General features: G+C 41.0%; 1 protein-coding gene and 1 pseudogene across 1 annotated transcript; both read right to left on the reverse strand.

The window, feature by feature from the left end:
- Positions 1 to 28,964: 28,964 nt before the first annotated feature.
- Positions 28,965 to 31,100, reverse strand: LOC147430011 (uncharacterized; annotated as a pseudogene).
- Positions 31,101 to 33,508: 2,408 nt separating this feature from the next.
- LOC147430012 (uncharacterized) lies at positions 33,509 to 40,919 on the reverse strand. Its single transcript, XM_086496205.1, has 5 exons — positions 39,882 to 40,919; positions 39,701 to 39,780; positions 36,486 to 39,500; positions 36,154 to 36,295; positions 33,509 to 34,613 (listed from the first exon to the last, which is right to left on the reverse strand). Exons 1-5 carry the CDS (start codon positions 40,030 to 40,032, stop codon positions 33,781 to 33,783), a joined length of 4,221 nt encoding a protein of 1,406 aa, XP_086352331.1. The 5' UTR covers positions 40,033 to 40,919; the 3' UTR covers positions 33,509 to 33,780.
- Between the last annotated feature and the right edge of the window lie 247,439 nt (positions 40,920 to 288,358).

Raw genomic sequence — 288,358 nt, forward strand, 5'->3', positions numbered from 1 at the left:
CAATACTTTTGCAAGAGAGAGAGTTTAGAGAACTTGACAACAATTGAAGACCGGATTTATGTGGAGCCGGTCTCCCCTCCAATAGGTATTTCTATTATATATTCTCCCATCAAGAGAGACTTGGTACAATACAATATTTTTGTTCCTTGTGACCTAGGCGATGCAATGAAGATGGAAAGCTTCATGCATCACAAGCATAACATAAACTTTGAAAAAGGCATTAACTATCCCAAGCCTTGGTCCCAAGGCCTCAAACACCTTCAAAGGTGGAGAGAGCTAGCGGGGTAGAGAAGAGGAATAAGAAAAATTCATAGGAGAAAGAAATAGTTCATCACTTATCATCACTCTTCTTGGTAGCATACATAATACCATAGTAATGAAGATGGAGAATATGGCAAGCTTAAGCATTGAAGCATGGCTCTTAGTTAAATTTGCATTCCACATGTTAAGTGGGTCAACGTCAGTTAATAGAAGTTGCTAAAGACCAAAGACGTACGAATGCACATGGAAGATCAACATGAAGAAGCAGTAAAGATTGAAGTTACACATTTCTCACAGTTTCCCAAAATGGTGTAAACTCCCGATTTATTTCAAGCCATTGTAAGATTTTGATGTGTTACGGGCTCAATGGGAGTTCCAAGCTGTAAACAACATGTCAGTTAGTGTGCCTAGGTGGTAGATTTAGTAAGTGGTGGAGCCCTAAAGGCCTTGGACGCTCGAACATTGCATATTTTTACCCTAGGTATATAACGCAGTGCGTAAAATAAATTAGGGTTCTCAAGCTCATTTGTTGAGAGCACTCTTTGGTGAAAGATCTTGAGGTGTGTGGCTATGGAGTCCTTGAGCTTCTCCTTGCTCATGTGATTTGGTTAACACTAATCAATGCTTAATTCTCTTTTACTATGTATCTCTCATGCTTCTTATGATTGCCTATGATGCTTTTTGATTAGCTAGCTTTTAACTAATTAGTGGTTAATCCATCTCTAATCTTGTGTAATTGCCCTCTCTTGCTTGTGTGTGCATATAGGTTTGATTGGAGTGTGGTTCTCAATATATCTATGTGTGTGTGCTTGTGATTAGTGTGCATCTTGCAATCGTTAGTGTGTGTGATTGGGTTGATTGGAGGTGAAGGGAAGTGGATGTGGAGATGACCAACCATTGTGGCTTAGCTCCTCCATAGGCTGAGAAGCTCACCTCATAGAGTCAACTATTCGTGTTGCCATAATTAGCTCACTAATCGTGTGAGTGTTTCCATGCCCTAGCCAGGTAGCTCATCCCTCCAGATTGATAATTTTGTTGGTCATTGGAGCTATGCAACAATGGATACCCCCAACATTTGGCACCGTTGCCGGGGACAATGGCCTACGCTAGTGTAATTGTGGAATAATCGGATGTGTCTCCTCACTAATTTCCGTACTAATTTCACTTGTGTGTTTGATTTTGGATGTGTGTGCATGAAGCAATGTATTCATTATTCCGTAATTTGTCACCGTATCTTGCCAATTGTGTGTTTACACACTCTAATTTCACACTAACCCCTTGCTAATTTCAATAATTTTTGTTAACTTACACACTAATTTGCTACCAAGAATAGGAGCTTTCAACCGTCAATCGATCTTCATTGGAAAGGTAATCAAGGTGGTATTCTCAACCTCCTTAGAATCTAAAGATGTGTAGAATTGTGTAGAGACTCCACAATGATGATGCAATGTCAATGCCATGTTGTTGCAATGCAATGTTGATGATATGTTGCTTTGAAAATTTTTGGATTGTTCGTTTTCATGCCGTCGTAATGCCGAAATTTTCCAGATTTGGTGGTGTATGAAATTGACAAGTTCAATTGTTAATTGGTGAATGTGCGTTGCTAATTGTGTGCGTAATTGATCTAATTGCATGCTTGAATAGTCAATTGCAAGTGTGTGTGCATTCTAATTGAGTGTGTGTATGCCTAATTTTAGGTGTGTGTATACTATTTTGCCCTTGATTGTGCACCTAAAAATCAATGTGTGCTTAATGAATTTTCAAATGTGATGATTGATTAAAGTTGCGTTCATGCCCAACTAAAGCTTTGTGAAATCACATTGCGATTTTGACAATATTAACCCTTTTGTGTACGCACCTAAACATCGGTAAAAACTACCAATTATTAGAGTGTGTTTGTGTATGCGCCTAAAAAGTGCTTAATGTGCATGATTAATTCAATTTTTTATTGCATATTTGATGTGTGCAATGGTTAATTGATGCGTTTTTGAGTTCAAAACAGGGATTTACACATTCCAAATGCATCAAATTTTGACCTAATTTTGTTGCTAATTTTGCCGATTTAATTACCTAGTTTGGATTTTATTGATCAAATTATTTGGCAATTGAATTGATGTGCTTTTTGTGATTTTATTTGGACGCACTAATCCCCTATGTGTGGAGAATTTTTTTTAAAAAATATATTTTTTGGATAATTTTTGTATTAATTTTTGCTTAATTCCGTAAAAACTTAATATCGTGTGATCTTTTACAAGCTATTTTGTGTGTGTATTTAAGGCTTGATTTCGAGCACGTTTGGGCTTTCTTTCGCCAAATTTTGAGCGTTTTGCTATTTTCGGGAGTCAGGTTGATGATTTTGTCGAATTGGCATTTTCAGTAAAAACTGCTATTTTGGTGTGCTTTTGCGTGTCGAAAGTGTTTGACTATAATTGCCGATGATTTTTAGAGATTTCTAGAATTTTTCTTGAATGTTTTGGATTTTTTTGGCAGTTTTTGGGATTTTTGGATGATTTTTTGTGTTCTTGGGTGATTTTCGGCCTAATTTTGGCACTTTTGGATGTTCAAAAATAAAAATAAAGGAGTTTTGGTGCGGACCGCGGGATTTTCCAAACCTTGGCATGCGGTCCGGTACGACGTCGATATTCGTAGCATGTGATTTTTATTTTTGCGAGCTCGCGGTGGAAACTCTGCCTTGCGATGCTAAGGTTCAACTTTGTCAAAAATATATTTTAAAAAAATCCCTTCCCCAGCTCCCAAAAGTACGATTATTAACCCTCTCTCTCCTTCGCACTCTCGCTCTAGTCTATCCACCCCCATCTCTCTCTTAATTTCTCTCTCCTCTTCTATCCGCTTATTAACCCTCTCTCTCATCACTCTCACTATCTCTTGCGCGATTATTAACATTTCCTCTCCTCTCCCTCTCCCTACTGTACTCTCTCTCTCTCTCTTCCCAGTATCTCCTTCTCCACAATTCTCCGTGCCTTTCGGCGCTTGGATCGTTCACACCTTTACACACACACCCACTCTCCCTCAGATCCTGTTGATTGCCGCGAGCCATTAAAGTCTCACTCTCTCTCTTCTCTCTCCACCACCTTGTTTCTCCTCTCCCTCTTTGTCATGTACGGCGTACCCAATCTCTCTCTCTCTCTCTCTCTCTCTCTCTCTCTCTCTCTCTCTCTCTCTCTCTCTCTCTCTCTCTCTCTCTCTCTCTCTCTCTCTCTCTCTCTCTCTCTCTCACCCACCTACTACTGCGCGCCAGAGGCTCGGGGCCCGCCATCACGTCCGCAGGTCTACCCTGCCATCACCAGCGCCACAGGTAAGACAGATAAATTTATTATTTTATTTTATTTTTTATTTTTTTTAATTAGTCAATTTAAATAGGTTATTTTTTAAAAAGGAGTTTTCTTTTAAAATAAAATTTAAAAAGGGGCTTTTAAAAATACAAAAAATCTTTAAAAAACCATAAAAACAATAATTTTTTTTCAAAAACTCCAATAAAAATCAAAAAGGGTTTAGAAAATCACAAAAAAATAAAAAACTCATAAAAGATTTATTTTTAAAAATAAATAAAAATCCTTACAAAAAAATCATTTTAAAAACATGACACAAATAAATCACCAAAAACTTATGAAAATTAAAAACCTCATAGAAAAATCATAAGAAATACAAAAAATCCACTGATAATTCACAAAAAATATAGAAAAATTATTGAAACTCACAAAAAATTCAATAAAATTCAAATATTGAGTCAAAAAAATCCCAATAAATCAAAAATTTCATTAAACCTTCAAAAAAATTCACATAAAAACTTTCAAAATTCACAAAAAATCTAGAAAATTCACAAAAAAATCCATTAAAAATCAAAACTTTTCCAAAAAAAATTGTTAAAAAATCATAAAAACTCAAAAAATTTAGAAAATTCAAAATTTCACAAAAAATCATAAAAATAAAAGGAAAGTCGTAGAACTAGGACAGCCGAAAAAAGCGAGAAAACAATCAACTCAAAGCCGTGTGTGGCAGATAAATTTCTAAATTTGTCAAAATCAAGCCAAAGATCGACAAATCAGAATTGTAAACTCATCGAAGCTCAGAATTCTGAGCTAGATTTTGGGCAAAATCTTTGGGAACTAGACTTAATCTTTTTGGCCAAGAACATCATTGTTTTAGCCCAATTTTGGACAGTGTTGCTACAGTTCAAACAAAGAATGCCAGGGACTAGAAGTCATTGTGCAAACCGAAAACAGGCAGGTGCAAGTGATTGCATTGAAAATTGAGCTTCCAGTTGGACGAACAGGGGCACAAATCACGGTGGATTGCAGATTAAGATGTTCAAGGCCCAGGTTTTCATCGTCTCAAAAGGTTGCAATCAATTCTGACATTGTCGAGCTAGAGTTAATCAACTCTTGTTAGTCTTAGAGCAATCAAAGACCCAAAGTGCTTTGGCTAAAGCAGTTTAATCAAAATCTAGCAGGAGAAATTCTACTAATCGATATCAACACCTGCTAGGAGACAATTTTTACAGAACTAGCCGACATGGACTCAAATCAAGCCGAGAGTTCAAGTACATCAGAGCAAGCTAGTAGCAGTAAGAAACACATGCACAAGTACAATTGAGTAGATTCTACAACTATATGGCTACAATGGAGATAAAGTCTTATATGCATATTCAAAAGGCCATAGATACTTGACGAGCAGTAAAATCAATACAGGAGCCAAGATCCTATTGATCAGAGTAAAGCCACATTCAGATAACTCCCAGATGTTCACAGACTTCAGTGGAGCCAAGTATTGCAAACTCAAAGATGAAGTGCAGATAGAAGTTTAGAAATTCAACCACAAGTGTTTATCTAGAAATCTGCACAAGCCAGCAAAACATACAATTGGTGCATATGCAATCAGGGTCATTGTACATGGATTACAGTTGTCAGATCTATAGTCAAGAGCAAGAATTGCAAGATCTAACAGATCAACCAATTGAAGCCAGTCTAATTGGAGAACCGAGCCAAAGACGGTACAAAGGTCAAGATGGAGCAATCTACAGCTTGATTCTTAGTGTTCTGAAAGAAGATGTCGACAACTTGGCAAGCATAGAAGCAGAAACTTATCAGCTAGAGCTTGACATGACTAAATCGATTGAAATACCACCAATCATGGCATATTGCTCAGATTGTGAACAAAAAGGTGGACATTTTTTTGAAGATTGTCCAAGAAATCCAAACAAGGACACATCAACTGCCAAGCAAGGTATAGAGAGAATTGGAAATGTGAATCTCGATGTAAGTGCATCTAACTTGTCACTTTTAATGCAATTGGATGATTTTGCATTACCATTAGAAGCACCAGTAAAAACACTGCAAGTTCAAAATCAGCATAAAGATGCATGGACACCTGAAAAGCTTAAAATTGATTCTTTGAATAACAAATTCTTGCATGAATTTGGTAAAGGTGTCCAGATATCACCGAATGTTGAAAAGACTGTTAGGTTTGCAAATGATTCTGCATCCTTTGCCACAAGTGTGCAATCAATCACGAGTCTAAGGGACACATCAAACAGAATGATGTTAGCTTTGTATGGTACACATAATTCATATGCACACTATGTAAGCCAAAAGGGGAAACTGTACAAAAAGGATCAACCAGTGTTTGAACGGCCCACTACTAGCTCATAGAAGTGCATCCAGTGATAGATCGAAAAGGATGGTTCATTTCAGAGGAAAGAATCTATTATAGCCTATCCTCTCTAGAGCTGAAGGATATTACAAGAGTGAACCCATAAATCTGTTCAGAGCCAAACTCTCCTCCATCGGAAATGAAGCTTCGATGTTGTAACCAAACGAGCATATACTTTGACCAAAACAGTCGTAGATATAGACAAGAGTCTAGCATCTATGATGCCTTGGGTCTTGAAACTACAGAAGCTCATATCATAGGAGACCCATGGGATAGACAATATCAAGGCAAAGATAATGCTATCTATAGCTTGACTTGGAAAATAATTTGTCATGTTTCAAGGCGATACATAGGAAACTGTGCAGAAGGTTTACAGATGCCAAATGTCAACAGTGCTACACAAAGTGTACCTTCATAGTCCCAAAAGGTGAGACTAAACCAGATCCAAACAATTTTGAACTCTTATAATGAAGCAGGTTGTAGTGTTCACCCTAGGAAGCTGCAAATCCATCAAGCTCAGCTCTTATGGACCAGGAAATGCTACACCATTTAGAAGCCCTAGAGCCTTTAACCAACAAACTCCTTCAAAGCAGAAACCATTGAAAGATCATATGGTTGTTGGAAGTTTCCAATTGATCCAAATTCCATCAAAGTCTATAGATGAATGCCACTATGAAGATCGTCAAGGACAAAAGTTTCAGCTGATCTCCACAAGTCAGAGTCAAAAACCGGCAAATCCAATTGTGTTCAAACAGTTACATGTGACCAAGCTCAAATATGCATATCAAGATGCACATGGTAACAAATATCAACAAGATCAAGACCTTGTACAAACCCATATGGATGGTACAACTGAAGTCAAAGACTATTTAAAGATGATGCAAAGCCTCAAGCTGCCAAACCAGGTGATAGAAAAATCAAAGTCAATGAAAGCTAAAGTCCAAAGAGATGCACAAAGGTCACCATCGAAATACCTCCAAAGAGACAGATTCTACCAAAAAGTACAGTGGATCTATTAAGATCAAAGGTTACTCAGATGCAGGTGGACAATGCTCATTAATTGCAAACAAAAAGTGCACTATCACAATCATACAAGTCGACATCAAGGGAAGCAGGTGGTCAAAGCAAACAAGATGCAGATAAAGCTCAACCAAAGGACACTGCCACAAGAAAAGGAATTAATTCAACATAAATCCTGAGACGATCAAGTGCAACATTGTTGGTGAAAACAAAGAAAAGCTGTAAAGAAAAGTAAAGCTAGATTTGTAGCTAGATAAGAACCTGATGTCTTTTCGCACTTGGGAAAAGTGTGGCCAACCACAGCTGGAAGATGTTCCTGAATTTGTGAGCATAGCTGGAGACAAACGAGCAGAATGCTAGGGAATCATCTCCAACACCTTTGAAGTAAGTTCACAGATCATCATAGCCCAATTCTATGTGATCACAGCAATGGATATTCTAGACGACATCATAATAGGAATGCCAATGGCCCAAAAGATGTCAGAGATACAGAATTCAAACATGACGGAGTCATCACAGACAACAAAGAATGGAGACCAAGATTGGTCACCCATGGTGGACGACAGCACAAAGTCCTCAAGCACAGTTAACATGGAGACTGATATCAAAGTAGATCTTATTGAATATGATTCATCTCCATCGAACAGAACTTCAGAAGATCTTGAAGCAAATCTTGCAATAAGAAGTGCAAATCAAACAGAGCAAAGAACAACCACAAAATCTATTGAGCAGAGAATGCCACCAAAGCCAAAAGTTAAGAAGAATGAGGTTGGAAAAAGTTAGGAAGTAATAGGAAGTCCAAAGATCAATCACTCATTGCCAGCTAAATCAACCGGTGCAAGTCAGATTGGAAGACAGAGTCGCAAGTCACCCTCCATAGAGACATAGTTAGATCAAGATGAGACCATGGCAAAAGCAGGACATAAATCTTCAATAGAACCTCCAATGAGAATAGCTGTAGTTCTTAGTAGTACAAAAGGAGCAAGTGTCGGATGCAATGCTCTACTGGATAAAGAAGCAAATTGCAATATGGTTGCAGACAGTATCCAAAGCATTCTAGAGATTACTCAGGGCAAGCCGGGTAATAGAGAAAACATGGGTAAGCATCCAAAGTCATGAAGAGCAGGTAAAGTTTCATGTAAAGTCTTCAAAAGACGTGCATGCAGATGTAATCCTTGGACATCAATGGTTAGACCATCACAAGGCCTGCAAAGAAGATAAAATGCTAATACTCTCTTCTCCAAGAGGTAGCCAACAATAATTACACATACCATTAATGCTAGATTCCAAGTTGCAGAAGTCACAAGAATCAAAGACAAATCTTACAGACAAAGGTAAGGCTAAAGTGAAACTTCCACCAATTAGCAAAGAAGGTGTGACGACATATGCCTCTACATCAAAGAACCCTCATGGATTAGCTTCTTCAAGCAAGTCAGGCTTTCAAAGCTTTAAGTCAATTGCTGACCTAACTGAAACCTCTAAGGAAACACCCAGAAAAGAAAAGATATTTCAGCCAAAGTACTCAAGAAAGCAAAAGATAGTCAAGCAAGTGTTTGTTCCGAGCAACTTAGTCAAAGTCATTGATCCCGTTTGGATTAAGGACGGGGAAATCAACACAAAAAGACAAACACATGGGGTGGATAGCATCATAATGGAGCTTAAAAGAACAAGAGTACTATGGAGGTAACATACAGATATGGGTGCCAAAACCGCAGGTTAGGGCATATGAAGTAACGTCAAGTCCCTCCCAACAAGAAAGAATGCCCACAAGGTATCAACCTCGACAATATCCTAGGATACCTAAGAAGCAGGTATACAATGGAACAACATCAAAAGATGCTAAAGTCTACCACAACTCTCAAGAGGCTATAGAACAAAGACGGATCTCAAAGAATCTGCCTCTTCGACAAGGATTTTACACAGGATATACAAAGATTTGGCTACTAGAAAACCACAAGCCAACTGCAACTACACCAGACCTGCATGAAGATCTCAAGAACTCTACAAGACCTAGAGCACGGCAAAGTCAACAAAGGAGTTACAAAGGTCCTCAAAAGATTTGGATTCCTAAGTCTTCCAATAAACTGAGTCAAAAGCCAAATGCTGACAGCCGACAGAGGCCTACAACAACATCAAAGACTTCTTAATTGGAGGACAATCAAACAGATTATGGAGTCTTCACAGTCAAAGAAGGACAATCTAACCAAACCAAATGCAAATTCAAAGATGATAAAACAGGTATGGCAAAAGAAACCTTCAATGCCAACTTGGTCCTTCACTAATCCTCTTTTTGAGGATTCATGCTTACTTTTACCTGAAGAAATGTTTGTAGTAAGCACAAGAATGTAAAAAGTCAAGTCGCCAGGGTGCAAAAACACTCTTTGGCATAGTCGGAGTGGGGCTGTTGAGCCATAAAATGAGCAAAGCATTAGTCCCAAAGCTTCAATTCATATCAAAATTTGTGCTAAGAGTCGTAGTTATTAGGCTTATGCTCAAGTTGGAAGAGTTGAGCATATCTAAGTCGTGTGGCCTCACGCTTGATGAGATGAGCATAAGAGTCGAAGTCTATTAACTTACAATTGGTGGAGTATCGTAGAGTCCAACACTCAAGCACAGTGCACAGTAAGATGAGAGCATATGTTCTCGTCAATGAAAACCGTTCTTAAAGGGATGCCAGCTTGCAAAGCCATGACATATGCTTTTATAGATACACCATCTTTCTGAAGAACCCCTCAAAATCTTTCTTGCACAGCATATTGTTTCCCATACATTTTTGTGTATGCATAAATAGGATGTCCCACCATTGAACAAATGCATTAGACACTTTTTTTTGCTTCCACCTATGCACCTTGAGTGGACTACAACAGGCAAACCATGTTCCATCATGCACCCTCTCATATCTGCTGCCTTTTTAATTCCATATCTATCAGCAAATAATCCCTTGAGTACTTTATTAATATTTCCAATGCTAATAAGTACCCCAATAATGAGCATCCCAAAGGCACTTTTTTTCCACTGGATTTTTTTTCTTTGGTCATCCAGGTATTAGACCCTAATTTAGGACCTCATCATTCTACTTCCCTTGCATATACTTTTCATAAATAAACAATAGCCTTGTCATTATGCTATTACAACGGATAAATGCAACATCATCTCCCACATCACACATATTCGGACCAATGAATATGCTGCAGCAAATTGAACCTCATCAACAAATTCAACGCAATTGGAGAATCAGTCCATCAACAACCAACCAAAAACCTTCCACAGCCTCCACGAACACTTTTTAATTGTGCCCGAGGACAGGCACTAAAATCAGAAAGGGGGAATGTTAACTGAGTCAACGTCAATTAACAGAAGCTACTAAAGACCGAAGACGTACAAATGCACATCGAAGATCAACATGAAGAAGCAGTAAAGATTGGAGTTACACATTTTTCACAGTTTCCCAAAATTTCTACCGATGTGTCCACATCACCGAGAGAGCGTCCACCACCCTCTTCAGTAGAGAGTTCACCGATTGGCACACCACGTACACCTTGAGGATCACACGAGCATGATCTTAGCAAGGTATATAAGAGCAGGGATGGGACTGTTGTGGCGGATAGGGTCGGAAAGGCCATGCGACAGAGGATTTGGCAGCTCTATACAGTTCATTTTTGTCACTCTGTGATGCATTAGGAAATTTCGGAGGTCATTTGGAGGGCCTTCTAAGAAAATGTATTTTTTGCACTCTCTCTCTAGAAAATATGGCGAATAATAGAGGTGGGTCTTTCATGGTAAAAAATCAAAAAGTGTACTTTAAGTAGATTCTTTACTCTTCTGAACATTCGTTCGTAATGATTGAGGGATAATCTTCTTTTCAGTTGCATTGAATGAACCTTGTCAACATGGAGGGAATGAGGCTAACATGGAGGGACGAAGGCGCAGCCGTCTATTCACTTTCCATTAAACATGCACATTTGGCTAATGGCACACTCCTCAAATGGCACCAATGTTACGCAGAAACGAGCCAAATGTCACCTTCACATTGATTTGGACAATGAGTACCAACCATTGATTAAGCGTAGTAAAGCAAACACACATATACCTCCCGCATCCATAGACACGCTCAAAGCTCAGGGATCTAAACACATAGATATCTGGACAAGAGGCTCTCTCTATCCTAAGAATCCAATGACTAATGCGTCTCCACCATTTGTCAATCCTACAAGCTTATTGACCTTTGCTGGTAATGGAGAAAAGGACATTCTGGGTTATTGTAAATCTCTTACAAGGGAAGCTGAAACTTATAACGGCATTCTCCAAGCTCAACAATGTGAGATTGTTCGTCTTTCACATTTACATTCTACATATTAGGTTACCATTTTGCAACACAAAAACGAGGTACAGGAAGTGAAAGGAAAGGTACGAAGTTGTCAAATGAAGGACACCATCTTGGGTGGTCGTATCCGAAAGAAGAAATTGCGCAATCTTGAAACATTGCAGGTTGCATCCGGAGGTCTCAAGAAAAGAATCCGAGATTTAAGGTGATGCTTCTTGCTTGGCTAAATTGTCTTAGTTAAGTAATTTTTTTGTTTTTTTTTTGTTATGCATTGTTTTCATGTGCCTAAATAGTGTTAGTGAAGTAAATTTTCTGTTATTTACTTATGCATTGTCTTCATGTAGAGATTCAATCTATCCTGACAAGGAAAACATTGACCCCAAAGCCAATATAGGAAAGAGATTGAAGCCACTTATAAGTAGAAGCCTGGCAGCAGATATAGTACATGACAAGAAGTTTAAGGTCCTACAACGAAATGTAGTGGACCGCTTTATTTCAGAGAACTCGGTGCCTGCAAAAGAGATACAAGGCACACTTGATTCACTTGGTGTAAGCAAAAGAGGATATTCAGCTATACAAAAATCTGTCTCATCCATCTTTGTTAAGAAGGGTATAAAATCCAAACTTTTACCATCAACCTCAAGTGTTTGGAAAGAGAGGCTTCAGCTTAACGACGCACACGGAGAATATCTTGGATAGCCCTTTCATATTAAAGCAAATTACAGTGGCCATGGAGCAAACATGGCATATGATGAGTTCAATAATATTTTTATGGACCTGCAGATGTTACAGAAGAGAATGGTGGAGTTTTACAACATCACATTTGAAGAGTCACGAGGGGTATTACATTTTGTGTTAAAACTAGATGAGTGTGAGCTTGTTAAAGAGAAAAAGCTAGAGCGTGTTACTATTACTTTAATGAATAGAGCCCTCTCAAAGTGTCCCAATGATGATCCTTTGTATTTTAGTGTTCAATCAGAATCTAAAATATGGTGGCTTGGTGCGTTTGAGGTAAGCGAGATTCTCAACTAAGCTCAAATGTTCACATCTACTTAAGTCTCATTTATTTTGTGTTGCAGATAAAGAAAGAAGATCATGAGATTCTATATTGGGTGTTCCATCAAACTAATATTCCGGAGGTGATTGATTGAGAGACTAACCAGGGAGAGGTACTACGTCTAGATGGAAAGGGAGACTTTCAAGTTCAGTGGCATCTTGCAGGTGACCTCAAAAAATTAAAGTGCATGTATAATTGTGGAATGGGTGCAATGGCAAAGTCTCCGTGTTTGTTCTGCATGGAGCCTGCAAAGGTCATGGACCCAAAGTGGTGGAGAAAAGCTCCAACACGTCACATTGAGGACCCTACTTTTCGACCGGTTTTGAAAATGCCACTTGTGAATGTCCACATGTGTACAATGCATGCCCTTTGTAGTCAAATAGAAACAACGCCGAAGATTCAACTTTGTGGAGAAATTGGTCTACTTATATATTAGGTTTGCTTGGAAAATCAAGAACTCAGCAGAGCGACAAGTGGCCCTGCAGTGCTTAGAATTGGTACTGTCGGATATGGGGCTTCATGGTGGCAATGTAAAAATCCAACCGGATGAAAAGAGATCAACTGCTGAGAAGGATGTCCCATGCAAACCATCCATCGGTGGGGTGAAGGCACGGAGGTTTTTATCTAAACCCCAAGGAATACGAGATCCGAAGCTAACAAAACATGGAAAAATATATAACACATCTTATGTTAGCAAGGTAGAGTATCAGAGCTGGAAAAAGCTACATATTGCAGTCAAAGATCAAGAACCAACTACTCGTAACGTGAAGGCTGAGGTTTGGCGATCAATAGACATCCTATTTTTGATGTGCGACAAAGATGACCGGTCACAAGGTGATATGAACAAGTTCAAGGAGAATCTCAACCTTCTCAAAAAATCATTCAAGACAGCATGGACAGACACCCAGATTACTCACTACATGGTATCATTGTGTATTTGATTCTCTTTTATGTGTAACTATGTGAGTGTAAAATATTCTGAGTAATCTGTTTTCATATCCAGCACATCATTTTCAATCATTTACCATATTTTATACAAAAGTATGGGAACCCGGAAATATGGAATACCTAAGGGATGGAAAAGTCTCATTACATGGCGAGAAATGCTTATTTCAGGCACACACGACATGGTGGCTCTCGAATCAAGGCTAACAATTTGAGAGAACTATTTGAATGGTTCTATCATAGAATCATTCATCGAATGCAGGCAAAAGAAGTCTTGGCCTCTTTAGCAACAGCACAAGCCATCAGACATTTACAACAACAAAAAGTTAAAAGATCAATGGCATACAACAACTCCGGTGCTCGTGAAAGTCAACGAAGGTGGAGAGAGACAATGGTGTATGTGAACCACAAGTGGAGAAAGATACTCTGAGTGGATGACATTGTACAAAATTTCTGTAATACATGATCTTATACAATTGCTATTTGAAGTGTATCAAGATTTTGAAGGTTCAATTATGTTTTTTGGCACATCACCCTTGTAACAAATCATGAGATGTTTGTCATACTCTAAAAGTTCATCTGGGTTTTGTCTGCCAAGAGCTAGTGCCATTGCTGTAAGTGTAGTAATATGCTGCCCGACCACTTGTATGGCTTGGGCAGTAACCAAAACAATCTCTGGCAAACACTTTGTCCACAAGAATGACTTCATCTGCACTTTTGGGCAGCACGGGTCCACCCAAGAAGCGTGATAGTGTCTTTAATGTGTAAGTTGCTATTGAACCCTCTTGTGACATGGAATTGTGAAAAACTACTATCGGCGACTCGCAAAGCTTTGAAAGGTACTGTGCTAGGGCCGCATTCCTTCCACGATACTCTCAAGTGCGCCGTCGAAGGAAGTCATCCTTGTCAGCAATCCAAGACTGCACATATCATGTCTGAGTAAGTGAGAGAGAGAGAGAGAGAGAGAGAGAGAGAGAGAGAGAGAGAGAGAGAGAGTTACCATGAAGCTCTCATCCTGCAGAAAGAGGTTTTCATGCCACAGGTGTACAGATGTAGTGGACCCCTGACCTGAATGGTTAAACCAATCCTCCACTTCTTTGTGACTTGTTGATGGTCTTAGGCTTTGTCTTATTGCTTGGAAGGTGGCTTCATCAAGTAGTGTCTCCTTGTATTTTTCAGCTTTCTCAAAGCATCTTCGGAGGCATTCCATTGGATTCCTAGATGTTTCCATTGCCTCATCATCACTACTATCCTCTGAAGCAAATCCACTCCTCTCCTCTTGGACTCTGGAAATGATAGCCAGGGAGAAGTCCTCCCTTAAATAAAAGATGTTTTGCACATCATGTAAAAAGATATAGGTCCTGTCTCCAATCCTGAAGTCAGGCACAGCAGGCAGCATCATCTGAGCATGCTTCTCAGTGAAGTACTGACATCCAAGGGTAGTTTGATTTCTGTGGTTTTCACAGAAAGCATCTTACTTCTTTGTACTTCAATTGCCTCAACCTCAACCTCAAGGTCGATTGTATCTTCAACCTCCTCAACTTCTTGTATATGTGTTGTCTCCTCGCATTCTTCGTTTGGTGCTACATCCTGCTCCTCTAACACCTCATCAGCATTCTGCATGAGGAATCCAAACAGGCTGTTCAGGTAAATCATAAAGCCAAAAGGATTCCTAGATAAGTTTGCATTCTTTTTGGTGCAAAGGGCAGGCTGAATGTCGACAAGCAGGTGGTAATTCCCTATACTTCTTCAGTCCCTGTCCTTTTCCACCGCAGTCATTTAAATGAACAACAGTCATACTGGGCAGAACAACCCTCCCTACCTACACCATCAGTTCAAATTTATCTCTGTAGGACTGCAAGAATTCACTGTGCTGAGCTAAAAGGTCTTCAATATCAAATTTTGGGTTAAGCATAGAATGAACTAGATCATATTTGTCTTCAGCACCACAAGATGCTGCAAAATCGAACAACCTCTCATCAGTTACAGCTGGGTCTTCCAGAGAAGGCACATCCTCTTTGGCTTTACCTTTACTTGCACAGGGACTGCTTGATGGGAGATCTGCATCATCTGAGAAGTCTATATTTCTCTTTCTTGTATTTTTCTTGACAAGTATTGTAGAGGGTGAGGGACCCTTGTAGGGTGAGGGATCCTCTTGGCCTGCTAACCTCTCTGACTCATCTTCACAAATTCACTCTTCTTGATCAATGTCCTGACAAAAGTCAACAGTTCTTTTGGTAGAAACGCTAAGCAATTGAGCCTGCAAAGGCTGGAATCCTGGCACAAGCTTTGGGTCTGGTTTTAGCCTCTTCTGCCTATTGGACCTTAATCCTATTCATCAAGAAACATGTCAAGTCTTTGTTCTCTCTCTCTCTCTCTCTCTCTCTCTCTCTCTCTCTCTCTCTCTCTCCAAATCACACCAACAAACACACATAGACACTCTGTGTGTGTGTGTGTCTCTCCAAAACACACACACACAGACTCTCTCTCTCTCTCTCTCTCTCTCTCTCTCTCTCTCTCTCTCTCTCTCTCTCTCTCTCTCTCTCTCTGTGTGTGTGTGTGTGTACTAAAGGCGCGTAGAGACAACCACAGACTCTTTGCAACTCTCTACGCGCACCTTTAGTACTGTTGAGAGAGAGAGAGAGAGGCAAGTCTCATGAATGTACTAAAGGCGCGTGGAGAGAGTTGCAGACGGTATTTGGTTGTCTCTGCGCGCCGTTAGTACACCGACAGAGAGAGAGAGAGAGAGAGTGTGTGTGGGTGTGTGTATCTGTGTATGGCTGTGTGTGTATGTGTGTGTGTGTGTGTGTGTGGCTGTGTGTGTGTGTGTTGAACAATATGGGTTTTTCTTTGTTTACACACACACACACACACAATTTGCTACCTATTGTTAGAAATACACAGAGGCAGAGTGAGAGATCACCTTTTGTTGGTGGAGTTTGCAGAAACTCCATGGGAGCTGTCTTCTCCATTGCTCTCTCGTTGCTTTCTCTCTGTCAATCTCTCTCTCTCTCTCTCTCTCTCTCTCTCTCTCTCTCTCTCTCTCTCTTTCTCTCTCTCTCTCTCTCTCTCTCTCTCTCTCTCTCTCTCTCTCTCTCTCTCTCTCTCTCAAAATGACACTTATAACGGTTACCCCCGGCGGCGCCCCACGTGTTATTAAAAAATAGAATATAGTTGCATGATGCCGCACGTGCGGTCATTTATTGGTCCCGGATACTTTCGTACGTCACATATAAAAGGGATGAGAGAGAAAGTGACACACCGCGAGAGTCAAAGAGAGTGAGAGAAAGAGAGGTCGAGCCTTCGTCTGCGTCTCCAAATGACAGCACGTGCAAAATAGAGTTGACCCGTCTCCGACAGAAACCAGGTATGCGTCCTAAGAAGATTTGGCACTCTCACTCTCTCTCACTCTCTCTCTCTCTCTCTCTCTCTCTCTCCAAAAGGTCAGGCTGTGCTTCTCTCTCTTTTTCTCTATCACCATGTCTGTTTCTCAAACGTCTCTCTCTCTCTCTCTCTCTCTCTCTCTCTCTCTCTCTCTGTGTTTCTTTTTCTCTCTCTCTTTCTCTCACAGTAAATTTCATATCTATCTCTCTCTTACATACACACACACACAACCTCTCTCTCTCTCTCTCTCTCTCTCTCTCTCTCTCTCTCTCTCTCTCTCTCTCTCTCTCTCTCTCTCTCTCTCTCTCTCTCTGTGTGTGTGTGTGTGTGTGTGTGTGTGTACTAAAGGCGTGCGGAGACAGCCACCTCCGATTTGGATGTCTCTTTGCGCGCCTTTAGTACTGTGGAAACGCAAGTAGAACGAGTGAGAGAGAGGGAGTGTATCCTCGAGTGTGTGTGTGTGTGTGTGTGTGTGTGTGTGTGTGTGTGTGTGTGTGTGTGTGTGTGTGTGTGTAGGTGTGTGTGTGTGTTATAGAGAGAGGAAGAAGAAGTGGAGAGTTTAGGGAAGGGGGGCGAAAGAGAGAGAGAGAGAGAGAGAGAGAGAGAGAGAGAGAGAGAGAGTCTTTCTGTTCCCTTATACTAACGGCGCGCGGAGGTGTATTTTGGGATCAAAATATCTTTAACGCTCGCCGTTAGTAATGGGATAAGTTTTGGTGTGTGTGTGTGTGTGTGTGAGTGAGTGAGAGAGAGAGAGAGAGAGAGAGAGAGAGAGAGAGAGAGAGAGAGAGACTCCTCTATTTTTATACAATGAAATGGCTAGAACAAAGGGCACTGCAAGGAAGGCAGGCAAGGGACCAGGGTTAGCAGCTAAGGCAAGTAGCAGATCTGCAACCCCAAAGAAGAGACCTGGAAAACCAAATAAAATTTTGAAAGGTCCAAGGGTGAAGAAGTTACAGAGCTGCATAGGACTTTTCAGAGAAATCACGAAGGCACAGAAATGTGTTGATTTGTGCATACCAAAGCTGCCCTTTCAGAGGATGGTGAGGTCCACATGTGAAGAAGCTACCTGGGGCACTAAAAGGTGGAAAGTGGCTGCATTGATGGCTCTACAGGAAGCAGCAGAGGACTTCCTGCTTGAGTACTTCAGTGACATGACCATTGTAGCAGCCCATGCCCACAGGGTGACTGTAATGGACAAAGATAGTGAGACACTAAAAAGGATAAGGTGGAGGTATGACAAACTTCTGGTCCCCAATGTTTGCAGGGATAAGAAAATGAGGGAAATTTTTCTATACCCCCCTGAGCTATTGCCACCAACTCACATTTGTAGATGTCACACATGATGTGAATACAAGGGCAAGGGCAGAGACGGTTGCTCGCCAAACAAAGGACATGAGGGAAGCAAAGCTTAAGGAGAAAGCAAAACTAGCAGTGGATTCCCAGAGGCAAACATAATGCAATGTGACCCTGTCCATAGAGGCAAGCAACAAAGAAACTCTACTTTCAATGAAGGATGGTTTGCTTGCAGAGATACCATTTATAGATGGAGCCAGAAAGCTGGCTCTAGAAAAAGTGGACATTAATTTATTGCTGAATCTAGATGTTCAGATCTCAGACACAATTATCTATGCTTGTCTTAAGTAAGTGTTACTATCTTGCTAACTTTGAAAACTCGGATCATAGGTATACTAACTCAGGTACACTCCCTGCAATTTGATCAAAAGTCAACTTCCACCGCACACCCACACGGAGGTGTTTCTTCTTGATCCACAAATGTCAGTGATTATTAGACAGAAGAACAGTCCATCTGGCATATTTGAGAGTTGGTTTCTCCATTGTGCTATGCTGGAAGTAACTGTCATCATCTTTCCATATGAGAACAACCATCACTGGAGTCTCATATACCTTGATGTTGAGCAGCCAGCAGTGTGGGTGTTCAATTCAATAAAAGGAACCCACCCTGAAATTAGGCTGTAAGTGTTATGTATCAGAAAGTGTTTCTTATAGATATCCATGTAAATTTGAAGCCTCAAGCTAACATCTTGATACTACTTTGTGTAGTTGTATAAAGAGGTTGTTGCTTGCTTATGGCAAGCTATGTGGAAGGTATGAACTATACAAGGCCCCAATCAAAGATGCACCTGTACCAAATCAAACCGATGGAAATTCGCGACTAGAGATGTCTTCTCCATGCAGAATATGTCCTGCAAAGCTACTTTGCATTAAAACCTTTCATGACTAAGGTAACCATTTGGCAATGCATTCAGTCAGTTTTGGTTTTCTTTATACAAGACTTCTCACCATGTGGTCTTTCAATTTTGCAGAGTGCTGTGCAAAACTACACATATGATTATTTGCAAAGATATCCGGTAAGTCTAATACAACACCTGCTCACTATGTCGAACCCCAGAGAACCTGAAGATAGCGGCTTGGACGACCGAACAATTGATATGACAATACATGACGTGCCACCACGACAAACCCCTGCATCAGATACAGTGGAATCACAACGGGCCGAGGGGGTCATATCAGCCAAAGATGAAAGAGCCGAGGATGAAGAAAGGTCAAATGAGCATATGGAAGGTGCTAGTGTACAAGTAGAGGGGCTTATGGAGGAGAAAATGAAAGAGACAAGTAAGCCAGTGGAGGAGCCAAAAGAGCCCATGGATGAAACCCTGGATGATGAAAGCAGGCCTACGGATGAGCAAAAGGATATGGATGAGGCAAGGATGGATGAGGAAAGCAAGCCTACGGATGAGCAAAGTGATATGGATGAGGAAAGCAGGCCTACGGATGAGCAAAAGGATATGGATGATGCAAGCAGGCCAACAGAGGCAGAGGAAAAGACCTTGGAGGAAACCCTGAATGAGGCAGAAAGAGCCACGGGGGAGACCCTTGATGAAGATGTGAATGATGACTATGACGATGAAGCTAAAGCAGAGGATAGCAACAACGACAACAACACTATAGAGACCCAGTATGGACCCTTGCTACCTGTAGATACGGTTGTTCCAATAATGTCTATTCAAGTATGGCAAAATATGTTCAGCTTCTAACTACTTATATGCACTTGTCAACTTTTACAGAGGTTGATTATCTTGGACATCAATGGATTGCTGCTGATGCGCGTGCCTTTGGGTATAGCAGACCCCTTCAAGGAGTTGCAAACATTTCGAATGGGAACTTGTAGAGTCGTGGTTTGTTCAGGAACCAAAGAATTTATTCAGTTTCTTTTTCCGCGCTTCAGAGTTATCATATGGTCTTCAATGCAAAGGCAAAACTTGTCGCCACTAGTTACAATAGTTTGCGGTGTATGCGGCGCTCACACGTCAAATTTTGCCTTTTTGTATGATCAAAGAAAATGTGTTACCGTCGAGGGCCACTACCACCCTAAAAAACCACATTTACCTCTTTTGTACAAACCGTTTAGCCAAATCGATGTACCCTTTGATGCAAATAATACACTACTGATTTATGATACTCCTGAAAAGGGAGAACTAAATCCACCAGGAACAACTATCTCACCACCCTCTTTCGAGGGACATTCCTTTGATTTTTACCTTGAAGACATTTTGATTCCATACTTACAGAAATTGTATCTCAGTCCATTGTTCACGGACGAGTTTGTACTTTCTAATGAATTAAGATGACTCTTCTATCATGTCTTTGTCTTGCCTAACATTGAGAGAGAGAGAGAGAGAGAGAGAGAGAGAGAGGTGGCAATGGCTAAAGAAATGTATTTCAAGAACACTTATATTCACAGAGCACAATTGACAAATGAGCTCAAAAAACTTCATGTATTGAAAGTCATTCGTATACACTTGGGTTCACAAGAATCTCTGTTACATTGACCCTATTTTAACCCGACCATCCAACTCTTTGCACAAAATATCTTTTTCCCTACGCTGCATCAGCTTACGGCCAGCTAGGAAAAAGGAAAAATCTAAAAGGTCCCTGTCCATTGACTCTTCAATTATGTCGTGCCGCAACTGCAGAAGACTGCATAGCTCCCTTATTGTAACCACCAACATTAGGCCTTGCTCTTTATCAATCACTTGCACATCCACAACAGGATTATCTTCCAAACCTGCAGAAACATGGTCCATAGGAATGTACTTACCTCTGAGCATTTGTGATCGCATATACCAAAACGAGACTAACAGTGATTGGCTTGCAATCATGTACTTGACAACTAGAGTGTCAAGCGCGACCTCGCACCGTATGCCAATCTCTTCCTTTACATACCATCCTCTGTCAAGAAGTTTGTCACAGGATGACTGTTGAAATGACTTGCACATGAACATAGTTTTCGTAACACGTATATTGTAGTTATGAAACAACTCTATGAACAGTGCAGCAGGACAAAAGTTTGCAATTCTAACCAGTTTGGTGGGAATAGAGCTATGTAGAGACCTCTGTATATCCTTGTAGAGCTTACTTCGCATTGCCTCCACCATTGTTTCCTCAGGAATTGGCCAGCCCACAGTGTTCCAATCGGTTGGTAGAGGCACTTTCACCACCATGCCATTCTTATTCCCTGGGCTGAGTTGGTAGAAGTGGTCATAGAAAAATATTCCTTCATCAGCCAGGCTTTTGCTGCTTCTCCCTGAATACTGTAGTGAACCAATGTGGGCATGAACAACAAGGAAGAGGCCTATTATGCACTCCACAGGCTCCCATTGCTCATAAGAAGAGGGATAAACATCTGCAAAATATATAACAAGAGTTAAACTAAGAGTATCAATAAGTCAAAATGACAAATCTAATGTAGTTGAGATGTGAAGAATGGAGCCATTGCTCATAAGAAGAGGGATAAACGTTGCAAAATATATAAGAAAAGTTATAATGAGAGTATCAATAAGTGAAATGACAAATCAAATGTAGTTCAAATGTCAAGAATACTTACAATTGCAACGTGGTTGATGTATATCTGACACATTTCCACCGTTTGCTATCACGTCTGGATGGGTAAACACATGATGAACAAGAACTTCCTTTACAGATCTTTTGCCGATTTCAACTTTGAAATCCAACACTCTGGCCTTCCATGCTGAGCGGTAAACATTGATAGCACTAGACCTCTTGGGTCTTCTTGGTTGCATGAGGACCCATGAACCTTTGTTTATCCTTTGTCCAACCCATTGGTTCTCTGCACTTATTGAAGTTAATATTGTAATTGAGGATATGCTACTACTTAGCCTTCTAGGCAAAGTGCAAGTGTTGGTAGTTGGTGTGAGAGACCATAAACACCTAGAGCTTCTTGGGCGAGAAGACGTGGAAGCCATAGCTCTGAGAGAAAAGATTTAGTGGAGGGAGATTCACTTTGAAAGCATTCTAATGGAGGGAAAGTGTTTTAGAATTCCAATATCTTGTGCGGGCTTAATGGTCACCCTCCAGTACGTTAATGACCATAAGAGAATATCAGCAGTGGGACCACACACGCACCTAATAGCTCGGTAAAAGCAAAGAAGTTACGATGCCACAATCCTAGATTCGTGAAAGTTTTTAGGGTATTTTTGTCATAATAATCAATATCTAATTCTCCTAAATGATTTTCTCATATTAAACTGATCATTTAATGTGGGGAAGTGCCAAGGGAGAAAAGGCTAGAATATTGGTTAAGCTAGCAGACCGGCCACTGTAGGGGTCCAAAGGAGGGAAAATAGAGATCCAAAAGGGGGGCCATCTGCAAAAGAGCCATGTGCAAAAATGGGCTAAAAAGACCCTAAGGTTCAGCCCATTAAGACTTCCAAAATGCTAAGGTTCCAAAATTCAAAGGTTGTGTCCAAAGGTCAACCCTAGGGGAAATTGGATGCTTTGTGTGTGACCAAAAAGTCTTTTCAAATCCCTACATAGGAGGGGGCGAGCCTTGGGAGTAGGGGATGAGAGAGAAAGTCACACACACACACACACACACACACAGGCTCCCTTTACACAAAGGGAATTAGGGACACATGTCAGCTCCCTAGCGCAGATGCCCACAAGGTGTGCCCAATTCCTATTGGATGGCCTTGGAGGTGGACCAATGAGAATTAGGCTAGAGTAAATCTAGTTTAATTAATTTAAAAACACTTAATAAAAGAACCAATGAGAATTAAGTCTCCTAGAAGACTATTGGGCAGTCTCCCAAGGGGTTCAATGAGCATTCAAGAGCCCAATCCAAGCTTGTGAGATAGAAGCCTACATCGACACACTCTTGGCTTGTGGATGCAAATCCAACCAAGAGCCAAGCTTCAATGCATTCTCATCTCCTCTACCAAGCTAATTACTAAGCTAAAGCTATGCTAATATGAGTGATTATGTGAGGAGATGTACATCTTTCTCGTAAGATACTCCTTCTTCCTCTCAATCTACTCTCATACCCTGCTAGCTCTCACCATCTTCGAAGGTGTGTGAGGTCTTGGGTCTGAGAACAGGGATAATTAAAGTTGTTTTTGCTAAGTGTTTTGCTTAGTGCATGAAGCTTTCATCTTCATTGCACTAGCTAGTCTTGAAGGAACACAAAGAATTGTATTGTACAATGTTTCTCTTGATGGGAGAAACCATAATACAAAGCCTTTTGGAGGGGGGACCGGCTCCATGAAATCCGGTCCTCAACTGTTGCCAATAGCTTAATTTCTCTCTCTTTTGAAAGTATTGTTGATGCTATCTAACTAGGTGTTATGCTTTTTGTTGCTCTCTCCACCCAAGCACTCTTGTAATTCTCATTAGGAATCTATTCTAATGAAATGCCCACTATGTTCATGTTAATTTCCGCTACACACAAGTTATTAGGCCATTAAATGTTACAATTTTCCTATTTTTTGAGTCTTTCCACGTATTTTCCTACGTAACGTAGCCCTCCTGCTCATTGGACGCGCTCTATTTTTCCCTCCAAATGACCTCCGAAATTTTCTAATGGAGATTTGGGATAATCTCGATAATAAAAGAAAAAGTTACATCGTCGAGGTCATTCACAGAGAGTACTGCCATTAGAGGGGTACGATGCAGTCTCAAATGGTTCGATTTTGGGCGTGGCGAAGGCCACAATGTCACACCGTCGGTCAAAGGCGAGAGACGGGTACAATGCCGACAATTCAAAGCCGGCATGGTTAGATGCAGAGAAGTGGGCGGAGATTGCACGAGAGACACAAGATAATCCTGGCAGATTTCAGCAGTAGAGAGATGCGGCTAGAGCACGTTTGGAGTCTGCTAGAGCGTCACATCTTGAAGTGGAGGCTACGACACACTTCAATATGAGTTTGTAAATATTATATGTATGCTTTGCATTGTTGAAAATATATAGGCTATTTGAAGATTTATCTCATGATTAAACCATATCTTGCAGGAAGTTACCGTGAAGCGCCTTCTGACACGCCGAGAGGAGAAGTATGGGGTACAAGCATGGACTTGTGGTCCTTTTGACCCAGCTGCTGCAGGAGGAGGGAGAGAACATCGACTGAGAGGCATTACCATAATCATCTTCTTGATACAGTCTTACTCTGTCATCTTGATACAGTCTTCTTGGTATGGTCTTTTTTGTAGCTATGGTCTTCTTGATACAGTCTTACTCAGTAATTGTTTGCATGTACAGTTTTGTAGTGCTTATGTTTATGGTTTTGCATTCCGTTTGTGATTATGGTTTGTTTCGCAATTATGGTATGGCACAGAGGTTTTGGTCATGGTTTGACAATCAAGTTATGGTTATGGTTTTGCAATGATGATATGGCAATCATGGTATGGTTAGGGTTTGGCAATCAAGTTATGGTTATGGTTTTGCAATGATGGTATGGCAATCATGTGATGGTTATGGTTTGGCAATCAGATTATGGTTATGGTTATGGTTTCACAATGATGGTATGGTTGTTATAGTTATGGTATGACAAGCAAGTTATGGTAACGGTTATGGTATGGAAAGTGGGTTATGTTTATGGTTTTGCAGTTTTCGAATCATGTTTTAATTATGGCGATAAAATCTTTATGACATTGTGCCTATGGTTTGGGAGTCGACGTTATGGTTATGCTTTTGAGAACTTGTCATGCTAATCCGTATACACTCGCTTTTTAGTGTCAACTTGTAGATGGAGTGCGGTTGCTTGTGCACCCTTCCTTTGGAGAGGGATGTTTTCTGTTATTGCAGTACATGCAGCATTAGTTCCTAATCCTCTCTACCCAAAAAAAATTTTGCAGGTTTGGTCATCGGAATTGAATTTGGTACACGAGCCGGTATGAGCCTCGGAACAACCATCGGTATATGAAAACATTTCCGGCGCATATAACCACGTTTATTCCGACGCATATAACAGCGTGTATTTCGATGGGACCTACCGTTACATGTACCGACGCCACGATACCTGCGTGTATTCCGATGCTTATTTTAGTGCATTTTACTTGTAGAAGAAGCTTTGTATCATTGATATCTGTGCCGATTTTTTTGCGGCGTGTTGTAGTGAATCCATTGGAAACTGTAAAAGAGATGATAACTAAGGAGAAATATTGACTGATTAATATAAGAGACCAGGCAGGAAACCCCCAAGTAGAAATTAGGCTAAAGACTAATGTTCTTTTCTCTGCAGCTTTTTTACTTTTTTGGAGAAAAATATTATATTATCAAACCTATGTATGATGATTTCCTAGCATTGACACCTTTAATGCTAAGATAAGTACGAGAATTAGAGGAAGAGAGAGAAGAGTGGCTGCCATAAAGAGAATCACGACAAGGTTGGACAAAATATTTTTGTAAAAAGAAATACTCTTATTTATCAAAATTTGTCTTTTTTAAGAAAGTTTCTCTTTAAAAAGCAAACTACATACTAGAACCATAGGAACATTATAGAATTGATATTTTGAAAACCCAAATATTTTATTATCATAACTTTTTGAGAACAATATCAACATGAAGGCGGTCAATTTTTTTTCACAAAGAGGAATTGGAATAAGCTTGCCCCATTACATTTCTTGGCAAGTGAAGAAATACAAAAGATAATGCCTTTTAAGGAACAATTAATGCAGGCATGACATTCATCGATATTACACATTGCCATCATAAAATTCTGTCGAAGATAAGGCTTGCTCAGGTAGGGTGGAAGCACACTATTTTAGATGCCACTTTGGAACAAATCCAAAGATTTGTGAACACCCATTATTGCAAGACCTTGTTGCTTTCTTGAAATACACTAAAAAGGCGTCAAAAACTAAAAAAAGATTTTCACTCTATGCCTAATCACTCAAGAAATTACTCAAAATTTAAAGCCAATGACAAACTTCAAAAATAAAATACTCTGGTAGGAAGTTGCTGACAGTCACCTGAAACAAGTGGGTCCAAAGAACATGGAAAATTAGGTTCTTCAAGACTGACCTATTCCTTGGAGGCAAGAATTTCAGGAAATCTTGCCCTCCTCGTCAGCACTCAAATCGTCAGATATTTCTTTTTACATAATGTATGAGCAGACAAGGAACCGCCGTGTGTTTGAAGGAGGTTCTGAGGTGGCAAGCTTAACAGAAATTACTCAAGAAAGCAAAGTGCTGATATGGACGCTCGGGCGCAAGCAACACTCGGAGGATTGGTCTAGGACTACTTGTGCATTGTTGTCAGTAGATGGAATGCCTAGGACGGTGTAAAGATCTCAAAAGGACGATATTTTGGACCATGTGTATCGAGGAAGAGGCGGCGGGTTGGTGGGGGTGGCTGCCCGGATGTAATTATAGTCTCTGGATGAAGTCATGGCTCAACAAGAGCATGACTTTGTAATTGTTTTTGGGCTGCTCAATATAATTCACTCACAATTGTGAGTTTTGCAAAAAGAAAAAGAAAAAGATATATGTTAAAAAACAAGTGATTAAATCACAAGGCCTGCCTTTTAAAGAAGTGCTAAATTGTGTTGCTAATTTTGAAAGGGAGGATGAAGACACTAAAAGAATCGACCATTTTGGAATAGAAACACAAAACTTCAATCATTAGGGTGTAATTTTGTAGATGCTCTAAATATATTCATAGACCAAAAATGAAAATTTAAAAGGCTAGCAAGAGAAATGGATGCATAAACTTCAATCATTAGGGTGTAATTTTGTAGATGCTCTAAATATATTCATAGACCAAAAATGAAAATTTAAAAGGCTAGCCAGAGAAATGGATGCATTGTTATTTTTTGCTTGATGAGCACCTCTTTCGATCTGCTCGACCAATTTTATTTGTTGTTTCTTTCATGGGCTAGGCTTGATCAAGGAGCAAGTTGTGGAGGAATCACCCAGCCTTGAAGAAGAATTAATGGAGCTATAGCTTATAGCTATTGGCAGGCAATGCTTGACATTTCATCAAAAATGAAAAACTACCAATATACCCATAAAACTTGTGGAAATTCCCAAAATACCCCTTGAAATTCAAAAACTTCCAATGTACCCTTGCACCATTTAGGATGAATTTGAAAAAAATACAAGGTATCCTTGTATCATATGGGATGAATTTGACCCTATTTTTGCATAGTTTAATGTTTACGACAATGGAGATCTATTTTTTATCGTTCAAAACAAAACTATACACCGAGAGCTCACAAATAGACATCTATGCTAATAATTTCATTTGAAGAGGTTCTAAAATCCTAGCTCTATTATCTTCTATTGAGGAGAACCAATCTTCCTATGAAGAGTTGCCAAAAAAATAATTTTTGAAATATGTTTACGAGGTTAATTACAGACATTTGTAGGGATGTCCCACCGTCGACTTGTGAGTCCTTCATATTAATTCTCTCTTTTCCTCTTTTAATATAATCCTACCTTTCAAAAAAAAAGGAGCATTTTAGGAATTTTGAAAAAATGGAAGAGCATATTGGGACTTTGGCCAAATATAAAGGATACATTGAGAAATTTTCAAATTTGAGGGGTATATTGGGAATTTCCTCAAATACCAAGGGCATTATGGTAATTTTTTATTAATACTATCAGTTTCAACTAGAGGAGGTCAGTACGGAGGGCTGCTAATTAGCAAAGATATAAGCAACAAGTACAATTGTGTGAGAACTAGCCCTCCCTCACTACAAGAAGTAGCTCCCTCACTACAAGAAGTAGCTGCTCATGATGTTATTTCATTTAACACGTTTAGAGTCTTTCTTTTCATTCTGAACACCCACCATGCCAAAGCAAAGATCTAGCATGGATGTTGATACCTGCAATGAGCACACTTAGAAAGCCCACCCATCAAAGCTTTCCTTTAATGAGCAGAAAGGGAAAAGAAATAGTGCACCATTGCAATTAGGATTCTCATGTCCCACAAGACTCTATAAGGCACATTTTATCAACTTTCAACTACCAATATGGATTTATGAATCAGAATCGTAGAGAAACGGGGCATTCATAACCACATGCATACACCTCGCAAGCATCACAAACATCCATTGAGAGGTTGCATCTATATAACTTCTCTTTCTATAGGATCAATGGCAAAAAAAAAGAGCTTAGAAAATACTGCAGAATCACCTTGTTTTTCTTTGCACAAAGATAAAATGCAATTGCCATAAATATGTCAGGCCTACTAAAGTCAACATTGCCCTTGCGAGAGGTAGGTAAAGCAGCAACAAACCTCTGCTTGAACTTGCTTGTCAAAGAGGATTTTATCAGGAACTGAAAAGGCACGAAAATTATATAGCCCAAGAATCAACTCACTCAGCCAAACTAAATAACAAGCTCTCGCACATCCAATGCGGGCGTGCAGCCATTAAGATCTTCAGGAAAGCCTCAAAACATTATCTACATCTTTCTCTGTTTCTACAAGGCTCAAAAAGCACGACAAGCTTGGTGGCCCACTCGTACAGTACATCAAGGGGGTCGGACACACGCAGCAGTGGTGCGATGACATGAAGCTGCCCCCACCTCTTGCCCATCCCACCTCGAGCCGACATCGTTGTCTCTAAGCGGTTTACATTATTGCAGCTCACGCAGATCCTCCTCGTGCATGGTTCAATTAATCAAGGTGCATGATAGCCATGCACAAGGCATCCCAGCCAGCCTTCACTCGGCTCTCCTGTCCCATGTGCTACTCCGAACTGCAACAGGCAATCCTCCTCGCCCACACACCTGCCCATGGATGGATGGAGAGAGAGAGAGAGAGAGAGAGAGAGAGAGAGAGAAAGAGAGAAAGATCTGCTCATGGATTCGTCCCTCCTCCTCCTTGTCTTCCACTCTCCTATCCTCTCCCCTTCACCCATCGGCCTCCTCCTCTTGATACCACCCTCGCCCTCACATCCCGTAGAAGGAGAGAGATCTCATCTTCCTCCTTGCGCTGCTTCAGCTGTCATCCAACCTCCCTGCATGCCCTATCCCCTAGCCTCCTCACTGCTGCTCCAATTGTTGCCGATGTGCTGTCATGTTCCCCAGTACCCATATGAACTGTTGTGTGCACGCAAAAGGCAAAGAGAGATGCGTACACACTGCCACCACCAGCCGCTGCAAAATGGACACGAGATCAGCCCTCTGATCGTGGCTCTTTGAGAAGAAATCTAGAGTGTCCACCAATGCCATGAAGAACAAGCCCACCGCGCCCCCAGAAGCTAGTCGACGTCCCCATCTGCGGGTCGGCCCACAACTCGTTGTAGCTGTGATACAGTAGCCCCGTATTGGCATCCCGTGAGTGCTCCTCCATCAGCATGAACTGCAGTGTGATGTCATTGAAATCGCTAGGCTCCTAGAATAGGAGCGCGTACTGCACGTAGAAGGGCTCCGCCATGAACAACCTGCTGAGAGAGCAACTGAAGTCGCATCCATGCACCCACAAAGGTGGCTTCTGGCACAAGCTCACCTACCCCTACCAAATGTGGCTACATGCTCTTGCTCGTCTACTTCCACAAGAAGAGCAGGACCGTGCGCCGAAGCATATGTTGTATAATCCGTCAGGTTGTAGGTGGGGATGCTGCCGTCAGACGTGACAAAGACGTTTGTGCGATTCTGCAGAAAGGCGAGGTATTTGGGGTCCTTGGTGCGCCTCCACACTTATTGAATGTCGTAGAGCAGCACGTTCCACACCTCCTTGTCGGGCCCCGATGAGTTCCAGATCTGCAATGCTGTGTGTATACACACAGATGAAACTTCCAAAAATGAGGCCCAAGGCCCCAAGCAAATTCCACAGTGCGGTGTGCCACCTCTCCATGTCTCTCGACACTCGAGCTTACCCAGATTACGAGGGGCTTCATCATTTTCTTGCAACGCACTTGCCACAATGAGTGTCCACTGTCCAATGCCCGTTAACTTAGCTAGAAAAAAGAATCTTGAAATTTGTTTCTACTTTTTACCCAGAATAGCTTATGGAATCGATTTTTTTATAGAATTCATAAACAAGAAGCCTAGAATTTTGTTTCTATTTTTTAGCCAGGCTAAATTATGAAAAAGATCTTTTGTTTAGAATTCATAAACAAGACATCTCCATCATTAGATTTACACTCTCTTCATTTAAATGAGTGCCCACTACCTTATTTCAACCAATCAGTATTTTAGGCCTTTCAAAAAATGCTTAAAAATACAACTCAATCTTCTTTCTATTTTAGTCAGCAAAAAGAGAAGGCATCTCTATAGCCTTTGCCCTTTGGGCAGGCCAAAAAGCCTAAAAAAAACGACATTGATTGAACAAGAATTATGAATACACCTTCCAAGGTGAATCTTTGCTAGGTCCTGGGCACACTCAAAACATAGCAGGTGAGGAATTTGCACGATGTGACCAGAGTCAAGATGCAAAGCTTGCCGGGTTTTTTGATGGTCGAGCATTGCGACAGGACAGGCTGCATCAAGCCCTTTTGTGACACCTTCCGCTGGAGCGACAGAGCAGAGACCTCAATTACCAACTAGCTGACTGCATCGAGCTTTTGTCCTCGAAGGATTTAGGCTGCATTAAAAATATTAAAACTCTATTCGAACAGTAGCAAAGACGGGTTGCGTGCACGGTTTACCTGTGCTTCGAAACGCAAAGGCTTTTGGCTCGCATGGGGCTTTTAGCTTTTGGCTTTGCCGCGATCAAATTTACTTGCAGAGAAAAAAGGCACGTTACAGAAAAAGAAGGCATCACTAAGGCCTCACCCCCTTTCGGGCAGGCCAATAAGGCGGATCCTACTTGCGAAGCAAAGGTTATTGGAAGTCGTCTTTAAGAGACATGTCGAGTAAAGGATGTCTCAGATGCCACTCAAATGGCAGAAGATGGTGTGTAAGGATATTATGGGAATACACACTAAGGTTGAATATGGTACACAAATGGTAAAGGGGACTTTGTAGCAATCCTGCATTCATGAGCTAGAACTTAGAAGACATACCATTCAAGAATGAGTTAAAGTGGCATTCAAGGATGCCATGAACGTGACTGGAAAGGTTGATTGTATTGCAAAGCACGCACATACTCACCAACATGGTAGCTTCCATATTATATTCATTTGTCAAAAAGGTTCCTCCCTGCTGTGCTGCAGGACTGGAGCCTTGATGTCCCATTAACCGGTTAAAACGTACAATGAGATTTAAACTCACACGGGTTACAACAACATTGTTAGAGACTATCGTTGTAACCAATCCAACACGCGCACGCATGTTGCCAGTGCAATGAAACAGAAAATATAAAAAAGGATGAACATTATCCCTGCATTGCCTTCCATGCGCGAGCGTCTTGAAATTCCTTGCGTGCGACCCTCATGCCAGCTTCTTGGTATGCTACCTCGAGCTTGGGTGATGTCTCACATCAACTTCTGAGCACCGTCATCATTGCCTCGCTCTTCGCTGCGAGACGGATCAACTCAGATTCGCTTTTTTTAATCTAAAAAAAACATCATCGGGTACCCCCTACTGGCACAACTATAAAGAAAACCCAAATATCCAAGATATACGCCCCGTACATTCCCCCTCACCCCCAAAAAAACGACGATGTGGTTGCGAGCTCCCTTCACTACGAGCTTCCCTGGTCACCTTCTCTCTCCTGCATCCCTCCCCCCCTTCTCTCTGCGATGCAAGTCCTTGCTCTTGCATTGACGAGAGAGAGAGAGAGGGGGGGGGCTCGCTTGAGCACACCCTATGGGTGCGTATGCAGACCACACACACACACACACGCACGCACGGCTCGTCTTAGCTCGCCTTGCTGTCCTCGTCTGCGAGCGAGCGAGAGAGAGAGAGAGAGAGAGAGAGAGAGAGAGAGAGAGAGAGAGAGAAAAGAAGAAGAAGAGAGTTTTAACATCGTAGGAAACTATCCCAAGAGACCTTAAAGATCTATATGCACGAGGAGAGTTGAACTCAAGACATGTTATTCAAGAGGGAAATGGCATGACCAATTTACCACACTTGGGTGATAGAAGGTTATACCATTTCCCTCTTTTTACTAGCACACACCTCCATACCCACACACACACCCGAGAAGAAGAGAGTTTTAACGTCATAGGAAACTATCACTAGAGACCTTAAAGATCTATCCGACGAGGAGAGTTGAACTCGAGAGAGAGTAGTGCTCAATGAGAACTTGTTCATGGTTTAAAAGCCTCCAAGAGCTACCCATCGCCTTTGATTGCCAAGCCGCCGCCTTAAACAACCGCTTTGAACAAGGTTCGAGAGAGAGACAAAGAGCAAGAGAGAGAGCTACCACGCATCATCCCCCACCCCCCAAGGGCATGGTCTATGCATCACCTAGACTCCTTTGCTCTTCAATAAAGAAAAAGGGTATCATCTCAGATGTGCATAAATAACAATTTTTTAAAATCGTTCAAAGATACTATACTACTACTAGTACTCACTTTACGTACTCGCAGGTTCTTCTATTTATTCATTCATCCCAAGATTCGTCGGAATCCAACCTTACCTTAGCACCTCATTACTCATAACCCTCAATAGAAGGTCGCCCTCTAAAATGGGGTTGGAGAGTAGAACACGGGCGTGCAGAGCAGATGAGTATTTGAAAACTACTGTAGACCACAACCACATTCACGCTGGGATGTCAAAACCATGCATTTTAAATTTTTTTTAAAATCTCTATAGCCTCGCAAGCTTGCTTGCGGATCTTCTGCAGCTCGCGCCTCCTCTCCGTCTGCTCATCACCCTCAGCCTTTGTGCGGCCCCTGCTCCTCTGTCTGACACTCTGACTGCTGCGTCGCTCGACAAAGTACCCTCGTCCGTATCTGATTTGATTCTTTTTAGTTTTTGATTCGATTTCATTGGGTACCCCCTACTCAGGAGGTAACCCAAATACTGTGACGATCAAAAATCAAAATGGGGTGGCACATGAGCTCCAGGTGAGCGATGTGCGTATAATGGCGGATGACTGCTCGCAATGATGTCTGAGGAAGCAGCGCTTGTCTTTTGCCCTCTCACACACACACACAGAGAGAGAGAAAGAGAGACAGAGAGAGAGAGCGCCTTTTCTTGGCACCCAATCCACTCCAGGCTGGATCCCCATGCTCAGGTCTCCCTCTTTTTCTTTCCTTGCCTTGACCTCGAATCCCCCTTCCAAATTCCAATCCCTCTCCTTATGCCACATGGTAAAGGCCTCCAAGGTACATTAGATATAGTCGAGAAGTGGAATTTCAAGGTGGGTCGCAAGCATCTTGTTTTCCCCTACTAGGATCCACCATGCATGCACGTAGAAGTTGCCGGCTTGGTGGTAAGAACAAAGGCAGGGCCTTGGTGGATATCCCTTTACCAAGATGATAAGCCTAGTGCTTGCTCACATGCACTGTAATCCTCGCATGCCCTTAAGGACATACCATGAATGTAATGTCCTGTTAAGACTATTTACACAAAGTTCTAATTAAATGCAAACCTCACGTCGTAAGTTAACTCCATTAAGATTGCCATCAAATGCAGACCTAAAATTCCTATCAATACTCTTTTTGAAGTAGGCTGCACAATTTTCAGTTCATTCATAAGCTAAAGTGAAGAAAACCTTTCATTAAGATGGGCAAAAGTTTAAACTAGATGTAAGCTTAAGTTGAGAATATCGCAACAGGTTAGGCAAAAACTCGATTTCGAAGGATATGCGATTTTGGGTAGCTCGAGGATTGGTACTATTTAGTGAAGACAATGAAAGATCGTGGTAGAGGTGCAGGGGAGGAAGGGTTGGAGCCTAATCAATTATATCAATATGTTGAGTGGTACTCAGTAATAAAGTTACATGAATGTACAAAATGGGCCACTCTCACTTGTGCAGTTTGAAGAGTTGCCTTTTGGTGGTGAGGGAGAGAGGAGGGTGGAGTAGTAGACCGAGGTCTCGGATCGTGTGGTCTATGAGGTCTTTGAAAATTAGGCGCTCTAGATCTAAGCCCAACTCCCCCCTTTCTACAAGGAAGTCCGCCCAAGCATTTGGCCGGACGCTATGGCATCCGCCGAGTATGTCCTCCTCAAGCATGTGGACCATCTCATCACATGCAACCCCCTCCTCCTCTTCACCCTCACCAATAATTGTTCCTATGCTCCCATTAACCTTGCCTCTTTGCTTTGCACTATTTGCTTCTATTTCCTCCCACACCTCCTCAAGCAAGACCTTGGCCCCCTCACTGCTTAAACACACATTGTTCTTCTCATCTACTCCAACAATACCCTGCCGCAATGCCGCCGACCATCCATTCGTGATCTTGCCATGGAGGTCGCATTCACAAGCTAGGAGCCAGGGCTGATGCTGGCAAAGGCGCCATGTGTGCATCCGTCTCTCCATGCTGGCGTTTACGCTGTCAAAAAGCATTCTTCTCCAATTGCTACTTCCTGGTTCTGTTTTACAAGCTGCCACCTCCTCTTCTAGCTGCAAAAAGTAGTGGAAATCGAGGGGCCTCAACTTCCATATGCCGGTAGCATCATGTGCATTCTCGCCGCCATCACGGCGCTGTGGCGAACATGAGACCTCCAAAAGATGCTTCACATAGCTGAAATCTGTAAGTGCTACATTTTGTGGGTGGCCGCAACGAATCAACAGAGGGGAAAGATGCTGCAAAGAGCTCCCTTTGCTTGCTTCTTCTTTTGTCTCTTCCTCAAGCTCTGAAAAACAAACAATCAAATTCATGTCTCAGATAAAATAGTTGAAACCTTTGAAGTAAATGAATGATAGCAAGTACTAGCAACTCAAACACTTTAAGAAGGAGGGCTTCAATGCACAAAATGTGTCCTACGAGTGAAGAGACATGACATAATAATGTGTTAGTATGAAGAAACATGGCATGGTTGCTTTGGACTTACTTTATCCTTTGGACCCAGTATATATCATTTCCATGAAAAGCTCATGATCTAAGCAAGAAGGTCATGCCAAAAAGGGACTTAACTTTTACCGAAATAGGTTTGGCGTCTAGGTTATATGAGGCTGGGTTCAGACTGAACCGACAAAAGAAACGCGCCTTCCAAAATCTTCCGCCGCCTAGTGTGAACAATGTGGAAGAGGAAAAGTGAAAAAGTGAAGGGGGTTGAGAGAGGCCATCAACTCTTCTGAGGGGGGGGGGGGGGGGGGGGGGGGGTCGGAAGAAAAATGGAGGGCCCGGTGGAAGAGTGCCTCAAACTCCAACCAATTAAGTTCACGCCCCTTTTCATTTTTCTTCCGTCGCCTAGTCTGAACCCACCCTGAGCTTAAAGTCGAATCCTCCAACGAAAAGGCTATGTGTTCAAGTCTCACTGTTGATCGCTCCCATTGAAGGAGAGCCGATGCCAGAGGCATAACTAATCCTCTAGGGCTCAATGTAGGCAAAAGTTAAAGTTCCAAAAAGTTAAAGTTAAAGTTAATGGGTTTGTTATCTCCATTCCATGAGCTTGAATTCAAGGAACTTATAGGGGGGCTCCACGAGAGGGGGTAACTGTTTTTGAGTTACCCCACTTCGCTCAAATAACTTTACCTCAAAGAGGTAAAGTTAGAATAACTCCCTCTCGAGCATGAGATTTTTTCAATCACATCGATTAGTCTTGTCTTGTCTAACCATTAGAGCCGGGTTGCGCCGTGCCAGTGGGGGGAGTGTGGGGAGGGGGATGCACAGCGTCGCACCCCGTTTTGTTTCAACACGGAGACGACAAATGTAGAAAAGGTGACTGCACATGCCTTGCTCTCATTGGCTACTGCAACCCTACGATGAAGGAGGAAGCAGAGCTCCCGTAACCTTCGCTTAGCCCCACCTTTTTCAAAGTGGTGGTAGCGTTACTGGCACCTTTCGGGTTTTCTGCAAATATTTTTGGATTTTCTTAAAATGGTAAACAACCTCCCCCCACTCCCCTTGGGTGCGACCCAGCTCTTACTCCCTCCTGTGGAAGCCCCTTCTTAGGGAAACATTTTTTCCCGCTCATTCTAAGTGGGCAAAAATATCGAAACACCTGTAAAATGCCGTGCAAAAAGCAACCCTAGTTGGAATTGCAAAACTCACCATGGGAAAACCCTGCTATTTTGCCAAGCCAACCTGACACACACACACACAACCATAGAGCTGCAGGCTTTAATTAAGTGGGGCGACGTTTTGGGTTCAACCCTCACCTCAATCATTTTGCAAAAGATTTGAAGAAGAAGAAACCCAAAGTCCAAACAAATGTCGGGAAGGTGTTTTACCTTCGAGTTTGAGAACGAACTTAGTGGTAGTTGGTGGAGACGCAACGTCGTCCTCGTAGAAGGGGCCTTCCAGCACAGAAATGGGGCTCGGCTGCTCGCAGCTTCCTGTGGATTTATCTCCTTGAGACTCTGTGTCCTCGTTCTATAAGAATGCACAAACACAAACAGAACAGGATCAAAACCTTGCCTTTTGAGACAGGGTCTCAACCGAAAACGACTCAAACGCAAAATGCATGATGTACGCAGAGCATTGTGGATGTATCAGCAGCAACTAAGTAGAGATATTTTGCACACACACAAACACAGACTACAGAGTGGATGCCCATTCCTACCTCTTGTGTTTGCAGCACCTGTGGCAGCCTCAGAGCTCCTGTAGGAGTGCGTATAGGACTACTCGCGTCCCCACCATCCCTATCAAAGATCTTGGAGGTAGTTTGCCTCTCTGGAGTCCTCGCCTCTGCATCTACACCAGCCAAGATCAACAGGGGACTCTTCACCCCACCCTCTATTCTCACATGATAGATGCTTGTAGGCGTATTTGCAAAGAAACCCTCTTCATTCTCCAATGACATGCATGGATCATGATCCATCACATCAAGTCCCGCCTCATGAAGCTCTACAGACGTGTTGCATGACTGCAAGCTTTTGGTGCCGCCTATTATGGTTTTGTCAACACATTCAGCTTCTGGATCTTCAATCCCGCACGATTCAGATGGTGGCCGTCTATTTGGAGAACGATTCGAGAAGTTGAGTTTCCGTTTGACGTCCACTGCCTGCCTTGTACTTGATCTTGTTGGAGTCCTCATGTTTGATCTCGGATTATCTGAGTTTTTTGCTTGCACGGGTTTTTGTAATCTTCGAGGATCTGACCTCACTGTGGTTGAGACTCCTCGTGGCTTAACCTTCTTGTCAATGGGAGTCATTGAGCTGGGCTTTAATGAGACAAGGTTGGCTTTGCTTTCTTTCTTGTCCTTGAGAATGCCTGTCTTCTTCTCTGCTCCTCTCTCACTCTGTTTGTTCTGCTTGTTTGCAGTCCGGTAGCTGCTATTCCCTGAGGCATAGTGGTCCCTAGCGGCATTTGAGGAGGTTGATGACACAGATGATGCTTCCCAGCTACAATTACCATTGCTGCTCAGTCGTTGCTGCTGGCTTGAAGGAGTTCTGGGAGATGTCAAAAGTCTGGTAGATGGGCCATTTGTTGAAGTATGTGGATGAACCATTCTTTTCACATGGGTAGTCTGCAAATTGTGACTGCCTCCAGGCGATATTGCTTTTCGAGGCGTATTGTACGTGGACGAATCACTTGAACCTGGGGAGATATATGCATCCGCCCGGACTCGGCAACTCTGACTGTAATTCTCTGGTAGCTTGTGCTGCCTATAAGATGAATGGTATGCTTCTTCATGCCCATTGTGTACTTTTCGATCGTAACTCGTCCTGCTGGTATTCTTGTGTTCATGTACCTGGGAGTCAAACTTATCATTCAACATCCTTTTTGTCTTCCAGGTTACTGCCAACTGCTGCTCAGCTTGCTGTTGGGGCTGCTCATGCAGAAATTGAGTTCGCCCACTCTCAGGTTGCGGCTTGTTAGGTGACTCCCATATTGGGAGCTTCTCTACATACGACTTTGCATAATCCCTTTTGGGACGAATAGACCCCAAAAGTTGCTTCAAGGCCTCTAATTCAGGGTTTGAGCTCTGCTGCAGGCCTATTGTCCTAACTTCTCTGTCATTCTGTTTGTACAAGGAGTCTGCTCGCTGCATCGCTTCTATTTGAGCACACAATCTTGCGGCTGGAGACAGGACATGGGGGGGACGGTCTTCCATTAAATGATGGTTTTTTGGTTGATAGCAAGGTTGCACCAAGTGGTTACCATTTTCTGTTGTTGCTGACTGATCTCCTGCATGCGATTTAAGGCTACCTACCCTAACATTCAATGTCCTTGCCTCTTGTTGACTTAAAGGCTCCAGATGCAAATAACTATCCTCTTCCTCTTCTTCTGAGTCTGTGGGGATTTTGATGTCGTCGCGCCTCTTGGAGGGGAAAAATGAAGCAGAGACATACTTGCCACACTGGCTGAATGTTGGGTTCGTATCTTGCATCACTATGTTGGACCCTCGCCTGACATTTTGATCAGAAGAATTAGAGAGACCAAGTTTTGGATGTGCCTGCTGCAGATCGCCGTTAGGCAATTCATCCAACCCCATCAATCTGGCTACCACATTGGAGCTAAATGATGTCCTTTTTTCATGAAGAGACTCTGTGTCGCAATCACTATTGCTACATGAAACACTTCTTGAGCTCAACAGGGTTCTCGAATGCAACTTGCCCTGGCTGCCTACTTCACGATCTGCTTTGATTCCACCTCGGCTATCCAGAGACAACCTAGGACCATCCTTAGTTTTTGGGCCCCCTTGATAAAGTGAGTCTGCAAATGATGCCCGTGATGGCTCATAAGAGCTCATCCTGCCAGGAACTCTATCTGAGGCCGCCCTTGGCAAGGAGGCTCTAGAAGACATTGCTGGCCCTTCCACAAGCGAAGGCCTTGCCTGCTGGGGAACACAATGTGCAGCCGCTGAATTCCTGCTTCCATGGGTATCGTCTGCTTCTTCATTTCCAAGATTAGCATTGTATGCAGGAGAAGCTTCTCTCAACTTGGCAAGCATTCTGAGAGACTCACTGATGTCGGCACAAGTCTTCGGAGATGTCTCCACTTTTGGCTTGCAATGTGGCCTCGGGGGTCTGGATGCGTCGACCCGCCCACCAGCTTGAGGCATGGATGTAATGCTAGCTCGTGTGTTGCATGCACTTGCTTCACTAGCCATTCTATGAGGGAATGAAGAAGTAGATGAGCTAGACAGCAAAGGGTGTGCTGAAGACCTTGGATTCTGCTGATCATGGCCTAGTGAAGACCTCACTATGTCATGAATACTCACTTGCTCGTCATGGTGGCTGGGTCCATTGAAATCGGTTGTGATCCTAGACAGCTCTTGGAGAGCACCTCTGGCCGCTGCTGCCGCACGCTCAGCTGTATCCACTGACTTTCTTGCATAGACCTTGCTCTCATGTGCAACATTTATGCGTGCTTCATGGAGGGAGCGTGAAGAGTCAAGCCTCCGAGGGAGAAGCAAATTGCTTCGTGCCACATCAAAGGAAATCTTGGGCAATTGGTCCCTGCTGTAAACATCAGTGGCCGAAGCTTCATTTGCAGGTAAGGGTGGTGTCCTTGCAAATGCCAAGCTGCTCTTTGTCTCGGTTGGAGTGGTAGGCATTTGGACAGGCTGGCTCCTTTGTTGCTCTGTTGCGGGAGCATGCTTTGGCCTTGGTTCTTCAGAAGTATTTCGAAGCTGCAAGCATGGAGAGATACTCTTTAGCAAAGAAAGAGAGAAATACCCCTCAGGAAAAGTGAGCAGAATGCTTGATAAGTGGCATTGTGTTTTGTTCGAAGCTCCAACTCAGAAGCAACTCAACCTACGCATGCGACTTCTTGCAAGACAAATGCATTAGGAAAAGAACCAGCAGGAAATACATTTGAAAAGCACATTACCACATTCTCATTCAGTGGTCCGCTCGGGTCGCTGCAAGGGCTTCCACAATTGCTTGTTGTCGGTGTTTGGGGCTTTGATGCTGGCATGAGGTTAATGCAGAAAGTGTAAGAGATTGCATTCAGCAGCATACTTAGGAAGACCAATAGAATGTGCAAACACCATAGTCGGAAAAAAGAATACCTGCAGCTGCAATGCGCTTATGGCCATATAGACGTCTTCCTGTCAAGACCTGATGCCTGTCAAAGAGCTGGAGGATACCTGTCATGCACCCAATCTGCTTCTCAAGCTGAGGATCCTCAGAGAGGGATTGCAACAGCTTGTTGGTAGACATGATGGCGGGCTGGACTTAGTTTTCTAGCCGAATTACTGTGTTGAGCTCGACGTATACCTCAATCATGTTGATTATCTTTAGAGGGAGGAGGTAGATCCACAGGTAAGCTACTCATTGTGTTTGAGAGAGAGAGAGAGAGAGAGAGAGAGAGAGAGAAGGGGGGGGGGCGCATGAAGTGGAATTTCTTAAGCAATTGCAGTTGATGATTCAAGCTATTTGGGTGTAAAAAGGAGGCAATTTGAGGAGGTCAAGCAAGGAGAGGCCATGCATGCATAACTGACTCACTGGCAAGCAAAAGCCAAGAGCGCATGTGGAGGTGCTAATATTTTTTGAAGCAAGAAGAGAAGAGGGGGGGGGGGGGCCTATGAGGAATCAAGGACCAACAGCTAAACAGAAAGATACGCATGTGTATGACATTGCAATGTTACAAGGAAGCTGAAAAATCTCTTCTGGAAGTGAAAGTGATTTGTGGGCGATTCAATTCATCTATGTGTTTGTGTGTATGTGGAGAGAGAGAGAGAGAGAGAGACAATGCATCTGCTTGTGGGTGTGTATTGAGAGAGAGACTTTGGAGATAGAGATGGTCCCTTCCTCGACGGGAGAAACCCGTCATGCGCGCAGGTTCGTGATCTCCATTATTATTATTAGCCAAGCTTTTTGCACATGCTAATCATTACAGACACGAGCTAAAAGCGTGTGCTAGCTAGCTCGGTAGCAGGGGCCGGCAGCTCAGCAGCAAGGGAGAAACAGCCTACATGAGGGGTCCCAGGGGGGAGGAGAGAGAAGCTACAAGCAGAGAACTAACTTGAACGCTGGCACTGCAGCACGATCCATGGAAGTGACAATTTCGTTTAGCTATCCAATCACCGCAACAGAGAGAGGAGAGAGGAGCATGAGGTTAAATAGAGTCTTTACGATGTGTGTAAGAGAGAGAGAGAGAGAGAGAGAGAGAGAGAGAGAGAGAGGGAGAGGGAGGAGCTAGTGTCCTCTTCTGTTGAGGTAAAGGCGCCGCTTGCTACGCAGAAGAGAGAGAGAGAGAGAGAGAGAGAGAGAGAGAGAGAGAGAGTAAACAGGCCAGGGGCGCTGTGCTTTTTACAAGGGGACTCACAGAGATTGCAGGCGCAGCCAATGCAGAGCCTCCATTGCCAATTACTGGTACGGGACGTTGCATTTACCCAGCATCCAGCGGCATTCTCTCTCTAGGCACTCACTCTCTTCTTTCCTCTCTCTACATGTGAGCAGATGGCCTTCCTGAGCTTCCTCCTCCCCTGCATCGTACAAGGGGGTGAGGTGGGTGGCCCGTGAAGCAGGCTTTGCCTGCCTCGTGGCTTCAAAAAGGTAGTCATGAAAAGAAATAGTCATGACGAATAGCTGTGGCGTAGAGAGAGAGAGAGAGAGAGAGAGAGAGATGTCTAGTGAGAGGAACAGCCGCCACTAGTGTCGTGAAACAGTGAAGAGAGGGAGAGACTCCGAGAGAGAATTGGCGGAGCCGCGGAAGAGCGACACACACAGAGTGGTGATGTGAGAGAGAGAGAGAGAGAGAGTCGAGACGTGCCGGAAGAGAGAGAAGGCGTACCTTTTTAGAAGCTAGCTCCCATTTTCAATGCATCCACGTTCCCCCCCTCTTACAAAAGGTCTTCAGCTTTGGCGGGTAAAACTGAGAGATGTACGTAACGCACCCTTTGTCTCACCACTTCTTTTGTATTGCTAAGTTGGTAGCGTGTGATTGCAGTTTGCTCAATGCACTTTTTGCGCATCTTTAAGGTCTTGAGCAATGAGGCTCGATCCTTGGATTCACGCTTTACTTCCCTTCCAATGAAATGCCCATACATGGTTATTGTCACCGTTCTCAAGAATCCTGTATGAATTAGTAAAATACACTTAGGGTTTTTGCTTGCGTGATGGGGCTAGGTGAAATTGACCGCATCGCTTGTGCTACATTTTCTCCCTCGTGCTATACGGTGTCTCCAATTGGTTCGGTGGACTATCCGGGGGTGGCGGGGCCCGCTTGGCCTTATGGCAATCCTAATCGGGCTTGGTCTCCCTTTGCTTTCTCCTTGGATGGGTGGCACCCAATTCAGCCTAGGCATGTGTGTCATGGTGGCTCCCTTGTTAGCCACTTGTGTCGATGTGGTTGGATGACATCCGTGATAGTCGGTTGGTCTGGTTATTGTGCTAGTGATGTCCTTGCTCAGGTTGAGCAAGGCTTTCTTATGTATTTCTTTTCTGGGTGAATATACTACATACAACTCATGTTTGTGAGTATTTCCCCCAAAAAAAAGAATGATGTACAAATGTTTTTCTATTTTTGTTTTGAGAAGATGGTAGCAGTGGCCGCCCAAGCTCGCTTCCTTGTTCACTCCAAATAGGTTGCTAATGCTATGTGACATTTTGAGATAGTAGATGCCTCAGGTTTCTACAATAAGTTGATACTGCTGTGCGACATGTTGAGATAGTAGATGACTCATATTTTTACAAAGATTGCTTTACACGTATGGGGTTTTACAACTTGCAAGATTGATTTTTGTTGGGCACTTCACTTATTTTTTAGGTTGAGTTCAAATCAGAGCAACAGAAATGCTCACTTTTTGCTACCACCGCCTTGCCCTGTTCACACAAAGCGACAAATGATCGTGTGAGCTTCGTTTCTATGGGCGTGGGGAAAGGGAATCGCCACTTCAGTCAATCAAATCTCAAAACGAAGGAAAACTTGATGTGTTCCTTGGGGGGTGGGTGGATAGGTTTGGCAGTTATGAAGCGCTTTCTCCTTCCATACAAAATATGCTTGCTCATGCAATGCTCCTTGGCTCTCCTTTGTTGTTGCTGCCTCTTTTGAATCCACCATTAGTGTTCTTCCTTTTTTTTCACTTAAAAAATGTGAGCTCCCCTTCAAAAAAAATACACTAAATTTTTCAAATAAAAGTGAAATCTTTGAAATTTGAAGGATTTGCAAAGCCTTGGGCCCTAAGAAAAAAACTATTGCTTATGGGTGCTTGCCTAGGATGGAGAGAATCTCAAGTTAGAAGTAGTCTATGCAAAATGGGGAACAAGGCATATCTAATCATCCCTAGCGTAAAATACATGGGGCACATGCGATACAAAGAGGGAGATACAACTTAGTAGGCTTGAAAACAATTATTTTTTTGAGAACAAGATAAATTTAAATTAAAGGTGAGAAAAATCCTACAAAATCCCCTAAGGAAGGAAAGGGGAAATCCTTGCCAAGAGAAATCTGCACAAAGGGAAGAGATACAATGTGAAGCCTCATAAGGAAAGAAAAGAGCGATATTTCAGGATCAAGTACATTTTGGAAGGTTCATATAGGGAAAACAATACATTCTTCCATCTTTGCCAACTGATTAACTTCTGGATATCTTTGCCTTAAAGCTTGAAGGTGAAGAGACCATCGAGAAAATATCTCTCATGATTCTCAAAAAACAAAGATACAATGCAACAACTGATGTAGATTGGGCATGATCAAAGAGAGCTTTGTTCCTTTCCATCCAAATATGTCAGAGAAAAGTATGCTTGGAACTACAGAAAGTTTGCAATGTTGATCTCTCCTTGCTTAATTGGAGATCTTTGCTTTTGGCAGAATGTAGTTTTATGGATGTTCCCTTATGGACTTGCCTCAGGCTTGAAAAAAATTGATATAACCTGTGCATCGGAAAGGGATGACAATGTTGACAGTAAACTCAATCGTGACTTTGGCCTCCTCACTAATATCCTCCACTCCTTTTACACGGATAGCTTCTAGACTATGTGGTGTACCCTTACATTGTGTTTGGCTCAATGTTCACCAAAAACTGTCATTTAGTGTATTTTCACTTGTGCTTCAATTCAAGCTTGTTTTGAAAATAACTTTCAAAATTTTGCAATTGTGTAAAAAGTGATCAATTCGCCAAATTTTGACACAACTATCTTGAGAGCTTCAATATTGTCCTTCTCCTCACTAGTGAGAAAAAATGTTTTTGTGAGCGTCGGTCTTGCTCCCAAGCACTACAATATGCTTGACTCCATTGGAGATTTTACTTAGGAAGGTCCAAAATTCCCTATCAGTTAAGTATCTTGTAGAGTAGAGGAGCCAATATAGAGATGATGAAATCGAGGAGGCCACTACACATCCGTTTATGCACAGATTCCCGCTCTGAGAGGCGCAAAAGATGTGTGATGACAAGAGGTTTTCTACGAAAAAGAAAACTCCTCGAGTGGACCTGCACACAATTCGCACGAAGGATTAGCACAATTTTTGAGGCAAGTTGTGGACGCTTAAGCATTAGAGATGCAATGGCACCAAAACAAAGATGGAGATGCTTCTGGGTCGAATCCTCGAGTTGAGAATCAATGAGCAGTACGTTAGCTCCCATTGACCAACAACGCATGCATGTTTGTGTGCTTATGGGGGGGGTAGCATGTCTTGTCATTGGGGCCTGTCTCGTTATTGGCTCCTCTACCCTAAAGGACATGAAGAGTTGCCTATTCTCTGAAAAAGACAGCATTAGGAAGTAGTTCTCTTCTCTTATGGAAGTGCATATTTTTCATTTTCCCTTCTAATGACAAAAATCATAAAAATAAAGTGTCTTAGTGACATGTTTGTTGAAGATTATAGCATGTTTGGTGAACAGTATGTGATTAGAATTCCCACTTACAAGCCTTAGTGTAATTTTGGGACTCCTATTTTCACATGCTACTTTCCTGTTCTCAATGTTATAGCTCGTTCACATTTTTAAATTTAATAAGTATCTAAATGTACTCTCTTCAAATGGTAAATACCCTATTATATTCTCTTCTCCTATATAAGGGCAATTTGTTTGCAAGCCCCTCTAATGACACCTCATGAAAATTTTGACCCTCATAAGATGGGAAAAGTGCCCTAGGAAGGGGAGATGGTTATTTTAAGGCCTTTACACTAAACTTCTATAAATTTTGTAGGTTGTCTCACCTTCAACGCTATACAAGATCAAGATGTAATGGCCAAGATGATGCTTGAGCATTTCAGATGTTTCTCTATCCTTTGGTGAATCTTGGCTTCTCATAACTCTCTAAGATGATAGCTCTCAAAGTATACCATACTTGATAGGTGCCTTGGTTCAGAATGGTTGCTTCCGACTTAGCTTATCCTTGCATCGTGTTGTGAACGATACTTTTCTCCACTTTTTGCTACGTAGGCAAGACAACCTTGAACTTTGTGCCTAGCAATGAGCTTTTTAACTAGAGGGGGATCGTGTACATGTGAGTTTTTCCTTTTCAATAAGGCCCTGTGTTTTTATTCCAAATGGAACCAATTAAGTTGATGATATACGTTGTGTGCTATGTACATGCATACATGTGTATACATTATGTATATAAGTGCACACTTGTGCCTGGCATATAAGAGTGTGTGTGTGTGTGTGTGTGGATGTATTTCAATGTCGGTAAATGTGATTATGTATGCATATACAGACACACATAATCACACAAGTATACATTATGTTTATAAGTGCGCACTTGTGCATGGCATATAAGTGTGTGTGTGTGTGTGTGTGTGTGTGTGTGCGTGTGCATATATATGGATGTACATGTGTGTGTGTGTGTGTGTGTGTGTGGATGTATTTCAATCTCAGTAACTGTGATTATGTATGCATATGCGGATACACATAATCACACAAGTAGACCAATGAAAAACAAACAAGCTTGTTGAATCTTCTTAAGAATGGCCATCTATAAGTTGTCTGCATCACAAAGTAGAAGATTGTTTTGTGATTGCATTAGTTGTCTATCATGTAGACCATAAATATAATGTAGATCAATGAGAGATATGGTGTTGCAGATTATTGTGAAAGATTGAGCTCAAGTGGAACATAACCCATGCATTTTAATTATAAAATTTTGATATACCTAGCTACATTTGCTAAATAATAGTGCAATGGTAGGAAAATATTGACTAAGAGCAGCACATTATGTATAGGCATGGGAACTAAATTCTTATAGCGTCCTTGACAACATGCCTCTTGGACAATGTTAAGCTACTTTTTGATTTATTCGAATTTTGTGAGGAAAAACAAGTAGGTATGTGCATGGTACTCTTGAGCCCACATAAAGAGCAATAGGTAGATTAATGAGAAAGAGAAAAATTATCTAGGTATCTCTCAAGAAGATTGCATCATCATAAATTGGATGTTGTGATCATCTTTTCAAAATTCATGGAAACTATTCATTTAGCATCAAAAAAGGTGTCCCCACTTTTTTTTGCATTTAAAATAGGTGTCCCCACCTCTTTATTGAATTTAATGTTAGAGGACCTTATTGGTAAGCTTTTTCTCCATTTATCACTAGTGAGACAGAGAGGTAAGACTAGCTATACAATAAACTTTTGGCTTTCTAATTTTACTTTTACATCATTTTTGTTAGAATTCTATGCATTTCTCGGTTCGTTCTCATACACACGATTGGAAAACCATGAGTAGTGAAGTATTTAGTCATATATTATATTGTGTGTTTTAGTTTTTTGCTACTTGAACATTGTGATTATGCTGAATTGTCTCTTGTTAAGGAGGCCTTGAGAGAGCTAATTCACCAGTTGAGATTTTAAAAGCACCCTATTTTGTACCGAATGCTAGTTATGTGAATCAATTACAAACCTTTAAATTATCAACACTAGTTTAGTACCAAAACCGGACACTTTTTTAACAAATTTGAGTTGAATGCTATGTGCACATACAATGTATTTATGAAAACCCTCTTGATATGCTTAAATATGTTAGCTAGAGAGTCTTTTAAAAATAAAAGCTTGCATTTTAAAAGCTATTATGATCAAGAACTATACTCATCAAGTGGACCTTTGTAAGACTACAAGTGATGAGTTGAAGAAATTGACTTCATAAGCTTAAGAAAAAATAAAGAGACCTAGTAAAAAAAAAATAAAAGACTTTTCCACAATTTTGTTATGGATAATTGCAAGTTTCATGTGTAAAACAATTTACTTGAGAGTATATAAAATGATGGGATTTTCTACATGTTTGAGATGGCCATTTCAAGCATATTATTGTATACAAATAAAAGTATGTTTTTGATGTATTTTTTAGTTTTAGAAAGTGACACATTGATTACCCTTTTCATTGAGGACTCAAGGTGGCAAGTAGAAGTGGTTTGGTAAGCAACAATTATTGGATCGTTTCAAATATTCGAAAATGCACATGAGAAAACATTGATATTTTAATTCTTGAGACATAAGCATTCAAAATCTCAAAACACTTCAAAATTTTCATGTAGATCAAGTAAATGTGTCAAAGTGCATGGTATGGACACAATTGGGGCATCTAAAACCTTGGTTTCATTGTTATTGTGCACTAGAATAATCTCCAATTCCATGAAAAGACGTTTGGAAGGCCAAAATGATGCTCCTAGTCAGCACGTGCTTAAGTATGAAACTATGTCTAACTTGCAAGTGTCTTGGACACTAGTTCTTAAAAGGGCATTCCATTGTTTTGTAATACTAAGTACTAACACTTGGATTTTACAAGCATAAAAAAGGTCATCTTTACAAAAAAGATATAAGAATGTTATGATTTTTTTCTTGGGCAAAATAGTTTGAAATTTTACTTAAATTTATGACTTAGAACTTATCATAATTCTCTCCATAGGGCTTATATTTTGACATGGAGAAAAATCTAATGTTTTCTTTCCCTCAAAACCAGCCTATGGTAGAAGCAAGGTGTAAAAAACTTTTTCTAGCTTGACGAATAAATTGCCAAAACTTTGGTAGGAAAACAAGACACTTTAGTGTTTTGGGACACATGAGTGTCCAATTACAAGACTAGTGTTAATTAACAAGGTGAAAGTTCACTATAGCCTGCATGAGGCTACTGAAAGGAATTTAATAATAAAAGGCTTTTTTGTGAGAGGAAAACTAAGAAAGTGACACTAGCATTTTAAAACATTTGTTTTTATAATAAAGAATTAATTTTTTTGAAAACAAGTAATAATGAACTATTTTGATTACAATATATTCAAAAAGCATAAAAAATAATGAGCGGAAAAACTCTTGGAAGCATTGTAAGAAATTGAGGAGAAAACAAAGTGAAAGAGGATGGGAAAGATTATATGTAACCCAATACCCAATGCCCCTCTTTAAAGAGGGAGGTAAACAAATGTCAACATCCTCTCTCAAGGGCCTACATAAAAGAGTCAAAAGGAAGTTTGTCATCATTAGCTTGCCATGTGGCACTAATCAACAAGCTTTATCCAATGGTCCACAATTGCTCCCAAAATGCAACCCTCTATTAAAGACTTATGGAGTCCCAAAAGAATACTAGCAAGCATTCTTTTTTTACTACTTAGCCTCTCACTTGCTCAATTGCTCCTTCAAAAGGTAAGTGGAAATTTAGTACATGAGTCTACAAATGAAGGGGGGACACAAACAATGTCCCATCAAGGACAATTTTTTGGATTTATTCAATTAAAAGATATCTTAAAGAAGGTCTATATGGGAAAATTTCTTGGTAATAGCACAAGGGGTTTGTCATATAGACACATCTTTCTCTATGTCTTTCTACATAAGTTTATCCTTTTGATATACCTCATGCTTGGTATGATGATGCCTATGCCAAAGAATCCTCTAGGCTTATGTGGATTACCAATGGTTCCATACTTCTTTACAAGGCAGGTAACATATTCAAGGCCTTTCATGGGTGGACATCCATTAAATAGACATTGCATGTTTTACCATAAATGCAAAGAGATTACATTAGAAAGCAAAAAATGGGATGTTTGTTGCCAATGCCATTGCCATAGCCAATTAATTACATCTACAACTTAGACTAAAGCCAGTAACCAAAGTCCTCAAAACATAATTAGGTTCAGAATAGTTCTAACTTTCATCATGATTAAGCATTCAAATCTTTGGATGGCCTTGATCTAATTGATTGTGCAAGCCTTCAAGGCTATTTACACACACAACATGCATTGCTTTTTTTCAATAAGCATACATCACTTTAAATTTAATTGATTCAAATAAGCATTCGATGCTAACTTAAGGTACTAACTCCAAGCTATGTCACTTTTTTCTCAAGAAATCCAACAGATGTCACCCTTTGCTCAACAAACCTTCTGTTGGATTCTCATGACTCAAAAATCTAAGGTACATGCTAGGACTACAAATAAAAAGCTTATTTGCATCATGATAGAGGTTGAAGTGTGCAATGAATACACAAATGGACTAGTTCAAAAGCACTCAAGTTGAGAGACTAAATTGTTAGCTTGATGTGGCATGATTTGATTTGTGACAAAGGCTCAACATTGGGGGTTGTCTTAATTTTGGTGGGGGTTAGTACCTGTGCACTGGCACCCTAGTTTTTTGTTGGGCTCGGGTGGATCGATGATGGTTGAAATGAGCATGGAGGTGCAATCAACTCAAGGGGGTTTGAAGGCTAAAGCATCCATAGATACGCACAGTAGAGAGAGAAGGAGAGAGAGAGAGAGAGAGAGAGAGAGAGAGAGAGAGAGAGAGAGATATATTCAAACTCAATATATAATATTTTTTTTGCATATATTATCACACATATACAAAAGAAGGGGTTTATGTACAAAAGGTTTCATAGCCAATATCCAGCAACTCACATCTCCAGGTGGCTTTCAAAATGGCTACACACATACGTGTTTAATGTATCACATCAAAACTTGCACTAGGTGTAGAAGGAGTTCCCATGCCCACCTTTCAATCCTCCCCTTGGGCATATAATACATAATGAAAACCCATTTATCCACACAGGATGACGCTATCCACTAGAACTATCCACTAGAACTATCCACACAGGATGACAAATAATAATACCTCCCCTTGGGCATATAATACATAATGAAAACCCATTTATCCACACAGGATGACGCTATCCACTAGAACTATCCACACAGGATGACAAATAATAATACCTCCCCTTCAACTAGAGAACGTAGAAATGGATTTTCAAAGTACATATGTAACGAAACAAACTTCCCTTCGTCCTCAGCTTCTTCTTTTTCGACTATATGAGATGCTCCTCTCGCTGGCTTTTTGGCTTTGTTGTTGTTGTTGCTGCTACCTTGATCTTTTGAATAGCATCTAGAAATTGGATGCCCCTTTTTTTCGCAATTGCTACAAAATTTATTGATATAGTAGTCCTTAGCTATATGTCCCATTTTATCACATTCATAGTACTTTCGAATGTTGGAAGATGATGTAAAATCTATGGATGATTCACCTGACCTTGCCACAAAAGCTCCGTTTGTCGGTGTGGATGAATTTTTTTTCTTCTTTTCCTCTGCGTGAAGCGAGCTTACCACATCTTGAAGTGTTGGAGTTGGCTCCTTTTCTTCAAGAATGGTGACTATATGGTCATAGTTGGAAGGAAGTGCACTAAGGAGGATTACAACTTTGTCGTCTTCTTCTATTTTGCATTGGATGCAGGTCAATTGTGTAATCATGCTTTTAAGCCTATTGACCAAACTGGCTATGTCTTCCCCTCGAGCATAGTGAGTTTGTAAAGTTTCCTTTTCAAGCTAACTTTACTTCGTTTTGCTTTAGCTCCAAAATTCTCCTCTAGAACTTGCTATGCCTCGTATGCACGTGTGCACTCATCTATAAAATGTACATAATTATCATGGAGTTCGTAATTATGATGCCAAGTGCCTATTCATCTTTTTCTTGATTGAGTGCAGTAGAAGCCCTGGTTTGTGTGCCTTCGTGATCACTGAGAGATGTTTTTACTACACCCCATAATGTTTTCTTCATAAAGTATCCCCTTAACTTAGTTTGCCAAGTACGGAAACCCTCCCCATTAAATTTTATGATTCCTTTCTCTTCCATGGTGCAAGTGCTCGTGAAAAATGCCAGGGACTTGGTCTTACCGATAGAGAGACTCTCTTTATGGCAGTGTCTTGTCCAATTTACAAAATAGTGCAGGTGTGAGTTTAATAATTTTAAATTGTGAAGTCACTCTTCATGAATAAAAATCATGAAGCACCTCTTCACAGGAATGTAGTGCCCTTATGTGGCTTTGGCGTATTTACCTTGGGACTTTGAAGCGTTTGAAGTCACTTTAGAACTTACCTTTGCTTCAACAGAGCACCCCTCTTGCTTGGTGTGAAGGAAGAGAATAAGGATGTCCGTCTTGATAAAACTTGAAGAGTAATGTTGTTTCAATGGTATGAGCCCAAAGCCTTTTAAAGAGGTTGCCCGATTTGGACACCGATAGGAATGGTTGTGTATGTGGAGATCGGATCTTGAGCCAATGATGACTTTTGATGTGTGAAGCTCCATTGTTGAGCTTGCAACAACTGATCTTGAGTTTTGCGATGATGTCGGGCTCGAACTTGTGGAAGTGTGATGTGTGAAACTCCAGTAGAAAGAGTTAAAATGGAATACCTCAAATGAAAAGGAAAACGTTATATAGTGTGCATGGCGAATTTCGACAGCAACAGCAAGCAGCAGACACCGTTCAAAGAGCCAATGAGACTTTCTTCAAGCTATTCGATGATTAGAGATTGCAAGAGGGGACGCCCACCTGCTGTAAATGCATCCGTGAAGGCCGATCAACGGGAGATTGCCCCGGTTTGTCGCTAACTGTCTGCTGAGATTTGCTATGGTTCGCTTTAGCTCACTATCAGCGCTTGCAAATTGCTTAATTCCTTGCCTTGGTTTGGTTCATTGGCCTCTCTCTCAACTGCCCAGACCTGCTCGGCCCCTTCCTTGATTTTGCCTTGTGCCGCGTGTCGACTCTTGTGCTCTCAATTTCAGCTCATTATGCTATTGTGAGCAACTCGTGATGCTATCGAGCTTTGTTCGATTTCTTGCTTGCTATTTTCCAGCACAGTGTCCTGATTTTCTTACTTTAATGGTCGATGTTCGTCACAGTATGTTGATCCCGATTCTCTTCCCCTTGCTTAAGATTCTCTGCTCGGCTCTGTTTGTCTCCCAGCTAGTTACCTGATTTTCTTGCAACTTCAAAGCTCAAAAGCCTTAGCACCAAGGGGAGCTACGCACGATGAGCGAAGCGGGAAGCCCGGTTCTGTTGCTTCGATACCAATTGTTGGGCTCGGGTGGATCGATGGTGGTTGAAATGAGCATGGAGGTGCAATCAGCTCAAGGGGGTTTGAAGGCTAAAGCATCCATAGATACACATAGGAGAGAGAGAGAGAGAGAGAGAGAGAGAGAGAGAGAGAGAGAGAGAGAGAGAGAGAGAGAGAGACTCATTCAAACTCAAGATATAATATCTTTTCAGCATATATTATCACACATGTACAAAAGAAGGGGTTTATGTATCCGACAACTCACATCTCCAGGTGGCTTCCAAAATGGCTACGCACATATATGCTTTATGTGTCACATCAAAACTTGCACTAGGTGTAGAAGGAGTTCCCACGTCCACCTTTCATTTCTAACAAAGGGTTTCGTAAATCTCATGTGCATTCTTTGCCTGGTCCATCACGAGGAGTTTTCCCTTTGTTGTTGATACTACAAGCCTACGACAACATTCTGCAGTCTTGCCCGCTCAAATTCGACCATCAATGCTCCAAATTTTTGGAGCACAATCTTGACGTCCTTAACCTAGGGGTTTTACCCTATCATTAATTGTGCCACGTAGTATTTTAATTAACATGCTTAATGTAAAAGGGACACAATTACTATGGAGGTGGGGTCAAAGTGTCCCAATGCAATATGTAGGCCAAGAACGTTAGAACCAAAATTTGGGCGGGCAGTGGTGAAAGTTTCCCGCCAGAAGGAAAAGAGCGCGGACACAAATGGGAAATCGAGTCTTCTGTCTCCGTCGTGGCCAACCCACATGATCCGAGCAAGTAAATGGGGCCTCGCGCGCCCCCTCTCAACTACCCATGACATCCGCTTGTTTGCAGTTGGCCAGCCATTGCTCAGTTACAAGTGTACGCCTATACACGCAAACCAAGCTCACGTTGGGCCCTCTCTCCCCTTGTATTTTTTGGATCCATCCCAACCCCCTGCCACCCTGCGCTAGTCACATGCTTTTATCCATTCCCAGTACCTAAATTTTGCTCTTCACTAGAGGATGCACATATATGGCCATATTCTAGTCTCTCTCTCTCTCACACAGACAAGTGCCCAAGTGGCCCATAATCAATTCGCTATAATCTCTGTCTCTCTCTCTCTCTCTCTCTCTCTCTCACACACACACACACACGCACAAGTGCCCACTACCAATTGCTTCATTCTCTATAGGTGCGTGTCACACTGGGACGGGCGCCCATGGGGATTTGCAGGTAGTGGCAGCCTTTTCATGTCACACTGGGTCAATACTAAAATGTTGGCTATAGGCTTCAGCGAACAGGCATTGGCCAAGTGGTTTGACGAGCGCGTTTCACGCTGCAGGACAGGGCTCAAGGCCTCTCTTGCGCTCTCCCGCCCTCACTTTTTCAGTTGTCCACCACTTTGAGAAGATGGCCGGGCAAGCGAGGCCGCCCCTCTGACAATACCTCGCGGCCAACTTCGCTTTTTTTCACCAACGAATAACGGCGTGCCATCTCAGCTTGGACCGCATTTGCCTGCCCCAGTGTGACACGGACCATAGCCTCCTTCCTCTCTCTCTCTCTCTCACACACACACACACACATGGACACGCATAAGTGGCCACTACCAATTGGCGCATTCTCTATAAACTCTCTCTCTCTCTCTCTCTCTCTCTCACACACACACACACACACACGCGCGCGCAAACACACATACACAATTGCCCAAGTGGCCCTTTTCTCTATAAACTAAAAAGAAACAACTATCTCAAAGAACAGCCTGGATTTCAGACAGCGTCCTCTGTCTCAAGGTCTCTCTCTCCTCCTCGTTCACACTTCATGCATCATCACCTTGAGGCTTGATTCTTGACCCCCATTTCCGTGTCCCACACAACCCCCTAGCCTCTAGCGGTTGCTAGCCCACACCCCATGTGCACAAAAATATAAACTATCACTTCCCTCTTTCCTCTCTTTCAACTTTTTTTCAAGCTCCGCCCATTTGCTTTTTTCTCAAGATCATCATTTGTACACCTTTTCCAAGCCTCCTAGCTCCCTTTGACTTCAAACTTAATGGCTAAGAGGGGGTTCTAGCAAGGCAAAGTTTACCCAGCACCTCGCCACTTGCTATGTGTGCCGGCCGAGCTTCAATTATAGGGTTCACTTGCTCTTCCAAAGTTCAGCCCGCCCTGTCATGTAAGAGCCAACCCTCACTTGATAGAGGATGGCAATTTTATTTTATTTGGCAAAAGACAAGGGTGCGCCTAGGAATAGACGTATTGCGATAAAACTGAGGGAATATTAGGCTACTCTCAAGGAAGTAATGCTACTTGGTGTTGGATGCTCCTAGCTCTGCTTTGAAATAGGAATAACATGTCTATCTCCCAAGTGTGGTAGAATGTCTAGGTTCCCTCTTGAGTAGCAAGTCTCTAGTTCAAGCCTTGTAGCAGATCTTGGAGCTCTAATGGTTCATACCTACGATGCTAAAAACCTCCTCTCTTCAATTACCCAAGTGTGGATGGGGGAGGGGGAGGGGGTGGGGGGGGGGGGGGGGGGGGGGGGGGGGGGGGGGGGGGGGAGGGGGGGGGGGGGGGTTTCTCGGAGCTTTAAGAGTATCATGTCTTCAGTTCAAGACTACCTCTTTTGAGATCTTTAACGTTGTAAAAATTGTATTTTCTTATAGGAGTGTGTATGTGTATAGTCTTTTCCTTAACATAATTGTGGTGGATTTGTTATCGCAATTTGATCAAGATGATCAATACTTACGTCAAGCCCGGTACAAAAGATCTTTTAGGTCTCATGGGATTATGCTTAATATTAGGTTTCTCTTCTCATGAATAAGTAGAGGAATAGGCAAAGACAATTGGCATAACCTTACTATCACCCATCTCTCTCGCTTCCCGCCCCCCCCAAATCCATAGTGAGCTTCACCATGATGTGAGCTACCCATAGTCTTACGATTCACTTCTTTTGAAAAAAGAACTATTGATATCATTATACACTAGGGTATCATTTGGTGCAAAATTATTAATAGCAGTACAAAATGTTATCCCACAATGACGGCGATGAGCAAAGAATGATCAACTTTCATCTCATCATCTTTCTTCATCTCCTAAGAATGAATCTGGGCAAACAAAGAGTCAAACTCATTGACATGGCTAGCAACAGTAGCTGACTCTACCATACAAAGATTATGTAACTTTCACATCACGAATACCTTGTTGCTAGCAGAGTTTTTCTCATACGTGTTGCATAACTTTAGCCATACTTGTTGATGCACCATATCACACTCCAAAAAAATAAACTAAATTGACTCGGCAAGATGCAATCTAATCATAGATTTGCAAAGCGCACCTAACTCTTCCCATTGAAATTGAGTCATGTTCATCTCCTCAGTCCACATAGCATACGAAATGGGAAGTTTCTGTTTCTTTTGCACTAAGACATCCTAAATATGCTCTTTCCAAAGCGAAAAGTTTGTCCCATCAAACCTTTTGATGTCACAAACATCCATGTCCTTAGAATATGCCATAAGAACAAGATTTCAAATTTTGAAATATTTTGGCAGAGTCTTGTTTGAATTTGGAAGAAAATATCAACCAAAGTGACTGTCAAAGTGCAATACAGATAGTCCAAAAATGCATAGAAACGCTCTTTGAGAAATAGACATAAATTAAATAGTAGCAAAATTATCTATGCACATTGTCAAATTGACAAATGACTGCCAACATGACATCAAAGCACCTAGCCCTCTGTATACATAGCCTAAATGAGATTATGATATAAGGATCTCCAAAAACCTAATCCACCTTGCAATGGGTAACCTTGACCCTAGTGTTCGGGGTTAAAGAACTTCACGTAGGAACCTCACAAAGAAGGGTAAGCAGTGACATGACTATAGTCAAGTTTTAGAAATGATTATCTTTTGGGCTAAGTCTCAAAAATGGCATGGTCTGTTGTACTAGCAAAGATGGATCCATAAGTAAGCTCACAAGACATTTATGACAATCTATGCCTCTTTTAAGTGGTGGAAACTTGAACATAAATTCCAATGAGGCAAATGTACAACCTATCAAGGTTTCAGAAAATGCTACGATCAGCCTATTTCTGATGTAGATATACATGATGTACTTGATTTGGAAAAGACTGAGAATGAGCACCTGGGTTAGAGGATGCAAAAATGGCTGGTGCATACTTTGTGTGCGACAGTAAATTGGATGCACCTTTGTCTAGTCGTACTTATTGAGGTTCTCGCCATGCATCTTACGCATCATATTTTTATGCTTTGGCTGTTTCTAGCTTATGTGATGTTGAGGAACCTCTATCTTTTGATGAAGCACAGAATTCAAAAAATTGGATGGCTGCCATGCAATCCGAATATGATGCGCTTATAGAAAATAACGCATGGACTTTATGTGATTTCCTCTTGGCAAAAAGGCCATTGGTATGAAGTGGGTTTACAAGTTGAAACGTAAGCCGGATTGTGAGAATGATAGATATAAGGCTCAACTTGTTGCAAAAGGTTATGTACAGTAGAAAGGCATAAGAAATTATGAAGAGACTTTTGCTCCCACTTGTTGCATGACTACTATACATTTTTTACGTGCATTGGCAGCTCATTTTGGATGGGATGTACATCAATCATTTATTGTACTGCTTTCTTGAATGGTGATATATTTGAGGGAGTTTATGTAACGCAGCCTTGCGGTTTTGTCATTAAAGGGAAGGAAGATAACATGTGCAAATGTAAGAAAGTTGTATGGGTTGAAGCGATCTCCTCGTGCTTGGTATGAGAAAGTTGACACTCATTTGGTTAAATGAGGCATTTGTAGCAATCCAACAGAAAGCACTTTGTATGTAAAGTGTAAGGGTGATGTATTTCTCATCGTCGTTCTTCATGTTGATGATTTGTTGATCAATGGACCCAATGCAACACATATTATTGAATGTAAAGCTGATTTGAATGCTACTTTCAAGATGAAATATTTGGGGACGTTGCATCATTATTTGGGCATTAGTTTAAGTAGTGTGATGGTGGTATTGCCTTGTGTCAAACAAGTTATATAGAGACATTGCCATGTAAGTTTGGACTTGAGGAGTACAAGCATATTGCTACTCCCATGGAAACAATTTTGAAATTGAGTCTTCATGATGTTGGTGATCCTGGCGATGTCACTCTTTATTCAATTTGAAGTCTCACAGTTTAGTAGATTTATGCATAGCCCAGGGTCTAAGCATTGGCAGACTATCAAGAGGATATTTTGCTACTTGAGTGGCACTCTATATCTTGGCTTGTTTTATCCCAAGGGGAGATCATTGTCACCAGATTTACTTGCTTTTTTGGACTCAAATTGGGCTGGTTGTCATGACATGCGAGTGTCTACAAATGGTTTTTGTTTCATGCTCGACAATTCATGCCTATCATGGTTGAGCAAGAAGAAACCTACTGTCGCCTTTTCTAGTTGTGAATCTGAGTATAGGGCAGTCTTCATAGCTACGATTGAGTGTGTATGGCTCACATACATTATGGATAATTTGGGTACTGGACAAGACACTGCCAACATCATTTACACTGATAGTCAGTTTTAGCCCATAGCAGTTGTGAGGAACCCAGTTTTTCATGCTTGCATAAGAGGTGCATTACCACTATGTCAAAGAGAGACTCTCAATAGGAGAGATCAACTTGTCTTGTGTGCCAACGCATGACAACCTTGTATATCTTTCCACAAAGGCATTGCCTCAGGAGAAGTTTGAAGCTTCCCAAAAGCTTTGGGCTTACTCCCCTTTGTGGATTGATCATGTCCTCTGGGCATGGAACTTCCCTATACTCTACGTGCCAACTCTCATTCACCACATCACTCCCATGGGGTGATTTGTTACCATACATATGTGATAGTGATGTGTGTGAACATACTTAGGATTGTCGATGCATTTTTTCCCTCACATGAGTGTTTTCCCTCCATGCATCTTATAATACGCCCATCATTCTAGGGCTAACTTATCTTACCATTGCACACTAAGTAGCACTACTCTCTGTTGTGTTCCTTGAGCTTCTTCATATCCTTCAAAGTGAGTGTGTTTCCTTGCAACCTTATTTCCAACATCCAAGGCATGAGCTTTTCCTACTCTCCCCCATGCTTCTATAGTGTACTCAAGACAAGGGTGGTTCCTACACACTGGTAGAGACATTTCTTCAAAGAGGTGGAACAATGATTCCATGCATGCAAACTCCAATATGCCTTCATCATTGAACTTGGTTCTTGAAAGCGGGGCATCACTTCTGTTGTCATTCCCAAATATCTTCTATGTCACATAAAACCTATTCAAGATATGCTATCAAAAGTACCACTTTGTATATGTTAGCTAACATACATAACACACTATATTAACGTGCTTCCACCCTTCCCAATACCTACTATTTTTATTTTCTTAGATGAAGCGGATGGTGCCTTGTAGGTGATAAGTCACAATTTGTGGTTAATAAATGATACTCCGATGTCCTTTTTTAAGTGGTACCTAGGTCTTAACCCTCAGGGTGCCAAACCCACCAAGGTACTTGTATGGGTAGACTTCCCAAACTACCCAATTGAATTCCTCCCTTGGCTCAAGGCTATGGGGAAACATGTTTAGGGTCAAAAACCCTAAACATGTTTATGGGGAAACATGTTTAGGGTCAAAAACCCTCTCAATGGCTTCTAAGCTACATGATACATTATTTGTAAAATGAGCAAGAGCACTTCTTTAGCATGCACCTCTAGAATGAAGATTTTAGGTCAAAATGGACCTTTTATATGAATCTGACTCATTCACAAATGAGCGCCCACAGTGGCCGATCATAGCAAAAATAATGTAAAAATGAGATAAGTGGTGCACCTCTCATCGGCGATCACCTACGCACCTATAGGACCGACAAGCCCAATCCATGACTCAAATAAAGTCATAAGGCGTTCGTCAAAGGTGATAGGGAGTCCGTAAGTGGTTAACATGTCCCCCTTCTTGATGTAGATTTTGTCCTCAAAAGCTAGTGAGGTGAAGCCCGTTCGTCAAGGTGGAAGAGCATCTGAGATTCTTCAAACACTAAAAAATCAACCAAAAATGGCACAGTAATTGCATTCTCATCGAACATATATAACTAAAAATCATATGCAGTGAATAGGTACACAGATTGATTGATAGCAGAACATTAAACAAATTTTCAACAGTAAACATTAAAATATAATATAATCAAAAGCGTAAGCACTTGTAAAGGTAAAAAAATAAACAAGCCTAGGGTCGCTAATTTAACGATTGAGAGGCACTAGAGGTCAACTATTAATACCATGGGCAAGCTTATCAATTCTCTTTGGTCAATTAAGCTGTTTAATTGCAAGAGCAAAGTATTTCATGTCCGAGGGCTGACTAGAGGGTATACCTAGTAGACCTTCTAGTTAAGCTACGATAAAAGGAATTGCATATGAAACCATCGATTGAATTATTCCCTTTGTTTGACGACCCAAAGTGTTTTCCACACTGATTTAATTTTTGATGTGTGCTTATTTTGTATGCCTTGAGTTTTTTGCTTCTCAAGGAAAAGCGCCCACATTGGGAACCTCTAGGGCTCTAGTACCATAGCAATACATGTGAGTGAAGTACCAAATCAAGCTGGGATTTTTCTTCCAGCTTAAGATTTTATATTTTTGGCACTTTTGGTTTTTTGTTTGTTTGTTTTTCACTGCATTTCAATTTTGTAAATTTGGGGGGTCATATTGACTCTGTTACCCTTCCCAGGCTCATCACAATAGTAAACTCCCTTTATAATTCTTAAGCTAAAGATAAAGAGGGATTAAGATCACTAAAAAGCACTAGTACATTGCACACAATGCTTCATAATATCGGATTAAGAACCTAAAGTAACCATTGAAAATTAGGAAGGCGTTTCACATGGTATTAAGAGAAGATCTCTAATGTCTATCTTGATCAAACTAGCTTAGACAGACTTCTTGATTCATAAACTTAGACAAGGGACTATGACATAAAATAATACTGAAGCTAATGTTTAATACTAAGCAAATGTGTTGAATATTGTGCTACCAATCACAGTTAAAGCAGACAAACATGGATGCTAAAAAAGACAAGAGACAATGATAATGGACAAGAAACACTTGTTCGTGTTGATGATCGTGCTTGATTCGAAGAGTGAACTAGACAAAGATTGCATGAAGTTCAAAATCCCAACTACTGCAATGTGTTCATGTATACACTAGAAAACACAAGGAATACCTCTAGAAGGCACGTCAATGGGAAGAAGCACCAACCTTTATTGAACACAATAAAAAGAACATAAAGAACCCTAACCTAAGTATTTGCACCCCCCTAGAGGGTCAAGGGAACAAGATATTATATAGAAAGATGGGTAGCCCTAAGTCTAAACCCCTATCCTCGTCATCGTCAAGAAAAATAAAGTCATCATCAGTGAGACCATACATGCCATCCGTGTAATCATGTAAATCTTCCTCATCATTAGATGCACATATGTTCACTAAGAATGTCACTAGGTGTGTAAGTCATCGTGCTCAAAAGGGAAAGCTTGTGCAATCGAAGAGACGTTCTCTACTAAGTGGGGATCAGTCATGGTCAAGAAACGTATCAATCATTCTAATTCCTCAAATTTTTTTCATACGCTAGTGCATCTACCAAATATTCACAGACAAGCACTGGGTAGACTATGTGAAACACTTGTGAAAAGTAAAGAGGATACCTCTCACCCAAGTAGGAGTGGATGACTCTACCCTACTAGCCATATCTGTACACACAGATAGATTTTGATTAGTGTGCAAATATTATAAGGGTCATTTCAAAAGGTCGTGCCCTTGTGCATAATGTGTTATTATGATTTTTGGGTCATGTACTAAAATTTGTAGGTTTCTAGATTTTTGTTTGATGGCTATATATATACATTCCCTAAGATTGGGAGATTAAGAGGTCAAGGAGGAAGGTTAAGAGGGGAGCAAGTGAGTGATGGATGTCAGCAAACACTCCCCCTTCCTTGGGTAGATCATACCTTTTGGAATGATGTAGTCACCTTTTGAAACCAATTGTTCCAACTTGTAATGGGTGAAGACTTTGACCAATAGTTTTTCACCACCCTAAGCGTTTCATCTAGTTGCAAGGGTGGTAAGGTACTCTCCCATGATTTTACTTGAAACGTTGTTTTAGGCGATGAATTACAATGGGAGGTGCTTTTCTTTCCTTGTTTTTTTCTACATTTTTGGTGGTAGGTGAAAGTTGTGAAGAAGTTTGTGTTTCTGTAGAAGAACTACATGAAGATCAAGAAGCTTCATTTGTTTTTTCTATGTTTGAGTTGAGCGATACAAGTCATTCTCGCTTGGATACCCAAACTAGCACCGAATCAGGCATATAGTATTTTGTGATCTTTCCCTTCCCACGGTCTTGAATTGGCTTTATCGTTACAGGATTTGACTCACATGGATCTATAAGTGACACGTAAGAACACAATTTATGTTTAAGCACCCACATTTGATCATTCCCTTCAGAGTAGCCTAGGGATTCCAATAGTCGTTTAGGAATCCAACGTAATGTTTTCTCACATTTCTTGGAATTAGTGGGATGTATCTTACAAGGCTTTTGTTTTTTAGCGTAAAAAACAATCACTAAAGAAGCTTTAGGGACCCATTGGTATGCTTTATTTGCTATATTAAAATGAGTATTGTGTGCCTAATGCTTTCTTTCAGCTACAAAAGTTGAAGCTCTAGAGGGTTGCGCTATGGGTACATATGGTTCAACCTCTTGAACATGCAATGTTTTGGGTTATATTCCCTCAGGAGGTGATATCTCAGGGACTATCGCTTGAGTGGCAGGACTAAGAGTTGGTTTCCGGGTTGTGACACTCCCATCTCCCTAATCAATAGTGCATTTGGTTGCTAACATCCACTTGCATCCTAGGTTTATATTGCATTCCATAGTTCCAATAGGCATGACCAAAAAGTCTTGAGCTACGACCCCGTTGTCATAACTGACAGAAGTGTGTCAGGTTCCAAAGACAATATTTTTTTCCTTGTTGACATCCTTGACTTGGATGGGTACTCTCCGATAGAGATGGATTTCCTAACTGACACCACACTCCATATGATAGCATATTATATTTAGCATCTGTGTCCAATAAGGCGTTATATAGCACTTTTCCATAAATGCTATTTAACTCAATAGGGTATCGTAGAGGTGTACCAGAGTCCACCCAATCATCCTTTGTTTTAACTTGAAATGCATGTGTAACTCCAAGGTTGGCCTCTTGTTGGCGTTTAATACGTTGCTATTGCTCCTTAGTTTCAGTGTGAGCTTGTATCTTTTTCAATTTTGTTTGTGCCTTGGCTGCCTTTTTTTGATGGATGACACGTAGCTCCTCTTGGCTTAAAGGATCATAGTATCTTTTAAATTTACTCCCATTGGGGAATCCAATGGTTTCAACTCCATCAAGAGTTTTCACACATGAATGGTATCTTGTGGGGTGATTTTGCATACTCTATATGGTCCTCTTTTCACATATTTCAACCTTTTCTTCTCGTTACGCACTCCATAAATAAGGACTTTATCCCCAATCTTGATATCCTTGTTCTTTAAATGACGGTCAAACCATTTCTTTATCCTATCTTTCTCCACAAATGCATTTTGCACAGCCAATTGTCTTTCTTCATCTAACCTCTCAAGGATATATAAACGCTCAACTAAAAGGTTACCATCCCAACCTTCTTGTGAAGCTACCTGCAGACTAGGAATTACAAACTCCCATGGCATAACTGCTTCTTGGCCATATACCATTTTGAATGGTGTACAATTAATAGCCACTTTGTAAGTAGTACGATAAGCCCATAGAGAGATGTCAGCTTCAAATCCCAATATGTGCGATGAGCTTCCGTTTTTTTGGTCAAGATAGAAATTAAAGTCTTTGTTAGTGCTCTCAACTTGGCCATTTTCTTGTGGATAATAAGATGTAGACTTATGTGGGCTTTCATGAATTTTGCCATGAGTTCCTTTATCATTCCATTTATAAAATGAGTACCATTTTCATTCACAATCTCAAGGGTACAACCAAATTGTGTAATAATGTTCTCAAAGAGAAACTTAGTGGTTGACCTTGCATCAGCCTTGCGTGTTGCCTTGGCTTCCACCCACTTTATCACATAGTCAATGGAAACACTAAAATCTTTCGAGAGTGAGTGTTACGAGCTGCTGGACTAATTGGGCCTACAAAGTCTAAGCCCCATTTTTTCAAATGGTTGAGTCACTTTAATAGGATGTGAGGGCATCTTATCCTTTTGTTGTGTGACCTTGTAGTGTTGGCATTCATCACACCCTTTTGCAAAAAGTGATGCATCCTTGAATAAGGTAGGCCACCAATAGCCTGATTGAAACACCTTTCTAGCAGTTAGTTTTCCTAAAAAATTTCCTTCGGCTATACCCATGTGGGCTTCTTATGGTACGTATAAATGCTCATCCTCACGATCACAACATCTAAGAATATCGTCCTTCCCTAGCTTGCAGAGAGCTCCTGCAATTAGAGAATAAGGTTCATATTCCTTTACTAGTTTTTGGGCTATATCCTTATGAAGCTCTTTGGGTGGAAAACCATTAACTAAAAAGTTCACAATCTTCTCTCTCCATTCAGGCATGGTCTACACTAGGAACAGGGAAGTATCGAACAATTCATCATCAATTTCAGGAGGGGCTTCACCATTGGGTATGCGAGACAAATGATTTGCAATGGCATGTCATTTACCAAGTCTCACCACAACGGTAAAATCAAATTCAAAAAGAATTAATAACCATCGTGTAATTTTTCCCGTGGAACAAGGTTTATTCACTAGATACAACAACACTTGATGATCCACATAGAAAACAAACTTGCATTAGGAAAAGTTTGGACTAAAAAATGGGCCTTTTAAGAAATGCCAGGTCAGCTTAGAGAGAGATAATAAAAAGTCCCTAATTTCATTTTTGATATTCACTTTCAAAAAAACTCGGATATCAGATTTGGGGGGTACGTTTATTAAAACTCTCAAAAAGTGTTCAGACAATGATAACATACGACGGCTCCGAATCGAACGCCGATTGTCTCAATCTTTTGGATTTTTCAAAACTAAGATTTAGCGCTCAACGAGGTGCATTGAATGTTATTCTTCTTCTCATTTTCGCGTCTCTCTTACTTTCTGCCTGTGCGCAGTCTCCTCCTTTGAGCTCTCTTCCATTTGCTTCACTCTTGCGCTCTCCTCTGTTTTGAGCTTTCTCATTCACCAAGTCATCTCAATGTCATTATCATCTTCACACAGAACTCAGACGAGGAGTCAAAACGATGTGTATCATATGCATATCGAACTGTCCAGAGAATACGAGCCCCTCCACAAGAAGAATAAGCGAGGCATCCTTTCCGAAGCTTCAAAAGAGAACTTCAGATTTCAAGGTAAAAAAAGCGTCGATCTTTGGGCAGATGGCAGGATATATCCTGAGCATCCTATCACCAACTCAACTCCCCCGTTCAGAAAACATAACGTCATTGCTGAACTATGTAGGAGACGGTTATTCTGGTTTATATGGCTAAACCAAGCATTTGGCGGCCAAAAGTGATATTCTTAAGCTTGAGAGAGACCTTGCACACAAAGAAAACTTTTGCTTGAAGCAAACTGTGATAGAGTGCGCTCAACAACTGAAAGGCAAGGACGAAAGCATCACACAACTCACACAGGATCTCAGAGAAAAAAATACTGTCTTGGGTCCTCGGTTAAGAGAACGACGCTTACGAGACATTGAACAACTGAAGGTTGGTTCTGGGGGTTTGAAGAAGAGGGTTAAAGCAATCAAGTAAGATTATCATTCAAACAGGTTTAATTCATCTTTAAATTTGTAGTTTTATATCTTACTTTTCATATTTATGCTTAGATCGTTGTTACATCCTCAGTCAAATATTGACAGCAACACACTAACTTCTTCAATTCCTTATGGTCTCATACTAAAACGCAAAGATGTCGCCGGACTTTTGGACGATAAGCGCTACTGCAAGATTGTTGCTAAGCAACTTGACACTCTTTTGAAACAGAATCAACTCCAAACACGTGATATTCATTCAATTCTGGATGAAGCCGGAATATCCAACAAAGGTTATTCTGCAATTTTTAGGTATGTCTGGTGTTTGAATCAATTGTCTTCACCTGTCAAATCAAATGTCTGCAATTTTTAGGTATATTGGATATGTGTAGCATTTGAAAACTTGGAAATAGTCCATTTACTTAATTTTCTGTTTACAGAACTATGCAGCAACAAAGTAAGAAGTTCAATCTCAAGCACACGTTGCTGCCAAATCCTCTCTCCATTCGAAAGACAAGACTGGAGGTCAACCAGGAAGTGCTTCGGACATTGGGCACTCCTTTTCACATTGAAGCAATGTACAGATCGCCATCAGCAGAGGAAGTGGTCTATGACAAATACAATAATATATTTTATGATTTAGTAGCTTTGCAGACATATATTGTTCAATTGTTCGAGGTTTCTCAAGAGGAATGCAATGGAGTCTTGAAGTTTGTGCTTAAACTGGATGAGTGCGAGCTAGTGAAAGAGACAAAGGTTGAGCGTGTCACAATAACACTTATGAATAGAGCATTAGATGAAAGCATTGCTTCAGACGACCCTAGAAACTTCAGCGTGCAATCCGAAAATAATATTTTCTTATTAGCCACATTCAAGGTTTGATATCAACAAGTTTTTGCTTAAAAAAATGGTTAGACATGTTTCATTTGATTGGTTTGGTTTTCCCATTTCAGGTGCCTGCAGAGAATTTCGATATTCTTAATTGGGTTTTCCATCAAACAAGTATTCCTGAAGTCATAAGCGAATAGAGAAATGGAAAGACACTCGATGTATTAGGCATGGGTTCATTCACAATAGAGTGGCATATAGCTGGAGATCTCAAAACCCTAAAGTGTATGTACAACATCTCAAAAGGAGCAACAAGTAAAAGCCCTTGTTTGTATTGCATAAGAGGAGTCATTGGTCTTGACAAAAGAAATTGGAGGAGAGCACCGGACAGGCACTTGCAGAACCTTAACTTCCGCTCAGTGTTGAATATTCCACTATTCAGAGTACATATTTGCACGATGCATGCACTCTGCAGAATCATTGAGAAACTTATGTTTCTGTATATTTGTTTTGCTTGGACCACTCGGCTAACATCAACAAAACAAAGGGCTATGTTATCATTGGAAACAATTTTCTCAGATATGGGCTTGCATGGAGGACATGTGAAAATAGAGCAGAACGAGAAGAGGTCTAAGAATGGTCGAGATGTGCCAAAGAAGTTGTCTATTGGTGGTGTGAAAGCCCGTCTCTTCTTGTCAATGCCAACAAGTGGAAGACAATGCAAAAGCCAAAGTGCTCAAGAAAGGTTGACATTGAGATACTACTGGTGGAGAAACCTGCACAATGCAGTGGTTGACAACGTAGACAATGGTGCAGCAAGGATTTGCAAAGCGAACGTGTGGAAAAGTTTGGATTCCATATTCAAGTTTTGTGAGCTCAATACTTGGAGAGATACTGACTATACATTGTTTCAAGACGCTCTGGAGACCTTCCACAGGTCTTTCATAGCTGCATGGACAAATCAACACATAACTCATTACATGGTATATTACTTTATTTGATAAAATTGTGTTTATATATTTACATATAAACAATAGGCTGGTTTTTTTTTTGCAGCATATCATATGCAACCACATGCCTTGGTTTGCTAGGCAGTATGGTAGCTTGGCTATATGGTCTACACAAGGTATGGAGAAAACTCACTACCAAGCCCTAACTGGCTATTTCAGCCACACTCGTCACGGAGGTGGTGCAAACAAAGCCAACAGTTTGGAGGAACTACATCAATGGACTTATCGAAAACTTATGCATAGAACACACCGAAAGGAATGTGTCAAAGACAGTCAGATTGGACAAGCAATGAGATTAGCAAGCAAACGACGAAAGAAGGAAATATGGGAGGCATCTTCTGTGGCATCGCGACATGCAGAGTGGCGACTTCAAAAAGAACGCATTGGAAAAACTTGGACGGACAACTCCGACCCAAGTTGCTTGAGACTTTCTAAAGATAGCGCATTGTAACACAATATAATTTTTTGTCCCAAGAGAAGACAACCAGTCACAAAAGTGAGAAACATAATGTACTCATTGTTTTGATAGAAAATGTACTATTTTTTGGCATCGACAATATACATTGGAGCTTCTCTATTCTTCATCTTCGTCAGGAAAAGTTACAAAATATTATGGCCTTTTTGCCTGCTGTGTGTTATCGTCTTCTTCTTGCCTTGGTCTTTTGCAACCTAGTCCTGCAGGTTCGTTTGTCGACAGTACATTTGTCTCCACCTCCACAGACACAAGAGACATTTCTTCAATAGGCAGATGCACAATTGGTTGTTTATTGCGAAACATAGCATGCTTGTCATACTCTACTAATTGCGCAGGGTCAGTGATTTCGCATGCCAAACCATATGCTGCTTGGGTCAAAAAATAGCGACTACGCAAACCATACATTCCTGGCCCTTGGCCAAACATATACAATGCAGCCTTTTTTTCTAAAAGCATTATTTTATCTGCGTTCCACCTGATGACGGCCCCTCCTAAATATCTTGAAAGTGTCTTCAACGTCATCAAGGGTAGCTCCGCGTTGTCATTGGAGAAGGACGAATGGAAGACCAAAAAACTCGGATACTTAAGATTCTTTAAGTATTGGCCGAGAGAGGAATTCTTCCCTAAATCTCCCATGCCTCGTCCACGAGGGCGAGAAATGAAGGTATCATCATAGACCACCGATTGCAACAAATTAAAGTTATGAAATGAGATAAGTAGAAACCAAAAAGGTAAGGCAAATAAAAAAAGATTACCTTCTGGTTTTCATCTTCCTCAAGTAAGTCCTCATTCCATAGGTTGATGCCGCCTTGACCTCCAGTGGGCGCATTGGAGGTTGAGACCAAAGATGATGAAGAAGTGCTTGCCTTACCCATTTCTTGAATCCCTAGCTTTTTTTGCACTTCCATGAACTCCTTTTCTGTTGGAAGCGTGCGCTCATACCTAGCAACATCATTGTAAATCATCACAAGTGCACTTGCGGGGTCAACGAACTCATCGTCATTTACATGGGCATCTATAACAGAATACTTGTCGTGCTCAGGGTCAATGACAACATCATCCTCTTTGAGATTCTGTGCCACAATGGCAAGGCAATAGTCCTCTCGAAGGTCAAAAAGCTCCATAATGTCGTTAAGCAAGACATACTGAAAATCACCAATAGGTATGGTAGGTAGAACACTAGTAGGCAAAGCACCCTCCGGAAGCTGCACTCCCTCTGAAACCTGCAAGGCAAGGCTTCCCCGAGACTTGGGCTGTTGACCCTCCCCAGTCTGATCCTCTAGCGAGGCCTCTTTAGCATCAGCATGATCATCCAAAATTAAATGCAAATATAAAATAAAACCTGCATAATATTCAGCCACTCGACACTTGCGGTTATGAAGTGTACACTTGTGGTCTGTTATCCGCAAGTGCACTGGCAGCTTAAGGCAACTCCTAGAAAATATGTGTTTCTTGGAGGAGTCCGAATTGATATCCTTCATGTGAACAAAACGAACTCCTTGTATCTCGACAATGCCACCAGACGTTTGCTGCTGGTAGGTGTGCTCAAAACCTGATAGATAATGTTGCGCGGAGACAATCCACTCATGCAAAGAAAAATCTGGATTGACAATAGGCCTGATCTCTGTCTCACGCTGCTGAAGCCCAATGCGGTATAGAAAATGAGATAGTTTGTCTTGGGGGACATCCTGAGAGCAAGGAACTTCCTCCTCTGCTTCAACATTGAAGGGGTCCATAACGAAAATTTAAAAGCGAAGATAGACGAGAGAGCACAACATCCAAACAAAGGGCAAATGGAGGAGCAAGTCATATTTATAGGACTCCCGAGGACAATGATGACATCGATTGACGTGCATCATGGGGATGGCGTGCATCATGCAGTAGTCGTGATGATTACGCCACGTGTCAGCTGCTGTGGAACGGTCGCGCTACAATGCGAAAGTGGTGCCGCCACACCAAAAAAGCACCGCTATCGCGTTTTGGTGCGACAACTTGTTGTCGCGTCATAACACGATAGAGCCAGTCAAGAGTACTGCGGTCCGCCTCCTCGCGTTGTGCCGCGATGCCTTATTTGTCGCGCCATGCGTGCATCATGCAATCGCCGTGATGATTACGCCACGTGTCAGCCACCGTGGAACGGTCACGCCACAACGCGAAATGGGTGCCGCTGCTCCACAAAAGCACCGCTATCGCGTTCTGGCGTGACAGCTTGTTGTCGCGTCATAACGCGATACGACCAGTGTAGAGTATTCTGGTCCGCCTCCTCGCGTTGTGCCGCAACATACCATTGTTGCTAGGGCAACCCGTTGGGGTGCTTCTTTCCTCGTCGTGCCACCCCGCGAATAGGCAGTGCCACTAATTTCGGCACCACCAATATCGGTTTTGTCCCGTTGTGCCACGTGGCACGTAATCATTATGCCCGCACACTTCCTGTCATACCTCGCGATGTCATGATTAATGCAGCCGCCTCTTCTCATTATACTTATTCCGCTAATATAAACACCCCCCCCCCTTTTTTTTTTCTCACCGTTTTTTTCGAAGTGTCTCTAGTCACTCTGCCTTGTTACCCACATCCAGATTTCCATATTTCCTCGCATTCTCCTCGTTCAGTTCATGGCCCGCACAAAGCAAACAGCAAGGAAGGTTTATCCTGGCCAGTCTGTTCCGCAGGGCCAGGCTAGCTCGTCTACAGTGCAACCGTCAACATCGCATGTGATTCCGGGCAAGACCATGCCGCAGTTACGCGCAACAATGCGAAGAAGAAGATACGAGCAGAATGCGAAGAAGAAGATACGAGCAGAATAGGAGCATTCTACTCGAACTTCGTAAGCTCCAAAAGCACATTTCATTGGCAATACCTAAACTGCCATTCCAGAGAGTTGTTCGCGAGATTTGCGAGCAACACAACCTGAATTTCCGGTGGTCTCGAACTGCAATGGGGTGCTCGCACGAGGCCGCCGAGGATTTTTTTGTAGAGATTTTCCAAGACGGCTACATTCTCTCGACCCACGCCCATAGGACAACATTGATGCCACGAGACATCAACACACTTCGCCTTCTCAGGTTTAGGTATGACAAAACAATACCGCCTGCCGGTATTTCAGACCGAAAGATGGACAATATTCTTAGAATACCACCTATTGACAAGGTCAAAGTTCGTGAAATGTCTACACAAATGCATCGATATAGCACCTGTCTCAACACTGAGCGGGACACAACAGAAGACGATAGTGAGAGATTGGAGCAGTTACGCCTTGAGATGATGGAGGAACAAATGGCAGATGCCATCAACGACGCTAACGCTGATGATTTGTCATTGCCGTTTCCTTATTTCCTTGTTGGCCTTCCTTTGTGGGGACACATTCTGTATTTTCCTTATCACCCCCACGAGATTGCAATTTTACAGAACCGGATGAGGGAACTCACAGACTCAATCATCAATTGCTTGCTTTGGTGCGTGCTATTCTTTTTTTCACAATAAATTCTTTTAATATATTCAATTTTGTATGACACGAATTTCTTTACAGTTTTGTAGTTTCAAATTTGCCTTGGAATATGCAAGATGATGTCGCCGTCCTTGACTCGAACCTCTCGTTTGTTTTGACGGCCGAGGATACATCTTTAGTGGAAGTAGTCGACTGGTTCCAGTCAGTGAACATGGATACGGCAAAATTTTTTGTTCTGGCTTATCATGAAGGGTACGCAATGTTTTCAATAGTAAAATTATTTTATCTTGAACTCTAATTTATTGTGATGACATATGTTTTGCTTATGTTTATTTGTAACAGATCTCATTGGAGTCTTGTTCTCTTACACCTTGAACGAAACCGGTGCTACCTTGCTAATTCATCCCATGGATTTCATGGTGAAGTACGTAGGTAAGAGGTTTTGTATTTTGTTCGACATCGCATAGAATTTTGTTAAAAGTCACTTATGAAATTTAATTGTATTTTGTGCAGATCTGTTCGGAAGCTTGTGTCTGCTCTTGAAGCTTTAACGCAAGAGCAGATATATGAGAATCTTACGATTATTAGTTGCAAAGTCCCTAAGCAGGACGATGCCTACTTTTGTGGATGGAGGGTCTTATTCAATGCAGAAATTTTGTTAGGGGTCATGCTTGATGGAAGTCGTAGAAGTGTAAGCATTTGACACTCGTTTACAGATTTGTATCTTAATAAGTTAGTAGCTATGTTAATAAACATGATGTTCTTAACGCAGGTAAGAAATTTGACAGATTATTCAAAGGCTGATGTTTCTTCCTTTAGAAACAGAATGATTGAAAACTTGATCAATTGCACGACCATGTGTCCAGACGGAGCACGTGATGCTTTTATCCCGTCAGCACCAAGGCCCACGCCTAGGCCTCCGCCGACAAGATACCCCGTGTCTGCCACACCAACACAAGCACATATCAATATCTCCCCAGACGCCTCTCCAACCCAAGCTCCCACCAGCTCTCATCCTGAAGAAACAACTCCAGAACCCTCAAACCCACCACCCAGCACCTCTCCTGCTCATGAAGCAGCTCCAGAGCCCCCAAACCCTCCACCCAACAGCTCTCCTACTCATGAAGCAGTTCCAGAGCCCCCAAACCCCCAAGCCACCACCTCTCCTCAACCTCAACCAACAGCCCCCACATCACCGCACGCACAAGATTAGAAAGAGATTATGAAATGTACTTTTGACAAATTGATTACAAGCAGTGGATCAAAATTTGACTTTTGTTTTGATTATGGTTCAAAGTTTACAAAATGTTGAGTACAGTTTTCCAAAAAAATGGTTGAGTGAGGATCCAATGGTGTTTGGTAATGTAGAGAGCCGCCTTTGTCGAGTAATCTTTGAGAATAGTATTTGAATCATTGTGTAAAGTTAGTTCACTATTTCAAGTCTGTCGCTGGTAATCTGTGCACAAAGAGTCGTTTTTTCTTGTCTGTGAGGTACCTGCAATGCAACGTATGCGATAAGACATTGGGATACATGAGCACGATAGAGACATCAACGTATCTTAGTACCTTTCGCATGTTACACTTGAAACAAAATTTTGAAGGCAAATTGAGATCGGACTCATTTAACAGATGTAAGCAAATAATTTGAAAACCATATCTCGATGGACATCAAGGGATTAAAAGCATCGTCACTTAAATCTTGATCCATAGCTACCAACTGACCATTCACTCGATGCCACCTCATGTAGTAGAAAGAAACTATAAAATTCTGTAATGCTATCATACACTTGCACACAACCGAGCGCTTGTCAACTTTGCACAAAATGCCTTCAGAATCACTGACATCCCAATTATCATCCAAAAAATCAAGGCAAGTTTGGGATTTGCAGATGAACATGGTTTCTGTTTTTCTAACCTCCTCATCGTGGAAGAAATCTATAAAGACATGTAATGGCATAAATAGACTGACTCATACTTGCCTGCTTGCAATGTTTGGTCGCAAACACTTCAAAATTTCCTGATGAAGCTTGAGTTTAAAACACTTAGAGGTTTCTGAAGTTGGAACTGGCCACTTTGGGGAATCTTGTTGGGGAAGAGGGAAAGGTTTCAAAGTGCCAAATCCATGGACAGAGCAAGGGGCGTTGTAAAAGTAGTCGTAAAAGAAAACTCCCCTCTTTGCGAGAGCTCTTCTCGTACTAGTTCTGTACATAAGTTCTCCCACTGAAGCATGAAAAGCATCAAAAATACCAATTATGCACTCAACTGGTTGCCAGTCTTCTTTGTTAGAAGGATAAATATCTGCAAAAGCAAAAGATAAGAGAATGGTCACAAGAAATAGTCAACAAAATAACTTGAAGGATCTTTAATTTTTTTTTAGCAATATAGTAGTCACACAGTTTGGTCTATGAGCAGGAAACCCCAAAGGTGACTGTTGTAGTCGTAGTTCGGAGTGCATATATGCATGCTCAATGAGCACCTCTTTCACTGTCTTTCCCGTTTGAGACAAGCGAAAATCTTTCACACGTCCTTTATAGCTGTCGATGAATTCATTTGACATCCGTTTTCTTCTTCTTGTTTGAAGCAGAACCCAACTACCAATGGTGACTGTGGTAGACATCCAATGACCATGGTCTAAGTCAAAGCTGTTGAATAGTTCCACAGATTTAACAGAGGCGGATGGTCGTCGTGGTCGCCTTCCTTCCATCTCTGCTTCTATTAGCTGCGAAGTGACACTACGCAAAAACGATAAAAGAAAAGAGGCTCACTAGTTTACACAAGAAGTAGTAGCTTGAAAAGTGTTCATCAAAAGACATGCCTCATTGAATGTGAGTTATGGCACATTTGGCGTTCGTCGTCCATGGCAGGAGAATAATTTGCACAAATCGCGCCGTATCTTCTTATTGAGATCTTTTTAACAGAAAAAACTCTTTTTTGAAAACGCACAAATTTGAGATAAAAATCAAATAAATTGGAGCTACCGTTGTGGTGACTCAAACTCTATTGGTTGAAGAACATTCTCTTTCTAACGCCAAAAAGTCTTTTTTTGAGTCCAAACGTTTCCTAATGTTGGCAAGAAGGTAGTAGCAAAAATTTCTTTACTGTGTAAATCATAGTTGAACCTTCCCACTCTATAGTGGTGTAGTTCCTCTTAGCATCATTTAATTGACGACTTGCAAAGCTAATGGGGTAGTCCAATTTATGTTCTCCTAGTTGAGCTAGAACACACCCAATAGCAAAGTTTGATGCATCAATATGCACATGGAAAACTACATTTCAATCGGGCACTCGTAGGATGGGAGCACTTGTCAAGGCCTTTTTTAATAACTCATAAGCATGGTCACACTCCACGGTCCATTGGAACTCAATAAGAAGCTTGTACAATGGGCAAGCTATCTTTGAAAAGTTTGAAATAAACCGCTGGTAATAACCAACGTGGCCCCTGAACCCTTGAACTCCTTTATAGTTTGTAGGTGGTAGCAAATTGGAAATGGCTTTAATTTTGCTCTCATCTATGGGAATCCCATTTATGGACACTATATGCCCCAAAATTGGCATTTGAAAGGGTTCAATGAGATGCCATACAATCTACACTTTTCAAACATGATAGTTTTTCTTTCCAAGAAGAATAAACATAAAGGTCATCTAAGAAAGCTTTGCAAAACTCCCTCAAATGTTCTCTAAAAGCAGTGTTTATTAATCTTTGGAAGGTAGTAGGGGCATTGGTTAAGACAAAAGCCAAAACACAAAATGCGAACACTCCAAATTTGGTTACAAAAGTAGTTTTAGCTTAGTCCTATAGCACAATTGTGATTTGATTGTAGCCAGAGTACCCATCTAAAAAGATATAAGCTTCCTTCCCTGCAACTCTTTCAAGCACATGTTCCGAATATGGCAAGGGGTAATCGTTTCTCCTAGTGACGACGTTGAACTTCTTGAGATCCACACACACTCTGAGTTTTCCATTATTTTTTGGCACAATAAATATTGGAGACACCCATTCTATGTGCTCAATAGGGTATATGAATCCGCATTTGACAAGCTTTTCAATCTCTTCTTGAACTATCTTAGGATTCATTGGGTAGGGTCATTGGTGGATTGATTTAGCCGTGCTATTCATAGGAATTGTGTGTTGCACCACGGAAGGTGGAACACCTTTCATATCACGATATGTCCAAGCAAATATAGCCTTGAATTCCTTGAGGAGGTCTTTAAGTACATATTCCTTAGTCTCTGTCAAACCTTGGGCAATGAAAATAGGTTTAGACTCCTCAACCGGGTCTACTAACTCTATTTCCTTAACTATCCCTCGACCATCATAGACTCTATTACTTCCATCAATAAGTGTTCTCTGGGCCTTTGTATACACAACCTTTTGCTTCTTTGTAGTGTAGGATTTGAAATGCTCAGGTGTAGGATGTAAATTTGTGGGGTCGTGTTGTTATGGGACTGTGATTTCTCTTCCGCTTCCTTTTGTTGTTGAGCTAGCTCTTGATTTTGTCGTCTCCTTATAGTTTGGCTCAATTTTGGCTTCTCTATAGCTTCTAGCTGTGCAATGTCAATGGGTTGTGGACTGCACCACATGACATTTTGAAGGTATTCAACCCAATTATTTACCAACTTTCGATGAGCATCACATGCCCCCACATAATTAAGTCATTATGCGGTAGATTTATTTTCATTTATCCTAGCATGCACATTTTCTCAATATCGTTGCCTCTTATATCTTTTACTTCTCTTATTTAATTTTTGATTACGACCTTCCTCCAGTGAAGGATCACTAGATGAATCGCTACTTGTGTCTTCTCGTCTCCCAAATAGATTGTCAATTAGGGCACTCTTGGGCTTCATATGGTTCGTTTCCATATTTGCGCCAATATTCAATTCAAATTCTTCATCCTCAGAGCTGGTTTCAACTGATGATACAAAATCTGAATTATGTGAGCTATAGTTTTTTGAGACGATATTGGTTTCAGTGTCAATCAAGTCTTCACCTTGTAGTTCCCCGTGAGCTATATGCATTGCTCCTATCATATTCAAAGGTACAAGTTGTGGCATTTCATCCCCCTCAGGTGTTACCTAGATCATCCCCCTATTTCCCCAGGTGCCTATGGTTGCTGATAGGTGGACCCAATACACATTGTCAGACTCAGTCATCCTAGGTAGAACATCCATATAAGGGGAATCTTCCCCAACATCACTGTCCTTTTTACACGTGTAACAATACTCCAATGGAGTCGAGTGAATTGTGGTGTCAGATCTATGATCAATTATAAATCTGTTTCCTAGAGGATGTGCTCGACCAGTTACAAGATCAACTAGAATAACAAAGTCTTGGAATTGCAAGGAGACATGGTTTTTAGACCAATCATGCACCATTTTTTCTTCCCGCATGAAAGGACATCCTAAGATCATCTCAGATGACATAGTGTGCTTGAGAAAATCCATAACAATGAAGGTAAGCCTTATTTTGTGTCCAAGGACCTTGATCTTGAGATCTTCTAGCATCCCTATAGGTTTAACAATAGTCCATTGGCCATCTTTACCACTATGTTTGTAGTCCCAAGGTGAGGTATTCCCATAGATTCCCATCAATTTTTAGTTACAATGCTATCCCCAGTGCCACCATCAAGGATTCCCTTCACAACAATTAATCCCTTCGTAGTGATTGATATGGTCGCTTTGGATTCATTGCCTTCAAAGGATTGTTCCAACTTGTTAACAGGTATTTCAACAACAAAGTTCTCATCTAAGTTGGGTTGTGAATCTAAATGTTCCTCCTCTATTGGCACCTCCCTAGCTCCATCCATCTGTGCAAATTGTGGTAGCCCGACTTTCAGTTCTTCATTGAGGAAAGCTTGAAGAGCTAAGAATAGCTTAGGGTCTTCATATAGTTTTGACATGATGGTGGTTCTAACTTCTGAAGCCATGAAATCCATCAATTTGGCAATATTTAACGGCACTTTTTGGGATTCAATCCCTTGACATGGGAAAGATGGGATCTCCATTTCTTCAATAGGGTCAAGTAATCCCTCTGCAAACATTCTCTCCAACAAGAAGGGAGTACGCCCACTTCCCAATGACTTAAAGTCACTTTCATCTTGGATGGTCTTTGTGAGATTGATTTTGCATAGGGAACACTGTGTTTGTAATCTCGATCTACCTAGGCTCTGGCTCTACATCCCTTTGGGTCTCTTCTACCAAACTCATTAATTGCTTGACTCGCTCGATCTCCTCTATAGGATTTGGGTAAGTTCCTATCTTCTTCTTGGGTTCCTTGGGTCCTTGCCATTGTGGTTCATGATGATCTTCCTTGTTTGTTTCTTTCCTAGTGACCGTTTTAGTCTCCATGGTCTCATTTGAATTGGAATCCTCTTCAACGTCATTCATATACACGGGGTCGTCACCAGTCCACTTGGGGCTTTAGCAGCTTTAAGTATGACTCATAGCTTATATTGCCCAAGGTGACTTTGGGATCGAATATTTTGCTATCATAAGTAAAGAAGCCGGTGGAGAAGGCTTTCTCAAAAGCTTACACATGGTAGCTTGGTAAGAACATTACCCTTTGATATAACAGATGTAACACCTCCAAGGATGGATGCTTTGAAAAATCAAATGTCATTGTGGTGACAGTGTCGCCCGTTGATAGGAGGGTTGAGTCTATAGCTTTGGATGATGCGAACACTTCAATGCAAGCCAGGCGGGTTTTGTATATTTTCCTGATCATCACACACGTAAAGTCAGGGGGGCCAATGAAAATCTTAATGGTGCCCTTTAGGGTTTTCACCATAGAAGAGATACTTATGCTCTCTCCTTCCTTCGGTGGTGGCATAGATGGGTAATTGAGTTAGGTGGGATGTCTCTTCAAGATTCTGAAGTGGTTTGCCCATGTGCATACACGAGGGACTGGGCAAAATAGAGTGACATCCGTGATAATTTTGGGGGATTCTACTAAGTACTTTAGAAATCCGGGGTACTCGAGGAGCCAAGCTTTTCTCCACTTGGTTTGGGAGTCCACTATCTTCTTTGTGAAGTGCATGTGCGAGAGCGTGTGTGTGTGTCTGTGTGCAACAATAAAGAAGAGAGGAGACACAGGTTTGGGTGGACTCCAATTACAATAGTGTTAGGGTTATGAGTCCTTATTCTTTTATGTAGATGTGAGTAGCAAGATAACACAGATACCATTTTTGGAGTTCTCATTGTAAAACACTTATTATTTTGATAAAACAAGAATATTGTAACTCCTATCTTCTCGGATAAACTCAGTAATTAATGAGCCGGGGCTACAAGCTTCCATTTTATATCAACCTGTCATTACCCATCTTTGGTAGAACTCCGAGATGATTAGTTTGACCACCAAAAACCTTGGCTAAGGTATAAAAGCCAATTTTTGTAAGTTATTTTCAAGTTTTGGATAATGAAATACATAGTGTGAGCTAACGGTGCTCACTCCTCTTCTTCTCGCGCTTCCTACTCCCTCCCCGGTTGTCACATTGCAGTTGCTTACCGCAGGTAAGAGCTCTACGCATTGACGTAACCAGTTCACAGTAATTCATAGCTTTTGGCGTCGCTGAACTGCGGCCTAATTTCATCATAACTAGGAATTTACACTTTCAAATAAAAAACTAAGCATAGGCGGGGTATTGGGGGATCATTGCTAAGCATTTAGATGCATTATGGGTCGAAAACAACTAGGTCAAAAATCCAATGCTGTTAATAATCGCGATTTTTGAACTTGACCTAAAGTGGATTTGAAATTATAAGCATGTGTACTTAGGTCTTATAAACATGTCCTAAAAGTTTCGTTGCATTTGGATATCATTTGATGGTGTAACGGATGTGATCTGTTTGTCGATGAGCGATTGGCTTTTGGTGATTTCAGTCACTTGAGTGTAGCTTGAGTTAGATGTGAGTTGTTAGTTGTTTTTTAAGAGATTGAAAACCTCTTGTAGCCTCTATGCACTAGTCGAGTCAGCTTCATCCCATGGATTGACAATTTAATCGTGGTTCTCGCTAATACTGCAATAAGATAGGATGGTGAGGTTAGACATGCGTCCCACATTTGGCGCCGCTGCCAAGGATCGAAGAGACCTAAACTAGAAAAAAACACGAGCGTCTTGTGAAGTCATCCTTTAACTTCCTCTAGGTTCACCTAGAGTTCAAAACTTTCTTTTAGAAACCGCATAGCTTAGGATTGTCGTCTTTTGCTGTGTAGAGGTAGCTTGGAAGTAATCGTACTTGCTGAGTGCCTTTAGGATTGTAGGATTGTAGAAATAGATTAGGATTTTGAGGATGATTGGTAGACGAAACAAGTCTTAAGATCAATACTCAGAAATTGCATAGCTTAAGATTGTCGTCTTTTGCTGTGTAGAGGTAGCTTGGAAGTAATCGTACTTGCTGAGTGCCTTTAGGATTGTAGGATTATAGAAATAGATTAAGATTTTGAGGATGATTGGTAGACGAAACAAGTCTTAAGATCAATACTCAGAAAACCATAAAAGACAAGAAGACGAGTGTTGTGGACACTTTCCACAACCCCATTGCATGAGAATTTAGGAGTAGGGTAAGTAGGATCCAAGGTGGATTTTAGAACATTGCTCTCTCTCAAAGAATCAAGTGTGAGTTGTTATTGGAAGTTGCAAAATTTCAGGTCTACGGCTAGAAATAACACGAAAAGACTCGAAACCACTCAATCCGACTAGAGAGTAAGCTTAAAAGTTGCTTGAATGAGTTGGTAAGCTCAAGGACACTTCGAGGTAAAAATTTCAAGAGTTGGCTAAAACTCAAATTATTTACTTTTTCTTGACATTTTAGGCCAAATTAAGTTTTGACTTGATTCATAGGCTTAAAATAGCTCTTGTAAAGACTGTCTTTGAAAAAATTGCAAAAAAGTGTTCATTTCAAGCCTGAAGTTAATAATCGCAATTATTAACTTTTAGCTCAGATTTGACCAAGGTTCATACCATTGACTCATTGCATGTGTACAAACAACTTTTGTAAAGGCCCAAAAGATTTGGATCACCAAACTGACAAAAAACTGGGTATAAACTAAAGTTTGTACTGACTTTTTGAATCTTGAGTGTAAATTGGGAAAATATTTGTCCAAACTTGTTGAAAATTGGTTCATAGGCTTATATTGATGTGATAAACATGTCTACATGCTTAGTTGACAAAAAAGATGCAAATAGTTGCCAGTTGTAAATAATTGTGATTATTTACATCTGTCCCATTTTTCAACTTTTTTGACCAAGTCAGCATACCACTAGTTTCACCATGTTGTAATAAGCTCACAAACCAAATTTGGTAAGATTTGGATCACTGGATTAAAAATTGTTTACCAAATTTGCAAAGTGAGTCCGCGGATAGAAAATTGATGACCGTTTGATAAAAAATTGTCCAAACTTGATGAAACTTGGCTAGTGACCTTCACTTGAGGTGCTTAACAGATTTGTATCAGAGTTGGAATAAAAATTTGTAAAAATATAGCTAGAGTAAATAATCACGATTATTTACATCTGCTTCAAAACTTGCTATTTTGCACATTTGAGTGTACCACAAGGTCAAGCATATCAAGTAGACCTCCCAAATCAATTTTGGTGAAATTTGGATCACAAAAGTGAGACTTAAGCCAGATTCTTGAAATCAGAGTCTGCGAAGACAAAACAACTGATAACTTGATCAGATTTTGTCCAAACTTGTCAAAGGACTTTAGGTTGTATACTTGCCAAACCAAGCCATAAAGTGTAAAAAACTAGCAAAAGTAAATAATCATGATTATTTACTACTGCTACCCAGGGACATCAGTTTTGACTTTTGAACTTGTAAAGTGCTAGACCAACATAATACAAAGCCACCAGGCAATTTTGGGTTCAATAGGATCCAAATTCATACATGTTCACTCAGTTTCCAAGTTGCAGATTATACCTTTGATTTTTTGCTAAAGTCGAATCTGAAAGTCAATTGCTGACTCCGATAGCTCGATTTGAAGTGATACACATAAACCAATCACGAGAGTTAGCAAAAACTCTACTGTCTTTATAGAAGAATAACTAACTTGATCAAATTTGTACAGGAATCAGGTTGCAGACGAGGAATCGGCAATTAAGCAGAGGTTGCAATCGAATCAAGTGGAAATGAACCTTAGATCTGGTCGTGTACTAGGAAATCAGGGCATACTCGGAGAAACCTCCAATAGAGTATCCACCGAAGAAAGCATGAATCAAAGCAATTCCTTTCACACAATCCTTGAAGAAGTTTCAGACACTTTTTCAGATTCGACATCTGAAATGTCTTCTTACTCGAATCACTCGAAAACTGGAATGACAATGCGCTATAAGCATATACTGTCTTTTTACAAGACTAACCGCCATGGAGCTCAGGTTTACCTGGACCCTAACGAGGAGTATATATTCACATTGATGACCATGGTATTGAGTTCGAAGAAGAGATTAGGACAAACAAACAAGGAAAAATATACATGGATAGAAACGGAACTCAGTATGTACAAGTCAAAAACCCTGATGTGGTAGACAAATGGGGGTTAGAAGTAAACACCATAACCCCAGATATGTCAGCAAAAGAAGGACCACCAACTTTAGAATTCTAGGGATACGATCAAATAGATTTGAAGCCTTTGAAACGGCTTAGTACGGATAATCCTAGGATCGGAGTCTCTTGTTGGGAGGATAGAAACATAAAAGATCTTCTACGGACTTCGCATGCCAAGTCAGGACAACTAACATCCATGAAGATCATCTATATCTTCAAAGATAAGGGATCAACATACCTACCAACCTACCTATTTAGGGATTGTTATAACAAAAACTTTGTTATGATGACTCATGAGGAGGTAGAACAAACTGAATACCAAGAGTATTCCATAAGGGATTGGATATTGGGACAAGAACTAGAAACAATTCCAAGAGATGAAAACTGTGAGAGATCATATGAGAGTAATGTTAAGAAACAAGAAACCACCTCATCACGTAGAAAATCGGGTGACACTAAGGCCAGTCCAGGGCTACATGAGTCACTATTTCCAATAGAATGGTTTGAAGGACTCGGAACAGGACCAACTGCTAGGAGACCGGGAGTTGAACCAAATAGACGCGTCAGACCAGCTGATTTTCAAAAATGGGTCAGAAAATACAGTGGATCAGGGGATCCATATGACCACTTAGCAAGCTTTAAGCAAGTGCTAAGAGCAGAACGTATATTCGATTTCAATACTCAATTCGAGGGGTTTGGAATGACATTAGAAGGAAAAGCATTGACATGGTTCCAAAACATTCCACCAAGGTCAATCATGGACTTGAACATAGTAGCTCAAGGATTTGTAGCTGCTTGTTCCAAAACGGGGATCAAACATAATACGGTAGCTCAAATCTACAGCTTTAAACAAAAACATGGTGTGTTTGTTAAGGATTGTGCAACTCGAATGAAACAATACATTGCCAGATGCCCAGGGCTAGAGATACCTGCAGAAGAACGAATCGTATCATTGTTTCTAGAGGGACTGCTAAACAAAGAACTTCATGCTATACTCTATAGTAAAAAGCATACAACCCTAGAAGAGTGTGTGTCAGATGCTATTGACTTAGGAGACAATTGTGATATTTTTAACGAAGAAGATATCCCTAAGGATAACCAAAGCGAGAAAACATCTACTAAACCGGCACAAGTGGGAACGACTGCTGTAGCACCACTTTCAGCCATAGAAGATATGCTCAAAAGGATGAGCGACATGATGAACAACATACAAAAAGCACCTATGAGGGGACCAGAATATGGGATAGGGACAACCAATTAGGCCACAAAAATGGTGTGCAACTGAGGATAAATGGACCAACCATGAGACCCACGAGTGCTACTTCACACCAAAGTATGATGGGAATGTTCAGTACATGCCTATGAGGACACAAGGACAACCCATGTACAAATATCAGCCTAATATGGCCCAAGCTCAAAGACCACCAATGAGTATAGAAAGACCTCAACTTGTGCTGGGTCAACAACCTCCGTATCGAGGACATAATGAAGTGCCTGTAAAGTACATGCACTCTGATGGAGTCATAGATGAACAAGCATTAGTGCTTGTTACATCCTATGCAGAGCCTAGTCTATCTACAGTAATGGTAGAAGGAGATTGGTATAATTCACATCCACCACCAATGGAAGAAACCGTGACTTATGCTCCACTAGAGCTCACACCAATATATTCCCATGGTAACACCCATGATTAAGCCAAGAACGGGAAATTGTCACAAATGTGGTACTGATGATCACTGAAAAAATGAATGTCCAGAGCCTGACAAAAACCTCAAGCCAGTTGAAGCCTATTGCATACAATGTTGCAAAAAGGGAGGACACTTTTCGGAAGATTCTTCTAAAAATCCTGTAAACAAGGATAAAACGGTAGTAAACGTAGTCCAAGTGATACCTAGTAGCTCATCAGAGAGTGAACCGATTGTTCCAATCAAGGTAATCACTAGAGCCCATGCCAAGAAAAAGAAACATAACTCCTCTGTTGATTTGGAAAATACCAAAGTTTCCTCTTAAAGGATTAAAAGAAGCAGAAGCAAAAGATATGAGATGAGAAAACAAAAACAACGGGTTGAAATTGAGGAGAAAGCAAAAAAGCTATTTCAGGAAAAGTTAAAAGAAACTGGAAGTAAAATCAAGGGAACAACCGTGAAATCTGGAGGATCCATTCTGGTTGATAAAATTTTTGAGCCTATTAATGCCGCCTTAGAAGCCTACCAAGTAGGACTTAGAGCAGGCCAAAACATGGAAAACAAATGGAAAAACTATCCTTCTCTAGACATGGAAGCAGCTAAGCTAGAAGCTTATCAAAATTTGGTAAGAATCACGCAAGAAATGCTGGAAAAACAAAAGTGCTACCAACAACTCAAGCAATCAGCATGCTGAAGCATCCTGATGGTACAATCAAACAGAGAGCACACAAGCTACAAGATTTTCTCTTTGGAAGACAGCATCAGCAAACCTTGACCCTTGAGTTAATTACTCAAGACCCAGCTCATGCACAATATAATGGTTTGAGTTGCGTTGATCTTCAAAGCATGGTAGAGCCAACCACGGCTATGCATAGACACAATTGTTTAACCCATGTACACAGTCGTCCCGGAGTACGCCATCTAGGAGGGGTGGAAGGACACTAAGTACTAAGTATTTAAGGGCAGTGTTTGAAGAGGGAGGAAAAAGTTTGATGTTAATGTGTGATTTTTTACAAAATTACCTAATAATGCATCTTATAATTCATCATCAAGGGAAAATTAATTGATAATATCTTTTCGATGAGTGTAAATAGTGTATATACTATTAGAAAATCATCAAAAAAAGTTTTTGGGTATTTTTCATCATTTTTATTGATAATGAGACTTAAAAATAGAAAATTTCAACGAAAAACAATAAAGCTGTGTTTGTCAATGGATTTTTTTAATTATTGGATTTTCACTTTACTTTTTTAGAGCATTTTGCTATTTTCTTTGATTTTTTTAATAAACATGTCAAAAATTAATAATAAATAGCAAGGAAGCTCAGATGGAAAAATGAAAGACATGAAGGTGATCAGAAAGACAAGGCGGACAAGCACAAAAATTTTCAATGAAATCAGAAGATGGAAGCGGGAAGCCTAAATTAGGCGGCCATGCCTACTTTTGGCAAAATTCTTGCATAATGAGCTACAGGAATCTGATCAAGGAAATTTTTGAGTCTGACATAGATTTCATAGCCTAGTAGGACTAACGAGGGAATCTGGGGAAGAATGGTTCGGGAAGTCCTAGTATAGATATCCAAGGTAGGCTAAAACCACCTCATTTCACTTGTGGCCTTTGCAGAGAGAGCTTTTCGACCTCTTTCGCGCGTCTTTTCTGGAGTCTACAATTGCTCGTTTTCAGCGCCATCTCACATGAGACATGAGGGGTAAGTTCTTTATTCATCAATGATCCATTTTGTATGGCCGGTAGCTAGTCTAAACCCCTAGAAAAAACCCCAGAAACCGAGCAGTGCACGAAGACCTACGACCAAAAACTGACCATAGCAGCCGGTCAGCTCGACCAAACCAGATGGGATTTGAACTGTAGCATGTCCTAACATAATGGAACCTTTCTATATCATCAGTTGACCATTCGGCAAGGGTCGAGGGGGTTCCCAATAGAAAAGCTAGGTTTTTGGCAAATGCCAAAATTTTGATCTGACACCACAGCCAGCTGGCCTACGAGGTTCATATACAATGTATATCATTGGTTTAGTGAAATCAATCAGCAAATCCCTCGAAAAGCAGAAAACGGCTTGAAGGCTACAAAGCGTCCAATTCGACATACGGGGTCAAACTGACTCCAAATGAGCCAGAATTGGATGAGCGGCTTCACGATTATGTTGTGAACAAGTCCAAAGCCTCAAAATTGACTGAACAACTCAACAGGCAGTGTAGTCACAGAAAGCGGTGATTTCAGAGTTGACAAAGCACAAAGTGACGCCGACAAGACCAAACTTGATCATATTCAATTTAGGACTTGTTTAAGAGGTATAGACTGTGTTTATGTCAAAATTTGTAACTTTTGCAAAAAAATTGTGACTGTTGTAAATAATCGCGATTATTTACTTTTACACTATTTTTGCTTGGAAATTGTATCATCACCTCACCTATCATGTGTACACACCTATTACATGCTAAACATCAAGTATGAGCCAAAATGAGCACCTATAACTTGGAAAATTGCCAAAGAACACAAAGGAGTCTTTGCAAGCCAATTTTTGGGTTATGGACAACATTTCTTAATCCAAATCACCTCATATCTCATACACAGAGTCTATACAATTCCTAGAACCAATCTATACAAAAAAATGTTGATTTTGATAGAAATGTTAATAATCACAATTGTTTACTTTCTAGCCAAAATGAGTGAATTTTGATATTTTGCCATCATACATCCAAAGAACATGATGTCTTAAGCCCACTAGCCAAGTTTGAATCAATTTGGAGTTCAAAATCTCAAATTTTCACTATATCTACTGTTTCAGAGACCTAAAGCCAAAATCTGGTACCATTTTTACCCTATGTATCCAAATGAGCCCATATTTTACTCAGAGCATGTATTTGGTATATACTTCAAGCATGTGATGCCAAGTTTGCAAAACGTTGAAAAGAAACACTCAACTGTAAATAATCACGATTATTTTCTTTGGTTGCAAAAATTTGTTTGGACTTTACAATTTTGATTCTTGCATGTTTTTATGCATCTATGCTTGTTCAAAAATTGATTTGACGCAAATTGGACCAAAATTGTCAGCATTTTAGACTAAAGGACATTTCAGAGAAAAATTCGACAAATCTGCTAAATTTGACACTCTATCAATGAACAAGAGCCATGCAAGCAGCAAAGAGGGCCAAGAAGAAGCTCAACCAGAAAGAAAAGTTGCAGGAGCTGCGCATACCAATTGGATCCAGATTCAGTCAAAGCCGCCAAGGTACATATCTTTCAAAAGAACAACTAGAAGAGCATCACACCATAGTGTTCACCGGCAGATTCAAGAGTGAGGAGGGACATTAGGTAGAGTTGCAACTCCTACCAAAAGAAGTGTATGATGTCGCCACGAAGCCTGAGACCAAAGAAGAGAACCGCAGGCTAGGACTCAGAGATTTCTATGAACAGGAGCCATGCAGTGTGGGTTTCCAAAAAGCTTACGAGCTTTTATCCACGATTAAAGAAGATGGAACTGCCCAGATTTTTGACCCTCAGGGAAATACAGTCGAAGTGGTAATAACTAAAGAAATAGTGGCAGAAGCACTCAGATTGCCCATAGAAGGAATGACGATGAGGACAAGGGACATGAAAACGGCAGGTACTTTCACCAAAGAAACCGCCACAACCACCTTTGCAGATCTAATTCACAAGCAAGTGGAAGATCCAACCAGGTTATACCACCAACACTTCCACTTCCTGGCTAAAAGGCCACCAAGGTATACCACACCAAATCATGCGGTTTCCACCACTTTCACGCAAGTCCTCAAGTCAACAACTAGGCAACCGGTGGACCACGCACAATACGTCTTGACCACTCTGAAAGGCACAAAGAAAGAAGAAAATATCACTTACCTGGGTGCACCAGAGGTATTGGCAAGGATTGCATACCATGCCATCGGCATGGCCGACAACCTACCACCTACCCCAGACCAAAACACTTGGATACTGTCAGCACAACCATCTCCTCGAGCTATAAGATCAGCTAAGAGATCTTACAAATTTGATGAAGAGTCGGCTGAAAGCTCGCCAGAAAGGAACAACAGCGAGAGCTTAGATAATGAGGAAAAGAGAGCACGAAGAGAGGAGATGAAGAGAAAAGCCGTGGCCGCCCACCAAGAAGAGCCCGTGCAAAAGCAAGCCCGTTTTGAAAGAGAAAAACATGCCTACCAGCGCAACCGACAAGCACAAGGAAAGGACCACAAAAACGGATGCCTAGTGGACTTAAGGGACCAAGGACAAAGCATCACACCAAGAAAGAGGTTGAAGATCCAACAGAATGATTGGAAAAAATGTATCAAGAAGCGGAATCTCTGAAGCTGAAAGAAGCCCAAGAAGAGGCAAGGAAAGAAAAAGATGCGGAGGACCAGAGACAAAGGACCACAGACAAGCTGAGGAAACGGCAAGGGAAGAGGCACAACATGACCAAGGTCACAAGTCTCACCGACCCACTTCACCGCCTACGGAACAACAGGATAACCCTATGCCGAGCCCACCACCATCACCTATAGATAAAGACACCATGAAAGAGCCAACGAAGGAAGCTGAGCCTAAAAAAGAGAAAGCCACAGAAGCTGAGCCCACCAAAGAGACAGAATTTGAATCAAAAGAAGCAGAAGAATCTGCACAACAGACTACTGCTACACACGAGCAACAAAAAGAGAAAGAATTTGAGCCTGAACAAGACAAAGCAGTCGAAGATACACAAGAGTCTGAACAGCAAAAGGCAGATGAATCTGCACAACAGACAACCACTACACAAGAGCAGCAAGCAACCAGAGAAAGAACCCGAGCGAGAAAAGGAAACAAGTACTGCACAAGAGGACACAACAAAGTTTGAGCCAGCACCCTCTACCGCAACACAGCAAGAGAAGGCTGAGACACAACCCTCTACCTCCACGGAAAAAGAACAACCACAGCCTCAAGGGCAAGAAGAACCAGCCACCACAACGTAGCCGAGAGACACACAAGAGGCTGCAAAAACATCAATCAAGCTAGCAAGACATGAAGACTGACAATCAAATGACGAAGTAATCCTACAAGTCAACGAATATGCAAGGCAAATGCAGGATATGACGGAACGACTTCGATCAGCAGCACTTAGCCACAACACAAAGGCTAAAGAACTAGAGATAGTGATTGACGCTCTCCAAGGAAGAGTTAGAAGATAGATTGAACGTCATCACCAATCTTCACAGGCAAGTGCAGGAAATGAAAGCTGAATCTGACACTACAACAGAAGAAGGTGTTATCGACGCATATATCGACGCTGCCCGTCGCTATGAGCATCGCTGTGAAACCAGTCGCTATTAGCGACGCTGATAGCGACGCGCATAGCGACGCATATAGCGACGACCATAACATAAAATTTTTTTCTTGGGCAGAGGGCAGGTAGCCTAGCCTGTGCCCAGTTAAAAGATGGACACAGCCACAGCCAGACTTCCTGCCCTCTGTCCAAGAAAGCGAGCAGCACCAAAATATCAACCATGCTCCCGCGCGCAAAATTTTTGGCAGAGTTCCCTTTGTTTTTACATAAACTTTTAAAAAAAAACCATATCATGTATACGCCTCCTACATGCTATCCATGTAGGATCTCACATGAGATTTAAGGCCAATGAAAGACAACCGTACCAACTGAAAAGTATAGCCATAACTTAAAAGCATAACCATAACTTAAAAGCATAACCATAACGAACCATAACCATAACTTAAAAGCATAACCATAACTTAAAACCATAACCGGCTATAATCACTTTGATCAAAACCATAATGCAGATAACCATAACCATAAACAAAATTAACAATAACCATAAGCATAACCAGAAAGAGAAACAATAACTGTCTATACAATGACAATGACAATAATCATAACCATAAGGGAAACAATAACTGTCTGAACACTAACTGTTTGTACAAAAAGGAGACACAGAAGCGTGTCTGTGTCTCACAAAGCATATAGATGAAATCTGGTCCACTAATGACTAGGCGTCTCAACCTACACATAGGACAACTCACAAAATTAGTATTGATATTACTTCACATATACTGACTTAATTAAATCAACTCACACATATTAATGTCTCACCTCAAGCGATCAGCGAGACTATAAGGCCTCCCAGTCTATAGGCTCTCCTGAAGCTTCAAGATCATTCAGTACTTCATAGATACCTCTGCGATATCCATCTGACTCCTCCTCGCGTGATGGAGCTCGATGCATCGCAAGATTCTGCGTTTATACAAAAATCAAAGTAATAAGAATACATGATTCATCGCGTTTTAAAAAACGCCATAGTTAAGATTGGATTAGAAACTCACAAACTCATAGCGAAAGGTGTCGAAGCCTCCGCTGCCAAGATGAGATGTCCCCCTAGTCATCTGTAGTACCTGCGCGGCCTCACGCTGCTGTCTGAACCGCGTGGCCGCTGTCTGCTCATCCTCCCTGATCTGCAGCCACGTCTCGTGTGGGATGCCCGAAGGCTTCGGCGAGCCGGTCCTGAAAGCCTTCCGAGCTGCATCTCATCGATGTTTGATGGTGTCCCGTGCAACACCCTTGATCCACCGCGCCGAAACAACGGAAGAACCCGGAGCAGGCTGGTACTCTCTCAGGATGGTCTCCACTATGTAAGTGACTTTTTCCTTTTCTTGCTGATCCCAAGACGTCAGAATGCTGGTCGAAAACTGCAGCTCCACGAACTGGCGAATCCGCTGTCGCATCTCAGTCCCGACTTTATCCATGTCAACAGAACCATCTCCCCATACAGTATAGAGCTTGGAGGCACTAGGATAGTGTGCCCCACAAGGTGTCCGAGGTGTGCCAAGAGGTGTGTCGAGAGGTGTGCCTGGGTAAGACGGGGGTCGTGAGCGAGGAGGGGTCGAAGCATCTGTGGACCGTCCTCCACAGCAACCACCACCTCCACCCGACGATCCCCGAGATCGGCGAGTACGCCTGTGCTGCGGAGATGAGGATGTACCCGCCTCGGCCCCACCCCTAGGTGTCGAAGCGGCCGTGATGGGAGAAGAAGGCGTCGTACCCATAGGTGTCCCCCCCCTAGGCATCGGTCCCTCGGGTGTGAAGCCCGGAGGCGTAGTACCCGTGCCTCTGGCTACCCAGTACTGAGAAACCTCTGCCATCTGAGCAGGCGTCATCCGTGTAACGAAGTCCATGAATGCATCTGCACTCATGGAAGCGGGATCTGGAATCTCGTCTGCCATACTAAAGTCCTGCACAAAGAAAGTAAAATAAAGCGTCAGAACACAGTTGTTTAAATTAACTTTAAGCTTAATTTTAAATCAAAGTCTTCACACAAACACTTACAGGCCTAGGCCTCGACAAGTGAGGCATCATCGATAAGATCTTGCACCGTATCATCGTCTATCTCTAATTGCAAACATAACTCTGCCCCAACTCATTCTGTCAGATTGTCTTCATCCATTGCATCTTCATCTACAAGTGTCAATTCTGGCTCATTTGCGTCATCCCTTCCTCTGCCATACCTTCGTCCATCTCATCTAATGTCACAATAGTATGGACGTCGTCTGACTTACTTTCCTCCAGGAGATCTTGCCCTTCAAATACTTGTTTATTTCTTGGAGCAACCTGAACCACAAACCACCATTGTCGCTCTCAAGGGTCCGGTACAAAGACCACTTGCTCGCAATGTTCGGGGAGAGCAAATGTGTCGCTCGCATCTGTCCAAGTCTTTGTAGAATCTATTTGCACAAGTTTCTTTCCATCTCTCCGTACCGTTGCATTGCGACCAGAAGTAATCACCTTGACACCAGACCACAGTAATCCAGGTTGCTAGTGCTCTCATTCGTGTCTCTAGCTCTGGCCCTGCTCTTTTGCATGAAACTAACCATTACCCCACTGTCAAACGTGTTTCTTCTGCTGTCAATTTGTTGTGTTCTGAAATGCTTTCCATGCGACCACAGTGCCATGTATGTATGATACTTCCAGTCACATCCAATAGCCAGCTCTTCCTCTTCTAGAGATATGGGTTCTCCGATCTGTCGAGCTGCTCTCACTGTCTTGTCCAACCATGCCATTGTAGGGAATTCAGGTAGAGGAGCGAGATAGTCTGGCAAGGGTAAGCCTCTAGTCGTTCGACTTTGCGTGAAATCCTGTCGCTCTAGATTGCGTCTCTCTTTCTCTTCTTCGTACCTTTTAAGCCATTTTTGCATCGGCGCTGAATTCAATGTGCCTCCAAGCCTTCGAATCAACGGGCACCCTAAATGTTGCGTCAGTGGATCTATTCGTAGAATGCCACCGCATCAACTTTGCAATGGAACCACAACAAAACATGCTTTTTATCCTAGGAATAATAGGGAAATGCCGCAACACTTTAGCTGGCACTGTCTCGCCAACTGCATCTTGTTTGTAGCGCATTGCTCCGCACTTAGCAGATGACAGACAATCTGCGAATTCATTGCGAAAAAGAATGCAATCATGTGGACATGCATGAATCTTGTTGTAGTCCAAGCCAACTGAGGTCAGAAGTTGCTTTGCGTCTGGCCTAGAGGGGGGCATTTCATTGCTAGCTGGGAGAAATTGCTCCCGCAATAACCTGTTTAAGCCACATTAAATTAAAAAGCTCTCCGAGCACATCACCGTTGCATTCGGAAAATCTCTTTTGTAAATTACGTACCTTAACAAAGCAGTGACGCTTGCATCTGACCACCCGTACACTGACTGAAGATTCAAAAACGCCAGACAAGTACGAAGCATAGATATTTTGGCGCCTTCATAGATTGGTTGACGTGGGAACTTCCTCAACATGTCTTCAGGAGATAGGCGCACGGCTTCTAGTGCTGCTTCGTTCGCGTTCTCCTCGCTTGTCTAGAAGAAGGCATCCAACATCTCCTCCATGCCGTCGTCTTCTGTCTGTAAGCCCTTTTCTGCTTCCATCCGTGGCTCTATATTGGTCGGACCTTCACGCATAATCTTTTTTCTCTCTCTCTCAGATGTAGGTGCTATGTCGCGGAAATCAATGCCCATTCCGTAGGAGTCGTATCGTAGATTCTGTACGGTTTCTCTAGCAAACTCTCCGTACTTGTGCACATGCTCATTACATATCCTACGCTTGCGCAGAATTTGATACTTGCAGAGCGTGCACGAGCATGGAATCTTTTCCTCCATGTTAGTTGATGACGTTGCCATCTACAATGATTATGAATGTTGTTTTAATATATATATATACTCCTCACAATGTAAACTACCTCGCATTCTCTAGTCTTGCCCAATCTCCGTACACCTCGGTCCAGAGGTGTACGGAGATCAGGACCACCGGGTCAAAATCTCGTCTTTATTGGTCAAATCCTATATGGGTAGACACATACGTGCACTCCCAGGTGTACATGGAAATGCATGTAGCAGGCAAAACCCCTTTGCCTCTTTTAGTTCCATAGTTTCTTCTCTGTCTATGAACCCACCTGCCTCCATTTCGAGGTAGCCTGTCAGAGAAAGCTTTCCAATGCCGCACTTGATGAATCATATATTAAAGCATGACCATTTTTGTCATTTTTGTAATGTTCCGTCTGTTTGCAATTTTTTGCACAGGTTTTTCCAAGGATATTATGCCCATCCTGGTGTTTTCTTCACCACATGCACAAGCCATGGAAGTTCTCAACCCAATGAAAGTTTTCTACGTGATTGTAAACCGGACGGGGCTTCCATGTCCAAGCCAGAAGATAATGTGGAGATGGATGAGCAACTTGAGAAAGATTCAGAAGCCTTGCATGGTTCTTGCTCAAAAAAGCGATCTCGATCTCTCTTTCTCTCTCTCTCTCTCTCTCTCTCTCTCTATATATATATATATATTATAACTCTCTTTCTCTCTCTCTCGATAATGTGGAGATGGATGAGCAACTTGAGAAAGATTCAGAAGCCTTGCATGGTTCTTGCTCAAAAAAGCGATCTCGATCTCTCTTTCTCTCTCTCTCTCTCTCTCTCTCTCTCTCTCTATATATATATATATATATATATATATATATATATATATATAGAGAGAGAGAGAGAGAGAGAGATAGGAAATAGAGAGATAGAGAGATAGGAAATATATATAACTCTCTTTCTCTATCTCTCTATTTCCTATCTCTCTCTCTGTCTCTCTCTCTCTCTCTCTCTCTCTATATATATATATATATATAACTCTCTCCTCTATCTCTCTCTCTCTCTCTACTTACCTCTCTCTCTCTCTCTCTCTCTCTCTCTCTCTCTCTCTCTCTCTCTCTCTCTCTCGCTCTCTACTTCCCTATCTCTCTACTGATCGAACGAGCGACTGAGCTAGGGAGATCTAAATGTCTACGACTGCGGAGGACTACACAACATCGACAGAGGCTGTATTAGAGGATCTAGCTAGGTCACTTTGGCTCGACATGCATAACGCCCGGTCAGACTACTGACCATGGACGAGATTGATGAGATCCGCCAGTGATAGCTGCTGGATCTCCTATGATCTACCTATCTCAGCTAGCTGGTTTAGACGTTTAGTCCATACCCAGCAGTTTAGGATTCCATAATATTTTATTTTGTCATCTTCTTACTCTGACTTTGTATCAGATCCATCACATTGTAACTTTCTTGTCTCATGTCTCATAGGTCATTTTGGCCTTTCGAAGACGTTAATATAACATTTCATTTCATTTCTCTCTTTAATTATTTTTCTTTAATTTTAATATCCTAAGCATACATTAATTCTCTATCTCTCTCTCTCTCTCTCTCTCTCTCTCTCTCTCTCTCTCTCTCTTTCCTACTCTCACACACACACACACTTCTCTCTCTCTCTCTCTCTCTCTCTCTCTCTCTCTCTCTTTCCTACACACACACACACACACCTCTCTCTCTCTCTCTCTATTTCCTACACACACCTCTCTCTCTCTCTCTCTCTCTCTCTCTCTCTCTCTCTCTCTCTCTCTCTCTCTCTCTCTCTCTCTCTCTCTTTCCTACACACACACACCTCTCTCTCTCTCTCTCTCTCTCTCTCTTTCCTACACACACACACACACCGCTCTCTCTCTCTCTCTCTCTCTCTCTCTCTCTCTCTCTTTCCTACATACACACACACACACACACACACACACACACACACACACACACACACACACACACACACACACACACACACACACAGGATGTAGAGAGAGAGAGAGAGAGAGGGGGGGGGGGGGGGGGGCGGCATAATACCTGCGCAGCAGGTGGAGGCCAAGATTTGAGCAAAGCGCAGGCGAAAATGGCCCCTGCTGCTCGCGGGTTTCGTTTTTTTCCCCCAAATTTTTTTGCGTCGCTATACGCATCGATATACGCGTGGGAAATAAAGCCTTTCCACGTGTTTATCGACACACATTGCGACGCATATATCGAAGCCCACTAATTTCATCGATATACGCGCGTCGATATCTCCATGTAGTGTTGTAGTGTGAACAACATCATCTAGCAAGAGATAGACAGCAGAAGGAGATGGAAGAGTTGGGTGACCTACTTACAAAATTGTCCGATGCATGTAAAGCCAAAGAAGAACAGCTGGCAGAAGTTACAAAAAAACTTCTAACGACCACCCTGTCAGCTCAAAAGATTCAAGTGCAGTTGGATGTCACGAACGCTTCTTTACAATACTCAGAACAAAGAATAAATGATCAGGCAATTTTCTTGCGGCAAATAAGAGAGAATCTAGCCGTAGCCTCGATCAAAGGGACATATGAAGTCTACAAAGCATTAGAGAAAAAGAACAAAGACCTCAAACTAGAGCTAAAGCTAGAACAATCTCAACGCAGGAACCTGGCCTTGATGCGGGTCCAAAGAGAAGAAGAGTTGCTAAAAGAAATAGCCGAGCTTAAAAGAGTTAACCAGCTGCTGAGAGAAGGAAAGCCATAAATGCAAGAAGAGACAGGCACTTCTGAGCAGCCTCAAATAGAAATATCCTCTGAACTGGAAACACAGTCCATAGTAGAGCTGAGTGGTGAGAAGAGTTTCAGGTAAACATTACAGATGAAGACATAGTGCCCATGGTCCAGCTCTCAAAGGTTGAAGAAGACGCATTGAAAGAAAAGATTACACAAGAGGTGGATGTTGGGAGTTGAGAATTCTTCACTCCGTCACCGTTACACAACTCACTCCCAATCAAATCAATGCGCAATGGCACCAACAGTCCCTGCCATACCCTCTGATAAAAGTTGAGTTGCTACACGTTAAAGAAAGGCTTTATGCAGACATGCAAATAGATGGCGTAGATAAAGACCACCCGAAGTGGAGGTTGAGTTGGCTGAACAAAAACCCAAGATACTTGATTTTGTTCACGAGAGCACCTGCGGCCCTGCAAAGAGATCTGACTTTCTGTCCTGTACCAAGAGTAAGGACTTGGCAAGCACATGAGGCACTAACAAAGAAGCGGCCAACCTGGCTAAACTATCCGAGATTGCCAGCTCTAGAAAAGGGACCGGCCACAAAGGAATACATGGTGAAAACCCTAACGGGCGCCATGTCGTTCTTCAAAAGTCTACCAAATCTCTCATGTGCAATGTTATATAAAATATGCCAAATGTTGCTCACCTGTATTGAAGTTTTTTAGGAGCCAGAGAAAGTAGGCGCCCCGTGGATGTCTTTCCTCGAGGGTAATGTAGGTTTATGCTACAATATCGGTAGTCAACCTTCTGTAGAAGTCCTCTATGGCTTCTATGCCAGATGCATGTTTCTACCTTCACACAATATGCTGGCATTCGAGGAAGCATTCTACATGGGATTCTTCACTTGGCGACGAAGATATTTGCGCCAGTGATCAGCAATCTAACCTCAAGGTTTGTAGGCTACTCAGCGGTGGAGCTGAAGACAGAGTAACTATGTAGTTTCTGCAAGTGCCAGATAAAGAAAGGAAAACCAGATACAAAAAGGCGTTGAATGCGCTTAAAGACCGCCTCGCCAGCCGCCCGCCAGCCCGAAGACTATTTCAGTCCATAAAGCTGTGTCAAGGGACGACACATGCGAGAAGGGGGGGAATGTTAGCAGCAAGCTAACACGGATACAATTTTCGGGAGTTCTCAGTGTAAAACACTTATTATTTTGATAAAGCGAGAATATTGTAACTCCTATCTTCTCGGATAAACTCTGTAATTAATGAGCCGGGGCTACAAGCTTCTAGATTCTATCAACGTGTCATTACCGATCTTTGGTAGAACTCCCAGATTATTAGTTTTGACCACCAAAAACCTTGGCTAAGGTATAAAAGCCAATTTTTGTAAGTTATTTTCCAGTTTTGGATAATGAAATACAGAGTGTGAGCTAACGACGCTCACTCCTCTCCTTCTCACGCTTCCTACTCCCTCCCCGATTGTCACATTGCAGTCATGTTTGTTGCATTGCAACCGTATGTAAGAGCTCTATGCATTGACGTAAGTAGTTTATAGTAATTTGTAGCTTTTGGCGTCGCCGAACGCGGCCTAATTTCATCATAAGTAGGAATTTACACTTTTAAATGAAAAACTAAGCATAGGCGGGGTATTGGGGCATCATTGCTAAGCATTTGAATGCATCTAGGTCGAAAATGACTAGGTCAAAAATCCACTGCTGTTAATGATCACAATTTTGGAACTTGACCTAAAGTGGGATTTTTGACCATAAGCATGTGTGCTTAGGTCTTATAAACAGTCCTAGAAGTTTCGTTGTGTTTGGATGTCATTTAATGGTGTAACGGATGTGATTTGTTTGCCGATGAGGGATTGGCCTTTGGTGATTTCAGTCATTTGAGTGTAGCTTGAGTTAGATGCAAGTTGTTAGTTGTTTTCCAAGAGATTGACAACCTATTGTAGCCTCTATACACTAGTCGAGTCAGCTTCATCCCATGGATTGACAATTTAATCGTGGTTCTTGCTAGTACTGCAATAAGATAGGATGGTGAGGTTAGACATGCATCCATCAGTAGAAAGAATGGTCAATGTTTGTTCCCAGTTAGTCTCCGGCCGCCCAACACTTATGTGAGAACCCCACCCCGTCGTATCAAACAACGGACCTGATGGTAAACCTGGTGGCCACTAGATCTATAGCAGAAGCAAACAAAATGGTTCAGGGTTCAACTAGCGGACGATCTCTCATCACAAAGTGAGTCGAGTTTGAGCCTACTAGCAACGAGATCTAGCTCCACCTCGCAGGGAAAGCGTACTTAACTATCTAGCGATCCCACCTTCCAAGAGGAGAGAAACCACGAGTGCCTTTTTCCCCATGTTTCAGAGGCACATACTCTCGAGGATTCGCCGCTCTAGGGCAATGAGTAATACCAATATCGAGTAAGCACTATGGGGACAGAGAGTTCCCGACCAATCTGGACCACCCATCTCGTACGCATTGGCAACCCGAGCCAAGCCCCCACTTTCCACCCCCAGACTCACACTTCCTCATGTGACCTAATTACTACCACGAAGGTTGTTCAACATAGATATTCCTTGTTTAATTCCGAATCACGTGGTTCGTTAAAACAGCCCTTCAACCAGTATTGCAAACAACACCAAGACAGAATTCTAGTAAAAATTCTACTCAAACTTATTCATAAAAGTTCCAATGTTCTGGAGGTACAACATCCCCCCTCCAGCGAGAGTTCACTCCTCCCGTTGTCGCCTAGATGCCCATACAACTATGTATGTCCACCGCATAGGAAGCACGTCATGGACACTCCCACCGCATAGAAAGCAAGACGTGGGTTCCCACCGCATAGAAAGCAAGTCGTGGGTATCCACCGCATAAAAAGCAAGTCGTGGATTCAAGAGCCCTAACGAGGAACTCTGCCCCCTGTGATCAGTAGGGGGGTCAGGACTGATGATTCAACATTGGAAATAAAATGAACATGTCGAGCTAAATTTTTCCTAGCAAACATTCTTTACTCTTGCAAACAGCATACCCATCAATCATTTCTTTCCTGCTTTATACTTAAATGTACTATGCATTCAATGCCGAGGTTTCTGTCGGATTTCTCCAACATGTTCGGGGATATGTTCATTCCTAACTAATCGTATGCAATGTTAATTAAACAACTTGAATAGAAATTGGGAACTACCTCTTCCATTTCTTCGTCAATAGCCCGTGAGATGGCCGGTATTTGCTCGTCCATGGGAGCCTTTCCTTTTCCGTTGACATTGCTTGTTCCCGCCTCGCGGTCGTGGGCTCCACCGAAGCGAGTTCTCTTAACCGGGGCCACTTTTCTTACTACTTAAATGATAGACTTGAAAAAAAAAGAGCTAAGGTCCGAGAGTAACATGACAAACCAATCGGCAGATTTGATTTATTAAAGACTCCTCCTTATGCACGAGGTTAGATTTCTCCCTTTTTGCCCTAGCAATTTTAAGGGTAATTCTGTATCCACCCTATGGGAAACGACTCTAAGGTTAATTACTTGGCTTAGATGATTAAGAAATTCAGAGTTTTTCTATTTGATTCACGAAAGATATGAAGTAAGCAAGCTCATTCATTTTCGTAGAGCAATATGAAGGTGCAGAGTGACCGCAAGCATGTGTGATGGAAAAACCTCCTTCTTATTGGACTAATGACGGATTAATTTTTCAGCCTTAATCGCATCTAAAGGTGAGAGAAGATTAAGTATAATTTAATTACAACTCTATTGAGTAGTGGAAGATTGAATTCTGACATATCTACACTATTACTAGCTGACAATTTATTGACTGTACCGCCTAGAGAGAGAATCTTTCCTAATCATGTATTAATCCTTGATTAAGGATGATGAATGGCTGAATAAATTAACTAAGTGAATGATAATTATGTAATGAAGTATAGCTATGAAAACTTAGAGAGCAGTTATAGAGAATTATAGCTAAAAGTAGGCATAGTAGACAAGAATTATGAGTGGGTAATGATGACATTAAGAAGAGCAGTAATTAAACCATAATTACCGTGATTAGGGGCTGAGAATCCTCTTAAATTTCTGATGCTATGAATCCTCGAGATGGGAATTTCGGCAGCACCTCCCTCCTTGCTTCTCCTTCAAAAGCTGTGTGTGTGCCGGCAGCACCTTCCCAGTGTGTAGGTGTGTGAGTATGCAATGTGTGTGTGTGAGCATATATGTCTGTGTGTGTGTGTGTAGGCCTTTAAATAGGCTCCTACAGGCTTAAAGTCGATTTGTGTTGCTAATTGCATCTGGATGAGCACTTAGTCCTTGCATGGCAAGTCCAGTTGCCTACCCACCAAGTGTCCAGTTGGCTCAGTAAACTGACTCTCACACTTAGTTGCAGGCTTGGGAGCTTCCCCAAGACTCCCACAAAGCAAGAGGGCGCCCCCTAGCTGCTAAAGCAGGTCTGGAGTGGGCTGGGACCTGTTCCCACACAGCCTCAGGCCCCCGGTGCCTCCTTGACAATTTTGTGAAAAATTGGTTTTAGGCTAAAACGGGCCATACGAGTCGGATTTTGATGCCGTAAATTGCTATACTAAGCTCTAACTAAGACGTACGGGTCTGAGTACCTGCCATATTTAGCAGCCCCCCCCCCCCCCGGGGTCCGAAAATGTATTTTTTTCAAATTCGGGGTACGGGTGCAGATTTTCGAGACGGTCGAGACTGGACGGTTCGGGTGACCAAAACTTACTATTTTTAGAAATTTTTCACAAAAATTATTTTAATTCTTATTTTGAAGCTTTATAACATTCTAAACATCATGGAGCTAACAGAATCTGGAAAACTGCTAAAAATAGTAACTTATTCCATGTTATTCATTTCGTGGTACAAGGGTGCTCTTGTGATCGGGTCAGAGACCTTACAACCTCCCCAACATGAAAAATTTGAGATGTCCTCATCTCAAGAATGAGTTTGGGTAATCTTTTAAGAGCGTTGATTCGTCCTCCCAAGTTGCATCTTCTTCAGGGTAATCCTTCCATTTTACTAGATGCTCCGTGATAGTTCTGTTGCGTAACTTTCTTTCCCTTGTTTCAAGTACATAGTCAGGTTGGAGCTCGAGAACTCCTTGTGCTGGCATGACTATCTGATCTGAGTCCAAGAATTGATCAGGATTGGGAATATAGGGTTTGAGTAAGCTGACATGGAATACATCATGAACCTTCAAGTTTGCAGGTAACTTTAGCTTGTAGGCCTGGTCACTTACAACCTTAACGATCTCAAATGGTCCACAATACCTTGGGCTTAGCTTCTTGTACCTGCCTAGCGATAAATTGCTTTTCTTAGGTCGGACTCGGAGAAAAACCTTGTCTCCTTCCTTGAAAGTTCTATCTGTGCGGTTCTTATCTGCATAGTGCTTCTGCCTATCTTGAGCTGCCTGAATGTCCTGGCGAATGGCTCTAGTCTGTGCTTCCATATCTTCTAACATCTTTCTAGAGGCTTCTACTCTGATGGTTGGATCTGAAAATTTCAGTGGTGCTAAACAGTTCTGTCCATAAAGAGCTTTGAAAGGTGACATTCCAATGCTTCTGTGTTCAGAAGAGTTATAAGCATATTCTACCAAAGGTAGATATTGTAACCACTTCTTTGGTTCTTGCGAACAATAGGCTCTGAGAATGTCCTCAATGACTTGATTAACTCTCTCAGTTTGCCCATCTGTTTGTGGATGGTATGCTGTACTGAAAGCTAATTGTGACCCAATAGATTGGAAAAGAGAAGTCCAAAATTTTGATGTAAACTTGGCATCTCTATCACTGACAATACGCTTGGGTAGACCATGTAGCCTGAAAATCTCCTTGATGAATACCCGACTAATATCTGAAGCAGTAAAGGTTGTCTTTACGGGTATTAGATGAGCCACTTTTGTGAGCATGTCAAAAACCACGAAAACAGAATCATAACCTCCTGTAGAAGGTAACCCTGTAACAAAATCCATACTGATGCATTCGCACTTCATCTGGGGTATGTCAAGAGGTTGAAGTTGCCCTGGTAATTTGATCCTTTTGGCCTTTATCTGTTGACAAGAAAGACATTGCCTCACATAGCGAAGTATGTCTCCTTTCATTCCAGACCAGAAATAACTCCTTCTGACAGCGTGAAGAGTTTTAGCATAGCCTGGGTGTCCGGATGTAGGGCTATCGTGTGCTTCATATAGAATGGCCTTCTTTAAAGCTGGGTCTCTGGGTACACAGAGTCTATGTCTGTAGTAAAGACATCCTCCCATAAGAGAGTAATCTTTAGCTTCAGGCATCTTATTCTGCTGGACTAATGAAGCCATACGTTGGTACTCTGGATCTTTGAGGGATGCTTCTTTGATTCTATCCCAGATAGGGTTATTTGGAATAGAGATAGCTCCGAGAAACGATTTTTGGATAAGACCATTTGCAACTGCGTTTTCCTTCCCTGGTCTATACTTTATGTCAAGGTCATATTCCTGTAATAGCTCTATCCATCGCCGTTGTCGCATATTGAGAACGGGTTGAGTAAAAATCCACTTTAAACTCTTGTGGTCTGTAACCAACTGAAACTTGCGTCCAAGAAGATAATGTCTCCATAACTTCAGTGCATGTATAACTGCTAAAAGTTCCAAATCATGAGTGGGATAATTCTTCTCATGATCCCTCAGCTTTCGCGAAGTATACGCCACCGGTCTCCCTTCTTGAGTAAGAACTCCGCCTAGAGCAGACTTACTAGCATCTGTCGCTACTTCAAATTCTTTACTGAAGTCTGGAAGCTTTAAAATAGGAGCCGAGACCAAGAATTCTTTTAGCTTAGCAAAACTAGACTCGTGCTCGGTCTTCCAATCGATCCTCATTCCTTTCTTCAGGAGTTCCGTCAAAGGTGCAGCAATACGTGCATAATCCTTGACAAAAATCCTGTACCATCCCGTTATTCCAAGAAATCCCCTTACTTCGCTGACAGTGGATGGTTGAGGCCAGTCAAGGATGTCCTTGACTTTGTCTGGGTTCACTGAAATCCCTTCAGCCGAAATGACAAATCCAAGATAGTTGACCTTTGGTGTGCACTTGCTCTCTTTAGCGTAAAGCTGGTGTTCTCGAAGGAGATCAAGTACTTTGCGAACATGTTCCTTGTGATCTGTTTCATTCTTAGAATAGACTAGAATGTCATCAAAGAAAACCAAGACAAAGTCGTCCAGGTAAGGTTTGAAAATATCCTGCAAGAGTCGATTGTAGCTTGCAGTAGCATTTGTTAGACCAAAAGACATTACTGTGAATTCGTAGTGTCCATACCTGGTGTTGAAGGCTGTCTTTGGAATATCTGATTCCTTGATCCTGATTTGGTAATATCCTGACCTTAGATCAATCTTAGTAAATATTTTGGCACCGTGGAGCCTGTCCAAGAGTTCGTCGATCCTTGGAATTGGATACTTGTTCTTGACAGTTACCTGATTCCGGTAGTCTATGCATAGCCTTAAGGTCCCATCCTTCTTCTTCTGAAAAAGAACTGTAGCACCCCAAGGAGAAGTACTGGGTCGAATGAATCCTTGCTCAATGAGTTGCCTAAGTTGTTCCTTGAGTTCAATAGCCTCTGGAAGTGACATTTTATAAGGTCTTTTTGAGATAGGTTCACACCCAGGAATAGTCTCAATCTCATGATCTACCTCTCTGTGTGGTGGAAGATTCGTAAGGTCGTCGAGGAATACGTCATCATACTCCCTCAACCAGTCTGGTCGAAGTGAGGTATCTGATTGGTCCACCTTATTGAGTTTAACTGCATATATTTGCTAACCCTTCCTTAGTCCCTTCAAGAGTCTGCTGGCCTTAACTAGAATAGCCCTAGGTCTCCCATTTTCTCCCTGAATTAAGGCTTCATTACCCAAGTTATTCGTAAAGGTAAAATTTCCTTGTGCACAATGTATGTGGGCCCTATTTCGCTTTAGCCAGTCCATCCCTAGTATCCCATGAAAGAATCCTAAGGGTAAGGTTCGAAATTGGGCAGAAGTTGGGTAACCCCCTAAATCGAAGTCAATTTTGCCTGCAGAGTGTTGAGATACTACCTCCTTGCCGTTTGCTAACTCGAAAACTAGCTTGCTTGACGGATACTTATCTAGCTTAAGCTTTCTCATGCATCTGGGTGAAAGAAATGAAAGAGTATTGCCACAGTCTATAAGGAAGTTAACTTGTTCACCTCTGAGAGATCCTGGCGTATGAATGACTGCGTATTGCTCGCAACCATTGGGATTGTCAATTGCAGCATGAAGGGTTGCTATCTCCACTTCTTCATCACCCATAGTTGGTTGAACTACTGCGGCATTCACTCTGGCGGTAGCTCCACGCCCTCGCCCTCGCCCTCTGTTCATTCTTCCGCGTCCTCCTCTTCCATTAGCTTGGCCACGCCCACGGGTATTCAAGGGTATGGCATTGGCGTTGGTTGCATGAATTTTCCTGGGGCAATTAGATCTGTAGTGTCCATGCTTGCCGCAACCATAGCATCAAACATCAGGGAACTCCATGGTTGTGGTGGTAGCCACAATAGGGCGCTGGTTATAGGTTTGGTTTGCTGGTCTGTTGTCCCAAGCAGTGTTCCTTGCCCTCTTTGCCCAATGATTCCTCCTATTCTGATTAGCCTTTTGTACTTCGAGAGCTAGAGGTTTAGCCCTCAACAAGGCATCCTGTAGTGTTGACGGCCTGAGAGCCTCCAACCGAGTGTTCAAGGGATCGATTAGTCCTTGACAGAACCTTGCCACCTGTTGTTCCAAGGTCATCTTAGGAGCATATCTCCGAAGAGTGACAAAATTTGCATAGTATTCTTCGACAGTTGAATTCAGCTGCCGAAGTGAAAAGAATTCATTCATTCTCAAGGTCCTATTGGCAGGTGGTAAATAACGCCCCATTATCGCAGCTTTGATGTCTTCCCAAGATTGGGAAGATCCTTTAATGTCCAGGTCTCTGCAATGTTGCTTCCACCATATCTTGGCATCACCAGTCAAGCAGAACATCGCAAGCATGGTCTGATTTACGGGTTGGGTTCCCGCAGCTTCAAAGTAATCGTCCATGGCTTTCATCCATACTTCCGCATCTCTCTCCACATTTGCCCCCTCGCCCTTAAAGATCGGAGGTTGGGCTTGTTTGAGGAGAAGCTTCTTCTCTTGCGCTGCGGAGTACAGAGCAACAGGCGGTACCTACATGGGTTATACGAAATTCTTGATACCATTACTTGAATTTCAAGATAGACACGAGACTTTAATAAAATTCAAAATTCCACTTTATCAAGAGACAGAGATTCAGAGACAAAAAGCACTTTATTGGTGGAAATTTATTACAATCGAAACTCCTCAAGATTTAGAATGACTGATGATCGCTTATTACATGGCTTTATGGATTGCGTATAACATACGCGTAGGAAATGGTATTGACATGATGCACTACTTCATTCGTGTAATAGTTCTTATACACATTCTTGAGGGGATAATAAACTAAGATATCGGGCCGGAGTTCCGCTTTCTGTAATCCAAAGGTTTTGACTCGGTTTGCTGGAATCACATTGGTGACCTTCTCCAAGAGCCAGTCGTTGATGGTTTGGTTGGAGTTGCCCGAAACAGTCTGGTCCAATCGTGTGGGCACCAAGTAGAATATCTCTATCACTCTCAACTCTTCTCCCCAACGTATCTTCTTCAAGTCGGTAGCCAGGCACCCTAGCTTCCGAGCATTGATGTAGTAAACCCCTCCTGGAAATGTCCAATCAAGTTCCCATCCTTTGTCAATGCGAGTGGAGTGTGGCGTATAAGCCTTCAACAGTATCTCCATGACATCTCGCCTAAACTGGTAAACAGGGGATCTTCGAGCTTGCTCATAAATAAGCTCAAACACTTGGAGCTTCCGATATTCGAGCACGGGATCTTCCTGCAACACCAATGTAAGGAATTCGGATCAACTACCTATATACTTTCAGCTCCTTTTAAATGTTCAAACAATACGACTTTATTTTCCCAGCCTAACCTAGGCTCTGATACCAGGTGTGAGGTCCCCACCCCGTCGTATCAAACAACAGACCTGATGGTAAACCTAGTGGCCACTAGATCTATAGCCGAAGCAAACAAAATGGTTCAGGGTTCAACTAGCCGACGATCTCTCATCACAAAGTGAGTCGAGTTCGAGCCTACTAGCAACGAGATCTAGCTCCACCTCACAGGGGAAGCATACTTAACTATCTAGCGATCCTAAGACCCACCTTACAAGAGGAGAGAAACCCCGAGTGCCTTTTTCCCCATGTTTCAGAGGCACGTACTCTCGAGGATTTGCCGCTCTAGGGCAATGAGTAATACCAATATCGAGTAAGCACTATGGGGACAGAGAGTTCCCGACCAATCGGGACCACCCATCTCGTAGGCGTTGGCAACCCGAGCCAAGCCCCCACTTTCCACCCCCACACTCACACTTCCTCGTGTGACCTAATTACTACCACAAAGGTTGTTCAACATAGATATTCCTTGTTTAATTCCGAATCACATGGTTCGTTAAAAGAGCCCTTCAACCAGTATTGCAAACAACACCAAGACAGAATTCTAGTAAAAATTCTACTCAAACTTATTCATAAAAGTTCCAATGTTCTGGAGGTACAACATCCCCCCTCCAACGAGAGTTCACTCCTCCAGTTGTCGCCTAGCTGCCCATACAACTAGGTATGTCCACCGCATAGAAAGCACGTCATGGACACTCCCACCGCATAGAAAGCAAGACGTGGGTTCCCACCGCATAGAAAGCAAGTCATGGGTATCCACCGCATAAAAAGCAAGTCGTGGATTCAAGAGCCCTAACGAGGAACTTTGTCCCCTGTGATCAGTAGGGGGGTCAGGACTGAGATTCAACATTGGAAATAAAATGAACATGTCGAGCTAAATTTTCCCTAGCAAACATTCTTTACTCTTGCAAACAGCATACCCATCAATCATTTCTTTCCTACTTTATACTTAAATGTACTATGCATTCAATGCCGAGGTTTCTGTCGGATTTCTCCAACATGTTCGGGGATATGTTCATTCCTAACTAATCGTATGCAATGTTAATTAAACAACTTGAATAGAAATTGGGACCTACCTCTTCCATTTCTTCGTCAATAGCCCGTGAGATGGCCGGTATTTGCTCGTCCATGGGAGCCTTTCCTTTTCCGTTGACATTGCTTGTTCCCGCCTCGCGGTCGTGGGATCCACCGAAGCGAGTTCTCTTAACCGGGGCCACTTTTCTTACTACTTAAATGATAGACTTGAAAAAAAAAGAGCTAAGGTCCGAGAGTAACATGACAAACCAATCGGCAGATTAGATTTATTAAAGACTCCTCCTTATGCACGAGGTTAGATTTCTCCCTTTTTGCCCTAGCAATTTTAAGGGTAATTCATTCTGTATCCACCCTATGGGAAACGACTCTAAGGTTAATTACTTGGCTTAGATGATTAGGAAATTCAGAGTTTTTCTATTTGATTCACGAAAGATATGAAGTAAGCAAGCTCATTCATTTTCCTAGAGCAATATGAAGGTGCAAAGTGACCGTAGGCATGTGTGATGGAAAAACCTCCTTCTTATTGGACTAATGACGGATTAATTTTTCAGCCTTAATCGCATCTAAAGGTGAGAGAAGATTAAGTATAATTTAATTACAACTCTATTGAGTAGTGAAAGATTGAATTCTGACAAATCTACACTATTACTAGCTGACAATTTATTGACTGTACCGCCTAGAGAGAGAATCTTTCCTAATCATGCATTAATCCTTGATTAAGGATGATGAATGGCTGAATAAATTAACTAAGTGAATGATAATTATGTAATGAAGTATAGCTATGAAAACTTAGAGAGCAGTTATAGAGAATTATAGCTAAAAGTAGGCATAGTAGACAAGAATTATGAGTGGGTAAAATTACCGTGATTAGGGGCTGAGAATCCTCTTAAATTTCTGATGCAATGAATCCTCGAGATGGGAATTTCGGCAGCACCTCCCTCCTTGCTTCTCCTTCAAAAGCTGTGTGTGTGCCGGCAACACCTTCACAGTGTGTAGGTGTGTGAGTATGCAATGTGTGTGTGTGTGTGTAGGCCTTTAAATAGGCTCCTACAGGCTTAAAGTCGATTTGTGTTGCTAATTGCATCTGGATGAGCACTTAGTCCTTGCATGGCAAGTCCAGTTGCCTACCCACCAAGTGTCCAGTTGGCTCAGTAAACTGACTCTCACACTGAGTTGCAGGCTTGGGAGCTTCCCCAAGACTCCCACAAAGCAAGAGGGCGCCCCCTAGCTGCTAAAGCAGGTCTGGAGTGGGCTGGGACCTGTTCCCACACAGCCTCAGGCCCCCGGTGCCTCCCTGACAATTTTGTGAAAAATTGGTTTTAGGCTAAAACGGGCCATACGAGTCGGATTTTGATGCCGTAAATTGCTATACTAAGCTCTAACTAAGACGTACGGGTCTGAGTACCTGCCATATTTAGCAGCCCCCCCCCCCCCCCCCCCCCCCCCCCCTGGGGTCCGAAAATGTATTTTTTTCAAATTCGGGGTACGGGTGCAGATTTTCGAGATGGTCGAGACTGGACGGTTCGGGTGACCAAAAACTTACTATTTTTAGAATTTTTTCACAAAAATTATTTTAATTCACATTTTGAAGCTTTATAACATTCTAAACATCATGGCACTGACAGAATCTGAAAAACTGCTAAAAATAGTAATTTATTCCATTGTATTCATTTCGTGGTACAAGGGTGCTCTTGTGATCGGGTCAGAGACCTTACAACTTAGGTGCAACATGTTGGGCTTTACCACCCGAACAACCTCCCACTTAAAGGACAATGTGCCTTTAGGCTAGGGTGACAATGTATATATACATACAATATAGATAGACAATGACCATGATCATCTACCCAATGCCCATGAGTGCCCGACAATGTGAAAACCGCTCTGAAGGTAAGCCTAGAAGATCAACAAGATTCTCATTGGTGTGAATCTTGGCAAGCTGCAATCTCTTGTCCTCAAGCACCTCACGAATGAAGTGATACTTTACATCGACATGATTTGTCTTTGCATGAAACACTGGATTCTTTGCCAATTGTATAGCACTTTGGCTATCGCAATGTAACACAAGCATCTCAACATTGATTCCCAAGTCTCCCACTAGCCGACCAAGACATATAGCTTCCTTGCAAGCTTCTAAAGCTGCAACATATTCAGCCTCTATAGTAGACAAGGTAACACAATCTTGCAAATGAGATCGCCATGAAACTGCACCTCCAATGAATTCAAAAACATAGCCTGAAGTGGACCTTCTCTTGTCCAAGTCTCTTGCATAATCTGCATTCGTGTAACCCATTACACATGCTTCCTTTCTTTCAAAGAAAATGCATATGTTTTTTGTACCATTCAAATATCGCATAACCCCTTTCACTACCTCCCAATGTTTCTTGCCTGGATTTGACATATATTTGCTAACAAATCCCACTGCAAAAGGATTAAGGGGACGTGTAGCAATCATAGCATACATCAAATTCCCAACTGCAGATGAATAATGCACTTGTGCCATTTCAGCCTTTTCCTCTTTAGACTTAGTGGAATAATTTTTAGAAAACTTCACATATGGAGGCAATGGAGTACTCAATGCCTTCCCCCTCTCCATATTGAAATGCTTGAGCACTTTAGCAATGTACTCAGATTGAGACAAATAGACCAATTTCTTGCATCTGTCTTGCCTAATGCACATGCCAAGGATATGGCTTGCTTCACCCATGTCTTTCATTTCAAAGTTTGCATGTAACTCTGACTTCAAGGCTGAAATCTCATCCCTGCATTTCCTGGCAACTAACATATCATCCACATAGAGAACCAAAATCAGAAAACTACCATCTTTAGCTCGCTTAGTGTAGAGGCAATGGTCCATATCGCTACGTTTGTAGCCTTGAGAGAGCATGAAGGAGTAGAATTTATGATATCACTCTCTTGATGACTGTTTTAGACCGTAAAGATTGTTTTTTAACTGACACACCAAGTCTTCATTGCCCTTCTCAACAAAACCTTCTAGCTGCTGCATATAAACTTCTTCTTGAAGATCACCATGCAAGAACACCGTCTTGACATCCATCTGGTCAAGTTCCATGTCGTCTTTAGCAACCAACACAAGTACACACCACAGAGTAGTCATCTTGACAACCGGAGAAAAGATCTCATCAAAGTCAATACCCTGTTGTGCTGCTTAAACTTTCTTTAGCAACAAGTCGTGCCTTGTACTTGGGTTTATTATCATGAGGTGTAATTTTCTTCTTATACGCCCATTTGCATGGCAATTCCTTTTTACCTTTAGGTAACCACACCAACTTCCAAGTTTGATGCTTATGCAACCAGTTTATTTTTGATTGCATAGCTTTCTCCCACTTTTCCTTGTCATCCATTGACATGGCTTCCTTATAGCAGGAAGACTCTTCGCAATCTATCAACATATTGTAGTCCAATGAGGGAGTAAAACTATCATGAGGCCTTGAAACTCTTGTAGACCTTCTAATAACTGCTTGAGCCGGTTGTCCCTCAACAACATCTTGTACTACAGGAGGCTTTTGTACTTGTTGTATGACATTAGGCACTTCAACCGTATTGTGGATAATTCCATCTTCTTGGAAGATAACTCTCCTAACCTCTACTATATGCACATGCTTCTTATGCATCTTTTTTTCATTGAAGTATACATCATTGCTGCGAACTATCTTTTTAGCTTCAGGATCCCATAACCAAAATCCCCCCTCACCCAGGATTGCCATAGCTAAGAAATATGCATTTCTTTGAGTTAGGAATCAACTTGCTTCGAGACTCCTTTGGAACATGGCAATACGCTTCACAGCCAAAGACTCTAAGATGGTTGTAAGAAGGTGGCTTCCCAGACCAAAGCCCTTCAGGTACCTTCTCATTCAAAGCCTTGTTAGAAGATTAATTAATAAGATGGACAGCAGTTGCTAACGCTTCTGCCCAAAATCCATTAGGCAACTCTACATTAATAACATGCTACCTAATTTCTCTTGTATGGTACGGTTCACCCTCTCATCAACACCATTTTGTGTTGGGTTATATGGAGTAGTCAAATTTCTTTTGATGCCTTTGGAATCAAAAAATTTTGAAAGGCTTTAGTGACATTCTCACCACCATTGTCTCACCTTAAGCACTTGACTTTCTTGCCATACCGATTCTCCACTAATGCCACAAAAATCTTGAAATTTGGAAAGAACTTCATCCTTCTTCCTGAGAGGATATACCCAGACTTTCCTTGAGAAGTCATCAATGAATGTAACAAAGTACAATGAACCTCCCATGGATATGCTAGGCATAGGTCCACACACGTCACTATGCACTAACTCTAATGGCTCACTTTTTTGAGTGCTTCCCCTTTGTGTGGTGACTGTGTTTGTTTACCATAAAGACAATGCTCACAAACTGAAAAGTCTGAGAAATTGAAGCCAGGAACATAATCAAAACAAGAGAAGATTTTCATTCCATTTTGAGACATATGGCCTAACCAATGATGCCACAAAGAAACACAAGATGGATGGATGGATGGATCATGGATTCACAAGATGCAACTCGGATCACTGCGTCTACACGAAGAATTTGGGAGATGGGAAATTCATCATCCTAATGTTGTATGTTGATGACATGTTGATTGCAAGTGCTAACATGCAGGACATCAAAGACCTAAAAGAGGAGCTGTCCAAATCTTTTTCAATGAAAGATTTAGGTGCTGCAAAGAGGATACTTGGTATGAAAATATCAAGGGACAGGACGAAGAAAACAATAAAGCTATCTCAAGAAGATTACATCAAGAAGGTACTAGAAAGGTTTGCAATGCAAAATGCAAAACCAGTTTCTACACCTTTGGCTGGTCATTTTAAACTAACGAAGGATATGTGTCCAAAGACACAAGAGGAGATAGCCTATATGTCTAAAGTTCCATATGCTGCAGCGGTAGGTTCTCTAATGTATGCTATGGTCTGGACAAGGCCAGACATTGCACATGCAGTGGGAGTTGTGAGTAGGTTCATGGACAACCCAGGTAAAGAGCATTGGCAAGCTGTGAAGTGGATACTTAGGTATCTAAAAGGGACAACAACAAATGCTTTGTATTTTGGAGGAACTGATATTTTTCTAGAAGGGTATGCTGATGCAGATATGGCAGGTGACAAAGATACTCGAAGGAGCACTACTGGCTATGTGTTCACGGTTGGAGGCACAGCAGTAAGCTGGGCTTCAAAGCTGCAGAAAGTGGTTTCACTTTCTACCACGGAAGCAGAGTATGTAGCAATGACGGAGGCAAGCAAAGAAATTCTGTGGCTTCACAGATTCTTAGAAGAGCTTGGATTCAAACAAGACAATTGTGTCTTGTACAGTGATAGCCAAAGCGCTATCCATCTTGCGAAGAACTCAGCCTTTCATTCAAGGACAAAGCACATTGAGGTGAGATATCACTTCATACGCACTCTTTTGGAAGAGGGACAACTAAAGCTAGGAAAGGTGCATACAAGTGAAAATCCTGCAGACATGTTTACAAAGGTGGTCAACAAGGAGAAGTTGAGCTTTTGCTCATCTTCAATCGGCATTCAAGGATAAGAAGCCAGAATGGAAAGCAGTCACAGGTTTGGTTTGGAGATCAGTCTCCAAGTGGGAGATTGTTAAGTATGGAGCCCGATTTACCCTTGTAATTTTCAGTGGTAAAAGCGCAAATTTGTAAGGCCCCCATTATGAGGAGAAGCCATCGTGCGTGAAGGAAAATCACTCACCGGAAACCAAAATTTTCACGGACAAGAATCAGGGGCAACTTTAAAGGCCGTCCGGCCATAATATTTCGCCGGAATATTCTTTTTCGCCGGAATATTATGGCCGGACGGCGGCCGGAAAGTGGTCGGAAAACAACCGGTCGGTTGGCCGGTGGCCGGTGGTCGGAAGTCAATGGCCGATGGCCGGTGGTCGGAAGTCAATGGCCGATGGCCGAATTCAAAAGCGGACTTGTCTTCTCAAGGGCGGCCACACATGGGCGGATTGGAGGGTCCGATTTGGACTTATTCCCACAAGGGCGGCTACACATGGCTGTCTCTCATAAGAGAGGGCAGCCCTTTTGGCCTATAAAAGGAGGTCATTTCTACACACATTTCATAGTGTGAAGTTGATGCAACAAGGTGAGTGTGAGGTGGTGAGAGTGAAGCAAGGCGGGAGCTCCATTAAGGGTATAATCCCTTTGTAAATTACTTCTTGTTTTGAAGTACTAAAGCCATTGAGTGGCTACTTTCCCGTGGACGTAGCCCACATTGGGTGAACCACGTATATCGTGTGTACTCTCTCTCTCTCTCTCTACTCTATAATCTCGTGTATGTATCTGTCTTTCTTAATTAAGTAATCTACTCAATTATCTATTTAGCTACGTCTTATTTCCTAACAGTGCTACCACTAAAGAACCTTTGGTAATCTTCCACGAACTATCACCAAATGTGCAGTAATATCCTGCGTCATCCAATTGTCCTGTACTAATCAAGCTTTTGGTAAGATTCGTCACATGTCTCACATTCTTGAGTATGAATGAAGAACCATTCTGAAATTTTAGCTGCACATTGCCTACATCAACTATGTAGCAAGCAAAATCATTGCCAAGACGAATACGACCTTTACGGGCTGCATCATATGTACTGAATCACTCTTTGTGAGAAGTCACATGAAACGATGCACCTGAGTCAATAACCCAATCCTGTAAAGAATAGTCATCAGTGGCAACCAAAAATGCTGAATTCATTGTAGATGTGAGATAAATATCTCCACGAGAATCTTCAATAAAAACATTGTTGATCTCTTTAATCTTTATACTGCTTTCCTTAGTCTTGCCTTCTGCTTGCTTCTTGTCTTTACCTTTCTCTTGTTTCCATATCCGATAGTTTTTCTTCATATGACCCTTTTTGTGACAATGATAGCACTCAATGTCTTTTCCGCCACGTGATTTGCTATTAGATTTTCCTCTCTGATTCTGCTTGCCATTTTCTTGTGATCGACCACGAACAATGGGAGCATTTCTAGTCCCACGAGAAGCATCAAGATTCTTCCTGCTAACCTCTTGGATAAGCAAAATTCCCTCAATATGAACACATGTTAAACCATCAAGAGGTGCTGAGCTACTTATGGCTGTGCGAAAGTATCCCAAGTTTCTGGCAACGTAACTAGCAAGAACATGCTTTGACCAAATTGTCAAAATTGACTCCATGCGCAAAAAGTTGACTAAAAATTGTGTTGAACTCATTGAGATGGTTGCACATGGGTGTGCCCTCATCCATCTTCAAATCAGCTAACTTTTTTAGCCAATAAACGTGTGATGCTGCACTTTGCTTCTCATATAGGTCTCACAACTTCTTCCATAGTTCATAGCTAATCTTTTCTATGTTCACATTGAATTACACATTCTTTGACAAAGTCAGCATGATGGTGGACCTGGCAAGCTCATCCAACTCCTCCCAATCATACTCATCCATATCCTTAGGATTTATCCCCTTCATCTTTATCGATCGGATCTGCTTCTTTTGTACTAAGACATTGTAAGTTTGTTCCTTCCAAAATGGGAAGTTAGTGCCATCTAACTTCTCAACGTTGAACAAAGAGTTCTCCGATGATGAAGCCATCACTTGACAAGGAACAAAAGTGATAGATCCTGAAGTGCGCATGTGTGAGCGTGTGTATGTGTATGCAGCAATGGAGAAGAGAGGAGAAGAAAAGAGACACAGGTTTGGGTAGACTCCAAACACAATAGTGTTAGGGTTATGAGTGCTTATTCTATAATGTAGAATGAATGGTTAGTGCTTATTCTCATACACTGGCTCTGTTGCTTCCGCTTCGACTCTGTTTTTGATCACCAACACTTCATACTTTAGGAGAGGATATGGGAGCGAAGGTTGCATCCATTCCTCCCTAAGCACATTTGTGGCAAGGCCTTGGACTCCTACAAAGTGTAACATTCTTGCCTCCCTTTCCAAGGCTACCTTGTGTCTTCTGCTGTGAACTTTCTTATCAAAATTTGGAGGAGTGTCTCCTCCGTTGCAATCAACAATTGCTTTGCTTCTTCTTGTGTCTCTAGTTGTTCTTCTTGGTGTTGCAGATCTTCTACATCTTCAAGAACTTCCAAGGGCTCGTCTCTGGCGTAAGTCCCGAGATCACTGGGCCTCGATTTCGTTTCCGGTGTCCTTGCTTTGGCTATTTCTTTTTGTAGTTCTGTTATCTATTGTTGTCGAGGTATATCCTTTTTTGTAGCTTCTTCTGCTTGGTCGACCAACATCTCTTGCACCATAGCTAATTGTCATTGGAGCTCTTCATGTTATTTTTGGATCTCTTGGTGTTCAACCTTTAGTCTTTCCTCCTCGGCTAGAGACCCTTTTCTATATGCATTCTTTGTCTTTGTTCTAGTCGTAATTCTTTTTTGAGGGTAGTAATTTGTGCTTCCAAGGCTTGAATAGCTTGACTATCTCTCCCTGCAACTGCCCGTGTAGCCCTCGGGGTTGCCCTTAGTCTCTTGATTGTCAACTCCTGGAGCTCTAATTTTGCCTTCAGCGCCATCACTTCATCTTTCGCTACCTCCAGCTCAGCATCTACTCTTTCTTTTTCTTCTTCGAGATTCTCGACTTCTCTCAAAACCTCTACCATTTCCAGTGTTATACCATCTTGTTCGTTCTCAGCCTCTTTGGGTGCTGCATTGAGAGTCTCAAGATCTTTTTCTTCTTCATCATCAGATTTCTAGTGGGTAATTTGGATCGTGCTTGAAAGGTTATCATGTTCCATACTTTGCATGACCCCTGCTGGAGGTGCTCTCCACGGGCTAGCCAATGGTCTCCATTGTGGTGCTTGAAGGAGGTCTTCATAGGTGTCCCTTTCTTCTTTTTCCTTGTCTCTTGGTCGAGGTGCTACCTCTTATGTCCTTTTTGTTGAGGGTTGTGGTTGGGATGTAGAGGGTTTTGGACTTCGAGGAGTAGAGGAGCCTGGTGGTGAAGGTGGTGGGGTTTCCTTTTTTGCTTGGTCACCTTCTTGAGCCTTCTTAGCTAGAGGCTCCAACGTTTCTTTTAGATTTTTCTTAATGTCTTGTACCTCCTCCATTGTGAAGGGCTCTAAATTCTGTTGTTCGAGCACCTTTTTTGTTTCTTCATATGATCGGATGTAGTGATGGAATTGATCCTTTAGAGGTCTTGAGGAGCTTTCGCTGATTTTTGCTAGGTCTGGTACCCAGTACTCCTCAAAGTATCCTTTGAGTGCTCGTTCTACCCTGAACTGCTCAATCAACCTCTTGATCCGAGCGGCTTTTTGGCTGTGTGTCTCTTTGGGCCTTGTTTCTTTGGTCACTGTCATTTTACCCTTCTTCTTTAGAGGTTCCTCAGCCTCTTCCTCTGGTACTGTCTCTAGCCTTCTCTGAAGTCATGTGATGACTGGTGGGGCTATTGCAGTTACTCGTTCATCTTCTGTATCTTACTTTAACTAATTGAACCACTCATTTTGTGTTGGTGGATGGGGCCACTGTCCTCTTGTACCACTGGCTTCATATGCAATCTTCATCAATGTTTCTCCCCCTCCAATGTACTTTGCCTTTTTTACACCCATGCTAACCACTTGCTCATGCAGACATTCGGGGGAAATTCACTTCTTTGTGCATAATGTTTTTCAATGCCCAAGTTATGGTAGTAGCCACTATGTGGGGAGGTGTTGTGTACTTTTGGGACCGCTTGCTGCAAACATGGAAGTATTGGTTGTAGATATTGTAGCTCTTTGTAGCTCTTAGGTCCATTAGGTCTTCAAACGTCTGATTAGGCTTCTTTTGAGAGTAGACCTTTACTTCGTCTCCTCTTCTCTAACGGAGCTACCCTTATTGTGGAGCCCCAATGCATCTTCTATGGTTTGAGGGGTAATCAAAGTCTTTGTTTTCTGTCCATCCAAAGTAGTAATCATTGCCTTGCCGTCTTTCTGGATTGAGCTAACTTGCTCGTAGACTCTCTACATTTCCACACCCGCTTGTGGTGCTGTGAAGAAGTTGTATAAATCTTCTCTTTCCAGCTAGGTGAGGGTTTTTTCTTTGTTTGCATATTCCAACACTTCTCATGGATTCATTGGGATATCCACTATGTTTCCTTGTGGGTCTCTGAACGTACCTTGGTACACTACCAATCCATCCCTTTCTAGTGTGGCCTGATATACCCAAGCCTTGACTGCCTTTAGTGTCTCTTTTGGCAATGTGTAAGGCTCATTGACTGTGATAATGTCCTTCAAGGACGTCCTCTTCTTCTTTGCTGGTGATTTACTACTTCCATTGATCCTGTGGGCACTCCCAAGTGCAAAAGTTAGTATTGTCTTACAAAATTTTGTATTTTCCTAGTTTCTAGCTATCCAAATGACTTCAAAATTGAAACACAAGCTGATTAGGGCCTAAGGGTGCAATGCATGTGGTCACAATTGCATTTTGGGTGTAGATTTATGGTGTGAGACATCATACGCATATAATGTCTAGGTGCTCATAACTGAGTGATATTTCATATGTGCATAGCTCTTATCATGTACGTCATAAGTATATGCATGAATTTTAATTTGGATGTCATTTGGTCAAGCTGTGACCATTAGAATCTCTTACAAGCTCTGAAGCTGGATTCTGGCTTAGTTTTCAACAAATGAGGCTCAAATGGGGTGTAACTAGGTAGATGCTCTCATAATCATGTGGTAAAGGCTTAGAAGGGGTCAAGTTAGCCTCCAAGTTCATTTTCAAGCTAGCGAGACATCATACGTGTATGATGTCTACTTTGTTCAAAATGGCTCAAACTTGTAGTGTAGTTGGGCCTTAACATAATAGAAACTCTTATGATGTTAGAATCTGCTTTGGGTTTTTTCCCATGTGATCGGAGCCAATAATCAAGTATAGAGCTTTGGATTCCAAAATCTGGGTGTAGATGGGTATACAAATATAAAACTTGGGTTTTGGGCTAAGATTAATGGGGTAAAGGCATTGGAAGTGAAATTTCCCCAGAATTATCATTTGGCCCTCTGGAGACATTATATACGTAAAATGTCTCTTTTGAGATTTTTGGCCCAAATTTCATATGTAGCATCCCCAGGTGATTGGAAATCCTTTGATCATCTCAAATTTTGATTTGGATATGAGTCATTTGTTTGGGGGCCATAGAATATTTCTTTTGCCTGGATTTTTTGATTTTGGGTTCCAAGTGGTCACAACCTTGCTCAAATTTGTCCAGATTGAATGCATGGCTTTTATACTATACGGTGAACATGCTTCTGATGAAAAATGTGGAGTTTGGCATCTGTATAAGAGAAGAGACATTTTACGTGTAAAATATCTACTGATGCAAAACACATATAGCTTGTGCATAATGTCCATGGTCTGTGATTTGAATTTGAGCTTGTGAATGGGTGTCAAAGAGCTTGAAGAGGTTTTTGCATATAGCATTCTGCTCTTTTGAGTGATTGAAGGTCAAAAGATATCCAAGTGTGTTGAAAATGTGTTGGGGAGCTCATAATGATGTTTTTAAAGAGTTAGAGTTTCCAAAATCACAACATCCGGTCAATTAAGGGGAATCCCCATCCCCGAGCAAGTACTTCCGAGCAAATAAAAAACCGAGCAAGATAGGTTAGATAAGCGAACTTGTTGTATCTTAATTTTTTTATAACAAAAGATCAATAATTTTAATTTGTTCGCAAATGTAAATGGAAAATTTAAGAGAGGCACTTGAACTAACCTAGCCACCAAAAAACTGACAAAAGAAATTGAATGAAGAACATAACCCCAATCTTCAATAAGATTATGTAGCAAACCCATTGCATCTTACATTGTTTAAAACAAAATAGTGTTCATTTTTTTACAAACACATATGAAATTTACAAGAAACTATTAATAGAATGCACTCTCAAAACTTGTGCTGATCTCTCACAAACTAGGGCTTATCATAAGTAGACAAAATACCGCTAGGGCTTATCATAGGGCTAATCTCTCACAAACTAGGGCTTATCATAAGTAGACAAAACACCGCTGCATTTCAAACTACATACCACACAAATCATTTACATCTAGAGGCACTTTAACTATTGCTGCACATTTGGCCGCAATCCTCCCAAAGCTTGAAACAGCTCCACCTTCGTTAGGGCTGCTTGGTGCATGAACTCATGGGCATGAGAGTCCAAACCCAAAATTTGGAGAAACACATAGTAAATATGCTTGCATGGCACATATGTCAACCTCTTGGACTCTCTCTTTTGGAAGTCCTCACATGTACATCTTGGAAAATCAGACAATGTCACAGAGTATGAAACTCCCTTTGCCCTTGACCCCTCTGTGCTAATGTAGAAAACATGTGTTTCATTGCACACAACAATAACCTCTTTAACTAATGTTTCTGCCATGCATTTTCCAATATCAATTCTGTTCTGAAATTCTTTTGTCAGCTTCGAGCGCCATTTAATAACCTTGCCATCCCTATATTTGGGCTGACAGGCACTTGTAACTCTATTTGCTGCTCGAATGCCCCCATTCACAGTTGCACATTCTACCCCATGTTGTTGTTGAAGTACAAATCCATTTGCTTGGAGTTGTTCTGCCTCATGTGGTAGTAGATTTGTACCCTCTGCGACCCTCCAAACCCCTGGTGCAGGTCCGGGTGGCCCCACCACCATGTCATGAATCTTCCATATGTGCATGTTACTAGCATTGCAGAACCATACATAACCCTCAACACTCTCCCCGGGCTTTGATCCCGACGAGGGATATTTTCTTCGACCCCAAAAGCACGGTGCAGCTACCCCAGAATTAAGATTAGGCAAGGCTTGATTAATGAATCATCCACATCTATCTGTTTGATCTTGCAAATTTCCAAAACATGTCATTTTATGTCCAGGTTAGTTCTCCTAACTGCCCATACCGTTTTTGCAACAGCCACGTCAGGCCAATACTTTGTTTCCCCATGTGCACGTGCATACTTTGTTCTACCAATGGGTTCAGTGACTGTGACATAGCACAACACTAACATCCACAAAGATTGGTCTCTTTTTCTTTACACTCTTCTCCCTTATATTTGACCTATTCATCTTTGGACTTTGCAAACCCATTTCGTCCATTGAGCAGTGTGTAAGATTGACCAACTTTGTTGCAGTCGAGGCAGTGGATGAATGATTTAAAAATCTTTGCGCAAGGTCTTGTATTCCGGGACCACTACATGTCTTTGCACCTTTAAGGTATGCATTGTACTTAGCACTTTGTAGTACAGCCATTGCCATATCTGCCCCTGCGGCTTCATATAAACTAATTTTCTCTTTGAAACCAAAGCATGCCCGCATGCTAGCATCTTTACTCTCAGACAAGTTAGTGTTTGGCACAAAAATTCCAGACTCATCTTGCATAACAAATCTTCCTCCCCAATGTGAAACTCTGATATCTCACCAAGCCAACCATGTATCCAAACATGAAACTTCACCATCAACAGCATGCCCTGCTCTCCAAAAGCGACGAAGCTCTCCTTTGCAAATATCTGCTTGATTCTCTGATGGTGCATTTCGCCATTTTCGGCATTTAATTTTGTGTTCCTCTTGTGAGGAAGGTTTGATACACTTACTAGTATGTCAGATCATGGATTGCTCCCAAAGAAACACGCAAGACCTTTCCTTAGATGGTACAACCTTGTTGGGACCCCCAAAGTAAACTGTTCTGATTGCTATCCAATTTGCATTAGCCTCATCAGACATGAAACCTCTGAACTCAGGCTTATCAAATCCTTGATCTTGAACCACCTTATTGAGCATCTTCCAAAATGCTATCTATGCAAACTTATTCTCCACAGTAAACTCACATGTTGCGATTTTCATAAGTTCACGCACAAACGGATCATAAACATGTGCAGACATTGTGGGCCATCCTTGCACACGATGCACACGATCAAAGTGTATCCACATCTGCTCAAGATTTCCACCCGGACGCATTCGATTAACCAGATCAAATCCACTTCCTGGCCCAATTATTGACATCTTGAACACATGTGGTTGCTGGGCATTTCCAAGTTGACCAGGGAAGAGAACATCATGTATATATGGATACCTACTCTTACTCTTCAAGTCAAGCACTGCTTCTAAGACTTTTGCACTTATATTTTTTGATCTTTTGGCGCATTCCAAGCTTCGTTCAATCCTTCGTCTACTTGACAAAGGTGTGATTGTGTCCAGAAATTCAACAAACTCACAATCTTCAATATATTCGGTGTTGTCTGCATTTTCCATTACAAGCTTTCCCATGATCATATCTTGAGTAGTCATGCGCTCGAGCTGTTTGGCTGTAGTGAATAGTTCTTGAGCAGCACGAGCTTGAAGCATTGATGCTACTTTTTTCTCATTTACTCTTGACCTCCCTTCCGCACAAGGATGTTGATGCTCACCTAGATGCATCACACAACGGGTCCACTTTTGTTTATCCCTTGGCATACAATAATAAATAACTGTAGGACAGGTTGCCACACACTCTGGCATTTCAGAGCAATGACTGCATGTCAAGGTGCCATATTTAGGTGTCAGTATGCCTTTTGGAGATGACTTTGAAAGCCGGCCTCGCCAATGAACCTCATTATAGAGTCCTGTCCTCGAGTAATATGGACAATCAATGTTGACACAACATAAGTGACCCGAGCATCGATTGAACCTAACGACCCCTGGAAAGGTATCACTGCTACATGTGACATATTCAGTCCACATGTGGCTATCATGTCTCTGTTCCATCCCAATCATTCCATTAGCGTGACCTAGAGAGGGCAACTCAAATGCAACATATCCATCATAAAACACAGGAAGCTCTTGAACTTGAATGATATCTTTAGCTTGTTTCAGGGCCAAGTACAAGTTGCTCTGCAAAGGCATTAAGCGTATAATATCAAGTACGTTAGAGCAGCCACGTGACTCGGCATCTGATTCTAAATTGACAATTACTGGAGGAGCCTTAATTCCATTGTCATGTTCAAGAATTGTCAAGCGAACCTTGAAGAACTGACAGACATCATGATTCAGAAGGAAGACCTCTTCACCACTAATAGACTCAGTAACTTCCATTTTTACCTGTCCTCCACTTAGTGTAAGTGGATGTAAAGTAAATGCATTAGTTAGCTCAAAATGATGTTTCACAGAAGAGACAAAAAGCGCATATGTGCTGACTTCAAAAATAAGGACAAGCTTTTGACCAACTTGTGGCCCGAATACTGTAATGTGCCTAGACATTGGAAGCAATCATCTTAGAGAAGTTAAGGTTACTAATTAAGTTTCAAATGAAAGTGAGTGCAGAGTCTATATTGAAAAATAATATCAGCTACAGATGGTAGTCGTTATTTCGGGCGTCATTCTTCAAAAAGCGGTGCAGACGGCTTGCATTCATAAAACATGATCACCAAAACGTTAAGCAAATCCGGTTCAAAATCTAGAAAATTCTTTAAAATCTTGTCAATGAGTAAAAATTTGTAAAATCTAGTAAAATTGGTCCTCTAAGTAGCTTGACTTATGCCAAAATATTTTAAAATTTTTACAATTGGGCCTCTGTGAAAAGCGCTCTCTCTGAGGTTCCTCTGTTGCACGCGTGCGTGGAGGTTTTCTCTTTTGCGTGCGTGCTTGCTTTTGCTCTGTTGCGTGTGCGTGCGAGGAGCCATACCTATCTACCCGTAGGAGCTCACGCCGACGCGCGGGAGTTCAGGCAGGTCAGAGAGGAACTTACACAGCGAACGAGCTTTGTGGCATCCAGCCATTCAGGACAATACCTCCAACATGATTTGAGCTTATCTCTTGCTGCCCTACACAAGGCCAGCGCAAGCAAGTTGGTTCAGGTGCAGGCGAGTTCAGGCAGGTCAGACAAGTCCGATTTCAGGCAGGTTCAGGCGCAGGCAGGTCAGCGTTCATTCAGGATGGTTCAGCATAGGCGAGTTCAGGCAGGTCGAGTTCAGCGCAGGTTCAACAAGTCGTTGATCGGGCTCTGCACGCTCAGCAAGTCAAGGGCTCTACAAGTCGAGCAGCCCTACCATACTAGCTGTAGGAGCGCGTGCCGGTGCGCGATGGTTCAAGTAGCTCACATTCAGTGACAAGCTCAACAAATCGAGCTCTGCAAGTTCAGGGATTTAGCAGGTCCGTGGATTCCGGTTTCAAAAGAGTGTGGTTTTCAGCTTTAGAAAGGGCTTTGAGAGGTGTGATTGAGAACACGGATTGACAATGGCTGGTCGAAACTCCACGTTGACTCGAAGGGGTTGTCCACCTACAAGGTACTCAATGATGCTCAATGCAAACTTTGGTCTTTAAAATTGTGTGATTCTTTGCTTTGAAAGTGATGAGTAAACTCCGAGCTTAATGCATCCTGAACTTAGCTTAACATTTCCCTTATATATTAGCTTGGCTTTGAAGGGGGATATTGCTCAATTGAATATCAGTTGGTTCTACAGCATGCAGTATGACCTCTGCATGCATTTGATGTATGGAGACCCCGGCTAATTAGGTAGTTTGTTAGCATGTTTTTGTGGTACATTTGTTCAAAATGCTACCCATTTTAAATACCACGTTTTCTATGCATTACGAGGGGCCTAGATACTCTAAACAGTCCATTGTAAACAGCTTTGTCATGGATCTTCGTTGGTTTGTGATGTTTGGCAAATGCTAGGGCATGGATCATCACAAACTCTCAAGGCCTTGTTTGCATAAAGCACTTGAATAATTACATCTTTTTGATGGCATAGAAACACTCTACTTGACTCTATTCTAGGTCTAGTGAGCGAATGAAGGTACAAGAAATTTAGTAAAACATCCCGAACACTGTTTTTGTGAAGTTTAAACGAACTTATGGAAAGCATTTACACAAAACAAAAGTTGATCTTGTACTATAACTAGTACTTGTCTCACAAATGTGAAGAGGGTTTATACACTATGATGACTACTAGTATATGTGCGTGAATACTATCTTTCTGACAAATAAAACATTGAAAGTTGAATGGGTTAACTATGCAACATTCGTAAATCTAGCCAACACGCATATAAACCATTTACTTTATTTACATATGCATTGTCTTATGATATTTGTACTAAATTTTTTGCTTAATGTGTTGCTTCATAAATTATGTTTATGAAAGAATTTTAAAGACCAAAATTTTTCAAGTGAGAAGCCATTATGGGCTATAGTATTTTTTGAAATAATGCTCTATGTACAAAGGTAGCTCTGTCCAATTTTTTTAAAGATTTCTATTGTGTTTTATTTCAATATGGTGCCATATATAATTTGACTCTTTTGTAAAATTTATTGTCTCCATGTTTTTTGTTGATGTTGAAACAGCCCGAAATCGCATGGAAGATCACGAAGGGGAAGGAGTAACAATGCTTCTCTTTATGGCCAGGTAGATGCTAGTGATCAAGTATCTTCAGTCTCAGCTACTGACATGATAGAGGAAATTGAGACACAAGGTGAGGAGGTTCTTTCCATGGAAATGGGACAAAGCTCTCTACACGAAGTTCATGATACTTTAGCCCCCGAGGAGAATGGTTTACAGATTGTTCCATGGGAGATAATGGATGAGGTTACCGCAGCGTCTGCAATGGAAGTTGAGCAAAATATCTTTATGCATAGAGGTGCAAACATTCTTGAAATCACACGTGTTTTTAGTTGCTTTGATTGTCCCTCCATTCCTTTATGTAGATTGATTCCATATGCAAGAGTGAGAGGTTTGAGAGATGATCTCAGTGGATTGAAGGCGGCCTTTGCAAAAGAAGGTTATATGACAAAGAAAGGAGCATTCATTGTCTCTTTGGTAACATGCAAAAGAGAGGAGAGTTTTGTGAATGGTATGTGTTCACACTTTTCATTTTTGGATTGATGTCCACGTGCTATGAATGTTGTTTGAAGTTGGACTTTGTGAATGTTCTAGATGAGATAAAGGCTACATGGGATCCTCTTTGGAATGAAATCAATGAAGAATTTGAAGCCGAGTTAAAAAAACAAAGAAAGTTTCAAGATCTCACAAATCACATGTTCTATGTTTGGGAAGGGAATCATCGCACCGTGGCTTGGAGGGAAGCGATAAAAGAGAAGTTCTCCACTTCAAAGGAGAAACACTGTCGAGTCCTATGCGCCATTATAGATCCCACTAAGGTGCCAGAGATTGCCTTGCTAAGCAGTTTACAACGAATGAAGTTGTAAGTGTTGATGTTTCTTCTATCTTTGCTAACACTTGAATGTGAGTATCAAATGGTTTTTTGGTCTTTCAATGCAGCATGAACACTCATGCTCTTGTTGTCACTCATCTTCGTGATGAGATTGTCAATAGGACACATATTTGTACAGCGGACCATGAAATGTATCTAAAGGGTTTGCCAGATAGAGATCAAAAACTTATTGCCGCTGTACGGAAGAAGAATGCCAAAGGTACAGAGCCTTGGTATCCACTTACGCGACGGTACCTTGGCAGATTGGTCTATGACGTATGTGTCAGACTAAATGATTTTTACTCTCATTTAAATGCATGATTTCAAAGCTTGTTAATGTATATTTAATTTTAGATTCAAATGACAAAAGAAAAAGAAAAGCGAGTTGCTCTTATCAAACAAAGCTTGTCTGTGGAAGAGCATCAGAAAGAAGAAGAGAGAATTTGTGAGGAGATTACTCACAAATATCAGGATCGAATTGGAAAGGTATGTAGATAACATGAGTTCACGACATTCTCTTGAGAAAAACGTGCAAAAAAGTACTTGTCATATGAAATATTAAATTTTTCAGTTGCTTAACATTGTTGATCCCAATCTTGGGACGGATTGGCTAGCAAGAGTTTTGTCTTTGAAATGGGGTCTTGATAGTTGGGCTACGTTGGAGAAGCTGAACTTAATAGCACTTCAAGATGCCCCTGTGAAAAACAAGATTCATTGGGTTTCATTATTGGAAGCAGACAAGATTACAAGGAGTGCATATGGTCTGAAAAAGGGAGATCACGTCTTTCACATGTAAGTATAGCTAAGATTAAAATTTCTAAATATATCATGCCTTTATATATAAGTATAACTTTGTCTCCTCTTTTTATTTGGGATTGTAGCTGGCTTTGTAGAGAGGGTTTTTTGGCTCAGGTTTTTCAGAGGGTATTTCAGATTGTGTCAGATCTTTTGGATGTGCCAGGAGGGGTGCCTTTGCAGCATGATTGCACTCTTGCATTCTACTTTGAAGAAATTAAATTTGAGGCAAGGCCCTATCTATTTCCAATAGAGGTGTCTCTTGGAGTGAAGACTAAGGATATCGATAAGCAGGCATTAAAGAAGGTGGATACATTGAGAATGATAGAACAACGTTTGGCTTTCAGGTGAATCACTAACTGACTTAGATATATAATATTCGTTGTTATTGTTTCTTACATTCGTGTCACCTAATTGACCTTTGTAGATTCTTCATGTTCTTGGTTACCAAGAGTGTCTTGCCTGCCATGCCCTTTCTCGCTAGACAGTGGACTCAGCTAGCGATCCAAGACACAAGCATGTATCCCTCTACTATGCACACATTGACTCCTTGGGAGATAGATAATTGTCCATGGTGGATAGATATGGAGAAGGGCCATGTCGTGAAAGAGAGCTACAAGAGATGATATCGAAGGATGCTGTGATGAAGGTTCCTCCAGTAGACATAGTAGAAGAGAGTCGTGCAGGTATGTTTGATCATGCTCATATTTACCTATCTAAAAGTTACAGTGCTCTGATTTGAAGTTATCTATTTTACAATGTGCAACTTACAAAAGGAAAAGGAGAGGGTTGTGGATCAGATCATTGACGAGGAGGTGGCTACCTCCAGGTAAACTACAAAAATATTTGTTAATGCTTTCCTTCCACGTGGTTGATGCATGGTTTATTAAACCTCACTGTAATGTCTCAGTTGCTCCTGGCACGATCGTGGCTCGAAGGAGTATCTCTTTTGTTTATATTATGGAGTCTCCATCTCATTGTCTCTCTAGTTCTATGGATACTCGATGCATGGATATTATTGGGGACTACATTGCCATTGCTGCAGACTATAGGGCGGGGATCTGTAATCTTGCATGGGTCCCTGTACACGAGCATCTCGTGCGGGCACGCTCTGAATCTATCTTATATACCCGCGGCACGAAATCAGTTTCATGGACTGTAGATTTGATTTTCTTAGATCTTCCATTTGGTGGGTCCCTCTTAGGCTCCTCTACTTCACCTCGTTGGGACATTTACACTGAGGATCATGTACGTGCTAGCGTTCATCTGGCATTCTTGACATTGGAGGATTTTGGATGGCTGTTGATCATGGTTTCTTTGGCAGGTCTATCTTGTTTATAGTCATGCAAAAAAATTGTAATATTTGTGGTATTTATTATTGATATTTAGTTAAAATAACAGGAGAGGCCGTTGGCTGGGTGGAGAGATTTTCTCGTGCTTCGGAGATGGTGGTTCATCGACGCATTGTAGTGCTCCATCATGGAGCATATGGTTATGTGGATATTTTTGGTGGTTGTGTGGAGGTGATAAATTTGTTTTTACATCAATATTTCAGCACTTTGTCTTGTTGTTTGCTCTAATCGTGTGTCTTGTTTTGCAGTGTAATTGCTCTATGCTATTTATGATTCACAGAGTGGGTATGCGTCCACCTTGATTTGTATCAGAAAGCGCTGCCTTGTTCTCCCGTCTTGGTATGCACTCTTCGGATTCTTTTATGGTGCATCACCTTCCAGAGCTCTCTCAGGCTAGATCATTATAAGGCGAGCCATTGCGAGGAGGACTGCAATGGAGCCATTCTTTCATTGCATGTTTTGTGGAGCTGCTTTGCCGACGAGGAGGTATTTGTTTAGAGCTTGGATGTGGCACAGCCCCTTGTACTAGCAGCTTGCTTGGATTCAGGACGAGCATGTGCTGCAGTCGACATTGATGAGACACTGATTTCAGGATATGTGTTACCGTTGCTTCGCCCTAGAAATCGGGGCAGAGAGGAGGCGTCCACCTCTTTAGATATTGATGATGAGAGTGACATGACATCGCGTGTCAATCCCTTTGACGACTAGTGAGGGCCCCTCTTACTTTTGACATTGACATTTCTCTCATCTTTTTTGTCACTATTTTTGTATTAGCGTTGGTATTTGTTGATCATCGATACTGCCCATATTACTTGTTTGGTGTTTAACTTCACAATCTTTTTTTTTTAATGAAGTGCATTGCCGGTCTACGCAGAGCAGATGGCTAGAACCATGGCAGCAGATACGCGGTACAATTCTAGCATCCCTGAGAGGTATCAGAGACATAACGTATTCATCGATGATGAGTGCGAGTCATCATAAGAACAATGGATTTATAACATTGGTGGATGTTAAAATTCAAATTCATGTCTTGTTGTGTTCATAAGAATCTCGTTATATCACGATGGAAACTTTTAACAATTGATGTTCTAATATTTTGGATTGTGGATAAGTAGTATGTACTGTTTTAATGGATTTGGTTAAGGTTTAAAATCCTCATGTGAGGTGCCATGAAGGCTTATGATTATTTTTGAAATATTGCTTCATGTACAAGGGAAACTATGTCCAATTTTTTTTAAAAGTACTTTGTTTGTTTTGCTTTGTTTTTCATGAGAGGAGGCATAATGGTTATGGCCATTTTTATTATTTTTTCAAGCGGTGATAATACCACAAATACTATGAGCCATAAGAAGTCTAAAAGGAGCTAACCCTCGGGAACTCTGCTATGTTAGACCTACTCCTCTACTCTCTATAATTAGCCACTTCGAGCCGTGGGTGTAGATACTTAAGAGCTGATTTTCAAAGGCTAAGAGGAGTGGCAACTAAGGTTTTGAATTGCCAAAGCATACACTAAGTACATACATAAATTTTAACATGGCTGACAATAATCAAGAGAGTAGAATGAACATTGATAGCTTTGATTTTGCACATGAAGGTGCTAATGACGATGCTCCCATGTTTGTGAATTATCTCGCTACTAGGTTGCAACAAGCTATGGGCAACCCTGATTTGCAAGCCGAAGTTACTCAACAACTTCGTGCTTATGGAATTTCCCTTCCTCTCCAAGAGGAGAGAGAGCTTAGGAGGCCTCTTGAAGAGACCCCCAAAAGAAGACTCTCTCCCATTCGAGAGGAGGAATCCAAGGAGCAAGAAAGCAATGAAAGTTTAAGTTCCTTTGAAGATGTGGCTCCACGAAGACGGCGGTCTAGACAATCGTCCACTCCTCCCAAGAGGAAAAGATCAACACATAGTCCTTATCCTCATCACTCTGAAAGGTAAGAGAGGAAACAAAGGAAGAAAAGGGCTAGGAAGAGGTCACCCTCTTCTCCTTCTTCTTCACCTTCCTCCTCTTTCGACGAAAGTTATGGATATTCTCCTAGAGAATACAAGAGGGGAGGACATCACAAATCATTTCCTGCATGGCGAAGGTCACAAAAGCTAAAAAAGTTCAAGGAGGGAGGAAAGAGTATCTCTTTTCTCACCTATGATGGCACCTTCGCTGCTACCGACAAAGTGTTGGCCTTCATCCAGCAATTTGATGCGGCCTTTGGAGATGAGGTCTTCACAGAGTCCTCTAAGCTACGCCATGTAGCTATGCACTTCCAAAAATCAGCTCGTCAATGGTGGGCTAGCCTTCATGGAAATGGTGAAGCCCCAAAGACATGGAAAACTCTACGAGTTTCCATCATGAAGCAATTGATGCAAAGGACAAAGTGCTTACCCAATGGCACAGCTGGAATCTCCTCTCCCATGAGTCTATCCACAAATATGTAGAAAAGTTTTGGGATTTACATCTCAAGGCTATTGTCTTTCAAAAGATAGACTTTGCCGAGCAAAGGCAGCAATTTTGTGTGGGATTACCTGAAGAGATGGCCGAATACATCAACTCTCAACGGCCTGGTACTATTAGCGAAGTAATCCATCACACCATGGTTGCTTCACGCATCAATTTCCATCAAGGAGCTAGACGTAATGTCAAGCCCATGGAAAACAAAGACAAAAATGATGCAAAGGAGAAAACCAATGTTCAAAATACTTCCCAAGTCAATTCCAACAACAACAACAATCGGTCCAAGGAGAAGGGAGTTTATAAAGGTAAAAACAAACTCTCTCCTGAAGAGCTTGAAGCTTTTTGCAAGGACCATAAGTGTTTCAAGTGTGGGGAGCAAGGACATGGCTATCGTTCTTGCCCCAAGAAGAATACTCGCAATGAGACTCCTAGGGCTTCCACCATTGAAGCTCCAAAAGAGGATGCTCATTACAAAGGATCATCACTTTCCTATGCTTGGGGAAAGGTAAGAGAGCATGATGCCTTCATCTTGTTTGACCCTGGCTCTACTCTCACTTCATATCAATGGAGTTGGCCACCAAGTTAAGCATTCAAGCTTTTGAGATGGGAGATATAGTAGTGGCTGATGCAGCTTTCAAGGGACAACAAGCCTCCTTTACTCCCTTGATTGGGAAGTTGAGGCTTCATGTCCAAAGCTATGTCAACAAAGAAGATTTCTTCATCTCTCCTCTCCAACATGAGGATGTTATCCTAGGGGCATCATGGTTTGATCGCATGGCTGCCAACATGAAGTTCCCTGAAAAGAAAATCTACTTCACCTACAGGGGAAAGAACATGTATATAGATGCTAGTGAGCGTGGTCGCACTATTCCACTTGTAAATCCTCTTGCTTTTGATAAGTCAATGAAGAGCTCAGTTTCTGCGTACATGATTTTTGTCAAAGAGTCTCTAAAAGATACTAATGTTTCATCAAATGTAAATGGTAGGAATCAAGAAGAGTTAGACTTGTCTAATTTTCTAAAAGGATTCCAAGATGTGTTCATCGATGATACCCCTATGGACTTACCTCCAAAACGAGGGGATGATGACCATCTCATTGAGCTCCTTCCTGGAAGCTCACCACCTAACAAGCCTCCTTATCGAGTCTCACAAGCTCAACAAGAGGAGATCATGAGGCAAGTACAAGAGCTGGTAGACAAAGGGATGGTGAGTCCTAGTTCCTCTCCCTTTTGTTCTCCAGTCCTTTTAGTGCAAAAGAAAGATGGTACATACCGTATGTGTGTGGACTATCGATCACTAAACCATATCACTATCAAAAATAGATTTCCCATACCTGGGGTAGAAGATCTGTTTGATAATCTACAAGGCTCTACCTAATTCAGTAGGATTGACCTTAAGAGTGGCTATCATCAAATAAGGATAGTGGATGAAGATATCTTAAAGACCGCGTTTCGCACAACATTTGGTCTTTATGAATATCTAGTCATGCCTTTTGGCTTGACTGATGCACCAGCTACGTTCAATCGTTTGATGGAGAAAATTTTTAGACCATAACGCAAATTCACTGGAGTGTTCTTTGATGATATCATCATCTACTCCAAGTCTTTGGAGGAACATAAGAAACATCTCCAAGTGATTTTTCAAGCATTGAGGGAGAACAAGCTTTTTCTCAACCAAAAGAAAAGAGAATTCTTCCTTCAAGAGATTCAATACCTAGGTCATATTATCTCTAAAGATGGTATCCAAATGGATCCATCAAAGTTAGAGGTAATAAAAGCATGGCCTAACCCAAGAAATCTACATGAGCTAAGAAGCTTTGTTGGTATGTGTGCATACTATAGACACTTCATAGAAAAATTCTCTCAAGTAGCAGGACCACTACACGACTTAACTAAGAAAAACGTTAAGTTTGTATGGACTGCTAAGGAGCAAAATGATTTTGAAAATCTCAAAGAGAATCTTACTTCCCAACCAGTCCTCGTGCTTCCGGATCTCTCAAAGCCATTTGAGGTCCAATGTGATGCTTGTGGTTTTCAGATTTTCAAGCACCATGGATTACCCACATCTATCGTGTCAGATAGAGATCCTAGAATGACCAGTACTTTCTGGAAAGGTCTCTTTGAAAATCTAGGAACAAGATTGAATTTCTCTTCGGCCTATCACCCACAAACGGATGGCCGAAGTGAGATAGCCAATCTTACGATACTCGATCTACTAAAGACTTATGTTACAGAAGTAGATCAATGTTCACAATGGGAAAAGTACTTACCTCTTACTCAAGTTTCCTAAGGCTAAATTAAGACAAACGACGGGCAAAAATCCTACGGGCCATCAAAAGTATTATGCTAAACTAGCAAAAAGATACTATGGTACTTTCCAAATTTTGAAGCCCATCAATGAGACGGCTTATCAACTCAAATTGCCCAACCATCGGCTCATACACAATGCCTTTCATGTAAGCCTACTTAAGCCCTACAAAGGAGAGCCACCAACTGAACCAATTATTGAAGACCCTCCCGAAGTTGAAGACCAAGAAGAGGTGCTACAACCCGAAGTTGTTCTTTGGCATGAAGACAAGGTACTACGACATGGTAAGATTATCCGACGGTATCTTATTAAGTTCAAAAATTATCCTTTTGAAGATGCTAGATGGATGCAAGGAATACAGCTTAAGGATAGTATGAACCTTGTCAATGCTAACAATGCTACATTAGAGTAAGCAAATGTACAAATTTCTTTTGAATGACTCATATTTTTGTCTTATAAGACTAGTCCCCTTTTTAAATGTGCACAAAATTAACTAGTATGCATGCTTAGAATCATGTTTGTGATAACGACGTCTCTCAAACACCAAGTAGAATTTGTCACTCTACTTTGGGAGAATGAAATGGACTAAAGAGCAGACATGCTTGCGGTAGCTACGTCTTCCAAGCACCAAATGGATTAGTCATCCATCTTGGAAAGATGTCGTAGGGTAAAAAGGGATCCTCTGCCCGCTAAGTAAAATTGACTAGTGACTAAGGCTTTATCTCTTCTACCTCATAGTCGAGGACGACTATGATTTCAAGAGAGAGGTAATGTCATAAAATCTAATATCTGACCAACCCAAATGATTTTCTCATATTAAACTGATCATTTAATGTGGGAGAATAAACGGGAACAAGGGTTAAGATATAGATGTGCTTATAGATCTATTTAAGCACGGGGCCAATGGTAAAGGGGCTCAAATGAGAAAAGGTCTATCAAAGAGAAAGGTTAACCAATGGAGCAAAAGACCTTAGGGTTGTCTTCATTAAAGCCTCCAAAGGTAAGTGTTAAAAGCTTTAAGACATAGTCTTTAAAATTTTACTCTTTATCACTAAAGTCCAAGCAGGCAAGGGGGCAGCTTGCTTAAGCTAGGGCTGTGCTTAAGCAGGGGGGCTGCCTACTTACCAAGTTCAAAATACTTTCTACTAAAGAGGGGGCGAGCCCTACAAGGGGGGGGGGGGGGGGGGGGGGGTAGATAGTAAGTGACCACCTCACCAAGGACCCATACCCTTATGAAAGGAAAGGGGCCACTTGTCAAGTGTAGAGACACACTACTCAAGCAAGTAGGGGTTGTTCTTAAGCAGGGGCTGTGCTTAAGCAAGGGGGCTGCTAGCTTAGCCTCACAAAGGGAAAGAAGGACACTTGTCAAGAGGCTACACACCTTGCCCCAAAGGGAGCCCAGCTCTCATTGGCTAGAGGGCTACATGGCCCAATCGGCTTCAAAGGAACCCTAGGAAAGGGGGTCGACCTAGCTCTCTCTCTCTCTCTCTCTCTCTCTCTCTCTCTCTCATTTGAGCCTCCCACAAGCTCTCTCTCCTTCATTCTTCCCTTCACACACTCTTGTGAAGCAAGGATTCCATCTCCTTCTCCAAGCCTGAGAAGTTGAGTGCCTACTACCACAAGCTCTTGGCTATGGATGCAAATCTACACAAGAGAATTCTTATACTTGCTTATCAATCTCTCTAATCTCCATTAACTCTATGCTAAGTTATGCTACAAGAGCTATGAGTGATTATGTGCAAGGGGTTATTTCTTTCTAGTAGAGCTACTTCTACTTCTCTCTTCTTCCTCACTCCCTGCTAGCTCTCCTCACCTTTCATGGTGTTTGAGGTCTTGGGATTAAGGCTGGGCATTTTTCAAGTTCATGCTAATCATGTTTATTGTTGTAGTTATGCTAATGCTTGGTGAGTGAATCTTACCATCTTCATCTCATCAAAAAGGTCTCAAGGAACACAAACAGTTGTATTGTAAACAAGTCTTCCGTCATGGAAGAATCTATAATACAAATGCCTATTGGAGGGGGGACCGGCTCCAACTAATCCGGTCCTCTATTGGTGTCAATTTCTCTAAACTCTCACTCTCTTTTACAAGTATTGATCATGCCATGTTAATGAAGTAATGTGTTAAGTGTTGCTCTCTCTATCCAAGCACTTTCTTTCTCACTATACATCTACACACTAAAGAATACTCAAGGAAATGCTCAATATATTATTTACTATCCGCTCCAACTCAAGTTTAGGGCAAAAAAAATAGGTACAAAAAAGTTGCGTTTTTGCCATTCTACGGACCTATCATCAAAGTTTCTATAGTCGCGCTCAATACAGATACTATATACATGTTTTCTTAGTTCCCTTTGAGCCTCTGGATTCTAAAGGAGCCATGTAGCATGTCAAAAGGGTAATGGATCTCTTACAATTGGAACCTTGGGGGCAATGATAAAGTGCTAAATACAGCAAACATGAAAAAACTGGGTTTAGCATTATGACCTCTAGAAACCCATAGAAACTACTTAATATCTAGCCAAGTTTGTAGTCTATGATTAGATATGATTACTACCTACAAAATACACACAATTGGCCTAAGAAACTAGCAATATTGAGAAAGTTATACTTGCTACTCTAAAATGTATCGTATTCTTCAGCACTCAAAAAACTCAACCATCATCATATACTATGCTATATAGCATATCAGGTCCCCCAAAACTCAAGGAAGATTAGTTTTATGTTATACATTACACTTAAACAATCAAAATTGAATTTGGATATCAAGAAAGCCACCAAAAAAATCATAAAAGTGCTAATTTTGGCTAAAAAACAGGATTATGCAATTCCTGTAAATTGGTCATAACTTTCAATTTTAACACTTAGCTCTCCCTACAAGCATCAAAACATGTTGAGAACTATGAAGGCCTAACCTCTAGCTATCTAAACCTCACAAAAATGAATTTTAGAGTGGTATAGTTGCTAAAAATTGAAAAAAAAGCCAAAAACAGGACCCGTTTTTTCACACAGTTTAGGTTCAAAAATGTTGTGCAAGAGTAAGGTTAATGGTGAGATCGATGCTAAAAACAAAATGCTAAGTTTTTTTCAGCTCATAAGGAAACTTTGTGGATATATAGCACCTAAAAATTCATTTTTATACTCTTCAAATAATTCAAGCAAAATGGTCACTTAACAGGACACAAAAGTGTCCAAGGACATAAAAGTGTCTTGTTACCATTCTAGTGTTAAAATCAGCTTTTGATGTCAATTTTACATCAATTCACCACTTTTCATTGTTATTGGGTAGTGTTGAGCCAGCAGAGGATCACACCCACATTTTTGCTCACACTCATCATTTTGTAACCATTGATTGTAATAAATGTCTTTCCGACATTAATTTTGATTTGAGCCATTCATTTAGTAACGGGACTCAATTGAGTTTCCAGCTTGTAATCCCGAAGTAATTTCACTTGCTGAGGTAATTAGTCAGAGATGTTCTCACCTCCAAGGCTGAGGTATATAAGCCAAAGTATTTGTAACCTAAGAGATTCAGATTATTAATCAAAGTGAGTTTTTGAGCGCCGTGACTGTGTCTGAGAGAGAAAGAGAGAGAGAGAGAGTCTTATCTACTTGCTACGCGAGCTACGGAGCCGCCATTGGAGAAGCGACACCGCCATTGTGTTAGCAACGGCGAGAGCTACGCACAGATACCAAGAGTGCGCGCTATCGGCTTCTATGTGTGGTAAGTTCCTACGAGCTTCGGTGTGAGTTTTCTTCCAACTCGTGTGTCGGAATGGAGCGTACAGCATATCTATAGAACCACAACGAGTAGAGCTACACATTAGTACCATCGGAGTCAAGTTTCGATCACTTGTATATTTCGGCTTGTCTTCATACGCGTTTACTGCACGGAGTGGTTATAGGTTGAGTTTGCAGTTCAAGTCTTTAGGGTGTTGTTCTTACCTAGTGTATAGACTTCCCCTTGAGTTTGAGATCGATTCAATGATTCTAGATCTTGTTTCGTATAGCATTCGTTCGTAGTACGGATTTCAGTCACTTGCGTATTTTAGAACTTAGATTTGATTTCCTTAGTAGTGATTGTCATTAGAAGGTCGAGTAGGTGATTTGACACCCACCTAGTTGTTTCCATGCACCTGCGGGTCAAGCTCCGTCCTCGTCTGACAAATTCTGTTGTTGGTTGAGTTCTCGCTATTTAGCTTCCGCTAGCGGCGTAACCGCCATAACATTTGGCGCCGTTGCCGGGGACGAGAGCCCTAAGTAGGTGACCTTAGACTAATCCTACGAGGTGAGTCGTATAAACTACTTTGTATACTTTAGTTAGAAATTATCTAGGAGTGGTGGACTCCGAAGATCTCGGGAGATACTAGGAAGTGGGGTATTGCTGGGTCTTCCGTGTTGACAATATTTTTAGTTTAGTTTAGATTTGTTTGTTGTTTTGTTGGTGTTGAGTAGTTATTGATAGAAGAAGAATTTGTTAGTCCGTGAGTGACAGTGGATCTCTTTAAAATCACAATTACCAAACCCATTTTATGATTAGGAATAGCTTAGGTAGGACTTCATTTGATCCTGATCTGGAGCTAGTAATCATTGGAGTATTTGCTTGATATGGTTGATTGCATGTTAGATCACTAAACAGTCGAGTTAGTAGTGAAACTTGCAATAAACAAAAGTCAGAGAAATTTCTGTGTATCTGGGAGCTGCTGAGCACTTGAGAAAGCTTTAGGAAGGATTCTATGCCAAAAAACTGGAAATCTGCAACTTTAGACATCATACGCGTATAATGTCTAAATGACCAAACAGAGACCAAAACAAAAATTTTGACTTTACCAGAGTGTTCAAAAGGGGGGTTATACCCTAATTTCAACTTAAAACAAGAGCATTAACACTCAAAGAAACCCAAAAAGACAAGTCGGAGCCCAAGAAACGCAAAGAACAGGAAATTTTGGATTCAGATCTTGTTTTTACATTCAAACCTGACAAAAACACTTGAAACTCAATTATAAACATTGGAGAAGGCTTAAAACCAAGAATAGTCAAAATCTGGGACAAAAGAAATCATACGCGTATAATGTCTTTTAGCACATCCACTGCTTATTTTTGATATCTGACTTGACAATAGTGTTACAAACACTGTAGAAAGCATAAATATCAAGTCTTGACCCAAATTGATGAAAAAGGCGTCATACACGTATAATGTCTTTGACCTAATTTTGGACATATTTTGATACTTTGCCAACACAGATCCATTGTAATAGCTGTCTAGAGGTTATATTTCAAGTGTCATCCCATTTGGATCACAATTGACCCAAAACAAGTCAAAAGCGGAAAATTGCCAAGAAAAGCCTAAATCAGCCATAACTTGCTTAAACAGAGTTCAAACTGAATTTTGTGAGTGGACAGAGCATAAGGGGGCTACTGAGAGTGAGCATAACCAAAATAGTCCAAATCTGTGAAAAAAAGACATCATACGCGTATAATGTCTTTTTCAGCATTACTGCAACAAAATTCTCACTTGATGAAACAGAAGTTGTCCAACTGACAAGATTAAACAATTGACCAAGTATCAATCAGTTTGAATCAATTCTGACCACAAAAACTTGGGAAAACAAATTGCCGAGATGGAAAAGTTAAAGTCCTTTAGGGGAATTGATGAATTTGAGATCGGGCAGGAATCTCCAGAATAACCAACCAAAACAAGGGGAACAAGTAAGTGTCGTATCAACCGAGGGAAGTGTAAACCAAAGTTGGGTGCAACCATTAGAGCCGATTCTTGAAGGAAGTGTTTCTGATACTTCTTGGGAGAGATCTTACGAGATTTTCAATGAACACTTGGAACACTTGAACCTGAACAACAGAGAAAATATGGCAGCAGGATCATCAAAACCTTCCGCCACAATGAAGCTATTGTTCATAAAATATCAGTACGACAATGAGCAAGGTGCCAAGATCTACAAAGATGGAATGGACTGCTATTGTGTAAAGATAGAAGATAGACCTAGTGAGTTCAAGGACTTAGTGCCTGTGAGCTATAGCGGAGATAGATATCTAGATGACGAGGGTACCATGTACTTGGTAGTCCTAAACCCTAACATTGTGGACAAGTGGGGATTGATGGGCACCAAAGCCAAAGTAGATGAAGAACTCGAGGAGAAAGCACCAATAATGAACTTCCCTGATGCGAGGTTAAGAAGAGAGAATGAAACTACAAGGATCAACACTGATAACATCTATGTGGGGCTATACAAATATAATAATGGGGAGCAAGATCTCTATTATAAATGTGAAGAACCCTACACCGGAGAGTTGACAGACCAAAAAAGACTTTATGTCTTTACCTACACAGAGGGATCGGAAGTGAAAATTGCCGCTTACGACAAGTATGGGAGGCAATACTCAACAATGGGCAAGAAAGAATTAGAAGGATATACATACTTTGGGGGACCACTACATGAGTATTATGTTACTTCTAGCTCACAAAGACCAGCACCAACAAAATGGAGTGCAAAACCCAATGACGACAGGAGGACAAAGAACTCAGGCTGCTGACTCTTTCAGTCAACCTCAGTACTCGCAGCCCGGACCAATGGGTTCATTACATTCCAGAGAGTCAATGGATACGAATCGAGGTAGTGCAGTTCCAATCCCCACATATAACACTCCTGGTCCAAGGTTCGAAGCGGAACCATCACATTTACCTCCTAGTAGTAGATTCAGGGCAGGGGAACCGAGAAGGGTAACCCATGAAGTCCATGATGCTAGAGAAAGCTTTAGCCGGGACACAGGAGCAATGATATTGGTAGCAGACCATAGACGTATGAGACCATCTCAAGTAGCCAAGTGTATGCCAAAGAAGTATGATGGTTCAGGAGATCCGTATGCACATGTGTCACTCTTTAAGCAAGTCTTAAGAGCTGAGCAGATAACAGATTTCCATACACAATACGAGGGATTTGGTCTTACTCTAGAAGGTACGGCATTGACATGGTTTCAACCACTGAACAGAGGGGGAATCCATGACATTGACCATTTGCTAAGAGAGTTTGCTGAGGAATTCTTAAAACGAGGGATTAAGCACAATACGGTCTCACAAATATATGCTTTTAAACAGAGAGAACACGAAAAAGTGAAGGAAGCTTCACTTCGCTTCAAACAATACCTTGAGAGATGTCCAGTACGTGAACGACCACAAGATGACAGACTATCTGTTCTCTTTATTGAAGGATTGAGAAACGACACTCTCAAGAAGGACTTGCACTTGAAAGCTTGTACAAGTTTCGAGCAAGTAACGAGAGAAGCATTGTACTTAGTGGATAACTGTACGGTTTATGGAGAGGTGTCAGCGGATACAGATTTTGCATCCAGTAGCTCTTCCTCCGTAGCGAGCGAGACTACCACTAAAAAGAATGTTCAAACAACAACCATGCCAAATGTAGAGCAAATGATAGAAGAGGCTCTAAAAAGGATGGCACCATACCAAAAACCATTGCCAAAACCACTGAAATGGTGTGCTATTGAACAAAAATGGACAAAACATCCAACAGAGGAGTGCTATTACAACAAAGGGTATGTAAGGGAGCGTCAGTATGCACCTCCTGCTCAATTAGCACCACCTCAGGTACATCCAGTACCTCGATACCCAACGGGAAATGTACCAGGACCTATGGGGATAGAAAGACCGCAACCGGTATTGGGACAACAACCACCTTTACCAGGAGCAAGACCAGTGGGCATTAGATATGCACCAACCTTAGAGAATCAGGAAGAACAAGCCTTAGTGCCTGTTCAAGCCTATTATGAAGAATCTGGTGCACACATGTCTCCAACGTGTATTACCCACCAGAAGAACCCAAACAACCAGAACCATGGGGCATGATTGGGAATGTTGGAATACCAACAGTTACAAGTGCTTCTGATGAAGAGAGATACAATTTGGACGCAAGAACATTGATGTTCATAGCTCATGGAGGGTTAACAGGACAAAGACCATCCTATCCACAAAGGACGAATCAAGTGGGACCAAGACCAGCACTAGGACCCTGTTACAAGTGTGGAGGTGACCATCTGATGAATGTTTGTCCACATATGGAAATCATTAGAATTAACGCTTATTGCACTGAGTGTGGGGTTACTCATTTCATTGAGAATTATTCAAAGAATCCAAACAAAGTGCAAAAGATGACATTGAATATGCTAGAAACTATTCCTACCAACAGTGGGTCCGAAAATGAAACTCTGATACCAACGCAAGTTGTTACTAGAGCTCAAGCTAAGAAAACCACTAGAGAACCTGAGAATGGAAAGTTAGCGACTGAAGTGGTTAGTCAAGGACCGCGGAGTCAGAGAAACACATGGAAAGCTAGAAAAGCACGCATGAAGTTGAGAAAAGAATGTGAAGACGCTATTCTAGCTGAGGAACTAAAGATAGGTTAGAAAAAAATGAGAGTCAAAACGGGAAACGAGAGATGAGCCTGGAAAGAACAAAACAAAAGAGTATCAAAGAAACAACGAGCTTAAGCTCAGGGGAATCAGTGCTAGTCGACAAAGTACACGAACCATTGGACGCACTGATGAGAGCTTACGAAGCTAGGTTAAAGAACAACCAAACACAAGAACAGAGGTGGATGACATACCCAAACGTGGAATTGGAAAAGCAGAGACTTGAAATGTGCCAGAGAATGATCGAGATTGCACAAGCCTTATTAGAACCACCAAGAGAAACAATGAATTGTGGAACGGAAAACCCAATTGAGCAAGAGACTATCATTTCACGGGTAGCTGAAAAGACTCCCAGTGGACAAAAGCCTGAAAATACACACAAGGATGACCGCATAGTATTGAACACAACCGATCAGGAGATAGAGAGTTTTCATCCAGTCATACAGAGGATTTACGGAAAAGATGAGGATTACAATGAATTTTGGAAACAAGTGAGAGAGGCAAACTTTGCAAACGAGCTAAGTTGCCAAGCTAATCAGACAAATTGGGAAAAGGACATTAGGAATCCTCCCATAGTGGAATTTGAGGCAGGATCTCAAGTGGACTTGGATCTGCAATCTTACTGGGGAGATGGGGGCTCTGCTAGAACAATGGAGAGAAAACCTCACTCACTGAATACCTTACCTTCATACTTAGGAGAGTATGAAGCAAAATCCGAGATTAGAGAACTTCCCTCACAAAGAATCTCATCAAAAAAAGTCATGGACTCGCAAGGATTGATAGAGATCTTGTCAACACCAGTGACATGCACTATCACTCTAGCTGAGCTTTTGAGGCTAAGACCACATATGTGGACCACTGTAGGAAAATGCTTGGAGAAATTTGGGATAAAAGACCCAACATCGAGACTGCAAGAGGGTATACAAGAGTGGAGCAAACCACAAAAGAACGCTAAGCCTGTACCCTTAAACAAGGTCGGAGAGTATTGCGAAGGTGAAGAGGGGAATACAACCTTACCAGTTGAATTCCAAGGAGTGAACACGATGGCAATACTAGACAGCGGAGCTGGGGTAGCCATTGCTACAAAAGAAATCTGGAAAAAATGGGGGAAACCAGCAATAAGGAAGACTAGGTTGAAACTCCAATTAGCAGATGGACACATGGAGAAACCTATGGGGTTATTAGAGAAAGTCGTAGTGACTTCTTGCGGCATTGAATACGAACATACTTTTGCTATTGTCGATTTTGGCAAGGAGAATAACTATGATATCATACTGGGAAGACCATTTATGAGACAGTTGAAAATGGTCCAGGATTGGGGCTACGATCACATATACCTGAGAAATATGGAAACCACTACACGTGTGAACCTGAAAGACCATAGCTACAAAGATGTGAACCGAACACCGGTAGAGGAGTTTGATTCAGCTACTTTGGCGGGATCCGAATTTCCAGTTTGGTTAGGTAAGCCCAAGGAGTTATGGATGTGTGGAGCCTCGAAATGTGGAAGTCTGAGGCGAGAAGAATATGTTTTAGAAAGGGCTATCGAAGACGAAACTTATATAGGAGAACCCTTTCCAGAGGACACGCTTGAACCATTAGAATGGACACACATTCTAGCAACCCTAGATGTTTGTGCAATCTCGGATGGTCCCACAACGAAATTTTGCGACAAGGACGGGTACGACGTGGTTCCGTACTTCATGCTGAGAACTATACTCGAAAAAGAAACTGAAAAGAACGATACACTGGAAAAGGAAGATGAAGAAGAGGTGTTTCACGACATTCCCGATCATCCAGAGTGGGGAAATGAAGCAGACAACGAGTCAACGGACAATTCAAGCGGAAACGAAGAAACTATAACGGATGTCCGATTTTATGATTTTCTGAACCAAAACTAAACAACGCCAGAAACGCTATAGAGCAAAGAGAAAAACAAAGGGGGTTAGAACCAATCCGATGCCTAGAATAAGAGGAAAAAATCAATTCCTAATGCTAGTAAGGGCGGAAGATTGTGTTAAGGACAAGACTTCTGGAAGAATGAGAGGCAATGAGCAAAAGATCTTACGACAAGACAAAAGAAGCTCAAGAAATCAAGTTCAAAGGAATGAAATGAAAACTGAAACAGAAAAATCAGAAAAGAACAAGTGCAACAGAGAACACACGGAGTCCAAAGTTAGAACGTAGAAACAAGTACAGAGAGCTCAAGAAAACTCTGAAAGAAGTTTGGACGACAGAAATTGAAAGTGGAGAGGACGAAAATGCCAAAATCAAGGAAAACATGGATGTTCCCTCTCACTACAAGAAATTCACAATAGAGGATAGGAAGGTGGTATTAACCCAACCTATTCGAGAGAGAAGGGAGAACGAATCTTATGACGGACCGGAGGATGCAAAAAAAATTGATTTAGCAGCTCCAGGTGAGACACCTAGACCGGTGTACATAGCCACAGATTTGTCTCCAAGCGAGGAAGAGAGACTTTTGAGTCTTCTTAGAGAGTACAGGGATGTGTTTGCATGGTCTTATAAGGACTTAAAGGGAGTTGACCCATCAATATGCCAACACACAATTCCACTAAAACAAGACGCAAAGCCTAGCAGACAGAGACCATACACATATAATGATACGTTTGCTAAGCGAATCAAAGAAGAGATAGATAAGCTAAGGGAAGCTGAATTCATATACGAGATTGAACACACCGATTGGGTATCTCCGGATGTGGTGGTACCCAAGAAGAACGGAAAACTCCGAGTGTGTGTCAACTTAAAGAAAGTGAATGCTGCAACAATCAGGGACAATTATCCCCTGCCGATAACTGATCATGTTCTAGAGCGTGTATCAGGGAAAACAACATACTCCTTTCTTGATGGTTTTTCAGGATATAACCAGCTAGCCATAGCACCGGAAGATCAACATAAAACAGATTTTGCAACGGAGTGGGGAATTTATGCTTATCGGGTTATGCCTTTTGGTCTAACCAATGCTCCCGCAACCTTCCAGAGTCTGATGACGCATGCTTTCAAAGAATACTTAAGGTTGTTTTTAGAAATATACATGGATGACTTATGTGTACATTCTCTTTTGAGAGATGAGCATCTAGAACACCTAAGAAAAGTATTTGAGAAATGTAGGACATATCGCATTTGTCTCAATCCTGAGAAATGTGTGTTTATGGTCTGACAGGGCAGAATTCTGGGACATATTGTCTCACAAAACAGAATATCCACGGATTTAGAGAAGATAAAAGTTATAGTGGATATACCTAGACCAACCAATGAGAAACAAGTACAGAGCTTTATGGGACATTGCAGATATTATAGACGATTCATTTACATGTACGCTATAATAGGCCAACCACTTTACAGGCTAATAGTGAACTTTGAATGGACAGAGGAATGTGAGGAATCATTCAAGAAATTGAAAGAGGCACTCATTACTGCTCCAGTCTTGAAATCACCAGATTGGGAGAAGATATTCCATGTGCATATAGATGCTTCGACATATGCAATAGGATGCATTCTGGCTCAGCCAGAAGAAGGAAACACGGATTTTCCTATCTGTTACGCTAGTCGACAGCTCAACAATGCAGAGAAGAATTACACCACAACAGAGCGAGAAGGATTAGGAATGATATATGCTGTGAAGAAATTTCGGCATTATCTTCTAGCCAACAAGTTTGTGTTTTTTACGGATCACCAAGCCTTGCTCTACCTAGTGAATAAACCATGCAATACCGGGAGAATAGTGAGATGGTTCATTATCTTACTGGAATTCGACTTCACGGTAGTAGTAAAGAAAGGAAAAACACATCTTAGAGATGATCATCTTTCGCGATTGATGAATGGGGAAGACTATATAGGAGTAGATGACGACATGCCAGACGCGTACTTGTTCAACATAGAAATGATACCAAAGTGGTTTCAAAATGTCGTTAGCTTATTAACCTATGGAGGAGAGTTTGATAGAAGAGAATACAACCAGAAACATATTGCTATTCAGCAATCCAAGAATCTTCAATTGGTTGCAGGAAGGTTGTATCAATTGGGAAATGATCATGTTTTACGACTATGCATCAATCCGAGTTACAATTGGGAGTCTATTGGCCAGAAATGAAAGAAAGCGTACATGAATATGTCACTGTATGTATTCTATGTTCATCAAAACCGCCAGCAGATTATTCGACATTATATCAGATAATGATCGCTCCGGAATGGAGTCAGTATATTGTTGAATATCTCACAAATAGAACTTTCCCAGAAGGAACGTCAAAAGCTCGTCAGTAGAGATAGAAGCTAGAGATTACGCTTTAATAGGAGATCAACTCTATAAGAGAGGTAAAGACAACCAGCTTAGGATTTGCGCATCAGAGTCTGAGTATGTGATAATCCTGGAGCAAGCTCATGGAGGAGTAGGTGGAGGCCAATTCTCAGGTGATAAGACAACAAAACTTCTCTTAACCGCAGGAATATGGTGGCCAACATTACATATGGACGCTGAGGAATACGTTAAACGGTGTGATGACTGTTAGCGGACCAAAGTACCACTTAAAAGAGATGATATGCCGCTTAGACCAATGATGGGGGCAAGAGCTTTTGCAAAATGGGGGATTGATTATGTCGGACCCATTTCACCTCCTGCATATAAGACTCATGCACAATACATCGTTGTGGCTACAGACTATCTAACAAAGTGGGTCGAAGCAAAGGCAACTCAAAAAGCAGATGCCAGGACCACGACACAATTTCTATATGAATACGTCTTTGTACGATATGGATTGCCAATAGAAATTGTGAGTGATTGCGGCGCACATTTTATAAATGAAGTGATAGAGATCCTTCTAGATGAATTCATGGTAATCCATAGGAAATCAGCCCCGTATCATCCACAAGCAAACGGAAAAGCTGAAGCAACAAACAAAACCATATGCACGGTCCTTACGAAGATTGTATTTGAGTCGAGAACTGATTGGGACCAGAAGTTGCATTCAACATTATGGGCATATAGGGTAGCATATAAAACATCAATAGGAACGACCCCATATAACATGGTTTTTGGACTAAATGCTATCTTACCAATAGAATTCTTGATTTCAACCTTAAAGGTGGCTAAGGATCTAGAGTGGACAGGGCACGAGCTTTCTGATAGAATAGATGACCTGGAAAAGCTAGACGAGCTTCGCCTAAAAGCAGTAGCTTCTATCTACGCTCAAAGAAGGTGACAAAAAGAATTTTTTGATAAGCATGTGCGGACTAAAGAGTTTAAGGTAGGGGACTATGTCCTAGTTTACACTCTGAAACAGCATGCTAAGAAGCTTAAAAAGCGAGGGATGGGACCTCTGGTGATTAAAGATCTATCACCAAGTGGAGCCATCAAGCTTGCTACATTAGACGGAGAAGAAATGCCCAATTGGATTAGTGGATGCAGAGTGAAAAAGTATCTTTTGCCGCTAACCCAAGACATGCTTCTCAAAATACATCAAGAACAGCTGCGTGTCCAGAAAAAGAAAAAGATTGTGGAGGAAGCGCAAGCCGAGGCGAAGGAAAGAATGGAGAAAAGAAGACTACTACGTCAGAAACACCGCAATGAAGGAGCAATACGAATAAACGCAGTCAGTATAACAGAAATGGATAATGACAAAGAAGAACCCATCATTGAATGCAAAGTAGGAACCAACCAAATCAAAGCCAGAGCACTATTGGATTCAGGAGCTCAAACTAACCTACTTTCACTCAATTTGTACAGACAATTGACAAATGACACTAAATTACAAACTACCAAGAAAGAGTTAAAGAGTTACTCTAAGAATTCAATCAAAACTGTCGGATGCACAGTTTTACATATACAGATTAACCAGTATGTGTATCCTCATATGTTTTACGTGATTGAAGACCAAGCTACACAACATCCATTATTGCTAGGACAACCATGGCAGAAGCAATACAATGCAATGATTGACTGGAGTTCTAAATCAGTGTTTATCAAATACGAAGGTGAAAGTCAATCAGTTAAGTTCACCAAAGGAGCAGAGCCAACTCCAAAGGAAGAATCCAAGAACAAAGGTAAACAACAACCAGAGAAAAAGAAGAAGCAATGGCAACCAAAAGTTTCTATACAACCGGATTACTCTTCGACGAGGAATTCTCAACATTGGATAAGGAAGACAAGCAATAATATAACAGCTCAACCTTGGGAAAAAACGGAGTCAAAGTTGGTATGGAGACCAAAAAAGGTTGTGCCAGAGAACACAAAGGTGGAAAACAGAGTCTTCAATACCAGACAACAGAGTGATTCCAGACAATCAAGGACAGTGAAACAGATCTGGATTCCAAAGAAGTTCATGACGGCACAAAGCTATAGCAAGCAAATTTGGATCCCAAGGATTTGTAAACAGGAACTCCCTTCAGTACAATCCACGGAAACTCATAGGTATTTCAAGGCGAGGAAAGCAACACAAAGAACAAAGCACGTTTGGGTCGCAAAGAGTTTGTGGCAAGCACAAGCGAAGCGGAAGCAGATTTGGATTGTGAAAAAGAACAACAAGGTAAAGAAGAATCCATCTACTGATTCTACTACCGAAGTGCCAAAACCCGACCACCAATCCTTCAATCAAACAAAGAGCAGCTTTATTGGAAAGACTGTTGTATCATCGCTCTACAATTGCATTGGGAACTTATGACCAAAACAACTACAATGCTTCGCCCACAGACACTTCATAGTCGTCCGGGAGGACTCAGACTAGGAGGGGGGGAGGTATACAGGTATACGAGAGCTACAAAGCAGCTACAAGCGACAAAAACAAAGAAAAAAAAATTATATTACAAGGGCAGTGTCTTACATGATTTTGCAATTTTTATGTTTGATTGCGGATATTGATAATATTTATGCCCTTATATACCTTGTTTTGCAACAAGAAGAGATCAAATGATAAATTTGGATCTCTAGACGTGTAAATATCACTAAATAAGAGTGTTTTTGGAACTAAAAAGTGGAAAAAAGTGGTAATCCAAGTCCAAAAATCACAAATAAGTGTATATTCATATACACAGGGTTACCAGCTATTTATTGTGTATGTTTGGAATTTTTTGGCTTCAATTTGCTATTTTCCTTTATTTTTTATGATTTTCTTGATAAAAGTAAAAGAAAAATAAAAAAAGCAGGTGAAATGAGATCGGAAAAAAGAAAAGAATAGACGGTGATGGTCCTAATGACAAGGGCAACCCATGGTAAAAATTGAGTACAATTCGGGAAAAGTTGCGGAAAGCCCGAAATGACAGAATTTTGGCAAAGTGGACAGATTTCTCAGAAACATTTCAAACGGAGTCCAAATTGAGAAATTTCAAATCCTAAAGTGCATTTCACAACGAGATAGGAGCACATGTCAAATTTGGTAACAAGTGATCCGGGAAGTCCGAAGTTAAGTATTTTTCACATCACTTTTAAGCTCATTTCCACTATTACCTTCTTGGAGAGAGCAAAGAGCACACAAGAGCATCCAACCTTCTACAGCCTTCTACGACTGCTACGAGAGCTCAGAGGACACCAGACATGAGAGGTAGACTCGTTGCCATAAGCTTTTGATGCTTATCATTAACTTTTGTCGCGAAAACTGACCAAAACCAAGAAACAAGAGCAGACGGGGAATGCGGTAGAATGCTAGGTAGTGGCACAACCGCCTAACCAAACCTTGCAAGAACTTATAGGTGGGTTACCCTAGTATAGAAGATGGGTTTCTAACACTCAAAGCTCGAGAAAGAACGACTGGAAAAACCCTAGGTCAACAGAGTCTGCAAGAGGCAAACAGGAAAAAGTTGTCGAAACGACACAAAACTTCTCAGGAAGCTTAACAACATCGAGGGCAATGCAACCATGGAGTATCTCCAGGTTTGGACCACCAAAAGTAGGTCGGAACAACCGATTCGGCTGCGGACACACAAAGCGTCATTTTGGCATAACGGCTGAAATTGACGACCGAATGAAATGAAACTTCACAAGCAGCTTCAAATATACATGGATGACTTATGTTTGCAAGCAAAACCCAAAAGAAAGCTGATTCACCTACCGATGGTGAAAAAGACGCTTTCGGGCAACCAAAAGGAGAAAGATGGAGAACGGGGAGCCAAAGTCAAGTTCAACCAAATAGATGGCTTCACAACATATCCAATGAGCTGGAAATGCAACTCCCGAGAAGAAAAGTTGAAGAAATTCAACTCCAAGGTAAAAAGACGACTTCGGAGACTGAAATGCCTATAAGGGGGCTTTTTAGCTAAATTGATGACTTTTTAAGTTGAAAACTAGTTAGCAGGGCTTAGGGCACTAGCACAAAGCATTCTTTGCACAAAAAGACCAACATTTCAAGAAAAGACATCATACGCGTATGATGTCTCACAGCATGAATTTCACATCCATTTCAACATTTGAGTGCATAGCCTCATTCCACATGTTAATCACATCCTATGAACCAAGTATCATGAGAATTGGAGTTAGAAAACCCAAGGAAAACCAAAAAGACGCAAAGTAGGCCATAAAATTGATTTTTGGTCCTAATTTTGTCAAAATAACTCCAAACTCATTGAAACTTTGTAGGATTGTTGTTAAACACATCTACAAGCTATCTGGAACCAAAAAGCACCATTTTGAAACAAAAGACATCATACGCGTATGATGTCTATTTGCACTTACAGAGCCAAAACTGCTCATTTGTCATCATACATCCATTATATATATCTAATACATGCTACATATGAAATTTGGAACCATTTGGTCAAGAGGATCACCCCATTAGCCCAATTGAGGAAATATCCTTCACCTAAAGCCTATTTTTGGCCCAAATCCAACATACTCAAGTCCAAACCAAGATTTGAGTAGAAACAGTCCTTCACTAGTACATGGGGAGTCCACAGAACCAATCCCATGCAAAATTGATGAAAAAGACATCATACGCGTATGATGTCTTCAGAGCCATTTTTAGCCCAAAATCTATCCAAACTTCATAAATCCACTGAATAAGCCTATCTAAAGCCAAATCCAAGCTTATAGAGAAATTTGATCCAAAAATACACTAAAAGACATCATACGCATATGATGTCTCACTATGTGATTTTGGCACCTCAGGGCTTCAATCACCAAACAGAAGTGATCTACATGCCATTTGAAAGTGAACCACCAAGTTTTATCCAATTTGGATCATAAAATCCAAATCCCTTTCAAAATTTTGCCAAGAGCCGGAACTGGACTAAACTGGCCAAAACTTGACCAAATGGGATCCAAACTCAAATCCAAGCATATGATACTCATGTATACACTATCAGCTACAAGCACAACCAATTTGAAGTCATTTTGACACAAAAGACATCATACGCGTATGATGTCTCCAGCATGATTTGAGCCCATTTTGCATATTTTTTTACCTACCTTGCATCCTTAGGCCCTGAATAGCTCATGTTTCAATTTTCAAGTCATTTGAATAGTTAAAAGATTCATTTTGGCTTTCAGTACTAAAAAGACGCTAACTTCTAAAATTGGAGTTACAGGATCCATGGATTCCGCCAAGTCATCGGCAACGAAGAGAAAAAGACCGACAATCAAAGATGCTCTTGCAGAAGCGGAACCCTTTGACATTCCAGCAGAAACCCTCAAGCCAACGAAAACTTGGGTGGAGGAAGCAGTATTGGAGAAAGAGGGAATAAAGATCTACCAGGGGACTTTTAGAGATCCTCAAGGGCAAGCGGTGGATGTACCGATGATCCCACAGGAATTGGTAGATTATAGCAGGTCAGAAGACATCAGCAGGTACCTGGAAAGGGCAGACTTGCACAGTTTCTTCACCTCGAGACCATCAGGTGTGGATACAAGAAGAGTGTACGAGTTGGCAACATCCATTCAGAAGGATGGAAAAGCCACATTGACAGCAATGGATGGAGAGAAAGTAGAAGTACAGATCACCCCACAGCTCATTGCAGACGCATTGAAGCTGCACAACAAAGGGATCTCGGTCAGGGAAAGAAGGGAGGCCATAGAGGTCTATGGGCCCAAGAAGTAGAATGCAACCTATGGAGATATGGCGGACCCAAGAGCGGCAACCCTTTGCCGACTGTACAACCAATTTCTTCATGTTTGCAGTAAAAGACCGCAAAAGTATACGACATCACCCCATGCCATTGCGACCACCATCACATGGGCATTAAAGAGCAATATGCCAAAAGAGGTGAATTACGCTCAACACATCCACGAGCAAGTAATTGCCATGCACAACGAGAAGCCAAAGTACATAGGAGGAGCGGAAATTCTGACAAGAATAGCTTATGAAGCTATTGGAGCTAGAGATCAGTGGCCAAAGGTTCCCTCCCAGAATGAGTGGCTTAGAGAAGCCGACGAGGAGGAAGAACAGCCCGAAGTATCCAAGAGGGCATCCACAAGAGCACGCCGGAAACTAGAAGTAGTTTCAAAACCTGAAGAGGATGTGGACGAGCCGCTTAAGAAGAAAGTAAAGAAGAAGGTTGCTCCCAAGCAAACTAAAAGTCAGAAAGCGGCAAGAATGGAAAGACTAGTGGAGCAGTTTAGAGCGAAAAGAGCTCTAAAGGGTGACTTTGAAGAAAAGTGGGTGCCAGACCCCACTAAAGTCGGAACTAGCTCAGCCAGGCCACATATTGATCAATACGATCAATATATTAAAGCTTATGAGGAGTCATAGGCTATTCTGGAGTAGCAACCTGTCAAGCCATACACTGAAGAGGAGGTACAACAATTAAAAGCTGAGCTGAAAAAAGACGACAAGGGGAAAAGGAAAGTAGATGAGTCTACTAAGCCTCAAAAGAAAGATGGGCAAGCCGACAAAGGGAAAGCCAAGGAAGCTGAGGACAGATATCCCTCTATGACTGATGTACCAAGCCCTAAGAAGACGGAAAAAATTGTGGAGGAGACCACAGTAGAGGTGGACACAGATGATTTGGAAAAGCCAGAGGCCGAGATCAAAGAAAAGAAGATAGATCCAGTTTAGCAAAAGAGAAATGATTATGAGGATCTGGTAGAGATAGGATACACCGAAGAAGAGGCCCTTGAGGCAGTTTATGGGATCACCCTACAAAAACAAGATGAACGGAGGAAAAAACAAAGAGTAAAAAAGAAAGAGAAGAGAAACTGGACGAACCGAAATACTAGAAGAGCCAAAGCCAGTGGAGGTGGTGGCGGAAAGAGCTTTAGAGTTGACAGATGATGATGAAAAATACATGCACATGGTGCATGAACTGCTCAGCAAGATAAAAGAAAGGTCCAAGGCAAAGGAAGTAGAGATTGAGATAGCCAAACAATGGGAAGCGGAGTTGCAGAGAAAATTAGAGAATGCTATGACTGAATCTGAAAGTCATAAAGCATCACTCTATGACGCGAAGAACGAGAGAGACGGCTTGATACTCCAGCTAGCCGAGGCTTCAAGAGAAGTAACAAGTGCACAGGAAGCAAGGGAGCGGATAGAGGATGAGTTGGAGGCGGCCAAGGATGAGCTCATTGAGCTAAGGGAGAGAGTCGAGCTCCAAGAAAGAACAATCACTAGACTCAGGACTACCCCTAGAGCTAGCAGAGCAGGAACCGAACAAGAGGGAGCTATCATACTAGCTTTGGAAGACCAGGTCCGAAGCTTACAAAGAGAGCTGAGATTAGAGAAAGTGCAAAGGTTGCACATTGCGGAGGGATCATTGGCCGCAGAGGAGAGGCTCACATTAGAAAATCAAACACTACGGACAGAGAATGAGGCCCTCTGCAAACAACTCCAAGATCTACAAGGGCAACAAAGAAGAGAAACAGAGACACCACAAGAAGAATCAGGTGGAGCAGCCATAGAGCTACCAGAAACTGGAGAGGCAACCACAATTGAAGATCCAGCCCCAGCTCAAGAGGTGGCCTCGACTTCAAGAATCTCTGAAGAAGAAGAACAAAGGCTCCATGACCAAATAGAAAAGTCAGCAGAGGAGAGTGCCGAGGCGGAAATGGAATGGGAGAGGAGACTCCTAATCTCCATTAGACTTCAGGGACTAGACACAAAAGTGCTCCATGAACAGTGGATGCAACCCAGCCTGCCTTTCCCTTTGATGAAATTTGAAGTGCTAAAGACGAAAAAGAGAATAGAGGAGGAGCAGTATGCCGCTCTTTACGAAGGCGACATCACAAAGGAGGAACAATCAAAGAAGATAGTAGATTCGCAACCTAGATGGAGGAAAGGTTGGCTGAACAAATACTCAGCCTACCTCATCTACTTGGTGGAGGCACCAAAGGAGATTCGGGAGGATGCAACCTTCTGCCCGGTGCCAAGAGTCAGAAACTGGAAAGAGCATGGCAGGATTGCAGAAAAGAAGCCAAATTGGCTTAATTATCCCAGGATGCCAGGACCAAAGGCAGGAGAGAGAATAGGTAAAACCTACATGGTGAAAACCCTAACGGACACCATCAAGCTCTTTACTGGCTCTCCTGACCTTTCCTGTCAGATGCTCAAGAAAATCTGCAGGACTCTCTTAGCTTGCATTGAAGTGTTCGCGCTAGATAAAGCCACGACCTCGAGTCTACTATCGACGGCCGACACAGTGACTGATATGATGTACGATCTTTCATTGCAGCCTTCTCCAAAAGTGTTACACCTCCTATACCAAAGGATTATGTTTTTGCCTAGCTTCCACATGCAAACATTCGAAGAAGCTTTCTACACCGGCTTTTTCACCCATGAAAGCAAAATATTCGGCCCAACCTTGACCATCGGCAACCTACGATACGAATCACATTTGCACATGCTCAAGACGACAGGACTTTATTGACCAAGCATAAAAGTCATGTTAGGGACGACATGAACGCGGAGGGGGGGAGTGTTGAGCCAGTAGAGGATCACACCCACATTTTTGCTCACACTCATCATTTTGTAACCATTGATTGTAATCAATGTCTTTCCGACATTAATTTTGATTTGAGCCATTCATTAAGTAACGGGACTCAATTGAGTTTCCAGCTTGTAATCCCGAAGTAATTTCACTTGCTGAGGTAATTAGTTAGAGATGTTCTCACCTCCAAGGCTGAGGTATATAAGCCAAAGTTTTTGTAACCTAAGAGATTCAGATTATTAATCAAAGTGAGTTTTTGAGCGCCGTGACTGTGTCTGAGAGAGAAAGAGAGAGAGAGAGAGTCTTATCTACTTGCTACGCGAGCTACGGAGCCGCCATTGGAGAAGCGACACCGCCATTGTGTTAGCAACGGCGAGAGCTACGCACAGATACCAAGAGTGCGCGCTGTCGGCTTCTATGTGTGGTAAGTTCCTACGAGCTTCGGTGTGAGTTTTCTTCCAACTCGTGTGTCGGAATGGAGCGTGCAGCATATCTATAGAACCACAACGAGTAGAGCTACACATTAGTACCATCGGAGTCAAGTTTCAATCACCTGTATATTTCGGCCTGTCTTCATACGCGTTTACCACACGGAGTGGTTATAGGTTGAGTTTGCAGTTCAAGTCTTTAGGGTGTTGTTCTTACCTAGTGTATAGACTTCCCTTGAGTTTGAGATCGATTCAATGATTCTAGATCTTGTTTCGTATAGCATTCGTTCATAGTACGGATTTCAGTCACTTGCGTATTTTAGAACTTAGATTTGATTTCCTTAGTAGTGATTGTCATTAGAAGGTCGAGTAGGTGATTTGACACCCACCTAGTTGTTTCCATGCGCCTGCGGGTCAAGCTCCGTCCTCGTCTGACAAATTCTGTTGTTGGTTGAGTTCTCGCTATTTAGCTTCCGCTAGCGGCGTAACCGCCATAACAAGTAGAATCTGCAAAATTCTCTTTAAATTTCAAATCGGGTGTCCAAATGATGTGAAATCTTGCAATCAAGCTTAGAACTTCTACCTTCCAAATGCTTTGGTGATGCTAGATATGCAGGTCAATACCCAAATCTAGTCTGGAGACATCATATGCGTATGATGTCTATCATCTCATATTTCAGAGCTATTTCTATTCTAAGTTCCCCTTATTTATTAGCAACCTGTACATGTGTTTACAACAAAATTTAAAGCTCAAAAGTGTTCACAAACACAAGTTTTTGCTTTTTCAATCACAACCACTCCATCTTTTGGCTTTTGGTCCCCAAATCTATGCCAAAACTCCCCACTGAAGGTGTTAGTAGGGTATAATGACCCTTTTGAACCTCACTGGTACAATCAATTTTCACAATTTTGGTCTCTATTTAGCCCTTGAGACATCATACACATATGATGTCTAGCTTTGCAGATTTGAGATTTTTATGTGCAGAACCCTCCCAAATGTCTTCTTATGTTCTCAACAACCTTCAGCCATAGAAAACCTGTTTTTGTGAACTTTATTTTTGCACTGTTATAACTAAGAATCAAATTGTTTTCAAGATTTCAATGCAAACAAACAAACCAAGAAAATCTTTATTGATGGACATCTCTAGATCAAGATCAAATCATCTATCTTAACCTACTCCTAAACATAAAAATGGGATTTTGCAATTGTGAGTAGAAAAACACTTAACTGCCACACACTGACTAGCTAATGCTTTTATCACCTCATCAACCACTCAAACACCAAAACATTCACTAATCTAAACTAAAAACCATCTACACGGGTGACCAAGGCAAGACACACGCTCCCTAGCACCTCTTTATGGATCCTAGCTAAACTAAGATATAAAGAATACTCTGGCAAACCAGAGGGACTCTCACCTCATAGGATTGGTCTAAGGTCACCTACCTAGGGCTCTTGTCCCCGGCAGCGGTGCCAATGTTGGCGGATACGCCGTGAGCGGACGCTAGCACAGCAAGAACAAAACCAACAACTCTATGTCATCCAAGGATGAAGCTTAACTCGTAGGAACATGGAAACAAGGAGACGGATGTCAATCACTTTCCCGACCTTCTAAGACAATCTCTACTCAAGAAAATCAAACCTAAACATTGTATGCACTAGTGAAAGCAGCTCAACTTACGATGTTCATGCTATCCAAAACTAGACCAAACACATTCAGAAAGTCATGAAACTCATAGGAAAAGCTCTGCTCATCAAGAGATCATTACCCTATGGACTCTGACTTGATATCCTACCTCAAACTACCTCGTATGCCAATCACGTATAAAGATAGGCAAAAAAATGTAGGTCACCACTTTTTGATTTGTATGGTCCTAATCCATAGCTCTACTCGCCATGAACCCACACGTATAAAGAAATCACCAAACGGACACACGGTTTGCAAGAAAATTCACTTGGAAGCTCGTAGGATCTCGCTTCACGACGACACCGGAATCGTGCAAGCTTGGTGTTGGATTGAAGCCCTAGGTATTGCTAATACATTGGTGGTGTCTCATTTGCAATAGAGGTTCCATAGAGCATGTAGGGAAGAGCTGAAATCACTCTCCCTCTCTCTCTCTCTCTCTCTCTCTCTCTCTCTCTCTCTCACACACACACAGACATAGCACATAGTAAACTTGAGATTTGATTAATTCAAAAGTTGTCTTAGGGTTACAAAAATTGGCTTATATACAATTACTCCTTAGAGGCTCGTTCCCACAAAGAATATGGTCGCTTAAACATTACAAAATGTCATTCTGCTTCAAAAATAGTGATACAAAAAGTTGGGAGAAAGCTACTTCTGCGTTTGGCCGTCAGAAAAATAGCCTTAGAATCCACAACTGCATTTGCAAAATTTTACCCACAGTTGTCATTCAAAGTGAGAAACTACAACCCATGACATAAAATATTAGATGCAACAATTTCATCACTAGAACTGAGATCATGTACTGTACACTTATCATCCACAAATTTGACTACAAGACCAAATCTAGTAAGTGCAGATACAAACAAAAGATTCTTCTTGATCCTAGGTACATAAAGTGCATCAACGAGTGTGAAAGAACTCCCATTGGCAGCAGTAAGCACAATCTTTCCAATTCCCTGAACCGGATAAGAGGCATTGTTGGCACAAGTAATTGAATTCCCATAAGGGACACATTCAAGAGAGGTGAACAAATCACGATTTGAGGTAATGTGCTTTGTAGCACCACTGTCAAAAGACCACACATGTGAATTTGCAACAACTAACATGAATGCATCATGGACAATAGGATTATAGGTATACTCTGCAATAAAAGCCCATTCTACATCACCATTAGCATCACAGTCTCCTTTCACAGAAGACTCAACAATAGCTGCATTTGTAGTGGAACCATTATTAGTAGTGGAGCCAATCTCTTTCTTCTTAGCCTCTTTGGCCTTCAATCTAGGACACTGCTCGATCAAGTGATCAATAGCTTTACAGTAATGGCAACGCATTTTCTTTTTTCCCTTATCACCAAAATTCCCAGATGAATTGCTGCCAGCAGAAGCATTAGAAACAGGTGATTTTTTACTAGCAGAAGAACCATGAGAACTGCTTGCATTGCTGTTACCACCTTTTCTTTTAGCATCAATAAAATCCTGTTCAACTGCACATTGTCTAGTCCTAATTTTTTTGGAAAGCGACTCTTGAACAACAATGTGCACAATGCATGAAACTTGAGAACTTTAGGATTTCCTTGGGTCATAAGTCTCCAAGTACTAGCAAAAGTCTCGTAAGAATTTGGCAAGGCATCAAGAATAGTATGCACAAGGGAACTGTCTAAAATGACTTCACATGCAGAAATAAGTTACTCATTGATATCCTTGAAACCAGTAAGGAAAGTGTCCATATCATTTTCCTCATGCATAATCTTTGACTCCAGCTCTTTACGCAGCAAGGCAATTTTTGCCTCATTGCAACTTGCATAAAGACCAGCCAAAATATCCCAAGCCTGTTTTAGAGATTTCATTGAACGAATGTGGGGAGTAGTAGTGTGCTTCATAGACAACACAATCATTGCATGAGCTGTGCATATTTTACATCCCAACAAGCTTGCTCAACCGTAGGCAAAACAACTCTAACAACAACAATCCTTGCAACAACACCTGCAACATACTCAACATTGCATATATCCTTAGAACCAGAACGTACATCAATTTTGTGCACAATGTTCCAAACACCCTTTGACACAAGAACATGTTGCATGATATAAGCCCATCTAGGGTAATTGTCCCCATCCAATCTGTCCTCAACAGCAAACATCTTGAACACATCTGTGTTGTTGTCAGCCATGGTAAATGTTGCACTTGATGTGAAAAATTCCCAAAAAGAAGAGAAAGAAGTGGGATCAACACATGCTATATAGCACAAACAGTAGAAGATTGTAAGGGACCTGTTATGCATAAAACTACACTAATATAAATTTTTCACAAAATGACAAAATAGCCTACGCAATACTGCCTGTAGTGGAAGCGAAGGCTGAAATGAGCCCAAATCAAAAATCTCAGCAGACAAAGCTCACTAAAATAAGAGAAAGTAAGCAGGCGTCTGTTGGAGATGCTAGAAACTAAGTCTGGGAGGATGCAACTTGGTGTGATACCAATTGTTGGAATTAGGGTTGTAAAAAAACACACACAAATTGGACAAGATGAAGGAAGCTCATGGCACATAACAGAGAGTGTATTACTTAATGTGCAATGGAAAGATGGGTAGCCCTAGAATGATGGGCGTATATGCAATGCACGAGAGAAAAACATCCTAGTGAGAAAAAATGCCCCGGCGGTCCTAAGTGTGTTCACACACATCACTACCACATGTATATGGTAGCAACCTTAATGTCCATTGAAAAAATTTTCTGTCTTACATGAATATAACAACATGCATATTGAATACGTTGATAAACTTAAAGGTGCCTCATAGGAGATACTCAAGCAAAGAGTGCTTGATGTTGTGCCAATGTTTGGCTATACCATAGTGATGGATGCATGGAATATCTACCTGAAAAAACCTTTGATCAACATAATGGTAGTTTGTCCGAAGGGATCATTGATTTTGGAGGTGATTGATACCTCTCTAAAAGAGAAGGAAATTAAATTTTTAACAAATAAGTATGAGCGTTCCCTCCACTACAAGGCCCCAAAATGTCATAGCAATTGTGATTGACAACTCCAACTACAAGGGTGTAGGCTTGGCCATTCAAGAGGAGTGCCTTGGGCTCACGTGGATACCATGTACGGACCATACATTTAACCTGATCTTGTAAGAAATTTGAAAAATTCCATTTGTAAAGCAGGTTTTGCTAGATGCCATCCATGTGCTGATATATAGATGGGAAAGATGGCTCTCAAAGTATCGAAGTTATCAAGCCGCTGCCCAAATATGTGTCTCTTATCAAATTGCCAAATGTTTGGTGTAATATAGGGAAGGTATGTGGTATTAGCACGCCTTATGTGAAGATTCTAAGGGTTTTTTAAATGAAAAAATTATAATTGGCAAGGTTACACTGGTTGATATCTGAAGCTATTAGACAAGCATAATAATTTAACCAATTTACTGCTGCTAGAGAAAAGGCACAAGTAGTAGGGACTACAAAAAGGCGCTGGGCCCAAAAGCATACACATTTGCATGGGAATAATTTGTTTTGGACCCCAAATTTCAAGTACATGGTCAGGTCCCTAATAAAGAGGTCCTAAGATACTTGAAAAAGGTATGCAAATAGTTGCTCCTAGGCAATGAGGGTAGAGAGGCTTTCCACCAACATGTTGATTATGCTAATAGATAAGGTAGCTTTGGAGATCCTTGGAAAATTGAAGAAATTGAGAAGCACTTAACTCTAGTGTGATGGAAAGAATATAGGGGAGACAAATTGGATCTCCACCACTCGAGTATTATTGGTCACTACCTTTAGTGGCAGCTGCATATGCAATTGGTTTGCCTACAATTTTGTTCACTCCAAGTATAGAAATTATCTTACTCTTGGGCATGCCAAAGATATCATGTATGTTTTTTCAACATGCATTTGATTCATGGTCCATCATCAATTGTAGCAAAGGCAACACATGAACACTTCCACCCACCATAGACCCATGAAAGCCTTGCTTTAGAATGACTGAGTGATGATGAAATGGATTGGGTAGTGGCATCAAAGAAGTTTACCAAAATGAGAGCGATGATTGGAATGAGTTGGATGTGTTCAGATAGCTATTCCAGAGTGATCGTTAAAGTTAGTTGATATTAAACTTAAGACTTGAGATCAAACTTCAAAGTACAAAAAGAAAGTGCCACTGTCAAAGGTAGCTCCATTGCTTCCTTTATCTCTTGTATTTGTGCATCAAGACCTCTGTTTCCTTTATCTCTTACATTTGCGTATTAAGCCCTCCAATGTTAGCATAGGACTTTGATGTCTTGCCAATGCCAAAACACTTCAGTGGCTTAGTGAACCTTCTTCTTTTCAGGTGCCTTATTTCTAGGAGGTTTGTAAAGTACTTTAAAGGGTTCAGGAGAACTTGGACCTGCATTTCTTGGATGTGGTGGAAGATGACAACTGTCTGATCATGATAGTTGGCTGACTTCTAGGCTGCCACCATCCGTCTGGCCCCCACATACAACATCTAAAATCTCTCCAGATCTGAATAAATTGTATCATCATCCAAGTATTGCTGGATCTGGAGATGCTTCTACATACTTAAGTCATTTATTCAAGGTTACCATCTCATTAGAATAATGCTGATCTGTGTCAAAATCTGTTTCAATGATAATTTCTTTGCCTTTACCATCCTTATAATGACGTTGTGTTGTCTCTTGCTCCATTTACTGATCGGGTGGATTTTGTTGTTGGTTCTCCTTAGTAGGTGGTGGTTGATTAGTAGGATGCCCATCCTTGGCATGATTTGAGGATGAACCTCCAGTTGATGCTACCCCACATGCAACTTTCCCTTAGTTATGTACACCTTGATTATTGTCATCATCATCATCGTCATCTCTCTATTGATGCTGCTAGTCCTTGTTCTAGCCTTTTCATTCCAGTCCTCATCCTCATCCTCCTCCTCATTATTCTTATGATTCTCTAAATACTCTATGAGTGCTTCATTCACCATAGCTGTCGTGTATGTGCTTGCCTTTTCTTGGAGATCTGACTGAATGGATGCAATTACATTCTCCAGATCAGTCACACTCAAGGTCAGATCTCCATCTTAGTTTCTTATCTATAACAAAGAATGATAAATATATTTTCCTATGATGGACTCTTTGGTCAGGTGGTGTTTCTTGTACAATTTCTTATAATCAGCTCTCTTTGCTTTCAAAAATGTCTGGAATTGGTCAGCATCTTGCCAAATCCATTCAGTGTCTTATTGCGTAATTTCCTTCTCCTCCTGCATCACCCTGTTTATGTTCATTGATTTTTCAGTTTTCTTCTAGAGGTCCTGTATTTCTCTGTCATGACTCTAATGCTGAAGCTGTAAATCAAGAATCTATTGAGTCCAATTGGATTTGTTTCTTTGCATATTCTCCAGTGCCTCTTTTGTTGTTTTTAGTTTAGCTCTCATATTATCCATTTTCACACTTGTGGCTCCATCATCTAACTTATAGAGGGCTCTAGATAAATATCGGCTTGGTAGCCGACATGTAGGTGGGCGAAACCGGTGCAGCCGGTCACGGCACTTTTTGATGGGGCAGCAGAATTCAGTGCTCTATGATGCACCAGCTGCAAGATCTGCTCGTGCGCCTGCATGCATCGTAGCGGTAAAGCATTGCTCCCAGAGGGCCGATGTCCTGAGTTCGAGCCTGCGTGTGCACCCCGCGTTGACATTTTTGGTCAACGACTGGCAACCGGTTAGCACTGACTGGCAACCGGCTCGGCTGCCTTCGCCACGATGGCAAGCAAGCCGATAAATATCCAAACCCCTTATAGAGTTGATGATGGTGTTTCATCCAGACTATATGGCTACAACGCATCCCTGGGTTATTGTCTCCAAATGAGTTTGGTCAGAACTCATATACCGTCATCGTGGGGAAGGCATAGGGTAGAGCAAATCTGTCACGTCCTCCCTTTGAGTGGTTGTTTTTGGAGTTTCTGGAGTCTGTCCAACTTGATTAGTGGCAACAGGGTGTGACCAGGCTCTAGTCCACTGCTTGATGCCTCCTCAGGCCTAGCACTGGTTTGAGCGTTTTCTGTGCCGACATCTTTCTCTTATGTTTGTTGTTGCTGCCCAGTGGCATTGCTTTGCAATGTGTCCACTGGAGTCTTCTCAGTGCTTCTTGGCTTTTGGACTGCCTTTAAATATCTTCACTAGGTCACACGTTTTCAGTTTCTGACCCAGCTTCAGTCTAGGTTGCCTGTCTCTTTGTCCCAGTTTGATGTATTGTTTCTTTGCCTTTACTTGCTACTTGCTTTGTGGTAGTATCCTGTGTGATTGTTTTGTGAGCCCTCAATTTCCTCAGAAGATTCTACTGTAGTCTTGGTTGCCGTCTTCAGTCACTCTAATCCCAGATTGTTTGTACATTAATGTGTGATGTCGCCAGATCTGCCCAATACAAGAACTACCAGACATATGAGGCCTTGAAAAGTTTTTTGGAGTTGGCCTTTGCAATCTACTGCACCACACTGACATACAAGAATATACTGATGTTTATGCTGGCTTTTGGGTTCTAAACTTTGGCCAATAACATAGGAAAAAGTTGTTCTGAGAGGTAAGTAGGGTTTTTCTTTAATCTCATGGTCTCCATGATGAATCTGTAAATAGTCGTATCTGCAACTGGGATGCCCTAAGCACCACTTATAGTGAAGGTCGCATCCCAGTTGCAGTGAAGGTCTCTGTCATATCTGGAATTCTAAACACATGGTCTAACTCGCCAGTGTTAGATCTTGTGTTCTACCATTTACTATTGCTATGCCCTTGTCAGCTTGGTATGTAGTGAGCACCTGCAATGTAATCCTTGCATCAAAAGGAAATGTTGCCGCCTCCATCACTACCTCTAGATTCCATAAAAGTAACATGGCTTGCTCTTTCTCGTGAAAGATGTACTTAGCAATTTTACTATGTTGGACCACTCATAAAGCTTCTGCCATAGAGGCCTTTAAACTTTTTGCTTCTGCCATCATATTGTCTAACATCTCTTGCATGTGTTGAGAGGTGAACTTCCTTCCCATGCACAACTCAAACAAGCAGGTGTGAGTGGAAGAGGACTTACTTGTGGTGGTAGTGAATGAGTTGTAGAGCAAGTAGCAATGTGTCTTGGGTAGTGCACCTGCAATTGTCAAGGATGTTTGTTGTTGTTGTGATCTTGAAGTGGTTTGATCAGGTTGCGAGCCAAGTGGCACAAGGGGATGAGACTAAAGTAGAGATGGGTGGACTCTTCTCATAGTTATATGCACTTGCGCCATGAAGCTAGTCTTGACTTTTCCTTTCCCACTCTGATATGCATATTTTCAATTAGGCTAGTATCCTAGAACACCATGTGGTCATCCATCCTTACTCTAAATGGTGCCGGTTTCAATTGAGTGATTCCTTGTTTCTATCTTAGATGTTCTCCAAGGATATTGACACCAACTCCCCCATCTAGGATCACCCTAGATAATGGTTCCCACTACTTTCTAAGCTTATAGTAAACCTGAATCACTGGAACCTCATAATCTCTAATGGCCACTAGGTCTACTACTCTTGCTTTAGTTTCTGCTTTTCTCTTCTATCTAATAGATTTGCAGCCTCTGGTAATGTGCACATGACCTTCACATAAATATCATCTTTCTCATTCCCAAAGCTAAAATCGAAACTAGAATATTTTTCTTCTTGGATATATTTACAATTGCACTCAACTATCTTCCCTTGCTTGGTTGTTGGCTAAACTGTGAGATGGCTCCCTTGATTGATCCTTCATTATTTCAATGGCTCTAGCATTGGCCAAGTCTAATTTGACTTGCCGTACTTCATTTACCAAACTCTGTACTACAGTGGTCATGGATTTATTTGGTCTAGATGTTTCCTTCTCACTTTGTGCTCCTACATCTCTAAAGACTAGGGTGATAGTTTTTGAATCTTGCAAGCCTCAGAACATTATGGTTGTTTTGGGAGTTTCTTGGCTAGATTTTTTGTGATCTTTGTTGCAAGCTCACACTGTTCTTTCCATTCATCCACTACCTTCTCCTTGCCCTTCACCTTCCATATTGGTCTCTGCTACTCCCACTTCTTGGTTTGCTTTTTCACATTTTAAAATGGAATCTCTTCAATGATAACACCCTTGATTTTGGTCATAACCATGATTGACATTGGTTATGGTGATTTGTGTTCAGGTACATTTGGTTCGACTCCATCTAGGCACTAGGCTGTAAAATGACCATACTTCCCACATGTGTAGTAGTTCGGGCTTTGTTTTGCAAAATTTCCTCTGCCCCTGCATCTGCCTATACCTCCCTAGTACCTTCCCCTGCGAGTACCAATACATGTGCTGGTCTCATTATCCTTGGACCCACTGGCTTCATCTACCTTTGCTACCTTAGGGTTTGTCAGCACAATCATTAACATATCCTTTCCCTTCTTGAAGTGATGAATTTTGATGCCACAATTACTCTAGACATGACCATAGGCTTTACATAGGTACAATGTGAACACTCATCTGACCTATGATCTCTTGACCTACACTTTGAGCACTGAGTCTCCATCTTCTTAAATGAAGGTCTTGTCTTGGCTATTTCAACAATCTATTTTGACATTTCTTCTAATTTCCTAGTCCATGATCCCTTTTTCTTTCCTTTACCTTTGTCATCTGACTCACTCTCAAATGATCTAGAAATGGTACTGGATTTTGAAGCTTAAATTGATGACTCACTATCATTGGACTATCTCTTTTTGTAACCTTTCTCTTTCTTGGCTTGCTGATCTAGTTTCAATGCCCTTTGCACCAAATCATTGAACTTCTTCGAAGGTGGTCGTACTTCTTGTTCCCGTAATTTTTTGCTTCATGAAACCATTTAGAAATCAGGCTCTCATTCATTTCTCTGATAGAGGCTCTTGCAACTGTCTAGCTAATCCTTTTATCTTTTCCATTGATAGCCGAAAATGACATGCCATATGGCGTGGCCTCTACACCACACATAGCCTGAACATCCCCAAGCATCATCTCAAGGTAGGAGTAATCCTATAGGTAGAGAGGGGCACCACCTGGCATAAGTGCAGCTAGGACGCAGACATACATGACCTAGGGTAGCAAAAAGTGAGATGCCCTCTAGGTAACCAACATGAAATGGTGATACAACAATGTCCACATGTAGAAAATGCCTAGTCAACGGTCAGGAGTGTGTGTACGAGGGAGGTATGTGACAAGGTCGGAATGTAACATACTGACTAATTGGAGTGGCCGCACGTGATGGAGCACAAGCAAAGTGATATACAAGAGACGAAACATCCCGCGAATGTGGGAAAACAAAACTAAGGAGAACAAAGAAATGGACCCCAAATATCAAGACAACGTAGCACCCTTTTATTGGAAATGATGATACTTACAAATGGTGGTCTTGACGATTACAAACCTGGCTTTTGGCACTAGGGATGCATGATGGAATGCGAGCACCACATGGTGCATGGCAAAGTTGGTGTTAGCGGGGAGGTTAGTTGATGAAGAACATCAAGACGATGCAACCACCGACGATGCCAATCACCAACATCGAGAGCGGCCCAAGGTAGCATGGTGTCAATGCATTAAATCCTAGCGTGCTCATGTTGCCTTACGTGGGAGTAGTGACTGCCTTATGTGCATGGAGTGGTCGTGACTAGTAACTCAACCATGGTGTGGTGGAGAATGGGGAAAATGGTGATGTTGCCAATGCTAAAATGCCCAAGCTTGCAACCAAACATGATGCCATAAGCTCTTTAGATTTGGGGGGTGCATTATGTGCTTAGTGGTGCTTGAAATGTAGAGTGCATGGAGAAAATGTGTTCCTCCTATACTTGTGCCTTCTTTTGTGCTTAGCGGAGGCCTCTTTATATAGGTTTGAGAGGTGGTCCTTACCTCATGGTCCTTGCAAATATCCATTGGTTGCTGTAGAAGGTATAGATGCCTCTCTAGTAAGAGAGATAGAGAGGGAGTGAAGGTAGAGATAGAGAGAGATCCACTAGCCACTGGCTAGGTTTGTTAGGGAAGCGTGTAGTTCGGGGAATTTACAAGGGTTTTGTTGATGGTTCGAGTGGTCGGTGTGAGGTTTAAGGCTTCCGGAATTGGTATTGGTTGCGAGAAGCCAAGATGCTTCATATTACCTCCTCTCGGTGCCGGTCGGGGCATGCCTTTGGCACCACTTCTTGTTTTGGTGTTGGCGGCGCACGAGTTGGCCCTCTTCTTTTTGTTGTTGGCATTGATTCCTTTTGGTTTTTTTTTCTATTATTCTCTGGTGCTTGCATATATGCGTGTGTGTTTGGTGTGTTTATGGGTGAGTTTGAGTAGATGTGCGTGTATATGTAGGTGAGTGTGTGCGTATGTGTATATATATGCATATATGCATGGGAGAGGGTGTGGTGTGTGGGAACGATGGAGAGGGGGGGGGGGGGGGGGGGGGTAATTTTTATGAAACGTGTGTGTATATATATATACTTTTTACGTGCCGGGTGTGCAGGGAAATTAACATAGAGGGAGAACAAGATTGAGGGGGGGGGGGGGGTCTCGAGAAAGTGGCCGCCGCTAGGGAGAGAGGGGTGTGTGTGTAGAGGTGTGTAGTGGGTGTGTATGTAGTTAGAGAGAGAGAGACTCCAGTCCTGTATATTGCGCACCTTCGGGCCTCCGACACAGAGCGAGGGAGAGACAGAGCGGGGGGTGAGATGGAGGGAGGGGAAAGGTGTGTGGGTGTGGATAAGAGAGAGAGAGACTTTTGTATCTGCGCTTGCACAGGCCTAAGAGAGAGAGAGAGATGGGAGCAAGCCATTGTGATAGGGAGTGTGTGAGGGTGTGTGTGTGTGTGTGTGTGTGTGGACAAGAATGAGAGAGAGAGAGACTTCGTATGCGGCTACCGACGAGCCTGAACCGGGAGAGGGAGAGAGAAAGAGAGAGAGAGGGGGCCCAGGGTTGCTTCTGTCCGTCAGCGAGCGAGGAGGGGGGTTTTTTTTGAGGGTCAACAAGGTGGGGTAAGGTAGGGAATTATTAGAGAGAGAGAGTGAGAGAGAAATTATGTAGCCCTGGCGGTGGTATCCACAGGAAGAGATAGTAAGAGAGAGAGAGATAGTGAGAAAAAAGATAGAGAAACAGAAAGAAGAGAGAGAGAAAGCACTGTGCTTGGGAGCACGGTGGTCTACCGGTGGGAGGAAAAACAAGAGGAGAGAGAGGGAGGGGTGAGGTATGCGGCCCGCCAATGGAAAAGAATAATGTAGGTGTGTTTTATTGGTTAGATGGTAGAGAATTAAGGTAAGAGATAGAGAGATGATGATTAAAAAAGGAAAAAAAAACGTGGTAGCCTCTTGCACGCACGCGAGCAAGAAAGGGAAAATTGGTGGTGGAAGTAATGAGAGAAAAAAATGTTTTTTTTATTTGTGTTACCTCATGCTCCTGAATGTGGATTATTCTTGTTGTTTGGGTTTCAAAATTGAGAACTTTAACTCTCAGGCAGGGCTAGAGGGCGGTGCGGCTAACTCGGTATCATTATCCCTCCCCCTTAGGTTAGGGGCATTCATGCCTCTAACTCATCTATTTGATCATTGTCGTTGGAGATGGAGGTTGATGGTGTATCCTCTTCAGGAATGTCAATAGGTGGAGTCTGATCAAACCAAAGAAAATAAGGTTTGAGCCGCCAACCATTTACTCTGGTCTTATGAAGCTTGCCATCAACTTCCATAAGCTGGTAACTCCCATTGGCATACTTTTTCCTCATGATGAAAAGGCCCTCCCATGGGAGTAGGAGCTTCTTATCTTTGTGTGTGTCGAAGCGATTGTCGTAGTGGAGCACCAACATGCCTTTCTTAAATTCTTTGCGCCAAAGATGCTGGTTGAAACTAAGCCATCTGTGCTCTGCCTGTGCCGCATAATAAGTGGTTGCTTCTTCTCTGTCCAGCTGTAGTCTTTCCAAGTCGAGGATGTGATATCTCAAATGCATGCTGGGTCGTTGAAGTTGGATTGCCATCACTCTGCGACTTGCTAGTTGCACCTCAATAGGCAAAATTGCCTCCTTGCCAAATACCAAATGATATGGGGTGAACCCCAAAGATGTACGAAATGAGGTTCTGTAGGCCCACAAAGCTGGGAGTAGATACTTATCCCAATCGCCAGGATGATTGTTAACCGGCTTGGTGATAATTTTGCAAACCATTCCATTCTTTTTCTCAAACTAGGCCATTACATTGAGGGTAATATAGCGGAGAGTGCCTCCTTGTAATGCCAAGTTTTTGCATTAAATCTCCTACTAAATCTGCTGTGAAACCTGGCCCTCTATCAGAGATGATTTCTAATGGTGTGTCAAACCTGCAACATATGTGCTCGTAGACAAACTTAGCTACCTCTACTGCTATGATCCTAGTTGTGGCTGTAGCTTCCGTCCATCTAGTCATATAGCCGACTCCCATAATGATGTAGAACTTCCCTGTGTTGGCCCTAGGAAATGGTCCTATGGCATCTATACCCCATTTTTCAAATGGTCCATATGAAAGGACAAGTGTCTGTGGTTCAGGCATGAGTGACCTGGTGCCGGCTTGTTGACCCAACTACATGTCTTATACCAGTTGTGTACATCACGGTTGAGGCTAGGCAATACAAAAAGAGCTTGTAAGATTTTCCTACTTGCTATATCTAGGGCAAAGTGACCACCACAAACACCATCATGACAACTGGCAATTACCCTCGTAATTTCATTAGAGAGAGGGACCTTCTTGAGTATTTGGTCCTTACCCTTACAATACAAACCGTCATTGATAAGCCGATACCTTGTGGCCTTCCGGGTAAGCCATTGCTTCTGTCCTTTTGTTAGATCCAGTTGACATTCCCCTGTTTCCAAAAAATGCATGATGTCAGGTAAGGCGTCACTACCTTGAAATAGAGGGAGCTTTAGCTTTATAGCCCCAACCACCACTTCCTACAGTCTTTCACTTGCTAGGGCATCAGCTTCGTGGTTTTGAGCCCCTGGGATTTGGTGTAGTTGAACTGCTTCAAAATTACCCAACAAAGTTTTTACACAGTTTAAGTGAGTCCCCAAGCTAGGATTCTTGCATGTCCACGCTCCATTTACTTGCCTTACCATAAGTAGAGCATCCCCAAATAAGGCGTTTTACCCCTTGCAAGATGCACCATTCTAAACCCTTGGTTAGTGCTGCATTCTCAGCTTCATTGTTAGAATGTGATTCCAACAAATGGCCAAGCAAAAATACCTTGATACCTTTGTCATCAAAGACCACTATGCCTGTATAGCTGCTTTGTCAGATGCTCGCTTGTAGGCTCCATCAAAGTAGAGAGAGTGTGCTCTTTCTACCATTGGTTTCTTTGGAAGTGATTGAATTCCTTTCCCTTTAGAGTGCTTTACCTTCTTCTCAAAGTTTTGGTAGGTCATGAGTCCCCCCAAGCTTGCCCGTGTTGTGATTTCCACCTGTACCGTGTAGTCAAATTCTTGCAGACAAACTAGCCATTTAGTAATCCTAGCAGAAACATCCATGTGTTGTACAACATAGGGAAACATCTCACATGGTTAAAATTACAAATTTCCTAGGCAGTGATGAGTGTGCGTGTGCGTGTACGGAGTGTGTGCAAAAGAGGGGGAAGAAGAGAATGGGGAAGGGGATGATACACAGACAACATGTGTTGGGTTAGTGGAGAAGAAAGAGAAGAGTCAACCCTTTCTCTTTTTCTCCCTATATTGATTAGGTGAAATCAAGTGTACAAGGGTGGTTTTCCACGGCCACCTGGCCTACACCCCAACAACCTCCCACTTGAAGGTCATGGTGGCCAATAGTGGCATTAGTATAGTTAGTCTATACAAAATTGATGAAGCATTGCCAAGGCTTCATCCTACACCCATAAGTTCTATACAATGTGTAAATGGCTTCGAGGCTAGGCTCTTTGTGAGAGCATCTGCGGGGTTGTCATCAGTGTGAACCTTGACAAGCTCGATACGCTTGCCAGCCAATGCATCTCGTATGACATGGTATCTGACCTCTATGTGTTTCGACTTTGAGTGAAACACTGGATTCTTTGCCAAAGCAATGGCACTCTAACTATCACAATGTAGTACTAGAACCTTGTGAATGCCCAAATCTCCCACTAGACGAGCCAACCATATGGCTTCCTTGCTGGTGTCAGACGTAGCAACATATTCTGCCTCAGTGGTAGATGAAGACGTGCAATCTTGGAGACACGATCTCCAAGAGATAGCTGCTCCAGCAAACATGAACACATAGCCAGATGTGGATCTTCTACGATCCACGCAACCCGCATAACCCGCATAATCCGCATCTGTGTAGCCTACAATAGATGCATCACCGTTTTCGAAGCGTAAACACTTGCTAGCTATACCTTTCAAATATCTGAGGATTTTCTTTTACTGCTTCCCAATGCTTCTTGCCAGGGTTTGCCATGTACCTACTAACCACTCCCACTGCATGTGCAATGTCTGGTCTTGTGGCTATCATAGCGTACATCAAACTGCCAACTGCTGAAGAATATGGTACTTTTGCCATTTCCTCTTTCTCAGCCACTGTCTTGGGAGAGTCTTCCTGGCTAAGTTTGGAGTATGCTTGCATTGGGGTACTCAATGACTTCCCCCCCTGCATACTAAAACGTTGCAAGACTTTGTGAATGTACTTTTCTTGAGATAATTCAAGAATTCCACGTTGCCTATCTCTATGGATGTGCATACCAAGAAAGTGATTGGCATCTCCCAAATCCTTCATGGAAAACTGAGTGCTTAGCATATTTTTCAACTGATTGATTTCATCAATCGATTTGCCTGCGATAAGCATATCATCTACATACAAGATCAAGATGATTAAAGAACCATCATTAAATCTTTTTGTGTATAAGCAGTGATCCTCTTGACTTCTTATGTAACCCTGAGATTGCATGAATTTGTTGAATTTTTGATACCATTGCTTTGAACCTTGCTTGAGGCCATAGAGTGACTTTTTAAGTCTACAAACCAATTTTGTCCTCGTTGGTTTTTGGGTTTCACATACGAATCCCTCTAGTTGTTTCATGTAGACATCTTCATCTAGATCCCCGTGAAGAAATGTTGTGTTCACATCCATTTGGACAAGTTCCATGTCCTCGATAGCAACCAAGCCAAGCACGGTGCGAAGTGTAGTCATCTTGACTACTGGAGAGAAAATCTCATCAAAATCCACACCTTTTTGCTGCTTGAATCCCTTGGCAACTAGACGAGCCTTGTATCTAGGCTTGGGATCTTCCACTGTATACTTCTTCTTGTATACCCACTTGCAAGGTAAAGAATTTTTGCCTTTTGGTAATTCAACCAAATCCCATGTCTCATTAGCCACAATCGAATTGTATTCTGATTGCATAGCCTGCACCCACTTAACGCTATCATCCATTTGTATAGCTTCTTTGTAGCAGGTTGGCTCTCCACTGTCGGTGACCAAAATGTGGTGTATACCCAGCTCAAACTGCTTGGGCGCACGTGATACTCTCTCAGAGCGTCTCAGTGCCTGACTGCTGGACTCTGCTCTCTCCGGAGCAATAGTAGTATCTGGCACTTGAGGAGTAGGTGCAACACTACTGAACTGACTTGGTTCGGAGGCTACATCCTCAAAGCGAACACGTCTATACTCAACATCTTTGATGGGCTTTTTGTGCATTTTTGATTCATTGAAAATCACATGTGAGCTACGAATGACTTTATTTGATTCTGGGTGCCAGAGACGATATCCCATCTCTCCGTTTTCACCATAGCCAATAAAGATGCATTTGTGTGATCTGGGATCTAACTTCCGACGAAGTTCTTTGGGCACATGTGCATATGCCTCACATCCAAATACACGTAAATGCTCATAGCTTGGCCTTTTGCCAGTCCATAATTCCTTTGGAATTTTGAAATTCAAAGGAGAACTAGGTGACCTGTTGATGATGTGCACTGCTGTCAGAACAGCTTCCCCCCAAAACTCTGGAGTAAGTTTCGCCATAGACATCATAGAGACAACTCGTTCTTGAATCGTACGATTCATTCTTTCAGCTATCCCATTTTGTGCAAGTGTGTATGGAGCAGTAAACTGCTGCCGAATGCCTTTTCTATTGCAAAAATCCTTGAACTCTGTGGAGACGTATTCTCCACCATTGTCCGTGCGAAAAGCTTTGAGCTTTGTTCTTGATTGGTTCTCAACCATGGCGAGGAATTTTTGGAATGTCGAAAAGACTTCTTCCTTACGCTTAAGGAGATAGACCCACACCTTTCTGGTAGAATCATCTATGAACGTGAGAAAGTAGTTTGCCCCCCCCTAGAGTTTTATGTGGCATTGGACCACACAAATCACTGTGCACCAAGTCTAGAGGTTCGCCTAGTTTCTTATTCAATGGCGAAGATGTCAATCTAGTCTGTTTGCCATATAGGCAATGCTCACACATTGAAAAGTCTGTGTAATGTAACACAGGTAAGTAGCCAAAACGCTGAAGTGTTTTCATTCCCTTTTGGATAATGTGCCCTAGCCGGCTATGCCACAAATCAGGAGACGGCAGCTCGACAACATAGATAGAGTGTTCGTCGACACTCAAAACAAACAAAGAGTACAGGGATCCGTTTTTATTGCCTTTCATCATGATAAGGTTGTTCTTGCGGATCATCCAAGAACGATTACCAAAAAATGTAGTGTAGCCAAGTTCATCCAATTGCCCTATAGAAAGAAAGCTTTTGGTAAGCTTGGGCACATGTCTGACATTCTACAGCACAAAAGTAGTGCCATTATGCATCTGAAGTTTCACATCACCAATGCCTATAATGTCAAGCTCATAGGAATCACCAAGCTTGACTATTCCATGCATGTATGCGTAAGAGGAAAACCACTCTCTATGCGGTGTGACATGAAAACTTGCACCAAAATCAAGGATCCAATTCTGTGCATAACCCTCATCCTGTGCAACCAAAGCATCTGGAGTGAGATCTGAAGTGAAAATGAGAACATCTGAGGCATCTGTTGTCACCTCGGCATGAATCTCTGTGGGCATAATGAGCATCACTGGACGAGGAGTATCCTCTACTGCAGTCGTAGGCATGGGAGACTCAACAATATCGAGCTCCTCAATCTTTACTGTACTTTTGCCTTTGCCAGAATTATCCTTTTGCATGTTTTTCTGATCTCTTAGGAAACTGCGACAATACTTTTTGTAATGACCCTTCTCGTGGCAATAGTAACACTCGACATTTTTGGCATTGCGGTCTCTACTTTGGTTCCTGCGTCTGCTAGGACTACGAGGATTCCGCTCTCTACTTTTGCTTTTGTATTTGTTCCTGTCATGGCCTCTTGGCTTTGTTGAACTACCAGCCATATATGCATCCCCATGACTAGCATTATCGAGAGATTTACAACGAATCTCTTCACTGAGCAACGCATCTGTGACAGCATTGAATTCTCACTTGCCATTCGGAGCCGAATTGCTAATGGCTGTGCAAAAGATATCCCATGAACTGGGTAGAGAGAATAATAAGAAGATATACTTGAGTTCATCGTCAAACTCCTTAAAGCCCTGAGATGTCAGCTGACTGAAGAAGGAGTTGAACTCATTCAAATGACTGGAAACTGTGCTACCTTCTTTCATGTTGAGCTTCATAAGATTTTTCATGAGAAAAACTTTGTTGGATGCACTTTTTCTTTCCCATGCTGAACATAAGCTATCCCAAAGTTCCTTGGTTGTTGTCTTCCCTATGATAGTGAAGAAGAATGACTTGGCTAGATGTAGACGTATCGTAGCCATGGCTTTTGCATGCAAAATCTCCCATTGAGCTTGTGTATAATCCTCATCCTCCGCGCGCTCTTTCAATGGTTCTGATAGGCCTTTGTTTATCAAAACATCTTTCATGCGCTCTTTCCACATGGTGAAGTTGCTACCATCGAACTTCCAAATGAAATACTCCTCCTTTTATGAAGAGGAATCCATCGCTGATAAGAGGGTTTGAGAGGTGCCAAACTATGGCGAGAAGATGTAGAAATTTGGGCAGAGAAACCTTTGTATCGGGAGTAAAATCTCAACCGAAATAGACTCAAAAGTGCCAACAATGGAAGTCACGACTCGCGCGAAGTAAATCCGGCAGAGTTTCCTTTGTATGAGGAGTCAAAACTCAACTCAAAATGCATATAAATGTGCCAAATGCACTAACTGGGCATCTGCTGCACAAAACAACTGCTATGTGAGTGCCAACTCGCCGTCAAAAGCATAAATAACCGTCGAGATACATATCCTATGGCGAGGGTACCGTAAAGGGGAACTCCAGCTACCTGTATCACCAAAAGCATCTGAACATTCGAGCACACCCCAGCTCAAAGAAAACCTCATGCTATCGACCCCCAAAGGCTAATGCAGACACAAATGGACTAGCCACAGTCTCAGAAAGGGCTCTTCCGGTCTGAGTCTCAGAAACGGCCGGGAAAAACTGCCAAAATAGCCAAAAATGGCTCCACACGTAGTACAGTGGGCAGTGTCCGCAACTCAACGTACATGAGTAAAATGGCACTCAAACAGGCGCCAAGAACTACTGCATGCAGTGAAAGTGATCCCTGCGGGGATGTCTGCTCTCAAAAGAGCTTAGTAGCACTAGGTGTGCTCTCAACAAAATGCATCTGTCAACGCATGTGTCCGCAAAGAATCTGCTGTCGAGATGACTGCCAAATCGCCTGTGAAAGCGTTGTGTCTGGTAACCTGGAGAATCTGTGAGTGAATGGGTTGAAAAACCCCCCTGTAGCGTGTAACCTGCGTGTCGGTGTTGCTATGTGTCGATTTTTGCACCCGGGCAGAAATATGCTAGTCGAATAGCCGCCAAAGGTGTCGTATCCGTAAACTGTGTCGTACAGGGCGATCGGTGCGCTCGGTGTCGATGCCGGGTGTCACTCCTCTATGATAGAGGTACCTCACCCGCGCATGTCGCAAGCACGGTCGTCGATCGCGAGAACGTGCTCGTTCGTAGGAACACACGTGTCAGGCTTGGATGTCGGAAATCCGCCGCATAATGTGCAAGAGCGGTGTCGTGGTTTTGCCGACATCGGTGTCGAAACCAATGTCATAAACTGAATCGATGCTGAAGGACTAACCGAGAGCTGATCCGCTCTTGCCAATGTCTATGACGAATCGCCGATGTCGAGGATGGTGCCGGGTGTGCACACACACTCTGTGTGTGTCGATGTCGGAGAACAGATATTGTATATCCGGAGTCGGAGAGACGAGATGTTGATGTAGAAGAAAAGTGTAATGTTTCTGCTCTCTCTCTCTCTCTCGCTGTCTCTCTCACTCGCTCACTCTCTCTCTTAGCTATCTCTCAAATTCTCAAGCTCGGGGTGTAGGAGGGGTCGGAGAGTCGGGATCGTCAAGGCTCACTTTGTGGGAATGATAGCTTACACACAAGAAGCTGTGAGCTCGAGCCACAAAAAAAAAATGATTCTGACGAGTGTGCAAGGCTGTTGAATCTGGAATGACTATGTGTGTGTGTGTGGGCTCTGCTGCATCTCGGCTTGCTCAATTCCTTGCAGCTCTCGGACTTGCATGCATTTGCTTATGCGTTCGATTGCAAGCTCTCTACTCGGCTCTGCTCTGCTGCTCGCTGTACGGTTCGGGTAAGCCAGTGCTTCTCGCTGCTTGCTACTCTGTTCAAGCCTCAGAGCTTGCACACGCCTTCAATTGCAAGTCTTTTGTATGCTTATGATTCCACCTCTCTCACGCTGTCGAGGTGCTCCACAATTCTAAGCTCCCACTCGATCTCGCTCCTACTCACCTATTGCCGAATTGAAGCATAATTGCCCCGCTGCTCGGCCTTGGCTGACTTGGCTTTCCTTGCTTTGGATCTCTATTGCTTCCAAAATTCCCCCAAGCTTCAGCCCGATCTCCTGCTGAAGCTGTTCAATTCCAAGCTCCCCTAGCCCGGGGTCGGTGCACACATGGTTAGGGAGGTGGGAGATGCTGGGGCTTGGGAGCCGTGCTCTTGGGCTCTGATACCAATTGATGAGTTCACGTGTGCGTGTACGGAGTGTGTGCAAGAGAGGGGGAAGAAGAGAATGGGGAAGGGGATGATACACAGATAGCCTGTGTTGGGTTAGTGGAGAAGAAAGAGAAGAGTCAACCCTTCCTCTTTTTCTCCCTATATTGATTAGGTGAAATCAAGTGTACAAGGGTGGTTTCCCACGGCCACCTGGCCTACACCCCAACAGGCAGCAAATATGACCTGAACTTTGTATTTGTAAATCTAAGGGCTAGGACTAAGTGTTCCACATGGGTAAAACCTTTCTTTGCTGCTGTCATCATTCTACTGGAGAAGTAAATTGGCCTCATGAAAATAGCACAGCCCCCAAGGAGTCGTCACCCTCACTTGAGGTGACATAGAAATTTTCATCCCACTTAGGTGGTGAGATAGTTGGTAGGGTGGCTAAGACCTCCTTTACCTTGTTGTAGTGATGTTCACTCTCCTTGTCCCATGTGAAAGTTGATCTTTGAGTGAGCTGTTGCAGTGGTAGAACAAGTTGTGACAGTAGATGTATGAATCTACTCAAGTACCTCACCTTTTGTAAAAAAGAGACTAGTTGACGTGCTCTTGTTGGTGAAGGTAGGGCTATGAGTGCAGACACCTTACTTGGATCGGCGTTGATACCCTTTGCTGAAATTTCATGGCCTAACAGAATGACTCTACTTTCCGCAATGTGGCACTTGTCCACATTTAATTGACCATCCAGGCTTTGCAACCTTGCCAAACCTTAGTTACCTTTTCTAAGTGTGAAATGCGAGGGCTATATATACAAAAATCCTCAATGGGCACTCTTATGGATGTTCCAAAGAATGGTTGGAAGACATATGTGACATATCTTTGGAATGTGGCAGGTGCATTTGTGAGACCAAATGGCATAACTTTGTGCAAAATAGCCCCATGTCGTAATGAAAGTGGTTTTTAGTTGACCTTCCAAGGCTATGCGTATTTGAAAATACCTGAAATAACCATCACACACGGTGTAGCATTCATAACCCACCACTTCATTCAAAATTTCATCCAAGAAAGGGAGAGGAAAGTGGGCTCTCTTTGTAGCTGCATTTAGTGGGTTGTAGTCAACGCAGACCCTACACTTACCATTCTTTTTAGGTGTCACTACTACGGGTGACACCCACTCTCAGTTTTCTACAGGATAGATGAACCCTGCTTCAAGTAGCTTCCTTACCTCGGCTAGGAGTGCCTTTTCTTGTACGACCCCCCAACCGTCGTAGCTTTTGCTCAACTAGTTTTACCCCTTCCTTCAGCTTAATATGATGTTCCACTACTGTAATACCTGTGATTCTTTCATAGTTGTCAATGAAAAGGTCAGGATATCCCATCAACATTTGTAAAAATTTATCTTTCTCCTCAATTTTTAATTCCATAGACAACATACCCTTCAACCTACTTTCTCCTAGGCTAGGTGATTTACTTTCCTCTTCGTTGCTTTGCCATTCTGGGTGACGGGTTTCCAGTTGTGACTACCCTTTGTGGATCCTTCATGATGATACCCATCACATCGATGGAACTATCGCTCTCGTCGGTGGATGTGGTCTCCTCCTCAGAAGTGGAAGACTCACTAGTGGTTTCATCTGCTGATGTCTCTAGGTCCATTTTCTTCTGCTTTGGCCAGTCTTCATGTCATAGTAGATTGTCTCCCCTTTCTTACCAGTCATGCGTAGAAGGCTAGTGTCCCAGTCCTATTTTGCCTTCATGGCCATCAACCATGGCCTTTCCAAGATTAATGGATAGCCCTCCCCCTTAGTAGGCATTACAAAAACATCCACTTCTACCTCAATGTTGAAAGCTTTTATCTTCACAACACTTACTACATCTGCACAGTTTTTTTTTGTGTTGTTTTCCATCTTTGCCTTGTATGGAGAAGGCCTATCAACCTTGAGCCCTAGTTGAAGCATCATAGCTTCACTCATCACACAAATTTGTGCACCTCCATCACTGTAGGTGTTTCCAACCCTTTTACCTTTTATGTTGGCATCGACAATTGGAAGGATGTCATCCATGTTGCAACCTGAAATTGCTCTGGCTACCTTTGCTTTGGAGCGCCTTGTACTTACCATTTTGGACCCTTGCCGCCTTAACTTTGGTGCAAGGTGTAGCAGCTATGGCCATGTAATCTTTGGTCCTTGCTCTGCCACATCCAATGTTAGATCATAGGGCCTAGAACTTTCCCCTAACTGGAAGTCGATGATGCCTATTTTCCATCGTGGCCTTGATGGCCTCTTGCTAGTCTCTCCTTTCATGCTTCTCTCATCATCAGATTGTGTAGCTTTCTCCCTCCTAGATCTTTTTACAGTCATGGATTCAAATGTTTCTGCAAAGGTTACCTCTCCTTACCCTTATCCCTCTCCTTTAATCTGGGTGGATCCACTACTACGGCCTTTCCTTTCTCTTCTAGCTTTATGATGTTTACAGGACGATCAATTGGTGGTGCCGGTGGAAAAGGTGGAATGGGTGCTTGTGGTGGTGCCTGGGGTGGATGTAGAATTTGTGTTGGTGGGGTTGGTGCTCGGGGTGGGAGTGTTCTCTCTCTAGGGGGTGACAATTGGTTCCTCCTACCTCCTCTATTATAGTTTTGTCGCGGTTTGGGACAATAGTACATACCATGACCATCTTCTCTGCACTTGTAGCAGTGATACTCCCTATTTTGTCGTCGTGCTCTTTTCGGGTCTTGATCTCTTTCTTAATTCCTTCCTTGCTGTATCAAGTGGACATACAAATTCTGTAGTTGGTCAGTAATGTGGGCCAACATATCTTGTTGTTCATTTCTTACCCCAGGAGCCGATGGTGGTGGAGGAATGGTGGTTGTCGTGGTTGTTGGTCGACGCGATGTTCCTGCTTCTGTTGACTTGGTTTCTTTGGCTTTCATCCCAACTTCTTGTCCTTAAGGCAAGCAATCTTGACGGCTAACTTGTACGTAGCCGGGAATCTACCCTTCACCTTCTCCTTGAGAAGCGACCATAAGCCATGCGTGAACCGGTCCTTTTTCAGGAAATCAAGTGCAACTTTCCCACTTGCCAGTGACTCAACCCACCGTTCCCATAAATCTACAAACTTGGAATCATAGGTGGCATATTCTAAAAGACCGTCCTGCTTCAAGTCTCTCAACTTGTCCCACAACTTCTTTGAAGTGGTACCTCCCCCAAAGAGCCTCTTAAAAGCATTTTTTAAGGGCTCCCAGTCATCCTTAGTTGCTTGTGGAACTGTGTTGTACCACTACCTAGCTTCTAGCTTCATGAGATGCTTAAAGATTCTAATCTGGGATTCATATGTATCTTTGTTGCTTAGTACACATGCTACTTCAAAGTCATCTAGGAAATCTGTTACCAAATCCTCCCCCTTCTTTCCTTTAAATGTTGGAAATGCTACACTTGCCATGATTACAGAGAGAGAGAGAGCTAGAAAGACACACTGCTTAGCTTGCAATCAAAAGTTTTTTCTTTACAAGGAGGCGTGTATACCCTTTTTACACTAGAACATAGATTAAAATCTCAAACGATACATTGCCTTGTACCAAAGGTAAGACAAATGACTGATTTGATGCCAGAACCTCAAAGAAGTGCTTCCCACCCACCATGGTGTCTATGACGTGCTGGTAGCGAGCCTTCAAGTCCAGTATTACCTTGATTGAGCATACTCGTATCGGAATGTGTGATCTGCCTTGAGGTAAGTTGTACTGATTCATGTGAAGCTTAGAGGTGCTTAGTCACTATCCAAGCTTGTGGGAGAGGGTGGAGTTCTTTCTTGAAACAAATTCAGTAGATCCCTAGTCTCTCTAGTGAGAGTGTGAGCATGTGCTTCCGTTATCTATGCTGCAGCATCAGGTGAGGCTTGGAAACTGACTATGATAATTACCTCGGTGACTTGAGTTACCCGATTCTCAAAGTAGAATAGTGTTGATTCACTATTGTGCAGTGTTCCCTCCATCTTGTTGTTGCGGGTTGGTTGTAGGTTGCGGACATGGTCTCGACTTTCTCCTTCTTCTTCTTGGCACCCGACCTATGTATATCCACTAAGTTTGGCGTGTTGGTTGACTCTCCCACTGCAAATTCATTACCGTTACACCTGGCACTCGAGCTTCGGTGGAGATGCGGAGTTCTTCTAGTTGTGCTTGGAGCTCTTCTTCTTCTATCGTCCAGTGAGCAAACCTTGCTAACCATTCATCCATCCACAAAAGTTTAGGGGTTTCAGTCTTGTAAACTGGAGGGTTCCATGAAAGGATCCTCGATGGGGGCGCTAAGAAAATGATAGCCGGAAATGACATGCCATATGGGGTGGACTCTACACCACACATAGCCTGAACATCCCCAAGCATCATCTCAAGGTAGGAGTAATCCTATAAGTAAAGAGGGGCACCACCTAGCATAACTGCATCTAGGACACAGACATACATGACCTAGGGTAGCAAAAAGTGAGATGCCCTCTAGGTAACCAATATGAAATGGTGATACAGAAACGCCCACATGTAGAAAATGCCTAGTTAACAGTCAGGAGTGTGTGTACGAGAGAGGTATGTGACAAGGTCGGGATGTAACATAGTGACTAATTGGAGTGGCCGCACATGATGGAGCACAAGCAGAGTGATATACAAGAGACGAAACATCCCACGAATGTGGGAAAACAAAACTAAGGAGAACAGAGAATGGACCCCACATATGAAGACAACATAGCACCTTTTATTGGCGATGATGATACTTACAAATGGTGGTCTTGACGATTACAAACCTAGATCTTGGCACTAGGGATGTATGATGGAATGCGAGCACCACATGGTGCATGGCGAAGTTGGTGTTAGCGGGGAGGTTAGTTGAGAAAAAACATCAAGACGATGCAGCCACCGGCGACGTCAATCACCAACATCGAGAGCGGCCCAAGGTAGTATGGTGTCAATGCATTCAATCCTAGCATGCTCATGTTTCCTTATGGGGGAGTAGTGACTGCCTTATGTGCGTGGAGTGGTTGTGACTAGTAACTCAACCATGGTGTGGTGGAGAATGGGGAAAATGGTGATGTTGCCAATGCTAAAATTCCCAAGCTTGCAACCAAACATGATGCCATGAGCTCTCTAGCTTTGGGGGGTGCATTATGTGACTAGTGGTGCTTGAAATGTAGAGTGCATGGAGCTAATTTGTTCCTCCTTTACTTGTGCCTTATTTTTTGTTTAGCGAAGGCCTCTTTATATAGGCTTGAGAGGTGGTCCTTACCTCATGGTCCTTGCAAATATCCATTGGTCACTGTAGAAGGTCTAGATGCCTCTCTAGTAAGAGAGATAGAGAGGGAGAGAAGGTAGAGATAGAGAGAGAGACGAAAGAGTGGGGTGGGGAGAGTTTTTTTTACAATCCACTAGCCACTGGCTAGGTTTGTTAGGGAAGCGTGGAGTTCGGGGCATTTACAAGGGTTTTGTTGATGGTTTGGGTGGTCGGTGTGAGGTTTAAGGCTGCCAGAATTGGTATCTATTGCGAGAAGCTGAGATGCTTCGTATTACTTCCTCTCGGTGTCGGCTGAGGCATGCGTTCGATGCCAGTTCTTGTTTTGGTGTTGGGAGTACGCGAGTTGGACCTCTTCGTTTTGTTGTTGGCATTGATTCCTTTTGGTTTTTTTTCTATTATTCTCTGGTGCGTGCGTATATGCGTGTGTGTTTGGTGTGTTTATGGGTGAGTTTGAGTAGATGTGTGTGTATATGTAGGTGAGTGCGTGCATATGTGTATATATGTGTGTATATGCACGGAGAGAGGGTGTGGTGTGTGGGAACGAGGGAGAGGGAAATTAACAGAGAGGGAGAATGAGATTGAAGGGGGGGGGGGGGGGTAGAGAACGCGGCCACTGGGGAGAGGTGTGTGTGTGTATGTAGGTGTGTATGTAGTTACAGAGAGATAGACTCCGGTCCTGTATATTGCGCGCCTTCGAGCCTCCAACACAGAGCGAGGGAGAGACAGGGCGGGGGCTGAGATGGCGAGGGAGGGGGAAGGTGTGTGGGTGTGGATAAGAGAGAGAGACTTTCGTATATGTGCCTGCACAAGCCTGCGAGAGAGAGAGAGATGGGAGCGAGCCACCGACAGGGAGTGTGTGAGGGTGGGTGTGTGTGTGTGTGTGGATAAGAAGGAGAGAGAGAGAGAGAGAGAGAGAGAGAGAGAGAGACTTCGTATGCGGCTACCGATGAGCCTGAACCAGGAGAGGGAGAGAGAAAGAGAGAGAGAGGGGGCCCTGGGATGCTTTTGGCCGTCAGCGAGCGAGGAGGGGGGTTTTTTTTTAGGGTCAACGAGGTGGGTTAAGGTAGGGAATTATTAGAGAGAGAGAGAGAGAGAGAGAGAGAGAGAGAGAGAGAGAGAGAGAGAGAGAGAGAGAGAGAGAGAGAGAGAGAGAGAGAGAGAGAGAGAGAGAGAGAGAGAGAGAGAGAGAGAGAGAGAGAGAGAGAGAGAGAAATTATGCAACCTGGAAGTGGTATCCATAGGAAGAGATAGTAAGAGAGAGAGATAGTGAGGAAAAAAGAGAGAGAAAAAGAGAGAAGAGAGAGAGAAAGCACTGTGCTTGGGAGTGCGGTGGTCCGCCGGTGGGAGGAAAAACAAGAGGAGAGACAGGGAGGGGTGAGGTATGTGGCCCGCCAATGGAAAAGAATAATGTAGGTTTGTTTTATTGATTAGATGGCAAAGAATTGGGGTAAGAGATAGAGAGATGACGATTAAAAAGGAATAAAAATACGGTAGCCTCTTGCACACACGCGAGCAAGAAAGGGAAAATTGGTGGTGGAAGTAATAAGAGAAAAAAATGGTTTTTTTTATTTGTGTTACCTTATGCTCCTGAATGTGGATTATTCTTGCGGTTTGGGTTTTGAAAATTGAGAACTTTAACTCTCAGGCTGAGCTAGAGGGTCGTGCGGCTAACCCGGTATCACCATGTAGCTCCTGACTAACAACTTGACTTGTTTGATTTATGAGCTGAGCTGGTAGGATGGGTAATGGTAGTACCATCTCTTGGCCGCCTCTTTCATCATCTGGGGAAAATATTTCCCCCATTCATCTTTGTCAATATACTTGAGTTTTGCATATTGTTCAAATGCTTGAATATGGACATCGGGGTCATCATTTTTGCCTCCTTCAGAAATTGGAAAGGAAATTTTCAGATTAGTGCTCAGTGTGATTGGTTTTGGTTTTGTGAATTGGTTTCTTGTCTTTGGACCTCCTTTTACTATAATGGTCCGTGTCAGTTTCCTAGTTATTGTCTTTTTTAGTCTTAGTCATTGTCTCCTATGTCCTCTTCTTTGCTAGTTTGTGTCATGATTTATGACTTCTCTTGCTACCCTCACCTTTGTCAGTATGTGTTTGGTTGTACTGAGATCCATGATACTGGTTTTGACATTCTGCTTGTTCTGCTTATCTAGCCTGGAATGAGTTGAGTGCTGAGAATCTCATGATTCATCAATTGTTCATGGCCTTGGAGGAACATCCGTGTTGTTCCTAGGTTTGCTCTTAGTCTCAGAGCCTCGCTCTGATTCTTCCTAAATTGGACTTACACAGTCAGGATCATCCATGAATCTAGTAGCTAGCCTTCTACCTCGTACAACTCTTCTGGGTGGCATGACTGATGTCTGATGACTCTAACACCAAATGGGAGGTAGTCACTTTGTCAAGGGAAACTTAGCTCAATACATTGTGATCGCCAAAATGGAATGAGGTAGACACTTTAAGACAGCTATTCCAGGTTGGTAATTAGAGTTAGTTTAGCTCAGATAACACTAGAGATGGAATGCTTGAAATGACAATGAACATTGGAAATGGAAAAAAGAATGAATACTAGAACTAGAAATTGAAGCTCGAATTTTATATTCAAATCAATAGAAAAGTACAACAGTGAGTCAACTATGCTCAAAGTTTAGTTACGATTACAAGGTATAAGAGTGTACAGAGATCCAACACTAGCTCCTTGAAGGACTAAGAGTGATCAATAGCCAAGAATAGCTCATAAAATTGAGTAATGGGTCCTATTTATAATCTTCATACTAGCTCTCTGGTTGATTGTACACTGTACTAGTTATCACATTAACTGGTTCTGGTAATTATCAACTTAGGTGCCCTTGTCTAGTAGCCACTTCCACCATCTACAAGGATGTCTTCAATAGTAATCTAGGTGAAGTGGGTCTTTTTATCAGAAAAAGGATTATCAACATTCTTGAGGAGTTGGTGCCACCAATTACAAAGGACTGGTTGATGAGATGTCATGGGCAATTGAAGATGAGCCACAAAAATCTTAAGGGATTCCTTCAAGTTCAAGGAATACTTGATTGTATCTTTTAATCTTCCAATAGTTGCCAAATAATAAGAAAAAGGGAGCCTTTCTAGTGATATAGAAGTAAGTTATTTGATCATTGAAGGACAATTATCAATAAAAAATAGATAGATAGATAGTTATATTTTATTATCATCCTCGGAGGCCAAATATGATCTATGGGACCAAAGTTACGAGTGATATAGTATGTGTATGGCTAATGCTCAAAAATTGTGGTGATGAGAGTCGCAATGGAGAGCCCACACTGTGGATGGGAGAGGAAAGTGTGTAGGTCTAAGACATGGCTAAAAGTGTGAGAGAAGCAAGTTCGGATGTGACCAAAAGCTGAGAACTCTAGTAGTGTGTGGTACTCATACTCTTGAACTTGTAGTGAGCATAGTGTGCACAATAGATTTGACTCTTCTCCATTGCCCCAATGACCTATCTCACATCGAAGAGAATGGGAGCTAAGCCGAATGGCTGCGATAGTGCGTATCACCAACAAGGGGATAGGCTCAAGCATGTAAGTGTGAGTACAGTTTTCTCTTTCAATAAAGAACATGATTTTGTAGTTGGGGGCAATATGGGTGGTGTAATGTTTGAAGCGTGACTGTTGAGTGGAGGACTACACCTAGACATTTTTACTCACACTCATATTTTTGTAAACATTTATTGTAATAAATGTCTTTTCAACATTTTATTTTTGATGGAGCCGATTCATTGTAATTAGCGGGACTCAATTGAGTTTCCAACTTGTATTCCCCAAGTAGTTTCACCTGCTTATGTAATTAGATTAGAGATGTGTTCACACTTCCAAGGCTGAAGTATAAGAGCCAATTATTGTAAAGCTAAGGACAATTTTTTGAATGATTAATCAAGATAAGTTTTGAAGCGCCGTGATTGTGTCTGAGAGAGAGTGTGAGAGAGAGAGAGTCTTATCCTCTTGCTACGCGAGCTGCAGAGCTGCCATTGGAGAAGCGACACCGCCATTGTGTTAGCAACGGCGAGAGCTACGCACCGATACCAAGCGTGCGCGCATTCGGCTTCTACGCAAGGTGAGCTCCCAGGAGCTTCTAGGTGAGTTTTCTCCCTATCTATGTATCGGAATTGAGCGTGCCATATATCGATAGAACCGCAGCGAGTAGAGCTACACATTAGTATCATCGGAGTCGAATTTCGGTCACGTGAATTTTTCGGCCTGTCTTCATACACGTTTACCGCACGGAGTGGTTACAGGTTGAGATTATTTTGTAGATTCATAGGGTACAGTCCTTACGTGGTGTATAGAGTCCCCTTTGAGTTTGAGGCTGATTTGATGACTTTTGATCATGTTTCGAATAGCGTTTTCTCGTAGGACGGATTTCAGTCATTTACGTTTTTAGAACTTAGATTTGATTTCCTTCGTAGTGATTGTCTCTAGAAGGTCGAGTAGGTGATTGACACACATCTATTTGTTTCCACATGTCTGCGGGTCAAGCTTCGTCCTCGTCTGACATTCTTGTTTGTTGGTTGAGTTCTCGCTATCACGGCATCTGCTAGCGGCGTAATTGCCCAGCATTTGGCTCCGCTGCCGGGGACGAGAGCCTAAGTAGGTGACCTTAGACTAATCCTACGAGGTGAATTGTTTCATTTACTTTGTATATTTTAGTAGAGAGGTCTAGGAGTGGTGGACTCCGAGGATCTTTGAGAGGTACTAGGAAACTTGTAGATTCCTGGGTCTTTCATGTTTGACAGTTTTTTGGTCTAGATTAGATTGATTTTTGTTGGTGTTGAGTGGTAGTGAGATTGATTTTTGTTGGTGTTGAGTGGTAGTGAGATTGAGGTATTTGCTAGTCCGTGTGTGGCAGTGAATCTCTTTATACTCACCATTGCAAAAACCTATTTTATGATTAGAAGTAGCTTAGGTAGGACTTGATTTGAGCCGGATCTAGAGCTATTAATCAGTGATTTATTTGCTTGATGTGTTTGTTTGCATGTTAGATCACTAAACCGTCGATTTGGTAGTGAAACTTGCATAAAAAAAGTGCAGAGAGATTTTCTGTGAAACTGAGTGTTGCTGAGCACTTAAGAGAGCTCTTGGAAGAGTTCTGTGCCAAAAAATTGGAATTCTATAACATTAGACATCATACGCGTATGATGTCTTAAGGGCTAAACAAAGACCAAACTGAAAATCTGACATTACCAGAGTGTTCAGAAGGGGGGGTTTACTCTAAGATCAACATAAAACAAGGGCTTTAACCCTTGTAGAAACTCAAAATACCAAGTCAGAGTGCAAAAAATGCAAAGAATGGGGAAAATTGATTCAGAGCTTATTTTTTGCATTCAAACTTGATAAAAACACTTGAAACTCAAATACAAACACTTGGAGAAGCTTAAAATTGAAAATTGGGCAAATCTGTGAAAAAAGACATCATACGCGTATAATGTCTTTTTGCACTTGCTGATGTGATTTTTGAAATTTTTTTGAGCAAATCTGATACAAAATTTTCACTTGAGATCACAGAAGTCTTCTAATTGACAAAACAAACCATTTGACCAAGTATCGTTCGATTTGGATCACTTTTGATCACCGAAACGGGGATAAAACAAACTGCCGAGACTGAAAAGTTAGATTCCTCTAGGGGGATTGATGAATTTGAGATCCGGTAGATATCTCCAGAATAACCAACCGAGACGAAGAGAACAAGCGAGTGTTATATCAACTGAGGAGAGTGTAAACCAAAGTGTAGTGCGACTGTTAGAGCCGATCCTTGAAGGAAGTATTTCCGAAACTTCTTTAGAGAGATCTTACGAGATTTTCACTGAACACTTAGGATACTTGAACTTAAACGAAAGAGGAAACATGGCAGTAGGACCATCAAACCCTTTGGCCGCAATGAAGCTATTGTTCATCAAGTATCAATATGATAACAAGCAAGGTGCCAAGATCTACAAAGATGGTATGGACCGCTACTGTGTGAAGATAGAAGATAGACCAAGTGAGTTCAAGGACTTAGTGCCTGTGAGCTATAGCGGAGATAGGTACCTAGATGATGACGGTATCATGTACTTGGTAGTCTTGAATCCTAACATTGTGGACAAGTGGGGATTGATGGGCACAAAAGCCAAAGTAGATGAAGAACCCGAAGAGAAAGCACCAACAATGAGCTTCCCTAATGCTAGATTAAGACAAGAAAACAAAACTTTGAGAATCAACACAGACAACTTCTATGTGGGGTTATACAAGTATAATAATGGAGAGGAAGATCTCTATTATAGATGCGAGGAACCCTACGTTGATGAGTTGACAGAGTGAAAAAGACTTTATGTCTTTACCTACACAGAGGGATCAGAAACGAAGATTGTTGCCTACGACAAGTATGGAAGACGATATGCAGTAATCGATAAAAATGAATTGGAAGGATACACATACTTTGGGGGACCACTCCACCATTATTATGTCACTCCAAGCCCACTGAGACCAGCACCTACAACTGTCAACCGATGGCAACAAGTAGAGAGAGGACTCATGTAACTGAATCTTTCAGTCGACCTCATTATTCTATGCCAAGCCCAATGGGAACATTACATTCTAGAGAGTCAATGGCTACGAATCGAGGTAGTGCAGTTCCATTCTCTACACATAATAACGTAGGTCCGATGTTTGCAGTAGCACCATCACATTTGCCTCCTGGTAATAGATTCGTGGCAAGGGATCCAACTAGAGCAGCCCATGAAGCCCATGACACAAGAGAAATTTTTAGTCGGGATACAGGAGCAATGAGATTGGTGGCAGACAATAGACACATGAGACCATCTCAAGTGGCCAAGTGTATGCCGAAGAAGTATAGTGGCTCAGGAGATCCATATGCACATGTCTCACTCTTTAAGCAAGTCTTAAGAGCTGAGCAGATAACAGATTTCCACACACAATACAAAGGATTTGGTCTTACTTTAGAAGGGACGGCATTGACATGGTTTCAACCACTGAATGGTGGAGGTTTCCATGATATTGACCACTTGCTGCGAGAGTTTGCCGAGGAATTTTCGAAAAGAGGGATCAAACACAACACGGTATCCCAAATATATGCTTTCAAACAGAAGGAGCAAGAAAAGGCGAAGGAAGCTTCGCTTTGCTTCAAACAATACATAGAGAGATGCCCAGTACGGGAACGACCACAAGATGACAGAATATCTGTCCTCTTTCTAGAAGGGTTGAGAAATGACACTCTTAAGAAAGACTTGCACCTGAAAGCTTGTACAAGTTTTGAGCAAGTGACCAGAGAATCCTCGTACTTAGTGGATAACTGTGTTGTTTATGGAGAGGTGGAAACGGATACGGATGTTGCATCCAATAGCTCATCATTCGTAGCTAGCGAAACCACCACGAAGAAGAATGTCCAAACAACAACAGTGCCGAACATGGAACAAATGATAGAAGATGCTATAAGGAGATTAGCACCATACCCTAAACCAATGCCAAAACCAACGAAATGGTGTGCAATCGAACAAAAATGGACGAATCATTCAACATAAGAGTGATATTACAACAAGGGTTATGTAAAGGAGCGTCAGTATGCACCTAAAGCTCAAAGAGCACCACCTCAGGTACATCCAATACCTAGATACCCAACGGAAAACGTACAAGGACCTATGGGGATAGAAAGGCCACAACCGGTATTGGGGCAACAACCACCCTTACCAGGAGTGAGACCAGTGGGTATTAGATATGCACCCACCCTAGAGAATCAGGAAGAACGAGCTTTAGTGCCTGTTCAAACTTATTATGAAGCTTACGGTGAGCCCATGGCTCCTACTGTGTATTATCCACCTGAAGAACCAAAACAACCAGAACCTTGGAGCATGATAGGAAATGTTGGACCACCAACAGCCACACATGCCTCAAATGAAGAGAGGTATAACTTGGATGCAAGAACACTTCTGTTCATAGCTCATGGGGGGGTGGGTTGTCAGGCCAAAGACCAGCCTACCCACAAAGAGAAAATCAAGGGACACCAAGACCTGCATTGGGACCCTGTTATCAGTATGGAGGTGACCATTGATGAATGTTTTTCCACACACATAGATCATTAGAATAAATGCATATTGCACAAAGTGTGGTGTCACTCACTTCATTGAGGATTGTTCAAAGAATCCCAACAAAGTGCAAAAGACGACATTGAACATGCTAGAGTCGATTCCTACTAGCAGTGGGTCTAAAAATGAAACCAAAATACCAACACAAGTTGTGACTAGAGCTCAAGCAAAGAAAACCCCTAGAGAACTAGAGAAGGGAAAGTCAGAGACGGAATTGGAAAGTCAAGGACGACGAAGCCATAGAAACACATGGAAAGCTAGGAAAACCCGCATGAAGCTGAAAAAAGAATAGCAAAGCGCGATTCTAGCTGAGGAATTAAAACAAACAAAAGACAGATTAGAGAAACTTGAAAGTCAAAACGGAATATGGAAAATGGACTCAAAAAAGTCGAAACTGAAGAGTGTCAAAGAGACAACGAGTGTAAGCTCAGGGGGATCAGTGTTAGTCGACAAAGTACACGAACCATTAGATGCACTGATGAGAGATTACGAAGCGAGATTAAAGAACAACCAAACACAAGAACAATGGTGGTTGACTTATCCAAACGCAGAATTAGAAAAGCAGAGACTCGAAATGTGTCAAAAAATGATTGAGACTGCACAAGCCTAGTTAGAACCACCTAGAGAACCAATAAATTGTGGAGCGGAAAACCCAATTCATGAAGAGACTATCCTCTCACGGGTAGTTGAAAAGCCTAACAGTGCACAAAAGCCTGAAAAAAAGCACGAGGATGAACGTATGGTGATGAACACCACATATCAAGAAATAGAGAGTTTTCATCCTGTGATACAGAGGTCTTACGGAAGAGATGAGGATTACAATGAGTTTTGGAAACAAGTGAGAGAGGCAAACTTTGCAAACGAGCTGAGTTGTCAAGCGTATTAGACTAATGGGGAAAAGGACGTCAGGAATCCTCCCATAGAGGAATTTGAGGCAGGATCTCAAGTGGACTTAGATCTGCATTCTTACTAGGGAGATGGAGGCTCTGTTAGAATAGTAGAGAGTAAACCTCATTCGCTGAAAACCTTACCTTCATACTTAGGAGAATATGAAGAAAAATCTGAGATTAGAGCGCTTTCCTCACGAGGAATCTCTTCAGAAAAAGTTATAGACTCACAAGGATTGATAGAGATTTTGTCAACACCCAGTGACATGCACTATCACCCTAGTTGAGCCTTTGAGACTACGAGCAAACATGTGGGAAATTGTAGGAAAATGCTTGGAGAAATTCAGGATAAAAGACCCAACTATAAAATTGCAAGAGGTCATACGAGAGCTGAGTACGCCACAAAAAAACGCTAAGCCTGTACCTTTGAACAAGGTCGGTGAGTATTGCGAAGGCGAAGATGGGAATACAACCTTACCAATTGAATTCCAGGGAGTTAACACGATGGAAAAACTTGACAGCGGGGCTGGAGTAGCCATTGCTACGAAAGAAATCTGGAAAAAATGGGGAAAACCAGCGATAAGAAAAATGAGGTTGAAACTCCAACTAGCGGGCGGACATATGGAGAGACCTTTGGGACTATTAGAGAAAGTTGTAGTGATTTCTTGCGGAATTGAATACGAGCATACTTTTGCTATTGTCGACTTTGGCAAGGAGAATAACTATGATATTATACTTGGAAGACCGTTCATGAGACAGTTGAAAATGGTCCAGGATTGGGGTTACGACCACATATACTTGAGACATATGGAAACCACTACTCGTGTGAACCTAAAAGACCATAGCTACAAGGATGTGAATCGAGCGCCAGTTGAAGAGTTTGATTCAGGATCAGAGTTTCCAGCTTGGTTAGGCAAACCCAAAGAGCTATGGATGTGTGGAGCTTCATCTGAAGCGCGAAGAATGTGTTTTAGAAAGGGCAATTGAAGATGAAAATTATATAGGTGAACCCTTTCTAGAGAATGCACTTGAACCATTAGAATGGACACACATTCTAGCAACCCTAGATGTTTGTGCCATTCAAGATGGTCCCACAACTAATTTCTGTGATAAAGATGGATATGATGTGGTTCCGTACTTCATGATGAGAGCTGTGCTCAAATAGGGGACTGGAAAGATTGATATACGACAAAACAGAGATGAAGAGGAGATGTTTCATGACATTCTCGATCATCCAGACTAGGAAAATGAAGCTGACAACGAGTCCACAGACAACTCAAGCAAAAACGAGGAAACCATAAAGGATGTCAGATTCTACGACTTCCCTAATCAGACTGAAAAACGCCAGAAACGCTACAGAGAAAAGGGAAAAACGAAAGGAGTTAGAAACACTCCGATGCCTAGGATAAGAGGGGAAAACCAATTCCTAATGCTAGTAAAGGCAGAAGATTGTGCCAAGGATAAGATTTCCGGAAGAATGAGAGGAAATGCGGAGACGAGCTCACAGAAAGACAAACGAAGCTCAAGAAATCAAGTTCAACCCAGTGGAACGAAAACCAAAACAGATAAAGAGGAAAAGAACATTAGAAACAAGGAAAACAAAGAGTCCAAATTAGAACGCTGAAACAAGTACAGAGAGTTAAAGAAAACTCTGAAAGAAGTTTGGACGACTGAAATCGAGAGTGGTGAGGACGCAAATTCCAATGTTAAAGGAAACATGGATATTCCCTCTCACTACAGGAAATTTACGATAGAGGATAGGAAGGTGATATTAACCCAGCCTATCAGGGAAAAAAAGGAGAACGAATCCTACGATGGACCGGAGGACGCTAAAAAGGTTGATTTAGTAGCTCCACGAGAGGAACCTAGACCGGTGTACATAGCTATAGATTTGTCTCCGGAAGAAGAAGAGAGACTTTTGAGTCTTCTCAGAGAATACAGGTATGTGTTTGCATGGTCGTACAAGGATTTGAAAGGAGTCGATCCATCAATATGCCAACATACAATTCCTTTGAAACAAGACGCTAAGTCTAGCAGACAGAGACCGTACACATATAATGACACATTTGCTAAGCGAATCAAAGAGGAAATAGACAAGCATATGGAAGCTGAATTCATATATGAGATTGAACACACGGACTGGGTATCTCCGATTGTGGTAGTGCCTAAGAAAAATGGGAAACTCCGAGTGTGTGTCAATCTAAAGAAAGTAAATGCTGCGACAATCAGGGACAATTATCCCTTGCCGATAACTGATCATGTTTTAGAACATGTATTGGAGAAAAGAGCATATTCCTTTCTAGATGCATTTTCAAGATATAATCAGCTTGCCATTGCGCCAAGGGATCAACACAAAACAGCTTTTGCAACGGAGTGGGGAATTTATGCGTATCGAGTTATGCCTTTTGGTTTAACTAATGCTCCCGCAACATTCCAAAGGCTGATGACTCATGCCTTCAAAGAGTACTTGAGGATGTTTCTAGAAATATACATGGATGATTTGTGTGTACACTCTCTTCTAAGAGATGAGCATCTAGAACACCTAAGAAAGGTATTTGAGAAATGTAGGACATATCACATTTGTCTTAATTCTGAGAAGTGTGTGTTTATGGTTCGACAAGGCAGAATTCTGGGACATATTGTCTCACATAACGGAATATCCACGGATATGGAAAAGATAAAAGTAATAGTAGATATGCCTAGACCAGCCAACGCAAAGCAAGTGCAGAGCTTTATGGGCCATTGTGGATATTATAGACGATTCATTTACATGTACTCTATAATAGGCCAACCACTTTACAGGCTAATAGTGAATTACGAATGGACAGAGGAGTGTGAGGAATCTTTCAAGAAACTGAAAGAGGCACTCATCACTGCTCCAGTTTTGAAATCACTAGATTGGGAGAAGATATTCCATGTGCATATATATGGTTCGGCATATGCAATAGGATGCATCCTGGCTCAGCCAGAAGAAGGAAACATGGATTTTTCAATCTGTTATGCTAGTCGACAGCTCAACAATACTGAGAAGAATTACACAACAACAGAGCGAGAGGGATTAGGAATGATTTGTGCTGTGAAGAAATTTCGGTATTACCTTCTAGCCAATAAGTTTGTGTTTTTTACAGATCATCAAGCCTTGCTCTACCTAGTGAACAAACCATGCAATACGGGACGTACAGTAAGATGGTTCATCATCTTATTAGAATTTGACTTCACGGTAGTAGTAAAGAAAGGAAAGACACATCTCAGAGCTGATCACCTTTCAAGGTTGACGAATGGAGAAGACCCTATAGGTGTAGATGACGACATGCCGGATGCGTACTTATTCAACATAGAGATGATACTAAAGTGGTCTCAGGATGTTGTTACTCTATTAACCTATGGAGGAGAGTTTGATCGAAAAGAATACAACCAGAAACAAGTTATTTTTCAACAATCCAAAAATCTTTAGCTGATTGCAAGAAGGTTGTATCACTTAGGAATCGATAACATTCTAAGGTTGTGCCTCAATCCTGAAGAATATAACATATATCTGCGAGAAGCACATGTTCACGAATGTGCATTTTATTGTTCAAGAAGAAACATGTATAGGAATCTGTTACAATTGGGAGTCTACTGGCCAGGAATGAAAGAGAGTGTACATGAATATGTCATGGTATGTATTACATGTTCGTCAAAACCGCCCACTGAGTATTCAACATTGTATCAGATAATGATCGCTCCTGAATGGAGTCATTATATTGTTGAATATCTCACAAACAGAACTTTTCCAGAGGGAATCTCAAAAGCGCATCAGAGAGCTGTACAGACAGAAGCGCGAGATTACGCTTTAATAAGAAATCAACTCTATAAGAGAGGAAAGGACAACCAGCTTAGGATGTGCGCATCAGAGTCAGAGTATGTGATAATCCTAGAGCGGGCTCATGGAGGAGTAGGTGGAGGCAATTTCTCAGGTGATAAGACATCAAAAATTGTCTTAGCTGCAGGAATATGGTGGCCGACATTACACATGGACGCTGAGGAATATGTAAAACGATGTGATGATTGTCAGCGGACAAAAGTACCACTGAAAAGAGATGATATGCCGCTTAGACCAATGATGGGAGCAAGAGCCTTTGCGAAATGGGGGATTGATTATGTTGGACCTATCTCACCTCCAGCATATAGGACTCATGCACAATACATCATTGTGGCGACGGACTATCTAACAAAGTGGGTTGAGGCAAAAGCAACTCAAAAAGCCGATGCCAGGACCACGACACAATTTCTGTATGAATGCGTCTTTGTACGATATGGATTACCAATAGAAATTGTGAGTGATTGAGGCACACACTTCATAAATGAAGTGATAGAGATCCTTCTAGATGAATTCATGGTAATACATCGTAAATCAGCTCCATATCATCCACAAGCCAATGGACAAGTTGAGGCGATGAACAAAACCATATGCACGGTTCCTACAAAGATTGTATCTGAGTGGAGAACTGATTGGGACCAGAGATTGCATTCGACATTATGGGCGTATAGGGTAGCATATAAAACATCGATAGGAACGACCCCATACAACATGGTTTTTGGTTTGAATGCTATTTTACCAATAGAATTTTTAATTCCAACACTGAGAGTAGCTAAGGAATTAGTGAACAGGACATGAGCTTTTAGATAGAATAAACGACCTTGAAAAGCTAGATGAGCTTCGCTTAAAAGCTGTGGCTTCAATCTACGCTCAAAAAAGGCGACAAAAAGAGTTCTTTGATAAGCATGTACGAGCTAAAGAGGTTAAGATTGGGGACTTTGTCCTAGTATACACTCTGAAACAGCATGCAAAAAAAAAAAAGCGAGAGATGGGACCACTTGTGATTAAAGATCTATCACCAAGCGGGGCTGTCAAGCTTGCTACATTAGACGGCGAAGAAATGCCAAACTGGATTAGTGGATGTAGATTGAAGAAGTATCATTTGCCACTAACCCAGGACATGCTTCTCAAAATACATCAAGATAAACTGCGACTTCAGAAAAAGAAAAAGATTATTGAGGAAGCGCAAGCGAAAGCAAAAGAAAGAATGGAGAAAAGAAGACTACTGCGTCAGCGACAACGCAATGAAGGAGCCTTACGAATAAACGTAGTCAGTGTATCAGAGATGGGTGAAGACAAAGTAGAGCCCAACATCGAGGTCAAAGTGGGGCCAAACCAGATTAATGCCAGAGAACTATTGGATTCAGGAGCACAAGCTAACCTGCTTTCAATCAGTTTGTACAAACAATTGAAACATGACACTAAGCTGCAAACTACCAAACAGGAGTTGAAGACTTATTCAACACACTCAATTAAGGCAATCGGATGCACATTACTGCACGTACAGATCAATCAATATGTGTATCCACATATGTTTTATGTTGTTGAAGACAAAGCTACGCAACATCCATCGTTACTAGGGCAACCATGACAAAAGCAGTACAATGCAATGATTAATTGGTGCTCAAATTCAGTTAACATCAGGGTCAGTCTTGGTAGAAAATGTGTTCGAACCTTTGGACGCAATTCTGAAAGCTTACGTGGCAAGGCTATATGAGAAGGAAAGTCAATCCATTTCGTTCTCCAAAGCAACCGTACAGGTGCAAACCGAAGAATCCAATGACAAAGGTAAACGACCTAAAGAGGTGAAGAAGGAGTGATGGCAACCAAAAGCCACGTCTACACAACCAGAATGCTCCTCAAAGAAGAAATCTCAGATATGGGTAGGGAAGACAGAAAATACACGCACAACTCAACCTTGGATAAAGACAGACTCAAAGTTGGTATGGAAGCCAAAGGAAGTTGTGCCAGAGAGAACAAAAATGGAAAACAAAGTCTTCAACAACAAACAACAGAGTGATTTCAGACAACCAAATTCAGTGAAACGGATCTGGATTCCAAAGAAGTTGATGATAGCACAAAGCCATAGCAAAGAAATTTGGATTCCAAAGATTTGTAAATAGGAACTCCCTTTAGTACAATCAACAAAGAATCCTCAGTATTCAAGGACAGAGCCATCACAACCTAAAGACAAGCAGATTTGGGTAGCAAAGAGTTTGTGGCAAGCACAGGCAAATCAGAAGCAGATTTGGATTATAAAAAATGACAAAAATGTAAACAAGAACCCAGGTACTAATTCTACAACACCACTGCTACAAAAAACCCAAATATTGCCCAAAAGCTTGACAATCAAACAAAGAGCGGCATTATTGCAAATATTGCTATTTCCTCACTCTACAATTGAATTCACCCGGCATGACCACAACAACTACAAGGCTTCACCCTCAGGCACTTCATAGTCGTTCGGGAGGACTCAGACTAGGAGGGGGGGAGGTATACAGGTATACAGGAACTACAGGCAATAAGGACAAAGAAAATGATATTACGAGGACAGTGTCTTACATGATTTCGAATTTTTTATGTTTGATTGCGGATATTGATAATATTTATGCCCTTATATACTTTGTTTTGCAATAATAAGAGATCAAATGATGAGTTTGAGTCTCCAAGTTTGTAAATACGACTAAATATGCGTGTTTTTGGAGCCAAAAAGTGAAAAAAAGTGGTAATCCAAGCCGAGAAACCACAAATAAGTGTGTATACATATACACGGGGTTATCGGCTAATTATGGTGTATTTTTGGAATTTTTTGGTTTCAATTTGCTATTTTCCTTTATTTTTTAGGATTTTCTTAATAAAAGTAAAAGAAAAATAAAAAAACAGGTGAAACGAGATCAGAAAAAAGAAAAGAATAGATGGTGATGATCCTAATGACAAGAGCAACCCATGGTAAAAATTGGGCACAATTCGGAAAAAGTTGCGGAAAGCCTAAAATGGCAGAATTTTGGCAAAGTGGACAAATTTCTTAGAAACAGGTCAAACGGAGTCCAAATTGAGAAATTTCAAATCCTAAAGTGCATTTCATGACGAGATAGGATCACATGTCAAATTTGGTAACAAGTGAGCCGGGAAGTCCATAGTTAAGTATTTTTGACTTCGCTTACAAGCTCATTTGCACTATTGCCCACTTGGAGAAAGCAAAGAGCACACAGGATCATCCGACCTTCTACAGCCTTCTACGACCGCTACGAGAGCTCAGAGGACTCCGGATATGAGAGGTAGACTCATTTCCACAAGCTTTTGATGCTTATCACTAACTTTTGTTGCGAAAACTAACCAAGACAAAGAAACAAGAGCAGACGAGAAAGGGGTAGAATGCTAGGTAGAGGCACAACCGCCTAACCAAACCATGCAAGAACCAACAGGTGGCTTACCCTAGTGTAGAAGATGAGTTCCTAACTCTCAAAGTATGAGAAAGACCAACTGAAAAAACCCTAGGTCAAGAGAGCCTGCAAGCGGCAAACAGGAAAACGTTGTCGAAACGACACCAAACTTCACAAGAAGCTTCACAACATGGAGGACAATGCAGCCATGGAGTATCTCCAGATTTGGACCACCAAAAGTGAGTCAAAACAACCGATTCGGCTCCAGACACACAAAGCGTCATTTTGGCATAACGACCAAAATTGACGACTGACTGCCATGAAACTTCATAAGCAACTTCAAATAGTCATCAATGACACATGTGTACAAGCAAAACCCAAAAGAAAGCAGTTTCACCTACCAATGGTGAAAAAGACGCTTTCGGGCAATCAAATGGCTAAAGGTAGAAAAGAAGGAACCAAAGTCAGGAACCAATGTCGAGTCCAACCATATAGACGACTTCCCAACACCTCAAATGAGCTCGGGATGCAACTCTCGAGGAGAAAGATCGAGGAAAATCAACTCCAACACCAAAAGATGACTTCGGAGACTGAAATGCCTACAAAGGGGGCTTTTAACTAAACTGATGATTTTTAAGGTTGAAAACTAGTTAGCAGGGCTTAGGGCACTAGCACAAACCATGCATTGCACAAAAAACACTTTTTATCAAGAATAGACATCATACGCGTATGATGTCTCTCAGCATGATTTTCACATCATCTTGAACACATGAATGCATAGCCTCTTTCTACATGTGAACAACATCAAACGTACAAAGTATCATGAGGTTTAGAGTTGAAAAACCAATTGGAAACCAAAAAGACGCAAAGTAGGGCAAAAAACGGACTTATGGCCTTAAATTTGCCAAAATAGCTCCAAACTCAATGAAACTTTGTAGAGATGTCGTTCAACACATGCACAAGCTATCTGGAACCAAAAAGTACCATTTTGGCCAAAAAGAAATCATACGCGTATGATGTCACTTTGCACATACATAGCCAAAATTGATCATTTTTCATCATATATCCATTATATATCAAATACATGCCACATATGGAGTTTGGTACCATTTGGTCAAGGGGATCACTCTATTAGCCCAATCAACGAAAAATTCTCTGTTTAAAGCTTGACCTAGCCGAAATTCACCATACTCAAATTCAAGTCCAGATTTGAGTACACACAGTCCTTTGCTATCATATGAAGAGCCCACAGCACCAATCTCATGCAAAAATGATACAAAAGACATTTATACGCATATAATGTCTCCAAAGCCAATTTTAGTCCAAACTATACCCAAATTTCATAAAATCATTGTCTAAGCCTATATAAAGCCAAATCCAAGCTTACAATGCAAAATGGTCCAGTTTTACCCAAAAAGACATCATACGCATATGATGTCTCCCTACTTGATTTTTGCATTTCAGGGTTGCAACCACCACAGAGAAGTGATCTACATGCCATTTTAGAGCCAACCACCAAATTTCATCCAATTTGGATCACAAAATCCAATTCTCACTCAATATCTTGCAAAGAGCCTGACCAGGACTAAAATGGCCATAACTTGACCAATGGGACCCAAATTCAAATCCAGGCATATAGAATGGATGTATGCACTATCAGCTACAAGCACAACCAATATCAAGCCATTTTGACACAAAAGACATCATACGCCTATGATGTCTCCAACATGATTTTGCACCCAAATGTCATATTTTTCCATATGCATTGCATCCTTAGGCCTTGAATAGCTTATGTTTCAATTTTTAAGTCATTTGGACAGTTAAAAGCTTAATTTCGGCTTTCAATACTGAAAAAGACGCTAACTTCTGAAATTGGAGTTACAGGATCCATGGATTCGGGGAAGTCTTTATCAAAGAGGAAGAGAACGACACTCAAGGAGGCAATAGCCGAAGCAGAGCCATTTTCTATTCCCCCCAGAGACTCTCAAGCCCACAAAGACGTGGATGGAAGAAGCAGTGTTAGAAGAACAGGGGATAAGGATATACCAAGGTACTTTCAGAGATCCACGGGGATAAACAGTGGATATCCCAATGATTCCCCAAGAACTGGTGGACTACAACAGAACGGAGGAGATAAGCAGATACCTGGAAAGGCTCCGCATATTTTTTACTTCCAGACCATCAGGAGTAGATGCTCAAAGAGTGTATGAGTTGGTAACCACCATACAGAAAGATGGAATGGCTACACTCACAGCCTGGGACGGGGAAAAAGTTGAAGTGATTATCACTCCTCAGCTCATTTCAGATGCTCTGAAGCTGCACAACAAAGGAAGTTCAGTCAAAGAAAGACGAGAAGCTATAGAAGTGTATGGGCCAAAGAAGCAAAATGTCACCTATGAAGACATGGCAGATCCAAGAGCGGCAAAGCTTTGCCGGCTCTACAACCAATTTTTACACATATGCAGCAAAAGGCCACAAAAGTATACCACACCACCACATGCCATTGCCACAACCATCACTTGGGCAATAAAGAGCAACATCCCAAAGGAAGTAAATTATGCGCAGGCATATTCATGAGCAAGTAATTGCTATGCAGAACGAGAAGCCAAAGTACATTGGGGGAGCCGAAGTGTTGACTAAGATAGCTTATGAAGCTATCGGAGCAAGGGACCAATGGCCAAAGGTTCCCTCGCAAAACCAATGGCTAAGAGAGATAGATGAAGATGAAGACCAGCCAGAGGTCACCAAGAGAGTGTCAACAAGGGCAAGGAGGAAGCTAGAGATTGTTTCCGAGCCAGAAGAAGACGTAGTCGAGCCCCTCAAGAAGAAGACCAAGAAGAAACCCACTCCCAAGCAAACTAAGAGCCAGAAAGCCGCCAGAATGGAGAGACTGATTGAACAGTTTAGAGCCGAGCGAGCTTTAAAGAGAGATTTTGAGGAAAAGTGGATACCAGACCCAACTAAAGTCGAAGCCAGCTCAACCATACCCCATATTGATCAGTACGATCAATATATCAAGGCTTATGAAGAATCAGAAGCTATATTGGAGCAGCAACCAGTAGAGCCATACACCGAAGTAGAAGTTCAGCACATTAAAGCTGAATTAAAAGCAGGTGACAAGGGCAAGATCAAGGTAGAAGAGTCTAGTCCTGAAGAATAGGAAAAGATAGTGGAGGAAACGACCACTGAAGTGCAGGTGGATGTGCTAGAAAAGCCTGAAATACAGCAAGAGGAGAAGGCAACGAATCCAATTCAAATGAAGAAAGAGCAATATGATGTTCTAATCGACACAGGATATACTCAAGAAGAGGCTCTCAAAGTTGTATATGGCATTACCATAACACAGGAAGAACAGAGAGGAAAGGAGAGGAGGACCAAGAATCGATTCGACAAAGAGCGATGGTTGGTACCTGAAAAGGCAGAGGCTGAGCTTGAAGAGGAGGATGAGCTCGAGGATGAGAATGACAGAGATATTCAGAAAGTGCATCAATTTTTGCAGCAGATCAAAGCCCGATCAAAGACAATAAGGGACAACAGAGAGGAAGCGGAAAAGAGAGAAGAGGAGATGTAAACAAAATGTGAGAGTGCACTAGAAGAATCAAAGTACCTCAAGGCATCTCTCCTAGAAGAAAAAAATGAAAGAGATGGACTAATCCTCCAACTTGCTGATGCTTCAAGAGAGGTGGCCAGTGCACAAGAAGCCAAGGAAAGAATTAATGAAGAATTGGAAGCTGCAAAGGAAGCTCATTGAGCTTCGAGAAAGGATGGAGCTGCAAGATAGAACAATCCTAAGGCTTAGATCCACACCCAGAGCTAGCAGAGCAGGAGTAGATCCAGAGGGAGCAATAATCCCCGGTTTGGAAGATCAAATCCGGAGTTTGCAAAGAGAATTGCGGCTAGAGCAAGTGAAGAGATAGCACATTGCAGAGGGCTCATTGGCTGCCGAAGAACGACTGACATCAGAGACCCAAGCATTGAGAGCGGAGAATGAGGCCCTCCGAAAGCAGCTCCATGATCTGCAAGACAAAGTGATAAAAGATACAGAGGATCATCAAGAAGAAACAGGCGGGGCAGCCGTGGAGTCTTCCAGACACTTGGGAAGCAACAACAAGTGAAGATCCAGCCCCTACACAAGATGAGACCACAACATCCAGGCTTACTGAAGATGAAGAAAAAAGATTGCACGAGCAGATAGAGAAGTCAACAGAGGAGAGTGCAAAGGTAGCCATGGAGTGGGAAAGAAGACTCCTGTTCTCCATTGGACTTCAAGGGGTGGATACTAAGGTGCTACAAGAACAATGGATGCAACCTACATTGCCCCTTCCTCTACTAAAGTTTGAAGTGCTGAAGACAAAGAAAAGGATAGAAGAAGAGCAATATGTCGCGCTATACGAAGGCGATATCACAAAAGAGGAGGAATCAAAGAAGATAGTAGACTCCTAGCCGAGATGGAGGAAAGGGTGGTTGACAAAGTACCCAACCTACCTAATCTATTTGGTGGAGGCACCTAAGGAAGTTAGAGAAGACGCGACATTTTGCCCAGTGCCACGAGTCAGGAGTTGGCAAGAACATGCCAGAATCACAGCAAAGAAGCTGAATTGGCTTAATTACCCCAGGATGCTAGGACCAAAGGCGGGAGAGAGAATAAGTAAGGCCTACATGGTGAAAACCCTAACGGGCACCATTAAGCTCTTTACTGGCTCTCTGACCTTTCGTGTCAAATGCTCAAAAAGATTTGCAAAACATTACTGGCTTGCATTGAGGTGTTCGCGCCGGATAAAGCTACCAGCTCAACATTGTTGTCAACGGCCGACACGGTCACACATATGATGTATAGCCATCTCCAAAAGTATTACACCTCTTTTATCAGAGAATCATGTTTATGCTGAGTTTCCACATGCAGGCCTTTGAGGAGGCATTTTATACTGGTTTCTTTACTCATGAAAGTAAGATATTTGTGTGAGGTCCCCACCCCGTCGTATCAAACAACGGATCTGATGGTAAACCTGGTGGCCACTAGATCTATAGCGGAAGCAAACAAAATGGTTCAGGGTTCAACTAGCAGACGATCTCTCATCACAAAGTGAGTCGAGTTCGAGCCTACTAGCAACGAGATCTAGCTCCACCTCGCAGGGGAAGCGTACTTAACTATCTAGCGATCCTAAGACCCACCTTCCAAGAGGAGAGAAACCCCGAGTGCCTTTTTCCCCATGTCTCAGAGGCACGTACTCTCGAGGATTCGCCACTCTAGGGGCAATGAGTAATACCAATATCGAGTAAGCACTATGGGGACAGAGAGTTCCCGACCAATAGGGACCACCCATCTCGTAGGCTTTGGCAACCCGAGCCAAGCCCCCACTTTCCACCCCCACACTCACACTTCCTCGTGTGACCTAATTACTACCACAAAGGTTGTTCAACATAGATATTCCTTGTTTAATTCCGAATCACATGGTTCGTTAAAACAGCCCTTCAACCAGTATTGCAAACAACACCAAGACAGAATTCTAGTAAAAATTATACTCAAACTTATTCATAAAAATTCCAATGTCCTGGAGGTACAACATCCCCCCCTCCAGCGAGAGTTCACTCCTCCTGTTGTCGCCTAGCTGCCCATACAACTAGGTATGTCCACCGCATAGAAAGCACGTCGTGGACACTCCCACCGCATAGAAAGCAAGACGTGGGTTCCCACCGCATAGAAAGCAAGTCGTGGGTATCCACCGCATAGAAAGCAAGACGTGGATTCAAGAGCTCTAACGAGGAACTCTGCCCCCTGTGATCAGTAGGGGGGTCAGGACTAATTCAACATTGGAAATAAAATGAACATGCCGAGCTAAATTTTTCCTAGCAGACATTCTTTCCTATTGCAAACAGCATGCCCATCAAACATTACCTTCCTACTTTAGAACTTAATGTTCCAAGATTTCAATGCCGAGGTTTCCGTCGGATTTCTCCAACATGTTTGGGGATATGAGCATTCCTAACTAGCGTATGCAATGTTAATTTAAACAACTTGAATAAAAATATGATCTACCTCTTCCACTTCTTCATCGATGGCCCGTGAGATGGCCGGTATTTGTTACTCCATGGGAGCCTTCCCCTTCCCGTTGACATTGCTCGTTCCTGCCTCGTGATCATGGGCACCACCGAAGCACGTCCTCTTAACCGGGGCCATTTATCACTACTTTAAATGATTAGCTTGGAGAAAGAGCTAAGGTTCACAGCATCATAACAGTCCAATGGGTAGATTAGTGACATCAGTTAATCCCTCCTATATGAGAGTCTAGATTTCTTTCATAAAGCAATCATTAAGGATGGCACATAATCCTATGGGAACCGGCTCTAAGATAATTATTCGGCTTACATGATTAAGAATAATTAGGATTTCACTATTGGAATTACCAGAGAATTGGATTAAGTATGATTAAACTATTTCCTAGCAATTAGATGATGCAGATTTACCCTATGCATATGTGTGACGAAAAACCAATTCTTAGAGACTTATTGACGGATTAATTTCTCCTTAATTACGTCTTAATGCATAAGAGAAATGAATTCAATTAAGCTACAATGTTAATGAGTGATTACAATAGTGATTCTCTTCAATTTGCACAAATACTAGCTTACCGATTAATTACTATGCTATCTAGAGAGAGAAGATTCTGATAATTATGCTCTAATCATTAATCGAGAGTGAAGAATGGCTGATAATTCAGCTATGGGATGATGATTACATAATAGAGTACGAATAAGGGGAATTTAGAGAGTAGTCATAGAGATTTTCGGCTAGGAATAAGCATAATAGACAAGGAATTTAGATGGTAGAGGAAAAGATTTACAGATGGCATTAATTAAACTGTCGTTACCGTGATTAAGAGCTGGTAATCTTCTCGATTTTCTGATCTAATCGAGCTTCTTGAGATGAAAATTCGGCAGCACCTCCCTCCTAGCTTCTTCTTCAATAGGTGTGTGATTCGGCAGCACCTCCCCAATGTATGTGGGTGTGTGTGTATGCACTGTGTGTGTGTGTGATCATAAGTGTGTTTGTGTGTGTATGCAGGTCTTTAAATAGGCTCCTACAGGTTGAAAATCGATCTGGGTTGCTAAATGCATCTGGGAGCTTCTCTAGTTAAGCATGGCAAGTCCAGTTCTCTGCCCACCAAGTGTCAGGTTGGCTTAGTTAACTGATTCTGAGACTGAGTTGCAGGCTTGGAAGCTTTCCCAAGACTCCCACAAAGCAAGAGGGCGCCCCCTAGCTGCTAAAGTAGGTCTGGAGTGGGCTGGGACCTGTTCCCACACAGCCTCGGGCCCCCGGTACCTCCCCGGACAATTTTTAGGAAATTTGGTTCTAGGCTAAAACGGGTCATACGAATCGGATTTTGATGCCGTAAATTGCCATACGAAGCTCTAACTAAGGCGTACTGGCCCGAGTATCTACCATATTTAGCAGCCCCCAGGGTCCGAAAATGCATTTTTTTTCAAATTTGGGGTACGGCTGCAGATTTTCGAGACGGTCGAGACTGGACGGTTCGGGTGACCAAAAACTTACTATTTTTGGAATTTTTTCACAAAAATTATTTTAATTCACATTTTGAAGCTTTATAACATTCTAAACATCATGGCACTGACGGAATCTAGAAAACTGCTAAAAATAGTAACTTATTTCATTGTATTCATTTCGTGGTACAAGGGTGCTCTTGTGATCGGGTCAGAGACCTTACAATTCGCCCCTACATTGACTATTGGAAACATGAGATACGAGTCACATATTCAGATGCTGAAATCGACGGGACTCCACTAAAGACAAAGCAAAGATGTCATGTCAGGGACGACATGGACGCGGAGGGGGGGAGTGTTGAGCGGAGGACTGCACCTAGACATTTTTACTCACACTCATATTTTTGTAAACACTTATTGTAATAAATGTATTTCTGACATTTCATTTTTGATGGAGCCGATTCATTGTAATTAGCGGGACTCAATTGAGTTTTCAGCTTGTATTCCCCAAGTAGTTTCACCTGCTTATGTAATTAGATTAGAGATGTGTTCACACTTCCAAGGATGAAGTATAAGAGACAATTATTGTAAACCTAAGGACAGTTTTTTGAATGATTAATCAAGATAATTTTTGAAGCGCCATGACTGTGTCTGAAAGAGAGTGAGAGAGAGAGAGTCTTATCCTCTTGCTATGCGATCTACAGAGCTGCCATTGGAGAAGCGACACCGCCATTGTGTTAGCAACGGCGAGAGCTACACCAAGCGTGCGCGCATTCGGCTTCTATGCGAGGTGAGCTCCCACGAGCTTCTAGGTGAGTTTTCTCCCTATCTGTGTATCAAAATTGAGCATGCCATATATCGATAGAACCACAACGAGTAGAGCTACACATTAGTATCAACGGAGTCGAATTTTGGCCACCTGAATTTTTTTGGCCTGTCTTCATACGCGTTTACCGCACGGAGTGGTTACAGGTTGAGATTATATTGTAGATTCATAGGGTACTGTCCTTATGTGGTGTATAGACTCCCCTTTGAGTTTGAGGCTGATTCGATGACTTTTGATCATGTTTCAGATAGCGTTTGCTCGTAGGACGGATTTCAGTCATTTGCGTTTTTAGAACTTAGATTTGATTTCCTTGGTAGTGATTGTCTCTAGAAGGTCGAGTAGGTGATTGACACCCATCTATTTGTTTCCATGCACCTGCGGGTCAAGCTTCGTCCTCGTCTGACATTCTTGTTTGTTGGTTGAGTTCTCGCTATTACAGCATCCGCTAGTGGCGTAACCGCCCAACAGTGACCCACCAGATTTCTCCCAAGCCATAATACATTGGCGTTGTAGAAAAGCTTCATTCACTTGGCAGTCAATTGAAGCATCATGTAGCAAGTGTAATGCATCCATCTCCCAAACCATTTCTTTATGCCTTGCATCCATCCTGTGCTCAAGATCTTGCTTTTATGCGTCTTTTGAGCGTTTTTTCTTGCTTCCCATGCAATTGTAGGAAGTCAATGTGAGGGGTTTTGACACATCTTTACCATGTACTCCACTACCCTTTCCATGCCCATAACCTCAATTGGAAGAGATCCCAACTCAAGAAGTAGGAGCATATATGGTGTTTGTGTCAACTTGGAAGAATTTTGTAAGAAAATGCTTTTGGACATTCTCAAACTCTTTCCAAGTAGACTTTGAGATGCTCCCGCCCCACACTTCAACTCCATAAAGAAGAACATTTTTCACCAATGCATCAAAAGGTACTCCTTGAGAACCCAACACTTGAAGTTTCCCACATTACACATGTTCTCAAATGCATAATATGATCTCTTTCCCGCTTCCAAATGACGCATGGCACATTCATGCCACTTGTGATTGGTGGAACAGAACCTCAAGGCCATGGTACTTAAAGCTCTCAACAACTTCAAGTTTCTCATTGCTGTACACAAGGCATGGCTTCTCCTTATGGTTGGTTTTCACAAGCATAAACTTTGTTTTGGATTCATTCAAATTAGTCCACTATGCAAGCAAAAGTTCTCAAGGACAACCATAAGCTTTTGTGCATCTTCTAAAGTGTGTGCCAGAAGCACTACATAATCCGCATACAACAAAAGCATGATTATTGCATTGCAAATAGTGACCTCTTCAATGCCTTCTTCTTGTATAAATTCAAGTACCGTTTATTCCAATTGATCAATGCATAGACCAGAGAGAGAAATGAAATGTTATATTAACGTCTTCAAAAGGCCAGAATGACCTATGAGACCAAACTGATACAAAGTGGTGAATCTGTTACATTGTCTGGGTACCTTAGTACCAAAGTACTAAGTGTGAAAAGTGTGAAAGTGTGAAAATAAATGTGAAAAACTAAATACAAAGTATTAAATAAACTTATTAGGAGCATTCTAGGTGTGTGACTAGAATGATTCTAATCCTTTGTTGTAGTCTCCTCCGGTGAAGTGTGCTTCTGCATCTCGGTCATGGTCGTCTCGATTTCCTAAGCTCAATCGCCCTGTCAATGAGGGTGCCTTTGGTATGAATGTGGGTACTCCTTTGTGCTGGCTGCTGGCCTCTTGCTTCTCCTTCCACTTCTGCTACTCTCGATCCGAAGAAATCTGTGATCTGCCTCTGAGGCTGTAGTGCTCTTTGTCTTCTCATTAGATTATCCCTGTGCCGATGTAGTTCCAGTAGGTACAAGCCTAAGCATCTTTGATCTTGGTATTGCATGACTCTATCTAGAGGTGCAAAGCCTTCTTTAAATAGGCAATGGAAATGCCCACGTATCTCATAGTATACGGTGCAATGGCATATGTAGTGTAATTCTGTCTCCGGCTCCATTCCGCATAACTTGCAAATTTTTCTCTCAGGTGGGATTCCCCTAAATCTGCCAAATTCAATTTCCAGCTGGTGTGAGGATGTACGAATCTGACCAATAGCACATCTCAAACCATGAGATAGGTGGGTATCCATATAGCTCGGGCGAATCACAAATCCATCTTCAGATAGCTGTAGGAAGTTTTCTTTGTAGTCGGCCATCTTCGTGCCCAATTCTTGTGTAGGGTCTACCCATGTCCTCTTAGTATCCAACTGTATAAGATCCTGATGGATGATTTTATTAATCTCCGTTCGTGTAATTGCCAGTGATGGAGCCGCAAGAGAGTATTGGAAGGGGGGTAATCTTTCCATACTGAACCCGTGTCTCTGAAACCACAAGGACAGTTGTGCATACCAGCATGATGTATCCCCTTGCATTGCTAATTGTCGAGAGGATTCGAGGTCCAGTCTAGTATATCGGCAATTATTTGTATCCCACAAACCATGTATAAAGGACACTGATCTGGTAAGAGCTTCAATTTCTATCGGAGGGGCAGCTAGTTCCGCTTGGGTAATCGCGTGTGGTACGGAGGCCTTGGCTCTAATCATTCGGGAAATCATAGATACCAAAGGTCTCTCCATTGACTTCCAATTATCCTGATCCATAGATGGTCCCCAAATCTGGACCCCATAAAGCATAGCTGAAGCCACCACAGTATCAAAGAGCCATAGTTTTGTTCGTGGTTCCTGAATTTGCACTTGTGAACACATCCTCTCCAACCCTCCCAAGGCCGTAGAGGCTCTGGACAATCTAGCATCCGCTGCTTTCTTAAGAGTAAACTTCGGTCCTACAAATACCACACCAAGGTATGTGTATGCATCTGTGTACTCTATTGTAACCTGGCCATATGCAAATGTAGGTGCCGATTTCCTAACCCACTGCAGTGTGGTGTTAAACACCATAACTTTGGTTTTACCCAAGTTTACCGACAGTCCACTGTCCTCTACGAATTTATGTAATGCATCTAGCTACCTCTGCATTCCATCTGGTGATTCTGCTATCAATACAATATCATCTGCATACAACAACAAAGGGATCCATGACCCTACAAGTTGAGCACCTCTGTCACCCTCTCTATCAATGTAATCTGATACCTCATCTATGTACATACCAAATAAAGTAGGGGACAGTGGACATCCCTGCTTTACTCCAATGGTGGAATGAACAGTGTCAGAATACCCTTCTGGAGTACGTACATAACCAGTTACTGACCCGTATAAGGCCATGATCCCCCAAATAATCTCTTTGGGGACCCCTAACTTTTGCATCTTGCGCATCAATCTGGCCCTTGGTACTGTATCAAAAGCTTTCTGAAAATCCACAAAGCAACAATACATCCTTCTCCCGCTTGCTCTTCCTTCCTCAATAATGGCTCTGAGCGTAAGAATATGATCTAAAGTGGAATAACCCCTCCTAAATCTAGCTTGTCCTGTTGCCCTTATGCCCTCATTCTCTGCCCATCTACTCAATTTTTGTTCAAGAATGGATGCGTACAGTCGGGCCAATGTGTGACCTACCATAATGGTACGGTAGTTCTCGGGTATCATAGGATCCCCTGACTTGAAAATAGGTACAATAGTAGATAATTTCCAAGATTCAGGTAATCCTTCACACATGACCCGATTAAACAGACGAGGAAGGACTTCTGAAAGTAGATCCCTTGCATGGATCAGATGTTCTGCTACTAAACCCTCATGATCATATGCTCTTCTTGTCTTCATCTTATCAATGGATTTTTCCACCATTTCTATAGTAAAGAAAGTACTAGTAGCAGGGCATGGCTCTAGCGGATCTGGTAATGGAGGTTGTCCAGATAGCGTATATAATGATGTTACATATTGACCCCAAATCTCAGGAGAAGTAATTGTCGGAGGTGATGAGTGCTCGTGAAATAAACGCCAGGCCTCATGTGAGTCTTGACTCAAGAAGAGCTGATATAAATCCTTCTCCAGTTTGGCTAAAAATGCCCTTTTCTTGCGATGTAATATACACCGAAGAACAATCCGAGACTACTTATATGTGATGATCCCAAGTGCAAGCTCTTTCTGGACCTGGGTTCTCGTCTCTCTGCATTCCTCGTCATACCAACTGTTTTGAGGCATGTTCCCAGATCCTCTCTTCTGATCAGGTTGAGTATGTGGGTATGCCTCTTGTGCTGCTCCATGTAGTATCTCTATTAGCTGAGAAGTAATCTCCTCTACAGTATATACTGGCTCGACTACCCACATCCTATTATAGATCTTTTCCACATAGACTGAATCAGTCTCTGGCGTGAAAGTATATCTTGTGTGTGTCTTCTTCCTTTGTACTTGAGAGGCATTGTATTGGAAGGAGATTGATAAGGTCAAGAGAGCATGATCCGCTGCAATCCCAACCGGTCTGGGTCCCACCTTAAAGTCCTCGATACTAGAAATAAAGCTTGGTGAAGTCATGACATAATCCACTGTACTGGCCCCATGCTTGTGCGGGAAACATGTGAATCCCCCAGATAAAGGGAAATTCTCTAGACCATTAAGTATGGCCAAACCATGTGTAGTTGCCATTTCCATGAGATGTCTCCCATATTCAGTGTGTTCTTTATCCAATGAGTTTCTAGTAAGCCCCTCCTGTGATAAATCCACTTCTCTGAGCATTTCCTCAGAGGTATCATAGAATACTGCTTGAGAGTTGGCCGTTCTGGCATTAAAGTATCCTAAGAGAACGATGTCTCCATCTCTAGAGAACTCCCATATGTCATTATTCAATATGGAGAAAGGGGATTGTCCTTTAGGTGAGGAGTAGACTGATGTACTTGGAGGGAAGTAGCATATAGCGATATATAGAAATCTACCTGTCTCGGCTCTCATTCTCACCCACATATACCTTGCTTGTTCATCTTTCCTGATAATCTGTAGTAGTGGTTTCAGCTCCTCTTTAAATAAGACTGCTACTCCTCCTGAACCCCGGCTACCTCGCAGAGATCTCTTGTCTGGTCGACCAGCTATTTCCCATAAATACCCCTTCACATGTGGCATAAGCTGTCCCAGTATCTGGTGTGTCTCTAAGTAGAAAACTATGTCTCTATCCCTAAAGCTGTCTTCAAAGGCACCTACATCTAGCCTATATGATCCATTACAATTCCATGCCGCTATCCGGAGCGTCGCCCCATAGGTCTCGCACCGTCATGATGAGCGCTTTTCCAGAACCACTACTTTCCCTCCTCTATAAAAGGCGATTTTCCCCTTTTTTGCTGCCTTGATCTCTGGCATCAACTCTTGCATGTGTGCCACTTGTTCCAATGTAAGGTCATCTCCCAGGAAAATACCGGTTTTCTTAAGAGTTGGCCTCTTATTTAGAAATTCTTTCCTTATTTCTATATTCGGGAAGCGGAGAATAAGTGCCCTATCCTTTACGTTTCCTTTCTCGTCGATTCCTTTCTTGCCCACTCTCCATGCACTTGTGTGAGTAGGCTCTGTGATGCCCAAGCGTTGTAGTAGTTCCCTCACTTCTTCATCTACATTCTCTTTGTCTTTGACTCCTGTGACCCGCACATGCAGAGCCCGATTCTTCCTTTTCTGCTCTTCCTCAATGGTCATATTAATAATGGTGGAGGTAGGTGTGGTCTCAGGCCTCTGGGCCTGCCCTTTCTTCGCATCCTCAATCCATTTCTCTGCTTCATCAACCTTTTCTTGTGTCTTAACAAGACGTTCCGCCCATGAAGATGCCGTTTTCGATTTCTGTTCATCTCCTTCTCGTAGAGCTTTCATCTGATCCTTCATGTCCTCGAGCTCCTTCAACACTGAAGGTTGGTCGTCTCCCTTCTCCTTAGTTGCAGATTTGCAAGCCGCAAGTTCTCCTTTTAGCTCCTCGATTATTGCATCTTTTTTCCCCATGTGCTTTTCCATATTTGTTCGGGCCATGCTTCAAAACTTGCTACTGCCTCATCGAGTTTCTTTTGCATAACGCATTCTATTACATTTACTTCGGCCTTGATTAGGTTTGGTAATTCCGTTTTCAAGCTCTGAATTTCCTCATTCTGTACCCCCCGGATCTCTCTCCTTAGTTCTCTCATCATGTCTCCATACATGGAGTTCCTGTAGCTTTCAACGTTCGCGTGCATTTCCTTCCTGATGTCATCCCTCATATAGTTTAGCTCTGATTTGAGCATCACCTGGACCTTCTCCATCAGTAGCTCATCATGTATCCTAGAGGTTTTCCCAACTCGTAAGGATCCTGGTGATAGCACAGTATCTCTGTTTCTCCGTTTAAATGTAGATGTTACTTTTTTTGGGGTGGTGTAGCTATCTACCCCCGGCCCTTCCCCATCAGTAGGCGGATCCATCGAACCCGAGCCACAAATGTGGCGATCCCTGCTACCTATGGAGAGAGAGAAAGAGGGTAGGGTACTAGGGTGAGGGAGAGAGAGAGAGAGAGAGAGAGAGAGAGAGAGAGAGAGAGAGAGAGAGAGAATCTTGAAACAGAAAGAAACACTGTCACACTAGATAGTTACACATGTAATTAGATGCTTGCCTGGCCTTGTAAATTGATGAGCTAAAAGCCAAAAGGAGGGAGACTCTACAAGGCGAGTAGAGGGTCTTAACAAGTTTTGCAAAAGGCACGTAGAGGGTCTTTAAAAGCGTGGGAAGTCTGGGGACATAGAGGGTCTCTAAAAGCATAGGAAGTAAAAGCGTAGGAAGTCTATGCTGCCATAGAACACGCGAGTAGAGAGAGACTTTCTACGCGTTAGGGTTTGTAGATTTGGAGAGAGAGAGAGAGAGAGAGAGAGAGAGAGATCAGAGCTGTTCTACGCTAGTCCGTCACCATGGCTCCCACCTGCTCACCCTTGCCTTCGCCCTGCCCCAGTGCCCAACACTGCCTCTCTTCCTTCGCCACTGCCCTACGATTCCCCTTCCTTTGCAGCAGGCTCTTTGTACCAGCCGAGCAAGGAGGGTGTTGCACAGGAAATGAGTCATAACCTAAGGTCTGTTGTACCCAACAAATCTGCCATGCTCACAACACTGCTGTACCAGCGCTGCTGCTTGTAGTGAAGTGGCTTTGCGCACGCGCTGCCCTGCCTTGCCCACACTCTGCTCTGCCCTGCGGTGTGCTGATGTGGTGGGGTTTACCTGCGGACAGAACACAGAGCTTCTATGCAGCTCCAGCAGCTACTGTCGTAGCAATCCCTGCGCAGCTCTCATCTAAGAGAGAGAGAGAGAGAGAGAGAGAGAGAGAGAGAGAGAGAGAGAGTTTCCATTGACTAAAGAACTTTATCTCTCAAGTGTTAATGCATATTCTTTGTTTTTATGTAAAATTTTTAAGTAAGACAAGTGGTTGGTGTCAAATCCTTGGACACTTCAATCGGGCACGATAAATTTTAACTTGCAAAATTTGCAGATGGTAATTAGTTTCTCGTTCTTATTCCACTTGTATATTTACATTGACATTAGTTAGTTCACACATTTGTAAACATTTACTTAAGCATTAGTGATATTGTATTCTTTGTCAAGTTTCCTGAAGTATTTATTGTTTTGTTTGGATGCCTATGCGACTCAAATTTCATTTTAGTTCTTAATATGCTTTACGTTTTTGAAAGATATAAGTCTTTCTCTATGTTTACAATTAAGCTATGATAGAAAAACTATTTTCCAAGCTTGTATGGGTGTATGTTTTGGCATGTATGGGTGGAATGTGTGTGTGTGTGTGTGTGTGTGTGTGTGTGTGTGAGAGAGAGAGAGAGAGAGAGAGAGAGAGAGAGAGAGAGATTTCTCTTCACTAGGGGATAAAAACATTGAATACCCCTTCCTCACTTGTCAATTAGTACTATTATGTTATGTATTAAAATGCAAAGAGACTTGAGAGAGAGAGAGAGAGAGAGAGAGAGAGAGAGAGAGAGAGAGAGAGAGAGAGAGAGAGAGAGAGAGAGATCATACTCATTCTTTAGATGTAGAGACAAAGAAGTTCATTTATATTTGTGCATGCTCATATCTCCCTCTTAACATAGTTAAAGAGACTCATAAAAATGTGTGTTACACAGCTCAATATAGTCTCTTCATAAAAAATATTTAGATGTACATGCAATTACAAGTGCCAACATTTTGAGCATGGTTTTGTAGATCTAGGAAAGACCACCTATCATGCTCATCTTCAACAAGATCTTTGATGAAACATACACCCGTTAGTATGAAGAGGCCAAGAGTCAAGGATCTTTACAAATATTCCATCTATTCATGTCTCCATAAATACTCCATCTGTTCCTCTGGCTAATTTTCCCGTACACAAAACAAGTTTAGATACAAGCTTAGTCTCAAGAAGAATATGGTGCAATTGCAAGGCATATTGCAATGGAGAAAGGGTGGTTATTATTAGTGCCACTTTTAAGAGGCATCTCAGGGTGTCTAAGAGGTATGACTCGTATTCGAGAAATTTTGGAGGTGAAGAGTCAAGTATAGGTGTCTTCACTTCTAAAGAGGAATTAGATTCTTCAAACCGAGAAGAAGATGTGATACTAGAAGACTCTGTAAGAACCAACCCTGATGATGCAATATACACTAGTAATGAGGAGTCCATTGATGACTTTCTATATTGTCATGAATATCTTGATGTTGGTGGAAGGAGAACCGTGTCATCCTTTTATGACTGTATTCTTGACAAGATAATTGAGTTGTAGACACTTTGGGATGAGAACCAAGTTTCCACAGCTTGTCAAGATAGGATGCCTAGGATTCTCTTTGAGGACATGGGAGGTTATCAGGCATGATCAAGAAAAAGACTATGTTAGCTTGAGTAAACTTCTCATTCAATTGCCACCAGCTTGGGATGGGTCACTTGGTGATATGTTTGTGCCAGCATGTAGGGACCAACTAAGTACTATGTTTTCATTCCTTGGAATGGTGGAGTCCTTGCAATACAGAGTATGCCAAGGTGCAAAGAACGACACCCATTCTTTGTTATTGTATTTTACCAAGATTAGAGGACAGCTATAATGGAATTGTGTTGCATTTTTATGCATTGGTAATCACCATGGCAAAAAAAAATTGGAACAAGATTTCAAAGATTGTTGCAAAAAGTGTACTATTTGCAATATTCTGCAGAAAGATATGCTTTGCTTTGACTACATTCCTGTTGGCATCAACTAAGTGTCTTTCAAGCAGCCAAACAATTTTGTCACGAGTTTCTTGCATTGTGGAGAATAAAAAGAAGTAGGCACAACAGTAGATGAGAAAACATCCAATGGCTCTACTATAGATGAATTTTGGGATGCCACAAAATGCAGGGAGTTCAAGGCTTTTTGGGATCCAAGCACCAAGTTAGAACTACTTGTGATATGTTCTAATGGTGAATGTAGGCGTGCTTAAATAGAATGTGGCCAAGCCTTAACACCATTCTCCAAACTATCAGTGAAGATGAAGTCAACGTCTTCATGGTTCTTTGTCAATCTTGTTGAGAGACAACTCAATGTAGTCAAAGAGTTTGTAAGGTAAATATCTTGTGATTCGTGAGAATTTTGTAAGGTTTATCTATCATGCAGTCTATCTTTTGTAAGGATTTTTGCTTCTTGAAGGGTGATCCAAGAAATTTGCCCTTGTTACTACACTGGGATGGATTTCAGATGTTTGAAACTACTCAAAAGAATGGTGGAGTAGTTGAAGTAAGGATACTCAATTGTGGAAAACGATCAAATGTGAGAGCTCTTCCAATTGTCCCCATCCCTTTCAATTGCAAAGAGATAATTGGGAGTTCTTTTAATTTGTTTAATTTTTTCTTGCACCATTTGATGGATGATCTGGAAGGTTTTTTTGTTGATGGAATTGACATATGTTATGACTATCCTTTTGATTCTATCCCAAGATCATGTACCATGCTGACCTCCAAAAGGTTTACAACTCATGCAATACTAATGATGGTCATAGGGGACCACCCTCCTCAACATAAAATTGGATGCTTCAAAGAGGGTGGACAATCATTTTGTCACAGATGTAAAGCAAATCTCCATGCAGAGGAAGATGGAAGTGGAAGATATGTATATGATGATAATAGGAAGCAATTCAGATATCCTCCCAAAAGACGTTAGGCTTATGAATCTATTTCTGCTATCTTAGACCTTGATATGGCAAGCATGAAGGTAGATCGTGAAGTCATCCTTCTGAAAAGTGGTTGGTCTGGAGTTTCACCTCTATGGAGATTTTATGATCTCTACGGATTTAATCCTCACATTGACCTTGTGTTTGATTGTATGCACATCCTTTTACTGAATATGTTCTCAAAGTACATTGGTGCACTCAAGAAGGCCCTTAGTAGTGATGCCAAAAAAGAGATTGATGATGCCTTACACAAAATGAGAGAGTGGGTTCCTGCTTGCATTCGCCATGGGAGATACGCAAGTAAGTGTCATGAGAGTTATAAGGCAGAGGAGAATCAAAAATTTATTCTATGGTGTTTTCCATATGTGCTATGTGCTATCAAAGAAGTTCCTAAGGATCTTTTTGAATTAGGACTTCTTGTCATAGAGATATCTCACGCATTTTATAGCTACACAAGGGAGCATGGATGGTCAATCCAAGATACATATGTGGTGAGAACACTCCTTGCCTCATGGAGAGTTTGAACGGAACAATTGCTTGGTTCCAACTCATTTGATTTAGAGCATGTGGAAAGTATATACTCTCCTAATAATCAATATCTAATTCTCCTAAATGATTTTCTCATGTTAAATTGATCATTTAATATGGGGAAGTGCTAGGGGAGAAAAAGCTAGAATATTGGTTAAGCTAGCAGACCGGCTACATTAGGGATCCAAAGGAGGCAAAATAGGGACCCAAAGGGGGGGCCATCTGCAAAAGAGCAATGTGCAACAATGGACTTAAAAGACACTAAGGTTCAACCCATTAAGACTTCCAAAATGCTAAGGTTCCAATATTTAAAGGTTGTGTCCAAAGGTCAAAGCTTAGGAAATTTGGATGCTTTGTGTGTGTGTGTGTGTGTGTGTACAAAAGTCTTCACAAGTCCCTACATAGGAGTGGGCAAGCCTAAGAAGTAGGGAATGAGAGAGAAACACCCACACACACTCACAAGCTTCATTCGTACACAAGGGGAAAGAGGGACACATGTCAGCTCCCTAGGCTAGATGCCCACAAGGTGTACTCAAATCCTATTGGATGGCCATGGAGGTGGGACAATGTGAATTAGGCTAGATTAAATTTAGTTTAATTAATTTAAAAACACTTAATAAAAGAACCAATAGGAATTAAGCTCTCTAGAAGACTATTGAACAATCTCCCAAGGGGACCAATGAGCATTCAATTGCCCAATGGTTTGCCTGATTCCTATTCGCCAAGAGGAAAAGGGGTCCAATGAGAATTTAGTTGCATTTATTAATTACCTAAAGCTCTCACAAAAGGGGGACACATGTCAGAAGGCTATCACTTATGCTGCTTAATTTCCATTGGCTAGGCCTGGGGCGGTCCAATTGGGCTGTAGCATGAGCAATTAGCAAGGGGGTCGACCAAAAGAGAGAGGGGGCTGATTTTCTGAAGGCATTATTCACTTACACACTCACACAATCAATGTGTGAAGCAAGAAGACTCTCTCTCTCCTTCTCAAGATTTAATGGAAAGCTTATCACCTACTCCAAGCTTGTAAGAAGGGAGGACTACACCAACAACTCTTGGCTTTGTGATGCAAATCCAACCAAGAGCCAAGATTCAATGCATGCTCATCTCCTCTACCATGATAACTACTAAGCTAAGCTATGCTAATATGAGTTATTATGTGAGGAGATGTACATCTTTCTCGTAAGACTATTCCTTCTTCCTCTCAGTGTACTCTCATACCCTGCTAGCTCTCACCATCTTCGAAGGTGTGTTGTCTTGGTTCTAAGACCGTGAGGGAATTGATGTTTGTTTGATAAGTGTTGTGCTTAGTGCTTGAATTTTCCATCTTCATTGCACTAGCTAGTATTAAAGGAGCACAAAAAATTGTATTGTAAAATGTCTCTCTTGATGGGAGAAACCATAGTACAAAGCCTTTTGGAGGGGGGACCGGCTCCATGCAAATCCGGTTCTCAACTGTTGTCAATTGATTAATTTCTCTCTCTTTTGAAGTATTGTTCATGCTATCTAACTAGGTGTTATGCTTTTTGTTGTTCTCTCCACCCAAGAACTCTTGTTATTCTCATTAGGAATCTATTCTAATGAAATGCTCACTATGTTCATGCTATTTTCCGCTACACACAAGTTACTAGGCCATTAAATGTTACATTGGTATGAGAGCACAAGGTTTCTATTTTCTTGCTCAAGAAGGGAGCTCCTCAAGCTAGCTATAAATGGTTGGTATTATTAATTGCATGTGAGTAAGTAGAATAGGGATTTTTCAGCCTTGCAGTGTGCCTACCTTTGTGCAGTTAACGGGGCATCACCGTTGAGAGCTATGGTCTTAATAGTGGAGTCCTACGGGGCTTGCCTACGGCTTAACCACTATTGAGCACTAGAAGCTTGACAGGAGCCGATGCTGCTTTGGTGTTGAACGACCCTCTCTTCTATTCCTTGCAATTAATGGTCTTCGAGCCATGGGTATAGTAGCTTGAGTGCTTTTTCTAAAGGGATAAATAGGAGTAGCAACTAGTGCTTGAAGTGCCAAAGTACACCTAGAAAGTTTACACCTGAAAGTTGTTAGAATGGCTGACAATAATAAAGAGAGTGAAATTAATGTTGATAACTTTGATTTTGCTAATGAGCAAGCTACCAATGATGCCCCAATGCTTGTTAACTATCTTATTTCTAGGCTTCAACAAGCCATGGGAAATCCATCCCTCCAAAGTGAAGTGCAATGACAACTTCATGCTCATGGGATTCTCCAAGCTCCCCACCATGACGAGAGAGCACCTAGGAAGCCTCCTTGCGAGACTTCCAAAAGAGGCCTCTCTTCGATTCAAGAAGAAGAAGAGGATCCATATGAAGGGCTCAAAATTTTCTCCTTGATGAAGCATCTCCTTCTCAAAGGAGAATTCAAGAGCCTCCACCAAAGGAACGAGAAAGAAGTGAGTCTCCTGCCACCTCGGCGGAGATCGCTCCACGAAGACGGCAGGCTAAACGCTCTCCATCACCTCCAAAACGGAGAAGACCATCGCATACTTCTCCACACCATACTTCAAAGAGGGATGACAAAAAGCAAGAGAAGAAAAGGGAGAGAAAGAGGACACCCTCTTCTCCATCTTCTTCATCCTCTTCCTCTTATGAAAGTAATGGTGAAGACAATGAAGATCAAGGCAAGAAAAAGGCGAGAAAGAGGTCACCATCTTCTCCATCTTCCTCAAATTATTCATCTTTTGAAGAAAGTGATGGTGCAACCTTTGAACCATAAAAAAGAAGAGGCCATAGTAAATCCTATGCCGCATGGAAGAGGTCATCCAAGCTCAAGAAGTTCAAAGAGGGAGGGAAGAGCATTTCTTTTCTTACCTATGATGGCACCTTTGGTGCTACGGACGAAGTCTTGGCCTTTATCCAACAATTTGATGCGGCGTTTGGAGATGAGGGCTTCATGGAGTCCTCTAAGCTATGATTTACTAGTTCTACTCACAATTTCATATCCACAGAGTTGGCCACCAAGCTAGGCATACAAGCTTACGATATGGGAGATGTCCTACCCACAGACGGTGCTTTCAAGGGGCAAGAAGCTTCGGTCACTCCCTTAATCGGGAAATTGAGGCTCCATGTCCAAATCTATGTGGACAAAGAGGAGTTCTTTATCTCTTCTCTCAAGCATGAGGATGTAATCCTAGGGGCACCATGGTTTGATTGCATGGCTACCAATGTTAAATTCCTTGAAAGGAGAATCTCCTTTAGGTTCAGGGAAAAAGATATGTACATAGATGCCAAGCAAATGGGTAACATCATACCCATTGTACATATGCATGCTTTTAATAAGTCAATAAAGAGCTCTATTTCCGTGTACATGATTTTTGTTAAAGACTCTCAAAATGAACCTAATGTTTTAGCAAAAGAAAATATACACAATCAAAAGGAATTCGAGTTATCCAATTTTCTCAAGGGGTTTCAAGATGTCTTTATTGACTACATCCCTTGTGAGCTACCTCCTAAATGAGGCAATGATGACCATGCAATTGAACTTCTTCCAGGAAGTTCACCGCCTAACAAACCTCCTTATAGAGTTTCTCAAGCTCAATAGAGGAGATTATGCGGCAAGTGCATGAGTTAGTTGAGAAGGGCATGGTTAGGCCTAGCTCATCTCCATTTTGTTCGCCTGTGCTACTAGTGTAAAAGAAATACGGCACATATCATATGTGTGCCAACTATAGAGCACTAAATAGGATCACTATCAAGAATAGGTTTCCCGTTCCACGAGTAGAAGACCTATTTGATAAGCTACAAGGGTCCACCTACTTCAGTAGGATTGACCTAAAAAGTGGCTATCGTCAAATAAGGATAGTTGATCAAGACATTGTGAAGACCGCATTTGGCACTATGTTTGGTCTTTACGAATACATTGTCATGCCTTTTGGCTTGACCAATGCACCAGCCACATTCAACCGCTTGATGGAGAAGCTATTCAGGCCTCACTGAACCTTTACAAGAGTGTTCTTTGATGATATCATCATCTACTCTAATTCATTAGACGAACACAAGCAACACCTCTTGGTAATATTTCAAGTTCTAAGAGAGAATAAACTTTATGTTAATCGAAAGAAAAGTGAATTTTTCTTACAAGAGATTCAGTATTTAGGTCACATTATCTCTCAAGATGGCATCCAAATGGATCCATCAAAGTTAGAGGTAATAAAAGGATGTCCTAAACCAAGGAATCTTCATGAACTAAGAAGCTTTTCTATGAATCGTCTATAGTATATAGGCATGTGTGCTTTATAGGCATGTGTGCATAATATAGACACTTCATAGAAAAGTTCTCACTACTCCGTTGTATCTCCCAGTCTCAATCCGTAGCTGGTGAGAAGATGTGCGTATCTGGCCAATTGCACATTTTATCCCATGATACAAGTGGGTGTCAATTGGATGCTTTGCATAGGTTTGCCCACGAAAGTGGTTTGTCTGTCAACCTTGGTAAAACCAAGGTTATGGTGTTTAATACCACCCCACAGTGGATCAGGAGGTCAGAACCTACATTCACATACGGCCAGGAGACTGTGGAGTACACACACACACACACACACACACACACACACACACACACACACACACACACACACACACACACACACACAGAGAGAGAGAGAGAGAGAGAGAGAGAGAGAGAGAGAGAGAGAGAGAGAGAGAGAGAGAGAGAGAGAGAGAGAGAGAGAGAGAGAGAGAGATGATGCCTTGTTGATAGTAGTGGTGCAGAGCAGCCCACATAGACATAGAACAGTGCAGTGCAGAGCAGCCTTGCTGATAGTGGTGGTGCAGTGCGGTGCAGAGCCTTGATGATAGCGGCTCCAGGGTAGGGAGATAATTGAGTCCACAACTATGCACCCCAAACCCTTCTGTTTCCTCTTAATCTATGACTATGTGTGTAAGTGATTGCAATTTTGTTGGTCTGTAGATATGCAGCAATGAGATTATGGGCATGAATTTATCGACGAAGAGGCCCTTCCAAAGCTAGAAGGCCCTACAGTTAGTCGGCAACTGTCAGCCCTATGGGGGGATGCTCTATGTGGTCATGAAACAAGACTATGCCCTTCACTTGCTTTTTCAAGTCTGAGGACCTCATGTTTGATGGTTTGTCACCTGTAGCAAGTCTTTCGGTGTCAAAGGATGCCATCAAAAAGCCCTTATCGCATTTAGCTACATGCAAGAGCATTGGCCTAGAACTAATCAACACTTGTATATAGTTGGTCTTCATTTCGATGCATGTAGTCATTCGCATAGACGATCCTGGGAAGACAAGGGTGTGGTGGGGTGAGCTAGGCCAGGTTGCGCTTTTCTGCCAAATGGAGCTCGCGAACGGCTCATTTGCGTTGGAAGAGAGAGAGAGAGAGAGAGAGAGAGAGAGAGAGAGAGAGAGAGAGAGAGAGAGAGAGAGAGAGAGAGAGAGAGAGAGAGAGAGAGAGAGAGAGAGAGAGAGAGAGAGAGAGAGAGAGAGAGAGAGAGAGAGAGAGAGAGAGAGAGAGAGAGAGAGAGAGAGAGCACGATAGAGATAGAGACATAGAGATAACGATAGAGATAGAGACATAGAGATAATGATAGAGATAGAGACATAGAGATAACGATAGAGTATGCCTATCAGTAGGAAAAAAGCAAGGACAACAAGGAGAAGGATGGGGAAGGTGGTGGACTTGGGTCGACAGTGCTATGGATGGGAGGTTTGGTTTGTGCATGGGCAGTCGTAGCTGAGCTCACTTTCAATCCATGGCTGAAGCAGCCAGGGCAGGGATCAAGAAGTCTGTTGATCCCGACTACAATGTGGATGACAACCTTGACAACAACAACAATGCCACCTCCCCTATCCCTCCTCAACCTAATGAGGGCAACCCACAATCCAAGAAGGCAACACCCGTCGATGACGATCCTTCTTATTGAGCCTAGTGCAGTAAATCAATGTTTTTCTTCATTCACAGGGGGTCCACAATTCTTTAGCGCACCCAAAACATCGGGATTTTGTGGCTTTTGTTGCCGCAACCAGCTACTGTCATCAGAAATTCCTAAGTTGAGGAAGCTGCATTTGATAGATCATGACCTCCACTTCTTTTCTGGTGTTGGAAATTGGAATCATGGGTGACTTTGTACTTTGATTGTTCATGAAAATTTTGTCTTCCTTATATAAGTATTGGTGTGATTTGTTTTTGGAAAAGAGAGACAGAGAGAGAGAGAGAGGGAGGGAGAAATTGAGTGTGTGTACGCACGCGTGTGTGTGTGTTTTCTCATGTGCCTTGAACTGACTTTAAGGGTGCATAGCGACACGTGGTGCTATAGAGGAATAGAGAGAGTATCCAACATGACACTCAAAGAAGCACAATAGTAGGCCGGTGACTTGCTAGGATGTATGCCGCATGCGAATCCACCAAGAAGATTTCAAAAGATTTACTCTATCCTACAGATTATCCATTCCCATAGTGATCGTGATAACACAATCTAAACACAGTGAGCTTTGAACGTAGGAGGTGTTATGGTTTTGGAATGATATCAGGCTTCATGAAGACTCTACACTAGCTTCATGAAGGCAGTGCAAATGGTGAATCCTAAGGGGCATAGGGCAAAGAATAAACAATTCAAAGGGGCACAATTGGCACAAAGGGTGAAGAATCCTAAGGGGCATAGGTCGTAATAGAGGGGAGAATCCAGAGGGATACAAAATAAGTCCACAACTATATCTCCTAGCATATGGTGTATCTTGCTAGTGTTAGCAGATGGGAAAGCACTATGTGCATGGATACATCACAACAAATAAGGGGGGTGCCCCATAGTCACTATGATGGTCCCCTCTCTTTGCAACCTACAGATGACCTACTCCTGTAGATATGACGAAGGCATCAAACGAAAGCTTGATGCAAATCAAAGATTTTTTACCTACTCTACATGCATGGCCATGTTGTGCATCTTGAGCCCTTGATCAACCTCCAAATTGGAGGAAAGTTCAAGCTAAAAGTAGACACCTATGAGTTGGAATTCCATCATTCTAGCTAGATTTTGAGCATGGTTTTGAAATGCTTTAAATTTTGACCTAACAGTCGATTAGTTTTTAACAGGCCCTTATTTTCTTCAATTACAAAAGTGTGTTTATGGCAAGCCCTGGCTGGGACACCATCTAGAAACACTGTTATTGGTATGTGTCCATGCAATTTTATTTGAGAGGGTCATGTTCAAGAAAGTCGGTTAATCTCTTTGGGTTAAACCATTGAGCTTCCTCCGTGTAAACATGCAAACTAGAAGCAAAAGCATATTGTTCATACACAAGAAAATAATAGTCACAAGTATTGAAGTACTTACTCTCCCGTAACATCTCTTGCTTTGGAATAACTGGATAATCCATCCACCAAGGCCAAACATTTGATTGCCATATGGTCACATTCCTCTCTAGCAAGGAGAGAGAGTACATAGTACTCTCTTCATGCACATTAATCCAATCCCTAGTGAATAATGGGATTTCATCCAGTTGTTGCTCCTCTACACATTGTGTAATCCATCTACACAATTTTAAGAGCATATATGATGGAAACTTTTTGCCAGAATTTCCTTTGTATAAAGACCAATTGTTTTAAAAAAAACATCGACCCTATCTCGGGCTCCCACATGGGAATCAGCATGGTCATTTTATTGCAAAATTTTTACAAAAAGTCCATCCACCCATCTTGGCTCCCACAGGGGTTTCAAGGATTTTATGCAATGCCAACAATCTAATAACAACACTTAAAAATTTACTACCCCATTTTGTTGAAGAGTGCAACATAAAGTGGCAAACCTGAAAATAACTCTTTTTGCTGAAAACACAAGTTCAGGTATCTTTTCACTATTGTCGAAGGACTTCACTACATTTATTAGATAAAGAAAACCCTACATACACAGTGCCAAACAAAAACTATACTCAAGTTTCTCTTGTGTAAACTCAAACACATCTAAATCAATTAAGTGCAATTCTTAAATACAAACCTGCAAAATGTGATTCTTCATGCTAGTCTTGTAGACTTGATCAAAGGAATTTGGAAGCTGTGGACCTTCTACTTGCAGCCTCTCAACCATAAAAGTATAGCCTCCCCATGCAAGTGCGCCCAATAATTTTCTTTCTTCATGTAAGTCCAAAAAAGTTTATAGTCTCCGAAATGAGGGTATTGTGGATCTTTAGACTTAGTGAGACTCATTAGATGTAAAATTATCTTATTTCTACAATAAAGTACATCAATCATATCAAAAAATAATATAAAAACATGAAATAGAAAGTAGATTAGTATCAAGCAAGAAATAAAGTGCATGATTACCTCTTCGAAGTGATCTTCAAGCTTGTCAAACAATAGAGCTTGTCTCTAGTAATCTTAAGCATGCCAGGTTCATCCCATTTAATGCTAAACAAAAATTTGAAGAACTCATTGCCATTGAGAGGATTGGAAATTGATAGGTACTTGTATCCCCTATCCTTCAATCTCTCCTCCTCCACTTTAGTGGCCTTGTCTAGCCGCTTCTTCCTCTCAACATCATTTAGACCAAGTGCATCAAGTTTGGCTTTCTCTTTGACCATAAATGTACTAAACTCATTATGAAATGCAAGACCTTATTGAAACAATGACAATAACATATATACACTAATCTAAGAACATATAGTGTAGGTATCACCTTCCACACTAGTTGAGAAATGATTCCACATGGTGTGTTGTACCATGGTGCAGCACCATGGTAATACCTTGCCGCCACAGTCATCTCCACTCTGGCCCATTCTCTAAAGTCGGATGATAATTTGCAAGAATAGATTATTTATTTGCCATAAAATAAACTTATAGTATTATGTCAATTTGAATTTATTTCAATGATTGTGACAGTGATATATCTTACAAAGTGAATATTTTAAATCTATTAAAGATTGTTTTCAATGAATGCATTAACTCTTTTGAGCTATATTCTGTAGATCTTCCTTTGTGTCTTATAGACACTCCCTGTCATCTCTTTTCGTCGCATTCTTTCCCTCAACCATTCTTCCCCCTCGTCTATTTCAAACATGACAACTTTAGCTAAGCTTTCATGGACGATCAAAGGTGCTCTCATAGGATAAAGTGTTTCATTATGAAATGGAGAGTAGCTGCTCAGTGAATATTTTCTTCAAATCTTGTTACCTCCTTCTATTAAATTTGAAGGGTTACAAGCCATTGCGCAGACAAAGAGATCTGTGTCTAAGGTCAATGTGTTGCCAAAATGGGATCATGAAGACCAAAAGAATTACCTATTTGATCGTACTTTATCCTCATCTTATCACATTCTACATTCGAATGAGTGTGTTTATGTTTCTTATAGTTTAGACACAAATTAAGATGTTGGTGATGATTCGATCTATGCTACACCATGTGACAAAAGATGAACTTGACTACAATTGAATGTTGATATCGATGAAGATATAGATGTAGTTGTTTTGGAGAGTGTGGAAACAACCATGGAAACAAAACCCTCTCTAGATGCACAAGGGTCGATTGAGCCAATGAAGTAGGAGTATTCAAAGGATACATCCATTGTTGCATGGATGAAAGACAAAGGTACATCCTGCAAGTTGTACAAACTACTAGAGATTTGTGGACCTCCAAAAATTGTTGATGGGCTCCCAATTGTTTATGATGGCAATATTTGTTTCAAGCTTCCTCCAGCGCACGATAATAAAATGATGTTGGGGATGGAATAGAAGTACGCCGATCACCTTTGGTCCAGACTAACGTCAAGCAACATGGGAGAATAGGTCTTGAAAAGATGTGCGGTCTTGAAGATTGAGAAGGGGGGTCCTAGAAAAGTACAGATGTTAGTTGCACGTGAAATGTTATTCCAATCTTTGACTAAAGAAGATGACTTGGAAGCCACTGATGTAGAGCTTAACCATTTTCTTAAGGAAATGATGCCACTTGTTCAGAATAAGGAGTTCAAAAGTATTGTTTTAAATGAGAAAGCTAAACAAGGTATATGTCTTGGGCCACACGGTTATTGATGAGTGCACGGTTCTAGAATGAGAGTGATGAGTACTTAGCAACGGCACAAGAAGAGTCTCTTCCTTCATACTCTCATGGAGGTACTCAGCACACCATTGGGAGTGGTTCTCAAGACACTCCACAAGCAAGCAATTCTCTAAAGAAGGGTAAAGGGAAAATGGAACCCCTTGGTACATCCGGGGTGCCTCCCAATGTACTATCTACGGAGCCCCTCATGTCCTCTTTGGCGGCCACTACACCTCTTATGTCACCCTCATCTAAGGTGCCCGCTACGTTCTTGTTGGTGCACACTACTTAGCTTACTGCCGAGTCTTCACTTGGGTGCGAGGCTTGGGAGAGGAGGCCTATCACACGATTTGTTGGTAACTTTAAAAACTTCATTTGAAAATGTGCATTCCTTGTTTTCTACTTCAATTCTTTTGGGATAACAATTGCAGGTTTCCATTACCAAACTGTTGTTGATGTTTTACTTGTGGATGTCTTGCAAATTGACAAGTTTTTCCTTGATAGGTAGATTGGGTGATGATTACTTATTTGCATGCTATTGTGAGATCCCCGACCCACTAATACCAAGATTGGGATGGGTTCCTTGACAAGTCTCTAGGTCTATTAAATGTCAGAGTCTCTAAGTAAGAAGGGTCTAGGGAATAGACTTTTACCATTGACAATGGTTTGGGTCTATAGTCATAGAAGAAGACCTAGTCCTGTCTCACTGCAAAAATGGAACATCTTGAAAAATCTAAGACTATTCTAGCCCTACAACTTCCACAATTTGCGCTAAGGTATTCTCAACTAGCGCTTTTTCCCTCTAATAGATGTGAGGGCACAACTGCTGGTGAACTCCTCTTCCAACTGGATAAGTAATCTAAAAGCTTTTAGTGTGCGGGAATGGATAGTTACCTACTAACGAGGTCCACCTGTCCATGATTGACAACCTTAGTCAATCCTAACTTACCACCCCACACTCACACATGATTCTTTTGTCTTTTAATTACTATCACATTGTTTTAACATTTAAAATAATGGTTTTTTATAGATTTTGATCACAATGATTCTTTCAATCAAGTGTTGAAAATAGCATCAAAAAGCATTCTTTTAGCAAACACACATATTTAAACTGAAGACATAGTACTGTCAATAAAAACATTGTCCATAATAACCATGACCAATACCCTTCTTGTCTCAAGACCACCTAAGGGTGAAAAAAATGGCACCCATTTCTTATTCGTAGTTCAGGTTGGAAATCCATCACCCAAAGTTTGGGGTGCCCATCCACCAAACCAGTTGTCCATACAAGCGGGCGGCTCCCCTAGGATAAAAACGGTATTCTAACTTATGTAGAAACATCAAGACATGACACGGAGTAGAAATTCATCGTTCATGGGGGTAACCGACTTATTTGTGGTTGGAAAGCCATCATTATTCATCAAAACATACGAGGAGGTCGGAGGTGTCTTGAGACAAGCTGTCTTAAGGATGACCAAACATATTTTTCCTAATTCAATCCAGAATAATCTAAACATTTCTTTTTTAATTTACAAACAAGTATACGTTGATTTCTTGGAAGATGCCTTCCATTTTTAAGCCAATTTGACCTTTGCTAATTCCTTACTCGCTCTTTTTGTATGCAGTGTTATTACTTAAAGAGGAACTTGAATTATTCAAAACTTAAATTATAATGAAGACCCACTTGGGGCTGGTTGAGAATTTGTTGCAGTGCTAGGAACTAAATGCTCTCATCAGTAGGATTACTACTAAGCCCGGCCTCATCGTCATGCGACAAGCTCTATTGGGAATACTACCCTCATCATCAGATTGAGGATTGGCTCGGGTCCTTTTTGGTGCCATGAATTCTATCCTTATAAAAAAGGACATCTATTTATTAGGTAAATCATCCAAAAAACTTGACTTTATCTTCGTATTCAATCTAATTCCTCTTTTTATCCCAACTAAGGTTAAGTTTGTAGTCCTAGATGGTAATTTTGTGACCTAGTAATTTCTTATTTGCTTATATGGATAAGATAACTTTATCACAGCTTCTTTAAGGCTTTTCTTTTCTTATAAATTTCTACATCTTTTTCCTAAATTTTCCATCTTTATTAAGCTTGAAATCTTCTTATTTTAAGATTAATATTTATTATATTCATTTTCTCTTAAAGATTTAATTTTCTAATATTTATATCAATGGTATATACTTCTAGTAGTTTTCCTAGAGACTTTTAACAGTAAATTCTATTTATCCTAATTAATCCTTAGATAAAAATGGGATTTTTGATCAACTGTTATTACTTAAACTACTTAAATGATTATTTTAAAATTATCACACGTAGATAATGATATTTTATAACATTGGCAATTACCTTGTAGTTATCCAAGTTAGTTATCTAATTTCCTCTTTCATTTTAGCTAAAATCAATCTATTTTGGCTTAATTAAATAGCTAAAATAACTTTTTGACCTTGAACTAATTATTACCACTTACTTATAATGTATACTAGCTTTGATAGATATCTTATAATTATCTATCTTGATTAAATAATTTTATCTTTTATTTTCAGATAAAAGCAGTCTATTTTGGCTTAATTAAATAGCTATATTAATTTTTTGATCTTTAGCTAATTATCATAGCTTACTTATGATGTATAATAACTCTCACAAATATCGTATTATTATCTAACTTGATTCGCTAATTTCCCCCTTTTAGGTTCAACTAAAATCCATCTGCTTTGGCTTAGATAAATAGCTAGATTAACCTTTTTACCTTAAGATAATTATCACCACTTAATTATAATAGATCATACTTTTTTTAAATAGCACATAATTATCTAACTTGATTTGATAATTTTTCCAATATAATTTTAGCCAAAATTAGTTTGTTTTGGCTTAGAGAATTAGATAGATTAACTTTTTGATTTTTAGCTTGTTTACCTAGAATCTATACTAACTTTGATAGATAGCACATAATTATCTTAATTGATTAGCTAAGTTTCCTCTTTTATTTTTAGTTAAAATCAGTCTATTTTGACTTAATTTAATATTTATATTAATTTTTTGACCTTAATCAAGTTAGCACAACTTATTTAAGATGTATACTAACTCTGATAAATAGCACATAATTATCTAACTTGATTAGCTAATTCTTTGCCTTTAATTTTAGCTAAAAGTAATCTATTTTGACTTAGATAAATAGCGAGATTAACTCTTTTACTTTAATCTAATTATCATGTATTTTTTAATTAGGTATAATAATTTTGATAAATATCTTATTATTTATCTAAATTGATTAGCTAATTTTTACTTTTAATTTGTGGCTAAAAATAACTAATGTCAGCTTAATTAAATACTTGGACTAATTTTCTATTAATTGAATAATTACCTTGTGTTCCTCACAGTGCTTTCTAGCTGTGATAATTATCTTAGAAATGTTTGAGTTAACTAAATAGGTTTTTCATTAGTTGTTTGGTTAAAACAACTAATTTATGTTTTCCAAATAATTATAGAAATTTATCAAAAAATTATGATATAATTTTTCTATCTTCTTGACAACCTAATCAAGTTCTACTAGCTATCTTGTACTAATCTAAGCTTAATTAGTATAATTATCCTTAATTTAGAACTAAAAAGATTAACCTCAGCTCTAGTATGGTTAATAATTAATTAGATTAATATTTCTAATCTTAATCTAAGTAATCAATAGAGTATTTAGAGTTAAGAGAGTAATTTTTAATATAAAGCGGTTTAATCTTCTTGATTAATTAGATTAATTAAGAAAATAGAGATAATTTAACATAATTTTGCTAATCAAAAAGAGATTAGGCTAATTATCGTTGATAATCAGCTAGAGTTTTTTCTTTCTAGTGATTTTTGAGTAGAGTTTCTCTCTATGTGAGAGAGAAATAGCTAGGTCTCTGAGTGTGAGTGAAATTGTGAAGCAAGGGGGTCCTATTTATAGGTTTCTGGCACTGACAGGCTGGAGAGGGCAATAACTTGCATCCCAAGAAAGCCCTACAACTCTCCTAGCACCCCTTACTTCTATTCATGTCCCTAGCAGTTCAGTGATGACCCCTCCCGACACCTGTCAGCTTCAAAAATCAAAATTTCTATTTTTTTGCTTAATTAGTAAATATCTGTAAAATATCCGAGAGGCCTTAGTAAATGTCTATGCTGAAATGATTACTGCAACCATCCAATTTTTTTAGCAATTTAATTTACATTGAATCTTTTGGAGGGACTAGCAGGGTCAGTTTTTGTGTGAACTTAATTCTGAAAATTTTTAGCCCTGGGTTTACTTTGCTTAAGTTTCCAAAAGTACAAATTTTAATTACTTTAGAGATAGTGTTTTACATGTTTGAATGACCAATGCTTTCTTTTAAAGCTTTGAGAAAGCCGGAGACCTTACAACTATGTTGCATAGTTCAAAGACTCTAAACGTGTATTATGTTTGATTTTCTTGTAGCATCAACAATTTTTTTGACGCAAATTACAAATCTACATAGCAGAGACGGTGTGCCATGTCGAGAGGTTGCTAGGCTTATCTTTGCAGATTTCCCTACATGTTTACTTGTGGATGGTCTAGGACCGATCCCATTCAGTAAGTATCTACAATTTGAAGTTGTACCTGAAGCTCACTATGGTTGTGTGTTTACATACCATGAATCTATTTTGTAGAGGGCATTAGTGTTCCCAAGTGGAACACATTTTTCAGGGATCTAGTGACATAATGCATGGATGTGGCACGTGAGTTTTTGGCCGATGGGGGGTTTTTGGTGACCATGTATATGGTAGAGAAAATTGGAGATTTTATTGCAGATGCAACGAGGGTAGGACTTGTGCTCTTGCGTACATAGACCCTCATGTGTAACAAGAAGGCATAATGACATCCACTCACTAGAGAGGCAGTTAGATTAGATACTTTGTTTCCTAATTTAATTTCACAATTAAAAACATTGTAATACAATCATTCACTCTTTGAGTTACTCACTAATGTAGGTAATGCGCAGGTGTTAGTAGATCTGTTAGCTGGTGTAAATTTGTAATGTGCTCTTACTCTATGAGTAGATGGAGTACTCTGTGAGTGAGCAGTTTTGCTGTGTTAGTTAGTGTAGAGAGTGAGCAGTAGAGTAGATAGTCAGAAGATTGACTGTCTGTGAGTGTGCAGTTTTGTGTTAGACATAGTTTGAGCAAAGGTGATTAGTGTTAATTAACTTTGTTAGCTATGTGTTAGCTGCAAGGAGGTTAGGAAGAGTTGTTGTGTGCACGTGTGAGCTCAGCTCCCACGTGCAACATTATCCACAAAAAAAAAAAAAATTAGGAAAAAGTTTTTTTTTAAATTTTAAAATAGTAAAAAAACGCTCGACATATCTAAAACTAAAAAGAAAACTCAAAACAAAAATAAAAATAAAAAACCTCACTTTAAAAGGAAGGGATCGGGATCGGGATCAAGCCCAAGCGTAGGCCCAAGCCTCAGTCCTCCGTCTTATGATATACTATATACACTACTTTATATATAAAGACTAGGACCTCAAGTGAAGGGAGGGCATGTGGGACAAGTTCCTCAAGTCCTCCACCATCCCCTTCACACTCACCCTTTGGACTTACTAATTCTAGCCCTCTTCCCACCTAGGAAAAGACTATTTTTAGGATTTTGAGGTCTTTACGTAACCAAATTGGGGGCTGTAAAGCACAACACATCTCCCTAGCCAAGACGCTCATTTTGAGCTATCACACGCCATATTTCGTGGCTGGGTTAGAAAAAGGGATAAAAATAAACAAAAAATTTGGATTGTAAACACCTAAAAAACTAGGTGAGCGGCCTTCACGGGCACTCAACGCTTCTAGAGTGTTGAGGTCACATGCACCTACTCTCTGTTTGTGTGCTAGAGAATGATCACATAGATTGTCTCTCCGTTTACGTGGGTACTCCTAATTCCTCCACCTTAGGCTCTAGGCCCTCAGCGGGAACCCAAGGTAGTACCACTCAGGATCCACATATTGCGTCTAGTGACTCTTCCTATGACTAAGACATCATGGAAGGTTACCCCATGCCCAATCCCAATAGTTCAAGCCAAGACATGCATGCCATGGGCCCACGGTCCGGGTTGAGCGTGCTTAGCCGCTTGAAGGAGACTTTTAGTAGAGCTACTCACTCCGAACATGAAGCTAATAATATGAATGAAGGGGATGGGGAAGTAAATTCACCATTCATGAGACGAACGTAGACCCCATGCTCCTGGAGAGTGTACACGTGAATACTCCATTCACTGCACCCCCTCACTCTTCACAACTATTCCCCTCTTACGTTATATTACCTAATGGTAGAAGCCTTGTCAAAGTGCAAGAGATTGAGCGATATATCATTGCGGCTAGGGAAAAGAAAATCAAGAGCCTACACAAGGCAGAGAAATGGAGAGAGATTAAGGCAAAGGCCACTATGTGATCATCCATTCTAGTCAAGCAATCGAGTGCTCCTGGATTAGCAACCACTAAGGGTCAACCCATAGAGAGCCACATTGCATCTAGTTCAAAGGACACCCCTAGCACCTCAATCCTAGATGGAGAGTTTCTAAATGAGAACTGGGAGTATGAACTACAAACGAAAACTCTAACCGATCTATACACAGGTCACACCTATCACATGGGCTGATTAAATGTCCTACAATCCACAACGGGTGCTACTAGCGTAGAGGATCAACAACAAAGAGTTTGTGATGTCATCCATAAGGTTATTGAGTTGGATAGGTAGAACAAAGGGATCCACATGCCTTCAATGGGTCTCATGAGATTCTTGGATACAGGAAAGGCTAAGTAGCCAACCTTATCGCAAATGGAGACTCCCTCGGTAAGTCCGATGGATCCTCCATATGTTGTTTCTCTAGGGGTATGAGTACAATCTAAGCCCACAAGTGATAGCTTTACCTTTATAAGTTTAGCTCATATTTCTCTTTACGACACCACAATTACCATACCTACCCCAATGATGGGCATGCCAAGAAACACGCCATGACCTCATTTGTTAGTAAAGAACCGCTACATGGTAGCCCAATGCCTGTAGTGTGTATCAATCATATGCACCTATGGGTCCTCATGCTCATGTATCTCCTACCCCTCCCATTGTCTCAACAACTTATGATCCACAACCACAACATCCAAGCTATTATTTCAATGCGACCATACCGGCTAGCATTAGCATTTCATATCCGACACCTGCTATGTCTAGGGCCACACATATGAACTTTGGGCCACCAGATGGCACAACATCGTACCCCGATTGGAACCCGAGGGCTTCCTATACGCCAAGACCAATGCCAAACCCCATTCCACATGTAATCTCGAGAACACCTGTCCCCACTATAGCTGCTCACTTAGATGAATTGACAAACTTTGCTCAAGCTATTGGTTGATCCATTGCTGAAAATATGTGTAACATGTCGGATAGAGAGCCTAGAAGTAAGGCAGTGAAAATAGCCAAGCTCACACAATAATTTAGTGGAGACGGGGATGGGAGAAATCATATCAAAGTATTTGAACAAATATGCAATTCCCTAAGAGAACACAATGGCCTGCACAAGAATAATGCTTTAAGCCTAACCTTGTTGTTGAGCTAACCCTTAATTTTCTTGTCTCCTAAGGGTGGAATAAAAAATGATTTATCCTACTCTTAGAATACTATCCTTGAAAGAATACATACGAGAGAGAGTGCTTTGGGGTGTATCATCTAAGCTCCAGAAAGCCCTACGAGAGGAACCAGAGTTCGTGACAAACTTTATTAGTCGCTTGAAGCATTTGAATTCTCGTTGTAATCCAAATGAGTGTTTCAATAATAACCAATTTCTTGATAGATTCATTAGGGGTTTGCAAAATGAGGATATCTACAATGGCCTAGTCATTATAGGTATCACCACTTGGGAAGAAGTCACCACCAATGCGATCCAATTGGAGGATAATTTAATGATTCAAGGAGAAAGAGTGTCTGTTGAGCCTAAATCTACTAAATCGCAAGCATCGGGGCATCAGCCCCAATGACCCTAAAGCCTATTGCTAAGGAGCCAAAGGTATCTTAGATGACTTTAGCAGATCTCACCAAGGCCATTCAAGAAAGTCTTAGAGATAATCATGCTCCACAAAACAATCATATGTATCGAAGAAGGGAGCAACAATGGTGTTCAGTTTGCTATGGTTCGTATAGTACCAGTGAATGCCCTACTTTTAGAGTAAAATTTAATAGAAATTGCAATGCCTGTGGAAGGTATGGCCATCAAGCTAAGGACTGCATAGTAGTATTTAAATGCGCGATGGCCAATTGACAAACGTTAGCATGGACAGATACTCCTCCATTAGGTGAAATTTGGACTCACAAAGGGGCCCTTTAAGGAGTTTGTCTTTACCTCTCTCTACCAAAACGAGCGCATGGATAATTTTTTGCAAACAAACTCCAAAGTTGGCGAGGTTTGAGAGTTAGAATGTCCTCTTCAAGCTCCATCTATTGATATATAGCACGCTATGAGATTCTTCATATTTTAGAAGATTTTTTTTATATTCACCTATGATGTGACGACTTCTTGGGTGGATGTTATTACAAAGACTCAACAGAAAGCGGATGAGGCCAAGAAATGGATCGAGGTTGCCAAGAAAGGGAAAGGCAAGGAAACAACATCCACACCGACCATTATTAACCTAACACTAGAAGAGGAGAAAAGAAGATGTGTGCGCGTTTTACATGTGAGAATTTGTGGCCTTAAAGACAAAGATAATGTGGACGAAGAGGTAAAAGAACTCATGATTATGATGAGGTTTTATGAGCCAATGCACACGAGAGCTTGGAGAGTGGGCAATAAGAAAAATGGAAGCAATGGGGAGGCATTTTTGGCTCGACTAGAGCATGATTTATCCATGCACCCGTTTTGGTAGAGAGAGGTAAAATCAAACTGCTTAAAGGGCCCCTTTGTGAGTCCGAATTTCACCTAATGAAATACTTGCATTGATGCCGGCTGCACCTCTCGAACAAACGTCACAACACATGATCCCTAGGGCCCAAAATTTTGTTCAAACAACACCCTTACCACCTCGAGTGCTAGGACCGCAACCACCACATCTGATAATCACTTCTGTGAATCAAGTGGGTTGTGAGACATCTATTGTTGCTTTGGAAGGATGTGAGTAAGATATAGACCCTAATATTTTCTATGGGATTGATGCACTTGAAGAAAGTCCACAATAATACATGGAGCAATATTGGGGACAAGTCTAACTTGTCTATCAAGTAGATGCTCTTACGGCAAGGGGCCAAAATATTAATTACATTGCTAAGAGACCACCTCTTCAATGCTATGAGTGTGGAGGTCCACATCATGTAGCCAAATGTCCTATTAGATTACAAAAGAATGCAACACTAATGCAAACCAATCAAGCCAGCACATCTACAATGCCGATACTTATGTGTAATCAATGTGTCATATATCAATCAATTTCCCAATGTCCTAATAATCCAAATGCACCAAAGATGGTGAATACCCTTAAAGCGTTATGTGGTCTAGTCCACAACCCATTGATATCACACAGCTAAAGGCTACAGAGAAGCCAAAGTTGATTCGTACCATAAGGAGACAAGAAAATTAAGGGTTAGCTCAACAACAAAAGGAAGCGGATGAAAATCAGTCCACAGAACAGCAAGACCCCACATACTTACACCCTGAACTTGAATATTTCGAATCCTGCACCACAGAGGAACTTAAGGCTCTTTATAAAAAGGCACAGAGGACACCTATTGATGGAATTAATGGAGTCTATGATGGTCCAGTGATAGTTAAGGAAATAGAGTTAGAAGACCCTAACAAGGAGTCCAAACCTGTTTTCATTGCCCAAGATCTGACAAAGACTGAGGAGTATATACTTAAAGAAATTTTCAAGGAATTCAAGGAGATATTTTCTTGTACCTATCATGATATAAAAGGTGTTCCACCTTCCGTGGTACAACACACAATTCCCATGAATAGCATGGCTAAACTAGTCCAGCAACGACCCTACCCAATGAATCCTAAGTATGCAAAAATTGTTCAAGAAGATACTGAAAAGCTTGTCAAATGTGCATTCATATACCCTATTGAGCACTCAAAATGGGTGTCTCTAATAGTTATTGTGCCGAAAAAGAATGGGAAACTCAGACTGTGCATGGATCTCATGAAGGTCAATGCCACCACTAGGAGGGACCATTACCCCTTGCCATATTCAGAACATGTGCTTGAAAGAGTTGCAGGAAAGGAAGCTTATAGATTTTTAGATGGGTACTCTGGATACAATCAAATCACAATTGCACTAGAGGACCAAGCTAAAATGGATTTTATAATTGAATTTGGAGTGTTTGCATTTTGCGTTATGGCTTTTGGCTTAACCAATCCCCCTGCTAGATTGATAAACACTGCTTTTAGAGAATATTTGAGGGAGTTTATGTTAGCTTTCTTAGATGACATCTGTGTTTATTTCTCTTGGAAGGAACATCTATCATGTTTACAAAAAGTGTTTAAGAAGTGCAGATTGTATCGCATCTCTTTAAACCCTTTCAAATGCCAATTTTGGGTTAAACATGGAGTCATTTTAGGGCATATAGTGTCCAAAAATGGGATTTTCACATATGAGAGCAAAATTAAATCCATCGCTGACTTGCCACCACCTACAAACTATAAAGTAGTTCAAAGGATCATGGGCCATGTTGGTTATTGCCGACGGTTTATTTTAAACTTTGCCGAGATAGCTCGCCCATTGTACGAGATTCTTATTAAGTTCCATTGGACCGCAGAGTGTGACCTGCTTATGAGTCATTAAAAAAGACATTCACAAGCACTCCCATTCTACAAGTGTCCAATTGGAATATAATTTTCCATGTGCATATTGATGCATTGAACTTTTCTATTGGGTGTGTTCTAGCTCAACCAGGAGAACATAAATTGCACTACCCCATTAACTTTGCAAGTCGTCAATTAAATGATGCTAAGAGGAACTACACCAGTATAGAGCGGTAAGGTTTACCTATGATTTATGCAGTGAAGAAATTTTGCTACTACCTTCTATGTTGATCACCAAGCATTGTTGTATTTAGTAAATATACATTGCTCCATGGGAATAATTACACGATGGTTGTTAATTCTTCTTGAGTTTGATTTTATCATTTTAGTGAGACCTAGTAAAAGACATGTCATGGCAAATCATTTGTCCCGCATACCCAATGGTGAAGCCCCTACTGGAATTGATGATGAATTGTCTGATACTATCTTCTTCCTAGTGTCGAAACCTTGCCTGAATGGAGTGAGAAGATTATGAACTTTTTCGTTAACGATTTTTCACCCAAAGAGCTTCGTAAGGATGTAGCTTGAAAATTGTTAAAGGAATGTGAACGTTATTCTTGCAGGAACTCTCTACAAGCTAGGAAAGGAAAATATTCTTAAACATTGTGCTCATGACGATGAGTATTTATACATATTGCAAGAAGCCCACATGGGTATAGATGGAGGACATTTCTTAGGGAAGGTAACTGCTAGAAATGTGTTGCAATCAGGCTATTGGAAATAAGGATGCATCACTTTTTGCAAAAGGGTGTGATAAATTCCAATGTTACAAGATCATACAATGAAAGGATAAGATGTCCTTACATCCTATTAAAGTAACTCAACCATTTGAAACATGGGGTTTAGACTTTGTAGGCCCAATTAGTCAGGAAACTCGTAACACTCAATCTCCATATATTATCGTTGCCACTGACGAGCCACTGACTATGTGACAAAGTGGGTGGAATCTAGGGCAACATGCAAGGTTGATGCAAGGTCAACTGCCAAGTTTCTCTTTGAGAACATTATTACAAGATTTGGTTGTCTTTGAAATTGTGAGTGACAATGGTACTCATTTATAAATGGACTGATAAAGAAACTCACTACAAAATTCATGATAGCTCACCAAAAGTCTACACCTTATTATCCACAAGCAAATGGCCAATCTGAGAGCACTAACAAGACCTTAATTTCTATCTTGACCAAAATAGTGAAAGCTCATCGCACAGATTGGGATTTGAAGCTGACATCAGCTCTATGGGCTTATCGTACTTCTTACAAAGTGGCTTAATTGTACACCATTCAAAATGGTATATGGACAAAAAGCAATTATGCCATGGGAGTTTGTAATTCCTACTCTATGGGTAGCTTCACAAGAAGGTTGGGATGGTAACCCTTTAGTTGAGCGTTTATATATCCTTGAGAGGTTAGACGAAGAAAGGCAATTGGCTGTGCAAAATGCAGTTGTGGAGAAAGATAGGAGAAAGAAATGGTTTGACCGTCATCTAAAGAACAAAGATATCAATGTTGGTGATAAAGTCCTTATTTATGGAGTCGTAACAAAAAGACAAAGTTGAAATATGCGAGAAAAGGACCATATAGGGTATGAAAAATCACCCCACAAGGTACCTGCTACCACCGAGCGACCACCTTTTATGTAGCCATGGGCTAGGCTTGTCGGACCTGCTAGTAGTTTACTATGTTATTAGCCGAGTTTGTCGGTCAGATAGGAATGGTTAACACTAGTTCTATAATTGGACACTCAAATGTCCTGGGACACTAAAGGTTCATGTTCTTTCATCAACTTTTCACATTTATTTCCATAAGCTAACAATTGACTTTTTGGCTCTTGCCCATTGTGTGCATAGGTTATGAGGTGAAAAAAGTACACCATTTTTTCCACGTGAAAATATGTACCATAGAAAAATATATACAATAAGTTTTACAATGAAAATTCATGCAAATTTTGAGATGTTTTTGGTAAAAAAACATGAAAACTCTATAACTTTCTAAAGAAATCATATTTTTCAAACTTATAAACCCATATTGAAAGCAATTTCCATCTTGATAGGAAAATATCATATTTGAAAGCCAATATTTATTGGTTAGTATAAATAGTAAATGAGAATTTGATTTTTGCAAAATGCTGTTTACGAGGTAATTTTCAGCCTTTTAAAGCTCTTTTCAGACAATTCATGCTATCCTTTTGCAAATTCATTTTTTAAGCTCAATCTAGGGGTTAAAACCAAGATACTACATATTTTTGGAAACTTTAGAAAGCATAAATCCTCTAAATAAATTTGGATTTTAAAATTTTATGAGATACCCTTTATAGTTGATTTACTCTTTTCATCTAAGAACCCAATTAAATAAGTATTCAAATGCCCCAGATGCCTTGTTATCAAGGAATTAGCTATACTTTACTAGTTTTGTGAAAAAAATTCAAGTATTACATGGAGTTTTCTTGCTACTATCTTCTGCATAAAATATCAATAATTTCTAGCGTGCACAGTGTTACAACAAAGGAGAAAGTAAGTCATTTAGTTTCTTCAACGCTCTTCAATTATAATCTCCCTTGGAATTTAGAATCATACATGTATATATAACATAGTCAAGACTTTAATGCATGGATATAATGCATTTTACTTTGTATATGATCCAATTTATAAAACATGCCTGTTTGACCCAATAGCTAGGCAATAATGAAATACAAATGTATTTTTTTTTTCTTTGAGTAAAAGCATGTATAATTACATAGGCAATACATGGGGGGTCAAACAAAGGGAATAATTCAGGCGATGATTTTATAAGAAATTCCTTTTATTGTAGCTTAACTACAAGGTCTTATTGGTATAGCCTCTAGTCAACCCTCAAACAAGAAGAACTTTGCTCTCGCAAGTAAACAACTTAATTGACCAGAGAGAATTGAGAAGCTTGCCCGTGGTATTAATAGTTGACCTCTAGTGCTTCTCGATCGTTAAATTAGAGACCCTAGACTTGTTTAGTTTTTTACCTTTTCAATTGATTATGTGTTTGATTATATTATAGTTTAATGTTTACTGCTTTGACAAATTGTTTAATATTGTTACTAATCAACTTGTCTACCTACAACTACATATGCTTTTTAATTGTATTTGAGAATGCAATTACTGTGCCAATTTTGGTTGATTTTGCAGTGATTGAAGAAGGCTAAGGAAATTCAATCTCATATGCTCTTCCGCCTTGAGGAACGGGCTTCATCTCAATAACTTCCGAGGACGGAATGTACATCAGGAAGGGGGGACATGTTAACCCTCATGGTGGACACCCTATCACCTTTGACAAACACCTTATTATCTATTTGATTGAGTCATGGACTGGGCTTGTTGGTTCAATAGGTGTGTAGGTGATCACCGATGAGTGGCGCACCAGTTACCTTATTTTTACAGTAGTTTTGCAACGACCGACCACTATGGGAGCCCATGTGTGAATGCGTCAAACATGGAATTGGACCTAAAAATCCTCATTCTTGGAGGTGTAATCTAAGAAATGCTCTTGCTCCATCTCTATCTCTTTCTCCTTCGTGTGCTCTTGTGTGTATGCTTGAGAGAGAGAGAGAGAGAGAGAGAGAGAGAGAGAGAGAGAGAGAGAGAGAGAGAGAGAGAGAGAGAGAGAGAATTACAGTAGCATCAGTGGTGGGCGAGTCAGTTGATAGCGGCATTCGGCGGCAAGTCCTTCTTCTCCATAGCACAGGATCCTTCATGGACGGAAGCATTGAGTGGTGAGTGACATATCATTGTTTCTTTGAGCTTGCTAGTACTATCTAGTTGTGTGCTTGTAGCCTTTCAAGGCTCGCACATAGTGCAGAGGCAAGTTCCCAGCCTTCAACACGTGTGGCAAAGCACACACTATTCCAAGGCCAGTTTACTACTCTCGGCTATGCCCTTTTGTACTTATATGGCCATCTTCTCTTTTTCATACATATCATTGTATTTTGCAATCTCTTCGTTGACATGCTCTAGCTATGCGTCCCTTCTTTGAAGATCTTCTACTAGAAGAGTGTTAGTCTCGACCAACTCTTTGTTTTCACTATTTTTTGTCCATTTTTTTGTGTATACTGACCACCGCTAAGCTGAGATTCAGCTGAGATCGATGTTTTTTCCTTCTTCTCTCTTGTACCTAAGAGTTATGTGCATGATCTCTTTGTTTAAGTCTTTAGCTATCTTGGATATCAGTGCTACCTTGGCCACACTAGACATTGATTCTTGGATAATTGGTCCGTGAAAAACTCGGTGGTGGTTTTTGGTACAAACTCCTTACTCTCATCTTTCCTAGTAGGAGTGATCTTTGGTGGAGCTGTAGTCTCAATCCTTTGCTCTGGTCTGTCTCCATGGGGAGTCTCATCAAGAAACTGTCTGGCCAAAGACTTTAGTTCTAACCTCTACTATTTTCTCCACATTTCCTGGATCTTCTTGATTGCATAGATGACTTGTGGTTTTTGAGCTTCTGATCAAATTCGTAAACCAACCATCCCTAGGTTTTCTTGTACTTTTAACAAGCCTTCAGGATCATCTTGTACCTATTCAATTTTGAATTCTTGTTCTTGATCAGTCACCATGGGGTCTTCTTGCATTTTTTGCAAGCCCTTTGACTGATCATCTTCACATGTAGCCTGCTTGGGTGTTTTTGACTCTGGGTTGGGTTCCTTTAAGAAGGACGTTGATAGGTACACCATAGCTTGGGCCTCTTTTAGGCTGTAGTATGCATCCATAAATATTGGATTGTCTTTGGCTTGCTCCTCCTTTGTGAGAGGTCCATATGGAATCTCTTCCTTTGTGCTTTTTGTGTGGACTTGGATTGCTTGCTCTAAATGAAGGCCTACATTAGTAGGTGGGGACTCCAGGAAAATGAAATTTGTAGGCACATGCTTGGTATCTTTGGTTCCTTTGGTTGTCGAGTTTCCTATTGCTACCCTTGCCTTGCCTGCACCTCTTGCTGGTAGCTATGGTCCATCATATATATGACATATTCTTGATCAAAAATCTCTTTTTCTATAGTGGTCTCAATAGTTTATTGGCTGTCCATTCTTATTTTTGTCCTTAGTTCTCTAGCAGAGACACTTTCTTCAGGTAGATCTTGAGTTTGCATCCTTTTAGGCTCCTACCATTTTGCTCCTTCTTCTACCGGTCTCTTTGATGGTTGGCTATTTGCTCTTTGATTTTGGTCCTCATCATGTCTGATAGGCTTTGGGCCTGCTCTTCCTTTCTGGTCATTTTTGTATATCTCTTCTTCTTTGAGCAGCTTCTCTTTGCTTTTGCTTCCTATATTCTTCAACTTTTTGCTTTCTCTCCTCTTCATCCTTAACTTTTTGCTTTTTTTGCTCCACTCTCCTAGTGTATGCCGATACTAGATTCCTTTCTTATGTGTGGTGGGGTCTAATTGATTGAGCTCTATCTTTTCCTCATCAACCTCTGATCCAGTTGACTCAGAGATGGTGGCACCTTCATCTCTTACATATTATGGTTGGCTCATTTTCTTGGCTCTTGTGGTCCTTGAAGATGTAGAGGGTGCTACCACCATCTTTGCTTTAGGTCGTCGTACCCTTTCTTCCCATTCATTTGAGTTTGGGGCATCCTTTAGTGAGTCCCGTTCTCCAACTAAACATGCTGCAATCTTCGCAAAACATTTGGCTCCCTCGAGGTATAGGATGTCAGATAGTCTATCCAATTGCTTTTACTCGGATTCTGCTTCAAGTTGATCGAAGCCCCATTTGGCTAGATCAATAGGCACATGCCTATGTTGCGATACTAACTTGTGTAAGGTTGAAGCTAAATTGTTATGGGGCATTGTGTATCTGGTTTGCTTGTCAAAATGGAGGTGATGGTGTAAAACCCTCATCAAATGTTCTATCCTCCTTTCTTTGATGCTGCTAAATGTCAGCAACTTCATGGTATTAAAGTCTTTGTCTACATAGCCTTGTGGCTTTATTGGTTCACCTCTTAGTAACTTTGTGATTTTTGCAATCGCATCTGAGGTGATCTCTATGATTACCTTCCCTTTGTCTACCTTTGTAAGGATTGCCGTTATATTTTCTTTATCTAGTTTTCAGAGAGTGGTGATCAACTCATGAGTCTACCTATAATTGGCTTGTACTATTAGCTTGGATAGAAAATCCTCAACCCCTAGCCTTAATATGGCTCTGTCAGCATTTTGCAATGGTATTAAAATCTTTGAGCAGTTGTGGTGCTTCCCATCTCTTTCCTTGCTCATATATACAAGTAAAAAATATGAGGCCATCTTGTGCTTGGATGGCCTCGTCGACAAAACAAGACCTGGACCCTGTGATGTGGTCCATGTCGACGTGATAGTTTTCCTTTTCTTCAAGCTTGTACATGAATAAGTGTCACATTTTCCTCGGAGTATCTAATATTGTGGCAAACAAATGACAAAAATCCAATTTTTAATTGGATAATCATCAATTGCCAGTCATCTATGTAGTTAGTTCTTTGAAAGTTAGTCTAGTCAATATCTTGAGCTCAGAGTGTCCAATTTTGGCATATGAGGTGTCATGGGGATCCTCTTGAGATGTCCTTCATCATGGTTTACCCCACTTCCTAAAATCTTACAAGTGGAAACAACCATAGTAGGTGTCATTTGTGCCAAATCAGACATTTTTTCACATATTTTGTATGTTCACCTCTCCTTGATCTCATCCATGCTATGCATGATCAATTTGGACACGACCTAAAACTTCAAATTAAGCCCAAAAAGTTCTTGGACCCCTTCTTACTTGGTTTTATCAAAGTCAAGTTGGAATCTTTGACTCTTGTGACTTCATTTTTGTATTCTACTCTTCAAATGGGTTCTCTCAATTGGCACCATGCTATAGCTTGTCAATTTCTTTGGCTCAAGTGCAATTTTCAAGTCATGTGGTAGAAACTGCAGTACCTGTCAACTATGTCGCATGAATGGTTCCCTCTGATTCCCCTTGATGTGTGAGTCTACTGCCACCCTACATGGTCAATTTGGATCATTGGTTTGGTCACCATTTAGTTTCTACTTTTGTCGAGAATCTTGTTTGTTAACCAACACCTAGTTATGGTTTTGCAGTTGGGTATAAACCTCCCCTATGACTTCCTATGGTCATTTATGTGCTTCTTGAGGCTTGGGTTGTAAACTTTGTCCCATGGCCTAGCCAATCTGCAAGTTTCCAAAAAAAAAAACGCATTGAAAATATACTTTTTATGATAAGTTGAACTTCATCCAACTTTTTGTCCTATTCTTTATGGCAATTGGCTCCTTATGGTAAAGTGGAGCTTATGGTCCAAAAACTCGAGGCTTTTGCAAGAATTTAGCCTAGTTTTGCAATTTTTTTGCTTGTTGGACTCTAAAACCTGTAAATCTTTGAGTGGATATTCCCTGTTGGTCCAATTTGAGATAAAAAGGTGTCATTGGGATCCCCTTCACCTATAGAATTGTTGATGCCAAAATTGCTTGATTTGAGCTACTGCGGTTGGTGTCATCTGAGGCCATTTTGCACAAAATTGATATGGTTGGATTCCCCATGCCAAGGAGATCCTGTTTGTGCCATGCACCTATAATTTGACAACTTGGACTCTATGTGAGGGCCATATCTAGGTTTCTGGTCATCATTATAGTTCTTGTTGGGTTTTGGGTATCCATTTGAGGTGAACATGGCCTCATTAGGATCCTTTAGAGATGGACAACCTGTTGGCATACTCTATTCCTATTTTGGTTCCAAGTGGCAGCTATCACAATAGCTACCATTGTGACCTACTATTGATTTGGGTCATACCCTTGCATTCTCCATGATTTGGGGGTTCTTTTGATACCCTACACGTGTTGTAAGGTTTCTAGTTTTTGAAACCTTAAGATTGTATAAAGCTTAGTTCAACTGATATGATTATTGAAAAAGCAATGTAGAATTGTTCGACCGTGGCAAATATTGGTATTTTTGAAATCTTAAGCACAGCAAACCCCGGGCTAGAAATTTCTAGAATCAGATTCCGATAAAATATGGAAGAGTTACGGGCCCTGAAAGGTTACAATAGGAATTCAATTAGTTAAGTAAAATTGGATTGTTTCAGTAATTATTATTATCAAAGACTTTTTATCCTAAGGTTCTAGAATTTACGGATATTTCCAATTTTCATCATTAAAAGTCAGTGAAAATAGTCAAAATCAATTCTGGAAGCTGAGGGGGCAGTGTAGAGCTATGATGAACCTGCTAGGGACTCAAATAGTAGCAAGGGGCGCCATCTTCAGCCTGGGGGCTGCTTGAACTGCAAGCAAGTGCCTTTTACAGCCTGTGAGAGCTTGTGAGTGCCAGAAACCTATAAATAGGACCCCTTGTTTCATAATTTGACAGACTCGGAGCCTTGACACACTCTCTCTCATCTAGAGAGACCACTACGTAGAAATCACTAGAGATTAAGCTCTAGTTGATTAACTTAAATGGTAATTAGCATAATCCTTCTTAATTAGCAAATCTATATTAATCTATTTTTGTCATAAATTAAAGATTAGGCCTATGTATACTCATAAATCCTCTCTTAATTAAATATTCTCTGTTGATTGTTGTAATTAAGCTTGGGAATATTAAGCTAATTAATTATCCTATCATATTAGGACTGAAATTATCCAAATTATCCATAAATTAATGAGAAATATATTAATTAAGTTTAGATTAAGTTGAGGTAATTATCAGAGCTACATTAGACAGTCACTAAGCTAGAAAAATTATTTAATTTTTTTGATTAATTTTTATAATTAATTAGGCATAATTACACTATTTTTTAGAGAAACTCAAAGGGGAAAATAATCAAATTGATTTCAAATTTTTAAAGTTATTTATCAAGCATTAATTACATGTTAGGAACCCATGATAATTATGTCAAGGTTAGATAATTAATTTACCTAATTACTTTAGCAGAATTACTCTGTTTTTTGGACAAATTAAATGGGAGAAATTAGCAAACTGATTCAAATTGCTTTGAGTTATTTATCAAAAGTTAATTACATGTTAGAAAACCAGTGATAATTATATCAAGATCAGATAATTAATTTACCTAATTACTTTAGTAAAATTACTCTATTTTTAGGACAAATTAAATGGGGGAAATTAGCAAATTGATTCAAATTGCTTTGAGTTATTTTTCAGAGGTTAATTACATGTTAGGCAACTCGTATAATAAAGTCAAGCTTAGATAATTAATTTAGCAAAATTACTCTGTTTATAGGACAAATTAAATGGGAGAAATTAGTAAATTGATTCAAATTGCTTTGAGTTATTTATCAGAAGCTAGTTATATGTAAGGGAACACGTGATAATTATGTTAAGCTCAGATAATTAATTTAGATAATTACTTTAGCAAAATTACTCTATTTTTAGGACAAATTAAATGGAGAAAATTAGTAAATTGATTGAAAATGCTTTGAGTTATCGTTAATTAAATATCAAGAAACCTGTGAAAATTATGTTAACCTAAGATAATTAATTTTTATAATTATCTTAGCAGATTTACACTATTTTTAGAAAAAATTAACAGAGAGAAATTAGGAAATTGATTCAAAATACTTGAGTTATTTATTAATATCTTTAGGAGCCCGTGATAATTATGTTAACCTCAGATTATTAGTTTACCTAATTATCTTAGCAGAAATACACCTTTTTTAGGAAAAATTAAAAGTGAAAAAATAGAAAATTATTTCAAAATGCTTTAAGTTATTTGTGATAATTATGCTAACCTCAGATAATTAGTTTACCTAATTATCTTAACAGAATTACACTGATTTTAGGACAAATTCAAAAGGCAAAAATAACACATTGATTCAAAATGATTTAAGACAATTATCAGAGGTTAATCACATCTTAGAAAACCCGTGATAATTATGTTAACCTCAGATAATTAGTTTACCTAATTATCTTAGCATAATTACACTATTTTTTGGAGAAAATAAGAGAGGGAAATTAGAAAATTAACCCAAAAAGCTTTAAGATAATTATCAAAGGTAAATACATGGTAAGTAACCCGTTATAATTATTTTAACCACAAATAATTATTTTAGATAATTATGCTAGTAGAAAACCACTATTATTGAGGGTAAATAAAAGGGGAAAATTAGTAAATCATGTGCTATGATTACATGCTATTTATTAGAGATAGATTATAGGATAAAGAGGCCGTGACAATTATTTCAAGGCTAGAAAAGTAGTATAGATATTTATCTAAGTCAAATTATACCTATTCTAGCTAAAAACTAAAGGGGGAAATTAGTAAATCATGTGCTATGATTACATGCTATTTATCAGGGCTAGATTATATAAATAGACCGTGATAATTATTTCAAGGCTAGAAAAGTAGTATAAATATTTATCTAGGTCAAATTATACTAATTCTAGCTAAAAATGAAAGGAGAAAATTAGTAAATCATGCTATATGATTACATGCTATTTATCAGAGCAAGACTACATGATGAAAAGGCCGTCATAATTATGTCAAGGTTAGAAAAGTAGTATAAGTATTTATTTAAGTCAAATTATCCTAACTTTAGTTGAAAATTGAAGATGGAAATTATATAATTAATTTGAAAAATAATAAGATAATTACGAGATGTCAAAAATATCCTTATCTACTTGTGGTAATTATACCATAGTTAATTAGTGAGGCTAGGAAATTATAATTAACTAAAAGTCCTATTTTTAGCAAAATATTAATTAAAATAAATAAACTTTGTGGTCAAAAGTTTTTAGGAAAACTATAGTAAGTGTAAACCTATGATGTCAAGTTGAGAAAATGAAATTCTTAAGAGAAAATAAATAGAATAAATATTAAGCCCAAAATAAGTAGATTCCAAGCTTAAAAGTCGATGGGAAAATGAGAAAAAAGATATAGAAAATTATAAGAAAATTAGGAGAGCTTAGAAAACCCGTAGGGAGGCTATGGAAAAAGTTATCATACCTATATAGGAAAATAAGAAATTACTAGGTCAAGAATTTACCAATTAAGACTATAAATTTAACCTAAAATTGGGTAAAATTGGATACAAAGGTTAAGTCCAGCTTTCGGATAACTTACCTAATGATTAGACTTCCTTTTTATAAGGAATAAGAAGTTATGGCACCTAAAAAGACCCGAGCCAATCCTACATCTAATGATGAGGACACAGCTCCAAAACGAACTAGAGCGTCTCACGACGACGAAGCCGGGCCTAGTAGTAGGCCTACGGAGGAGAGTCTTCAAGTGCCAGCGCAACAGTAGATGGCCGATCAGTCCCAGGTGAGTTTCCCACTATTTAATTAAGTCTTTAAATAGTTTAAGCTCTTTTATAAGTTACTATTGCATATGTAAGGAGTAAGTAAGAATCAAAAAAAGAATAATTGAACAGAAATGGAAGGTAACTTCCAACGTGCATTGTTTATAATGTAGGAAAGAATTGTTCAAGTTAAAACTGATTCAATTAGGAAAGATATGATTGATCATCCTTAACACCGGGTTGGTAATGGGACACTTTTATGTCCTGTGAAGTGACCATTTTCCTTGAATTATGTCAAGAGTTTCAAAATGGATTTTGAGGTGCTATCTGTCTAGAAAGTTGTCTCATGAGCTGAAAAAAACTCGATATTTTTTTGGAATATCAATTCCATCATTAACCTTTTCCTTGCACAACATTTCACAACCTAAACTGTGTGAAAAAACGGGTCTTGTTTTTGACTTTTTTCAACTTTTTGCAACTATACCACTCTAGAATTCATATTTGTGAGGTCTATAATGCTAGAGAACTATATTTAGTAGTCCTCAACATGTCCTGATGCTTCTAGGGAGAAATAAATGTTAAAGTTGTAAGTTATGACCAAATTACAAAAATTATCAAATCCTGTTTTTTAGCCAATTTTAGCTCTTCTATGATTTTTTTGATGGCTTTCATGATATCCAAATGCAGTTTTGATTTTCTATGTCTCATATTGTAACATAAAGCTAATATTCCTTGAGTTTTGGGGCACCTAATACCCTATTTTTCATAGTAGACAACGATGGTTGATTTTTTCAATTATATAAGAAAACGAAACATTCTAGTATATCAAGTATAGCTTTTTCAATATTGTTAGTTTCTTGTGACAACTACATGCATTTTGTAGATAGTAACCATATCTAGTCATAAGGATCAAATTTGCCTAGATATTGAATAGTTTCTATGGGATTCTACAACTCATAATGTTGAAACCAATTTTTTCATATTTGCTGTATTTAGCACTTCATCTTTGTCCCCAAGATTCCCCTTGGTAAGAGATTTATTATTCTTTTGACATGCTCCATGGCTCCTTATGAACCTAAAGGACAATAGGAAACTAAGAAAACATGCATATATTATTTGTATTGAGCGTGGCTATATAAACTTTGATGATAGGTTTGCAGAATGGTAAAAATTCAACTTATTTGTACCTATTTATTTTGGCAAAACAAAAAATAGTGAGTGAGAAGCAATCATATGTTCTGATCACCAACCCATTGAAGTTAACTACAGAATTTATCTCAAGTCCTACAAAAATCCCTAATCTTATTTTTATGCAACAAAACGTAAGAAATGACTGTTTTGATGAAAATGTACTGGTCCATCAACTTTGGAGGCTTGGTGTGACCAAAAGATGATAAATTTTAGAAGTTTCTTATTTTTTACATGTGTAGTAGGCCTTGAACTATAACCTCATGAAAGGATTTTACAAAATGAGTGGATCTACTATGGTTTTGGAGGTTTTTTTTAAAACCCTGAAAGGACACTTTTATGTCCTGTTAGGTTACCAACCTAGTGTTAAGACAGCTTGTCTCAAGACACCTCCGACTATGTGGTATAAATTGATGATAATGATGGCTTTCTAGCCACGAATAAGTCGGTTACCCCCATGAACGATGAGTTTCTACTCCGTTTCATGTCTTGATGTTTCTACATAAGTTAGGATACCATTTTTTATCCTAGGGGAGCCGCCCGATTGTATGGGCAACTGGTTTGGTGTATGGGCACCCGGAACCTTGGGTGGGGGTTTATCCACTCCGGATTGTGAATAAGGAATGGGTGCCGTTTTTTTCACCCTTAGGTGGTCTTGAGACAAGAAGAGTACTCGTCATGGTTATTATGGACAATGTTTTGATTGACAGTACCCTGTCTTAAGTTTAGAGATGTCTGTTTGTTAAAAGAATGCTTTATAATGTTGTCTGTAATACTTGATTGAAGGAGTTACTGTGACGAAAAGTTAAAAGAAACCATTATTTTAAATGTTAAAACAATTTGATCGTAATTAAAAAATAAATGAATCATGTGTGAGTGCGGGGTGGTAAGTGGGGATTGATTAAGGTTGTCAATCATGGACGGGTGGACCTGATTAGTCAGGTAACTATACATCCCTGCGCACAAAAATATTTAGAAAACTTTTTCACTTGGAAGAGGAGTCCACCAAGCGGATGTGTCCTCACATCTGTTAGGGGGAAAAAAGCATTGGTTGAGGATACCTTAGCAATTATAGGTCCGAAATAGTTTTTTTACTTTTAATACGTTGTCCCATTTTCGCTGCGAGACAGGACTAGGTCTTTTTCTAAGGCTATAGACCCAAGCCATTGTCAATGGTAAAGGTCTATTCCTTGGATTTTTCTTGTTAGAGACTCTGATTTTTATCAAACCTAGAGACCTATTAAGGATCCCATCCCGATCTTGGTATTGGCGGGTTGGGGATCTTACACGTGTCATTTGGACTTTTTCTACCTTGTGTAGTGCTCAGTTTTCTATGTGAGGTGCCTAGACCCTGTTTTTGTGTTTTTGGTGAGGGGGTTAGTTTTTTGCATGCATGCACATGTTCTATAAGAAGTATAGAACTCACCACTGGCTCTGCTCACCATGGGAATGCTTGATTTGTGTGTATGGGCTCTCTGAAGGACGCGCGTGCTGCTCCCTTGCTCTCTCCTGCAAAGCTGATGCCATCTTGACTTGGTGTGTTCGCTATTGTGTAGATTCTTTGTGAATCCATCATATGGTTCTTGTAGGCGAGGGTTTTTTATCCTTGTCAATAGTCTTTTTCGTTGCTGGCCTTGGTTTAGTGACTTTGGCCAATGGAACCATTTGCCTCTCGTATTCATTCTGAATTTATACTAGATTGGACTTCCAATCTATCTGAACATTGTACATCCTTTTCCATGGCTGTCCTAGCAATAGTTTGTGCTGGTTTTGATGGTCTTGTACCACATAGAATCTATGTGGATAGACATATTTATTGATTTGAAAATACAAGGTACCAACCCTAATGCTTTGATTTGGTGGTCAGTATAACTTTGCATCTTTTGTACAATTGTTTGAAGCTCTATGTCTTGAACAAACTATTTATACAATTTGAGGGAAATGATTTTTCCTTGGACTCTGTGTTAAGTAGAGCAATAGTTTGGACTTGGTTGTTACCAATCTTGACTTTAATCACTGGATCTACTCTATCTTCTTTGAATTCGTTTATAGACATGGTGCGGATCCGCAATGGTCTCCCATGTTCTTGTTGTTGTTGTTGTTGTCATATAAGCCTTTGTTTCTCCATGTCATCCTTAGCTTCTATTTGTGCTTCCTTCACAACTCATTGCTGTTCTTTTGTTCTTTGTTTCTTGCTGTGAATCTGTTGTAGCATCTCCGAGGTTAGTGGTAGATGATATTTCTTGAGCCTGCATCCGCTAATCTACTTAGGTATTTCTTCTCCGTACTTGGTGACAAATTTTTGATCACAAAGGGTCCCATCCCTTGCCTTCTAAGTTTCTTAGCATGTTTTTTTAGGGTATACATGTTAACCTCTCAATATTTGCAACTTTTGTACCAAACCAGGGATATTTTGGGGATATGCACATGCATTTTAGGAGCATATGGATACAAATTAGTTGCATTGTGACTGTGCTTGAACTTGTTTTTTCAGTCTTGATTCTTCTTGAATAGATCTGATCAGCTCTAATGGAAACACGCTCATTGTGGACGTTGTCCTAAATATATGGCTGTACCAGATTGAGCATCTTAGAGGTGTCTTTAGCTTGTCTTTAGAATGAGGTCTAGAGTTCAAGACTATGACAATAGATTTTTGAACTCTGCTAGGAGCATTAAGGTTGCTAGACATCAAACGGATAATATATGTCCACTCCTGAGATTTCCTAAATGTATGTGTATGAAGGAATGAGTTTGAGCAAGGTATATAGTCACCTTAGAGAGATTCAAAGGTTTTGAGTTCGAGACGAGGAATAGATTTTTAGGTCTTTTTGGGATGTCAAGACTTCTAGGCATATTTGGATTTCTGACATAAGTTAACTAATGAGGGTTCCTAAATACATGTAGAAGAAGGGGTGATAGTAATTAGTGAGAGCGAGAAAGAGGGTTTTATTAGAGAGAGCGAACGAGAGGTCTTAAGTTGATCAAGTTGAATCGCCATGATAGATCTTTGAGGTCTTGAGGGGATTATCCCTACAAAATGTGGGAAGGGGATCTTAAAAAGTTTAAAACTCATTGAGTTTTAAAAAATAAAATAAAAAAATTATTTTTCTTTTGTTATGGCCCGCCCCGCCCGAGAGTGGGTGGTTAAGGGAAGTTGAGGACATTGTTTGAGAGTGCATAAAGAGAGCCCAAGCTTGGGGGAGAAAGGTTGCAGGCGAGAGAGAGAGAGAGAGAGAGAGAGAGAGAGAGAGAGAGAGAGAGAGAGAGAGAGAGAATGTTCTTCCTTGTGTGTGAGTGTGTAACACCAACGTGAGTAAAGAGAGAGAGTTTGTAGAGAGAGAATGAGCGTGTCGTCAACCAAGGAATGGGGGGCCAATGTGTGTAGAGAGAGGAACACCAAGAAGTCTATTTGTGTGTGTAGGGAGTTAGAGAGATAACTTGTCTCTGTAGTGCAAGAGAATTATATATATATATATATATATATATATATATATATATATATATATATATATATAGATAGATAGATAGATAGATAGAGAGAGAGAGAGTCATTCAGCTAAACGCATTCTTGAGAGCAATAGAACGAGAGAGGGTCAATTGTTGCAGGTTGGGAGCAGGGCCTTATGTGTGTAAGTGTGTGTGTTGTTTATGGCAATGACTGCGACATTTCTAGGGTAGAGAGAAAGAGAAATTTTCAACCCATTATAGCACAAAACAGAGAGATAGATAGATAGATAGATGGAGATAGAGAGAGAGAGAGAGAGAGAGAGAGAGAGAGAGAGAGAGAGAGAGAGAGAGAGAGAGAGAGAGCAAGTTAGAGAGAGAGAGAGAGATAGATAGATAGAGAGAGAGAGAGAGAGAGAGAGAGAGAGAGAGAGAGAGAGAGAGAGAGAGAGAGAGAGAGAGAGAGAGAGAGAGAGAGAGAGAGAGAGAGAGAGAGAGAGAGAGAGAGAGAGAGAGAGAGAGAGAGAGAGAGAGAGATTTTATTATCGTCCTCGGAGGTCAAATATGACATATGGGACCAAAGTTACTGTGATGTAGTATGTGTATGGCTGATGAGTGACTCTCGATGCTCCAAAATTGTGGTGATGAGAGTCGCAAATGGAGAGCCCACACTGTGGCTAGGAGAGGAAAGGGTGTAGGTCTAAGTCATGGCTGAAACTATGAGAGAAGAAAGTTCTGATGTGACCAAAATTTGAGCACTCTAGTAGTGTGTGGTACTCAGACTGTTGAACTTCCAGTGAGCATAATGTGCACAAGTGATTGACTCTTCTCCATTGCCCCAACCCCTTGTTTTGCATTGAAGGAAATGAGAGCCAAGCCAAATGGATGTGATAGTACATATCACCTACAAGGGGATATGCTCAGCATGTAAGTGTGAGTATGGTTTCCTCTTTCACAGTGAAGAATATGGTTTTGTAGCTGGGGGGCAATATGGGTGGTGTAATGTATGAAGTGTGACCAACCGGATTTCTCCCAAGACATAATACATTGGCGTTGTTGAAAATCTTCATTCACTTGGGAGTCAATTGAAGCATCATGTAGCAAGTGTAATGCATCCCATCTCCCAAACCACTTCTTTATGTCTTGCATCCATCCCGTGCTCAAGATCTTGCTTTTATGCGTCTTTTGAACTTTTTTTCTTGCTTTCCATGCAATTATAGGATGTCGATGTGAGGGGTTTTGATGCATTTTTATCATGTACTCCACAACCCTTTCCATGCCCATAACCTCAATTGGAAGAGATCCCGACTCAAGAAGTAGGAGCGTACATGGTGTGTGTGTCTTAAATTGGAGAAAGTTTGTAAGAAAATGCTTTTGGACATTCTCAAACTCTTTCCAATTAGACTTTGAGATGCTTTCGCCCCACACTTCATCTCCATAAAGAAGAACCGGTGTCACCAATGCATCAAAAAGATACTACTTGAGAACCCAACACTTGATGTTTCTTGCATTAACATGTTCTCGAATGCATAATATGCTCTCTTTCTCGCTTCCGAATGACGCGTAGCACATTCATGCTACTTGTGATTAGATGGAACCTCAAGTCCAAGGTACTTAATCTCTCAACAACTTCAAGTGACTCATTGTTGTACACAATGCATGGCTTTTCCTTATGGTTGGTTTTCACAAGCATAACTTTTGTTTTGGACTCATTCACAATCATCCCACTGTGCAAGAAAAAGTTCTCAAGGACAACCATAAGCTTTTGTGCATCTTCTTTCTTCTTGCATAAAGTCAAGTACTATTTGTTCCAAATGATTGATGCACATACCAAAGAGAGTTGGTGACAACGGACATCCTTGTTTAACCCCAATAGTGCTTACAAAAGTTTCTGAAATTTCTCTTCCCATGCGCAATTGACAAATCAACTTCTCATAGATTTGAGAAACCACAAGCATAAACTCACTTGGCACTTGGAGTTATTCCATCCTTCTCCACAAATTGTTACGTGGTATCATATCAAAAGATTTTTTAAAGTCCACAAAAAAACAATACAATCACTTGCCTTTCAACCAACTTTCCTCCATGAGAACAAGAGTGACAAGATAATCAATGGTGCTATGGCATCAATGAAAACCCGCTTGTCCTTTTTCACACTTGTCATTCTTCTTAGCCCAATTACTCAGTTTCATCTCTATTATGCACCCAAACAACTTTTCCATAAGAGACCCCATCATTATAGTCCGGTAGTTGTTTACATTCTTTACATGGACCCCTCCTTTATGCAAAGCCTTAACCCAATTAGTACTCCAATCATAAGGCATACCTTGTTGAAGTGAAAGGTTTAACATATCACACATCCACTCATGGGTAAAATCTCCTGTCCATTTGATCATCTCTGGCTTGACTTGAAGATCTCCTGCTTTGCGAGTGGCCAACTTTTCAAGCCCACCGCATACATCCTCAGTAGTAAAAAAAGAGGGTATACGGAACCATATAATGGCATTTTTTCAGCATTTTCTTGCTCATATAATTACCTATAATGTGTGTACATATCCACAAGACTCAAGTTACTAAAATTCTCAACCTACTTGCCCCTCAAGTTTCTCCAAAATCTTCCACTTGCATATGCCTTTTCTTGGACTTGAAAAAATTGCTACTTTACTTCCCATCTTCTTCTCTTTTGTTGAATCAATACCTTGTATGTATGAAAACAACTTTGATAATTGTCTTTGTCCATAGTTGTTGAGGGATACCCCTCCCCGAGAGTCTGTGCACAAAATATACAATTTACACCTTTAGACAATTTTCAATATACATCCGAGTTGCGTAAGCATTTGTATATGGGAGGAGTTCTCAGCGCCCGACCAAGCATGGAGTTTAGGCCATGATCCAAACTGCATCCAGAGGTACCTAGAGACTAGTGCTACCCCTGAATGGGTGTTACAAATGAAAGTGTACTCAAGAAAAATATAACATTATGGAGGGTGAATATATGTGTACACCAAATTGCGGGAAGAGAGAGAGAGAATATAGTGGAGGGTGAAATAGAGTGCACAAAGACATGAGAAGATGACAACAAAGAATCTTTAAATGCCAGGAAACCATGTATTAATGCAATGACAAAATCTGGGTATACCGTAACATAAAAAAGTTTATGATGATAAAATAAATGGTAGAGCACCGGATCCTATGTAGGGATCAACCGGTCCATCCATCCACTTCTGCTCTACTACGGACAAAGAGAATTTCACTTTGCTGAGAGTGAGCCAGAACACCTCCAACCTACTTGACCCAGACATAAGCTGAGGCCACTTCACCTCTCTCCATGAACCCGAGCTCTGAAAGGATCCCAAGTACCAGCAGATGGTAGGATATCAACACCAACCATACGAGTTTAGGTGCCACGCCTCTTCAATGCCCAACACCGGGTGTTTAGAAAAAGCAAAGGAAAAATCCCCGACGTGTTATCCGTGTAGGTCATTCAACCCCTGACGCACTAACCGTTTAGGTGAACCTAACAAAAAAGAAGAAGACCTAGGAAACACCCCTGATCCAGCAAAGCCCCAGGTCAACCACCCTTTAGTCTAAGGATAAGCAATGTAGGTGATCCTAGTCTTGTAGCGATGCTGCCATGAGAAAGATAACACATGAGTCCCATCATAATAGCACTTCCAAAACAATCTTTTCCAATCAGTTGATTGTACAAGTTATCTACCCTTACACATCTGTCATAAACCATCCAAATCACTTCATAATCTAATTCAAAAACCATAAGTCATAATCCAATCACATCACACGGGTGAGCACTCCACCCAACTTGGGTGAGGCATGACCAATCGTGCGTAACCACTTTAGAACATAGCATGGCTGCAAAAATTTTGGCAGCATAACCAAATCCAAAAAAAAAACCATGATCCACACCGGCTTACACCATAGAATATCAACCATAATCCATAAGGGAATCTCATCCCTTGACCATGAATCATAATCACACTGAACCAACTTCCACATTTGGAATTTGACATATCCCCTGCAATCAATAGGCGTCCACACACACATGACCCTTAAGACATGATTATTTCTTGCATAAAAAGAGTCCTACCAGAAACTAAGCATGATATAAATACCCAATTTTGACCACATCCAACCATGCAAAGTTGATGCATCACATCTACACTTCACCTCCCTAGCACATAGAGCTAGTTTTGACCTAGGAAGGTGGAAAGCAATCACAACCATGCATATGAGGTATCCACATCAATCCATAAGTTCCCACACATCATATGATAACATTACAACACCATAAACATGATGCGAAGCAGCTCCGACCTTTAGGTCAACCATAAACCATAACTTCACACATATGCAAAAAAAAACTTTTTGACATTTTTGTGAGCATGCAAAACATGCAATTGAAATTATTTAACCTCAAACCAATGCATCAAGATTAGACCATAATATAGACTATCACTCTATCACATCACTTCAGCCATATGGTACTCACACAACAAACAGTAACCCAAAAGAAAGCCGCTTTAATCATATCTGCCTATGTAGTTCAGGATGTTTAACCATATACCATCACATAAGTTTATGGCCATCTAATGGTTGAAATCAGTTCACCACAACAAACCATAAAACATATAAAAACATCTCGGTTAACTCACGGCGTCATATGGTACCCCCCCTTGGTAGCACCCCTACGTGTGTATATAAAACCGATTATAGAGCGATTAATAACTCACATTTCCAAGGTGATGATAGGGATCTAAATTCATTTATCATCAAGTTTCATCAAGCTTTTCAATTGGTTATGTGGGTTTGCCCATCCAGCGAATCTATATAATGGTTTTCCAAAGAGCCCGGAGTCAAAAATTTTGGTTGTGTTGTGGGAAACAAGCTATTTTTTGACCATATCTCTTAGCTAGTGCGTGTTTTGTACATGACACCAAAAAGAGAAAATGTTCTAAATGATGTGTTTATCTCTGGTACTAAGGGTTCGGGCTGATTCATAATGGTTTGTGATTTATGACCAAAACAGTGTTCCTACCGCCTCTATGACGTGAAACGAAAAGTGCTTTTTATGCATGCACGTGACCAAAAACGCATCATGTGCATAAATAAGTGTGTTAATCATGATGAAATAATAGTGGGAAAACTTCGTACGTACTCGGTTGATCCATACATGCAAACGTGTGCAAAAAATTAGTCACCGAGAGGGTGACTACTAAGAAAAACGACATAGAGAGAGAAAGAGAGAGATGATGGCTTATGGAGTTTCGAGCTCCTTACGGTGCTTTATAATTGATTAGGATCTGTCGAAAGGCTTCTTTCTTTGATGCAAGAGAGCGATGATAAGAGCTACATAGAGGTATCCACCATGAAAGCTTCCGAAGAGCATGTACACCGTGAAACTAGAGAGAAGATAATAAGCAAGTAGAGAGAGAGAGAGTATCCTTCTTCTTCTTCTTCCCAAGAGAGAAGAGCTTATGGAGATACCACTCCGTATAATAGATACGTATAGCCTTATGGTGGTAGATGCAACAGATGGCACTGAAAAATGAGCACTAACCGGCAAGTTATAGGCTAGTGCAGTGGGTTGGAGAGTGCCCAAAGCCAGAAGGTAGTGCTACCTCTTTTGCCTGGAATAGCTGCACAACTTTTGGGACTTTTCTAAAAACAAGGTTTGGCTTTAGGTGGTCAAGTCTCTTACTTACCATTCAATTTTTATAGCAAAATTGGCCATCTGAGTAGTATCTAGCCAACTAATGGAAACCGTAGCTAGACTATGCCGCACCGTAATGTCTAGACATAATTATGACTTTCCCGTACTGTCGCGGTGTATTTATGGTACCGTTTTTTATACAAATAATTTCCGCAAAAAATTTCGTCAGGTCCCGTTTTTGCTCTAGGTGATCATTTTTAAATCGACGGAGACTAAAATTAATATTTTTATGTTTAGGTCATCATAAAAAGCACATTGCTTTTCAAAAACGCCGAAAAGCACTAAAAGCTAAAAATAGCGTAAAAAGCAAAATTTTCTAAAATTGAACCATGAGTTTCCTTCATCCACAGGAATAAGAAAGTGGACTCGCTTTTCACTAAAAAACACTAAAAAGCATGAAAAGCTATAAATAGCGTAAAAAGCACTCAAAAAGCAGATTTTTACAAAATTGGACCATAGCTTCCTTAGAACACATGGATTAAGGATCCGACCTTGCTTTTTGCAAAAAAGCACCTAAAGGCATAAAAAACATGAAAAAGCTAAAAATAGTAGATTTTTTCAAAACTGAACCAAACATCTGTCTAACCTATTGGAACATGGAAACGGCCTTGATTTTTTACTTTAGAACCTTCCAATACTGTCAATCAAGCATCTTAAGTCAAAATTTGGCAAAATAGATACTGAAAGCTATTTTTCTTATTTTTAGAAGAGGCCCAAAAATTGGGGATCTTACATTCTCCGACACTTGAAAAATTCGAGGTGTCCTCACCTCGACATGAAATCTGAATAATTTAGTCTCATTACATCATCACGTTCCCAAGTGGCATCTTCCTGAGGATACGTTGACCATTTAACACGGTGTTCAATAACAGTCCGATTATGTAGAGGCTTGGTTCTGCTCTGAAGTATTACTCTCCTTAGGGTTAAGCTTTACTGCATAAATCCTTTCATTCTTCCTATCTCTTCATAAGTTTGGTAGAGTTCACGAGTCTGAGCTTAGGCTTCCCCCGTTTCCCAGCCACTGTAACCCTAGAGTTTTGATCATTTTTGAAAGTCAATGAAGCATCTTTACAATGTATGTGAGTATCATTAGCTTTAAGCCAATCCATTCCTAGGATTCCATCGTAAATTCCTATTGGCAAGACTCTGAAGTTTGCAAAAGTATTATGACCATCCAACATAAAATTCAAGTTACCCCCACTGAAGTAGAAGATCTAACCTTCCTACCCATAGCTTATTCTACTTTAAGGTTTGTATCAAGGTGTCCAGGCAAAATGAGGTTTCTGATTCACTTAGGAGATATGAAAGAATGTGTACTCTCTGAACCAATCAATAAGGTAAAATGGTTACCTTGATACTCCATTGGAGTTTGAATTACTAAAACTTGTTCATTCACTCCCTGATGTTCAATTGCAGCATGAACCTACGTGTTTGCCTGATTTCCTTCACCTCTAGCCCCTTGAGTTCTGTTAACTTGAGGTCTTCCTTGTGGTCTTTGATTTCCTCCTCCTCCTGAATGAAGTTGACGATTAACATTCCCATTATTGTTATTGTTGACAGGCGGTCGATTCCGAACAAAAGGTGGATTTCTTGGTCTAAAATTCCCTTGGTTTTGAGGTTGTCTCTGTGATTAAAGCTTTGCTGATTGAAGTTCCTCTGAATTGCCGTTGGTCTGGGTCTAAAATTTTTGAAATTCCAATTTAGATTAAAGTTTCTATGTTTGTAATTGTCCACCAATCCTGTGAATCTTGAATTGTCAAATGGACAATCCTTGGATTGATGACCAGGATCAAGACAAGTGTAGCACAAATGATCTTGTCTAGCTTTCATACGTAATAAGTTATCTCTTCTTTGTTGTGGATTTCCAGATCTTTGTTCCTCCTCGGGACATGATCTTTTGATTTCACAAGCAGAAACAAGTTCTGGTTTCCTCTTTCCGGTAGTAGATAACTCTATTTCATGAAATGTGTGTAGAAATGGCCTCCTTTTATAGGCTAAAAGGGCTGTCCTCTCTCATGAGAGGCAGCCATGAGTACCCGCCCTTGTGTAGATAAGTCCAAATCGAACCCTCCAATCTGCCCATGTGTGGCCATCCTTGAGAAGACAAGTCCACTTTTGAATTCGGCCATTGACCATTGAATTCGGCCATCGGCCACCGGCCATTGACTTCAGGCCACCGGCCATTGAGTACCCGCCACCGGCCAACCGACCGGTCGTTTTCCAACCACTTTTCGGCCGCAGTAATTTTAGACATATAGGCTATCTCCTCTTGTGGAACTTTAGACCAAGAAATCATAGGAGAAGGCCTTTGGTAGCATATGGAAATTTAGACATATATGCTATCTCCTCTTGTGTCTTTGGACACATATCCTTGGTTAGTTTAAAGTGACCAGCCAAAGGTGTAGAAATCGTTTTTGCATTTTGCATTGCAAACCTTTCTAGTACCTTCTTGATGTAATCCTCTTGAGATAGCTTTAGTGTCTTCTTCATCCTTTCCCTTGATATCTTTATACCAAGTATCCTCTTTCCAGCACCTAAATCTTTCATTGAAAAATATTTAGATAGATCCTCTTTTAGGTCTTTGATGTCCTGCATGCTAGCACTTGCAATCAGCATGTCATCAACATACAACATTAGGATGATGAACTTCCCATCTCCCAAATTTTTCGTGTAGACGCAATGATCTGAGTTGCATCTTTTGAATCCATGATCTAACATCCATCGATCGAACTTCAATTACCATTGTCTTGATGCTTGCTTTAAACCATAAAAGATTTTCTTTAATCTGCAAACCATTTTCTCCTTAGCTTTTACTTCATACTTCTTTGGTTGAAGCATGTAAATTTCCTTCTCTAAGTCGCCGTGAGGGAATGCCATATTTACATCCATTTGCTCAAGATTTAGATCATGAGCAGCCCACAAGGCTTAAGACAATCCTAATTGAGTTCATTTTTACAACAGGAGAAAATATTTCATTGAAGTCAATACCTTTCTTTTGAGAAAACCCTTTTAACACAAGCCTGGACTTGTACCTTTTCTTCTCACCTTCTTCTTCCTTTAGCTTGTACACCCATTTGTTTTGAAGTGCCTGCTTACCTTTAGGCAACTCAACCAAATCCCATGTTTGGTTGCGATATAGTGAATCCATCTCCACTTGCATGCTCTTTGTCCATTCTTCTTTGAATTCGTGTTGCATAGCTTCTTCATATGATTTTGGCTCTCTAGAACCTGAGATCAAGAGATGGTTGAAGGAAGGAACAAACCTTTCTGGAGGTCTACTTGCTCTTGTAGATCTTTGGAGAATAGGTTGAGGCTCCTCATTTGGTTGACGTTGTTGCACATTGTCTCCGTTTGCAGTCCTTGAGTCTTCACCATCCTCAAGCTCCATGTACTCATCACCTGTTTCTTTTGTTTGTTTTCTTTCCAAGTAATCTTTGTACATATTTTGTTCATTAAATATAACATCCCTACTCCTTAAGATTTTACCATCTTCAGGATTCTATAGGTGATACCCAAGTCACCTTCTCCATAGCCAATGACAAAACACTTTTTGGACTTTGCATCTAGCTTTGATCTTAGGCTTCTATCTATGTGCATGAAAGCCTCACACCCAAACACTTTGAGAAACGCATAATTCACTGGTTTACCTGTCCATGCCTCTTCTGGAACTCCCCCATCCAATTCCGTTGAGGATGACCGGTTGATTAAGTACACAGACGTACTTACAGCTTTTGCCTAAAGCTCAAGCGGTAGGCCTGCATGTAGCCGCATGCTTCGTGCTTGCTCCATGATTTTCCTATTCATCCTTTTCGAAATCCCATTTTTTGAGGTGTTCTTGTAGTTGTCCTTTGCCTCCGCATACCATTGATAGCACAAAATCTTTCAAAAGCTTGGCTGTAATATTCGCCTCCATTGTCAGATCTGAGGCACTTAACCTTGGTACGTGCTTCATTCTCCACAAAGGCTTTCCACCTTTGAAATATGGAAAATACATCAGACTTATTCTTCATGACATAAACCCATGTTTTTCTACTTGCATCGTCTATGAATGTTACATAGTACAATGAGCCACCACATGATGGTGTACTTGCAGGACCCCAAACATCAAAATGAACTAACTCAAGTTTTTTATTTTTTCTTCCATTTCCTAACTTTTGAAATTTTACTCTCTTTTGTTTACCATAAACACAATCTTCATAGAACTCTAAGTCCACTTCTTTCAAACTTGGTAGAAGCTTCTTTGTTTGAAGGATCTGCAGACCTTTGGCACTCATATGCCCAAGCCGGTAGTGCCACACCACACTATCGACTTTTGTAGTTGTTGCACAAGTTGAAGGTTGCGTGCTAACAGTACACAAGTAAAGTGTACCAACCTTTTCTCCCTTCGCAACCACCAAAGATCCCTTTGAGATCTTCCACCGTTTGCTTCCGAACGCAATGTTGTGACCTTCATCGTCCAATTGTCCTGTAGAGATCAAAATTTTGCGAAGAGAAGGAACATGTCTAACATCTTTAAGCTTCCATTCATTTCCCTTAGGATTTTTAACTCAAACTATACCTTTGCCGACAATTTCACAAGCTTCATCATCTCCCAAGTATAGATACCCTAAATTACCTTTGGTGTAATCTTGGAAATGTTGCTTGTGTGGTGTCGCATGGAATGAAGACCCGGAATCTACTATCCATGAGTTATACACATTGTCTAATGAGATAGTTAGAGCATCTTGCTCTACTTTACCTGCCACATTAGCTTCCGATGTTGGCTTGCTGTCTTGAGACTGAGTATCCTTCTTCTTCTTGGACCAGCAATCCTTCTTGACGTGGCCCTTCTTGCCAAAGTTCCAACATTCAAGAACTGACTTTGTGTGTGACTTCCTCCGTCTTGAGCAATCACGACCCTTTTGGTTTTTGAACCTCTCCTTAGGTCTTCCTCTTGTTTCCACTGATAGTGCAACACTTGATGATTCTCCTGTGCTTCTCCTTTGCATTTCCTCGCTTAGGAGAACACCCACAACATCATCAAACTTAAGAGTATTTGTGTAAGAAATAGAATTACTTACAGCCATCACAAGGCTGTCCCAACTATTTGAGAGATGATAGTATAAGGAGAGCTCGCACTTCATCATCGAAATTTATTTTCACCGATCGAAGTTGACTTATGTTTGTGTTAAAGTCATTTCGGTATTCTGCAACTGAACCATTCTCTACCATCTTTAGATTGAGCAAGCGCTTCATAAGAAATACCTTACTGGATGCCGATGGTTTCTCGTAGAGGTCGTCAAGTGACTTCATCAAGCCCTCCGTGGTCTTCATCTCCGAAACATTGAAGGATAGCATTGACTCCAACCTTAACTGGATTATTCCCAGTGTCTTTCGATCAAGGACAATCCATGCTTCATCTGTCATTGTTCCGAGATTCTTCGCAAGACCGCCTAGTGGCAAATAGAGGTCCTTCTGGTAGAGATTGTCTTCAATCTGCATCTTTCAATGTTGGTAGTTTTTGCCGTTGAACTTCTCAATCTTGAGCTTCCCTTCCTCTGCCATAACTCCCACTCAATTCAAGGAATCCTTTCCTTGAGATACTTTAGCTACGAGAAAACTTTGATCTAATACCAGTTGATAGGAAATATGACGTAGTTAAGTAGATAATTGAGTAGTTTACTTAATGGAGATAGATAATTTACACACACAAGAGATTATAGAGTAGAGTGTAGAGAGAGAGAGTACACACAATATACGTGGTTCACCCAATGTGGGCTATGTCCACGAAAAAGCAGCCACTCAATGGCTTTAGTACTTCAAAACAAGAAGTAGGTTACAAAGGGATTATACCCTTTTGGAGCTCCCGCCTTGCTTCACTCTCACCACCTCACACCCACCTTGTTGCATCAACTTCACACTATGAAATGTGTGTAGAAATGCCCTCCTTTTACAGGCCAAAAGGGCTGCCCTCTCTCATGAGAGGAAGCCATGTGTAGCTGCCCTTGTGTAGATAAATCCAAATCGGACCCTTCAATCCGCCCATGTGTGGCAGCCTTGAGAAGACAAGTCCGCTTTTGAATTCGGCCACCGGCCATTGACTTTCGACAATTGGCCACCGGCCATTGACTATCGGCCACCTGCCAACTGACCAACCGACCGATTGTTTTTTGACCACTTTCCGGCCGCCGTCTGGCCATAATATTCCGACGAAGGGGTTAGAATGTTGTTTTCTAGCGAGTGATTTTATTTTGGAAAAATTACCAAAATACCCCTCTAATTTGAGAAAATTCCCAAAATACCCTTGTATCTATTTTGGTTGGATTGTTCAAGATTTTCTAATCTTCATTCGTTTTTGACAATTGAGTCCGTTTTTGAGTGATCAACATGTAATTTTTCACCAATTACCATCACAAAAAAGGCAATTATGTCTAAAAATAATGAAGCAATTCATCTCCAAAGCCTACGTAACCAACTCAAATTGTAGTTTTAGCATCTTGTACGATAGACAATCATTCTTCTTGTGAAGACCTACAAAAGAAATTATTTTTCGAGAAATTTCCTTACAACCACGGGTATTTTGGGAATTTTGGAAAATTTGAAGGGAATTTATGACAAAATATCGAGGGTATTTTTGGAATCTCTGAAATTTGAGGGGTATTTTGGGAATTTTCTCAAATTAGAGGGGTATTTTGGTAATTTTCCCTTTTATTTTTTGGCGAGTTATTTTTCTTCATGCACGATGGTGTCTCCTCATAATGGGGACCTTACAAATGTGCCTTTTTAACACAGAAAGTTACAAGGGGTAAATCAGGATCCATACTTAATAGCCGATGACAAAATCAAAAACCTGTTTGCACTTTTGCAAGTACGCGCACATGCACATGCAAAAACAGCAAGCACAAACCTTGCTTTGATACCAGTTTAAGGTGCTACAAGAAGTGTTTGCAAGTGCAAGTGCGAGAGCCGAGAGAGAGAGACCTACTGTTGAGTGGAGCGCACAACAACGTTATCCTGTTGCAGCTCCTTATTGCTTTTGTATCAAAGAATAAGTGTATATATGGTTAAGTTAGTAGATGGGTTAGTAGTAAGTGGGATGTCTACTTATGTATGGTAATGACAAGTCTTTGTACTTCCACTCCAGTTTGGAAATGCTCCTCCACCATAAGGCGAAAGAGTATATCCGCCCATATCCCTTGAGGCAAACGGTCAGTCATCTACACACACACACCATCACTCATGTTAGTTAGAATGATGAAAACCAAGATTCAAACTCAATTATTATATCCTCAAAACAATATGTGCTATATCAAAATCAAATTTTTATACTCGCAAAAGACCAAAAAGGTACATAGTGTCTCTAGAGAGATACATAAATATAAAAGGGTCCTATGAACCAAATCTTGGTTCCTACAATTGTGGTTCTACCCTTATACTCGTTCACATCTCGGGTGTCAAAGTCTAACACTTCAACTTGTGCACTAAAATTAACGTCTCTCTTTTCGTACCATTCTTTCCCCCGTGATACATCCTTGGGTGATAATCCAGTAAAGCAGTTTACATGAGCATGTTGTTCATTTACATCATTTTTGTAGAATTATATAGTCGAGCTCACTTTCATTGGTTGTGCTTGGGCAAAGTCACCAATGCACCTTGGTTTCTCGTAGTCATCAAAGGTAGCAATAACATTGTGAGGGTTGTATTTGAGGATAGGTCCATAGACTTTATTAAAACAATCGTGGGGTACATAATAGAATTGGTTTCCACCATTTGACCTCTTCCACACTCTGATTATGACCTTCTCACAAAAGCTGTATATTTGGTTTAACATAAGGGCCTTCTTACTAAGTATGAGTTCATGACTCAGTATGTCCAAAAGAGAGCATAAGTTAAGGTAAAGAACATATCCTTGCACTTTAAGATCCCCTTCTTGGATCTTTTCCTTCACCCAAAGCTATGGGTTGGTCTTAAACCTGTCAGGCACTTGTGTTCGATGTTCAATTTGAGCTTCAACATATAACTCCCATGCTACGTAAGTGTTGGGTACAAGGTAGTCTCTAGTCCCCTTAGAAACTTGAACGACTTCAATTCCCCAATGGAGACTAAATCCTGTCGCATAATTGAAAAATATTCTTTGTGCAAAGTCACTCGGGAGTTCCTCTAGACAATTAAAAAGATCTATCTAAAACAAGACAATGAGAGAGAGAAAACTTAGTACACATGTGAACCAAAACTGAGTCTACGCTTCTTTTATTCATCAAAATTTGATCTTTATGGTTTCATTACAATATTATGGGTTTCTTGGAGCTAATTCTTTAAATATTCTTTTAACTCTTATAACAGGGTATTCTCTTAGATCTCCCACGCGACAACGTGGTCTGTAGTTATCCTTCTCTAACTTTTCTTTTCCTATGATAGCTGCAAGAGCTTCAAACTTTTTAGCGACTTCGGAAATTCTTAATATTTGGGAACGCATCACCAAGTAGTAGAACATGTCTTCTAGGCCTAACCATTTTTTGAGTTGAAGTAGTCTGAGGTTGGCAAACCAATCTCTTGGACTATCGTCAATATAGATGAAGAATTGATGGAAGGGTTCTTGGTGACGGGTAAGGTAACTACGGTCAGCACTCTTCCAACAAGTTGTGCTTCCTGGTATGCCAAAGACTTTGCTCCCAATTTCTAAATAAAAGAGTTCCCATTCATCCCTAGACAACCGTGTCGCCATATTGTTGAACACTATGGCCAAAACCTCATTCCCCTAGCTAAAGCATTTGGACGTCACTCTGGGAGCCATTTGTTACTACAAAACAAACAATCAAATAAAATTACAACAACGTTGTTTGAACACTTAAACCATAACTCAAACCAAACACTTCCACTCAAGAAGACAAGTAAAATAGGTACCATCAACCAATGTCACTTGTAAATGCATCATGAATAAAATATCTTTTTTCAAACAGCATACATGAATGCGTGCATGATGCATACCTATCCCTATCTGGCTTTAGGCTATCCCCATAACCTTAAGCATTGGCTCTGATACTAGGTGAGAGATACCCCTCCCCGGAGGTCTATGAACAAAATATACAATTTACACCTCTACACAATTTTCAATATACATTAGAGTTGCAAAAGAATTTACATAGGGGAGGAGTTCTCAACACCCGACCAGACATGGAGTTTAAGCCATGATCCGGACTGCATCCAGAGGTACCTAGCAACTAGTGCTACCCCTTAAAGGGTACTCAAGAAAAATAACATTGTGGAGGGTGAATATATGTGTCTGCTGCGTTGTGGGAAGAGAGAGAGAGAGAGAGAGAGAGAGAGAGAGAGAGAGAGAGAGAGAGAGAGAGAGAATATAGTGGAGGGTGCAATAGAGTGCACAAAGACATGAGAAGATGACAACAGAGAATCTTTAAATTTTGATATTAATGGAACATAAAACCATGTATTAATGCAAAGATAAATTCTGGATATACCATAACATCAAAAAGTTTATGACAAAATAACTAGCAGAGCACCAAACCCTGTGTATAGGGATCGACCAGTCCACCCATCCACTTCCCCTCTACTACGGACAAAGAGAATTTTACTTCGTCCGGAGTGAGCTAGAACAACCTACCTGAGTCAGAGACATAAGCTGAGGCCGCTTCTCCTCCCTCCATGAACTCGAGCTCTAAAAGGATCCCAAGTACCAGCAGGTGGTAGGGTATCAACACCAACCATACCAGTTTAGGCTCCACTTCTCTTTGATGCCAAGCACCAGGTGTTTAGGCAAAGCGAAGGCAAAATCCCCGACACATTGGCCGTGTAGGTCATTCAACCCCTAACGCACTAACTGTGTAGATGAGCCTAACAAAAAAGAAGAAGACCTATGCAGTACCCCCGATCCAGCAAAGCCCTAGGTCAATGACACTTTAGTCTAAGGCTAAGCAATGTAAGGGATGCTTGTCTTGTAGCAACGCTTCCATGAGAAAAATAACACATGATCCAATCACAATAGCACTTCCCATATGCACAAACAACCTTTTCCAGTTAATTAGATTTTGTAGGGTCTCTACCCTTACACGTCTGCCATAAACCATCCAAATCACTTCATAATCCAATTCCAAAACCATAAACCATAATCCAATCACATCACACAGACGAGCACTCCACCCAACTTGGGTGAGACACAACAATCTTGCATAACCACTTCAGATGTGAGGTCCCTGCCCCTTTTTGAGAGGAGCGGAGTACCCTTGATAGGTCTCCAATCCTAAAAAAGAAAAACCAACGGACATTGCCTTAGCTACTACGTAGCCACAGGCATGAACCGTTAGTGAAGGATTGGTCCTATCTCGTTATGGCGGAGCGTGACCACCATAACCCTATCTAAAAACTATCTATAATCAATTATACCTAAAAGTAAATCTTAGAGTGACCAACCTGTGCGCTTTTTTTCCCTTGTTTCAGAAGCACAACCGCCAAGGTTTGTCTCTTTTAAGATTTATGACTTTAAAAAAAATAATTTCTAGCGTTGGAAAGTTACCCGACTCATCGGGTCCACCCGTCCATAAAATGATACCGTTGGGGTATCATTCTCTCACTTTCCACACCACACTCACCCTTCTTTTGTTATCTAATTACTACCACACTGTTTAAACATACATGTTTCTTTACTTTATTTATCATACTGGTTCGTTAAAACAGCCCTTCAAACAGTATTACAATCAATAAGTCAAACAAGAAGTCGTCCAATTTTAAACCAACAACCCTTGGATTAGGTTCACTCAAGAATCTCTACTGGCGCTATTATGTCCGATCGGTATATACATTATTTATAAAAACCCTTGTCCTCATGAGCGTCCCATACCGCTCGACAAGTACTCGTTGTGTTAATCTAGACGTATTCCCGCCACAGCAAAAACGGTGCCAATCTGGGCGTCATCCTCACGCCACGGAAAAACAAAACTGCAGTATCCAGCTGGGCTAATCTGGGTGTACTCCCAACACAGCATCAGCGGTGCCATCCTCGACGTCATCTCACGCCTCCACAACTGCCACATAATACCAGCGTTAATAAGTAGAGAGACTTGAGAGAAACCATACTGAAGATTTTGGACAAACATTCTTTCCTATAGCAACCAGTTTAACCAGACAATCTTTCCTACTTGTCAAACATATGCCGAGTTTCTTGGGGTTAAGCCCCGTGGTTTTGGTCCGTGTTTTCTTTTCATAAGGTAAATAATATATTCCTATGGTCTCGCATATGCAATGATGCATAACTTGAAACTGCAAACCTGTACCATAGCTCCGATTGGTCGGATTGGTGGAGACATAGCATGTTCCGCAGGAGTTCCACCATTACTTGTACCAGCTTCATGATCATTAGTTCCTTGGGTTCGAGCACGCTTTGGAGCCATTTTTTTGTACTACACTTATGTTATACACTTAGAACTTTAAATTGGTCAATTTCCCTAGTAATCTCTTATTTCCAAAGAGAGTCTGTAATTTGAACCCTCGCCAACTCGGATTCACACTTAGTGTTGTTCTATATCTAATTTCTATACATCAAATATTTGCTAATCGTAATTAATCAAAAATTAAGTGTGTAAACTACAAGTGAAAGTTTAGGACTGCATTACTTTTATGCATGACATTTCTAATCCAATTCTAACCTCCATTTCTATACTTCAAATAAATCAATTTTTAGTATTATTCAAAATTCTACTTAATCTAATTGACAATAAAATTGTTGAATGATAATTTCATCATGTATAATAAGAATATGATGAGTTCTCTTATGTATTAACTTTCAATTAACTATACATAAGTTAATAGTGAAGATGGAGTAGGTATACTTAGAGAGATTAGAGTAAGAGAAAACATACACACATCTTTTCTAAAGTTAATTGAATCTTACTAATCTATTAGAGAAATTAGAGTAAGAGATAGCACGCACACACACATATCCTTCTTAAAGCTAATTGAATCTTACTAATCTATTAGAGAAATTAGAGTAAGAGATAGCACACACACACACACATATCCTTCTTTAAACTAATTGAATTTTACTAATCTATTAAAGAGATTAGAGTAAGAGATAGAACACACACACACATATCCTTCTTAAAACTAATTGAATCTTATTAATCTATTAGAGAGATTAGAGTAAGAGGTAGCACACACACACACATAGCTAATTGAATTTTACTAATCTATTAGAGAGATTAGAGTAGGAGATAGCACACATACATCATTTCTAAAGTTAATTAAATGCTCAATTAATACGCACCTTATTAGTCCACTAGAGTTTTTTCTCTCTTAGTGGTTTGTGGACGCCTTCTCTCTAAGAGAAGTGGCAGCACTTTGTGAGCACTATAGAGGCAATCTCTATGTCTAAGTGTGAGCATGGATGCTCTATTTATAGCAGAAAAGAAAATGTCCAACTTTTTTTCCCAAAAAAAAAATACAATTTTTTATTTTTTAAAAAATAATTTTTTAATTCCAAAAATCATACCCGCGTTTTTGGTACCCTTGTGGTACCCATCAGCTTGACCACTTTGTCATTATCATCAAAAGATAAGGCCACACAGCCCCCCCTCATTAAGATTATTCAAGACTAATGTCTCCTGTTCATGTGATAGTGTGTCCCACTTTGTCTCCTCCTATGTGAGTCCATGTGCCTTCATTTGTCATCCCTGTGTATTCTTTTGTCTTTATAATTATTTCATTTATTTCCTTAATGATAATTTACTTTATATTTTTAAGTTAAACTTTACAGTCTTATATTAACTTTACAGTAGTAAAAGAAAATTCTACAATTAGTAAACAAGTCTTGCAATAAGTTAATAAGTGATTCATATTGCTAAACATGTCAGAATTTTGTAGCGTAAATTTTAAATTCTAGGTTTTCTCAGCCTACGATTCATAATTTGAACTCGAATATCTTAAATAATGAGTGATGGTTTAAAAAAATTCAAATACGTAATAGAACTTGTGTGAAATTCGAAAGTAGAGTCCTTACAATCTCCCCAACTTAGAATTTGAGATGCCCTCATCTCAAGAACAGTGAAGGGTAATCCTTAAGAAGGGATGTCTCATCTTCCCAAGTAGCATCTTCTATAGGGAAATCCTTCCATAAGATAAGATGTTTTTTGATGGATCTATTCCTAAGCTTTCTCTCCCGAGTTTCTAGGATAGTATCAGGTTGGAGTTGTAGAACATCTTGAGCAGGTAAAATGATTTGCTCATCATCAAGGACATGGTCAGGGTTATATACATAAGGTTTTAACAAACTTACATGAAATACATCATTCACTTTGAGATGAGAAGGGAGTTTTAGTCTATAAGCTTGATCACTTACAACCTTGATTATTTCGTAAGGTCCACAATATCGGTAGCTAAGTTTCTTATATCTTTCGAGAGACAGATTGCTCTTTTTGGGCTTTACTCGTAAGAAAACTTTGTCACATTCTTTGAAAATACGATCACATCTTTTTAAGTCGGCGTACTTCTTTTGTCGATCTTGAGCCGCTTGAATATCCCTTTGAATAGCTTTGGTTTGAGCTTCCATTTCTTCAAGCATTCTTTTTGAGGCTTCTACCCTTATAGTGGGGTCAGAAAAGTTAAGAGGTGATAAAAATTCTTGACCATAAAGAGCATTAAAAGGTGTCATTCCAATACTTCTATGAGTAGAGGAATTGTATGCATACTCTACCAAGGGTAGGTATTGAATCCACTTGCGAGGTTTTCTATTGCAGTAGGCTCTGAGAATGTCTTCAATTACTTGATTGACTCTTTCAGTTTGGCCATCAGTTTGAGGATGATAAGCAGTACTAGAACATAACTGGGTTCCGATAGCTTGAAACAATGATACCCAAAACTTTGAAGTAAACTTGGCATCACGATCGCTGACAATCCTCTTGGGTAAACCATGAATTCTGAAAACCTCCTTCACAAATAGATGAGCAATATCTGAAGCTGTAAAGGTTGTCTTGACTGGGATTAAGTGAGCCACTTTAGTAAGCAAGTCGACTATGACCATGATTGAATCATAGCCAGCTTGGACATAAGGAAACCCAGTGATAAAGTCCATGCTAATACATTCCCATTTCATTTGGGGAATATCTAAAGGATGTAATTTACCTGGCATCTTTAGTCTTTCTACCTTAATCCTTTGACAAGACAAACACTGCTTGACATAGCGAAGGACATCACCCTTCATACCTTGCCAATAGTAACTTCTGCGAATTGCATTGATGGTTTTGGAATAACCTGGATGTTCTGAAGTTGGGCCATCATGTGCTTCATATAGGATAGCATTCCTTAGGGTAGAATCCTTAGGTATGCATAGTCGATTCCTATAGTAAATTTTCCGATCTTCTAAAGAGTAATGTAGAGGTTTAGGCTGATTTGATGATACCCTCTCTTCACGTAGGATACTAGCAAGAATCTGGTAATCTGCATCTCTGACAGCAGCATCCGAGATCTTATCTAAAATAGGGTTTTTAGCCATGGAAATTGCCCCCAGAAAAGCTTTACGGCTTAGAGCATCTGCCACAATATTATCCTTACCTGGTCTAAATTTAATATCAAAATCATATTTGTGCATGAGCTCTATCCATCTCCTCTGTCTCATGTTAAGGTTAGGTTGGGTAAAAATCCACTTAAGGCTCTTGTGATCTGTTACCAACTGGAATTTGCGTCCCAATAGATAATGTCTCCATAGCTTGAGAGCATGAATAACTCCTAGCAATTCTAAATCATGTGTAGCATAATTCACTTCATGAATCCTAAGCTTTCGAGAAGGATAAGCTACAGGCCTTCCTTCTTGAGTAAGGAATCCTCCTAATGCAAGGTTACTAGCATCTGTGATCACCTCGAATTCTTGGGTGAAATCTGGAAGTTTTAAGAGAGGTTCTGAAGCAAGATACTCCTTAAGCTGTTTGAAGCAAAATTCATGTTTTTCTTCCCAAAGTATCTTTGCTCCTTTCTTTAGCAAGTCGGTTAGTGGTGCATCTTTAAGAGCATAGTCCTTTACAAAGATCCTGTACCATCCTGTGATACCTAAGAACCCTCAGACTTCGGTTTGTGAAGTGGGTTGACGCCATTCCACAATATCTTTGACTTTGTCAGGGTCAATAGAGACTCCTTCAGGTGAAATGATAAACCCTAAGTAACAGACCTTAGGGGTAAAGAAGGTACATTTGCTTTTCTTTGCATACAACTTATTTTGGCGTAAAAGCTCTAACACTTTCCTAACATGTCCTTCATGCTCTTCCTCTGATTTGGAATAAATTAAGATATCGTCAAAGAATACTAGGACAAAATCGTCCAAGAATTCTCTAAAGATATCGTGCATCAGACGATTGAAAGTTGCAGGAGCATTCGTAAGTCCGAAAGCCATCACTGTAAATTCGTAATGACCATAACGAGTGTTGAAAGCTGTTTTGGAGATATCAACCTCCTGGATTCGAATTTGATGATAGCCAGATCGAAGATCGATCTTTGTGAATATTTTGGCTCCATGTAATCTATCTAGCATCTCATCAATACGAGGAATTGGATATTTATTCTTGATGGTAACCCAATTTAAGCCCCTATAATCTATGCAAAGTCGAAGAGAGCCATCCTTTTTCTTTTGGAAGAGAATAGGTGCACCCCATGGAGATGTACTAGGTTGGATAAACCCTTGCTCAATCAACTGCTTGAGTTGCTTCTTGAGTTCTATAGCCTCTGGAAGTGACATCTTGTACGACGCTCTTGAGACTGGTTCACTACCGGGAAAAATTTTGATTTCATGGTCTACCTCCCTAGGTGGTGGTAGTTCAGAAAGTTCAGCGGGGGAAAACATCCAAAAATTCTTCTAGCCACATTGGTTCAGGGTTGGAAGAATATTTTTCTACTTTGTTTAGATTGACTACAAAAATTTGTTGACCCTTGCGTAACCCTTTCAAAAGACGATTAGCTTTGACCAAGTAAGCTTTTGGTCATCCATTCTGGCCTTGAATAGTGACTTCTTGACCTTGGTTGTCCACAAAAGTAACACTTCCTTGGGCACAATGGATATTGGCATTATGACTGGCTAACCAATCCATTCCAAGAATTCCATCATAGATTCCTATGGGTAAGGTTCGAAAAGTAGCAGAAGTAGAGTATTCTCCCAACTTGAAATCTATTTTTCCCACAGTGTACTGAGATAACACCTCCTTTCCATTGGCTAATTCAACTCTCATCTTTCTTGCAGGGTTTTGATTAAATCCTAACCTCCTTAAACATTTAGGTGACAAGAAAGAATGAGTACTGCCACAATCAATAAGAAGCTCAAATTTTTCACCTTGGTGATTTGCAGGTGTTTGAATGACAGCATATTGTTGTCTTGCTCTTGGGTTATCAATTGCAGCATGTAGAGTTGCTCTTTCCTCTTGTTCTTCCCCCAATGTTGGTTCTCCTATGATAGCATTGACTCTGGCAGCCATTCCGCGCCCTCGACCTCGTTCTCCATTTCTTCCTCCACGATTTATTATTTGGCCTCGTCCTCTAGCTCGAGTAGGTGTATTTGATGCGGAGACTCGCCTAGGACATACATTCCTAAAATGTCCTAGCTCGTTGCATTCATAACATCTAAGATCTGCATTTTGAGCTCCATTTGCTGAAGCTGCAAACTATTGGATGAGTTTGGTGAACTGGGTGAACTTGCCTTTGGTTCCACATCATAGGCCGTCCTCTCCTTCCAGCATTCCTTATATTTCCATTTTGCACCCTTTGAGAGTTTGACATCTCTTTAGCTAAGGGTTTAGCTCTTAAAATAGCATCTTGCAAATTTACAAGCCTCATGGCTTCTAGACGAGTATTTAAAGGAGCATTCAGCACTTGGCAGAAACGGGCTACTTGTTGATCTGCGGTCATTGGCGGAGCATAGCGCCTAAGAGTTACAAATTTGGAGTAGTATTCTTCCACTGTAAGATGAAACTGACGTAAGTTGAATAATTCATTCATCTTAAGGGATTCATGTGCAGGTGGAAGATAACGTCCTTTGACAGCATACTTAATATCTTCCCAAGTTTGAGTGTTTTGAGCACTTGATTATCTTTGCAGTGTTGTCTCCACCAAAGCTTGGCATCCCCTGTGAGACGAAACATAGCCAACATTGCTTGGTTATCAGGAGTAGTACCAGCAGCAGCAAAATAATCCTCCATCTCTTCGAGCCACACTTCTGCATCGCGCTCAACTAGGGATCCTCCCCCTTTGAAAGAGGGAAGTTTAGCTTGCTTGAGAAGTAGCTTTTTCTCTTGAAGAGATGTGTACACCGCACTCTGTGCAATATAGATTAAGTGAAACTTTATTGGATACTCTAACTTTAATCCACTTTAAGGCAAGACTTGATCAGACAATAATACAAACAAAAGATAATATTAATCCAAACTTTATTTATATACACATTATTTTCTACCAAGGTTGGTAGTCTTTACGTACAAGGATTGTAATGTCTCTATATTTTGAGTTTAGTGACTACAAAAGGATAGGCTAAAGGATCAAAATAATAAGTTTCTTTTGACCCTTGAAAGCTACGAGATACACATATGGGTCGAATCCTACTACCATGGATAAATTTTGTAACTTGGTTATAGACCCATTGAGTCTGAGATATCTTTTCTCCTCCCAAGGTAATGGTAGCATCCGGATTCTTAGTACCAATGAAAAGATAAAATTCGATGACTTTTAACTACTCTGTCCATCGAAGTTTCTTGAGATTGGTATCCATGCACCATATCTTGTCAGCATCGATGGTATAGATTCATCCAGATGGACTCTAGTTGATGCCCCATCCTCTATGCACCCTTGGGATAGGTGGTGCAAACACCCTATCCAAAATCATTATCACCCTTTTTTGAAATTGATAATTTGGTGATTGGCATGCATTTTCAAACATGATGGTGAACACCTGGAATTTCGGGTAGGCTGAATAAACATTTTCATGTACCAGGAAAGTTCAATCTTTAATACCATATAAAAACTCAAAACAATTTTTCTAGGTTCTTCTATTATTTCAGACATTCGCATCCTTCAATATCCAAACATCAATCTAAAAATCTCCCCAAGCTTTAACCTCGGCTCTGATACTAGTGTGAGGTCCCTGCCCCTTTTTGAGAGGAGCGGAGTACCCTTGATAGGTCTCCAATCCTAAAAAAGAAAAACCAACGGACATTGCCTTATCTACTACGTAGCCACGGGCATGAACCGTTAGTGAAGGATTGGTCCTATCTCGCTATGGCGGAGCGTGACCACCATAACCCTATCTAAAAACTATCTATAATCAATTATACCTAAAAGTATAAATCTTAGAGTGACCAACCTGTGCGCTTTTTTTCCCAAGTTTCAGAAGCACAGCCGCCAAGGTTTGTCTCTTTTAAGATTTATGACTTTAAAAAAAAACAATTTCTAGCGTTGGAAAGTTACCCGACTCATCGGGTCCACCCGTCCATAGAATGATATCGTTGGAGTATCATTCTCCTACTTTCCACACCACACTCACCCTTCTTTTGTTATCTAATTACTACCACACTCTTTAAACATATATGTTCCTTTACTTTATTTATCATACTGGTTCATTAAAACAACCCTTCAAACAATATTACAAACAATAAGTCAAACAAGAAGTCATCCAATTTAAACCAATAACCCTTGGATTAGGTTCACTCAAGAATCTCTACTGACGCTATTATGTCCGATCGGTATATACATTATTTATAAAAACCCTTGTCCTCATGAGCATCCCATACCGCTCGACAAGTACTCGTTGTGCTAATCTAGACATACTCCCGCCATAGCAACAACGGTGCCAATCTGGGCGTCATCCTCATGCCACGGCAAAACAAAATTGCAGTATCCAGTTGGGCTAATCTGGATGTACTCCCACCACAGCCTCAGCGGTGCCATCCTGGACGTCATCTCACGCCTCGGTAACTGCCACATAATACCTGCGCTAATAAGTAGAGAGACTTGAGAGAAACCATACCGAAGGTTTTGGACAAACATTCTTTCCTATAGCAACCAGTTCAACCAGACAATCTTTCCTACTTGTCAAACATATACCGAGTTTCTTGGGGTTAAGCCCCGTGGTTTCGGTCCGTGTTTTCTTTTCATAAGGTAAATAATATATTCCTATGGTCTCACATATGCAATGATGCATAACTTGAAACTGCAATACTAACCTCTACCATAGCTCCGATTGGTGGAGACATAGCATGTTTCGCAGGAGTTCCACTGTTACTTGTATCAGCTTCATGATCATTAGCGCCTTGGGTTCGAGCATGCTTTGGAGCCATTTTTTTGTACTACACTTATGTTATACACTTAGAACTTTAAATTGGTCAATTTCCCTAGTAATCTCTTGTTTCCAAAGAGAGTCTGTAATTTGAATCCTCGCCAACTCGGATTCACACTTAGTGTTGTTGTTCTATATCTAATTTCTATACACCAAATATTTGCTAATCGTAATTAATCAAAAATTAAGTGTGTAAACTACGAGTGAAAGTTTAGGACTGCATTACTTTTATGCATGACATTTCTAATCCAATTCTAACTTCCATTTCTATACTTCAAATAAATCAATTTTTAGTATTATTCAAAATTCTACTTAATCTAATTGACAATAAAATTGTTGAATGATAATTTCATCATGTATAATAAGAATATGATGAGTTCTCTTATGTATTAACTTTCAATTAAATCTACATAAGTTAATAGTGAAGATGGAGTAGGTATACTTAGAGAGATTAGAGTAAGAGAAAACATACACACACATCTTTTCTAAAGTTAATTGAATCTTACTAATCTTTTAGAGAAATTAGAGTAAGAGATAGCACGCATGCACACATATCCTTCTTAAAGCTAATTGAATCTTACTAATCTATTAGAGAAATTAGAGTAAGAGATAGCACACACACACACACATATCCTTCTTTAAACTAATTGAATTTTACTAATCTATTAAAGAGATTAGAGTAAGAGATAGCACACACACACACATAGCTAATTGAATCTTACTAATCTATTAGAGAGATTAGAGTAGGAGATAGAACACATACATCATTCCTAAAGTTAATTGAATGCTCAATTAATACACACCTTATTAGTCTACTAGAGTTTTTGCTCTCTTAGTGGTTTGTGGACGCCTTCTCTCCTAGAGAAGTGGCAGCACTTCGTAAGCACTATAGAGGCAATCTCTATGTCTAAGTGTGAGCATGGATGCTCTATTTATAGCAAAAAATAAAATGTCCAACTTTTTTTTTCCAAAAAAAATAATTTTTTTATTCCAAAAATCATACCCGCGTTTTTGGTACCGTTGTGGTATCCATCAGCTTGACCACTTTGTCATTATCATCAAAAGATAAGGCCACACAGCCCCCCCTCATTAAGATTAGTCAAGACTAGCGTCTCCTGTTCATGTGATAGTGTGTCCCACTTTGTCTCCTCCTATGTGAGTCCATGTGCCTTCATTTGTCATCCCTGTGTATTCTTTTGTCTTTATAATTATTTCATTTATTTCCTTAATGATAATTTACTTTACATTTTTAAGTTAAACTTTACAGTCTTATATTAACTTTACAGTAGTAAAAGAAAATGCTACAATCAATAAATAAGTCTTGCAATAAGTTAATTAGTGATTCATATAGCTAAGAATGTCAGAATTTTGTAGCGTAAATATTAAATTCTAGGTTTTCTAAGCCTACTTTATAATTTGAACCCGAATATCTTAGATAATGAGTGATGGTTAAAAAAAATTCAAATGCGTAATAGAACTTGTGTGAAATTCGAAAGTAGAGACCTTACATCAGAACATACAATGGCTCCAAAAAATTCGGTAGCATTTCGATAGTATAACCAAATCCAGAAAAAAAACCCATGAGCCACACCGGCGTAAACCATAGAATATAAACCATAATCCATAAATGAATCTCAGCCCTTGACCATGAATCATAATCACAATAAACCAACTCCCACACTTGGAGTTTGACATATCCCCTGCAATCAATAGGGGTCCACACACACGTGACTTTTAAGATGTGATTCTTTCATGCATAAAAAGAGTCCCACCAGCAACTAATTATGATATAAAAATCCAATTTCGACCGCATCCAACCATGCAAAGTTGATGCATCACATCTGCACTTCACCTCCCTAGCACATAGAGCTAGTTTTGACTTTGGAAGGTGGAAAGCAATCACAACCATGCATATGAGGTATCCACATCAATCCATAAGTTCCCACACATATGATAACATTCCAACACCATAAACATGATGCAAAACATCTCCGACCTTAAGGTCAACCATAAACTGTAACTTCACACATATGCAAAAAAAACACTTTTTGGCATTTTTGCGAGCATGCAAAACATGCAATTGAAAGTATTTGACCTCAAACCAATGCATCAAGCTCAGATACATAATATAGACTATCACTCATCACATCACTTCACCCATATGGCACTCACACAACAAACGGTGACCCCAAAAGAAAGCCGCTTTAATCAAATATGCCTATGCGGTTCGGGATGTTTAACCATATACCCTCGCATACATTTATGTCCATCTAATGGATGAAATCAAATCACCAAAAAAAACCATTAAAAATATAAAAACAGCTTGGTTAACTCACGACGTCATATGGTACCCCCCCTTGGTAGCACCCCTACGCGTGTAGGTAAAATAAAGAGAGATTAATAACTCGCATTCCCGAGGTGATGACGGAGACCTAACTTCATTTATCATCAGGTTTCATCAAGCTTTACAATTGGTCAAGTGGGTTTGCCCATCCTGTGAATCTATATATTGGTTCTCCAAGGAGCCTGGAGTCAAAAATTTTGGTTGTGCTTTGGGAAGCAAGCTGTTTTTCGACCATATCTCTTAGCTCTTGCTTCTTTTTCACATGACACCGAAAAGAAAAAATGTTCTAAATGATATGTACTATCTCTGGTACAAAGGGTTTGGGCTGATTCATAATGGTTTGTGATTTATGACCAAAACAGTGTTCCTACCATTTTTATGATGTGAAACAAAAAGTGCTTTTTATGCACGCACATGACCATAAACGCATCATGTGCATAAATAAGTGTGTTAATCATGATAAAATATTCATGGCGCAGCTTTGTACATACTTGATTGATCCATACATGCACTCGTATGCGAAAAAACAATCACCGATAGGGTGAGTACTAAGAAAAATGACATAGAGAGAGAAAGGGAGATATGATGGCTATGGAGTTTAGAGCTTCTCACTGTGATTTAGAATTGATTAGGAGCTGTCAAAAGGCTTCTTGATTTGATGCAAGAGAGCGGTGATGAGAGCTACGTAGAGGTATCAACCATGAAAGATTCCGAGGAGCGCGTACACCGTGAAACGAGAGAGAAGATAATAAGCAAGTAGAGAGAGAGTATCCTTCTTCTTCTTCTTCCCAAGAGATAAGAGCTTATGGAGATGGTGATGAAGAGCTTACACAAATCCATATAATAGATAGATATAGCCTTGCGGTAGTAGATACAGCAGACGACACTGAAAACTGAGCACTAACCGACAAGTTATAGGCAAGTGCAGCAGGCTGGAGTGTGTCCCAAGCCAGAAGGTAGTGCTACCTCTTCTGCCTGAAATAGCTGCACAACTTTTGGGACTTTTCAAAAAACAAGGCTTAGCTTTAGGTGGTCAACTCTCCCACTTACCATTCAATTTTTACATCAAAATTGGTCATCTGAGCAATATCCGACCAACTAATAGAAATCGTAGCTAGACTATGCCGCACCGTAATGTCCCAACATACTTATGGCTTTATCGTACTGCCCCGGTGTATTTACGGTACCGCTTTTTATAAAAGTAATTCTTGTAAAAATCCCGTCTGGTCTCGTTTTTACTATGGGTGATCATTTTTAAATCCGACAGAGACTAAAAGTAATATTTTTATATTTAGGTCATCATAAAAAGCACATTGCTTTTCAAAAGCACGAAAAGCGTAAAATGCAAAATTATCTAAAATTGAACCACAAGTTCTCCTCGTCCCACTGAAATAAGAAAGCGGACTCGCTTTTCACTAAAAGTCACTAAAAATCATGAAAAGCTATAAATAGCGTGAAAAGCATTCAAAAAGTATATTTTTACAAAACTGGACCATAGCTTCCCTAGAACATGTAGATTAAGGATCCGACCTTGCTTTTTGCAAAAACACCTAAAAGCATGAAGAAGCTAAAAATAATGGATTTTTCCAAAACTGAACCAAACATCCATTTAACCTATTGGGACATGGAAATGGCCTTTATTTTTTACTTTAGAATCTTCCAATACTGTCAATCAAGCACCTTAAGTCGAAATTTGACAAAATAAATATTGAAAGCTATTTTCCTTATTTTTAGAATAGACACAAAAATTGGGGGTCTTACAGTTGCATCAAGATCTATCACAAGGACTTTCGAGCATATTGACATTCTTTATCAAACCACCTTTTACGTGATCTATCTTTGTTGATACCATGGAGATGCTTTATGGCAAAGAAGTCTTCGAAACAAGAAAAAATAACTTTCTTGAAAGCTTTACATTTTGTTTCCAATGGTGCGTCATATTGAAGCTTTGTCCCATAACTTTTGCTCAAGCATTTCAATGTACATCGGTGCCCGTTTGAAATCCATACATAGTGATAATTTCTCTTTCCTTTGGTTGAGATCATCATGATTAGTTGCTTCTCCACATGAAAGGTCGATACACAAGGTCTGATGGTCGGATCTCGGGGTCCATTGGCTAAACATAAAACTCTTTATGAGATACATGATGACTTCGGAGAGTAGCATATAGTCAATCACACTGTCCCCATTATGTTTTCTACATGTAAATCCATTGGTTCCACTCCACAAAGATACACCATTGAAAATGAGAATACCCGTGCTATTAAACATGTGTAAAAGTAACTTTCCATAGTGATCCAGCTCTTTCTCATCCATTGAAGTATGATCATACAAGTGAAATTCCTCCAAGTCCCTTGAAATGTATGGCATATCAAATTGTTGAGTATCATGTTGCAATGTTTTTGTGCGAGCATTCATATCCCCAAATACAATAACATCACCTTCGCCTTTAAATAATCAATGTCCTCTTCTAAATCAAAAAATGGCTAATCTCTATCCATGCAAGCCTAAAAGGGGGAATCATGATGAGGAATGTATAATGCCGGCTACAAAAATGGGTGCTCTTTTTGGTGTCATAATTTTCAACCATACATAACGTTTGTACTTGTCATCTTTCACAATTGATACAAAATCTTCCAATCCTTTCTTAGCCATACATGATACCCCTCCTTGCCCTCTTCGTTGCTTGAGATTCTTTAACCACATCAATCAATGTACATTGTAATCTTCCAAGACGTTAATCCTTTGTGTATCATGCTCCCAAGTTCCAACAAGAAGTACAACATCAGCTTTGCTTGTTAGTTCATCAATGCCAACCCCTGCATTTCATGGGTATCCATTACAATTCCAAATGCATATTTTCAATTGTAACTCGGTCTCATAAGTCACGCATCCCTATTTGCTCAAGGGACTTTCCTCCTCCTTGGACACATTTTCTTCGTAAGAGATCTCCTTGGTCTTCTTATTCTTTTCCTTCTATGACTTGCGACGCATATTTTGTTGCTTAATTGTGTGATCTTTACATACAAAACATTTTGTATCTCTCAAATAGATCCAACTATTATCAAGGATAATCTTCCGTTTGGTCTCATTCGGCATGGTGCATACAATTGGCAATTCTCCCGAGCGAGGAGCTCCTTGCTTCCCCACTCTATGTGCTCCATAGACCATAACTCCGGACATGCCAAAGTGGAATTTGAAGATATCTTTGATAACAATGGCAAGAGAAGGAGGTGTTTCTAACTTCTCTTTAGAAATTCCACGAATAACAATGTTCTTGGAACATCGCTCCCGTTCCTTCAACTCCTCCAGATTCACATTCTCAACATTCTTTGTTTGTACCATAGCTTGCATGAGTGAGGAATTAGGAACCACATTGTTATCACATATGTCATAAAATCTAATATCTAACCAACCCAAATCCTTTTCTCATATTAAATTGGTCATTTAATGTGGGAGAACAAATGGGAACAAGGGTTAAGATATTGACATGTGCTTATAGACCTATCTCAACATGGGGCCAATGATAAAGGGGCCCAAATGAGAGATGGTCTATCAAAGAGCAAGGCTAAACAATGGAGCATAAGACCTTAGGGTTACCTTCATTGAAGACCTCTAATGGTTAGTGTAAAAGTCCTTTGACCTTAGGTAAGCTAAGGCTGAGCATGAGGTGGGAACCCAAGCTTGAGGTGCTTGAGGTGGGAGCCCGCGCCCAAGCTTAAGGTGCTTGAGGTGCTTGATGACTGAGGTGCTTGAGATGATTGAGGTGCTTGATGATTCAGATGCTTGAGGTGATTGGCATGCTTGAGATGCTAGGCTTGTACTTGAGGTGAGAACCCAACCTAAGCTTGAAGTGCTTAAGGGACAAGCTTGTGGTGGGAATTGGGCCTAGGCTTGAGGGGCTTGAGGTGTCAAAAGTCAAAATTCAATCTCTACAAGGAGGGGGCGAGAAATACATGAGGGGCTATGAGAGAGAACACACACACACACACACATACCCACACAAGGCATGCCTAGTACAAATAAAGCAAAGGGGACACTTGTCAAGTTTCTCCTCATGTTTTCCTCATGGCGTGCCTGAAGCCTATTGGTTTGGCCACCCAAGGGGTCCAATGATAATTTAGGATATTTAATTAATTGTCTTTGTATTTATCAAGTCCTCTCTCTCAAAGGGTAAAGCGGGACACTTGTTCCAAGGCTACCCTTGTTGCTTGTAATGCCTTTTGCTTGTGATTGGCTAGGCCTGGAGGGGTCCAATGAGATTCAAGCATGAGTACAAGGGGGGGTCGACCAAAGAAAGTTAGGGGGTTGCTTAGGGGGTATACTCTCCCACACACACACACACACACACACACTCATTATGCATTGTGAAAATTTCAAGAGCTCCCTCTCCTTCTCCAAGCAAGTAGATGTTTAGAGCCTACACCAACACTCTTGGCTATGGAGTGCAAATCTAACCTAGAGCCATGCTTCAATGCTTAAGCTTTCCATCTTCTCCATCTTCATTACTATGCTATTATGTATGCTAGCAAGAAGAGTTATGATAAGTGAAGAACTAATTCTTTCTCCCATGAAATGTTTCTTCTTCCTCTTTCCTATCCTCATTCCCTGCTATCTCTCTCCACCTTCGAAGGTGTTTGAGGTCTTGGGACTGAGGCTTGGGATAGTTAAAGCTTTCTTCAAAGTTTATGCTATGCTTGTGATGCATGAATCTTTCCATCTTCATTGCATCACCTAGGTTATAAGGAACACAAATATTGTATTGTAGCAAGTCTCTCTTCCTGGGAGAAATCATAATACAAATGCCTATTGGAGGGGGGACTGGCTCCACATAAATTCGGTCCTCAGCTGTTGTGATGTTCTCTAAATTCTCTCTCTTGCAAGAGTATTGTTCATGTCAAGTTAACTAATTGCTATGATTATGTTGCTATCTTCAATTATGTTCACCCGCTATGCTCACAAAGTAATTTCTCAAAAGTACTCTCATTAATTTCCGCTACTCTCAAGTTAAATAGGTCAATTCCATTACATTAATATCAGAGCATTTGGTTTCTCTTTTCTTGATTAATAAGAGACGTCCTTAAGTAGCCTAGGAATGGTTAATGTTGTTAATTATATTAGGGTAAGTGGAACTGTGATCTATTATCAATTTTGTTGAGCCCACTATGTGGAATATGGTGCACACCTCGGGAGCTTTGGAATTCATAATGGAGTCTTTTTAGACTTGCCTACGGCTTTACCATTATTAAGCCATAAGAATTCCGAAAGGAGCTAGCCCTCGGCAACTCTGCTATGTTAGACTTACTCCACTACTCTCTATAATTAACCACTTCGAGCCGTGGGTGTAGATACTTACGAGCCAATTTTCAAAGTCTAAGTGGAGTGGCAACTAAGGTTTTGAATTTCCAAAGCATACACTAAGTACCTAGATAAAACTTTGTTAACATGGCTGACAATAACCAAGAGAGTAGAATGAACATTAATATCATTGAGGGAAGACCGAAAAGTCCCTTGCTACTCAAAGTACATGGGAAGATCTTCGCCGCCGATGAGTATAGCCGTGACCTACAAGAATCTTGTCAAAAGATTAAGGAGGCTATATCCATATCTCAACAAAGGCAGCTACTACTGACAAGCACAGAAGGGCCTTAATATTCAAAGAAAATGAGTGGGTCTTGCTTAAGTTTCCTAAGGCTCAAATAAAGCAAACCACGGGAAAAAATCCTACGGGCCATCAAAAGTATTATGCTAAACTAGCAAAAAGATACTATGGTCCTTTCCAAATCTTGAAGCCCATCAATGAGATGGATTACCAACTCAAGTTTCCCAACCATTGTCTCATACACAATGCCTTTCATGTGAGACTACTTAAGCCCTACAAAGGAGAGCCACCAAGTGAACCAATTATCCAAGACCCTCTCGAAGTTGAAGACCAAGAAGAGGTGCTACAACCCGAAGCTATCCTTCAGCATGAAGACAAGGTACTACGACATGGTAAGATTATCCGATGGTATCTTATTAAGTTCAAGAATTTTCCTTTTGAAGATGCTAGATGGATGCAATGATTACAACTTAAGGATAGTATGAACCTTGTCAATGCTTACAATGCGACATTAAAGTAAGCAAATATATATATATATATATTTTAAATGACCCATATTTTTCTCTTATAAGACTAGTTCTTTTTTTTAAAATTGTGCACAAATTTAAATAGTATGCATGCTTAGAATCATGTTTGTGATGATGACGTCTCCTCTCAAACACCAAGTAGAATTTGTCACTCTACTTTGGGAGAATGAAATGGACTCAAGAGCAGACATGCTTGCGGCATCTATGTCTCCCAAGCACCAAATGGATTATTCATCCATCTTGGAAAAATGTTGTAGGGTAAAAAGGAATCCTCTACCCGCTAAGTAAGATTGACTAATGACTAAGGCTTTATCTCTTCTACCTCACAATCGAGGACGACTATGATTTCAAGAGGGAGGTAACGTCATAAAATCTAATATCTAGCCAACCCAAATGATTTTCTCATATTAAACTGATCATTTAATGCGGGAGAATAAACGGGAACAAGGGTTAATATATAGACATGTGCTTATAGATCTATCTCAACACAAGGCCAATGGTAAAGGGCCCCAAATGAGAGATGATCTATCAAAGAGCAAGGCTAACCGATAGAGCATAAGACCTTAGGGTTAGCTTCATTGAAGACCTCCAATAGTTAGATTCCTACCATGCACTTGTGACACCAGACCTCTCCTTGAACCCTTTGATTTCTATTGTTCTGGAAAGTCCAAGGGTAGTCTATTTTCAAATTTTTAGCAATAACGTTTTTTTAAAGGAAATTTTGGTTATTTTAAAGTTTGTACACAGTGTAGGAGTTCATTCTGATTGTTTTCCTTCAGTTTCAATTTTTGATCGAGAGCACTCCTTGGAAGCCACTTTTGAAGGTGTTAGGGTGAGATTTTGAGAAAGTTTTGTATGTAGGAAATACAATCCTTAACACATAAAAATATCTTTGGTAGGAGTGCCCTCATGTTACGAAAGGGTGTGTTGTTGCTGATGAAAAGTTTTTGCATTGTTCTACTAGGGATCTCTCCATGTTAGCATAATGTTTTTTGGTGTAGTGGGAGCCACATTGCGGCTCAGGAGAGCTTTGTGCCACCGTAAAAGCTTCATATTATGCCAGTTCCTTGAGCCATTCTTGCAAACAACGCCACTCAACTAGCATAGCAAGAGGTCACCTTGTAACAAAAACATGTATTAATTCAACATTTTCAAGCTGTATAATAAAGACACTTGTTAAGTATATGTTGTACAAATTTGCAAGTATTTCTATCTAATTGGAAATAAAAAATCCTAAAATATACATTAGGATGAGATTACCCACCTCTAATAAGCATGGATTTGAAGCACCTACCTGCAAGATGTAACAAAGAAGACTGTTTTAGAGGAAAAGTGGTGACACGTGGCCTCTCTAACCTGCAGCCTTTCGCTAATTGTGCATAAAAGCAACCTTTGTGCCAAGCACTAAAAAACAAGTAGAGACAACACCTTAGACTTCAAAGTCTATGATAAGAAGAACACAATCAAAAGTAAGAAGTATATTGTTACCTTGCATAAAGGGGTGTTTTATTCAAATATGTGATGGTATTGGCAAGATATTGAAGAACCATCAACATTCATCTCACCGATGGTACCACGTTCCTGGGATGACCTCTGCTCACCCTCACGTGCGGCCTTAGGTGCAAACGTTACGAACAAGAAAATATGTATGCATACGATTTGTGATGTCCTTGAGCACCATGGTAGCTGTTGCGTGAGGAAGCAAAGGATGAAAAGAGAGAGGGGGGGGGAGAGAGAGGAACATGGGAGGAGACAAGGGGGTAGTGGAGGAGAGAAGGGGACAGTGGGGGAGAGGGAGAGAGAGGGGAGGAGGAGGAGAGAAGAGGCCAGGGAGGGAGAGGAGAGTGGCAAAGGAGGGAGGAGGAAGAGAGAACAAAGGTTTTTTTTTTGGAAGAGTTTTTTTTTTGAAAAATTGGACTTTTAGTCCTTCTAAGTTTAGAAAAAGGTAAAAAAATACTTTTTTGATATGGATATAAGTTTGGGGGGAGTTTTAAGTCAAAAATAAGTAAAAATAACTTTTTTTGAAAAAAGTCAAATTTTGGCTCTTAGTGATCCATGTTTTTGATGATGTGGCCACACCTCTTTACTCCCTTCACTTTCAAAAAGGTAGAGAGAGAAGGTGACCTCCTAGGTCCACATCCTACATGTGTCTAAAAAGAGACTAGAAAAGCCTACTCAAAACTAGCTTCTTGAATGCCCTTGTCCCCTTAACCCTACACACCATTAGTCTTAATTCCTAAAAATTAGGATTCCTTACAAGGCCCATGCAAGGACCATATTTCTCCTAATGATTAATTGCAAGGAATAGAAGAGAGAGTCTTTCGACACCAAAACAACACTGGCTCTTGTCAAACTTCTAATAGCTCAATAGTGGTTAAGCCGTAGGCAAGCCCCGTAGGACTCCACTATTAAGACCATAGCTCTCGACAAACATGCCCCGTTAACTGCACGAAGGCAGACGCACTGCAAGGCTGAAAAATCCCTATTCTACTTACTCACAGGCAATTAATAATACAAACCATTTATAGCTAGCTTGAGGACCTCCCTTCTTGAGCAAGAAAAGAGAAACCTTCTGCTCCGATACCAATGTAACATTTAATGGCTTAATAACTTGTGTGTAGCGGAAATTAGCATGAACATAGTGGGCATTTCATTAGAATAGATTCCTAATGAGAATTACAAGAGTGCTTGGGTGGAGAGAGAAACAAAAAGCATAACACCTCGTTAGATAGCATGAACAATACTTTCAAAAGAGAGAGAAATTAAGCTATTGACAACAGTTGAGGACCGGATTTGCATGGAGCTGGTCCCCCCTCCAAAAGGCTTTGTATTATGGTTTCTCCCATCAAGAGAGACAATGTACAATACAATTCTTTGTGTTTCTTCAAGACTAGCTAGTGCAATGAAGATGAAAGCTTCATGCACTAAGCAAAACACTTAGCAAACACAACATCAATTATCCCCAGTCTCAGACCCAAGACCTCACACACCTTCGAAGATGGTGAGAGGTAGCAGGGTATGACAATGGATTGAACTCATACTAAGTTAACTAATTTCTATGATCATGTTGTTATCTTCAATTATGTTCACCTGCTATGCTCACAAAGTAATTTCTCAAAAGTACTCTCACTAATTTCCGCTACTCTCAAGTTAAATATGCCAATTCCATTACAACGCACACTAGCCCCATTATGAGAAATATGGACCTTGCATGGGTCTTGTAAAGAATCCTAATTTTTAGGGATTAAGGCTAATGTTGTATAGGTTTAAGGGGACAAGGGTATTCAAGAAGCTAGTTTTGAGTAGGCTTTTCTAGCCTTTTTTTTAAACACATGTAGTGTCATAATAATCAATATCTAATTCTACTAAATGATTTTCTCATGTTAAACTGATCATTTAATATGGGGAAGTGCCAGGGGAGAAAAAGCT

Source organism: Adiantum capillus-veneris, chromosome 22 (genome assembly GCF_014529385.1).
Source record: "Adiantum capillus-veneris isolate H3 chromosome 22, ASM1452938v2, whole genome shotgun sequence".
In the NCBI taxonomy this organism is placed as follows: domain Eukaryota; kingdom Viridiplantae; phylum Streptophyta; class Polypodiopsida; order Polypodiales; family Pteridaceae; genus Adiantum; species Adiantum capillus-veneris.

What these genes read in the sequence shown, in the direction of transcription:
- LOC147430012 (XM_086496205.1), bottom strand. Translation starts at nt 40,032, where the DNA reads ATGTCTACCAACAAGCTGTTGCAATCCCTCTCTGAGGATCCTCAGCTT. An exon ending in TAAGCGCATTGCAGCTGCAG is followed by an intron (nt 39,781 to 39,881) that starts GTATTCTTTTTT and finishes ACCTCATGCCAG; the next exon opens with CATCAAAGCCCCAAACACCG. An exon ending in GACCACTGAATGAGAATGTG is followed by an intron (nt 39,501 to 39,700) that starts GTAATGTGCTTT and finishes CCATGCTTGCAG; the next exon opens with CTTCGAAATACTTCTGAAGA.